Here is a 288358-nt window from a genome sequence, read left to right as displayed (position 1 = left end):
AAAGGAGACAGAACCAACTATAAAAGCATATTGGTTTAAACAACCACTCCCTGTCTATTAGCTCAAAATGACATTTAATGAGGCCTATTAGCTCCACTCCAAATCTGTACTGTGGCTGCACCAGACTAATGACACCATTAACACGAACTCTCTCTGCAAAAAGTGTCAGGCGCAGGCGCTAAAAGACAGACATTCATTTGCAATCATATCTACTGGAGCAAACACACTTGCCTCCAAGCATGAACACACACACCCACGTGCCCATACACACACGCAGACACACGCATGTGCTAACACTCTATGTTGTGTGTTGGTGCAGTGGCAAACCACAGGATAACCAAGAGCTGTCAGGCGATTAAGCACAATGCGAGCCACAAAACCAAGTTAGCGTCCCGCTAATAACACAGTGGCCAGAGGGACCTGACTAACCACTTACCATAGCCCCACACACACACACACACACACACACACACACACACGCACACAGTAAACCTTTGAGGAAAATCGCACCACAGATCTTTAAGCTAGACCTCACTGATATTCGTCACTCTGACCATGAAATTAATTAAATAAAGCTCGCCACCACAAAGTTCAAAGATATAGGAGCCCCATTCATTCATGGGTGGTCGTACTTTACTGATGTTGGATACGGAACCGCTGGGGAAATGACATCCCTCAGGAACAGTCATATGGCCACCATAAGGCTCATCAAACACATCAGCACAAAATGTCCTTCCTGAATGAGACATCCACAACCAGGCAAGTCATTAACAGGGAGTAAAAACTGCCAATAACACCAGGAAATGTGCAAAAAATATCAATAAAAGCACACAGTATATTTATAGAAACTATTATATAATCTAAAATTATTGTCAGCTTATTTTCCAGAAACAAGGCGGTGTTTTTGCAGAGGAAGGCCACAGAGTGCCAGTGTCAAACTAAAGACAGCTCGCTGTTCTCTCTCCATGTGTGAACCCTTCCGTGTGGGGCGGCTGCTCGGCCCTGGGTGGACCACAGGGCCGCGAACACAAACTGGAGCCGACAAAACTGCCGTGTGTCAATGGAGCGTTCACAGATAGAGTCACAGATCTCGCTGGAGCTTTGGAGCCTCGCCGGCTGGATCCTGGGGGAGGGGATGAGCGGCTGAGAGGGCACATGTGTGTTTTGCCACCCTCCAAACTCAGCTTAATGACCCCTGAGAGGGAGACGTGTTCTGGCTGAAGTTTCTGGCTAAATTACACCGCCGCCGCAATTCTGACCACTTAGCAACACTACAAGAAAGTTACAGATGATGACATAGTCTGTCTCGCTGTTCGTGTCCTGAAACGGTTACCCCTAATGTGCAAAGGAGGATGCTGAAGGGAAAATATCAGATCAACGGATGCTACAAAAACATAAAGTCTCTGATTTACATCACATGTATGGAAGCTGAAGACAGCCGTCCTTTTCATGCTAACATTTTATCACAAGTTAAGCACTGCATTATCTTGTGGTGACGAAGCTCCACCTCTCATTAGATCGGAGTCATTTATCTCATTGCTTTGAAAAGAAAATGCTGAAAAAAACCAAAAACAAACCCAGCTATTACCATCTTCATCTCTTTATCTTGAGAAGACGCGCTTTTACTCACGAGGTAACGCGTTAATCAGTTCGTCTTTGTTTTCTCAAGACAACAAATTAAGGATTTTGTGGTCTGAAGAAGTCAGCCTTCTGTTTCCGCGATGTAACAAGTTAATTTGCTTATTAGCTAATTTTCCTAAAGATGAACTAATTAACATCGAGTTAGCTTAGTACCTCAGTTTTCCTTCATTATCTGTAGCTAATTTAGCTTGCGGTCTTGGTTTTATCAAGATAATTATTTAATTATCTTACCGGAACAAGAGGTTGGTTTTTCAAAAAGGCCAGATAAATGGATCTGTTACCTCCAGTGAACTAGCTTAGCTATGTCAAGCTAATGCAATAATAACCGATCTAAAATTACCAGCATACAAAGGTCATCGCCGGCTCGGCCGCCCTTGGCTTCCGTACAACTGGTATCGAAAGGCAGACTAGTTTGGTGAGTCAGCCTCACTTCAAGGGTCCACGCTACCAGCCCGGCTCCCCGGACGCGAGTCCAGACTTTGTTGAAACCAAACTGGGGCTTTTCTAAACAAATTCACTCCCCATCTGCTCGCCACCAAGTTAACAGGACTTGTTTGAAAGTCATCTGACATGGGACAGCAGATGCACAGGAAATGCTTTTGATCAAACACAATGTCTCACGAGTGAGCAGGACAGTGGGGGTGGGGTGGGGGGGTGGACGGTGGGTGTTTGAGGACAAGTATTTGTGCCTGCGTGCATGTTGACCAACGCTGGAAGTGTGTGAGGCGTTTTTTGGCAGCGCAGGCAGGTTTCCTACGACTGATGTTGGTACTAATCCTACTGTCTCCCGGCTCCTCTGTGTCTCTCTGGTGCCATATGTGACGGGGCGGGCGGGGCGGGCGGGTCGGTGGGGCCTTGTTTGCGATGTGATATTGTTCACTGAGACACTATGTGATGAGAATATGTTTTTTATGAATAGGGAGGAGGGTTGGGGAAACAGCTGCATGCCAGACCAGTTGGCACTGACGGCTATAGTAAAGTTTTTTTTTTTTTCCTGCTCACTTGTTTTTATATGGCCCATTAAAAGGAGCTGATGCTAGCACTCTGCTACCCTGTGCACCCTCTCAGAAACATTCAGCCCCACTTTATTTCTCTTATTTATCTCTAAATTGAGACTCTGACCCGCTTCCTGAGGTCAAATTATAAGCTGACTGCAAATTAACACAATCAGAGCAATCAGAGCTTGTTATGCAAACGCTTTTTTTTTTTTTTTTTTGGGTGTTTGTTGGTTAATTAAGTTGTTTTAATAGCCTGCTACAATTTAAGCATTTAATGCCACACCCACAGCTGTCGTTAAAGGGGCAGCGCACTAGATTTCACTCCCAATGAGTAGCACCAGACTTGAGAAAGTCTGGTGTGGTTCTGGAGTCCCAGTGTTTTCATTCCTCTGGTCCACGTTGGCTGTTAAAACTCCCGCTAACCTCCGACGTGACTCCACGCAAACTTACATTTCAAGCATGTCAGAAGATTATACACATGGTCACCTTTGTGTTGTTTTAAGACAAACCTGTAAATATGTGTACCTATCACTTAAAAGAAGAAATACGTTCCCAAATTGTATGTATTTGTACTCACTCCTGGGCTCACGCGGTCCATCCACGGTGACCTTTATGGCTCGGTGGTAAGTGGCCACTTGTGGCGGGTTGGTGAATACTGTGATTGTCAGGGTGAAGCTCTTGCCTGTGGTGACATCAAACAACATCAAATGACACACCATCCATGGGCACAATGACCTGCATTCATGGCTAAACCATCCCCGAGTCACAAGTGTGGTTGTGATCACGTAATAGCCAATACAAACTGGGAAAAAGAAAACTTTAGAGAGGATTAATGACAGACAACACTGGACATCTGAGAGGGTCTATTTAGGATCTCTGGCAGAGTCTAAATGGAAGATGAGTGAGGGAGAAGTATCTTGTTATCCAGGCTTTCTCCCAGTCTAGCCCAGTGTGAGTGGGCGAGAGGCATTTTAATAGTCACTTCCTCTCTCGATAATCCCCAGCAGTTGCTGCCTCTGGGTCGAGTGTGTGTGTCTGCGCAAGTGTGTATGTTCCGATGTGCACGCAGGAGGAATGCTGTGAATCAGAGTCAGCAGCGGCAGCACTAACGTCTCAGGTATGCATCATGTAGCCGTGGCAACAAGCAAAGGGAGGGTGGGGGGGGGGGCGAATGGGGGGGTGGCAGTGTGTGCGTGTGTGGTGGTGGTGGTGGGGGGGTAGGTTACAGCAGCGACTCATCCCAGCAGCTGTCCGTTCAGTCTCAGCTGTGTACTCGTGCGTGTCCGCCACGCTTCCGCTCTGGCTCGCGGTAAACATGCCTTTCAAAAGCAGCGATAAGATGAGCGGGGCTGATAGCGACAGGCCCAGATGCAACAGGTGTTCCACATACCTGGTCTGAGTGGGAGAAGCCATGCAGGCTGGAGGGAGAATAAAGCGGGACGTCTAGTGCGTCACCTCCCCAAACATCATGGCTGTTTGTCATCCGTCACCCTGTGATCCGGCTAATTCAGGCTCGCTGTCAAGACAATCCAGTACACTGCTACTATTAAGTCTAATGATACTATCAACAGTATCCTGTTACTCTACCTGTCCCATCCATCCTCGCTATTTCAGCCTCTCTCTGCATGACATTTTCGGGATCTAACATCCTATCTGATCTCGTCATTGCAGGGTTTCATTTCAGACGCCTCGTAGTCCGATCTCCCCTGGCTCTTGTGTCACTTCCTGTGACTAGATTCTGTGTCACAAGCTAGAGGATGCACGCGAGATTTCCAAGGCAACAAGTCAACTCTTCCCCTTGTATTTTTCTTTTTTTTTTTTTGGTCATCTATCATCCTTCCTGGATTCACTCCCAAACTTTTGAGATGAAAACGGGAGTTGGAAAAAAAAATAAAAGAAAGAGAGAGAAAGAAAGAAAAAAAAAAAGAAGAAGTCAAGAGCTGCTGACAGAATGTCAACTTCACAAAATAAAAGCCTTTAAGAAAGTTTAAACTGTACCAAAGTGTGAAAAGGGTTGCCAGATCATAATTAAGACGATTCAGGAGCAGGCTGGCACTCTAAGCAAACGAATCACATGCCGAGAATTCAGGAAGAGCCTGAGGTTACGAGCAGAGTGACAGGCGGCGGAGCACCACCCAACGTGCTAATAAGCCCAGAGCCAGCAAGGTCACGTCAGGTGAACGGCAGGCGGCGGGATGAAAGGAAATAATTAGAAAATTAAGACCCTTCCTCTCACAATCCATTCTTGTCAGTCTGACCTGCAGATTCAACATATTTAAATCTCAAGCGGCGGCGATGTGAATGGCCTCTCAGACTCCCTGGGACGGGTGTTGGGATTTGAGCCCGGAGTTTAGAGAGATTATTATGCGGTTGCCACGTAGGGCGTGTGACCACTAATCCACACCACTGAAGCTAACAGCTCCCGCCGAGGCGTTCGCAGATCGAGGGCCTCACCTCTGCCGCTGCGGCCCACGAAGCGAAGGTCGTTGAAGCGCGCTACTTGGTTCTTCATGACACCTGAGGCATTCCGCAGCTCGGCGGAGTAGTTCTCGTCATTCCCCGCCATAACCGTGACAACAGTCCCGTCAGGTATGTCTCCCAGAGCGACCACCTGTCAGGGGTGTAAAAGGTCAAAAGGCAGAAAAATTGAAAAAGGAACAATCACACTTCATCAGCTCAATGGACGTCCTGCAATCTGGGAAATACACAACTTGTGCAAAGCAGCAAAACTGAGGGGGAAAAAAAAAAGGAGTGCAAAACAGAAGGAATCTTCTGTTTTACAGCAAAAACCCCAGTTTGTTTGTCATTTTCACATTAGAAAAAAAAAGAAGCATCCAGCCACTTTTTTACATCCAAACGATGTTGATAAACGCACTTAGGTTCATGCTGCCGAAGCACTTCTTCACTTTGATAAATGCGGTCTTTCAATGGAGGCCTTGTGTTACGCTTTATAGTCCTGGATGCGGATTAAAGAGCAGGAGCAGAGCGGCGGAGCTGCAGCAGTCACGCCGTCTCAGTGGCAAAAATCTCACTGTTATTTATTTATTTATTAAAAAAAAAAAATTTTTTAAGTGTCACTGTTGATTTGAAGCCAGCAGAGCCATCACGTATTTCAACATAATGATCTCTGAGATGAGATCAATCCAGTAATTAACAGGCTCCTTCTTGGGAAATGTCATGGGTGTGTTAAAATAAATACATAAACAAACAACTACAAAAAAATAAAATAAAAATACATATCGGGACTTCAAAACGCCTGCTGATAAAAACCCTCAGTTGATGTTTTATTTTTTTTATTCTTCTGTTTATTCTTAAACCTTAAAATCTGAGGCTCAACATTCTCTTCTCATAATTAAAAATATCCTAACATGTCATTATATATTCTAGATTATTTTCACATTAATTCACAATTGCTAAAAAATTTTTTTTACAGTAAACAAGAAATAAATAAACAGGTTTTACTCACAGGCTGGGGAGGTTGTTTAAATTAACTTCTACAATTAATTTTTTTGTTTTTCCTTTTTTTAAAAATGCCTCTTTTCATTTGTCATGGACAGAATTCCCCCCAGAAGGGTTCTCTCTGAGGCTGACACGCACCTCCAGCGTCACTGTCAGATTTCAACCTGAATCGGTAGGAATCATGAATGACGACAGGACCTCCGCTCTTCGCAGCCGCAGCCTCCTCGGCTGGACTGCCGGTTTGAGTCTGACTCTGAAAGGCTGTACTACCAAGGGCACTGGCATCAAGCTGGCTGATGGTGGTGATAATAAGAATACATTCATCATCAAAATGTGTCAAGTGAAGTCAAACTAAACCCGGAGAGGAGGGGGTGGGGGTGGGGGGGGTCGACACACTCTTAAAACACTCAGTTGAAAACAGCGTGAAAAGATTTTTTATTTTTTAAATCCAGTTGGATCTCTAACAGAAGCTGATGAAGAGGATCCAGTGGATCGGGACTCACCTTGAAGGCGACCGGCAGGGTCTTGTTGCACCGCCAGTGGGAGGGCAGGACCGAGCACAGAAAGTTGGGGCTGTCGGTCCGGACCAGCTCGGCCGGGTGGTCGGCGATGATCTCGGCCATGCTGCGGTTTTCGTGCGGACGCAGTCTTGGCACCGCCGCCGCCGCGTCCGGCTGACCGGCTGGGGAACTCACGTCGTTCATCTTCCCTGGGACCGGCTGGAGGCTGTTGGACGGCGGACTGAACCTCCGGCTGGCGCTGGGATCTACGGGAATTCGCATCACAACAGCGTGGATTATCAAAAAAAAAAAAAAAAAAAAAAAAGAGGAACTAAAAGGCTCTCCGGCTCCTCTTTTCTCTTTCTTTCTTCCTCTCTCTCACACTCAAGGAGAAACTCCGGAGTGTGCGCCTCCGCTTGAGTCTGCCAATGGAAAATGGGACTCCGTGAGCGCAGGACGCGTTTCTAAACTTTAGTGGGCGCCTTCTAACGACACACACACACTCACACACACACACACAGGCACAAAAATATAGGGCTACTTCTCCTGCAAGAAAGGGAAAAAAAAAAAACCCAACAACCAGTGAGGACTTGATGGTGTTTTAAATGACAAACTCCTTCCTTTTTCTTTGTTTTTTTTTTTCTCAAAACTTCTCAGAGGAAGCGTCCGCGCGCCAGGCGTCCTCGTGTGGATATAAATAACACCGGCGAGACGTCCGCGCGTGAAACGGAGGCCGTGCAGTGGCGACGAACGAGGGGCTGCAAGCGAACCGTCGGAAGCCGGGAGGAGCCTTGTGTTGTCGCTGTTGTGTTGTTGTTTTTTTATCTGTCTTCCTTCGGTGAGAAGTCAAAGCGCTGCTCCAGGTGCGTCATTGAAAGTCTTTGTGGAAACTGAAAGAGTCTCAGAGAGCCCGCGGGCTATGTACACACACCGACTAACACACACACACACACACACACACACACACAAGCAAAAGTGTTTCAAAGTGTTTTAACGCGCTAAACTGAGTTTATTTAACCCCGCGACGCCTGCAAATTGTACACATGTTTGCATAAAGTCTCCCGGCCGAGCCGCAGCAGGTTCTGGAGGTTAAAAAGGTTGAAGGGAGAGAAAAAACAAAACATCGCCGGTGAGATGAAGGAGGGTGGAAAAACGGATTCCGTTTTTTTTTTTTTTTTGCAGCCGTAAATGTGGTTAGTGTTTGGAGGCCCGGGGTTTCCCGGGCTAAGTTTTTTTTTTTTTGTGGTTTATATAGGCTCGAGCGCCCAGCAATTATTGCGCTGATGCGACTCCAACACGTGGTGTCTAGAGTCGGATCCAGAATCCCCTCCGCCGTGATCTATCACGCCTGTATAAACCACCCGACAGGTCCGCGGTGTTACAGGCCCAGCTTCATCTCACACACGCGCGCGCGCGCGCACGCGCGCAGGGAGCTGAGCCTCACGCCTTTTCTCATTTCACACACTTCTCGCCGGCGCCGTACATACCGACATGCTCCCGTGGATCATCGGCGGCGCGCTCCCGACTCTGGAGGTGCTCATTTCCGCGAGTCCGCGCCCGCGTCTTTCAGCGTCCCGACAATGAGCGACGCTCAATGAGGATCAGAGCCCCGGGTGAGAAGTGAGTAACACTCCATGAGAGAGAGGAGTGAGTCACCCACCAGAGGGGAGAGAGAGAGAGAAAGAGAGAGAGAGAGAGAGAGAGGAGCCCTGCCGGAGTAGAGTTACACTCGGTCGCGTGGGGGGGGGGGGGGGGGGTGCGCAGGTGTAACAGGTACATTCTATAGGTTTCCCCCGCGCCGCGTGCGCTCCTCTCTTGACAAAATGTCATGTTCCAAAAAAAAAAATAACTAAATAAACAAATAAAAATGATAAAATGATGTCACTTGAGTGTAAATTCAGCCAAAACAGCAGCAGCGGATTCCCTCAAGCGACGGTGATGGAAGTCGCTCAGGAAGTGTAAGCACACGTGCTCGGATATCACGCGTGATGACGCGCGATTCGACCGGAGACAGCGGTTTCAGCGTAAACTGGCGTCAACAATCGGAACCCGACAACAGAAGTCACGGAGCAGAAAATCCCCAAAGGTTAAAGCAACTCCCAATGCAGAGAGAACGGCCCCCCTAAACCGTAAAGTTTATATTAAAGTTTATTTTAATTTATTACAACAAAAATGTCAAACTGAAATAGAGGCACGAGTGTTTAACACACTCACACCTGCCTTTTTTGTTCATTCACAAGTGCTGCCACATCTTCTGTTCATACTGGATTTCATCACTTTCATGTTTGATTCAAAAATATTACAAAACATCTTTGCCAGAATCTTTACCTGTCAATCAATCTGATTCCTATGGTTCTTTCTTATATGTTTATTTTAATTATTTTCAGGTTGTATTTTTTTCGTGCTATTATTATTTTTTTTACTGCAAATAAACAAATCTCGATACTGGAGAGATTTCAACCAAGTATCATTTTGCCTTCTACGTTAGAATTTTCAGAGAAATTGCAAAAATAATATGAAATCTTAATATACTTCATGCAAAATAAAATACCAGAAATAGGAATTTGCAAAGTGCATTTCTCCATAGAGACAGAAACTGAAACAGGAAATAAATAACTGAAAAACAAACAAAAACACTCCCACTGCAACTTCTTCTCTCTGTGCTCTTATTTTTGTGCTGTGTTGTGTGGGGGTCGGTGTGTGAGGCCTGCTGACCGGCCCCTCCTGCGTCTACTGTAGAGGGCATCATCTACCCTCCGCATCTCAGCCAGCCACCACCAGCCTCCCTCGGCCCTGATCGCCTGTCAAGACTCCAGCCCGTCCCTCTGAGTGCCACATCACACATAGGTGGCGGCGGTGGCGGCACGTTAATGCCACTCTCGCTTCGCTCTCTGTTGCTCCCAAACACAATTTTATTGCAGCGACTCTTAAAGACAAAGGCCTTTGATACTTAGAGCCTGTTTCAAAATAAAAGAGACTACTGGGAGGCACAGCTGTCAGGTTTTTTTTGTTTTTTTTGGGAGGGGGGGGGGGTTCCATCTGGGTTTTTGCAGCTTGTTTTTATGCCGTAAAGTTGGATACAGCTGCATCTTACAATAAGTTTAGCGTGTCGAGACAAAAGAGAAGCTTATTTCCAGGTCTGCAGCTTAGAAGTAACTTGAAATAACTCCTCATGTTAAATAAGCATGCATGTAGGCTGTGTGTGTGTGTGTGTGTGTGTGTGTGTGTATGCATACATCTGTTGGTGTGTGTGTGTGTGTGTGTTAGGATGTGGGAGGGATATATAAAGTCTGAAAGCACTGACACGCATCTGGCACCTCGTCATGTGGACGGGAGGAGGGGGGAGAGAAAGAGTGATTGAGTTACACTTCCCCTCCATGTGCCCCAAACACCAGAAATATGGTTCACATTGTCCAACATTCTCAAAGATCAACTAACAATTCATGGATGGATAAATGTGAATAGTAGTAATTAAATCTATAATAGTGATAAACACGGCCTTGCAGGCACCGTGGAGCCGGTTGTTCCGACAGTGTTAAGTTTCAGCTATGATAATATCATTCTTTCAGCGCTGAATATATTCGCAGTAATGTGGAAAACATCTTCAGTGTTGTGGTGGAGTTTAATTTTAAAAATAACTGATGACTCTCGCTATCAATTGAAGCAGTCATTTTGAAACCCGCACGCGTCGCACACAACGCTCAGAATCTGAGCCGGCGCGTCATTTTGGAAGTGTGTCGCGTTCCAGCAGAACACAAATCAGACTTTAGACGCCAATTTGCAGATTTCCTGGTGATTAAGATGCTGCCGCCAGGACAGAATGCCCCCCCCCCCCCCCGCCCGACCTTCACCTGAAAGAGGTCAGTTCTCAGGATCAATCACCCGATTAGTCGGGTGATTGACATGCGTTGCAGGCACGTACACGCCTTCCTCAAACTATGAAGTCCAACTGGAGTTCTCAGCAACTTGAGGAAGTCAAACTGCTTGATGTCACAGTTCCGGCTGCAGACTCTCCCCACGCTCGCTTCTCTGCACTACTGGCGAGCAAAGATTCAAAATATACCAGGGTAGCGCGTGACGGGGAAACTCTGACGGAGAACGTGGCCGCGTAGCGAGGGCGCAGGTCTTCAGTAATCAGTCCGACTTCGCTGCGCAGCATATAAACAAGAAGATGAACGGAATATCCTAAAAGGAACTCGTGTAAACACTTGGTTTGAAACCTTGGAGAAGGCAAACCTACTCCAAGACCAAAATTCAATGTTATAAGGAATGCTTTTTTTTTTTGCAATGTGAGATGCATCAGAGCACCGATGCGCCGGGGTCATCCTGGACCCCTGCTAGGCCCTCCAACAACAACAAAAAAAAATCAGCCACACGTTTTTTTTTTTTTTGTGTAATTCTGCCCCGACCCCGGAGATAATAAGGTCAGTATTTGGATTGTTGCAGTCCATGTCAACACGCTCAGCGAGCGCATGGAGGGAAAAAAAGTCCACATCTTCGATTGAAGCAAATCGACCCACGATCATATTTTTATAGCCAACTAATCAATCTTAAGTCTCAGATTTGGGTTTGCTATGATCGTCCTGGCAGCAGTCAGAAGCCTGCGATTTACCCAGCCTGCTCCGGGCCCCCGACGCCCACCTCCCACCCTGTTTGGTCACGACTTAAACCCCCCGACAAGCTCAGCTCATCAAAGGGTGTTTGTCCCATCTGACTCTGCTTTGCATCCCCGCTGTACATCCAGCATCTGTCTTCCAGCTCCCGACAGGATATGGGCCCACGTTCATACAGCGAGGCCTGGCGCTCCGTCGTTCGGAGGTAGGGTGACCTTGGCGCAAGTTTCAGATCTGCTGTTTGAAGTAGCGGAGCTGTGAGGGAGACAGCAGAGAAGGCGCTAATGTGCCAGAATATTCTGTCCAACACAAGAAAAAACAAAAAAAGTCCTGAATTTAAACTGGACCCAAAATCAACGTTTGATTATACGGGAGTGCTGGAACTTTCACGCAGCATTTGAATCCTACAATATCTGACCAACCCCACGCAGCTGGCTATTAAAAGACTAATATAATATTGCAATGAATCTAGTGTATAGCTGTTCATTCACTTGGGCTGCTGCTCGCCTGGTGCACAGCTGGATCGTCTCTCTCAGTTCTGGTATTATTCATCTACTGTGTTACACTGGCTCGCAGTCACTGCACAGTAGCACAAGTCACTAACAGTGATGAACCACAATACACCACATTGAGCAGGATATTTGTTTTATGATTTATGGTAATATTGTATTTCTGCCGCTCAGTTTCAATTATGTGTTTTCAATAAAAACCAAACTCAGCTGACAAATTTTCCTGTCGAGATATCAAGTGTGTAATAAAAGTTTCTATTCTCATTCCAACTTGGAATGACAAAGACTGAACCACTAATATGTACATGCACACACTGTCTATAGTGTTTTCCGCAAACCGAGAGCGCCGTTTTGTAACGGTGGATCGTCTTTATCCCTCTCTTGATGTCCGTCAACAGAAAATATCCTCCCGAAACATCTTACAAAAACGTATGCGACCACTTCCACCCGTCACCTTGCAAATTTCTCAGCCACTCGTGCGATCGGCTCAAACCCCTGCAGTGAGAACCTCAGGCTAAATGGAGGACGGTGCTTTGATTCTCAGTGGAAAAATGCAATATCTCAAGATAGTAGGTTTAGGCAAGAAATACTAGGTTAGGATCGCGGTCCGGGTTAAAACAAAACAAAACATAAACAAACAAACAAACATGAAAACGGCTGTAAATATTCAGACGTCTCGCTGAAAGCACCTGCTTTTCTTGCCAGAACAATGGCTGCAGAAGTAGCGGCATCCTGCTAAAACATCCAATTATGTCACCAGAACAATGGCTGCAAACGTTTCACTGGAAACACCGAATTTTGTTGGCAGATCTACGGCTACCAACGCCACAACGTCTCACTCAACACTGACAATTTTGCCAACAAAACATGGCTGCAAATGACCCAGTGTCTCGCTGCTAACACCTGGTTTCTTTGCCAAAATAACGGCTGCAGATGCTCTCACTGAAAAAACATCTGGATTTGCTGCCAAAACAGCTAAAAGTGTCCCGACTGTCTCGCGAAAATCACCAATTTTTGTCGCCAATAACGGCCCCAAGAAGGCCGAACGTCTCACCGACAGCACCTGCTTTTTGTCGGCAGAACAACGGCTGCGGATGATCAGACGTCTCAGGAAAACCATCTGGATGATCGATGGCTAAAAATGTCCCGACGCCTCACTAAAAAAAACAAAACAAAACACCCACTTTTCTCGCCAGAATAGCTGTGAATGTCCCGATGACTCGCTAAAGACACGCGATCTCGCCACCAGAGCAACAGCTCCTGGTGTCCTGGTGTCTTGTTAAAAAAAACAAACGATTTTTACCCCTAAAAACGCCATTGTAAACTGCCAACTTCTCGATAAAAACACATTTTTTGTCAGCAGAAGAACGGTTACAAACACGCTGACGTCTCACTAAAAACACATGGTTCTGTCACCAGAACAAAGGACGCCGATGTCTCCACGGCTCGTTCCTGGCTCACACTCATGTGGGTTGTGTATGAATTGCTGTACACTACTTTTTGAAAGTAGAAGTCTAGAGTGAATGAAAAAATCCTGCCAAAACACACACATGAAGCCTCATCGTGAGCAACACCTGACAAGGGAATACGAAAAAGAAAGGCAAAAAAACTAAAAATTCAAATGCAGATGAGTGAAAACAGTATGGTGGACCAGTTTTTAAGCCTGACCCTGCCGACTGTGTGGAATCAAGCGCTCTGATTCGTCTTAAAAACAACTCTGTCTCTCAAAGAAAACACGATAAAAACATGCAACGCCGTCTTTCTCTGCTTTTCACAAGCACACGCTCTCATCATTGAAGAGGAAAAGTACAGCCACTTAAGACTCAGGATTAAGGCTCCATTTCACAGTGGTGCATTTTTCAAGACGCTTAATTATAGCTTTCTAGTAGAGGGTAGTGACGAGGCCCAGGCTTTTAGCTCTAAAAGGATGTTTCCATGTTTGGCAGGCCACCAGCCAACCAGCTTGCCAGCTAACCAATCAATGAGCCCACCAGGCTGGGCAGCAAACCAGCCCGAGATCCAGTCTAGTACCAATCACCAACCAGCAGAGTTAAACGGGCTGGTCGCCAGCCAACCAGCCAGTCAATTATTGGAGCAGCTCGCCAGCAGTGCAGAAAACAACAGGGCAGAGGACGATGACGCTGGTCAGAAACCTTATTCCTCGTGACCTCACATCCACGCACTGATCTCACATCACAGCTAAGCCCTTAATGAGTGTTTATCACCCAGTCTGTGACATCACCCTGAACCGGGGGACATGGACGGCACGTACTGCGGTGCATGTCTCACAGAAACCTTTTTTTTTTTTTTTTTTCTCAAAGGAGACTTGCTGCGAGTTACAGTTACAGCAGCAGAAAGAAACGCAGGAATAGTTTGTCTGATATTTCACTCTGTCTTTGAAACGGCAACATGGAAAGAGACGGGAGGGGGCGGCAGCTTGTGGCAGGAGGGAGGAGGGGGTATAAAGACAATTTCCTCTCTGCTCTTATTGCTCTGACTGTCTGCCGCCTACCGCCTTCATGGAGGTCCCTAATTGAGATCACTTGTACTTAAAAATAGGCACAAAAAGGAACTTCTGTGGGCTGGAAGATGGAGAGGAGAAAATAAAGCGGTAATATGTGACGAAGGCTGCCATTAAAGAGTCCCAATGATAGATCTGAGCCACTGGAGCTGAGACTCTTTTCCGTGTCTGCCAGGGAACCTTCAGATGTTGACGTGTCATTCGCCACCTGCTGTCACAGTGCTGTGTGTGTGTGTGTGTGTGTGTGTGTGTGTTTTTTTTTTCTTTGATGGGGTAGGGTGACAGAGCCTGGGGTAGAGTCCAGAGACATGCACAAAAAAAAAAAAAAACAAAACAGGGGATTTCAGTTTTTCCACTTGTGTGTGTGTGTATGTGTGTACGATTTTGTCATTACATAGCTGCAACAAAATATCTCTGGAGTCATCAGACGTATTTGGCTCCACCAGTCTATGCAGCCTTTGTGTCATTAGCTAGGCTATTATTAGCCTTTCACTTTAATTCAGCTGCTCCACCAATCAAACCCTCGCCGGGGCAGCTTTTCCCAGACTCGGTCCCAGAGTGTCCCAGCGGCGTGCTGGTTTTCCCTTCAAACCATCTATCACTCAATCAGGTCTGATCTTGTTATTAATCAAACAACGAGCCCCCTCCTCGGAGACCAGTGTGAAGGATTGGCTCGAAGGAAACGCAGCGTATCCAGGAGAGGTACCCGACCACGGCTGGGAACAGGAACCCTGTAAAGAGCGTTTTTCTTGGACGCAGACCCTCTGTAGGTGCTAAAGACAATACAGACACTCGGGCTAGGCCAACATTCCACTTTACACTTTTCCCTTCCTCTGTGTATTTCACTGGTCTACTTCCCCTCTGCAAACTATCCGGCTAGTATCAAAATATTTATAGTACATCTGCAAGACATGCTGTTCTCATGTATCCAGGACCGTTTAGACTTGTGTTCATTATGCGAGGTAAAACTAATACCAGATTTATAGGGGGAGATTTCTTCTCTCTGTTCTCTTTGAATGTCTACGATTGAGGATGATTTATGTGAGGTGAGGAGGCGAGCTAGATACAGTGACTACACGGCGGAGGCTAACACGGCGGCGGCCCAGACTAGCACTCGCAGGGGGGCTATCGGCTGTCACTCGCCCGTTTCCACTGCTCCCGTTTCTGTCGGAAGGTGAGCCAGCACGGGAAAAGAAGGGTGAGGATGTATGTTTGTATATTTATGGAAGCAGGGCGCAGGAATGTCCAGGTGTACTGGTCCACATCGATGTAAGGGGCTATTGAAGAGCGCCAGATGGAGGGAAAAAACGTCTGTCATGCATGCTCAATTGCACACACAGATAAACATTTAAAGATGGAGTAAGCCCATGCCTGGAGCATTAAAATTTATTAAATATACAAAACATAATATAAATATACTATATATAAATATACATGTTTAGTTTGGCCATCATCAATGGCCTTTTTTACCGACAGTAAGTGAACCCCTGTCGAAAACTTGAAGACATTTCTGAGGGGTGACCAAAAAATGAGTCATCCGCCACTGAGACAACAGACAATTACTTGAACAAGAAGTGAAAACAACAATAAACAAGAGCAAGCTGCTCCCGTCGGCCAAGGCTAAAAAAATCCCCTAAACCCAATGCAATTCAGCATGTTGTGTTTTTAACCATCAGACTGAAAATAACTCACCAAACTGCATTTCTCCCATTCTGATACAAACTGGTGGAGAACATAAAGGTCACCAAGTTCATTTGTGGGGGTGGAAAATTGAAGAAAAAAATAAAAATCATAACGCAAATGTTGAGAAAAAAAAAATACAATTTTCTTCGAGTGTTTAAGCTCTTATTCTCGTCATTATAGCAGCCAGACATGCAGAACGTTCTGTATCTGTTTTCCCTCACAACAGGGCTGCCCCCGAAATTGGGGCCCACGGTGAGGCTCCGTTTGTCCTCCCGTGTTTAAGAAAAGAAATAACAAAACAACAAAACGGGCCCGAAAATAAACTAAAAAAGAATTTCAAAAATTATACTGAAAGCCGCTGTTTTCCTTCAAGTGAGGTAAAAAAAAAAAAAAAAAAAAAAAAGCTCTTTAAATACGTGGGATCCCTAATTAGAGGGAGACTTTGTGCAGAGCCTCTGTCTGATATTGCACTTGGTCATGCACTGAATGGCAGAAATTAAGCACTAATTTCTAATTATGCAGTACATTTGTCTTCTCCTGGTTCTGATTTTTGCAATTTAACAATGCAACGTGTGTTTGCGTTTGGCCCGTCCCCCACCAGCAAGGTTCACTTCTTGCCATCCGCGGGAAACAGTTTTGGATAGTTCTTGCAGATTTTCTTTTATATCAGACTTTATATGAAGGAAAATACGATTGTGTCTCACAAATTTGTTGTTTTTTTAGGTTTTTGTTTTTGTTTTTTTACATTTATCTCACCATATAAGACAGGCATTGGTACATACGTTTCTACAGCTGAGTAGGGAGACACCCAAATGACTGAGATACTCAGTATTTGAAAAGAATATCAACTTGGTGCCTGATGGAAATGAACATTGTTGTTTTATTCACTGGCGTCCTGTTGCTGAATCAGCATTTGCTTGAACAGAGATGACCTGCAAATCTTTTTACCACAGCTTTTGAACCACTGAAACGAAAAGCAAATACACGATAGCATTTAATCTATGTTGCAGACCAGGGATGCCCAAACTGGGGCCCATGGACCAAATTTGGCCCGCCTTGAGATTCCATGTAGCTGGCTAGTTGTAAAAATGTAATAATAACAATAAATCACAGTTTAATTAAATATTATTTAAAATGTAGAAAAATATACAGTAAATCGCTGATTTCTTTTTTTATGGGGCAAACGCTCCTCAGATTTTGCACAGGACGTCTCGTTGGTTCGCAGGTGAAGTGAGGAAATAAATTGGGGCAAAGACAGTAGTGCATTCACAAACGTTATCTTAACTATGCTACTGGCCCGTTTGAGCTTCGGTCCTCCTCTGGTAGACAACGTACAAATGTGTCGTACTTATGAATCCTGATTTCTCAGGACTTTGCGCCGAGAAATCGCCAGAATGATCGCAGCAGCAGGAATGGATGCAGAGATGAGCTACGAGCTTTCTTTGGAAAGGTCAGGTCGGGCTGTTTCAGCCTTCGACATGCTCTGCTGTGATTGATCCATCACGAACAATTTAGTTTTTGAGCCATTCTGCTGACAGATTGGTACTTGGACGGCGCAGACCTCTGCTAACGGCAATGTAAAAATGGATCTGCCCTCAAATTGAATTGCTTCGTCCTCGGCCCACGCTACATCCCTCCAACAAGGTCGGTGAAATTTGCCCTGATAGTGTTTGCGTAACCCTGCTAACAAACAAAAACAACAAATGGCACCGATCACATAACCCTCTTGGAGGACAGAAGTAAAGAAAACGGCACCGTGCAGACAGCAGAAGCGGCCGCAGCACTGGGCGTACAGTACATCACGCAGCAGCACTCAGCTTCTGAGGGTTGGATCTGGCTCTCTTTCTCCAGATCTCCTCCTGATCACATTCCAGCTCGGAGTCACTCCAAAAGTCTGAACTCTGCAACCTGGAGCCGTACATAATGATCCAAACCATTTAGACATCAAAATGGGAAGGGTTTGAGAGGCCTCGACATGCCGGCCTTACACACGTTACCTCTGACGATCCGTGCGCTGAACGAGTTAACGAATCAGCTTGAGAGTGTCATGGCTGATGTAGCTCAGTCAGAGATGGGACTTCGCCTAAAACCGTAGCCTGTAATTAGACTGCATATTAGGCTACTGGTCAGGAATGACTCACAACAAGGTGGGGGTGGGGAGGGAGAGCGGGGGGAAAGATGGGTGGATGGAGTTCATAGCTTCCAGCATGGGATGTTCAGAGACAAAATCAATTCCAGTCATCTTTAGAAAGGAGAAAGAAAACTTCATGAGCATTGGGGGAAAACATGATTTCATTGACGGTAACTGACTATTGTGTGATTCTGTGACCTACGACCTTGTGTTTTCCACACTTATTCCCACTTATTCCAGGGCAGGGCCTTTTCCCGGCGTTTCCTCTGCTCCTTCATGGAGCCTCAAATGACGGCAGCTCAAAAGCACCTAAATTCTGTCTCAGGCAGGGAGCCTAATCAACCGCTGGGTCCCACGAGGAACATTAATTATGTTGTGAAACACTGTCCTTTGTATATAATCAATTTTGTGGTGTTGCAAAGCTGAGAATCTAACATAAAAAACCTTCTCTCTGGCAACAGAGTTGTTGGGATGTGGTCTCGTGCTGACAATTAAATTGTCCGCTTGAAATACGCTGTCACTCTAGAAGCAGCAAGAGTTATGGCGCATAATTTTGTGAGAGATGATCATCTTAAATCTTTAAATTTGATTTTACTGTGCCGTAGATCATTCTAATATGTTCTTGCATCCTCCAGAGAGACAGAAAACTGTCCTCCAGTAGTTGCAGAACCCATTTACAGACAAAGAAGCTCAAAAGTATCCAACTTCCCCTCTCTGAAAAAGATATCGTACCACCAAATCCTGCAAAACAGAGGAAAAAGTATAGACGTGCATTGCTTGAGTAGAAGTGCAGATACCACAAGTGAAAAAGCTATTACAGGCTCTCGAAGTTATTCCAAAGTGTAAAGTAAAAAGTGTTTTTTGCCACTCGTGTCAATGCCACGATTCTTGACACGGGATGCACGACAGTCTTCGCTACGGTAGATGCCGTTTCTCCAAAACAAGTGCTCCTAACGCGCCCCGTCTTCCGTTAAACACGTGAACATGGAGTATCTTCTGCAAGCTTTTGAACGTTTGGCCGACGTATTCGAGTTCTCACACATATTAGCAATGTCTATGCGCATTCCTGCCACCTTCGCTGCAGGGGGAACAATCTGTTTCTTGTCTGTTCCTATTACATCTGTTTTTGCTTCCGTCATGAATCCAAACTGAAGTAACAAGCCCGTCCTTTAACGTAAGGGGGAGAATGTACAGGTATTTGTGTTAAACTGCAGAGGGTAACAGTAAAAGTTGTAAAAATGTACAGGTACCTGTAAAGTTCACAGGACTTAAATGTGGTAAAGTATTTGAGCAAGGAACCTGAGTCCCATGACTCAACAGACTTGACTTTTTGGAACGTTCGCCTTCATCCGCATACTGAGAAGTAACATTTCTATGACGATTTATCTCTGATCGCGAGGTGCACAAACCTCGCAACTTAGCAGGATGCAGCCCACTAGCAGAGGCTAACCCTGAGAGGCTAGCAGGGAAAGGAGCTATTCCAAAAACAGTGTCAGGCTTGCAGTTAAAACAAAAATCACAGCCACCACATTCACTCCCGGCGGAATCCACAAAGAACGGTCTGTTTTTAAACTCGACCGTTAGCTGGAAGGCTAAATTTAAGCTACACCATGTTAGACTGCATTTCATTGACAGCACGAAACCACCAATAAAAAAAAAGAAAAAAAGACTTGGATATGACCAATGGTACCATGTGACCTGCCTTTAATGGTGGGATTAGACTTGTAGCAGGGACTCAACTTACTCAACTCTGACAATTGTAACTTGGGACTTGCTTGAGACAGTTTTTTTTTTATTTTTTATACATATATATGACTTGCACATGTGTGACTTACTCCCCACCTCTGATATTTTCTACTTCCATCTCACAGACCACAAGGTATTATCACGCTCTAAAGTACGAATCTCTGTTTTATGTCTCAATTTTCAGGCCACACGGAGCAACAGTAAAGAAAACTTTGTAAAAAATTATAACGGCTATAGATGCTTGAAAGCTGTAAACCTGTGTTTTCATTGCAAGGGGCTCTTATTCATTGGTAATCGCCTCACAGTGTGAGCAGATGATTGGGTAATATTTATGATGGGCCCTCAGGGTGTGCTTCCGTCTCTCTTATGTCTATAAAATCTTTTATTCCTGGCTCAACTGTAGCACAGACAAGGTTCCATTAGGACCTGATTGCGCTGCTTTTAAGTGTGTGCCTACATGTGCGCAGGTCATATGTGATGTGGGTGTGTGTATGTACAGTGTGTACCAATGAAGGGGGGTCTGGGGGTGGGGGAGGGTGGGGTCTGGCTCGGAGTCTCTTGGTTAACCAGAATGTAATTTGGGGGCCCGGTGAAGAGTCCCAGTAGCTTCTCACTGTTTGTTTACCAGAGAGACCAACTCTACTGTTACTGCTGCATCTGCGGGGAAGTGCAGGAAACGGGCACACGCGTGTGCGTGTGTGTATGTGTGTGTGTGTGAGACCGGCTGTATATATGCAATCATGTGTGTGTGTTCAGTGTTCATGTGAAAGGGTCAGAAAAGGTGAGTGAGCGTGTGATATTTGTAAACACTGTCTGGAATTATTGACAAGAGCTGGAGCATTAGCAAGGATATCATGATACATATCACAATACCGTTCAATCACGATATACTGCGATATCGCAACGTGACGTAGTACGCAGTGATGTATCAAAACATTGCAAAATAGAGCAGAAATCTTGCAGTGGTGCACAGGGTGGTCTAATAATACATACATCGTGCTATCTTTATAACACAACACCAGAGATATTTGCAAAGTTGCACAAGTGTACTGAACCCTAAAGTATTACTGCAATTACACACGAGGCACGATACAGTGCGGTGTGTATCACCATATACTGCAATAAAGTAAGTATTGCGAAAAAATATTGCAATATCGTGCTGTGTTGTTTTCATTTAGTCCTACTGTTGCGCCAAAGAAATACTTTTAACAACCAAAAGCAATGCTCCCGTTGATTCGCTGTTGCTCTTTGTCTCCCCCTCATATAACTACAGTAAATTAAGGCTACGCTACTCTGTCGCTTCCTGAAATGTCATAAATAAAAAAAGAGCTCGCCTGCACACACCCGGCATTGTTTGTCAGCAAAAAAATGACTGCTATTTTTGTTTGTGCCATGTGTAAATCCCCAGAGACTCAACAGCTCGCTTTCTGTCCCAATTGGGCTTGCTTTCTTTTTCTCTCTCCCCCGCCCTCCCCAATCCTCCCCTCTCCTCAACCCCCCCCCCCCACCCCACCCACTCCTCCATCCACCTCCCATGCAGGAATATAAAGAAAACAATGCGATTCAAACAACCGGAGCTCCTAGCCTGTCATTTAGCTGTAACTTTGAATTGTCTTTGCTTTTGTGTGAGCTGTTTTCTTTCACGCACGCACGGAGACAGACAGACGGAATTGTTGCAGCATCCAAAATTCCATCACAAGAGAGGAAGAAAGGCAGAGGAGGAGAGGATCTTTTCAAAAAAACAAAAAAAAAAAGGGGGAAAAAAAAGAAGAATATCACTCTAATAAAATATGCCTGCTCCTCTGGGATCCTCCTTTGCTCATTCAGCATCAGGAGAAGTGAAGTGGAAAAGGCCCGTTATTGTCCAAAACAGGAGAGAGAAGAGAGAGAGACCTATTTCCTTTGGGAAAAGACAGAATGAACAGCGCAACAGTTGATGGAAAAACTTTTAAACGCGACAACAAAATGAACTACAGACGACTGTAAGAGGGCAGCTGTCTGGGTGAGTGACAGGTTTGGAGACGGAAAGCCGGCGAAGATCAGACGGGATGTGCGCGAACAGGCTTTGATCAGACGCCGCTTGTCGGTACAATATGATTGGATTGAGTAAGTGTAAACTGGAGCAGCGCAGGGATCAACATAAAAAAAACAACAGCGCGCGACAGAAGACGCCGGCTTCAGTCGCAGGAAAGAGCTGAGAGCAACACGAGGGATTTTTCTGATTTGTAACGTTGCTGTACAAGCAGAAATTGCTCTAAACTTTTGCCCCCCCCCCCCCCGATTGAGGAAGTCGTGCAAACTTCTTCGAATTTCAGCGCCATATTAAGGATTTATAAGGAGCACAATCACTTACGTTCTTAAGACGGAAAATGAGATCAAATTCGACGCGAAAACTGTTTTTTACGTTGATGTCAAGCACTTTAATGGTTACTTTTTTTTTTCTCGGCGGTCATGAAGGAGGCTGTAATTCGTAGCGTGGCTGAATTACCGGGTCACTCAGAGTTGATCGACACGCGGGACGGGCGAAATATCAGGGACGCATTTAATAACTCACGACTCAAACAGAGTCAATAAAAACGAAGATCTATCACGGAAGTTACATCGGGGATGTTTCATCTGTTTTCAGGTGTACCTCATAAAATGATACACACGAGGTTTCTAAGTGCTGAGTAGGGGACCAGTTCAGTACGGGGGTCTTCATGCTGGTTTGCTGGCTTGCAGGTGCCCCCCCCCCCCCCGCCTCAATGACACCCCCTCCCTCTTACGTCTTTCCTTTTTCCTACAAGCCAGCATCACCAGCTCACCTCTTCTCCCCAGAGACGTTTCAAGATCACCTACACACACGACTCAAAGTTCAAAGTCTAGCATCCCTCGACACACACCTACACACACTACCCCCCTTTTTTTGTGCCTCTGGGGGGGGGGGCGGTATTGAATTTCAGTGTCATTTGAATATGTCTCCACGCACGCGTGTGTGTTTTGTGCCACAGGTGGTGCGGCGCTGGTGACTCTGATTATTGTGGTGACCAAAGCATTGGCGCCCCGTTACCTTTGTCATCACTCTTTTTCCTGAAAGCGTAGGTGTGGGGGGGGGGGGGGGGTATCAGGAAGGAAAGGGAAGAAGAGGTGGCCGCCCCCGCTGTGCCAGATGGAGGGTGGTTCTCGTCATCCCTCATGAAGGCAAATGGATCCTTTTTTGCTTTCTTTCTTAATTCCTGATTAATTCTTGCTCACATTTAGAGGAAACATGCTGTCCTCTAAACTTGTTTACCCTTAAAAGGCTTGTGTGGGCGTCGCCTGGGGGGGGGGGGGCTCTGGTTTTCAGGTGTATTTGATCTGTTGTATTCACACCTCGGCGCTGGCGGGGGGCCCCTGCTGTGTGGGCAGGTAATTTGAGCAAATTAGGAGATGGGGCCAGTGCGTTATTAATGACACCCAATACCCTCCACTGCATGTCCACCTATTGTTCCCTCCACTGCACACACCTTTCTTTTCTTCCGCTCACAGTTCGCCGTTGCATCTGCGCCTCCTGCTCAACACCCACCGCTCAGCCCTTCTAAAGGCACAGTGTATGGTATGCACACACACACACACACACACACACGGCGCACATGAGATGGGGGCGGCAAAAGGGGCGATTGGTTCCAGGTGCCAGTTTGACTGAGAGCATTAATCAAGCAGACAGATCTTCTTGTCACAGACACCTTAAGTGTGCGCATGCACATGCGCGCGCGCACACACACACGCTCTCTACAGTACTACACCTGCACTGTTGTAGCCACAGTTAGTGTTCTTCAGGAAGTGATGAATGACTTCAGACGAAATGCGCAGTGACACCAATGTCCAGACGCGTCGTAACGACGGTTTAAGTGACCTGCCGTGCAGGTATCGATCGTCGTCTGGCGCATGAAACCCGTGTTTACGGCGCAGTGCGTGACCTCGTGTGAATGATACGAGTTGCCTCAAAAACACAGCTAACACCCGAGCGACTGCTGCTCTTTTCCTGACCTGCCGGTGAGTTTATATTTGGGAGTTCGGCCGGAGTCAGAGGGGATGCCGCATTCCTTTAAGATTAAACTAACAAGAGGAAAAACCTGACCTTTTCTCCTTCGCGGGGTAGAACAGGTAAGGCCTTGTGTAGGTGCCGTGGTCGTGCTCTCACTCACATCATTACAGCCTAAACCCAAACATCCAAGAGGCTCGACACTCCATAGCCCCCACCCCCTCAAAGAAAAATGGCATGGAGGCGCTTAGCCGTTTTTGTTGTTGCTGTTGGGTTTTGTTGTTGTTGTTGTTGTTGCAAAAACAGTCAGGGAATGCTAAACAATTCCGTCCAGCGTTCCTGTGGTTCGCTCTATCAGCTCTGCTCAGAGACTTCGTTTGACATAAAGGACATAAAGAGCAGCGAATGACATTACGGGTGTTCTGTTTCTTTCGCAGCTCCAAGACAGAAAGAGAGAGGGAGAGAGAGAGAGAGAGAGAGAGAGAGAGAGAAAGAGAGAGAGATTTTCAAAGTGTTAGGTGGTTACTTCCTCTCTGAGGGCTTATATCGGATAACCGTAATTTGCCCAGCGTGATGCAACGGATGACGATCTTAAGTGTGAAAATAGCAGAGTGCGGCATTAAAAGCTTCACTGGCTAACGTAATGGCAGGCTACGTGGTAATTATGGCGCGTTTTAGAAATAATAGCTGTGTGCAGTAAAGAACGCGGTCCAAAAAATACACACTAATTTGGGATTTATATTGAGTAAACACAGCAGAGGACAATTGCATTGATTTAAGAGGAGAAACGGGGATGTTAGCTCTGCATACAACACGGAGAACAAGGGTACCAGCGCTCGTCTGATGAGATTATTTATGGGGCAACATCTGAAGTAGACGAGCAGCCTTATCACAATAGTCTAATTATCCCCAAAGCTGCTGAATACGAGGGTAAAACAAACAGCGCTTTGTAAGTATTTACATTGTATTCTCCATTTATTGTTGCAGTCTCCGTGTTACTGTTCTGCAGTGTTTCGATAACTCCTCACGGCTTTATTTGGACAGAAAAAAAGCTGATGTATATGAATCTGTGGCTCAGCTGACTGAAAATAAAGTCGGGTCACTTGTTGCTCTAGAAAACAAGCCAGATATTACAGACAAAAACAAAACAAAACAAAAAACTGGCTGTAGAACGGAAATTAACACCATTATTTTCATTTGACAGCATTTGCAGCCTAGAAAACCCTCCACAGCTCCTGTGAGTCTTATTCAAATATTGATATTTGCTTTTTTTACAAGTGAAAATACAGACAAATTAATCTATCTTTGATTATCACACTCCCTCTGGATTTATGTGGACTACCCCTAATAAGTTCTAATAGCTTGTGAAGCTCCAACACACACACACACACACACACACACACACACACACACACACACACACACACACACGCACGCCCGCGCCATTTTTCTTCCATCAATACGACCCTGCTGGGACTAAATAACATGTTTGCCTCTGAGGTACAATTAAGAATCGCTAAATAGAGTTCCTTTGAGCCCGGAGTTAAGGGAAGAGTCTTCACCGCACAGTAGCAGCCAGTGAAGCGCTCAGATTTTTTCCCCCCCTGGCTTTTTCAAATTACCTATTGATGAGTGGGCTTCACGTCTCCCCTGCTTTAGGGTAGGGGGGAGGAGGAGGAAGGGGGGTGAGGGAGGAGGGAGGATGTCTGGTTCACTTTTAAGATGTCTCCAAGAAGCAGGCCTGTGGTTAGATCTAAGGCAACACTTATGCAACAGAAGCTGCCTTTCTCAAATACATATACGGTTTCCCTGCAAATTATCAGAGATTTTCTTCTGGGGAAAGTTTTCCGCCGCGGAGTCTTCGGATATTTACCCTCCATCGTCCCGCTTTTCTTTTGATCGCGTTGATTCGGGGTCTGTCGGTGTAAGCACTTTTATTTCTCTACTGTAACTGCACAACTTTACTGAACGATAATTGCTCCCATGACTTAATTGTCTATATGTAATTAAGTTTGTAATAGAGAAAATAGGCACTTAAATGTTCCCCAGAGAGGCATGGCGGTTGCCACACATGTTGAAGACCGTTCTGCCCTCCCCATCTGCCAGAACGAGGAGTTATAAAAAAAAAAAGAGAAAAAAAATGTATTTGAGGCAATTAAATGAAAAATCGTTTGATGTGGATGCCAAGACAAATATTCAAGAGACCCCTTTTCTCAATAGGGCAATTTGCCCGCTGTGTCAAGTTGGCTTGATTTATCTCAGGGAATGTAGCTTAAATTAAAGATGTCCTCACACACAAATCTGTGGACGGCAGCTCTGTGGCATTGTACCCAACAAAAACAATATTTTGCAACTCGCGTTCCCAGCAAAGGAGGAGAAACGTGGTGTTTTGACCACCGATGAAAGGAAAAAGCAATTAACCCTCGAAAATCAAGGTGAATAAATATATTTTTCAGATCTTTCACACGTTACACGTTTAATTTCAGCTTTTTGCACAACTTGAACTCAACACCACTCCTTGTCGGACTTCATTTTTGCGCCAGATACGGTACACATTTATTTATTTTAAATTACAAACAGCAGAAAGCACTGGTGGTCTCACAAAATCACACTCTGCTGTCAAGGGGACATTTTGCGGTTGTACTGACAGATTTACAGCCCAGATGTTCCAAAAAAAAAAAAAAAAAAGAAGGCGGCAACCTGCATAAGCTGCAGCACCGTATCAATCACCAATATCGATCAGCTCTCATCTCCCTCTCTCTCTCCCTCTGCCGCCACACCTGAACATCTGTGCACATCTGCTCTCCGCCTCTACCGCAGCATGCTTCCAATTTCCTAAAGCGCTGCTGCTCTCTCTCTCTCTCTCTCTCTCTCTCGCTCTCACTCTGGTTTTCCAGCGCTCCAACCCCAGAGACACAGCCGAGAGGTCAGAGGTTAACATGGTAATAGGTGGTGGTGATTGGTAGAAGACGCTCACTCTCTCCCCGGCTTTCAGAGCGTATTAGAGCCACCCCTGCTTCTGTGGAGCAGGAGGCCAGAGCAGCTGTGTCTGACCACGGGGAGACTTCTTAAAACATCTTTTAAACATTTGATTTGGACAGAAGTGTAGAGGATATGGACCGGCGCGAGAGAGGAGGAGGAGGAGGAGGAGGAGGACAGGCACAGGACTGAAGATGTTTGTTTGAATTTGAAAATTCATCCGGTAATTTATTTTGCTGATTAAATCGGACCGTGTAGAAAAGCTGTCACAATACAATACGGCAAATTCAAAACAGAGGCCACAAATTAAAGGGATGGAAGTTGGCCTCCACAGGTCACTGGAAATCATGAAGTTGCTGCTGTTCAGAAAAACCCTGCTTCCTTTTGGGTCCAGTTTAACAGCCGAGAAGAATATGTGACCGAGCACGAATTTTTAAAAAAACTGTGCGCACACACACAGAATAATTTATCTTTTTAGTGATTTATATGAATCATGATGGAAGTTGGCTCAGATAAACTTCCCTTTTCAGTGTGGATTTATGTCTGTCAATTAAATTCTCCCCAGAGGCTGCACAAATCGACTCTGATTCATTAATGACAGCAGCGCCACCAGACAATTACAGGAAGCGATTACAGACCTTCCTTGGCGGACTAATCAATAGTTCTTCCCTCCACACACACACACACACACACACACACACACACACACACACACACAAACACACACTGTAGAGACACCCAAGCCACACACAACACCAGTAATCGCACATCTTGTTTCAATGCTCGACTGTAAACTCTTGTGCAGCGTCTGTTTACATTTGTCAAAAAATATCACCCAAGCTTTTGTGTTTGGTTTCCGCAAATGGCATCGCTTTCTAAATCCAAGGGTGTGTTGCACAAACATGTCATCTCGTTCTTTGAGAAATATTTATAAACACCATGTAGTGTAAATACTGGAATCTCTAAATGCGGAGAGGTTTTTTGTTGTTGTTGTTGTTGTTGTTGTTGTTTCTGTCTTTGCGCGTCAAAAAAAGCCTTGACGAACGTCGGGTCTCGCCTCCACCATGAAAAGATCCTCAATGGCCTTTGTTGATCCTCGCCATTCACCTTGACCCAAAATCAGATCCAAGGTTCCTTCAAACCCCCCCACCCCAAACCCCCCCCCCCCCATGCCCCCCGGCTCAACCCTCAACACCTGACCTGAAGTGCTCGCCATGACCCAGCAGCGAAGTGGTACTCACCCCAGAAGAAGTTCTGTTGACATGGTGTCACTGTGCTGAAAAGGCTGTTAGATGCCATCGCCGCCTCTGGTAGTTGCAAGCCCCACTTTTGTTCCTCTGTGGTTTCTGTGACCCTTGACACGTCCTAAACCAAGAGCACGCAGCATGTCATGAAGAAAAAAAACTGAAATCCACAAGACATGCTATCAACTATTCGGATGACCACAAGTAACGACCAGGTCTGGTTTTATAGAGAAAAAAAAATTGCAGAGGCAAATATCGCCTTTGCGGATGGATCAGATGGTGTCGGACTTGCTTGCTTGGCGAGTGTGGTTGGAACGTACTTACTCGCTTAGCGCCGTCCTTGTGACTGGTGCTGGCCCGTGACGATTAACCATTTACACTCCAGGTCACCCTCAAACACCAACCCCGAGCCGCACGTCTGTGGTTCTGTGGTTGTTTTGGAGGCGAGCAGAGCCCTCACACAACCCAAACGGCACCAGCTTTAAAACTCGTCTCTTTCCTGCCCTCCATGTGCCGTCACTGGAGAGCCTCGGTCACATGCCCTCTGACGTCATCACGACACAGCAGTTGAGTGGGACAGCCTACCGTTGTGGCTTTCTCCCCTCTCCTCACTTCTCTCTCTCTCTCTCTTTCTCTCTCCTCCTCTCTTACGCGTGGTTCAGCGGCGTTTCCAGGATCTCTGGGGGATCTGGGTCAGACTCTCCCATGAGTCAAGAGGCTTCAGTGGGGGCAGCTTGTTCAACCGCCCATACCTCCTCAGCATATGGGGAGTAAAGCACCTTCTCTGCTTCACCTCCCTCCACTCTTTTATCCACCTCCCTCTCTCGTTTAACAGGCTGCCGAGCTGCTCCTGTCTGCTTCTGAGTAGGGAGAGCTGAGCCTGGTAAGATTTGAGGGTGTGAGTGAGCGGCTGGCTGGCTGGCTGGCTGGCTGGCTGACTGGGTGTGTATATGCTTGCGGTGTGTGTGTATGGAGAGAAATAGAGAGCACTGAGGGAAAAGAGAGAGAGAAAAGAGAGAGAGAGAGAGAGCGGGAGAGAGGTGGTGTGAAACTCTGCTTATTTACAGAGGGGTGTGTCTGAAGAGCTGCTTCAGTGTCAATTTTTTGCAGCCTGAATCTTTCACACCCTTGCTGTGTCATGTACAATCTGTGCGTGTGTGTGTGTGTGCGTGTGTGTGTACGTGTACGCACGCACAGATGCAAGCCTCCGCTGGGCTTTAATTGGCTCTCACAGAAGCGACAGACAGAGGCAATTCCTGTAAGAGCCTGTAAATCACGGCCACCTGTCCTCCCTCTGAAAGAGATGCCTTCTCATAGTCGCGCTTGGAGGCTCTGTTAAACAGACACACTGCAAGAATAGCTTAGTGCAGCGCAGGCAGCCCATGACAATCAACCATGAATCATCACTCAAACACACACACACACACACACACACACACACACACACACACGTCCTGGCGCTGGGTCACCATTCATCTTAGATCGGTGATCACAGGTGTTTGTTATAACAGATCAAAAACGCAGACGGGGCGTTTGTGCAGAAGCGCAGGAATGCGAGGAATGGAGCTGGGAGCTCGGTCAGGTTTGAAAGTGTTAAAAGTTACTCGCCAGTTTGCGAGGATGACTAAGCAGCGAAGGGAGGAACTGTCCCCCGGGCCCTTTTCTGATGGTTTGTTATTGCCGGAGAAATCTTCAGAGAGTCATTTGCATAAAATACATTGCTTTTGTTGTTGAGCCACGGAAAAGTCTTAGAGCTCAGCAGGACGAGGAGAAGTGTCAGCGGCGCTCCAACTGTTGAAGGAGGAAAGGCGTTTGTTAGTGAAGTGACATGAAACTGTGTTTAGAAGAATGTTCCTTAAAACACACACACACACACACACACACACACACACACACACGGCTGTTGGATTATCGCTGCAACACAAACCAACACTTGAAGAACCTTCAACTTGTCTTCAGTCTACTGAATACTACAACATACCATAAACTACCAATGCACAATAATATCGGCAGATATCTGGGAATTGTAATAAATCTTTACTGGTCTGATGGGTCCGGTATCGGAATCCCTACTGAGAGCTTTTCACAATGTTAAAAAGTGTCTTTTTTTCTTTTCTTTACTATGTGGAGTTTTTATATCAACATCAGTGAATATCAGCCGTCAATCGAATCAGGCGAAGCACGATAGAACATCGGCTCAAAATCCAGGAAAAAAAATTTTTTTTTTTTTTGGTGCTCTGAGATTTTGACTGAGAGTATTTCAGTAAACTTTTAAAGTATCTGGACACACCATTAGGTTACAGCAATTCTAAAAAGTCTTACGCCTCTGTGGAAAATGTATGAGAAAAGTCAAATGAATAATAACGGACACATTTGTCCTCACTCTAGCAAAAAATAAATAAATAAATTTTTAAAAAATTTAAAAAAATATCCCAGAGGAAAATTAAAGTTCATTTGTCCGTCCTAGTCATAAACGAACCACAAGCCATTTGAAACTATTACATTTAATTCCATGTTATTTGTCTAATTGCCGCTAACACAATTCTTTTATGTAGCAATGGATTATTAACCCCCGATTTCTTCCTCGTCCCGCTCCTCTTATTAAGGTCATAATGTGAAACATGAACTATAAACAATCCTCCAAAATTCAACTGCGATTCCACAAGTCTGCCACTTACCTTATTTTTGTGCAGTGAAACATTTTCCTTGGCACGCAGCTTTGTAAATATTTGCTGTCTAAAACAAGAACATGCCTCCCGAGTTACAGAATCCTTAGGGAAGGGCTATTCAGATGCGGCTATTGGCAGCTTGCAAACACACAATGTACACTACCTGTTTCCATTCGCAGATTTAATGCATCATGTCATCCGTGCAGTTTACCTTCATGCTAAATATACTAAAAATATTCAAGTCTTCCCAGATAATTGTTACCAATGCTGTATGTTCCGGATAATCGGTGCAACAGCAGAGACAGGCCGGGCATTTAGGATTAGTTTGGTATTTGAAATTCAAGCCTTTCAAAAATAATATTTAGCTGTATGTTTCTAAGGTTATTGCAAATGGATGCTTGCTGTCAGAAGCATTCAAGTGCAGGACAGAGTGCAGCACCCCTGAGTTCCTAAGAGCCACAGTAAATTACAATTGCAGTTTGATGGGAATATAATTTGTACATCATGATTGAAGCTAAAACATAGAATGAAAAAATAAAGCGTGAGCCCGACTCACATGTCAGGAAACACGACTTCTTGGGTGGCGGGACACGCGATAAACAATCTTGATGGTAAAAATCGCTTGCAGTCTCAGATATCTCTGTAAGACCAAAAAAAAAAAAAAAAAGGGGGGGGGGTGAGCAACTATGAGGAGGAGATGATGAACGGTAACAAAGTTTAGTTAAAGTTGGCCAAACATTGTTTTACTTGCCAAAATCTTGGTCGGGTCAGCAGTTCACCCACCTTAAGAGAAACCACAACAACGTCTCCATCACTGAAACCTTGACCATAACTGCTGATCCCAGCAAGTCCAAAGAGTTCAGCTCAACGAGATCTAATCCAGGGGACATGCGAATTAAGGAGGGGTTTGTTTTCAGAAGAATAACCTTCTCTGGGATGTGAGGTAAACAGTGCTTGCTTGAACATTTCTTCTTTTTTTTATTTTTAAAAAAAAGGTATTTATTGATTTTCTTTGCAGACGACATCCTTGATTGGAGGGCTTTGGGCAATTATGTTGCAAGAGGAACCAAGCGCGTCACGCAAGGGTGCTTTTGCGATGTTATCATGTGAAACAGGGTGTTTCAATGGATTTAACGTATATAATCATACTGTATATAAACAGAGGATGGGGTTTTGTACGGCATCTCATGAGGGAGAAAAAAAAAAGACTTCTCTTGAGGGATGAACTGTGCGAGCACTGCCGAGACTATTTGGTAATATATGTGCTCCTCACTGACCAAAAAAAAAAAAAAAAAGACAGCTGGGCTTTTGTGAAGGTAATAATGTTAAAAGCTGGAATAGGATATGGAATATAATATTTAATTCATTACTGGTTCTCCACTGGTGGCCACTATACTTGAGAGTGTGTGTGCACGGAGCTGAGGAGCTTGGACATAGTGGAAGCTCTGGCCAAGGTCTGCCCCGAGGACTGTGGTCGATGGCCCACCCTGCCAGACACTTTCTACCACTCAGGACCACACACCTTCAAATGGACTCGCTTTATTATCACAAGCTCTCATAGAAACATAATAGAGGTATCATGTGTTGGAACATGCTTAAAATTACACGTGGTATTTGCGCGGTGCGTGTAACGTAGCGCTGCTCGACATGGTAGTTCTTGCTTCGTCAAAGCAGATGAACGTTGAATGTTTTCATAGAAAAAGTATTTCTGGAAAAATATTGAGGGATAATGATACCTAAGATGAGTTAAAATTAACTCTGGCTGTAAGGCTGTCTCTATTGGTCTCTCTGAGAAGGCTAAAAATGATGTGACATAATTAGCCCAGAGCAGACATTACGCATGTGTAGGTATTGCAGTATTAGAAAAGGAAGGGCTTATTAATAGCCCTTTTGGCTCGTGTTGTGTACTCTTTCTGGCGAGGCATCAGAACGGCCTGGCCGAGCAAACAGGCAGGTACAGTGATTCACTTTAACAGGCGACATCTGTAAAACACCGAGGTAGTTTACACTGCGGCCGAGCCCGAATTAAGGTGCTTTCATTGGAAACAAACACCACTTGCAATCAGCTTCTGTTGGCTGCAGCGCCACTGGTGTGAATGTAAATATCTCCTTACAGCACGGTGACCTGCAAGCATCGCATAAAGAGGGAGAGTCACGGAGAGGCTCCACTCCGACATGGAGGCATCTACGACGCCGCGTCGCCAAAGAGGATGTTGATGTTCTGTGTGAGCTCTTCAGCTGGGTAGCGTATGATTTCATCTTAATGAAAAGTAGATATTTTTTCTTTGCTGTCCAGCGGCGATATCTCCACCTTCCAGTGACTTAGCGCCCTTTCTTGCGGTGTCTAGACAGCTGTTTTTGGAGTCACAGCTTTGAGGGAAAATAAAGTCGGCCTTTAAGTAATAAGGGGAAATGTTTAATATCGAATGGCGCGTGCACAAGCTAAACACACATTAAAAATAGCTCTTGGAGTTGTGATTACATAAAATTGCAAAAAGGGGTAAGTCAGATCATCGGTGGAGGCTGCGATGAGGAGTCTGTGGCTGACCACTGAGAGCCATTTCTTTCTTCCTTTTTTCCCTCCAGTCCTCATTTTAATCAAGGTCCCGGTCCAGGATAAACAGTCCCTACCTACACTGCAGTTCAAACAGCGAGGCCCGCTGAGACCCAAGCGATGACTTCTAAATGTTCAACTGACAAGTTGCTTTAATTTGCGTGCTAAGTAGATGGAGGTGGACTTCCATGCGTCTTCTCTCCTTGGCGTTCGTACGCCTCTCCTGCTACTTCTCCACCTCCATGGAACTCTGTGATACCTCTGTGTCCGAGACGCACGCCGGTCCTCCGCGGGCGCTGCTGTCCGGTTTTGGAAATGCCGCGCTGAGGCAAAGGTGAGGACGGGAGCCGCCGAGGCCCACAACAGACTGGGACGGACTCAGCTCCTGTCACTGTGATTAAAATTGCTCTGTAAATTTTGTAGCGTAAACAGCTCTTCTGTCACTCGCTCGAAAAAAGTATAAAAAACCTTTGCTTAAGACACAGTAGAAGTGGCCAGATATCTGGAAAAAGTCTCTATTCAAAAATGATGGTTCAGTAAAGTTTTGGATGTCTGCTTAAGTACCAAAACTAAAAGTACACGAGTCTTACTGTGCATGGTGTCTGCGTACTCAACTGCGCCCTCCACTGACTTCGAAAAGTACATCATCTTCAACAAGTTTTAATCCTATTTTCTTCGCAAAAATTCAAAAGTAACATTACGTTATAATAAGAGTACAAAGTCCCCTAAAATACAAATAGTACAGATACTTTTGATACAGATACTGAATACAAGCTGCCGTCACACACACAGGTCACAACACAGTTTTACCATGCAGTATTGCAGTACAACACTGATTCAAGCGCCAGAGTATCAATACAGTACTGTGGAAGTAAACTTACAATCTTATCGAGATATAGTATTGACACAGTATCTTATCATAATATACTGAGCGTCTACATTGATACGAGAGGGTGGAGTATCAATTCAGTGTTGCGGATAAAAACTGCTCTACATGGCAGTTTGGATTTGATGGCACAGGCCGTGCACGGAGCTGCTGACCGTGGCTGAGGACCAGGGATGCTCTGGTGCTCCTGCGTCCTCGGAGGTTGGTACAATGTAACTGTGGCCGCTGGAAAGCCTGTTATTGTGTGGTCGGTTGTCAACAGCTGAGAGGTTTTACAATAGCTGCTCGGGCTGGAGGTTGACAGAGTTCAAGTGGCTGAACTGCTAAGTCAGCGTTATAATTACACGGCAGTGATGATACAAGAGTGAGAGTCATGTGACGCCTCCAGTCACATGATGCCGTCACTGTAGTCAAATGTCAAAAAACAGAAATGACAGTGTGTCATGCACACAGCGAGCGTGAGGATGAATACATTAACTCTGCGCTGGCCGTGACTCAAATCCGGGGGTCACGACACAACCTGAATGAGCTTACACATAAGCTGCCCATTATGTGTCTCAGAAAGTCAGTTTATTTGCTGCAGAGAACAAAGTAGGCCTGATAAAAGCAGACGGATCACTGGAGAAACAAGCCATTATGAGGAGGAGTTCGACACTGTGTCACTGACAATGGCTCAAACAAAAGCCTCTGTTGTCTCCTCCAGCCGGTGGGTTATTTTTTTTTTTTCTCACTGGGGCTTTTGTGATGGATAATTGCGCTCCTCACATGATTTCATAACGCTGTGACTCGCCTTTCAGTCCCTGTGTAACACAATAACAAGATTAAAAAGAGAGCATCTAAATCTGAATTTTTGACATTGTTTAGAAGTGGCCGCTTTTCTTCATTGTGGTGTATAATTTTAGAAAGATGTACGAGCAGGAGGCTGACTTGAACCTGTCATAATAGAGCCTGCAGCGCAGGCAGGCAGGCAGGCAGGCAGGCAGGCAGGCAGGCAGGCAGGCAGGCCGACTCCCAGAGTTCACTGGCTGTATTGTCTCAGGATAATCATTCAAAACTGCACTACAGTTCACGGCTTTATATCTTGATGCTGTCTGACTATCAAATTCAAATCAGATGGGAATACTCAACGTCAAAAAGGATTCAGGCTAAATTAAAAAAAGATGAAACCGTTTTTGCACAGACAAACTATATTATATCTGACATTTTAATCTCATCGTTTCTATCGGAATCATCATCCACGTTGATGTGAAGTGGAAGGACGTGTCATGTTAATTTCTCTTATTTAATCCGGACAGTCACAGAGGCGCACCGGGGCGAGGCAAAAAGGACAGGACGACAGGAAGCAGCTTTCTTTTTATGTTGATTGTTTGAGGGTAAAGAAAAATGTTGAGAACCAAGTTGAAGAGTTGAGATTCCAGTTAAAAGTACCGCTCAGACAAAAACAGGCAAGCATGTCTGAGGTACAACTTTTATTTGGTATTTTGACTTTTTCCTCAACATTTCAACTTAGTTCTCGACATTTTGACTTTATTCTAAACTTTTTTTCCCCCCTGAAATTTTGACTTAACTCGAGCCGGCTTCACCCCCAATGTGACTTGCCCTAAATGTGGTGGAGTTTTGCATTGCGTCTCTTTGGAAAGCCTTTGGTGCTTATCACTTGAAAAGTGCTGCAGTATGCACTGTAAATGAAATCATCATTTCCACTGTTTTCAACAGGAAAAACAGTCCTCTCCCTCCTCTAATTTCTTCAATTCCTGGCCTGGATTCTCCTCTGTGGAGTGCCTGAAGTCTGTGCTGCTACGCCACAGTTTAACTGTAAATATTGTTCTCAACACAAAGCGCCGTCTGCACACGTACTGCAGTTAGCATGCACAGAGTAACCCCGGGGGCATTGTCTTTCAGATCCCAGCTAGATATGCAATCTCACCGCTGAGTCAGCAGATATCAATCCAGGACAAGCCAGGCGAGGAATGTGTTTACGCCTCCTGCAAAAAAAGAAAAAAAAACAACACTTAACTTCAAGCAGCGCACCTATCATATCATAGTGTTGGCTATAAGCTGCAGTGGGCTGATCCAACGTATCGACACGTAGGCGTTTGTCAGGGTATCTGGTCCAAGTAAACAGTCTCAAACGCGATACCAGGAGCCCTGAGGGCAGGTTAGTCTTTAAAGGTAAAATTCAAAATGAAAGAGTCGAGGCTCTACGTTGTAAAAATGTGGCACAGAGAAGAAAATTGAGTTTGCATGAACACTGAAATACATTTCATTAAATTTGGGGTTTCTCCAATCAGTGGTTTCCTCCATGGTTGGATCCTCTATTAAATTAGCAGTAGCGCAATGTAGACGAGAAATTTGGCCTTTGAAAGAGGCTGTGTTTGAAGTAAACGTTCCAACCTGCGCGTAGTTCATACAACCCGTGAGACACATCGTTCCGGTGTAGTTGACACGTTGCTGGTCTCGTGTAAAATGTACTGAACACGTCCCACCTCTCCCTGGTGCCTGCCCTGCTTGGATGAAGCAAAACAACCAAAATCTTACCAAGTAACAGGCAATTATGGTTGTCAGCGTGATTTATTACAGTACCGTGTTTACTGTATCTCTCTACTGTACTGACACAAAAGCAGAAGCAAATTGAAAAGTACTTAGCGGGCTTCATTTGACACCGTGGCTCTTTCTTTCCTCCTCACCTTGTTTTTGCAATTTTTTGCAGGAATCAGTTTGGAAAACCTGACGCGTAAACGGCGAGCGCGCGCTTAGCGGCGTAGCGTTACGCTGCTGGGCCTCAGCTCCTGTCCATCGACACAAGTGAGTTAAAAAAAAAAAAACTCTCATGAACGTACCTGAATGTTACGACAGGAGCTTGAGGGAAACACAATCCTTCCACCTGAGCCGATCACAAACTCCTCAGATCAATCACTGATAATCGGTAAAACAAAAGCTGTGCATCTTTGCGGCTGTCATCTAGCAAACAACCACCTACGACCTAATGTTCGTACAGTATCTCATGAGAATTCCTCTGATCCTTTAAGTATTTTAGAGGATATTTAGGAAAAAAAAAGTACTCTAAATTGGATTAAAATCTTAAAAATAACAATGTGATTGGTCGGCCATATTGCTTAGGCCTACTGAGTCGTAAAGTATAAGAAACAAGATTTACTGTGATTGGATGCTATAAACATAGATGAAAAATGGCAGCGTACAAAAGAGGATCCCTAACTCAGTGTTTTATTAAAAAATAGAAACGGTCTCCACGTTTACTGCCACCTGTTCCAGTCCTACAACTGGAACTAAAGAGTCGGTGGCTCAAATTTGATTTCTATCACACTGACAATCTTCAGATTTTAACTGCGCTCACTTTCGTTGGCACAGTTGAGCTAAAACACTGTACATCAGCTTCTTTCTTGCCACTTTCTGCGGATAAAAACTGAGATAAAGATAAAATAATAATAACATTAATATCTAGGACATGGCTTTAATGTGGAAAGTCCGAGCCACTTATGAACGTACAGAGCTGAGCAACACATTTGAACGCAGCAGGAAAAATCATTCACAAATCCTAAACTGGCAAAGAGCCTAATGCATTTGTAGTAGCTGGTGATTGTATCTTCTAGTGGAAAGTCTCCCTGGAGGAGAAATAGGGTCTTATCTCTAACTTAATATACAGAAATTGATACTTTAATGGTTCTGTAATGTTCCAACAACTGAACTGCATTTAAATGAGGTTTCTAATGCGAGTGATTTGAACATATTGTTGCTTCTCCAACATGATGGCGGTTACTGGATGTGTATTTGTGAATCACAATGACTCCTTATTTTACTCTCCAAACATTCCAGCAGCCTCCGAGCTGGAATCTGAAGCATGATGCTAATTTGAAGACAGAATAAATCTATAAATCTGACTCCGTTTTCTCGCCCGGGGATATACAGCCATGATAATTACAGGTTGACTATACAGACATGCAGACATCTCTCATCTGTATCGCTAATAGTATAACCAGCAGGCTGCTACGTGCTTACTCAACGTCTAGCAGCAGGGGTGAGCAGAGGTAAGCTGCAACAATGATATTATAAAGCAGAAATCTGGCGGCTCAAATTCCATGTTATGACAAAGATTTACTGCCGTTAAAGAGTAATTATCTGTTTGTTGTTACTGTAGCTGTAGGAGTGTCCATTAATCATCGCTCATGAATATCTCTCAAATCACAAATGAAAATAACATTTACAGAGATGCAAAGCCAGATGTTCAGTGTTTGAAATGGCGTTAAACATCAGAGTGAATCCATTGCGACACTTCGATGGCCTCTCGCAAACAAACAAACAAACAAACAAACAGGCATCTCCCTCCGTTGGCCAGGCAGCGTGACTATCTGAGGAAGATCTAACACAAAGCATAACGGATCATCTGGGAGGACAGTGCTGCATCTGGTTGTAGTTAAGTCCTTGTTTTGCTGTGTCCTTCAGACTTGGTGCCATAGGCCCAACTGCTCCAGCAAGTCGAGTTCATATGGACGCAAAACCAACATGTGGTGCCTGGAAGACTCCCCACAGAGGTCAGCTTCAGGGCTCACCGGCCCAGGAGACAATGGATTAGAACTGGGAGGATTGGATAGCTGGTAGAGGCCATGAAACAAACACTAGAGAGGCTCAGAACAGCGAGACATAAGATAGACCATAGGCCCCGCAGGGAGCAACGTATTCTCCTGAAACATTTGTGTTATATTTTACAAAAAAAAATAAATTGTGCACAATTTTCGTGTATAATCTTACAGATATCCAGCAAGAAATGTGATCAATGCGCCTGTGCAAACTCCTGCAAGAGGAACCCGATGCCAAAAAGCCAGACATTCCATCCTTCTCAGGGGAAAATTAAATTTGAGATTAATTTAACAGAGCTGTGGCAAAGCTGTGGTTAAGGTCTGGTTAGCTTAGGCGCAAAAACCACTTGACATCCCGACGTCTTCCTAAAAGCTTGTTTTTATTGCCAAAACAACAAAAGCTACAAATGTCACACCATTTCGTGACGTTTAAGCAGCCGAACAACAGCAAATGTCCCATCGAGTCACTGAAACACGCGGTTTTGTCACCACAAAATGCCTCCCAACGTCCAAGAATCTCACCAAAAAACCCCAAGTTTCATCACTGGACAGAACTGCGAACACCTTGCTGACAACATCCCACCTGGTTGCAAGATGGCACCACGAGTCCCTACGTCTTGGTAAAAACACCCGGTTTTGTCACCAGAACGATGGTTTATTTTGCAAGATTTCTGGACATTCACAACCATCTGCAAATGTCCCGACATCTCACTCTTGGCTCATGACTTCATGGGCTACATGTGAATTATAGTACATTACTTGTCAAACTTACATCTGTGCAAAGGTTGATTGAGAACAGCCTGTACTGAGCTAGGGACGAGGCCAAATATAGGCCTACTCAAATTTAATACGCACTGTTAGAAAATGCCTTTTCCTCCTGTTTCTTACTTCATTTCTATTAGTTTTCACAGCTGACTGGGTGGGCTGGATGCGTTCCACCACCAGGGGCCAATCAGAACAGGTGAGTTTTAACATCTACACCAATCAAATCTGACTACAAATTTCTGTGCAATGCTAACATGGCCCCTCCAGTGACGAGGGGTCCACCCTGGATTGGTCAGCCCCGCTGCCCAACTCTACATTCATAGGAGTTCATCAGAGGCAGTCATATTGTTTTTGCACGGTCAGACTTTTCTGGGTATTTTTGCGGCCTCCTGTTTGCACACCTGGCGGAATTGTGAAAGTTTGTCTTGGGTCATGTGTGTTTACCCACCCCAGGCCCCAGAGGTGACCCCATCACGCCACCGACAGGGAGGCCAGCACTTGCGTGTGGCGATTTCCAAAGTGGCCAGGCTTGGAGAAGCGCCACACTGCCTGTGCTGCCTTTCAGCAATCTGGCCTCGGCGCCCGCTCTCGCTGTGCCTTGAGGGGAGGTGTGTGTGCGCGCGTGTGTGTGTGTGTGTGTGCGCGCGCGAGCAGGGGGGGGGGTTGCTTGTTGGCAGGGCCCTGCAATGTTTTCAGAAGCACAGACTTCTGGCAGCATCGCTCAATATGATGGAGAAAAATGCCTGCTGCTAATGAAAGCCAGCAGTGTCTTTCCAATTGGACGACAACCTGAAAGGCATTATGTAACTGAGATACCATAAACATTTCAAAATTGTCTCTCAACAAATTATCAGTGTTTATTTTTTCCACATTATATCCGATATTTTTGAAAGAGTTTGTAATTGAGGGAACTGCTCTGAATATAACAATCTTTTGAAACCAAGGACATTTTGCCTGCAATTATTTTTCTATTTCATTATCAAATAGTCCTCTGGCCCTGTCAAGAGGACAAGTACCAGATAGATTTTAAGACGTCAAAATGTTATTTCGCGAGGTCGTAATTTGTCCCTATAAATAGTCAAAATACAAAGATTGGCTTTGTGGCTGCAGGTCAACGTTGGCTGTTTTACTCAGGATGTATAATTTGACTTCAATCAAAAATAAAAAATCAAGATCCAGGCTTATCAGAGATGCTGCATCTGCAATAATCAGAGGCCGGTGAATGTTCCTCTTTCACCCGTGTGTTGATAGTGATGTTTTTGGCCTCAACCCAGTGCTGCACCTACAGTGTGTATTAGTCAAATATTTTTCTTGTTCAGAAATACATGGCTATATTGAGATGGGAATAGATGATTTAATGGGCACACCAGAGGGCCTTCTTGGGTGCCAAAGTTTTGCAATTTTGGTGGTCTTATTTCAGAGATCAGACACCCAAAGGGCCATTTAAGAGACCACGAGATGCCATGATTCAAGACCCACTGAGGGGACATGAAAGTGTGCAGAAGATGGAAGGGTCTGGATGGCAATTACTGCACATCAAGACACATTTCAAAGGGTGACTAAATAGTTATAAGTATTGCATGTGAAAGATTTACAGACCTTAAGAGTCAGAGTGGGAAAGACACAATCTGCACAGACATTACAATATAATAAACTGTAAGCTCTTCCTCACCGAAGGATATTTTTTTAACTTTACGAAGTTAATCAAAACTTACATTTGAAATGCAGACGCTTTTCAGTCCGTCCAACATACATATTTGCTGTACCGTTTACTGACTGCTGCTCAGGCAAAGAACAGTAGAACCATTTGATCCCACTGAAATAACAAAAACAAGACAAAATCTGTCTCTGTCTTTATTTGGGAGCCTAAATCTTCCTTTGACTTTTATGCTGCAGACCAGAATAGAAAATGTAATTTTCCACATATAGTTAATGAACCAACTTTCATTCAAAATAGTTTGAGGGAACATTTCATCCTCTAAAAAATTCCTTGCTGTATTTGAGAACTGAAGAAGTTTCTAACTTACACATTGCACTTCATATATCAACGTTAATGTCAACTGTCATAAACTTAAAAATAATATTTGTCTTGGGTTTATTTTGCTCCGTGTCATGAAATTTGATGAAATGTTCTAACCTGTCTTTTTGTGTTTGTGCTTTGGATAGCCAGCTACAGGAATAGATGTTTCCAGAAGGCACTACTAAAGTTACAGCATGAGGGGAATGAATCAATACACACAACTTCTGGTTTTTCACTTTAAAATGTAGCAACACGTAATCACGTTACAAATCTGGGTTAGAAAACATAGAAATGGCTTGTCAATTCCTTCATGACTGAGCAGTTATGTCCAGATATGTTTTCACTCCTCATATTTTAGTACATGCACACAAGATTGCCTTTAAGATCGCAAATGTGTGTTACATATCAGCACAAAAGAAAATATGGTATTAAACTCTATGTAGCGTCAGTTGCTGAAATATTATTAAATGTTTCAACAATCTTGTCCCAAAATCCAGCACAAAGTGTCAGTGAATGCAATACAACAGCTCAAGCCCAAACTTCTGAAACAATTTCCCAGTATCATCTGGGAGGGCTAGCTGCTAACGTTAGCAGTCCTAGCCTAGCTGCTAACGTTCTTAGCACAGCTTGCGCTGACACGAGTGCAGATAAATCCCCGTGAATGAGAGGTCACTGATATTGTGCCTGAACTGATCAGCAGGTCAGTTGTTTTAGGATTAAACTATGAATTGCTCAACAAGGCTAAACAAAGAGCAAAAACTGGTAATAAAGCGTTCATATCTTTAAAAAAAAAAAAAGACTTTGTTTATTGTACCTCGTGGTAGTAAGCTAACAAATATAGCAAACTGTAACATCTTATGAGCATTGAGGAAGGGATACATAGCAGGAGGGTAAATATTTCAGGGGACCCAGGACTATTTTTATTAATTAATCTTACCATTTGAATGATTGTAGTGTATACAGACACACAGGCTTGTTTAGAGGTGTCTAAAGGGCTTAAAAATATTAAGGGGGGGGGGTTATCTGATTAAATAGGTAATATTGAAATATAATGACAGCAAGGGTACATTAATCTACCTTTTTTTTTTTATATCAGTATATTACTTGACACCAGAAGAGACATACTGATTTTGTGTTACTCATGTTTAGCAACATCTGCAATACAGAGCTTTTTACAACTGGAGGTATTGCTGATGACATTCACTTCTTATTTGTGTTGTGTTTGGGGAGACATTCAGTTCTTTGATAAAGAGTCAAAGGTACAAATCCGAGTTCATAACACTGTCTGGAGAAGAAAACTAAAAACATCTTAAATCAATTCACTTGTAAATTCTTTGCCAACTTTGTATGAATTCAGCGACTATGATGTGTTTTGTTCTCAACTGCACAGACAAAGCGTCATTATGCCTCAGTGAGCAGCAACAGCTGTGGCCAGAGACATAGGGCCCTATCTTTGGAAGCGTCCCACTTTCCAGATCAGACAACAACAAACAGGCAACATGATCGCTCGAGGAAAATCAGACGAAGTGGCAGAAAAGTGACAAACAACCTCGTTGCCAACACAGAAATTATATGAGGCGGAGGAGGTTATTTCAACTGATTTTTGTCAGTCACAGTATTGACAGAGCAAAGAAGTGAGCCAGAGGGCTAACATTAGGTTAGCTACACATCGTAATTACAGTCCCCTGTGGGGGTTAAAAAAAAAAAAAAAAAATTCCTCCGACGTTATTTATTTGTGCATAGAATTGGTACATCTCTCATGTTTCAACCCAAATGCTGCCATGTTGAGTGACATTAAACCTACTTCGACTCCGACTTCTCAAACCTTAGAGCGCCGTCACACTGCACTGGGTTTATTGGTAGTCGGGGTCATTTCTACATCCTCTGAGATCTTTTGGAAGCGTGTTACGATACATCGTAAACTCAGCTATATGAAGTTATTTTCAGTTACACTCTGGTGTGTGTAATTACTGTTACACCTGAATCCCACCCATTGATAATGAAGACCTCCCTTTGTACTGTACTTTGCTAAACACAGTTTAACCTGTAAAGGTGGATGTGTACTCACCCTGAAGATACTCGTGCTGACCTGTCTGACCTATTCTCTCTGTATTTCAGGAATGGATGTGTGGGATTTTAAATCAGGCACAAATATTATTCCGACTCCTGGATGAGCACATTGGAACTAGTGTAGCCGGTCTGGGCCTACTCCTCAGCAGACCCTCGCTACTGCTCTGCGTTGTGTTGTGTGTCCGTTGGGAGAAGGAGATTCAGAATTTCACGTTAGCCGAAACAGGTGGGGTAATTTATGTCTGCACAGAAACAAACTAAGGAAAATGCAGCAGCATTTACACACCGGAACACAGCACACAGTCTCCCCAAACTCTCCGCGCCACAAGTGAGCTAGAAATAGCATACAATATATTCACATCACACTTTACATTTTATGGACTCTTTCCTGAAGCAGCCTGGCAACGAGACGGCAGATGCAGCGCCGAGGAAGCTGGACGAACAGAACCAGAAGTACAAGTTCTTGGAGCTCAACATGCCACAGAAGAAACTAAGGTTGAAAAACCAAATCGCACACAACGCAGAGCAGTAGCGTGGGTCTGCTGAGAAGTAGGCCCAGACCGGCTGCAATGGTGCCGTGACCCGGATGACATCATGGATCAACACCAGCTTGGTCACCGGAGGTTGTCAAGTGTCAGAACAACAGTAACGAAATAAGGTTCCCTTTGAAAGGTTATATTAAAGTAGCTTTGTCAAAGTTACAAGGGCATCGGGGACTTGGTCATTGTTTTGTGTATTTATTTTCATGAAATAAAAGAGAGAGAAAAAAAAAGAAAAACATTCTCCTGCCTATTTTGAATGACTTTCCATGGCTTTTTTTGAATCTGTATTTTAAGGTTTGTTTTTTTCACACTTCAACCAATTTGAGAGGGCTCAGATTTGTTTGTGAGGAAGAAAGAAGCAGCCTCTCCCCAAGATGACGGCGACCATAGACAACAGCAGTGCCGTACAGGCGACAAAGAAAAAGCACCTCGGGGTCCCTGAAGCGGTGTTCGTGGAGGACGTTGACTCTTTCATGAAGCAGCCGGGTAGCGAGACGGCAGATGCAGCGCTGAGGAAGCTGGACGAACAGTACCAGAAGTACAAGTTCCTGGAACTCAAACTGTCGCAGAGGGAACTCAGGTCGAAAAACCAAATCCCGCAAATCACATACAACACAACGCAGAGCAGTAGCGAGGGTCTGCTGAGAAGTAGGCCAAGACCGGCTACACTAGCAGTCAAAAGTTTGCTGGGATCTCACAAAACCCAGTTTGGGCCATAATTCACGAATTAACAATCTAGTTGTGCAAACATTTTTCAAAAATATCCCACTGGATAAAATGATAAAGAATGACATTTTACATCCAAAAGGTCAAGGTTACGATATGAATTCAAAATAATCAGTGGTGAAAGTTAAGGCCTGTGATATGTGGAAACCTTTATGCGTTAGTTTTACTTGGAGCAAATGAATCACCTGAGTGTAACCGCTACTTCCTCCCTTCAAATGTGGATGTTCACCAAAAGCCACGAGGAACGCACAGACGCGTGTCCATCCTGAATCCCCTGTGTGGTACGCACTCACAGCACTTGAAATAATCTGTGTCACACATATTTATGTTAAATAAAAGCGAAATCTGAAATGGGACTGCATGAAAACCACGTATCACAACCATCAGGCCTCCGTGCCCACTTCACAACACTGTTCTGGCGGGTGTTAGCACAGACTACGTTAACAGGAGAACTTCAACAGAGATCATCAATGACAAATTTACAAAATGAGTATCCTTACTCCCTTTAATAGTCCCACCATGACTATCAGATCTTTCTGATAATCCTCACTGAACTTTCTTTAAAGGTTTCCTAACATGAAGAAACTTGGGTGGCCTTGATAAATGACATTTGACATTTAGAATGGCTTGTGTTCATAACATTCATTACTTCACTGCTCCCTACTGGTTCCCTACTCTTATTTTAATGGGCAAGATTATATGAAAGGCCGTGACGTTTATATTGAATCTGTTGCACCTAATTGGAGTGGAATGGTGGATGGAAATGTCTGCTTATTCACAGGCACAAACCACCAAGCTAGATTCACGAATATCCTTTCCTCTAGTGCAACCGCAATAGCTTTATGTTATTTCAGGTACAGTATCTCCCCGTTTCATCGTATTTTAACAACATGAATGAGCACATGTATGTTCAAACTTGGTGTAAATTCAAATTCTCTCAGATACCCTTAAATTTGCATAATACTGCGTGTCTGTTGGGAGGTCAAGTTTCGTAGGACCGAGGCGGTTAAATCTGAAGCTAACATTTGTTGTGAGAGAAGTTCTGCAGGGAGCCGTCCGAGGCCCGGTGTTGGTGTGTACTCAGTAGCAGTTAATTAATTTTGTACAGTAGTTAATTTTGTACAGTAGTTAATTTTGCACAATACTGCGTGTCTGGTGGGAGGTCAAGTGTTGTAGGACCGAGGCTGTTAAAACTGAAGCTAACGTTTGTTGTGAGAGAGGTTCTGCAGGGAGCCATCCGAGGCCCGGTGTTGGTGTGTACTCAGTAGCAGTTAATTCTTTCTGTACAGAAGTTAATTTTGAGGCAGTGTTGCCAACTTGGCGACTTTCTCGCTAAATCTGGCGACTTTCCAACTGTCCATGGCGACTTTTCCTGGTGTTATTGGAGACTTTTCTGACATTTGGAGACTTACGTAAAAGCACGTATGTTTGTTCTGCAATTCATGTTCTCAGCGAGTAGTGGGCTCTTTCTGCTCCGCCCGAAAGTAGGCACACACAGGCGATCGCCACTTCTAGCGGCTCTGCAGTGGGCAGTCAGGAGAGGAGCAGAGACCCTCACCCCTCTGCGTCCAGGCAGCAAATGAACCGCGCATGCGCAAAGCCGCCAAAGAGTTCCACTATGCATTAAAAGTGATATTTAACCCCAAAAAGTGTCAGTGCTTTCCATTAAATTTTGCCAGAGATTGAAGATTAACAGCAGCTAAACCATACGATCAATTTACAATTTCACGTATAATCCAGTATCATCTAAATTTTCTTCATCCAGTTGTACACCTAATAACCCACCAACACTTTGGTTTGCATTACAAAAAAAATTAAAACCTTGCGAAAGCAGAATGCGCAAACTGGTAGAATGTCGAGTCGCAGCTGATATAACTTTGTAGTTTTAAACCGAAATTAAAAGTATCTGTTGGTTATTGAGAACTCAATTGAATACAAGTGGATTGTGTTTAACTGGATGACACATTTGGGAGTGCATCAGTTGAAGTTTTGGACCATTTTGCAGTTAGTTGCCAGTCTCTTTTAGAGTCCAGCTACAATTACTTGGCCAGAATTTTCTAGATACACCAAGAAGTCACACGGGGGGGGGGAACAACAGCTAACGGTGAGTAACTGATGATTAAATGTCACTTTTCTTTGGTGAAACAAGTACAAGCATGATCTCAAAAGTAACTTTACAAGGTCAGGCGTCTTCCTGCCATTGGCACGCTTACATTTAAAGAGACTAAATGGTTTACAAAGGAAAATATAAACCATAATGATTGCTTACAAAGTCATTAGATCGCTCGCGCTCTCACAGCAGCACGGTCTAAAAGGAAAATGAGTGAGTTGTTTCCTCTCAGCTGGAGGGAAAAGAAAGACAGACACTCACAGATGCTCTTGTGTGCCTACTTAAACTGCGTGAATGTGCCTGTATGATGTATACGTGACTCAACGCTTTCCAACACGTGCATTCGTTTTAATTCCTATTCACACTCACGACAGCTGCGAGACAAAACGCAGAAATTATTGATTACAGAGACACCCACCTACTGAAGATCACGGCTGAATCTCTGGGTCTGCTGCCAAGGGAGGGAGATCCCCTGCTAAACAATATGATATCACTTAATCCCATTCCTATTCCCCAAGCAGCCAAGCCCACATAGGCTTTCCACTCAGTAGTGATGACTGCTGATGAAAGAGTGGAGAGGCCCATTAAACTTGACGACTCATCGGCTCATCTGAGTAATCTGGACCAGGCGTAGAGTTGGGGGGGTGCAAGTGAAGGAGACAAATGGACAAACAACTGATGAACAGCTTGTAAATCTAACAGAAAAACTGACAATTAACAGAAAAAAATTGGAAAAGAAATGAGTTCACTTTGGTGTTTGGGTCCTCTTTTGGGACTGGACCCACCATCGGATGCAGCGCTTCACGAGGTAGTACTCATAAACGGTTCCATGTGATATCAATAGGGGGCGTGCTGCTTGTTCTAAAGCTGTTGTGACAGTTGAGCACTCCAGTGGAGTTGAGACATGGACTTCTCAGAGGATATTATGTTTCAAGGTATTGGCTGGTATCTCACGCACCTCCTGGTCTATTTGTGGTCCCATCATGATTTAATTTACAGGATGCTGTGCAGAGGTTGCTGCACAGTGTGTCCCAGCAGAGTGTGTGTTTTTCTTTTCCAGGTGTTCTCCTGAAAGTGCCCAGCTGGGAGTGTTTGACAGCAGTTTGGAGGTGCAGCGTTTGGTTGCTATGATACGGAACTTCCCCAGAAGTAAAAATGTCAGCACAATGTACTTCCTACCGTGAAACAGAGATTGGACCAAGGAGAGACGGGAGACAGACTGGCTTTTGAGGGCTCAGGAGGGGTTTCAGGAAAGGTCTTGACAATCGCCTGGTTGAGGCATTCCTCAGTTTGTGGTTGCTCAGAAATCCTAAACGTAGGAAGTGATGGTTCGTCTTTGTGGTACTTGTCCTGCTACTCCTCCGCTGACAGTGACAGTTGTTGCGTCTGACCCCAAGTTGAACATTTGTCAGCTCTCGGCGACCAGAAAATGATTACCGGAATTTGAGAGCTCTGAAGAAAGAACGCTCTGTGCCGCGTCGTGCTGCTGGTGTTGGTGGAATCGTGTAAAAACGGATCGAAAGCAATTAAAAAGACATGCCGAGTGACGGAAAACACACGGCCTGCGTTCCCGAAAGAGGTACTCGGTGTTCTTTACAGTCGGGACATTCACCGCATCTGAACCCAAAAGAGGGGGACAGCTGACAACAGCGTATCCTCCCTCCTTTGTTAAATGTCGGGTGGACACAGTGACTTGAGGTGTCGAAATGAAAGTTGAAAAAAAAAAAAAAAGGTTATCTGCTATGCTAGCTGTAGAGTAGCTGAGCTAAGATTAAAACTTCAATTTTGCTTCAAAGGAAACGATGACCCCACCTCCTTTATCATAGCTTGATATATTACACTCCTGCTCACTTGTATCGGCTTTATTAAAAATTCCAAATGTGCAGTGCAGAGCATCCACTGTGGCTCATTTAAAAGTTGAAAGACTTGTTTCAGCCAGAAGTTTCTTCAACTTCCGGACTATATAGGTCAGGGAAACCTGCCAAAAGGCTTCCTGCATATTGGCCACATATGTTATGCCACACATCCCTGACTGACATTTGATGTTCTGTACCTCTCTATTTTCACTCCTCTCATTCCTCCCACATCTCTTTGGGCTTTTCTCACCTCTGTGTTCCTCTGCTAGTTCTCCCCCCGTTTCTTTCTTTGGATGGTGATGGGGGGGAGGGGATTAATCCAACCGCCATATGGTTGCCATCCGCGCAGATCTCCCAATAATGGTGGATGGACAGTGTAGGCTAATCACAATCTTTGATCCTCCACGAAAACCCTCGCGTGGCTCTGATTTCCCTGCATCACTGCCACGCTGAAATGAGAAGGCCCCCGCTTTCTCTGGAAGTCATTTCGGACTTATTACTTAATCCTCAGCGTATCCCCATTGTCTTTGCAAGCATTGGAAATGACTAGAGGCTGTGCTTCTGTGCAGGCAGCGGTGCGGCTATTTCTCCTAACTGTGCCGCTTTGTTGGCCAACTTTGTGCCTTCACGCGTTCTTTCCACGCCAGCCAACTCTTGATGAGAGCTTTAATTTGATGTCGTTAAGGCTGTATGGTTTCAACTTTGCCATTTCTTTGGCTTATAATAGTCAAGGCTTTTTTTTTTCCCCTGTGTGAACTCAGAGCTTGTTTGGGTGATGTCCTAAAATGGCCTCCAGATTTACTGGTGAGTTTTTTTTTTGTTTTGTTTTGTTTTAATTTGAGCCAAAGCAGAAACATTACTCAGCCGCAATTACTATCGCAGTTGACGTCGCCCCTGCTCGCTAAGCACATCCGAGGTGTGTAGTGAATGCAGTACTTTTAAAAAATGCACAACTTTAGTGTGTGACAGTGTCGTCTCTGTAAACTGAAACTGCACACCAGCCGAGCTCAGGATTGTCACCCGGACAATCAGCGACACCTCAGCAGTAATTAGAGTAAGACTTGGAACATCAGTCACGTCCATGTTCTAGTGACTCATGACCCCTTTAGAAGAGCATGTGTATACACACGCACACACACACCACCACCACCACATTATACACACACACCTCAATGCCGCCTGTGCACACGTGGAACCAGTCAGCAGACACTGAGAACGGGCTGGTCTTAAGTAAAATCTAGAGGCTTTGAATGGATGATCTGTTTACAGGCAGAAGAAAGGCAAGCTATCAGGTTGCCAGATCTGGAACACATTGATGTTGATGCTACTCCCATTGTCAGATGAAACTGTGGATCTTTTTGATATACAACAGATGATTCACAGGATTTATTCAACCACTCCGACAGGCTACAGGGAGATCCAGATCCGGGTGATGCGCATGAGCTGAAGGTTGCGTGTGTGTACTATTCAGTAGTCGTGTTTTCACTTAATTGTCAAGACAATTTTAAGACAAACTTCAGCAAAAAAAATAAATTGTGACGTAGCATATTTCCATTAGTTGAATTTAAGCAAGTAAGACGAGTGTATGATTCCAAAACCAGAGGAAATGTTGCGCCAGGAGTGCACCAAAACAATCGCTAGCGCCCTCTCAGAATCCTCCAAAAAGATAAACCAGTGTTGCATGTTTTTTCCCCCAAAAAATTTTCAGGAGGCAAACATTTGTGTGCACGTTGAAAAATGAATACAAAAGAGACTGTTGAGCACTCAATGGAGAGCTGTTATTCGCTGTTACCTTCCTCAGGCCTCCCAAGTGCTGCAACGACCCGCTTGTCTGAAGCTTGACCCTCCATGGACCTACAGCCAGCAGGGACAAGCCCATCTGCAGCATAGAAGGGTCACCGCTGGTTCATCTGGGGAGGCTCCCCCATGAAGACAACGGCCATTTCTTCCTTCCTGAGGGGGAAAAAATAAGGCTCGTTACCACTCAGTACATTGCCCAGCTTTAAATGAGGATAAATGGTTGGAACAACCTCATCGTACACCCACGGGAGCAGCAGAACAACAGTTGGAGACCTGACCACCCTGAGGCTTCCAGTGCCTCGTCTCACAGAGCTAGCGACACGTTAGCGAACTTAGCCTAGCCACTGGCGGTGCAAGCGCCATCTGGGGAGGCAGTTTCAGGGGGTTCAGGGCTTAAAAGTTTTGGGAACCACTGAAGTAGGTGATGCACCATGCTACACATGGCTGTAACAAACTGACTAGAAGGATCACCTTTGCCATCTGCAGCTTTCTCAAGTGAGAAACCGAGACGCCTCGTGGAATTCCACGTAGCCGTCCCATGCTAATATCCGCCATGTTGTTTGCCGTCTTAACAAAGAGTTTGAGAATAAAAACAAGCACCTGGTTAGTCCTGCTCGTATAATACGTCACCTCGTCAGAGCTTAAACAACAACAACAACAAAATTCAAGACTTCCATCTGCAATTTTGCGCACTGTCTTTTTCACAAAAAAACTCAAGCAAGGGTAAAAACCTATGCAAATTTGAGGGACATTTCTTGATTTTTTTCCACCATCAACCATTTCTAACGTGACACTCCAAACTATGTGTTGATGGAAACATTGCTACTGACTAAATCCAGCCCCATTTTATTGCTGGTGCTGGTGTTTATTTCAAAATGGCCTTGGATAATTAAAGGGACGATTTTAATTGGAAATTCACACCATAAATTTTGCAACAAATAAAACCCCAACGGACATAAAACTCTGATGTGAAGTCCTCCAAGATCAAATTAAAATTTTTGACAGTTCGAGCGAGTCCAAGCCACCAGTCCCTCTTAACTGTCGGCCCCGTCACAGGCAGATTCACACACCCTTGAGAACTGGAGGCTAGTCTGCTAGTGCGTGCGTGTGTGTGTGTCAGCTTTTCTATTTCGGCCTAGTTTGAGGCACACCTTTGTGTGTTGCTATGAAGTAAATGGATATTTTCCTCAAGGATACCTCACAGCAGAGTTTGTGTGTTCACCAGGAGCTTTCAGTGCGTGGTTGGAAGACAGATTGCGCTGCAGACAGATTTCTGGTTTAGCTCTGGGTTTGCCTCCCCCCCCCCCCCCCCCCCCCGCTACTGGCCAAAACTATGCCGATGAAAGTTTGGAGTGTAACAAAGTGATTAACTGAGCCTGAGCTTTGCCATATTTCTCCTGCTGGGTGGCTACCTAATGGCCATATTAACGCTGATTCAATTTTCTTTTTTTTTTTCTTTCATAGAGGCGCTTCATTATAGCGGGGACATTCCTGACTTTTATGACACAAAAGCGGGAAAACACCCAGCTTGACAATTACAGAGGAAAACGTTTGAAAATGCTGCAGCGACTCGACAGTTTCCCAGGAAATGGGTGGCTGCTACTGCTGCTGCTGCTGCTGCTGCGTGATTCTTTGTCTTTTTTTTTTTCTTTCCCCCCTTAATCAAACAGAAGTTGTTTTATTTTTAAGAGCTGTTTGTGAACATTTGCGAAATGAGAAACGCAGACCATATCCTGTTATTGAAGGCCGGGGTGTCTCTATTGGCCGGTGAGGCGGCAGCGGCACATAGCAGCGTGGATCCCTGCGTATCAGGGCAGCTCGGTGAAGGGGCAGCATGTTTAGTCATACATTAGGGCGAAGGACACTTAAGTGCTACCTGATGTTAGCAGGAGTGCATGTGGACACAGTGGGGTTTTTTAGGCGTGCCTCAGAAAGTATGCACAATAATTTTGCCATTTACTGCGGTCTCGTGATGGTGCGCTGCCGCTGTTATATTGGTTTGGAATGTACTATTCTATTTTGGAGTGAGCCCACTCAGTGGGTTGTGGACCACTATGGCCACCGGCCCGCTCATGACTTTTACAACAAAAGCTTGATGATTGGGTCTGAACCACCCGACAAAGTTGCCTTTTTGACGTAGGACATTTTTGAGGCGATTGTGTCAACAGTTCTACACATCCTTTATAAAGAACTATGACGGACATTGAATTTCACCGCCGTGTTTTCCCAAACTCTATTCAACAAATTACCCTGTTGGGATTTCCAAGGTTTCCTGTTCAATCGTTCAAAAACAAGCAGAGACCGATACAAATGATAGAATTTAATTTCTTTCCTTGATTGCAGTTTGACTTCAATAAATCTTGTGTATGAAGACAATCCTCATCCTGTGGCTCCCCCCCCCCCCCCGTTCATCTGTGTGAATGGAGCTTGTAATTACAGAGCAGAGCAGTTGTGTTTAAATTGCAATACAGTTTTCAGTTTTTCACATAAACTGTCAGAAGCTTGAATCTGAAACGAAGCAAAAATAAGCAATATTTCTGTGGAGAGTCCCTGCCAATAGGCCGCACAAAATAACAGCTCCCCATCCAGGCCAACTGCTGTGGCGGCCCTGTTTATTTTTCTGGACAGAGTTCATCGACGGAATTTCAGAATTAACTGACAGACTTAAAAATATTTATTGAAAGGGCACCATTGCAAAATGAACTTCAGAAAGAAAAAAAAAAAAGAAAGAATCAAAAAGCATCCATCATCGCTGCTCGGCGAGTCTATGAGCGCGCTGCAGCTGTCATTCCGTTTCCACTCGCGTAAGATTAAATAAAGAGCGGGCTGCAAAAAAAAAAACAAAAAAAAAAAACCAACCCCTCTAAACTCTGAAGTCTCCAACCCTCTGGCGCTCAATTTGACTGACCACTTGTCAAACTAACAAAAAATGAAAAAAAGTGTCCTAATAAGGACTTTCCACCAAATTCGGAGCCATTACTAATTTAAATAAATGAGCCCATACTTCATCCTCAGTTGCACATATGAGTTGCGATGACTAATTCTGTACAGTTGAAACCGTGCGTGATTATTGCGCCATCATGCAGCGTCAGTAATAGAAGCTGCAGTGGTTCTAATGGTGGTGTAGTTAAGCTTTAAACCTCAGGAGCATTTCATATGAACTGGCTTTGATTTGGGGCTTGAATTGGATGGGGGTGTGTGTGTGTGTGTGTGGGGGGGGGGGGTAATAATGAGAGGCAGACAAGCGAGGGAGTGCAGCCACACAAAGGCCCCGTGCCTCTCTGAGGGGTCTGGCTGCCTGGCTGTCCCAGGGCCCTGGGCTGAGGTTGAGACTGAGGCTACAGGGTTGGGGTTTCACGGAAGACGGAGCAGCATGGGGGTTTAGTAATGAAAGGCCTGGATGGATGAGGAGAGTCAGAGGCGTGTCATCCTCTCCTGTAGCCTGACCCTCACCCTCAGAGATTAGTTCATCACAGAGTAGGGCTTAGGGAGCGCAGGAGAGGAGGCGCGGGCCGGAGCAGCCGAGGGACTGCGGAGGATGGGCTGGGGCGAAGATGGGACGCGGGGCGGGGTGGGGTGACTCGAGGTTGTGGCGGCTCCTTTCTAAACAGTGGCTCCCAAATATAGATTCTTCCACCGTTTGAGCACTCAGTCATGAAAAGGACGAAAGATCTGGAGTTTTATGCAAGGTTAAAGTTTGCTGTCGCCTCCCATCTAAATAAATTAAACAGAACTCTAATAAAGAAATAAATAATAGGTTTAAGAGCGATGACGCAGCCTAATACAGTTGCAATAGAGTTAGAACTTCAACTAGAGCTGATTTATTTGAAGTGGAAGGGAAGTGCTTAATACGACACACATGGTTTCAATAGATAGCAAAGCTCCATGCCATGAATCGGAGGAGATGTGAGCCGGACTATAAAGGGATCTGTCAGTGATAACAAAATGAAATAAGACAGACACAAGGAAGCAAATATAAGTCAGTTCTCCAACAGAACAGTTTGGGTTTACTGTGGTAACAATGTACTTCAGTCATCGCTTCAGTAACGATGGCTCCCACACAATTCAAATGTTTACACAGCGTTATATTTTCACAGTTTGAAAGTTCTATTTTGACTCATTTGATTGACGTGTAAAAGAAGCTTATTTTAGTCTCTGTTCCATATGGAAGCTTGTGTCTGGGTTATAGCTGCAGAGTCAGAAACCTGCAAAAACACACACACATCTCATTAGTTTCTGCCCATGAACACACGGTGAGATATCCGTGTTTTTGTTTCCTTTTGGGGCCGAAATAAATGTGGTAAACATGCAGATGTAATCTTGGATTGAATCGTTCATCCATCCATCCATCTTCTTCCACTTATCCAGGGTCGGGGCGCGGGGGCAGCAGCCTCAGCAAAGAGACTTCCATCTTCCCGGCTACTTCGTCCAGCTCCTCACTGGGATCCCGAGGCGTTCCCAGGCCAGCTGAGAGACGTGATCTCTCTAACGTGTCCTGGGTCTTCCCTGAGGCCTCCTGCCATTGGGACGTGTCCTGAACACCTCCCCAGGGAGGCATCTGGGAGGCATCCTGACGAGACGCCCGAGCCACCTCACCTGACTCCTCTCAGTGCGGAGGAGCTGCGGCTCTACTCCAAGCTCCTCCCGGAGTGAATCCTTCATTTCCCCCCCCCCCCCCCCACAGTTTGGTTTTGCATCCCTATTAGGAACGTGTGAAAGATTAGCCTACTGTTTGATGTCAACCACTTCGGTTGTCTGGTGGTTAAATAGCATTTAGCTGTTTGTGTCAAGCGTAATCAAGGCTGCTCATTTCGTTGAATATTCAAGGGTGAGTACTCGGCCAAATTAAAAATGCAGAGGAGACACGAACTTGTACCCGTCAAAACAAGACGTATGTAGACTAAAACCAAAAGAGCCTGCAGGAACGTGCAGGTCACTGGTCCTGGTGTTGACATGTCTTTGTCCTCACAAACTGATCTTAAAAGTGCTGCTTCTCTCAAGTAGAATAATTTATGTGTCAATTACTCACCATTAGAAGTCTTGAGCTTGTGAATATTCCCCCCTGCGTGACCTGTCGGTGAATCCGGACTTTACAAAACTAAAGATGAGCAGTAAAACTACCAGTAAGTTCCCCGGCACACCACGAAAGCATCCGGTGAAGACTCCTCTGAAAGGTGACAATTTAAGGAAGACCCTCCTTCACGTTTGTACTGTTACACACATTCACAACTGGTAGCTGATAAAAAAAACACACACACATACACACACACACAAGGTACTCAACTAGTGGCCCCAAAGTAGCTGTGGAGGGGATGAAGGTGGATTACTGTACAAGAGGAAGAAATAAAGAAGAGGTTGGCACTGATTAATGGGAGGATTTGTACTTCAGTGAAATGTAAACCAAAAAAAAATCCAGCCCTCAACAACAACATGCAAATCTTCCAAACGATCCAACAATCGCAAAAGCGGAAAACCCAACTAGAAACTCCAGTCTCCATTAAGGGCACAACCAGAAACAGGTGGGGGAACTGCAGGGCCCAGAAGCAGCTGACTGGGGAAGAAACACCAGGAAAAGGCCTGATGAGCAGACAGACACAGGTGGCCACAGGAAGAAAGGAGGGAAAAACGCACATAGACAGGAAGGAAATCACACAAGGGAAGTACTTTCAAAATAAAACAGGAAACGAGACAAGCTTAAGACAGCAATACAACACTGGCAAACTAAGATTGCAAGGAGCGCAGAAGACATGCTGCATTTATTATCATTGCTCACTGCATTACACCCTGTGACTTTATTATTTTGGAACGTGAGAAATCTGGTCTTGACAAACAGAAGACGCCTATTTTATGTCACATCATGAGGAAGGCATTTCAATATTTGCATGGAAGCCACATCTCATGTGACAAATAAAGAACAAAAAAGAAGATCTGACAAAAGTTTAAAAATGAAGAGGGAGATTGAGTGTCTTCAGGAAAGTAGAGGAGTCGGTGGTGCAGCGTACGACAGACGGAGGGAGCAACAACACCAGTTCCATCTTTACGATCGTGTTTGCAATTATCCGCCAATCTCTTGCTCACAGAAATCTAGTTACATCCACAAAATAGCAAGAAGGTTGGCGTTTAGCTGATCTAAAGAAAAAACAGCTACCATTACAGTCTTCCTGTTCAGTCTGCCCAAGGGGGGGATTGTGGGAAGTGTGGTTCTTGAAACAAAGTGCAGATTTTGTCGACAAGCTATCTCAACCAGCTTTAACCTGACATACATCATCTTCGATGGTGTGGAAAGCCAGAGGAAAACCCACGCAGAGGGAGAGCTGAGGATGACCGGAACTCAAACCTGAGACTTTCTTGCTGTCAGGCACCAGCGCGCCCCACTGAGTCAGTAACTTTCTGGGGATAAATCAGCTTCTCTAACCTTTAGGCTCCAGCGCACAGCTCTCCCAGTCATGCTGAGGCATCATTTCACAGACTTCTACTGGATGTTTATTTTTCTTCTGCTTTATAGGCATGGTTTTCTTTGTTTGTTTATTTTGGGGATTTTGTGCAAGTTACCAGACCAAAAAAAAAAAAAAAAAAATCAAAGACAGAGGGCGAAAGAGGGGGAAACAGAAAGAGGGAGAACTGTGTGACGGAGTGGGAGTCCTGAGGTGAAATGCTGACATATGGACTTTCCTTATGTTCTAGAAAGTTCAGCAGGCGTTGTTGAGACTACGGAGAATTGCTTTCCTCGTTTGTGCTCTGGAGGAACTGACTGATCACCAGCCAGTCTGCTCGCTTTCGTAAGACAGTTGTCTCTGTAGTTCCCTGAACCGGACCAAAGCCCTTGGTGACTAAACAAATGGAATAAATTACCCAACTGGAGTGAATTATAGAGTTTCCCCCTAGAAGTTACTGGCATTTATTATATTACAAATGCCTTTATGTTAGTGACAGAAATTAAATGGGGAAGTCGTAAATGTGCACTCCCAGACTTATGGCAGCAGCTTCTATTATTCTGTTAGACAGAAATGCTCCTCTGGAAGGGTCAAGCCTTTATGCTCCTGTGTATGTTTATATCAATTTTAACATCTCAGTTATTAGTTCATCCTGGTGATCCCTCAGATTCTTTGCCTTCTGCCACGGATGACATTTCCTACAGTGTCAAACGGGCTCCAGGCTCATGAGGCCTTTGAGTTCAGCTGCTACATCTGCTCTGCATATTCAAGCCGGGGCCTCTTAGTTCTTGGCCTGCTATCAGTGACCCGGCTGCCCAGGCAGAGACCTTAATTGTAATATCCACCAATACAGCTGGTGATTTATGGGAAGGAATATTCAGAAGTGCCTGGTTATGTGATTTATGAATGCATCAGAAACGTCAGTTCGTATTACCGTTACAGTGCAAAAATACGGTACATTTACATCTACACATTGTACACATTAGACAAATATTTTGCTGCTTCTGCCAAGAAGGTTATGTTTTCACCCACATCTGTTGGTTTATTTGTCTGTTAGCAGGATTGCAAAAGCTACCAGGCAGATATTCAAAGGGTTTTTGCCAAGGAGGAACCCAATAAATTTTGGGGCATTTCCATTTAATTTAGCGAAAAATTACATTTCATTACATTGGCCTTGATGGATATCTGTGCTCTCTGCATGCCTCCCTGCAATAACTGCCGATTTTCATGAAACTTGGTGGAAGAGTGTGGCGTGGGCGAAGGAAGACGGCATCAAATACTGGGGCAGATCTCTTCTGTTTGACATGGATACAGTTTTCAAATAACAGATGGGTCCAGGTCAGTTCCAGGTCGTACATTTACTGGGACTTTTCCTGTTAAGGCCCACATTTCTAGACCCGGGGAGATATCTAGCACCAGTTTTATGTGACTGTGAAAGGAGCGATTAGAACATGTAGTGTGAGTTCACACATCCTACTGTATTGATTGATATAAAACACATGCCGTGTCTATGCAGCTCAACAAACGTAGTTCTTCTACAAAGCTGTCCTGAAGCTATTGAACTGTGGGAGACACGAGCAGTTGTACTGATGCAGCAGAGTCTGAGAATAAGCAGCTCAGCAGTGCTGACATCTTAAATAGGCCGCCTTACTGCAAAAGCTGAGTTGGATGTGTCATGCAGTTTGTCATGTGTAACTTTGTAGTTGGCCTGAACCAACCCGTGGGCTTCACTCCAGTTTGGCAGAAGAAAAGTTCTTTTAAAATAGGATGTGCCGTCTTCATGTCCTTTATGTCACCTTACAGCATTTTTCTTTTGGACTAAACTCATTTCTTGTTGGTGGAGTACTGCAATCAGCTTTCTTCTGAACTGAGCTTGGACATGCGCACTCTTGTTATCTTTATACTGGTCATATTTTCGGGAATAGATCTAAAAATAGGTGGGTCCAAGATGTTTTAGGTTTCACTTAGCTTTTCTTCAGTTGAGGCAAAGAAAAGCTGATTAAACTTGCCTGTGGGATCTAAACGAAGCCTCCGCCATGTCCTTCAGTAAGCTCCTAACACACAGTTGCTGAGCCTTTGTACTGCTGTGCTGCTGTGTTGAGGGTTTGTTTGTGTTCTTCAAACAATGCCTGAAACATTCAATTTTTGAGTTAGCGCTAATAAGTATGGAGCAACAGTTACGACACAGTCCTCAAGGCATTTAAATCATCAGAATCCCCACAGAAACGGCTCCGTTCGTGTTGTAGGTGGCCAGAACCAACCAAAGCTACGTAGCGGCTTTCAAAAGCCCCTACGCACTGCTGACACAGCGTAAAAGCGCGCATCACCTGTGGGTTTCAGGGTTCTAAGCTGAGGAGGAGATGGCGTGGAATATATAGGAGCTGTCAAAGTTGTGGCCTGTGTAGAAGTAGGCGTAAACCATAGTGTCAGACCGTGGCGTAGTCCAGGAGTTACTCACTGAGATGCAGCCAACCCTGCAGGCCCTAGGTTTGGAGCTTCAGGGTACCACTGCCCTAAGGTACCGTCGCAGTAAACTACAGTGCAGATTCAACACAGAAGTACAAATCAGGGGGTTAGAAAGAAGGAGAAAACAAAAACAGATGTAAGATGTATGACAACTTAGGGAAAATACCTGTTTAAAAGTGGTACCTTGTACACAAAAGTAAAGTAGGTTATCGTATGCAGTAGCATTTGTCACCGTTTTGGTCAAATTTCAGGTCAAGTCCTTGTATGCTAGTAGTATGTGTATGTGCTGTATGTGCATACAAAGAAAATGTAGTAGTAAATACTCTGTTTATGAAGGCATCTCCTCAGTCCATCGTCAACATTTCTTTTTTGACTCTCAAAGGTTAGAAAAATGAACAAGGGTCAGGCCGGCTGTTTCATCAGCAGGCCGCTACCGACTGAGAGCTACTGTTTGCTAACGCGGCACGGTTTTGTTAACAGCTCTCTACCTGCGTATAAATAAATCTCGCCACACGACTTTGTTGTCTATTATTTTAAGTGTTTCTCTATGAAAGAGCATAACTCTCTCAACAGAGAACCCCTGCTGGTTTACACCACCCACAATGCCAAGCTTGGGTCAAGGAAAAAGTCAGCAAGACAAATTACTGCTGGGAATAGTGAAAAAAGAAGAAGAAGGTATAATTGAGTTACACAAAACAGTACAAAATCAGCATTGCCTCTCTTCCTCCCCCCTGTGTCTAACGATCTTTTTGTCTGTTGACTGCCAATCTAACCTCTGTTACACCCGAAGTTCCCACTGAGTCATATTATTTCCATATTTATGTCGGCGGCAGCCCCTCGCTTTGATCTCCTGCCTTGTTCAGAGGCTGATCCTGTTATGGCTAGTTCCTGTAAATACTTTGAAGTACTCCAGGATTAGAAGACTGTGGACGCAATGAAAAAACAAACAGCCCTTACACAGATTCATTTATAAGACCCCTTAAAAGACAAATAAAAAATCATTTGGTAACAGTAGATGGAAGTTTACTCTGTAATTGCTGGTAATTGTGGAGCCGCAGTTTATGGGTCTTCAGAAAAGTAAGATTCTGACTGATTGAAATTGGACTGTATCTCAGCCACACTCAGAGCTCAGCCTTTGAAACTTGACAGCAGCTGGGGTTCGCACACGTTCCTGTGCGAGACGTGGGCGAGGCTAGAAAATTTCAGTGAATGGGATCTCGCTGAGCATGCACCTTTCAGTTTGACAATGAAAAGATCAGACAGAAACACATTCCAGCGAGGGACTTTTAGATGCTTCGGAAAAAACAAAAAAGCATTTGTGTTAGATGTTTTTTTGTTTTTTTTTTCCCCTTCTTCTATTCATCTGCATTAGTGTGTCAATGCGAAATATCATGTTTTAGATTTCCTAACATTCCTTTAGCAGATATGGAAACATTCCAGTTATGTTGTGAAATACAACAGACTACTTTGGGAAAAAAAATAGTTTCCTCTGAAATAAATGTGTAGGCCTAAAGCCCAGTTCACGATTAAGCAATTATGATGAACAGATGCTCATAATAAGCAGATTCATGAACACAAACAGCGGTGTGGGTGAATAAACCAGGGCGACAGGGAGCAAAGGTGAGGTGACACACTCCTCTTAACATCTTACACCGTCAGCCACGGCAGCAAGACACATGGTGCTCATCCAGCGAGGTTGCCAGGTCTCTTAACACGCAGACATGTGTGTTTGAAGTCTCCAGATGTGCTGTCCACGCTCTTCTGTTGGACAGCAAAGAAACAGGACTGAGGTTCTGAAAGCCACTGAAGGACCAAAGATAAAGAGTGAAGAAGGCAACACACTCGTGATGCTGGCTGCTCCTCATAAAACGCCCACCGTCACCATCAGGTCAGATTTTGCCAGATAACCAGATGGATACGGGACATCTCTGAGAGAAACAGTCGCGACCATTATGGGTGGCTTTTTCACGTAGCCGTCCGTCCACTCCCTCCACCTCCGTATACAGATTCTCACCCCTTTTACTGACGTCATCTCAGAAATGTTTTGGGGTGATTTAGGAGTCCCAGGTCCGAGCAGCAGTCGCACCGACATGACCAGCCTGCCGTCCCCAGAAGAACAAAAAAGGGCGTAAATACAAATGGTGAAAACGTACGACGACAAGCACGTACAAGTCACTAGTGACATCTGGTGGCCAGAGCAATTTTGGCCACAGGAAGATAGGGAGTCACATGACATCAATAAAAGGGGTGAGAATCTTTATACGGAAGTGAAGGGAGTGGATGGATGGATGGATACGGGACAAAGGCGAGTATAACGGTCGCTACTGTTTCTTAGCTGTTTGACCAGATATTTGGATATGGTACCAACACTGACCAGGACCGCTGTACCGGGAGCCAGCACATTATTTCCTGGTCAGAACTTCACCACAGGTGATGACTGGCTGGAAGACCACAACAACGACCACGTCTGGATGTGACCACCGTACATTTTGAGCCGTGATCTGGGCCCTGGCCCTCTTTCGCACACGATGCTGATTTCAGATGGAGTGTTCGGTCATAATTAGTGGTCTCCACATGGCTGGGAACCGACAGATCCGACTTCATCGTGCAATACTGCTAAGGGAGGAATCAAATTGGCCCCTAATTCATTCTGCAGCATGACTATGACCTCAAACATATAACAAGGGTTATAAATAACCATCTTCTGCGACAAGAAGAACAAGTCGTCCCGCAACAGATGGTATGAGCCCTGAGCTCAAAATCATGCTGTCAGTCTGGATCATATAAAGAGACAGAAGCAGCTAAGAGTTGAAATCCACTGGAGGAGAGTGGAACAACCCTCCAAAAACACCTCCCCAAAAAAGAAGAGTCGGTGCCATTTACTATTTACTGCGTTCTATGTAAATATATATTTGAAAACCTCACTTTACAGCAATCTTTCAGGGTTAAAACTTCTGCACAGTCTGTACATCGCAGTAATTGCTCACAGACGCCGGTTCAAGACGCAGTTCCTGAGAAGCGTTTTATTCTGGCCAGTGGACTTGAGTGAGCACAGGTGCTCTCTGATCCCCTCGATCTGCCCTCTGATTCACAAAATCCTCTACAACAAAACCTCAATTACACCCAACTTCGCTTCGCCGGGCTATTTGGAGAACAAAGACACCCTGATCCCTTTTAAGTGTCAGAAGGGCGAAAAATAAAAACAGAAGTAAGTGAGGAATGTGTGTTGGTGGCTGCTCCACATCCCCTTGCAGTCGTCAAGATTATGTAAAAGGTTTCTTCCCACTTTTATAGAAAGCCTGTTTTACTATGGCGCATGTAGAGCACTGTTTCGTGACATTTATTTTCTTGCCGTTGTTTTTTTTTTATTTTTATTTTTTTTTCCCCCTCATCATTCTCTAATTGGCTTCCGTTTGTGTCCTCCTCTTATGTGGCGGTTCTACTTGGGTTAAATGAATAAACTTGCTTTGAGAAGCAAGAAGAAGAAGAAGAAGAAGAAGAAGAAGAAGAAGAAAACACTGCACAGGTTTTTAGCGGTAGCGGTATAAATGTTGGAAGTCGCAGAAATTATTATCTTTAATTCCGAGGTTGCAATTCTCTTGATTTTCTGTTGCAGCATGTGGGCGACCTCATCCACTTCATTGCACATTTCATCACTTATTTCCTGTCCTTTTGCCATTTGGTCTGTGGTCTATCGCCCTTCATCGTGTGGTCTCCCTCTGACCAAATCACCAAGCTGTGTAAATTGCACATTGGGACAGACAAAAGAGTAGGGTGTCATTTTGACTACTGTACGCTGTGGCTTTGTATTTAATGAAAAAAGTATATTCACCGTCGTAATCCTCTGAAGTGCCTCCAGCTCTTTGATATTCTAGAGTTTGCCTTTTTACGTCATGACAGCCTGTCAAAGTTCTTCGCTGCCGCTCTATAATTGTCCTACCTCCCTCTCTCCTGGAGAACCTACAAAATCTTTCAACTTTACTACGGCAATTAACATTTAATCTGTAAATCTCATTTCCCCCCATTATCATATTAAACAGCAACCAAAACAAATACTCGTGATTCTTTATTTGTAACATCAGTTTCATTGTAAAACCAGCCAAGAAAACACTGTAATGACGGAATGTAGAAGCGCACATTATAGGAATTTACCACCACCGGCCGCAGAAGCGAACCGTTTTTATAGTAGCTACGTGAATGAGCCAAACAAATGTGGAGACATGCATAGCCCAGGCGTTGCACATCGGATGTGTAACCGGCAAAAGTCGTTGTGTTTTTTTGGACATATGTGACTTTACATTCCAGCTCGATACCCAGGCCTTGTAAAGATAGCATAACGAAAAACACAGACGGCCAGGAATAAAAACAAGCCTCCTTAAAACACACACATAAACACACACTTACTGGAAGAGTGACAGAGCATTGCGACGGGAGGGAAAAAAAAAAAAAAAAAACGAGAGAAAAACAAGAGGGCAAAAACCACTTGGGGAAAAAACACCCTCTATTATCAGGGGTGGAGATCTGCCACAGGCACATTCCTGATTCAATACTCACGTCATCCAGAGCTATTTCAATATAGACGTATCAATAATAACACTGCAGAGTAGCTGAAGGGGACTGCTACACCCAGCAGACATCACACCTCTTGGGCAAGACATAATACTCTGGTTGTCGAGTAAAACAGGAGCTGAAAATTTACAAAAAGAAAAAAGTAGTACGTGTGTGACTCTCCATCTATCCGGGCAATGCATCACGGCGAATTTTCAACGACATTTTTAGTTTCAAAGAACGAGATAATGAACGTGCAGTGCAAAAAAAAAAAAAAAAAAAAATTGCTCTTGTTGTGTGATGGAATGACAGAATCAAGATTTTGGTTAAAAAAAAAAAAAAGAAAAAAAGAAAAGTTAAAACAAGCTGTAGGGACACACTGGCTCCAAGGAAGCTGAAGAGGACCCACAACAACAACAAGCTAGTTAAATGTTTCCAAAGTCTGTGAGTAATCCTGTTGCAGTTTAAAAAAAAAACAACAAAAAAAAACTCAGCAGTGACCAAAATAATTGCAACTATTATTTTTTTCCATAATCCAGCACCCGGACTGTCTCAGAACTAAGATGACTAAACATGGCAATATTTATAATAATAGTGGCTCTTCAGTGTTGGCCTTACGTCACACCGCGCGAGAGGTCATGTGACCAAAAGATAGTCTGGGACAAATATCAGACGCTGGGCAGAAATTTAGGACGATCGTCGCATGATGTGGCTGCTGCGACGTCGGCAACTGCGGCATCAAACTGCACAGTGTGGTCACGCTTAACAACTGACTTAGTTACCTGAAGCTCTATCGCTGAATTAGGGTCCCAGGTTCGGCTAAGACGCGGACTACATCAGACGACGTGCTTGGGAGTTTGCAAATGGACTCCTTTGGATTGTTGTAGTCGGTGGCTGTGGGCCGACTTTAGCTGCAAGCTACGTGTGCACAGCTGGCTTTTTCTGCATTCAGGAGTCACAAAGGAGCGATGCAGCGGTGGAAAAAAAAGAAAGAAAAAAAAAGCCTTTCAGAGATAAAGACACTTATTTGTAAGTGCTTGAAAGGAACACTTTTTCGGTGAAGTTTTGGTTGTGGTCTGGGTCCTTGCTTCTTCTCCATGCAATGCTGGCCAGCAGCGTCAATCCTCCCGTCGTCTTCTAGCCTAACAAAGCCATCCAGTACGCACACAGCATGTCCCAAAAGATCAAGCTGATAAATCAGTAACAGATACGTTCAAAATACATCAGAAAAGGAGTCAGAACTCCTACGAACCTCAGGGGGGGGGGCAATTCCTCGGGAGCAGTCGTTGTGTCAGACAGTGGTACCCCGGAAACTGAAACTCTGCAAAAATTGGAGTTGAACACATCTTTTATTACTCGCGGGAATAAAAACGGAACCAAAACTAATGAATCTGTTTAGAAATTGTCCAAACATTTTCAGACAATTAGAGATAACATCCTCAAGCGGTTTTGTTGTTGTTGTTGTTGTTTTGGGGGGGAGGGGGGGGCGGTTGTTAAGGGAGGGCAGTGGCAGACACTGAGTAAGAGAAGAAAGGCAGAAGAGGCAGAAAAAAAGAGCGAGATTGAGACGTCAAGGAGGTTAGAGGTCACAACCCTGACACGTGTAGCTTGTTGAACCTTTAACTTATAGTGCAGGTCACTGGCGGGAGGCTTGCAGGGGAAGCGCTTTATTGTTCTGGGTTACGAGCTCCTCGCCAGCGCTGTTAGAAGCTCCTAAATCACACTCGCCGCGGGTCATTCGGGGCTGCTGAGCCAGATACTGCCTGGCCTGAGCAGATTTTTCCCCTGGTAAAGTCTTCATCCTAGACGCCTCGCCGCTCTATTCCTAGAGGCTGCTGAAATGGAAAAGACGAGGTGGGTTTTATTTCAGGACATTTTATGATATGAATGAATGTACAGCATACGAAAAGACATCACCTCAACACCAACAGACTTCTCCTGCCCAAACACCTATTTAACGCACCACCCAGGACATTTGCCATCAAGCTTGTAAGCTGCAAAATACATTGGGATAATGACATGAACGGCGTTGGTGGAGGAGGAACGTTGGTTGTTCTTATTGTACAACTAGAACCAAATAAAAGGGATTGCACAAACTATTTTCATCAGCAATTAATTGTTGGAGTCTATAAAAAGAAGACGGAAGGCCGATAGTTCTGGGTCGAGAGGGAATTGTCTGCCATTTCATGAAAGTAGGCTGAGTTTTGTTTTTTGTTTTGGTTTTTTTTGTCAATAGGCTTGTTTTGGTTTTAAGGAACCGGGAGGAGAAATGAGAAAAAATATTTTAGGATATTTCACCAAGAGTAACACATCGATGAGAGTAAAACCTGCAAATCAGATTCAAATACTGTGCACTTGCAAATACAGCTGTTTAATCTGACCGTGTTATCGAATGTTATTTTTTTAATGCTTAAATTCGAGGTCAAACGTTTCATAGGTTTGGTGGACGAATGTGCACCGATGGGCCAAACACGCTCATTATGGGTGGAACCACGCTCCGATAGTAGCAGTCCTGTATCCCATCCACACTTTAAAGATCTGCTAGAAGTCACCCTCTAGTGTAACCCGCTTACACTTGAAAAATATCAAATGGAAAAAAAAAGTTAATTGGTTTTTATGCAACTCGCCTCCTAAAATCTCAGGATTTCCAGGGGAAAAAAAGCCAGAAAAAAAGCCAGAATTGTCAACATCCACTAAGATGCGCATTTCTGCACGAAATGACGGTACGCACAAAAAAAAAAAGGGTCATTTAACAAGGCTTGTGTTGAAGGAGGTTTGTACGTGTTTGATAGACATTTTCATCACTTTGCGACAAACTCCAGTTGAAAGAAATCTGAAAAGACACGTACAGCCTGGCAACGTGCGTTTAAACCCAGCTTCAAGAATCCTTTGACCTTGATCTGGTCCTGAACAGGAGGTGTTCCTCCGTCGATTTATTGTAAACTCTGGTAAGTGTCAGAGTGAGAGGTAGCAGAGAGGAGTGTGATGATGATAACCTCAAATGAATCCCCACCACCAGCCACCCACCCCCCACCCTCCTCCAGAGTTTATTAGTTTAGGCCAGAGGCCACTTGTAGCCTTGCAGAGTGGACGGTAATTGTGTGCGTGCTCCTTAAGCACCGACCGCAGCAATAATAGACTGAATTATACAATAAATTCCCTCCAGATGTGCTCCCTCCACTCCCACCCACCCACTCCAATTTGACAGCTCGCACACCCACAATCTGCGCGAGTGGGCCTCTGTCCACACATGCGTGCACTCCCTCACCCACACACACACACTTACAAATGTACATACACACACGGTGGCTTAGTCGCAGTGTTTGCATTGTCAGATTGTTTCCATACTGGTGTTAGCATGCTGCGTTTCCTCACTGCTGGTGTAATTACAAGCCGTATTAGCTGATAGTGTTTTGTTAACCTCCTAATAGATGTCCTCCTGCCTCGGAGAGCTCACAGAGAGTCCATTCAATAATAAGCACCCTTTCTAATACCCGTCTTTCACATGACGGCTGATATCTTATGAGCAGTTGCTCACAAAATTAAAAAAAAAACAAAACAAACAACAACAACACAAAAATAACAACAACAAAAAAGGCGCCCCGGGCTCAGATTTGAATCACCTGGTGTTTTCTGTAAATTTTTGATCAGCATTTTTAAATGCGGCTCTTGAAACGCAGTCAAAGTTCATCCTCAACAGAAAACAGAGCCACTCTGCATGGGAATCTAACTATCTATTTCTGTCCCACGGAGGAGGCAGGAGAGGAGGTGGATACGGACAAGAGGAAGAGAGAAGAGGAAAAGAGTGGTCAGACTAATTATTATGTACGCTGCTGCTGAAATGTGAGTCTGATTTCTGAGGGGGGCGATTGCTTCCAAAATGTTTTCACTGCTGGTTTTTGTGTACTCCAGCCCTGCCATCCCGGGAACACAGTTTCATATTTTCTTATGGCTAAATATTGCCCGACTCTCAGCCAGCATTGTGCTGATGCAGGAGGATGGCGAGAGAATGGACCACCAGTTAGATTGGCTGCAACAGTTTTTCCTCCACTTCCAGCTTTGTTGATCCGCAGCTGCCAAGAGCTCAGCATCAGGCCTGCACAGTGCCACCCAGTGTTGAAGCACCGGGGCTTGGCCACAGCAGAGGTGGACGGATGGATGAAGCCGCAGTTATTATTCATTATGAGAAAACATCTGAAACATTATCAGGAAAATAGATCTAATATGTTAATTATGTGAAATTGCCCAGACCGGTAAGATATTATTATACTACTGGATCATAATTAATGAGGCATAAAATGTAAGCAATGATTTATATTTGTGGCTGATTGAGGTGGAGCCGGTCAGAAAAATGCATCTTTTTTTGGGGGGGGGGGGGATTATGTGCTTGCAAAATCTTAACTAGTAAAATGTGGATCAGTTGCAGTGGAGTATTTAGCAGCAGAAAATTGTTTAATTTTAAGTAAAGTAGTCACTGTACTTTCCACTAGCGCATATAAATAGTAATAAAAGTAGATAAGAGGCTTAAAAAATAAAGTGTGGCAGTTAAGAAAAAAGAAAAAAGGGTGTAGGGAATTTTCCCTCTGTGTTGAAGTAGAGAGGCACAGAAGAAATGAGGCAGGATAAACCCCAATAATGTGCAGCAAAAAGTAATACGAGCTTTTGCAATATAATGTTAACTAAAAGAGGCTAAGAAGAGTTGGTTTTTATTGGAAAAAAACGTGAGATGTGAGGATTTTTGCCTTTGGTTGAGGCTTTTTTTCTTCCACGTTCTGACATTTTAGAGGACGGTTGTTGAAGTGATCATTGGAAGCAGCTGTAATCCAGTTGTTGTATTATTGTCTTGTCTCAGTTTTAAATGGTCTTGGTTTTCTGGTTTGTTCGTCCTCATTGTCCTGTCTTGTTAGTGTGTTTTGCTTTGCTTCGTTTGTTTTTCCTTCTTTTGCAAATGTATTTTTATCTTCTGGGATTGTCTCTTTGTCTTGGATCCCAGGAACACCATGGCATCACATTCGCATCCTAATTGTGCAATCAATCAAATAAACCTTGAACCAAAAAATTTGATTTGAGGGAAACTACTGATGCTGCAATCATACACATGTCCTGCTGCAATTAGATGAATTTGTGATTAAATATTTATAAATTCGATTCCAAAAACATGTCTTTACAAAGCCAAGTTTTGCTTGAAAATCCCAAAGTTTCCCCGTGAACCCGAAATCTTTGCTCGTGGTCGCGCTGATCTCACCGGCAGGATTTACTCTGAAGGACACATCTCTATTGGCCGGTCTCCAGCATAAGCCCCGCCCACATTATCCAGCTCAGCTCAGCTTTAAAATCCACAAGCAAAACTCTGACTCTTTGCTTTAAAATCTGTGCTGGACTGCAGACTCGCCGCTCCCCGTCAGCTCGTCCTTCGACCCTCGCACAGTCGACTAAAGTAAAGTCGGCCGGTGGCTGCTTCCAAACTGATTAGTAGGTTATTAGTTGCTCTTCAGCAATTAAACGCTTGCGAGACGTTTCAGTGGACATCGAGTTGAGTTAAGCTTTTGTTTCAGAGTGCATTTCTGCATTTTCACTTCTGACGTTCTCGTAATCCAGGCTTGACATTCGCGGCAGCCCACAACGTGACTCCCCCCATGAATAAAAACAACGAACACGACCACGTTTCTCATCTCTGACCTGACAGTGCTACCTTTGTTATGGCTCTGTCACATGCTGATATTGAGTTTGCCAGGTGAGAGGCCGGCCCCACTAATCAGTAAAGGCAGAGTAATTTGCCTGCAGACATGTTCCAGAGCAGAGCTCCCCTGTGTTTTTCTCAACCTGCTGCCCCAGGTGGCTTCAATGCTTGAATACCCCTTTTACCTGCTCCAAAGGCCAGAGCGGGAACGGGGGGGGGGGGAATACAAGAACACGTCATAACAGGAAGCAGGAACAGTAAAGTGACTTCTCTGCGGAGGCAAGGTGCAGAGTTAGCTTCTCGGCTCTGGTTTGTGCAGGCGGGCGGGTGGGCGGCTGCTGGTAGCGGAGGCCTTTTCATCGCCAATCCTCTTTATCAAACCCCTGGGTCTTATTTGTTCTCCTGTCCCTGCTGCTTGGGGGGCTGCCGTAATAAATTAGAGTGCAGCAGTCGTGAGGAGCTCCCTGCTGGCGGATCCCCGCCTGACGACGGCTCGCACACAGAGGGTTGAGTGAAATATGAGCCTCGCTGGTCTTTTTTTTTTTTTTAATTACAAGAAGCCACGCTGTAAAAGCAGCCTGGTGAGCCAGGGCGGCACACTCTTTCCTGTGTTCACGGGCGCTTGATGTCCGCTGTATGTCTTGAAATTGCTCAAGGTCCTTTAATTACTACGTTGAGGTCTTAGTAACAGCTAATTCCATCACGGAGGCATACTCGCTAACGATCGCTTGTAAGATAGCTTTCCTTCATTCTTTCCAAGCTTACAATTTGGAAATTTACTGCTCAAGTTCGGTGTCTGTATGGTGCAGGGAGCAAATTAATTTACAGTCATGCTGACCAGTTTAGAGCATGATGACATTTCAAGGAAAGAATTACTTTTAGCTTGCCGCTAGAAGCCACACAGTAGAACAGTGTCAACGACATGGAATCAGATACTAAAATTGCAAATTCTAAACTTCTATGGTTCCGTTTTTTTTTTTTTTTCATCTTCTCTGCTCCTTCCATTGAGAATATTAGCGTCCCTAAAGCACTACAACTCTTGATATGCATCCCTAGTAACAAGGCGTTGTTTTTTGTTTATTTTGTTTGAGTGGGTGTCAGCTAAGTTCGTCATACGGAGCCCTTGTGGCCTCCTGGGTGGCCGTAGCGAGCGCCAAAGATGCCCCCGCTGTGTTTAATCTTGACATTTATTTGTTTGTTTTATTTGCGAGTGAATATGCAAGCTGGAGAAGCGTATTGGTTCTAGTGTGTCCTCATTACAGGGGGCCGTTCATCCTGCTAGACTGTGGTTGGTCAGGCAGACGTTCCCACAGACCAACGTCCAGACGCTGTCTGACAGCCTCACCTTGAGTCCGTCTCTTCACTTCTCACTATCTGGCAACTGTCGGCACGCAGAGACTCAGCTTGAAACCACACTGGCATCACAACAGCAAATGGAGCCTAGAATTATTTAAGGTTTATTCCAATATTTTGAAAAATCCTAAAAACTTTCGATGAACTCCCTGAATAGGGAGAGTTTGTGGCGCTATTAAATATTGACTTTTATATTTCGACATTACTTGTTGTCTCTCATAACAGTTCCAGGGGCCATGTACCGTAAAACTTCAATTAAAAGTCCCAATTGAATATAGACTCCCTTTTATTGGCTGGGTGCGGCTACATGTTTTGACAAATAAAAGCCGGTGTCAATTAAAAGCTGGTTACAATTTTTTTTTTTTTTACTTGCATTCAAATATCGGCCACATATGTTGATCGCCATGGCGGCAGCACAGAGAGAACCTGAAATTCAAGCTTGCGGTTGTCAAATTTGCGGGACAAGACTCAGGAGAAGCAGCAGCCAAACATCCCTGTTGATCCCAAGAGAGCGAGAGAATGGTGAAAAAAATGAATCCGAGCCTCCGCGTCTGTCAGAGGACGGTGGTAGAATTGCCAGACTGTGAGGAGGGAAAGAAGGTTTGAGCTAAACACATGTGAGCGGATGCACAGCACGAAGGCACGACTTCAGAGTTTCAAGTGAAATGATCAGGACGAGGGCTGAAGGGATTCGCTGTGAGTGACAGAAGGGACGGGAGGACTCTGGTCCTTAGCTGGGACCTGATTCCCAGGAACCATTTGCCCCAGACCAGAAAGGCTCTTTGAGTCCATTGTTTTCTGTGTTCCAAAGTTTCAAAGATGGGGCAAATTAATCATCTGACATATATAAAAGCTCTCCACGTTCTCTTTGGGGGTCACTGTTTCTAATTCCTGCTCGGTGTTGTCCTGTCCACATCAAGTCCCGCACCAATCAGAATGTACCATATCATGGGACGGGATTTTCTTGGGCGCAAAATAAAGTCCCTGGAATTAAATTTAGAACAACAAAGGCAAACCAAGGTCGTTCCTTGAAAGGTCCTGGGTTCCTCGGCCATCGCTCCCTTTTTTGGTACTTTTGGTCGTCCCTACGCTGCAGCCCCATTTTATACAAGTACTATTAACACTGCAAATAACAATTTGATCGTATGAGAAATAGTTTAGACCAAAAAGACTGTCCCGTAAAAATCTCTGGCCCAAATATTCTCCGGTTCAGTGACAAAGCAAATAAAAGCCTGGACTTTTAATTAAGGTTTTACTGTTTGTCGGCGCGAGCACATGTGAGTACGCTTTACTCTCTGCTCCTCTGCAGCATCCACTAGGCCTCTTAGAACTGGCCTCACCTCATCTGGCAGCCATTACCTGCACACATGCTCCTGTCTGAAGGTTGATCTGCCGGGTTAAACAAATCCAGGCAGCGAAGCGCAGCCCGCCAGGAATCAGCTCCATACATCAGCTGCGGGACAGCCAACATGACAGGGTTAGAGCAGGCTACCGTTAGCCGTGCACTATCACTGATCTCGCAACACCAAATATGCTGGAAAACGACAAACTCACTTTAGTTCAGGTGCTGGATGTGGCGATCAAATATGCTGCGATATGTGGCTTTGACGAAAGGAGTGTTTTGTAGGAGGGGAAAAGGCTCTTTGAGTTCTCTCTCTGGAAAGATGTGACACGAATCATTTCTTAAGTGTGGAGTTCCAAACTAAACAGACACAGGCATATAGTCTCTGTAGTGAATGTGGAATTCAGTAATTACGTGCAGCAATATGCTTTAACCAGCAGTTTGGTGTGAGACGAGGCATAAACGCATAACTGTCTCTCAGCAGGGATGGCACGAAATTGACAATTCGAGCAAAGTTTGCGGAGTCTGATTCAATTCCGATCCCAATCAAAAGAGTTGAGATTCCATTTACGCTTATTACGTTTCCTGTTTCTCACTTCATCACGTCCGAATTGAAACTGACAGGGTAATTATCATTTCATCCTAAATTGATCCCAATCCATGTGGGCTGGCTCCAAACGCAGAGACACAAGAGGGGGAAAAAGAGAGATGGAGGAGGAAAAAAAGAAGCATTTTGGGAGCTTTTGGCGATGGTTCAGTCATCTGTAAGACGTATCGCTTGAAGGGTGGAGAGAGATGGAAGGAGAGAAGCAGGGATGGAGAAAAGGAAGGGGAGACGTTTGGAGATTGCGTTGCGGGTGTTCCCTTGATGTCCCCCTGACAGGAAACAGATTGGGAGCCGCATGGCGTCGGCGCTTTGGCTTTTTATTCGTCTGGCTCCACCGGGTTTTTCCTGGCCTGAGTAGGCCCGGTTCTGAGACGCTGTGGCCCGCTCGTGGAGCCAGCCTGTAGTTTAAGTGAGAATAACAAATGCTTGAAAAAATAATAGGCCTACAAAAAGAAAAAGAGAGGAGCAGTACAATCCTACTATTGTTCATGGTAGCTAGGCAGAAAGCACAGTCAAGCCACGTCTTTGGGACATTTTACTGGCTCTAATAAAGAGTGTGTGGTGTGGTCCCTGTTGTGGAGAGGTCTGCCAGACTGACAGATATGCTCTACAGTAGTATTGGATGGTTCCGTATCATGTATTTTGAGTTGTGTTCCTTGGCATCGCCAAGATGAGACCTGTCATTCATCATTGCTTTTGCGAAGCCGGGAGAAGTGGTCCACGTTGCTTATGATGGCATAGTGAGCAGCACTTTTGAATAAGTTATCGTAAGGCGCTTGTGGATAGTGGCAGGCGGCGAGCGTACACCGACGAACCCACGCCAACCAGACTGGCATGTATATAAAAAGGTGTGCGAGGCTTTTATGTAGAGAATAATATTTACACACGCCGCAAAGAAATTTGCCAGTTATTAACAGTCGATTTACAGACTGTACTCTGGAGGGGTTTTATTGATTATGCAGGGTGTCCGCGTGCATAAAGGAGTTAAACCCAAGGCTTGTAAAGACCTTTTTGGGTACCACAACAAATGAAATTCAATGTTTAATTTGGAATGGAAACGCATACCCATCGTCTATAGTGTCGGGGGTTGATCCTCCCACGCTACGCCCTCGCCCGTCGGAAGTTGAGGCCAAAGACTCCACATGTGACGGAGGAAGCACGTGGTGGTCCAGCGCCGGAGGAGGTGGAGCCACAACCAGGAGGCTCAATGGGGGAAATTAGCACTGTAAAATTTGGGGGAGGGAGATAAATGAACCAGGATATGCATTCGTCGTCCCAAATGTGGGATGAGTTCAGTTCACTATGTAAAAAATTTTGAGGCGCCATCTTCGGCCACCAGGGGTGGTTAGGCATTAAATCAGCATTTCTCTCTTTGGTTTAAACTAATAGTATAAATAAATAAATAGTTCAACTACAAACGTCAGCTTCGAATGTTTTTTTCCCCTGTGGTTTAACGCCGCAGCGTAAGATACAGCAATTCTTTGTCTTTTGCTTTTAGGGTCTCACGCCGTTTGCCATTACACTTGCATTTCCTCGTTTTGCATCGGGCACACCGTCGTCTCACCAGGGAAGGTTTGACGGTGCAGCGGGACATTTTGTTGTTGTTGTTTTTTTGTCCATCCATACATGTCCACACTTTTACTTTGAATGGAAGACAACTTAACACCTTACAAGACCTCTTCAAGACATTTTAAGATGTCTTATGGATCACCCTGCTATGTGTAGTGTGTAACTCTACCGCGCCCCCTAGTGTATTGCACTATTGGGGGGGGGGGTTTGTTCAGAGAGGGTGTAAATGGGAAAACTCTGTCTGATCTCTATCGACATAATTAGCTCTTTTATATAATATACATTTCAATTACCAGGTCAAATAAAAAGCAAAAATTGGGCGGGAAATTATTCTCCATTATCCTCCAGCTTTTTCTTGTATCATTTTATGCAGCGTTAACTCCTGGACTCCGCACACACACACACACACACACACACACACACACACACACACACACACACGTCCCCGCCTCTACTGTGTGGGGTGCAGAAACACAGTTCGGTCTGTGCTTAATCAGTTCTGTTTTTAAGTGTTCTGTGCTCAGTTTTCCAGCACAGCCCTGTGAAAGAAAAACGTCTGGTCGTGGGTGGCTTAGCTGGGTCACTGAGCCCACAGAGTAGAGCATTTCATAAGAAAGAGCCCACTTAATTCTGAACCATACATCGCATTAGCTGATTTACATGTGGACAGCTATCATTTTGTGAGGACTCTGACATTGATAAATGAGGTGTTTTACCTAATAGGTAATAAAAACAAATTACAGGTCTTAAGAGAAAGGATGTTCTTCATTTGGTTCTGTTTTCTGTCTCTTCGAGGGCAAGGGGCAGATTGTTTCCATATGATTGTAGCCTTCATTTGTTAAAACTACAGACAGAGATTAATAACGGCATTTTCTGGTGATCGATCCATTCGCTTTGGAGTTACTTAAAGGAGGGGGGAAAAAAATGTAGGAACAACTGGACATTAACAGACTTTTTTTTATCTGCGCGCTTGGTAGGAAAAGATTTGTGGGTTATTTGGCTTTTAACCCAGTGGTTCTCTTTCTTTAAATAGCCTTTTGCAATGTTTGCACAAATGAAACATTATTAATTACAGGAAACAAAAACTCTTACCATCACCATAAAAATGTTCAACGAACACATGGCTGATATTTATGTCCTCTGAGCGCTATGTCGAGAGCAATAAACATTTCTCTGATTAGCGCGCCGCTAATACTGTGTTTTCACTATTAGGCTGTTAATTATGGCAGGTATAAATGCCTCAATGCAGTGATTATGTGGCTGCTGGTCTTGATCGCGATCCATCAAACGCTCCTAACGTCAAATTAATGAAACCGTAAACAATCTACTTATGGTCAGTTGGGATTCACGGCGTTAGATGCTGACATAGAAGGTGGAATGACAAATGACAGTCCACAGACGGGAACAAATCAGTCCTCTGACCTGACTTTTTTTTTTTTTTTTTTTCCAAAGAGAAAATATTAACCCAAACACTACTTAGTAGGTGAGGGTGTGTTATTCTTAACCGGTTTGAATCACTACTAGACTCTACGAGTCCCACAGAGCTCGTATATAAGCTCTCTCAAATTTCTTCAGCTAGGCGTGAAAAGGCTTCCCTTCTGGTTTAATGCAAGCCTGACAGAGGACAAGTCCGCCTCTATTCGCCCTCTCGGTTCAGTCAAACCAAAAGGATGAGGCAGACACATCCACACTCACACGTTTTTTTCCACACATTAAAAGATCCTTATGTTGTGAAAGCTGTGTCACGTTTGCTTCTGGAGCTGCCTGCACGTCTGCAGGGGCGCAATAAATTAGCACGCCGCACAGCCCCCACCAGGTCTCAATACGTTTTGACTTGTCTTGTTGTAAATCGATTAAAAAAATTAGAATGGACTTAATTACGCTAATATCCCGTGGTTAACAGAGACAGGAAATAACACTTTATTCTTGACTTGACTGTGTTTTTCAGATTGCCCTTTGCTTTTACTCCCTTAATTTTAAACACAAATATCTGCACTTTCTGCCCCTCAAATTTAAAAAAACAAAACAAAACAGGCTCACTTTGACGTAGAAATGTAGTAAGGGAACCATGAGATAACTCTAGGGGGCAGTAATGGGCATGAACGTCGGTTGCAACTTGACAAAATGTATCAAAGAATGAGAAGAAGACGCCCGCCACTTGTGAAAGAGAAGACGAGACAGGAATTCGACAGGGAGGAGGAGGAACATCGACATGAGTGACATTGTTTTAGCCCGTTTTTATTCTCTGTATTTGAGAATCATTGAAGAAAGCCTTTCAAAAGATTCTTCTTTCTACTTCTGAATACATTAAAGAGCCTGTGGGTCTTTTAATTGAGCAGTGAGTGCGTGTGTACATTTCTCCACCTCTGGTGATTAATCACAAGATGTAAACACTGGTTGTATTTTCACGGGGGAGTTGAACCAATACACCAGAGGTATCGGCACAAAGACATTCACCGAATCTGGACGGAGGCATTAGACACATTGTTTTGTAAACATCCGGAATTAAACTAGAGAGCAAACTTGGTCATGTGATTAATTTGTGTTAAAAGCCAAATGAACTCCCGAAGGTTTCCAGATTAACGGACCACCTTAACAGTTCCAGCGCTGCTTTTGTCCTGTTCTCCGGCCGTTACTGATGGAGAGTCCACATGCTGAGTTTGAGAGGTCGAAGATATCAGTTTTTACCCCTGAGAGGGGAGTTAAGGTTCGTCACAATCATCACACAGAGAAACAAAGATGATACTTTCTCTGTGAATTGAATTTTGCCGTTCCGGCTTGCTGGTAAATGATGCAGGCGTACGTAATGACTGCGTAGTCAGACCGAGGTAATTTTAAGTGCCACATCCAATCAGCGCTATCACCACAAAGCATCACAGCTTGGAGCTCACTCATTCTCTCTGCACAGCCCTCAGCTGAGGTGACACTCAACCACTGGAACAGTAAAAGTTACCGATTCTGAGCAAAAAAGAAAGGGTGAGGGGAGAGAGAGAGAGAGAGAGAGAGGGAGAGAGGGAGGGGGCGAGGGGGGAACTGGGGGCGGAGGGGGTGAAAGCGTCTTGGATCCTGTGGTAAGTGCCAGAGGGACACATTTTGCTGGAACACAGGGTGTGCTGAGTGATGGGAGAACGGCTACAGCAGTGTTTAGAAACACCAGTCGGCCAGTCTATTGCCGAGGAGCCTGGGTGTCTGCGCTGAGCTCTCCCCCCCACTGCTCTAAGTAGGATGGTACATGCAGCCTCACTGCATACCGCTCCTGCGTGCCGCTAAAATTAGCCCCCCTGGAACCAGATGGAATTCTAAACAGAATAAACTTTTCTTGACTTGATTATATTGAGCCTTTCCAAGCTCCGACATTAAAAAGAAAGAGAGAAGGCAAAGAAAGAGGGGGAACCTTAGAAGCTAATTGCCGTGGGTCTGGCGTGCACATTGGGCATTGTGTTGAGTCGAGACGCTGCAGTAATGCCGGAGCCTTTCCCCGGGCCGTGTCTCCCAGAGGGGGGAACTGTCACATCTTCCATGCGTTTGTGGTGGGCTTGCAGCTCCACACGGACTGCATGTGAAGCCGCTAATTAAAAGCAAGCGATCCGTAACTGTCTGGCTCACCAGGCTGTACTCATCCATGTGGCCCCCATCGGCTCTTGCAGACCCCCTGGCCCCCCGACGATGACTGTTGGCCTCTGCATGGGAGTGATTTGAAGAAAAAAAAAATCAGATGATTCCCTCGTGAGGCCACACTGGCAGTATTACAGCGTATTTATAAGATACAGCGAGATGTTTTGTGTTTACCTCAATCAGAGTACAACTTTTAGAAAATGATCAAAACTTCTGTTGGAACCGGTGGTGGAGCAGAAGTAGAAGTAGTAGTAGACATATCCAGGTAAAAGAGCGCTGTGATGAAAGTAAAGGAATCCATTCAAATTTCCGTCGATTTGATATTGGTTTACAAATGTGTTTGAGGATCAAAAGTACACGTGTGTTTTTGGAGGGCGCTCAATCCTCCAACTACTGACCTCTAAAGGTCATGTTGAAGTTTTATTCCGGTTGTACAGCTCTGATTATGCACTTTTACAGTTTGCAGGCTTTTAATTTGAAAGTGCATCATCTTCACAAGGTCTCTTTTAAACACATGGATTCAGATAAATGGAGAGGCCTAAAAGGGTTAAGATGCAAACAGAATATTCACGTAAAGATTCCTCAATGTGGTGCTTGATTACAGTACCGTAATTCAAAGGGTTCCACTTTCATTTATCTTCTTATTATAATATCAGAGGGAAAAAAATTGTTGAAAATAATTAAACATCAAAGTATTTATCCTGATTTTAAAAAACCGATTCAAATTGGTTTTGTTTGTTTTGTTTTATTTTTAGCCATAAAAGGGTAAAAAAAAAAAAAAAGAAGTCATTGCAAGATTTATAACTTCACAATTTCTTAAGTCCGTCCCAAATCTTTTAAAAAGTATTACAATAACAGACAACTGCAGTAAAATAACAGAGACGTGTAAACAGAGGAATCTGAACAGCAGTTAGAACACAATACAAATTCCTTTAATGAAACAACCCGTGGTTGGGGGGGGTGGGGGGGTGGGGGGGGGGACTTTTGACTCGCTCCAAACAGTCACTTTGATTACCAAGATTTGTTTGTTTCCACAAAATGACAGCCAAAACCCCAAGTCCTTCTCTAAACTAAAGTCTTACTGCAGCCCAAACTGGGCCCAGTGGCTGCCCACCTACAGAACAGATGAGAAGACACCCCCCCCCCACACCACACACACACACACACACACACGCACACACACACACACACACAAAACTCCTCCTTTGCATCAGAGGGGTTGTTTAGTAATCGCTCTGAGCTAGACTTCCCCTTGTCCGTACAAATGTAAAGAGATGTGCATAAAACTGCTTTGGTTGGAAGCCCGGGAACGCGTCTCTGAATGTGATAGTATATTTTGGCAGTGTCTGCTGAAGCAAAAGCACATGATGCAATACTCCTGTTTATGGGGAAAAGCAGTAATTGCAGTATCAGTCATATGTGAGCCGTGACACATATGACCACCATGAATCTGCCTTTTTTTTTTCTTCTCTCTCTCTCTCTCTGAAATCCATCCCATCCCAACGCAGTTTTTCCACTATTCGCCGACTTAGCGTTCTGCCGCAAATTTTAGATGATCCCCTTTTTTTCAATAACCTCAGTTTGCTTTGATTACTTTAATCACCTTTGAATTTGGAGGGTTTGCGGTAGCTCGGCCCGCTCAGTGGCGTTATGTGTGATTGAGGTGAGGAACTGTTGCAGTAGCTGGAGAGCCGCGCTGATGCCTTTCCTCGAGAGTAGGAAGGGAAAACGGGAGGGGGTGTTGGCGGGGAGGGGGTGTAATGTAAAGGGGAGAGAGAAGGAACGACCCAGCCGGTGACTTGGCCGGGGTCAGGTGTAAACACAACGCACAGCTGGCAGACAGATGTGCTCAGGCGAGAGCCAGTGACCGTGTCTTTGATTCCTTCCACGCCGTTCACCTGACGTTTCAGCTAATTCTGCAGCAGATGCAGCGAGGATCAATGGGAAACAAAGCCGCGAGAAGAAAAAAAAAAAATCACACTTTTGATCCGTACAAAAAAAAAGAAGAAGAAGAAGAAGAAGAAGAAATCAAAAGCTCTGGTTACTCCAGAAGTGACCTCTGCTCCTCTGCGACTTGGAACGAGTGTGTGGTCAATGTGAGAGAGAAAGTATAACATTTCCCATTTTCTACTTTACTGGAGTGGTCTGGGAGGCTCATCGGATGGGATTTTAAAAAGATCTCTCAGTGCTCTGACATCCAAGAGCGCACGATGATTACATTCCTTTCACCCGGCGCTTTCCTCTTCTCTCTCTCTCTCTCCCGTCTTTATCCAGTACACGCCAGGTCCGAAACGTACAGACAACTGTGCATTTTTGTGGATTTTCCGAGACCCCTCATCAAACTTAAAATAAATAATCTCATGATGTAATGGGCTGGAGAGACGCGGGCCGCTCTAATCTATGGCGAGAGCAATAAGTTTACAGCCCTGCAAACACTTTAAATATTTATCGACCTTAGCAAAACAGTCGGGGATTATTGTGTATTGTTGTAACACTGAGAAAATCATATTTTCCATATTTTCCACCGACTCCATGAGGCTGAAAACAAGGAGACGGATCAGATTAAAATCTCTTTGTACATAAACTACCCATTGACTCACTGTCTTCCTGTCGGAAGAAGCAATTAGCTCTCTGAGACAAAGATCTCAGACATGTTAAATGGCTGAAAATAAATAAATGTGGCTATTGCTGTTCGACTTAAGGCCCTGTTTCAATTACAGCAGAGGCCGTGGTCTTTGTCTCTCACTGAGCTGCTGACTCCTCTAAGCTCTGCTTCTATGGGGACTTTTTAATTGCTATGTTTTAGCTGAGAGGGAAACAGAGAGGGGAAATGTACTTTATTCATCTTGGCCTCCCACTACGCTTCACTCATGAAGGCCCGGGGTGATTTGTCTCTTTAACGCGGAACGTTGTGCAGCGAAGTACAGTGCTGCTCAGACAATGAATTCATTCTTCCCATCATGAATGGAGATTTTCTTCCACGTCCTTTTTTTTTCTTTTTTCTTCTTCTTCTTCTTCTTCTCCTCCTCCTCCTCCTCCTTCTTCAGTGGATTGATTTATGTGACATAATTTATTATGGCCAGCTACCCGAGCTCCTTCAATTTCAGGAGGTAAAATGATCCAGAGATTTGCTAAAATCACAACACCTTCAATATAAAAGCTTTTGACAAAGTCTGCACTTGATATTCATCATTAGATTAGTGGTTGGCATCGGTTAAGCCTTATATAACTGATAAAAGTAGTCTGTGGCTCTTATTTTAAGGATTGCATTCCATTTCAAACATTCCACACGATCTGCTGAAGTTGGTTATACTTTCGATGGAGCATAAGATTTCTCATTCTTATGGTTTTTTTTCCATATCCAGCTGATGGCAGCCATGTCAGCTATCAAAAAGCACCGTCTGCTGCCTGAAAGGACTGTGCGATGTTAGCCAGATCTGTGTGTGTGTGTGTGTGTGTGTGTGTGTGTGCTCTCTTTCAAAGCTCGAGACATGTGGGTCATAGCGACACACCTCCTGATCCCTCCGCTGTCAGATCGACTCTTTCTGTCAGCACATCTCTGTCTCTACGCCACGCTCACGCTTTCCATCTATCCGGTCTATTCACTGTCCTCAGGCATCCCATCAATCATCCTCACTCAGAGATTCACGACCTTCTCCTCGTGTCTCACTGGGGCGAGAATGTTTGAAAGTCCCTTTGTCCCTTTGAGAACGACTCGACTTTCCTCTCAGATGCGATAATATGATGACAGTTAGCCTTTGCTATGCGCGGGGATGCCGTTGCCTATTTTTCTCTGCTCTCAACACCCATAATCAGCAGCCGGGGTGTTCTACCTTTCACCCTTCCCTCCCTGTGCCCGACAGATGGTTTGAGTTTGCCACCCTGCGCTAATATCAGACACGCTTTGAATTTATCTCACATCTTAATGGATGACAGCATCGACAGGCAGTTTGCTAACTGTTGAAGCGTTCCTCGCGCCCTCTGTTTATTACCGTATTTATTTGACTGGATTCGAGGAATGAAGCGAGCGAGAAAGACACAAGAAAGGCCAGAGGGGGAGGCAGCCCCGCGATGGATGGTAATGTATTTATCTGTTAAGACTGCGGTCGTCAGAGCTGTTAAGAGCTGTCTAATGCTTGTCTGTCTGATAATAAACCTCATTACGGAGTGATCCCGCTCCATCCAACCATTCTTTTCCATTCTTTTCCAACATGGGCCGGCCCATTAGACACAGAAGCCACTTCAAGCAAGAGGTCCTCTCTGATCCACCAAAATCTGAGGTTCCAAGACCAGCGCGGGTTCAGAGCCACGTTGTTATGCTCAGCTGGGTCCAGGTTCCGTCACTGCTCATCTCAGGGCTTTTTGTCATTATGCGTCATCCTGAATGTTCCTGAGAGGAACCAGAAACGCATGGAAAAGTACGCAACTTGCACGATCAGGCATTGGGATCGTAGATTACAGGAAGAGGAATTCTTGTAGATTTTGAAGGAAACTTGTTTTCGACAACTTTGTTTTTAAAATCTAACCACAAGCGACTTTGGAATCGGTGCCGTTTGGCTCCGTGCTCCCGGGGTTGACTTGGTTCGGCGTTTCTGGGTTCTGTGACGATGCGTGTATCAGTTTTCTAATAGTAACCATGGCAGAGGGTACATTTGTGAGTCTCTTTGGGTTCGTGCATAAATCTTTGAACCCCTGAAGGGAGCACTATAAATATATGTATAAATTATAAATACTTCCAAACTAACGCTTTGTTACCAGATGCTAATTTAATCCAAGGAGTACGATCGCAGATTATCCTGGGTTGAGCAGCAAGTCATGAAGATTACCAGCATGGAACAGTCGATCCAGAGTCCATGGCAAAAGTTCCATTTATCCAACAAGAAGGGCAAATGTACCAAAAATAAAAAGGAGAGGAGCTCTGAAGCACATCACTTAGCGCCCCCACATGGAAATGAAAGTACTTGCAGTGTATTATACGGACGTGTGGACTCCAGGCGTACGTACGTGGAAACGAGGCACCAGTCAAAGGACTTAATCCCAACAGCGCCCAGGCCAGTTACAGTGAATAATGGCGTTCATCACTCTGAAGCCTCTGCTGAAGAACATCTTCACACATCTTGACCCAAAGGCCACGGGAATACATCAAGATTCTTGCGGTCATTTTTATTGTTAAGCTAAGCCTCTACAGTTGTGCAATATCACGTTTCACTACAGTGGCCCCACTCACTTACTGGAGGATAAACTCTTTTTGTTGATCTAAAGTGGTTTGCTTATGCTTCATCAATTGGTCGGTCAAGCAGCAGTTTTTGGGAGGAGAAGGCGAGGGTGAGCAGCGTTGCCTCAGCAGAAGTGGTAGAGGGAACAAAGACTGGTTTATGGCATGTGGCCATCAGACAGGCTACATCAACACTGTTCGTCAGGGCCCGAGAATAGTGTGGAGGGCTGAGTCAGCCTAGCAGCAGCTACCCACAGCAAGGGGAAGAGAGGAAGAAATGTGTGTGTCCTTGCGAGATGGCCAGATGCAAAAAAAGAGAGAGAGAAAACAACCCGAGGTTCTTGTTAAAACGAGACTGTTAAAGAATCCTGCTGTGACTTTTTTGCCATTCACCGATTGACTCCATGACTCCATTCTTGACCTCATAGCACAGAACACAAATGGGGACTTGGCCTCTGTAACGGTCCTGTTTACTGGAAATGCTACTCACCAGGGACAATAAAAACTTATGATGCATACAAGGCTCACGCCGACCTTTAGCTTTGCTCATACCCACACATGAAGGCTGTGCTCAAGAAAAGAAAGAGGGAGGTAAACAACATACACATGTCGAAAAAAAAAAAAAGAAGAAGAAGTGATTCCTTTTAAGGCTAAAAAAGATGAAATAAAGTTAACTGTCCTTTAATGAAGGAAGGAAAGAAAATTTGTCTGTTTCAGTTCAAGGGGCCAATAAAAGCCACATTAAAGATTGAAGGGAATGAAATGAGATGTGCACATGGACGCTGGATTAAAAGACTAACATGCAGACATTATTAATGGAGCTACTGTTTATAGCAACTGGACCCGACTTGGATACTTTTGTGCGACAGCGTGATGACCTTTTTTGGGGGGGGGGGGGGTTGTTTTTTGTTTATTTGTTGTTTCACTTCACTCTGTCAACCGGAGTGCGTATGTGCGCGTGCATTTGCATTTGGAAGTGATCTACTTTGTTTTTCCTGTTGCAAAGCACAGAAGCGTGCGGTGTGGAAGCTCAGAGCTCTTGCCCACATCAAGAGAAACCATCCGTCCTTACAGCCACAAGCCCTCCCTCTGCTCCCCCTCTCTCAGGCGTAATAACAGAGCCATCAAATAGCCATATTTATAATCTCCGACCGGGCCAATTTTAAAGTGGTCAACTCCAGAGGTATAGGAATTGTTGGGAGCAATTTGCGGTTTTCATTCTTAAAGAGGCACCATCCCAGTGGCAAATGAAATAAAGTCAGTTTCCTTTTTTTTCCATTTGTCAATACGAAAGCTGGGTTCAATTTGGTCTTTGGCTCTCCTCTGATATCGCTTCAGAATGATTTATTTAAATTGAGTTGGGCAAAAATTATTTTATTATAACTCTGCTCCATGTTTGTGTGCCGCAGAAATTAAAGCGTTTATCAATTTGCAAAATACAAAGATCTAATTGTGCCAGGCTGGTGTAATGCGATCATATGAAAGCAATTGTTGTACGTCGTCCGGGGGTGCGTAGTGTGTGTGGTGTTTGTTATCTGTCTTGACTACACTGGGAGAAGCTTAATCAATTCATCACGATCAATTCTTCTCAATACTTCTGCACATGCAGGATATTCAAGGGTGAAAAGGGGAAGTTGAATGCAGGCAAACAGCATCTGGTTTAGCATCAAACTGTGAGCGGAACCAGCGGCATATCAGCATCCATAAATATATTTCATCTTTACTGTCCACAGTGATGGAGCCAAGCGCTCCTGCCAGTTTCCAGCCTCATGTCACTTGCCGGTATCTGACACTGATGAAAAATGCAGCGTGCTTCCATCTCCGCATTGCCATTCTGTTTTTTCTATACGCTGATATCAGATTACTCCCAAGTGTTGATCAAATATGATAAATGTAGAGCTGTGTAAACCATAATCGATTTCTTGTGTGCGTACGCTGCATTTGCCTTTAAACTCGTGATAAAGGATCGGCGATAGGAGAGAATATGTGACAAGAAATGGTCACAATCACATGACACGTCAGTCATTAGAGGAGCGCGGGAATGATTCCTAAAACCCGGAAATAATTTAGCATTGTTGAACGTCCAGCTCCCTCGTCTCAAAGTCACTGGGGATTTTATTTGATGGATGCTCGCTTAAATTCCTGAAATAAGATCTGGGCAATACTTCACCCAAAAGGAGTATTTTGCCTTTGAAGTACTCACAAATACTTGTCTTGAGCTCACAAAAATGTTGTTTCCCTCCTGAATCACTTCAATGACATCCCGGAACGCGGAAAGTCCACTGTGAAGCGCGTCGTCCAGTAAATTCCACGTCTTCTTTATCGAGCCACGCGATCAGTAATACACAGACACTTTCATTTGATTTCTTTTGTTTGGAAAACCAACTATTGGCACTGACGTGAACAACATAGGCCCTGACCAGCTGCTGTCAACATTCGAGGCTTCAAGACTTGATCAGATTTGGGTTTTCATGATGCACTGGTGTGCAAATATCACTCCCAGCAGGTGGCGCTAGAGAACACCCGTATTACGTTGCTGTACATCGTGTCATTTTAGTATAAATCAAGGATGTTGGTTGGATCAGGCTTACATCCTGTGACCACTCAGTGGCATTATGACTGTGACGAATATCGCCCTGGGACTCCTGTGTAGGTGACCAATAATCACGTCAGAATCACCGGGACACCGAGACGAGGTTTCAACAGCAGCCAGGTCAAAACATTCATTCTGGCACCCAAAGACTCACAACAGCCACTTCACCCTTGTGGAAGACCGAGGCTCGTGCCTCTGACACAACAAACAAATGCATTCGCTGAAGTGCTGCTTGTAGATGTCTTCAGATCAAGACTCTCGTCAAACACGTAAAGTTTGGAACAGGTCTGACCGTGACGAGTCCGTTTGCCAAAGTTTCCTCTTCTGTGGCCGCGTAAATATCAAACATGGCCGACTCGCCACGGTAACGTCGTTTTACGGACACACAGTCTTCACAGTATCCCATCACCAAGATGTCTCTGGCCAAATTTGAGATGGATGTGGCGGAAACCCCCGAGAGCAGAACGTCAAAGTGTAAGTAAACGTGTAATTTCCTGCTGCCACCAGGTGGAGCTGTGACCAAATTCGCCTCCAAAATCTGATGGCTCCTTCCTTGTCACATTCTTCAATATTTTGCATCATCCTGCTTTTAGAAAAACCTGACGGAGACGACAAATGAAAGGATTCCTTGGTCTCTAATGTCACACCGACGGAACTCCAGAGCACTTCAACCATCTTTATCAGGCTGTTTACCAAAACCTCTCAGACGTCTGCGTGTGATACGCATTTCCAGACCCATGGCTATTAACTCATACACTCTTTCATCTCTCTCCCCTTTCTTTTCTCTCTCTCATGCCCTGGAGGGTTGTGCTCACGCATGCCACCCTCATAATCAGCTATTCTGATATTCAAATGAGCGCAGAACAGCATCATTCACACATGTGCAGTTGATGACCAGAATATATCAAGGGACAGCTGGCACCAAAATGGCCTCTCATCTTTCACGACTTTGTGAAAGATTAAAATGGATGAAGCACGAGGGAGAAATATTGGAGAAGACGTTGCCAAACGGAGGGACCCGCAGAACTGTGAAATTACAGCAGCGTCTGAGCAGGAAGGAAACGCTCCTCAGTAACTTCCTGTTAAACATCCGCCAAATCACAAACATCACCAAAAAAAAAAAGAAGAAAAAAAAAAAAAGAGTATGCTTGAGACCTAGTGTCATCTAAACACAGGCTGTTTATTATGTGACTCCACGCTCCTGTGTGTGTGTGTGTGTGTGTGTGTGCGGACTAGGATGGGATGTGTGTATCATATAAAGAAGGATGTTATCAACATGGTAGTGATGAGAGATGAATGGCGTCCCACAGGGCCGACTTAAGCCCCTGCACATGTGCAGCACTACCGCCCACTAAAAATACAACTCCTGGATACTTTTTCAACCTCTGGCTCTGTCCATAAATCAGCAGCCGAACAGCGAGGTTTGGACTTGGCGGAGTATCAGACGTGCCCCCAGTGACTGGGCCTGTCCGTCATCCTGCCACTGCTGCCGCGAGTGTAATTAATGCACCAATTGAACGCAGTGTATCATAATGAACACCCTCTTCCTCAGCCTACCCGGGCTTGTTATTTTTGGTCCCCGTCAAGGATAAGTCCCTGTAAATGCCCGAATATTTATAGGCAACAGATCTATTAAAATGCATGAGAACGAATTAAAAAACAAATAAACGCAAAGGTGCGCAAAACCAACCTGGAATGTTTAGGGGGAGGGATTTTCGGTTTGGTGTGTTTTCACGGTGTTGCCGTCAAATTTATCACTTTCACGTTCGCTGGTGTCATTTTATCGTCAAGAACACACAGGGTGCCGTGATTTTTCATTTTCACGAGGATTCCCACCGGCTGCGGAGTGAGACGACTCGAAAGAGTTAAGCAACCTGTAAAACCTTCACTTTCTCCAACCAAGTGATGACATGTAGGTCTTTTTCCACCGCTGACTGCACACACTACCTAACCTTTATCAGGGGTTATAACTCCCAAAGCTCATTGCTCAGTCTCAGATAGAGCAGGGGAACTGTATCAATCTGACAGCCACAGGTAGAGGTTAATGCCTCTGCATTAGTAACTCTTTGCTGTGCGTAATGCCACCTCAGTTGGTCATAAAGTCTTCATAAATCTACTGTAATGCTTCGAACCTCTGGGTTTCTCGGACCTAAGACAGGCTGATTTATGGTTACAACTTCTTGCAGACTTCTCATCCTTTATCCTCCTTTATTGCCCGCCTTTCCTCGTACTGGAGGAACTATTCCCTTACCACGCTCTTTCGCTCTGCTCTCCAGGTGTCTGGACTCTGACTTAGCACCACAGCCAGCCAAGCAGCACACACAGGAACAGGATCTGCTGCAAGAGAAGGCGAATAGGATGTGCCATTATGTCTGTCTGACTGGGGGTAAAGTGTGACATGTCCAAACCTGCCAACCTTGGGAAAGTATTTTGAGTGCTACAAAAGTTCACGTGCTTTCACATCACTTTGCTTGACACGCTGAGATTTCCCCTCTTACTGGCAAAGTAACACGCCGGTTACTTAACATAAAAATCAGCTGAGAAAAAAAACAACAAAGTCATTAATACATGATTGAAACCAGGGGTGTATCACAATGATGCACATTTTTCAACTGTTAGAAAACGTTGACGTATTCTTGCGGCTTTTTTTTTTTTTTTTGGCTTTCAAAATGTTAGGAGATGGAAAACTCTCTCATACAACAACTGTTTATTTTTCTATCTGTTGTGACCGTCTGTTTCCACTGCCTGGATCTTCCCAAACCGTGTTGTCATTGGTGACGATGCAACATGGCCAATACTAATTCCTCCAGACCTCCCCCCATTTTTCAGAGGATGATGTGTGTAGGAAGCTGAAATAACCTCTTCCTCTTCTTTTATGCTGCTGCAACCTCTAATATTCTCTGATCAAACAACATGCATTCTCTGGTCGCGTTAACTATCTTTAAAAAAGTTGTGACATTTCCAAAGTTCACTTAAAAATGGCTTGAAAGTTGCCTGGATGTATTCAGAAGCTATTTAGCGGCCAACGTCAAAATCACAGGCGCAGCTGCAGGCAGCGCTCTTGTCAGCTCCAGACACTTGACCTTGGGTACACTTAGGGAAACGGCAAACGGACATTTATGCGGCAAATGCTCCTCTCGTTGGTTGCAATAACCATCGTGGATACAATGAAATGTTAATATGCGAAGCTGCAAACAATAAAACTCCATGTTTCTTTACTCACTGAAATACTGGGTGAACAGGCAAGCTAGCTGGCAAGGCTAGGCTAATGCTTCCAGCATCATCTCAACAATGGCAGGTTTGTTCGGTAAACTTAAGTGAACCAGCCAAACGGGGTACAGATTCAGTTCCAAATGTTGGGGAAGGGGAAGGAACCCATTGTAATAATCAGTAGGCCTGATTTTGCTGCCTCTGCTGGTAGACTTGAGAGTTGCGCTTGCACAACTGAACACCCAAGAGTCACAATATTTTTGCTTTGAGGAAATTCTGAAAATGCGCCCCCATTACGTAAAATGCAAACAAGTTGGCAGGTATGAAGATCTACTTTCCGCGGTGGGCTGTTTTTCAGTGAAACGGGACATTTTTCAAACCTGTCACACTGTGCAAAGTTTAAAATAAAGTTGCCTTACTAGTTATGCTATTTCTAAAAGCAGCAATAAAACAATGAGGCCTTGATGCAGGAGGGAACGCCAGAAGTGTCTGTGTGGGATTCATTTCTGACTGGTTGCTTTCAGAGGAGGCTTCCCCCCTCACAAATCATGCATTTTGATCAGATTGACCCTGGCCTTGGCTGGGAAAGTGAGCATGTTGATTAATTGGGCCGGATTTCCCTCCGAATTATGATCCAAGGCGTTTGATGGTGAGGCAAAACTGTGAAGCACTTGATGCACTTTCCAGATTATTTAAGAGGAGCCGTGCAAAGGAGGTAACACACTACATGCTGGTGGGTACTGCATTTAGGAGGCTGCAATCTATAAATCTGAACTACCTGCTGAAATCATACACCTCTGACAATTATATATATATATATATATATATATATATATATATACACACACACACACACACACAGGTTTTTCCTTCAGTCCCCCGGCTAATTACACGCTGCACATGTTTTCTTGTCTCGGGACACATGCCATTTCTCAGGCTTCATGGATTTTTGTTGAGTCGACTTTGAACCCCAATCCAGTTTCTCAATGCAGCTCAAAACCCTAAAGAGACATTTCGAGAAGTCTTTGTTTCGGTCATTGAGGAAAGGAAACAGTCTTTCTTGGATATGTTTGTACTCAAAATAGTGGCCCCCTTTGTTTCAAAAGACTTGAATTTATTATGGCTGTCTCTATTTATGACAAGTCTAGCTCTCCCCGTCTCTGTTGCTCTTTCACTGCAGACCGGGGAGGTCTAACCCTCTGACAGTATGTCAGGACCGATACAATGACCCTTCCCACCAGCACTGCTGTCCCTCCACGGCCACCTGAGGATCAGGGGTGTTGTTACAGTCCAAGCGTGTGACTGTTTACATCCGAATCAAGACGTATCAGACATGCACCTATTTATGTCACGCTAATATGTCAGTTGAACCCTTAAATCAGGACCCATAACTACCTAGGTCACCTCCATTTCTGGAACACTGCGCCTGTGTGAACTACATAGCATCTGAAGCCCAACAGGTCAAACGTGAGTGAGTCACCTTCCAGGGAACCACGCTCAGTAGTTCCAGGTAAACGAACCTTTGAATTACTACAGCCGACATGTTTTTCTGCTTCAGAAGGAGATTAAATCTGTCAAAACCGGAAAAATCTGATCACAATTAAGTCTCAAGGACGCGTGCCTGTTACAGGGACAGCGACTTTTGACCACCAAATTTTTTACGGTCATCCACGAGTCCCAGTGGATGTTTGTATCATATTGGACAAAATGTCCTTCAAGGCAATATCGTATTTATTTGAGGTGACGATGACTTTTAGCCTACAGTGTCAGCTCAGTCCCAGGGAGTTAAAATAATTCTGGTAACTCATAAGAGTGCTGCAGGTAATTTTTTTTAGGCTAGCCTGTAGGTTAGCATCACCACGCACTCCCTTGTCCATGAGCAAATCCTCGATACTGCATTTTGGATGTTAGCCAAAAATCAGCTCTGTGGCAGTCAACGGTTTATGAGGCGTACGCATACGTTTCACAAATTAACACAGATTTCAAAGCTCAATGGGATTGTCTAAAGTACGGCGCTAACGTTACGCCATGAACGAACCCCAACCAGGACATGAAGCGTTGTAGGTTTGTTTGTACTTCTTCTGTATTTGGTGTGGTGACGTTTGATGTCCATGACAACGTCTAAACCAACTGCCATTTTTAAGACAAATAAACCCTTTGGAATGTAATTGTGTGGCATTTACTGACACGTTTTATGCCTTTTTAAAGCGTAGAACGAAAAGGTAAATCTACTTGCAGTTTGTCAGACCCGTTCCTGTAACATACCTGTCCATATAGCAATCATCAGCCCTTCACAGGGCGAACCTTTGATTTCGCATCAAAAGTTGTGACTAAATGAGAAGCCATATCTGCAATTCCAGCAATCTCACACCTCCTAAAGCACTACGTGAGACTTGTGATGCACTGCTGCTGATTTTGTACCGCAAAATATGAACAACTGGAGTTTTTAATCCCCACAAAGCAGCAGATGACATGACTTAGTCAAACGTGTGGATTTTATTTGACAAAACTAAATAAATAGAGGCGAGTGCAGCGCAACCGCCAGACCAACCATACAGTTTATAATAAAGGTCATCCCTCGAAATAGCAGTGAAACAGCACATTCCGCCATGTGTTTCTGACTCAGGAGATCTAAAAGGTATTTAACCCCCTTTTTTCCGATGCAAATCACTTCCATAGAGACGTTACGGCTTCTCCGTCTCAGTTTCAACGATGCTTGCAGGTTGTCTGAATATGACAGCATAATCACAATATTGTCGTTGAAAGATTAAATCTCAAAATCAATTACAGCAGAGGGTTGACAGGCATAATTTTCTGTAATTCTCCTCCAATTGTCAACAAAAATATCCACAGACACACTGGTGAGCTGTTGTGAAAACCTGTGCATGGTGCGGAACTTGAATCAGACAAGGCCCGAATGTGGACCTGCTACTGCACTGAACTGCTATAATTTCAGACGTGTGGTTTTGATTTTAATACATTAAAAAAACCCTAAACCATTTAAAACGTGTCGCTTCCAAAGTGTTGACAAGCCATGACCATCCAATACACACTTCTCAGCAGTGTATGACATCGCCTATGTCCATGATAGATGTGCCTGCATGCCAGTTCTGCAGTACGGTGGAATGAATAACGTGAGAATATTCTCACAGCTCCTGGATTTGAAAGATATGAGAAAGAGATTAGAACTTTTTTTTTTGTCGCAAAAAGATAAAAACAAAATGGACAGATGAAATATTGCACTTTCGCTGCAGGAGCACTAGACAACAAAGGGCATTTTGTACAGTTTTTATACTCTGAGTGATACTGGCAGTGGAATATATTTCAGTCATTCAAACATTCCACTGATTTTAAAGCCCCATGGACTCCAACTGTCAGGTTTCCACTGCATAATACATTAAAAATAGAGACTCTTTTCAACTTTAATTTTGCACTTGCCTCTCCAGCGCTCAGAAGCTTAGTGGTCAAGCTTTTCCGCAGAGTGCACCAGCGGTCCTGTTTGGCCTAACTTAACAAACGTCCTTAGTAGACAAGGGAATCTCTTTACGACAGCTAATTCTAGCTGATGGTTCACTCCTCAGACTGGGTGGATGTATAATGCTTTAAACAGCCGCCCTGCCCGACCTTGTGAGCTGTTGAACAGACATGAACGTACGTTAGCGTCCGCCACGCCATGACTGGATCTACGGGACGCAGAGTGTTGGCCCGTGGGACAACAGTTCACACCAATACACACGCTATGATGCAAAAACACACACTGTGGTTTCGTCTGTGGCCGCCCAGCTCATTCAGACTCTGACCACCATCAGCAGCCTCCCCCTGCCTCCCTGGTTCTCTATCCCCCAGGGGATCACACAGCGTCGCTGGGCACTCACATCCTCGACTGTACGGGCAGAGAGCCAGAATGTGAAGCTGAAGCGAGGGGGACGCGTGAAAAGCTGAGGGAGAAACTTGAGAAGACGATTTATTAAGGAGGAAAGGAAAAAAAAAAAAAAAAAAAAAGGGCTGGTCGTGAAGAGGCAGGAAAAAGGTGGAAAGGGGAGTTACATATCATGTAGTTGATCATATACAAAAGTCCCAAGTGTGCCTGGAGACTGCAGCTGAAGAGTAAACATGTGTGCTGATGGAGATGAGGTGACGGTGACACTATGGCCATTGTATTCAACCTGCATATCTTTAAGCTGATCTTTCAATGCAAATGAAACACATTCATTGTTTTGATTTCCCTGACCGCCCCCCCCCCCAAAAAAAAAGACTGTGATGAATGCTTATTTATCTATTTTATCCACTCATGCTTTCAAACCTTGGAAAATTATGACTCTTGCAAAAAAATGCCTTTGATTCAGTGTTCATAACTGTTTGTCTGGGCTCCTATTATAGGAAAAGAAAAAGCTGTGTCATCACTGTCTAGTTCCCAGGCTTCAAGGCCTGTTAATGCCTTCTTTCCTTGGACACATCAGCACATCTTGGGTGTGAGAACAGAGAGGGAACGAAGAACAGAGGGAGATGCCGAAGGAGATGTGGAGATAGCAGGAATCGCTGAGAGAAAATCAAGAACCTCGCTCAACAAAAAAGTCCCAGCATCCTCTTTTCAGCAGGAACTGCCAGCCACACATAAACAAGGAACCTGTGGAAAGTTTCACTCCTCTCTGGAGGGTCTCCATTTATTTCTGTCTATCTGGCCTTCAACTCTCTTGTCTTGTTTTAGGAAAATTCCACCGGTGGTAATGGTGTGTGCCCCTACAAGCCTTCCATGTGACCATCACCAAGGCAAATTCCATTTTCTGTTTGTTTTAGGTAAACACATCATTTGCCACTTCATTCGTCTAGTTTACCTCTCTGTCTCAGAAGCATACATCCTCCTCAGGCTTTCAAAAGTGTCCACACCTAAGCTATAAAAAAATTAAAAAAAAAAAAATCCCCCCTCCCCTTTATTTTCAAAAGTGTGCGACAAAGTCTTTGACATCAGGCTGGGGGCCAAGAGGGAACGGAGGAACGACACAGGCGCAGGTATTTGCATCGGCTTGTGAAAAGTCACCAATTAGGAAAAGGGCCTCACACATAGTGGCTGACGCTGTGCCAGAGTCTGATGTCAAATCAGGACAACATCGCCATCTGCAGGAAGGCAGCAAAACCCAGGCCAGTGTGAAGTGGCCAGCTCTCAGTCGGTGCTACATAATTTCTACTCCCTGAGAAGCAGAATTGTAATTTTGACACCAGCGGCCGCGACACTAAGAAGAAGTTAAGTGTTACGTGGCCTCCTCTTCTGTAAGTGAGTCCATCCTACGTTCACGGCTGCGGTGAGAGCTGGATGAGTGCCGTGTTTGTTTAGCCAACCGTGGTGACGCCCACCCACAGGTGCCAAAGGTACAGGGAGCTCTGGGCCAGCTGTTTGCGAGCCACAGCAGCCCCTGTACTGCTCTCCTTCACCCTGCTCGGCTGCCTGATCTCACAGGAAGGGAGGAAGTGGTTGAGTTACCCAGCAGAAAATTTGAGGTTTATAAAAATGCTGTTTCCTTTAACTCAGCAGCGAACCCGAGGAGGGTATCTTTACCGATCTGTAATTCTTTCATTGTCATTAGAAAGTGGTGGGCCGAGATAGCCAGGAACTTTTCAAGTGTTCTGATAGGCAAAACGTAAAGACAGACGAAAGGCAGGTGTCCGTCCCTTGTGGGGTTCATTACGCCATGAAACTGCTGCTACCTGTGTCGCGCCAGGGGAGCCTCCCCCAGCGACCACAAGTAGGGAAGACATGCTTACCAATAATCTGGGAACGTTGCTCAGGCGAAGCGCGGTATCAGTCACTGCTCTTGCAGGCTGGCAAAGAGTACACAGACAGTCTTAACTGCAGGGGGAAATACCTTTGCATGTCTCATGATAGCATAAAGCTGCATTTTATTTGAAATGTGAAATCAGTTCGACATGTCTAGCATTTGGATTTGATGAGGACTTACCTTTGCATGGTCCTGCCTTTGCCAATAAGTAATGGAAATAGGGGAGAAGGTAGAGAGGGCTAGCAGCTCTGCTTGGCTTGCTAACGCCAGCACAACGAAGCTCAGTTCACACTCAGCTGTGGCATATTTGGAAAACTTCAAGCAAAGCGGCGAGAAGAAGAAGAAGAAGAAGAAGAAAAAAAAAAAAAAAGCTTTTAAATCAGTTCCACTCTCCAGTAAATTACAACCCTGCATTTTTAATTTCCTCTCTCCATACAATGTTATTCAATGGCATCCAAGCCAAACATGGGCCCCCGCGGCCTGCACAGCTCTGCAGGACAAACTGTCCTCTCATGCAGTTGCTACCTGTCAGGAGTGAAGGGGCGTGACTGAAATAATGCACTCCTTGATGTCGAGCTGAGAGGTGTGTGAGGCGGGAGAAAATACTGGGGGAAAAAGAACAAGAAGAAGCTCGACCTCGTTAGTCTGAGTTCATCTTAAACGCTTGGCCCTCTTTACTGTCCTGTAATGTAGAGTGGCACGAGTCCTAAAACCCCAGAGGAAGTTGGCATGAACGCCCGGTTCCCTCATACCAAAGAGTAAGGACTTTTTTTTTCAATGTTTTTTTTTTTGGTAAATGCCGGAAATAAGGGCAGCATTTTGCTTTGAACCTTTCATGCCAACGACAAAACAAGAAAATAAATGTCATCACGCTGGAAGCAGAAAAAGAGCAATGATATTTGTAGAGGAGATGTTACGCATGGCTGCAACAAACTGAATTCAAGAAGAAGACTTTATCCTGGCCCTATACAACAAAGAAAGATGCACAATGTTGAGAAATTATTGTGGGATTGTTTGAAATTGTTCTTTCAAGCTGTCGGCCATGTAGCCTGCTGTCCGGAGACGAAGACAAGACGCCGGCAGTGGAAGCAGCTGACCCATCATCTTCACTACGTCAGAACCTTTTAGAAAATTAACTTTTGCAAAATTGAGGGAACTCCTTGAACTTTGACATTTCTACCAATCTTTTCTGAAGCAAGAATGCAACATGCACATAAAAAATATGATGGAAACGTCAAAGAACAAGGACGCTGCCGCTCAGCAAGCTCAAAGACAGTCGGCTTTGAGGGAGAGGAGGCTTCGAGAAGACCGGAACTACAACGGCTTGTTGCATGCTCGTGCACGCGGAACACTTTTTACAATCATGTACATTTTTGAAGGCAAACTTTGCAACAAAGATGTACTAATTTGAAAAGACAAAGACAAAGATCCATCTGATGAATGCCTTCTGTGCACGGGGACTCCTGAATCGGAGGCTGCGAGGTAAGTTAATAAGCAGCATCGCTGGAGTCATCATTAGTCATCAGTGTGCGTCCAGTTGCCACAGTGACAAGACACAACAATGACACTAAACTAGAATTGGGCCTTGCAATCGTGGCTTTTATGGGCATGGAAAAAACTAAAAGAAGAGGAAAAACTGAAAAGCGTGGACCCGGTTGTGACGAGGGAAAAGAGGTCAAGTCAGGATGCTTATTTTCAGGCGGAGAGAGAGAGAGAGAGAGAGAGAGAGGGGTGAGTAAAAGTGTTGTTAGCAGACCTGTGTGGACTGGTGCATCACTTCATGCGCTGTTTCCATTGGTTGGTTCGTTAACGCAGGACGTGGCACCAGTCACATGGTGAGGTGATAGCTCTAAATTTCAGATGTTGTCAGATATTTGTTGCAGTCGGGCTTTGGTTGCAAGGCCGTGACAGAAGCGCTCTCACAGCCAAGAGTACAGTACGTACAGTAGGCCCGCCGCGGCGGTGTCACGGCCGAAGACGTGAAGTCATCTTTGGTCTGAGACGGCCTAAGCTCTCACGCTGTATACTTGCTTCAGACAGAGGATGAAGTGAGAGGCTGCATAAAGAGCCCTTATAAGATGAACACGGATGTTTTTCAGAGTGTGAATCATGCAAAGTTGCCCTTGGAGGTCACAGAATAAATATATAGAGCTGAAAATTAGCATAATAGGTCCACTTTAGTATGTTTGTCCAGACAAATACTGCGGTAATGTGGTGTCTGCAGTATATAAGAAGATCCAGACGCGCAGCTAAATGCGACTCTCACTGAAGTCCTGCAACGTACTGAGGACACACGCTGGTTCCATATCGAATCCTGAATCCGTGCGCACCAATATTTCATGGCAATAACATTGCAATTACACGCCAAGGAGAGAATGTGCATTACTAAACATGCTTAGCCCATGCCTGAGGAAACTGCCTAAGCTCTTCTAACCACTAGAAAGAAAAGGGCTTGGCTGCTGAAATAACATTAAGAGCCTGTTACTGTAATAGCAAAGCCTCATTTGTTAGCATTACATATCTAAATACCATCTGAAAACCATGGCTCATTCTGATTAAACAGGATCCTGTAACTGTGTAACATTTTGAGGAGTTTATACTGCAGTGTGTAGGTCCCATTATCCTCCACCGCTGTTTGCCAGGGAGTTCCATTTCATGTTGAATTGAGCAGATGTGCTATCAAGTCCACAAAAGGTTGGATTTTTACTTCATCTGAGCCCCAAAAACTGAACTTGTTTCATTATGCAGGAACAATATGCCTTAAAAGGTGTTTTGCCATCGAGGTGTCTGCTTTTGTCATCAGGTCTGAGCACTCCAGGCCCGTTTGACAGGGATGTCGAAAAGGTTTCAAACATGAAAGAGGATACAAGATCTCATTTAGTAGGCCAGACCGGCGTTAGCCAAGGTTTTGCTAATTCAGCTCTTTCTTTGCCGCACGAGGGGATAGGATAAGGCACCTGGCTTTTGCTTAGGCAGCCTTTGCACGTCTATGTAATGTGGAGAGACACCGAGGGCAGGGCTGGAACCTCTCGTTAGATAAACCCGAGCGGCGGCGGCAGCACACAACATAATCATGTCATTACCCTTAGGCCACTCTGCCACATTGTTGTTGCGGGTGGGAGACACTGGATTTGATTTCAGCAGACTTTAGCTGACCTCTGCTTCACGGCCCACCAGAACAGGAGAAGGCCGTCGTCCGTGCTGGCACGCTGCCCAGCCAAACATTTTAACTTTCATAGACAAAAACAAAACTGTTTCGCCCCCATTTCTTCCAGTTCTAAAATATTTTTTTTTTGATCGAGCACTGAGAGGACATGTTTCTAGTGACTTTTTGGTCTTGCCATTTTGTGCTGCTGTTGCAAAACTCTGCCAAAATTCCTCCTTACACCCCCTCCATCTTTCTGCTCCAATGTTGATTATTTAGCTTTTTGACTTTTCTTTCCTCCTAAATGTGTTATTCATCCTGTTCCGTGTGTCTCCAGGCACACTTCAGAACTGAAAATAAAATAAACAGGCACGTTTTCACCCCCTGTCGCTAGGCCTTGACTGCATATACCTGGAACAATAAACAGCTGGATTTCTGGGCTTGTTTATACTCATCTCTAGCCATTTGAGGACAGAAGCACAACAGGAACTAGACTGTGTGTATGGATTTGCTAGGCAGACGCCCACTGAGAAGCAGAGGGTTGGTGGACGCTACTAGACCATGATAGAGCGGAGGCTGCTGGCAGGTAGTGTGTGCTCTGTCTGGCAGAGCGGAGGTTTACCTTGGAGTGACACCAACCATCTGCATGCTATAAGGACTAAATTGCCAGCTTGATGTCCAGCAAGCGAGACAAAACCGTTCCACATACATTAGTGTGTGTTTGTCTGACTTTGTGTATGTATGGCTGCACAAGAAATCCAGACAGAGACAGAAATACAAAGGCAGAGACAGCCAGTGTTCCCATACTGTAAATGCAGTTTCCATTTTACTGGCTCCCGTTGAGCTAAATTGGCTCTGTCAGATTTACTTATTTTTTCTATGATGAATGAATGAAGCATCTTCTCCTGTCTCTGCACTTCATCTCAGCTCTGCCGAGAGTTTTAGCATCTTTTAGAACGGGATTATGCCGCTTCTGAAAAACTAGTGTTTTTAATTCACTCTTAACGCTCCTATCAGTATCGTTTCCAGGTGCTAAAGTCCTGACTGGCCGTCAGTTAGCAATCGCAGACAGATATTTCCTCTAAGTGTCGAGGCGAAGAAAATCCAGCGAAAATATTGGACGACCCTCTGTCAGAACAACTCAGAGACCTAGAGAATGTCATTCACACCTTCAGATCCTCCAGCCTGGACTGCTGCAACTCTCTGTATACTGGGATCAGTCAGCATGTCTTCTCCAGTCAAACCAGACCAGACTGCAGCAGCCAGGCGCGCCAGAGGCATTAGGTACACCTCAGGTACATCTGCACAGGTACGTCGCATTTACACAGCAATGCCTCTTGAACGGCTTGATGTAATCACATCACATTTGGCTCGATCCTCCGCTGGGACTCAAAGATGAAGAGATTTTGGTCGGAGGTCACAGATTAAGGTCACTGTCACCTCACTGGCACGCAATATTTGTCCTATTGACGTGAAAGCAACATGTCTGGAATGCCTCGAGGGAATTTCCTCAAATGACCGGAGGATGACATGAAAAGATTTTGGCGGTCAAAAGTCATCTATTTCTGGAACACCTTAATCGACTGCAGATATCCTCTGGACTTTTTTGTTGTTGCGAACTTTCTGATTCTTGCATTTCTGGATTTTGCAGCACTTTGCTCAAACTGATTTGCTCTAGAAACAGATTTTATTTTACCTGGGATAGAGGAAAACTCAATCGCAGTTGGGACTTGATCCGACTCCGGCTCTGACATCATCATATCACTTCGGGGGTGGTCTGCACTCTCTGAGGGCCCTCCAGTAGAAGAGCAGGTCCACACTAGATGGCCATAGATACTGTAGATCTCCTTCCACAGCTCGGTATTTCTAGGAATATGTTATGTAACAAGACAAAAATGTAGGTTAGGGTGGTGTATGGCTGCGTAGCACGTATGACTTTCCTGTACCAGGCCCAAGCATGCGGCACTTCGGCTTCATCGTCTCTGTTTACAACAAACCAAACATGGCCAAAACACATGAAAATGAAATTATCAAGGAACACAGCGTGTATTCTGTGGATAGGCACATGACAAGAAGATATAGGAAAATAATTGTTCGGTATGAAAGGGCAGCTCATGCCATAAGTAAGGAATTGACTAAATCTAGTCGGGATTAAGGGTTGGCCCAGACTCGCAACCATCATGGTTTAGTCAGGTATGCAGTCAAAGATTCATAAATAATACTCCCCGCATCTCCGGCTGGACAGACGCCTGTAATTCAACTGACAAGAAAATTAAAAGCTTTCATTACCCTAAAGTCATCTAGCGGAAACAAACTTGAACAACTGAGACGATCACAGTATGAATGTCGTTTGGCCAATCCCCAGTCAGCGTCAGCCTTTGATTGGTTTTCCAGAAGGATGTGGGACTCACAAGTGTGGCAGCTGCTTAAAATAAAGTGACAACTTTTAATGGGGTTTCAAACCTCAGCGAGTCGCTGCATCCTGCCAAGTCCCTAGTGATGACATGCATCCAACCCCGGCTTTTATCGAACAGGACATGGAGGAGTGAGCTTGTTCTCTCAGCCCGGTGCCATGAGGGCGAAAAGTCAACCATTTTCTAGCGTTGCCTTTTCCATCATCTTACTATATGAGCCATATGTTCTCCACTATACGCCTTGCTTTCCGATGGCTCCGGAGATGAATCCACCCCTGGCAAATAAATGCATTAGAAAACCGTATAAAGTTGAATTAAACCTAATAAGGTCACGTCAATTTGTGAGGTTTGGCCAAGTCTGCGACGATGACAAAATCCTACCAGAAAGCATTCTTCGTGTCAGAGGAGTGACGATCTGAGCTGTGTAATGTCTGCAGGTTTGTTTCAGCTTGTTTGACTATCTATTTCACTTTGATTTCCAGCACAGCTTGAATAAGTGCTCAGTCACACACACACACACACACACACACACACACACACATAGAAAGGCGAACCCAGAGATTAACAGGAAATGCAATTACAGTCTGACTGGGTGCAGCATTCCTCAACAGTAAGGCCAATTTCACAGCAATTTCAGTGCGTCAACAGGTCGTAAGTAATCATAATGAGCACCTTAATGTTTTCACACGGAGCAGAGCGCCCCTCTGTGGTTTTATCCCTTGGCAATTTGATCCTTTTAATCATCGTGGAGATATTTAAACTGTACAGGCACACTGCCTCTGTGTTTGTGGAATACTGTCATTGAAATACTCTGCCAGCAGGGATCGGGTTTCTGTCAATGGTTACCGTTTTGCCGAAGGCCTGCTGGCGTTCAGTGAAATGGACACTAGGCTGACAGTCTGCTGTCAGGCCTCAGGTGATGAGTCACCATTTGCCACTGCAATTCACTTTACTTTCCAGTTTTGTCACATACTTTTAGATTTTTTCCCCCCTAAAATGGTAGATACAGTATCTCCAAAGTGCTGCCTGGTCTGCTCCTGGGCTGCATGAAAGATGTGGACGTAGCCACAGTGAGTCCAACCACTGATGATTAACCCTTGAGTTTCTTTATCATTGTTATTGCGGCATGTAAGTATGCTTTTGTTTTGGGTTGTTGTTTTTGTGGTTCATTCAGGGTGGGGATACATGCTGGCTACACATCCCATGTATGTATAAATAAAAAAAAATAAAAAAACAGATGCAAGAAAAGTGCCAAACTGTGTCATTTCAAGAGTGACATCCATTACTTGACGCGTTCTGGCCCAAAATGACATTTTCACATTGATTTAAATGCAAAACATGGGGCTTGTGCAATGCATCATGGGATACGTGATTAGATAGCCGCCAACATTTGTACAGTTGTTTTTTTTACTGTGGCATTGTGGGATTGTCGGAGTCGAATATATTGAGCAGAGGTTCCCAACCTTTTCCAACTCAGGGCCCACTTTTAAGTCTCAAAAATGTTCGCGGCCCACCTCTGACAGCTGTCGATTCGCCATCCGTGTCTTGTCTCTCTTTCCTTGTAATTCTCCCTGTTGCTAGGCAGCTATCCATCCTTACAATCCAGTTTGAGCCGTCAGCATCAAACGTAAACAACATTTCCTCCCTCTCATTTGCGTGTCACATGTCTAATACTCGAAGGAAAAACAAAACAAAATATGAAAATATTTCAACACTTTTAATGTCCTTTTAAATGTGGCTGAGTTTTTAGATGTTTAAATAATTACATTTCCAACCCCCACTTGCAATACCTTCCCGGCCCACCGGGGGGATTGGGAATCGCCGCTACAGAGCATAAACGGCTACATTCAGGTAGCACTAAAACCTGACACAGCCAGTAGCTCAGCTTATGAATAAAGATCCTTTGTTGACTCAAGGTGAGCTTTTGTCCTTGGTGACTTACAACAGTAGATGTGGTCGACGCGATTGAAGCGATCCTGCATCACAGCCTCCATCGGCTTCCTCAGGGAGTGAAAGTATTAGCGTTAGATTTATTGAGATTTGTTTAAGCTGACAGGCCGTGGCCTTTGTAGTCGAAGCAGGTCGTAGCTGTTAAACTCTAGAAACCTCTCCTTGAAATATAACCAGCATAACGTGGGAGGCGCCTGCCAGTGCGTACGTCCCTCAATCACAACCCAACAAAATGACCCATGGATGTGGTGTTTGGCGAGGATACCATGACTCCACTCTAAAATAAGCAAAGCAAACGTCCAAAGTCATTATTTCTGAAGAAAACACATTTGACCCCTTATGAGCACTGTCACTACTCCATCTGATTCAAGCGGGGATGGAGTTGTGCATGCAGACATTCATAAAAGTGCTAAATTCAACCCAAACCATGATCTTTTCCTAAACCTAACCAGTCACTGCTCACTTCAAGCACAAGATGATGATATTTCCTTGAACATGACCAAGAGCTGTCACTTTCTATAACTAAAAATGTTTAATAATCCTGTACTTTCTACTTTCTTCCACTGGATATTACACTGTAAAGCTTGTAACAAGAAATATGTTGTTACAGAACATTATGTTCAGAAGTTCAGTAACATATTCGGATGTTGCCAGGTAGGATCATTTTCTAATTATACTGATGATAAACAATTTTGATAGCAGTGCATTTCCACTGATTTGGGATTTTGAACTTTCCACACTACCTCATTTTCTTGCCGGCTTCTGCTATTTAGAAATTTCTTAGCGTACTGGAGCTAAAAATAAGATTGTGTACATGGTAAACATCACGTGCCTACCTGGATAAAGCATCAGCGCACCCACCAGCCCGTTAAGTTTTGTTGATGTGGTCGTGTTTTCACCTTAAAGTAAAGCTGAACAGCGAGAGAATGTTACAGCTGCATGCGCTGGCATACCGAGGCTGTAGAAACACGACTGCGTGAAGGGAGCAGACATGCAGACGTACTGTCCAACACACAAGCAGCGTGAGCAGAGTTCAGGTTGTCCATGCAAACCTCCGGTCGTGCCAGAAAGATTAAACAAACACCCCCTTTGTGCACAAGCAGCCTTGATGAAGCTAAGATGTATGCGTCGCTCTGAAAAAGAAACACAGGAAAGCGCATTTGCCTGAGCTCACTTGCCCTTTTAAAACGTCGCTGCTGTCAAAGTTGTTTTTGCCTTCTCACATGGAAAATAAATGTATCATGCCTCTCCGGAGTTTTCTAAGAAAAGACCGTGATTATTTATTTGAAAAATAAACATTGAAACATTATCTGCATTAGTGGTCGCAGAATGCTGACACCAATAAATTTCATCAGGAGATTATTTGCAGCGCGGCGGTGCAAGAGAAATTAGTTTTTTTTTGTGGTTTACTCGTCGATTGCGAGAAGTTCAAGTTGAACCTGAGAAGGACCCAACACTTTTCCTGAATGTGTGATAAATGATCCAGTTCAGAAGACTCCCAAAAAATGAAAGAAGCGTCCAATTTCTGGATCAGGATCACGACCCATCTCTATGATGCACATTCAAGTGACGGATGAACTGATGAATGTCGACCCAGTGAGGGTCATTATTGGAACTCCAGAGTAAGAGACAACACTAATAGGTTATAAGAGCATCTGTATCTGAGTGCCCTCCAACATGCATTGATTTCAGAGAGGACAGACAACACAACATTAATGCTATTTATTATTATGATTATTATTGTTATTATTATTATTAGTAGTAGTAGTAGTAGCAGTAGTGGGTGCATTAGTAGTAGTAATAGCAGTAGAAGTAGAAGTATAGGCCGACACTGTCAGACTTTCAGAATTGTGCACTGAAAGCATTAACAAATAAGAGGAGCAATCCTGCCCTCTAGTGGTCACATCCTGAGATGCAATATCCAAATAAAAGCTTGCTTTCTTTCTTTCTTTCTTTTTTTTTTTAATCTACGGCCTGTAATTGCATTTTAGAGAATAAATCAGTAAACCTCTTAGTTCAAAAGACAGAAAATTTAACCGTCATAATTTTTCTTATCAAGCATAAAAACATAATGAAAATGAAAAAAAAAAAAAATTGGAAAAATGTTATATTGCTTAAATGTCACCTAGAGAAGCTGTAATTGTCGTTTTCAATTATTCTCTGACATTTGAAGACCAGAAAAATGAATTAATCCTCAAACAGCGTGATTTATTATGAATAACTCCCTTGGTTTGATTTGATTGCGTTTCTCCAGATGAATAATTAATATTCCAGAGCACAAATTCCTATTCCGATGACTTCCTTGAATAAAGAAATAAAATCTAGCCAATCTGGTGCAAATAATTAAAAAAAAAGAAAAAAAAAGACTGTGTTGTCGTCTCATTTTTCAGTTTGTGGGATTCAGGCGTTAATCCCTCTCCAATCTGTTTCGCACTTTATCTCATCGAGGCAACAAACAAGCAGCACATTGTCTCCATTTATCCACGGAGAAACTCTTCATCTCGCTTCAGTACCATCTCTGAGTTGACGGATTACTAAATTATGAATAATCCTGCTTAAGGAGTCTTTTGATTTCATATTCTCATGACTCCCTCCTCCTAAAAACACTATTCATTATTCAAGGTTCTGTTTTAAAAACCATGTTCTCCGCTGCTCTAGGAATTTGAGCGGAGGTATCGTCACACTTGCTCGGGTATTTTGTTGTTAATGTATAATTCACAAGAACATCTCTTACAGTTCTACCTGTCTACACGGTTCCCTGACAGGACTTCAGTTCTGGTATCGCTTTGTAGATCTCCGTCTGTGCGAACGGTAGAGATCCTCTTCTACTCAGAAGAGGATCCTGGTGTCGGAATCTCAAAGTTCCCCTCTAGTTAAACAAAAACAAAAAAAGGTCTTTACTTCTTTCCCACAGTTGAATGTTTAAGCTCCTCTGTGTGGAAGTGATGAATGGGCAGAGTTGGTTCTCACTTTCTGTGGTGCCCCTGTACAAAAGGGACCTTGGGGCCCTCCAACCAGACCTGTCACCACCCCTGCCAGCCCCAAGCTAGCAGCATGAGGGCCCGCTTTGTATCACCGTACAATCGGTAATGTAGTCCAATCGTCTGACGGCCGTGTTTATCACCTGAATTTATGTGCGGAATCTGTTCATAGAGAATACTTTTGAAACAATTCTCAAATTATTCATCCTCTTTTCGACTCCGCCTCAAAGCAAACGTCTCAAGTTGCTGTGCGGCCTGCAAACACGGCGCAACCGACGGAACAAAGAAGCCTTGCACAACTGTCACGGTGAGTGGAGAAGGCATGTGGTGATAATGGAGGTGTCATGCGGCGATACTGACGTGCCGCTGGATGAACCCCCGCAGGTCATAATTACAGAGTTTTGCTAGTGGCGTTGGTGACTTGTGTCCTGGCCCTCGATGAGAGAGGGCACACTTTACGTGTCCTTAATCTCCGTCTACGCGCATCTTCCCTTCACGTGCTGCTGTGTGCATTTATGTCTGCATGAGGAAATTCACCCCCATGCTGTCCCTCATGAGGACAGTTCAACACCTGTGTAAATCACTCCACTTATAAACACCGTCTAGCTGTAAATGGGACCTCCCAATCGACATCTCGGCAGTAGATCCGCTTATGGAGGCCGAACATGGTGTGTGCTTTGCTGGCGTTTCAAGTTCTGAGTTTGGATAAGCAGTTTCAATTTACTGCTGCCAAAAGTTGCGAGGTCACATGATCATTGGACGTCTGTGCAGGACCACCGAAACGACAAGTCGGGATCCTGAATTTTTACGATGCCTGGATCCTTTCACAGTTCTGTGTGTATGTGGCGATCAAAGCAGCCGGAGATCAAAGTCAGAACCCCAAGATCAGAGAGAAGTCCCAAATCAAAAGACCTGTTCGCACGGGACTCCTATTTTCACGTGTCCTCTTTTTTTGAGGAGTTAAAACCCTCATTCGTACAGGGTTAGCATCACCCGTGAGCCTCCTAATCAGAAGTTACCCTCAACATCTGCATTTTGTGAGGGGCACTTTCATTGGGCGAGTAAAATGTGTGATTTATGCAGATTCGTTCCCCTGAATAACATTCATAATGCAACCAATGCATTCTTAATGATTCTCGAGCGGAAGAGGCTCAAAAAGGGCAAAGGAAAAATATAACTCATGATTACTGAGTTGCCAACTCGCGCTCGACTACTATGACTTGACCTTTTTGAATTATCTTGTGTGATTCAAAGAGCAGTTTCTACTTTACAAATTACAGGATTTGCAGATTTGCATGATTGAGCCTTGAATAATAACTTTCTTCAGCTCGCTCCTCCACCAGCACCACCACGTAGTGGTCAAACCAGGACCCAGACGTTGTCAGGATGTTTATACCTCACAGAGACCCTGCGTCAGTTGAGGCTGTTTTGTTTTTGTTTTTTTTCCCCCCGCTGCTTTTTTCACACATTTTAGGGTGTAAAGATCAGACGGTGGCATGAGGTGAAGACGCGCCGCGGGCTAAATCCAGCCGGGTCAAGGGTTCAAGTTCTTCCCTGGAGTCAGTTTAGAGCTCTTCCTTAAATGTGAAGACAATGTCCACTGGTGACATGACTGTGAAGGGACGCGTTTGGATGGCGCAATGGCACTCTAACCGACATGTTTTGATGCCGCCAAGCGTCCAGATTAACACCAGAGGTAAGATGACAAATGCTGAAGCCCCCAAACTGGGTCACAGACTGCTAAAAACAGCTAGCGTCAACTAGCTCTGGACCCACGCTCACCTTTGTCCCCCCCCATTGGAGAATTACTGCCACACAGTCATTTTCTGCACTACTGGAAACTTTGACGACATTTTTTGAGAATGCCCAAAAAATCGCAAATGATAAACGCCTTGATACATTTCTTTTTAAATACTTTCTAGTTTATTTTTCGCTTTATATATATGAAAAAAATTGTCTCCATGATAATGATATTGATATGGAAATACTTCATACACACACACACACACACACTATCGTTTTAAGTGAAGGGTTGAATACAAACTGCAAGAAGAGGTTTTTCTTTCTCACAACTATCAGTGTTACTTCAGAAAATAATGTCAATTCAGATGAGACCCTCTGGATAATAGTAATTACCAGACGATACATGTACAAAGAAGTACTCCACATACAGTGTGAACACACGCACCGTATTGATCCACTTCAGTTTTATCTTTGATTGAACAGCAGACAACAAAGCTTGTGCCTGTTTTTCTTTCGTAGTTCAGACTCAAGGAATCATTGCTTCCATTTGGCTTTCTTTGGTTCTCAGGGACTGATTCATTTCTGAGTATTAGAAGTCTGTCTATTATTTATCGTAATTTTTGCTTCGTGATGAATCTGTTCCACCAGAATAGGTTGGAGCCAAAATCCTACCACAGAATTTTGCCTCTAGTGTGTGTGTGTGTGTGTGTGTGTGTGTGTGTGTTCTGGTAATTGCTACATAATCAGGGCTGGGCTGCGTTTTTGACCAACAGAGTGAGGACGTTTTGGCCACAACGTTTTGGCTGTTAGAAGGTCAGCGCTGGGTTTTGGGGTCCGGTTCTCAGATTTCTGGTCCTGGTTCTGGTTGGAGCCAGGATTAGGATCAGGCATTTATTGTGGGTGGTCAAAGTGAAGGTAAGGATTTCAGTGAAGGTCCTCACAAATACATGAACACAAGCATGTGTGTGTGTGTGTGTGTGTGTGTGTGTAGGGGGGGGGGTAAGCAAATGGTGAAGTGAAATCAGTCATGAAGTGATTGTTAGTAATTACAATCTGCATTAGTGGTACGTATGCGTGTGAGTGTGCCTGTGTGTGCATGCGTGTGCGTGGAGGTCTGTCAATCATCTGTACTATTGTATGGTAAAAATAGTCCTCGCAGCAGGTTCTTCCGTGTGTGCTTGGAGTGTCTCGGCTGCATGGAGGAACATGAGGGCTGACGGAGGAGACGCCAGACAAAAAGCTCCGTTTATCAAAAATCCGGCTCAGTCACATTTGGGACGAGTGTTGGAGGGACGGTGAAGGTGCTTTGTTCCACTGTGGAGGACACTGCACGTCTCTGCCTTCGCCTGGACAAGCATGGACGATAAATATGTCTCCAAATTATCACCTACTATTGATTTCTGGGCAGGAATGTACCTGTTGATTATTGGTAAGTTAACTGCTTTGTTTTCCTCCTCTGCTTCTTGATTTGTCACATTATGAGAGCAAACCTCAACGTTCCCCTCACATCGATTCTATTGATGTTGCTGCAGATTTCCGAGCGGCGAACAATGGAAGTAAGATTAAAAACTATTAATGGTGTGAATCATGGCAGGTCAGGACACAGTCAGCTTGCGCAATTTAACTGTCAGTCCATCCTTCTCATTTAATTAAGCTCTCTGCTCTGAAGCCCGTTATCTCCTTTGGCGTTTTCACATTAATCACACTCCAAGTGCGTAAAATAAAAGTGCCAGAGGAGACCATATTTGCCTCTTTCATTGCCGCTAAGAGTGGTTTTGGTTAGTTTACGTCCATATTACACAGAAGAAAAAAGAATTTGGCAACACTTTTTTATAACCCTAACCCCTACTCCTAACCCAACGCACAGTGGGCCACAGCCGGTGGTCATCAGGCGTCAAGATTCTGCTCCATCAGGTAGATGTAACGGATGTACCTCCTGAGGAGAGTTCCTTCATGTCATCACTTCATTTCCTCTGCTGCTGCTTTACATTCCCCGCTGCTCTCCGATATCTCTGGATGTAGTCATTAACTGCTGCCGCGGCACCAGCCGACGGGCCGGTGGGACGACACCTGGAGGGAAATAAGGATCAGCTCTAATTGGTTTTGCCACCTTATACAAGTATGTTTTTGTTTTTACTCGTCACAAACAGAAGTAACATCTTACTTCAGTTACTCGGGCAGCTCGTCTAAGGATGGGACCCCCATGAACCTGCAAGAAATGTTTTACACATCAAGAGTAGAAGTTGCTGTGTATTATGTGAGATCATAAAGATTTTTTGGGACACTTCCATCAACTGCAAAGGTATTCGGCAAAACTGTCAGACAGCAGCGGTGACATTTTCAATGCTGCTGCGCTTCTGTAGCTGACATCACCACGGGCAGGGTAGTGGCAGCCAACAAAACACAGCTGCACCCGCTGGAGTGGAGCGGCAGGCGGAGTTACCACTAAGTGCTGCTCACAAAGTTACTTCAACCTTAGTTGCAAGCAACCTTTCTCACGTGCAGTCTGCGAGGGCTTGACTTGTTTGCTGTCTGAGAAATACGTCATACAAAAGCACCATCATCAACTGGCTACTGACCCATTTTACAACGGCCAAAGAAGCCTGCAATCATCTGGCTTTTGTGTGCAATGGAAACAGGTCAGACCTCAATCTGCACAGGATTGCAGCTGAATTCTAGAGAGTCCAAACTCAGACCCGCTTGCAACAGGTGGGCAGGACTCTTGCCGGTTGCTTGTGTCATGGTTTTATGGGGAAATAGGACCCAAATGCAGACAGCAGCCAAGGAGAGTGCAACAAAAAGCATTTATTTCAAACATCAGGATAACATGGGGGGCGTGAAGTCCAAGGGAGGGTAAAACAAAGTATCAACAAGAAAGACTCACAGGCCTGCATCCTGGATGAATGCCAAGTAAAAGCAAAACAAAGTCCGACAAAAAAAAAACTGACAACCAAGGACTCACAGGAAAACGCAGAGGAGCAGGGACCACGACGAGGGGGACATGACACTGACAAAGACAGTCGATGACAATCACAATGACCCGGCAAGAGACAATGGGAAACGCAGGGGTTAAATACACAAGGAAACAAGACACAGGTGGTGCAATCATACACAGGTGAGACACATGAGGTAATCAGGGAAGGGAGCAGACAGGAAGACAAGATCTGAACTACAAAAATAAAACAGGAACTGCAGACAAAAGGAGGCGCACAGGAATACGGGACACTGACCATAACATAGAACAGGGAATAAAGACGGGGACCATCGCGGCTTGAGCAAGCTTGTCATCCCAGCCACAAATGATGTGAAATAATGACCAGAGAAACACAGCCTGCTTTTACAACAGCTGCCAGAGAAGCACATCGTAGCACATTTGACTTCTTTCCAGTGAGGTGACTGAGTTCATGTCATCAAATGTGATTCACAAAAGAAAAAAAGGAAAGAGCTCCTCATCCGCTGTTGATGGAAATAGCAATCTGTGCTATAAAGCAGGTTTACGGAAAAAGACCCTTGCTTGCAGGTGCGTGCAGTAGAGAAGAGTACATCAAGTACTCGTCCTGGGAACACTTAAATAACATTGTTCCTTTGTTGTTACTTCACCAGTCCACTAAGCAGTGTTCTCAACATTAAAGTGAGCAAAAGGCACATTTGTTATCAAGCGAAGGCAGTTTAGGGAGACATATTTACACGCATTTGACTCCAATGACCTGAGATGGTGCACGTAATTCGGTACGTTCATAAAATTCAGTCACTGTGCAAACGGTGAGTCCAACTATCAGAGGAAAACACGGCACAATGCAGACGTATGCAGCTAAAAGCATTGTAATTATTCACCCCAGTACCTGCCGATGTGCTGCGGAGCTGCGATATAACCACAGCATGTTCATGAATAAGTGAATGTCTATCATCAGGCGTGTCAAGGTTGCTCTGGGAAAGAAAATCCCATTAGGGTGAGTTAAGGTCAAAAACCTCTTCGCATATTCGAAGAGCTATTTAAAACATGATCATATGTAGGCACAATATTGCTTCATGTGAGAGGACGCGGGAGAGCAGCATTATGTACAGCGGGTTGAACCCACAACACTTGAGCCAATCCTTCCAATGGAGAAAGTGTAAGCCCATAGTTTTGTAATTTCCTTCTATTTTTAGAATCATATTACACAATAACACACATCATATTACTCAATTACTCTTCAGTAATTGTGTAAAACCTCTAACGAGGCCAAATGCGAGAATAAAAAGAGCAGAAACATGGGCTGTTTAGGGGCCTGGCTGAAAGCTAAACCTAATTAATATTAATCATCAGTCATACCAGAAATAAATGCAGCAAAGCTATGCTAACTTCACCTTTATGAGTGCTCCAGATGGGAAGAATAATCCAGGGATTAAGCCTTAATCCAGGTACCATGATGAATTTTGAACCTTTAGGAAATCATGTGGAAAACAAATGGACAACACGGGACAAATGGAAGAAAAATTAAGGTTCTTATGGGACAAAAAGGAAATTTAATTCAATCAATGACGTTCGGGTTTGACTATACCAGAGCTGGTTTTCAAGCAATATGATGAAATAATTAGATTTTCTTTGAAAAGGAGAAAGGCCTTAAATTAAAGTGGGTGAAATGTGTTCTTTAACAGAAAGCAGTACCCTGACTGGACGTCACGGAGCAGGAATTCAATATTTCCCTCGGGCAAATGACCGGGCTCCTTTGGTCAATAAATGCAATCTGTCACATAAATTGACATGGCGCTACACCCCACTGAGGAGACGGCAGTGACAGCCCAGGTTTAAACCTAAAGTTACCTAACTGACCCGAAAAACCTAAAAGTTGATTAAGACGAGTCAATTAAAACTGAAACAACAAAAAAGACACAAGGTAAACCCGTGGACTCAGGATAACGTGGCTGCGTTAGTCACAGGCGCCACAGTGGAAGAGCCCGTTTTCGAACGGCTCAGTGTGAATGAGCGAAGCGCAGTCATTTACGACGGTGCTACCCAGTCATGACGACCGACCCGGGGTGGTTGCTTCGGTGCTGAATAGTCCTGAGCGTCTATTGTAGCGTTACCCTTAAACGGTTGCAGGCAAATAAAATAAAATAATTCAATTCCCACAGTGCTGATCTGTTTTCATCCATCCGCCCAAGTGACAGCCGTAGGCCAGAGGCACCAGGTTTTTGGGTTGGTCACCTTTCTGCGCATTGCATTTTTTTTGATGGAATTTCTGCAAATTGGGCTCAGATGTCCACTGGGACTCAAGGACGAACTGAGAGGATTTGGGTCGTCAAAGGTCAAGGCCACTGCAACATGGTATTTCTAGCTTACATGTGTCCTTTTCTTCTTCTTCTTCTTCTTCTGCCACACAGCAATCTTGTCCATCTTGGGGAATGCAGCGATCCTGGTCAGCGCGGCTCGTCGTCTCGCTCTCCTCAAAGCTCCGGAGCTCCTGACAGTCAACTTGGCCGTGACGGACATCGGCATGGCCCTCAGCATGTATCCTCTCTCCATTTGCTCTGCTTTTAACCACGCCTGGATTGGAGGGGACGCCTCGTGTCTCTACTACGGCCTGATGGGTATGATCTTCAGCGTCACCAGCATCATGACTCTGGCGGTGATGGGGGTGGTCAGATACCTGGTAACAGGAAGTCCACCAAAGACAGGTAGTATTCCACTTAAGCTTCTTTTTCCCAGCTTGATCTATGTGTGAGGGTCAACTGGAAGTTCACTCGTTCCTATGGCAACCTACACATCAATTGGAAAATATATATGTTAAAAAAAAAACATATGCTTACATGTGTATCCCGCACAACTGGATGGCGAAAGAAACTAAGAATCAGGCTCTCACTCATGGCTATTAGACCACGCCGTTAGCTTGATAGGCTATTAGTAGCTAATCGAACCCAGACCAATCCATGGGGGACAAGTATTTGGGGATGTTTAGAGCCTGATAATCGGTCAATTGAATAGAAATCCACTGTATTTTATGGAGATGTATTTTAAGTGTGGTATTTTAAAGAAGACAAGACAAAGACGTTTGCGACGACGTGCAGATGTGCATGCTTTTGATTTTAATCCTAAAAGAAATCACCGAACCAAAACCGACGTCTAATAAGTTTGGCCAGTGAACAGCAAAAATGACCCACATTTGCATGTTTGTGGGCAAAAAAACAAATGATGTTCATGTTCAAAAGCGAACAGCCTCACATCCTCCAAGGAGCCTGCAATGCTGTTTTTGTCTCAACAGCTGCTCCAGACACTGAAAGGATTATATCAGAATAGACTGTTGCTGTTGCATAAACACTCATTGGCATTCCAGCGTAATACAGATCCAACAATCATTGGAGCCTGAGAGCCCTCAAACCTTTAAAGGGAAACCGATGTGCTCCACTTAGAACTTGATGCGTGCGGGGACTCAAGGTTTGGGCACACCAAAGGAACACCACAGAGAGGTTATTAAGTTTACAGAATAAATATAGAATTGTTGATTTAATGAAGAGTTTATGCTCTGGTTCTTCACAAATACAGTTATATGCAGTCTACATCTTTGTCAGACTGCTCATTTTTTAGGTCTAAAACAGGCAAATCTACCTAGTTAACTACTTTATGGTGCATAACTTACAACCTTCCAAGTCCTACACAAATATTCATACGTACCTGTCTGCAGAATCCCAGATCCTGCATTTAGAACTGAGGGCTGTTGGGTTGTACTTGGTCTTGCAGGCCAACCTGACCTCCTGCACAAATACAGGGCTGAAGAGAATAAGAAGTGAGAAGTCCTGCAAAAATTCCACACTCACATGGACTTAAAATCTCTGTCTACAGGTATAAAGTTCCAGAGGCGAACCATCAGTGTTGTGATCAGCGGGATCTGGCTTTACGCCGGACTCTGGGCCTTTCTCCCTTTGCTAGGGTGGGGTAGCTACGGACCGGAACCTTTCGGACTCGCCTGCTCGATAAACTGGACCGGCTATGGGCAGTCCCTAAACCACACCACCTTCATCATGACTCTGTCTGTACTCTGTACATTCCTGCCCTGTCTCACCATCCTCGCCACCTACTTTGGAATCGCCTGGAAGCTGCACAGGGCGTACCAATCCATCCAGACCAGCGATTTTCAGTATGGAAATATTGAGAAGAAAGTCACTCTTGTAAGTACTAAATAATCAATGCTGAATCGACCTTGTCCCTTGAGTTTTGCCTTCACTGATTACGTTTTCTCTAGAATCATCTTACCCATGATTTGTCAAATTTTAACTGTGATTAGAAGTCGTGGCAGTAAGTAAGTGTAATTTATTAAAGTGTAACGTTTGAGGAATTTAATTTTATATGCATATTCTAGGTACTACATGATATATAACATCTTTGTACTGCTCCCCCCTAAAATTTCAACCTTCCATTTTTTTTTCATTGTTTCCCAATGTGGCATCGAGTAATTTTTTTTTTTTTTTTTGAAAACAGATATCCATTCTATTTTATATTCTTTTCATGAACAGATGAATCTTTGTCAAATCTCATAAAGCCACTGGACAGAATCATTCGTGCGAACTCCGTTCATTTTTTAGAGGGCATGAAGATCCAGTCGGGTCTACACTGATGACGGGATTGACAACATTGATCCAGGGGTTAAATAATAACCATAACCACACAAATACACACAACAAACTCTAAGTAGAAAAAGGATGGATGGATGTATTATAATTGCATTTATATTGCCTTGTGTGATTTGTTTCATCAATTATTTTGATTTCATCTGCAATTTCAAACCTGCACAAAGACAGGGTGAATACACACAGAATTGTCAGCCAACATTAGAAACACCAGTTCACCTCACAAACCACCAGCAGGCAGCGCGAAAAGTCACTAAAGCTCCCAACTGCCAAGCAGACGCACCGCGACCGAGCCGTGCCTTGTGATTGCTGGGGGCCTCACGGGATCTTTCTGCACTCTGGTATAACAGCACGAAGCAGCAAACTGTTCATGGCCTCAACAGAAGACCACAAACATCTCCACTAGTAAGGCCACATTCATCAAGCTCAAAGATGTTCCAACAGATATAAGATCAATGATAGGGTTTTCTGTATCATATTTATCAAGCGTCTCTCGATGAAATTGTGCAAAATCATCCGCGCTAATGATACGAAAATTAAGGCAACTAATGTAAGAGGTCTGTTGGACCATAACCCTCATGGTGCTCCTTTTAATCATTGACTGAGGTGGAGTAAGAGCTCTCGGCAGAAATCGTGGTTGAACAGTGACGCAAGAGATGTTCTGAACAGCGTTGCCTCGTCCACCAGCACAACAACGAACCTGAAACAAGTTCATATCTGATACAGGAGCCAGCGTGTTTTGCCATTGTAGTGTTCAAGAATTACACTACTGATCGTTTTGCTCCTGGACGTTGTGATGACGTCACATTGCAGTCAGGCGTCTACCATCCATGCAGAAAGACCACTTGTACATCCCCTGCAATGTCAAAACCTTACTTTCTGTTTTGAGCTTAATCTGATCCTTTTATAGCAGTTAGCCAAAGTGTGCTCTGGAGGGAGAGTGTGCGATTGCTGAAGTGTGTGTGTGTGTGTGTGTGTGTGTGTGTGTGTGTGTGTGTGTGTGTTTGAGTTGGGGGGGGCTGACAAGGATCACAAGAGAAAGTGTTGCTCTTGCTAGAGGTCAGCCACTGGTCACCACTCAGAGGTTTTACACATCTGGGTGTCTATGAGCACAACTGATTTGTTTCTGAAAAGCCCTGCAGACATGACTGTTGAGACTGTGTCTCCCACACTTGTTGCCATAAAAAGTTCTCTTCTGTAGACAAGAGTCTTCTCTCTCCACCTTTCTTTGTTTGCCCATGGAGAGAGAGAAAAAAAACACTTTACAAAATAAAATGCCCTTTGTCTTTTTATCTCTCTCACAATAACACTCTAGCCATAGGTAACAGAGTAAACTTGTGAAGCAATGAATCAGGCTGGACCAGTTGCTCAGAGGTCGCTGGTGAGGCCAACGATGAACAAGTGCTTTTGTCGGAGTTTGCTGCTCTTTAATATTAATCTGTGAGGGAGGGAGCGTGCCCTGTTTTGTTTTTTAAGTAGTTGTGACAGTTACATGTTCCGAAACAGGACACATCATCAGAAAAAATCAAACCACGAACAGATCTTTTCACCTGTAGACATCACCGTGATGATTTCGAAAAAATATTTCTTTCTACTGCTCCCTTGAAAAAAAAAATCCATGATTTTACTGAAGCAGTGCCTGTCCAGGCGTCTGGTCACCAAGAAGCAGGTGTTGAGATTCATATTACAGACAAACACTGCTGGAACATTTAATTGTCCAGGGCACTGAGCTGATTTGAATCTGATATACATTAGTCACGGAGTTCTGCAGGGTTCTGTACCAGGACCAATATTTTTCACCTTATATTCTTCCTTTAGTCAATAATATCAGGAAACATTCCATAAACCTGTCATTGTTATGCAGATGATACCCAAATATACTTACGAAACTAAACTTCAAGCTGACCTTAATAAGTTTTCTGCTATTTGAGTTCTACAAACTGTAGAAATTATAAGGCTAAACACTCCAGAAATGTATTCTCTAATGATATATGGTCTCAATAAAATGGTCAAAACAGCAAATGGTTCATTTAGCTTGTCCATCTGCTATTCTTATTTCAGATGGCTGTGATGATCAGCTCTGGTTTCCTCATCGCCTGGACTCCCTATGTGGTTGTCAGCTTCTGGAGCATGTCACACTCACAGGACCAGGACCAGCTGGCCCCATTTATAACCCTGTTACCCTGCCTCTTTGCTAAAAGCTCGACCGTGTACAACCCTTTTATATACTTCATGTTCCAGCGTTCCTCCCGCCGCTAGCTGCCTCTCATCCCACCAAATCACCCACTGGAGCAATAAAGCCTGAAGTCAGTTTGGCCAAAGGGTCTTCGTGCAGGGTTTTTTGGGACAAATGTAACCTTGGTGGATGCTTTTTGGAAGACAGTCTTGACTACTTTTGGTATTTTGCTCCCTTTCATGAAGTCATTACAAATAACTTTGCAGTTCAGCAGTTAACACTGATGCGCTTCCTTTCAAAGAGTTAATGATGATCAATACCACCAAAACCATACAAAATCAGACGGTAAGAAATTAGCTTGGCCTAATAACTACAAGCAGGGTGAAATAGCGAGTATTAGTATGTCTCAGGGCGATAACCACAAAGTCACTGAAGGTTTTTTCCATTGAGGTGCAATGACAGACTGTTTCCTGATCATGAAACTCACTCTGTTGGATGTTTTGGTGACTTGCGCACAGCAAACAGGTGAGAGGAGGAGACGCGAGCAGATCTGAGCTTCGTTTAAATGAAGCGGCACAAAAGCAGTTGGTTTGAATCAGGCTCTCGACGTTGGCCGCGACGTTTAAATGTCTCAAAACCACATTTCTCTTCTGCATAGTGTTACTGCTGTGTGGATATTTCACAAAATAATGTTCAGAGGGAGCGAGTAATTCCTGCATGGATGAACTAACAACTGACATTGTTTTGTGTATTTTCACGGAGTCTAAATCATTTAAATATCAGGCAAGCTGATAGATAAAGGATTGAGTCCAAGTTCTTGGTCTACGTAGCGAATCAGTTGTTACACTGGCTTTGACTTTCCCCAACTCATGGGAGGACGTGTATTTCAGTGTGTCATGGTACGCTTCTTTCAGTCTAAAATGCATAACTAACCAGCCGCTTACTGCCTCTGTTTGGTATCAATCTTGTGTAAGGGAACCCATCAACTTATGCAATGTTTTTCTGAGAATTTTCTCTTATCCTTCTTGGCTTTATTCACACAAATATATCCAAAAGAAAAGGATGATTTTCATTTACCGGAATTTTCCACATTTCAGCAGTTTATCTGCTCAACACCACAGTCATAGATTCTCATTATTTATCATTTTCTATTCTGCAGGCCAACTTGTAAATTACTAGATAATACTAGTAGGAGAACGCAAAGCAGGCAACCACCCTTTTGTTTGTGACTTTTAATAAATTCAAAAATATGTCCTACACGAAGAACTACATAATTAAGATTGCGGTATCACATAACAATCACATTAGAAATTCTGTCTGTTGACTGTTCGCTTTGAATAAAATGAGTGGACCACTGATGGGCTCAGTTTGGTGTTTTTTTTTCCCCTTCCATCTGCATTGTCGGTCCGAAAGCAGTCTAAACAGCAGTGGGATTCGAGATCCATACATGCTTCTGAATACTGATCAGCCATCAATTATCTACCAGCAGCCCCCTCACCACACAGTTTCAGAGGAAATTCAGATCTGCTGTCAATATGATCGAATGAGGTCAGACATGTTACCGTTACTGCTTTAGGTTAAAAGAATCTCAAGATAGGCCTTCAGTATCTAATCTATGTTAAACACATGGGGCCTGCGAGTGGTTTGACCTATTGAAGAGAAGACGATGGTCTATTATCAGAGCTGATTGAGAGAGGGGGCCAAAAGGTCAAAATAAAGTTTCATTTTCTACTGTGGGGAACGAAAGAAGGACTTGCTTAGCTAAGTGAAGGCAGTGCAAAGCTGTTTGCTATTCCAGCATGGAAATAAAACACATTTACAGAGGTGAATTTAAATATATATATATATACACATATATATATATATTTAAATTCAGTGTCTTTATTATTGCATCCATCCATCCATCATCAACTGCTTATCCTACTTCAGTCTCTCCCAGCTGTGAGAGAGAGGTTATTTTTGATGTAATATCACATACACATCATACTTTTAAAACCTTAAATATTGCATGAAATTTTCATTGCGGGAAACCGGACACACTTGAAAACTATTTAGAGAGAAATAGGGGTCATATGACCATGATCACACATGGGAGACACATTTAGGCTTCAACTTGTACGATGATAATGACTTGGCACAGTGGATTTCTGAAAGCAAATCATTTGACCGGTTTGATGAGGGGGCAAACGAGCAGCGACTGATTGATTAGAAACAGGGAGCCAACAGTTGCACCTGGCGCTGATCTCCTGTTAGTCTGGCGTCAGTCTGAATCACGCCTCTCTCATTATCACCCGCACACATGTGATTTTTGTGCATTCACACATACTGAAAATGCTTAATTTTCCTCGTGCAGATTGAAGAGCTGAGCTGTCTCACCCCTGCCAGATGAGAAAGAAGGTGTCAACCTGTTTCCAAGCTGCACCCTTGTGCCATCCTTGAAAGCATTTTCGTGCACGAAATCTGACAGATGGGAAGAAAACAAGGTGGCACATCTCAGAGGCCTCATCCACAAGTGAAATTTTAAGACATGTGTTTTCTCCTCACACTTTGGTTTAATTGCAAACAGAGCGCAAAAGAAATACCAAATAAATGCAGTGTTGGGACTGGTCTTTATGTGCACATTTCAAAATGCAAGGTGTGTAATTATGTCATTTACCTCTCACTCTCCATATTCATCCTACTCATCCTCCATGTTCTGCTATTTTGCCTTGAACGTGTCTGACTGTGTCTATGTTGGTGATGTTGCTACTACATCAGTTACCCCCAATGCTTTAACCTGTGACCCCCAGCATTTTCATGCTCTCATAAAAGCATCAACACTGTGGTAATATTTTTATTATCATTACCCTGCTTTCGGTGGCCCGATGGTGCAGTGGTCGGCACTGTGGACTCACAGCAAGAAGGTTCCGGGTTCGAGCCCCGCCTCCAGCATAGGATCTTTCTGTGTGAGTCTGCATGTTCTCCCTGTGCCTGCGTGGGTTCTCTCTGGTACTCCGGCTTCCTCCCACAGTCCAAAGACATTGGATCCAAAATTAGTCCCATTGTATATCTGCAGAATTGTAGGTATTGCACTTATTTAATGACTTCCAGATGAACTTGAGCCTTCAAAGTTGACACTCACCTTGCAAAACATTTAAAATATCTAATATTGGCGATGCATCCCTGACAATGTACCCAGAAGCTTAAAGATTGAAGTGGTTACATTTCTTATGAAACCTCAGCATACATGTAATTATTTTCTATAACCTTTATGCTTTTATATTAGAATGAATTCAGGGCCTGGAGCTCTACTTCAACTGCACTCACTAATGCTTGTTTGAGATTTTGGCGTCTACTTCTGCATCATCTACATTTTCAGATGTGAATTATGGAGTACCTCAAGGTTCTATGCTTGGTCCTCTGGGTTTCTTTCTAGATTTATCTAGATTCATCTAAATGTAGGTTTTGATGGAATTAATTTGCTATAAATACTGATGATTGCACCCAAATCAGTAATTTAGAGACCTGCTACACTGCAGGGACAAATTTCATGCAACATCTTGGTTTAGATTTGACTTGAAAGTGATACATGCTGAATCTTGCTGTATAAAATTTCAACCAAACCACTTTTGATTTAGTTTTACATTTTATTTTCAGACCCGCTCTGTGCTAATACCTTACATCTTCCAGTGGTTCAGAAGCTAAAAATTTTACCCAAAGCAGAACTTCAAACCAAAAGTAACCTCTCTTTATTAGTTCTCTAACCTGCTTGAGATGACTAATACTGCTAAACAGACGTGACCAGTCTTGTTCTGATCTCCTTCAGCTTCAAGTCCAACCCTCAGCTGTCTGCCCTCCGTATTAATTGGTCTGTCCCCGGAGATCAAAAGAGTTGTAATGGCTGCCAGGTCTTTTCCGATCAGGTCCCAAAGCTTACATAAGACTCTCTCCCTCTCTCGACTCCTGGAAATCTAAAATTAAAACCCATCATGACACCATGAATTTATGAAACCTCAGCAACTGAGTTCCATTCTGCCAACAAGAAAACTGTAAACATGCTGTTAACATTCTAGTCCTGACATCACAAGCCATGTCTCTCACTTTCCTTCCCTGCCTATTTTCTCGTCATTATTCCCTCTTTTCTTTCCTGTGTGAATGAGCACATTGACCCTGACTCTCTCTCTCTCTCTCTCTCTCTCTCCTGTGCACGTCGTCACTGGGTTCTTTTTGTATGAATCCTGCATTGTATTCTCCTATTTCAAGGTGCCGAAAACAGCGTTAATGTGCTTTCTGTTTGGCAGCACTGAATACTGAGCAGGCATCACGCTGGAATGTGGAGCTGAAAGGCAGCGCTGCATCAACCTGATGCTGCTTCATCACTCTACTATAAGCAGGACCATGATTTCCCTTCATCGCGCTGTACTTGTTAAGAACCACCAGAGGTGATTCCTCTTGATGTTTTAGAAGATGAGCCCAAAGTAAATGCATGATTCCTGAATGATAATACTCTGAAGTTTTACTGCCAACGGTTAGGCTCAGTCTAAGAGCTACGAGCATTGAGGTGAGGAATTTTTTTGAAAACACTCAAATTAAAGGGTCTAATTTTCAGCAAATGATTCGTTTGAAAGCAGGTGCCTGCAGATGAATAGAGCTGGGAGGTGGAACGCAAAAGGGCCACAGCATCCAGACTGACCCAAACGTGCTTTCACCAAGATATCAAAATAGAGTATTTCCCTCTCGTTCCGCAGAGGCTGAAAGGGGCTTCCATGTTGGCTTCAGTTTTCCAAACAGGAGGTAACTTGGAGGTTGTCTGTTTAACTCTACTGTGACACAAACCTGATGTTTTAAGGTAGCTCACATTGTTTTTCAGAGAATTCTTTTGCCAACACCAAGCCAGCTTTTCAAGATTTACACACTCGGGCTGCTGCGACAAGTTTTCCTTTATGGTTGTGGAAAAGCAGAGTTTTTGTCAGGACAAAAGGCTGAAACTAAGACAAAAAGATGCCTTCACTTCACACAGACAAATCCAACTCGACCCGTATTTAGATTTTGTGAGATAAATCCACATTTCAGCCCTAACAGCCTTCTCTTCGTCCTTCTCTGCTTCTGTCTCCCAAAGCTTGGTCGTCAAAACATTAAGTCACGTGGTTAATCAGCATCTTAATTAATATCTTCCTGGAGGGTGTTTTTCGTGTTCACATTCACTGACACGTTTCTGGAAGAAGAGGTGCCACGAGAGTTCAAGTACTGTGTGCAGAGAGAGAGAGAGAACAAAACCGCTATACAGAGCAAACTATACCTCCTACAAAGGAGGTGTGGAGTGAAACGAGAGTGCTCTCAGGGAAGATTTGATTAGAGGTGTTAAATCATCTCATTTCGTATATTCAAAGCACACAAACAAAATGCTCGCAACAACAAGTCGATTTAATTTTTTATGTTGTAGAAAAGCCCGTGGGTCTTTGCCTCACGTCACGCCACCGGCACTTGATCTGCGTTTTACGTTCAAAACTATTCATTTTATTTACTCATTTCTTATTTTAGCTCATTCTTAATCCCTTACTGATGTTAATAATAGCTGATTTATTCATATTGCTTTTCCAGCACATTGGTCAGCTGAGGTTTTTTTTAAAAAAAAATTTCATGTCTCATAGAATTAAGCTTTGACTGGACTTGATTTAAACATGTTTACACACACCAGGTCCTCAGGGAGAAGTCTGGTGGGCAGAGAGAGAGAGAGGGAGAGAGAGAGAGAGAGAGACAAACACACACACACACACACACACACACACACACACACACACACACACACACACACACACACACACACACACACCAACCCAAACCTGGGAATCCCGGAAAAAAATACTGTATCTCTTTAGGGCTAAAACATCTAAATGCTCCACTGTGTTCAGCAGCTGACTCTGCCATGGGGCGCCATCTAACTCTGTGGGTTTGAGGGTGCTTTTTCGCACAAAAAAAACAGAATGAAAGAAAGAAAAGAGGCAGCTTGCTGTAGCGGTGAGAAAATATTTCATGGTCCAGGCCAAGTAACCAAAAAAAAAAAAAAATGTGTTTAACAACTGTTCATGGGACTTTTTGCGCAGCGTGGTCTCATTGATCGTGACCAAATACAAAGCTAACAACGGGCGCACGACCTCAGCAGCTCCACCATTGTTTTTCCACGCTAGCACAGTTCAGTTTTTAATTCACAAAGAAATTTCAAAAGACGCAATGACACTTGACCAGTCCCGACAACAAGAAGCCACGACAACAACAAAAAGAAGGGATTGCTATTCTAGCCCTATCAATAAAGGATCCGCTCTCAAAAATTGTACGCCACCAGGTGATAAAAAAAAATAAAGATGGCCCCCCTAAATCAGGTGAATATTCTTGATAAGTTTGTCATCGCAAGCTAACACTTTCATACAAAACTTTGTCATTTCGTCCATTTCAAAATATTGATAACAGCAACTTTAGGTTGCTGGGTAGGAAGAAGAGGGACGTCAGAGCTTCAAAGAAACATCTAGTCCATTACAAATGATGTAAACCACGCAAACATCAACCCCCCCAGAAGGGTTTTAGAAGATAAGAAGTGCATTCAATCCAGGATTTAAGGATAAACAATGCCTCTATATGAGAAACATCAACAAAACTGGGTTTGTTTACAGCAATAACACCGCAGGGAACTGAGCGCCACAGGCTTACTGTCTCCTGGTCGATGTGCTGATGTCGCTGTGACAGAAAAATACGAGCCTCTTACCTTCGAGTCCTTCCACACAGATGAATTAGCAGGATTTTGGAGTTGGGGAAGAAGCGCTCATGACTTGTGGAAATTGGTTTCCACGCTACATGGGAACCACTTCTGTCTGTCTTTTCTGTTAACATAATTACTGACATAAATAAATACACTGTGTAACCAGCGTAGGAAGACGCCAAATTCTAGCTAAAAGACATTATTCGCCAGCCTCCCCAAAGCCAGACAAAAAGATAGAGACCCTTTTCTCCTCTGAGCTGCATTGATTGGTCTAAGACCAGGTGACAGCTAATTAGCTTAGCACAATGGATGTTGGTGGCTGGGCATGTTAGCATACCGTCGCATGGGTATATCAACTACCTAGCGTCAAAAATCTGTAGTGCCTCCTGTGTATTCTGGCTCAAACTGATACAAAGTCAGCCATGATTTGAGGTATGCTAACAGTTCCCAACCACTACAATTCATTGTGCTAAGCTAACTAAGCATTAGCCAGTGTCTGTGGTTCTCAGCTTCAGAATACAGCACACAGGAAAGAAGGATATCCATCTTCTCGTCTGGCTCTGGAGAGGATGAACGATTAGTCCGTTGTGAGTCGTGATGTGAGAGAAAGCAGGAGCCCCCCCTGCAGGACAGAAGATACTGTACTCAGCAAATTTAATATTTCTTAAATTCTTGAGGGGGATGAAGTATTCTGCAACTTCCTGTGACAGGCTTGGCTACCACCGTTTACACCATTAAAAGCTCTTTATCTGAGACGAGCTTGGAGTCCCCATGCACACGCCTGCGTGCCTCATCATGATAAACTCTGTCTCTGTGTATCAGATGGTCACAGAAAAACTGCGTGTACTAACCCTTTACAAATTGCTTCATGCCGTCACCAGAAAAGGCGCTTTTTCGAGGTTTGACAGTCTCAAATTACCCTCCAGCGGCGTACGTCTACTGCCTGCTGAACTCGAGTCTGTTGGCGCTGAGGGTCATTGCGTCTCCAACTCCAGGTGCTGATGTACGGGAAAGAGAGAGAGAGAGAGACAGAGAGAAAAAAAAAAGGGCTGCTGAAGATGAAAAGTCTCTCAATCATGAAGACAATTTCAACAAGTTTTTTTGTTTGTTTTTTTAGACACAGACACATAGAACATGTAGAAGATCAATCAGGGTCATTTTTGATTGATTGTGTTCGGTCAAGCGCATCCAGTAGATAATCATAATCAAGACTGCTAAATGAATTCCCCGTGGGAAGCAGGTCGGCACCTTAATGAAACATAATTAGCTGGCAGGCGGCTGGATCTGAGCTCATAGGAATAAGAGGATACTTGACATTCCTCTCAAGTCTCCTGCAGGATTCTGAAGGCATTTATGCCGAGATAAACTGTTCATAAACTGTAAACTGCTAACCAACTGTTCACTAAGCTTTAACTAACCATAGCTCATGTCAATAAAGAGTGTTACCTGAACTACTACAAGTCTCATGGCTAAAAGTGAGCGTGCCCTTTTTGATGAAAGCGTGACGTTGCTACCATGGGTGGTAAAGGCGGGAAGATTTCACTTTCAATGTTGAGGGAAGTCAAATTCGGCAGTCTGTGAGATCCCAAATCAAATATGGCCGCCACTCAGATCATCAAACATTTAGAATTTCTTTCATTTTTAACATTGAACTTTAATAAACTTTCCAAAGAACAACACGTTCATCTAAAGGTACGTTCTAGTTAACGTGTGGTTGTACATGAGAGTGCTGAAAAAGCATTATTTAAGCATAATTAACCATTAATTAATGCTCTTCATGACCCTTATTATGAAGAGGGGAACATTTATCCCGTAAAGTGACAGCTCATCCAAACCAGTTTTCACTTTCGAGCCACAAATTTTGCATTTCACGCAAAGCCAAGAAGGTGTCAACCCAGTTTGATGCTCCGTTTCGTAGATAAATACTGCGTCATCTCAGCTGCCGCACCCAATCAGTGACGCAAAAACATGTGACCTCATCACATAAATAATCTAACAACTTCACAAACTTGCTTCAAGAGACGCCATTTTCTTCTTCTGTTTTGCCAGTGGCGTCATCAACGACACAAACCAATCAGGAGCCTCTTTTTATGACGTATCGATCGATGTACCAGTCCCATGTTTATATCGGCCCAGTTTTCTCTCGTAACCAATGAGGAAAAAAAACCATACATCTATCATTTATACAGATGTTTTGAAAAGAAAATTTGGAACTTTTGAACCCGCAACGTCCTTGCTGTGAGGCGAAGGTGCTAACCACTGCAACCAGCAGCAACAAAAAAAAGAGCAACTTGAAGTGGCTGAACAATAATATTTGCTCCTCTTCAGTCTTTTTTTTTTAATTTTTTTTTTTAAAACCCTCATTATTGGTGTCATGGCTGACGTTCACGCTCAAATCTCTTGTGTTCTCTTCAGCAATGATGAAAAAGCAACACTGGATACACGATGTACCAGCATTTCTACCTCAACTACGGTAATGATCTAAAACTTTATGCTAAACTCTTAGAAAAATAATCCGGGAAGAACGCCTGCCCACTGGGACTGATCAGCGCGTCCGGGACCCATGTATCTGAGCTCTCTCTCTCTCACACACACACACACACACACACACTATCTATCCTTCTCCTCCTCCTCCACTGAGCTCCTCTCACACATGTAGTCACGCTTCTGCCCTCATAAGCCACCATCGACCCTCTGACGCCTCACAAGCCACAGGCGTCTCTGCTGGAGCGCAGGACACCTGCGCGCCGCGCTGCGCCCCGGCCACCTCTCCACTCTCCGCATCCTCGTTTACTCCAGGACAGATGGATCTGACACCGGAGCGCGTCAGCACCAGCAGCAGGACTCTTTAGCTCTCATATGTTCCGACTCATGAAGTCAGGTCGCTTCTGTGTTCTTCCGGTTAGAGCTCGCAACCGTTCTGATGGATATCTACACCTCCACTTTGTCACCGGCGCTGGACATCGGCACCGGCTGTTACCTGCTGTTTGTGGGTAAGTTAAGAGCGGAGACGGAGTGAATGGACGCTGGGGCAGGGAGGGAGCAAAAAATAAATACGTCTATCATATCATCCACTGGCTGCTCAGGGTTTGGAGCTGCAGCCCGCTTCATGTAGAAAATGAAGTGCCAACTCATTCACACACACACACACACACACACACAGAGCGAGAGAGAGAGAAGGCAACAGGTGGGACCACTTTAATACCTTATTATACAGAAAATAATGAACTCCTGTTTAATAGATGGCTTGTAAACTCTAAATAAGAAAGCGGGATTACATAAACTAAAAAAGAATTAAAGTTACGATCTGAAAGTGTTGCTGGAACGTTTTATTTAAAAAAAAACGTAAAAAAAAAACTGCAGTTCCTCACTTGACCATTGGACGCGATCAATCGTGGTGTTGGAATGACGACATGTTTACGGCCTGGTATTTATAAAATACAGGTAGCTGCAGGGGGTGGTGTGTGTGTGTGTGTGGTTAACTCCTGTTTCACTCACAAAAAAAACCTGAGGGTGAGCAACATGAGTGTGAGTGTGTGTGTGTGTGTGTGTGTGGGGGGGGGGGGGTCTCTTGCTCCCAGTTCCCTCAGGCTGCAAAGGATGACAACAGACCAATGATTGATGTCACTCTCCCACTTGTTGAACTTTCTATGGCTTCTAGAATAGAACACCCCTGCCGTAATGAGCTTTTGTTGCTTTACAAACGCGTGTAACTGAAGACATTAACTAAGGGATGGTCAACGAGCAGGTGTGCGTGAAAATGGTTTTGGATGCACAACGCAGAGGCAAAGAACCGCCGCGCGGCGGAAGTGCATGAAAAACCGTAGACAGGCACACCTATGAGTTGATCACTCATACCAGGGTCACTCAACAGTCTGGAGAAGCCCATCAGTTATTCGAACTGCTGGTCACACATGGAATGGTTTTGGTCTCCCGGGGACCGGTTCCAGCTGCTTGCTGTCTTGCAATGCTGTTATTTGATTGTGTTGAAATTTCTACAATTTTCTGCTTTCCAAATAAGCAGATTTAACTGCACTGAAATGATAAAATTGGACTTCAAGGCAATAAAATTAGGAGTACAGAGTAGATTTGAGCTTGTTAAATTATGGGAAAAGGGTGCAACCCCCCCCCCCCCCCCCCCAACACACACCGCGGCGGTGTAAACTGCACAGAAAAAAAACGACAACGAATCGAACAGATGTCCATACTTGATATTTTGCCGTGCAATGTACTTATTGTGAGTTACGCTCCTCCTGGAAAATCAACAAAATGATTTTTTTTAAAAAAATAACAAATACAAAATAAATGTTGTTTTCTGCACTTGTGTAACATTGTGCGATGGTTCATAAATTCAATGTGTTTCTTTAATCAGCAGTGAAACGGAGTGGTTTTGTTGTCTGTGTTAAAATATAGTGTACGTATGAAATCTGGTGTTAAACTGTGTAACCCCACAGACAAGCCTGGAGGACGTGTTCTCTTGTGTTTCATCATGTGAGGTGACTGAACCAGGAATGTGGCGTAAGAATGTCCAACTGACAGTCATGCTGAAGACACACACACACACACATATATATATATATATATATGTGTGTGTATATATATATATATATATATATATATATATATATATATGTGTGTGTGTGTGTGTGTATATATTTGTGGTTCTTTTTTTTAATGTATTTTTTTTTTCTTCCTTGAATGCCACCATCTCTCAGTGGTTCACTTTTCAAATTCATTTTCTGTGCGGTGCTCAGGTATTTTACATAAGAAATGGCGTAGGAAATGGCGTGCTACAATGGGGGGGGGGGGGGTGATATGACGAACTCCAACCGAGGCTACAGATGGATCTGAAGAATGAGGAATGTCAAACATTTCTATGAGAGGTTGTGTTTCCTTTAATTACAACACAAGCCAGCTTCATTCCAAATATCTTGGATACAGAATTCTTCCACTGTCATTACAGAGCTGTGTGTGCGCTTGTGTGTGTGTGTGCGCTTGTGTGTGTGTTGCATGAATCACACCTGAATAAAAACACTCGGGAGCAGGAATTTTGGCCCCTCACCATCACTGGAATTTTTCACACGGCACCTTTGTGTGTGTGTGTGTATCTATCTTTGACACGTCATTGGAAGATTTTCGTGTTTTGGGTGATACAACCCGTCTGAAGACACGCTGTCGACATCTGGTTCGAGGAACGTCTCAATCTGACAGCCGAAGTTACAAAATTGAAGCAGCACACGAGCGGCGCCTCATAGTTATCCACTAATCCTGTTGGGTACTTGGTAGTTCACACCCTTAAACGCAACGCTGTTGTATCATTTCAAGTTAGGCTGGATTCTGATTGATCATTCCAGCAACTAGGAGGTGTGCCAAAGTGGCGTCGCAATGAGGTCTAAAAATCAGAAGTTAAGATTGTGAAGGGGTTGTTTTTTTTGGCTACACACCTGATATGAGGTCTGTGGTTCACATTAGCTTCAGGTCATTCAGTTGTGTCCCAAATAAGAAGTTGTTGTGGACGCAGAAGTTTCGTGCAACCGTGCTGGATTTGGGTCATAGCATAACGTTAGCTTGGTACATTTTACGATTACGTTTATGTTTAAAAAAAAAAAAAAAATCATTAAAGCGGTGTTCATTTGTGATGATTGATGACAAACTGTGTCAATCTAATAAACTTTTTTTTTTTTTAACCACAGAAATATTTAGTATTGTCATAATCAAAAATACAATGTATACAAACAAACAAAAAAAAAAACCCTCATTGCCTTTTGCTCGAGGGAACCCTTGAGGATGCTAACGGTTGGGTTGACCCAGAAATACCGCACCCCTGTGGTTCTCTATCACTGCCTAATGATATCTATGTATATGACATATAAGACATAATTTCATTTAATTTGCTCAGAAGTAACACTAACTTTTAAAAAGATATAAAGGAGAAAATCCATGATAAGCAGCCCATAGTACTGTAGCGGAGGGTGAGACTGCCTGCGACATAATAGCTTGATGTGTGCCTTTTAATGAGGGCTTTAGCTTCTTGCGCACCGTGCTGGTTGACCAACGGAAATGAGCTTTTACGTTCATTACACACTGCAGGTCATCTCCTTTCAACGCACTGCAAAGATCTCAGGGTGAATCCATTAGGAGCACTCCCTTATTAGCCCTGAACAAGAGGAAGATGTCAGTGCCTGTGATTCAAGGGGAAACCTCTCCTGAGATACTCAGAACAAATTAGGAATAACAATGAAAGTATTTTTCGCATGCAAGACACAAAGTGACTCTCCACAACAATGTCATTCAGGAACTGCAACAGAGGATGGAAATACATGAAAATACTCCTTGGATCTAACATTATACACATTCATATGAATGTGTGGTAATGAATGTTTAGCCGATACTGATGTGCCGGTAATTCATTTTAACCGATAGCTGGTACTTATCACTGTTGAATTCATTCAATTTTCACATTTTGTACATATCTGGAAAATGCCCATTAACCCTTTATTACGTAACCCTATATTTGGCAAACTTGGCCAAGACAAATACAGTTTTTAAAAAAAAATGACCATTATTGGCTGATACCAATGGACAAACAATGGGCCGAGGACAAAAGATCTGATCCCTGCTGCTAAAACAAGGCAGCCAGTCGCTGCAAATCAAATATAACAATCACAGATACACAGATCAATCAATCAATCAATCTGATCAGCCATTTTGTGCATGTGCTGCCTGGTTAAATAATGACGTAGTCTCCACAGATACAATCTGTCCATTCATGGTTGGGGGACATCTCACGTCTCCTTTGTCACTGTTACATAAACATCGCTCCATCGATCTCGAGAGGACAACAAGGCTCTAAATTTAGAGCAGCGTCTGGATGCCTGCTCCTTATGGTCATTAAGTACACATTAACTATGCAGGAGTGCAGAAAATCATGGTCAACAGAGTGGATGACGTAAACGGTGCTCGTCGGTCTTCCGCCACCCAATATCGAAACCCAAATCTCGCCTCGTTGCAGGTTTCTTTGTAGGTCGGATGATGCAAAAACTGTCAAACTCCTTTCGATCCCACTCGATGGAGCTCAGGAAGATTAGGGATGGTTCCACATCACATGGAAGTTTCAAGGAATTACTTTCCACTCTGTCTCCAAAACTGCCAATGTTGGAGTTTCTTTGATATCTTATATCTTTACATTACGGAAGGAGTTGTTTTTTTTCCCCCTCTTGTAGACTGGAAGGTTGGTCCATCCCCAGTCCTCCATTCTTCACCTCCACGTCTCACAAACTCTATATTCGCTTTTGGAAATTATGTTTTATAACGTGTTAAAACCACTGAAGTCTGGTTACGTTCATGCAGAAAAAACAACAACAACCACACGTGGTGAAATGAATATTAGGTGGTGGTTAAGGTTGTGATGAGAGCAAGACAGCTAGGTAATATCTTAAACTTACATGCACTTTTGTTTTAAAATACCACCTAAAAATCTTTTTTCATACGCAGAATCAATGATTCAGATTGTACCGTTGTTTATTTATTTTTGTTTTCTTGACATTTTCCACAATTTACCAGCAACAGTTGATTTGCTGGATGGATTTGCTGTGTTAATAACCCAGGATTCAGTGCGGTTGCTGATTATGTGTGAGATTAATAATGGTTTTAGATCTCCTTGAAAACACCTAACCAATAAAAACGTTGGCATTTTTAAAAACCGGAGGTTTTTCCGAGGAATATAATAGAATTGGACTTTGTTTTGAAGCAAAAGTTTACATCTTTGGCTTGCACATAAAATAATTGCCTCAATGTTCATTGAACACGTTTTAAAAAATTAAACCCCGGATGTTGCCTCAGGTCAAATGTGCTGTATGTTTACGTAATGGGACAGAAAATGTTAGCGTGTGCAGTAAATGAGAGGCCTCATCGCTCAGTCAGCCTCCTGGTCTTCACCTCCTCCACCCCCCCACCTCCACCTTTTTGTTTTTCACTCTCCCTTTCCCTCACATAATCCCACTCTAATCAATAGGGTGCCATTAGACTAGTGTGGAGCCCTGTTAGGGTACGGGTGACAAAGCAGCCTGTGGTTATTTGATGCAGCTATTACTGGGGTCAGCTCCCTCCAGAATCTCGCAAATCTATCTGTCAAATACACACGAGTTGAAAAAAAAATCTATGGCCTCCTGACACCTTGTGATTAATGCTCTGCAAGTGGTCGACTGCAATTCCTGAAGTATATATACATACACACACACACACACACATATATACACACACACACACACACACACATATATATAAATATCCTCTGCTTTGGGAGCAAGTCCTTTGAGAATATGCAACAGATTAGGAATTTCATAATCCCCGTGTGCAACATTGCTGCTCATAACTTGTGTTTAATCGTGACTTCCGCATCCCTGCATTCCTCAGAGAGGCGGCTGCTGTTGTTAGGGGTCACAGGGATGGTGCCGGAGTTAAAAAAAAAAAAAAGGAAGGAAGAAAGAGAGAGAGAGAAAACTGTAAAATGTAGATAAAGAGCACTTAATCCAGTTTTAGGGCAGATTAGTCAGACCGCCACTAAGCAACAGGAAATGCCATGATTCGTTTTTTTTTTTTTTTTATGCTTTCCTTCATTTAGAATCCGAACATCAGGTTTCACCACCTTCTAACTCCACAGAACAGACGCATACCTTGACACGCGCGGAGGTGTGAGGGTTCACTCACCGCCGATGGTGGCTTGAACCCCAGCGTGACAGCGCCAACGTGCTGGAGCCTCCCCCCGCGGAGGGATGCCTTCTCTGAGTGGCTCTAGTTCGAACTTCGGAACGGGTTCATCCTTTTTAAGAGTCCTGGAGAGGTGGAGAGGAGGAGATGACGGTTCACTTTCTAAATTGGGCAAAGCATTAAACAACATTTAAAAACTCTTCTTTTACAGCTTAAATCAAAAAGAACATCTTTGAATGCAAACTCATTCGTGCCCATCTAGTTTATTTTCATGCTGTGTTTTTATTTTTAATTTTTTAATTCTGAAATAAGGATCTCCTGGCTGGGCTCTGCGTCTCACCACTCAATATCCGTGACAGCAGCGATAGTTAATGCAGTGTTCAGCCACACATCCCTCTTATGGAGTCAGACAGAGAGGAGGTGTCAGTCCCCAGGGTCCGACTCCATAAACCTCTGACGGCCATGGGGACCGAGGCAAAAACACTCTAGAAATCTCATTTAGACTCTAAGAGAGTGGGACATTCTAGTTCTTGGAATGGGATTTCCTCTCGTATTTTATACATTTCTCATCAACTTTTTTAGGGAAAAAAAATAAATAAAAATTGTTGCCCGAACTTCCCAAAGCCAGACAAGAGGATAAATAGCTTTCTCTTCTCTGTGCAGGACTAGGAAGCTGAGACCCACAAATACCGGCCGACCGCTGGTTAAATTAGCACAGTGAATGATAGCGGATGGAAAATGTTAGCATCCACAAGTGGACAGCTGTCCACAAGTTCTCATCCGCCTCGCAGAGTCGGCCTAAAATTAGTAGCAGTTACTGTACCTCTAGTCATCGACCAATGTTTTGCACTGTTGGCAGAAATTCTTAGGTGCTGCGTCGCATCACTGCGCCCCGTCGGGAAAGTTTCTCTGACTATCTTACAGTAAAATCCCAATATTTAAAATGGCCTTTTCATTGACCAAGTTATGCAAATTCCTGATTCTATTCATGCAAAACGTTTTTGAAGGAAAGTGTATTCGATTACCGTTGACAGAGGTATGCTAACACTTTCCACCCACTACCATTCATTGTGCTAAGCTAACTAGCAGTTGTCTGCTCTCAGTTCTCCATTGCACACACAAATGAAAGAGGGGCATCCATCTTCTTGTCTGGCTCGAGGAAGTAATTGCAGATAAGCAAATTTCCCCCCCAAAAATTTCTTCCTATAAAGTTCACGAATTGACAGGATGCATCTTCTGTGTTTGACAGAGAGAAAAAAAAAATCAGAAAAAAAGCAACGCTGAAATCACAACAACACAAAGCAAAAATAAGCAAAAAACACTGGACATCAGATTAAATTCCACTCAATTTCATTTATCCGGCAAAACAATGACTAAGCCTAAAGCTTCCTTTCGTGTGCAGGGGGGTGTACTTGAGCAGATTTTCAGAGTTGAGGCATAATCTTTGTTGTCGTCTTAATTAAAAATAAGTATAAATCGATGAAAGACGGATGGAGTGGGCAGTTTGGATTATGCTGACCGGATCAAGCGGATTATCTCAGAAACAGACAGAGAAGTTCCTTACAGAAATCTTTTTTTTTTTTTTTTTTTGCCACTACAGCAAGATTCATCATCCCTAAAAGGTTTTAGAGTTCTGAATGGGGTATCACAACATGACATAATGTTTCTTTTCTCCTTGTTGTCATGGTATCCAAGTCTGTATTTGCTGGGGGAGCGAGAGACGCTGGATCGGTGTTTCATCCTCTTGCAGAATTTAGCTCGAGAAGAATATTTACCTGGTGATGCATCCTTGAAAGTGTCAGAGCAATACTAGAGAGGGACGACGCACTGGAAAGTCTGTGAAAGTTTCTGGGCATATTTGTGATTGTTTGAAGTCGGTGGCCATGGGTCACCAGTAGCTTTAAGCTAAATGTAAGTGGCTGGCTCTTCCTACATTCTGGAGTCACGTAGGTGAATAAAACAGCTTTGCCAGCTCAAGACACCTATTTGTATGTGAAGGGAAAATTTTAAAACATTTTTTTTATCAATTCAAGTCGTTGACTACATAATTGATGATAATTTACAATTTGAAATTTCTTGAGAATTTTGTTTTTTTTTAAACTAATTTCTAACTGCTTATGGGTTTCCTATGTTTTTTTTTTAAAGAAATGAAGTTAATTTTTTGTAGGTGGAAGGGGAATCAAATTTAATAAATTACCAAATGAGTGGCACAAAAAAATGGAAAAAAATGAACACTTGAATGTAAAAACACACAAGATCTTGAAAAAGATTATGTTCACGCTTTGTTAATAATATATACTGACTATGTTTGAGGCTGTCCTAGAGGAATACTTGTGGTTTTATCTTGGATTCCTACAAGGTATCCAAAGCACACAGGAATAAAGAGACACGCCTCAATTTATATCCTAAACAAGCTAGCGTTAGCACGTTAGCTGTACTAGTTAGCAGCCATGTGAGTTAGCAGCTGTGTGAGTTAGCAAGTTAAAATGGGAATATAGAGTAACTTAAAGGGAAATATACAATTCCCACCACACAACTCTACATTGTATACATTTCTATATGTAAGTAAACAGCTGTTATTTAGGGTTTTGTTCTTGGTTACCGGTGTTTTGTTTAGAGGGAACAACAACACAAAACAAGGATCTGACAGAATTATCGGCAACAAAGTAAAGGCTCCTCCTACAAAATTTAAAAAAAAAACTTTAGTGAAATAAAGTGTGTTTACTTTAAGCTTTTAAAATTATATTATATTAAATGACCAAAGGGGAAAAAAACGGTAAGTCACAACCTGAGATAGTTAAGTATCTGAAAACACATCCCCCATCATATTTTGAAGTTTTGCTAGCATTTTATTTGAAAAGGTCACGGGAGGAAAGCTCTTTTAATTGACTGGAAGAATCGCAAGGAAATAAGTCAGGTTTTGCATTGATGTATACAGCAACGTGACTGACTACCAACACAAACAAAGCTGTAAATCAATCAAGGCCAGAAAATATGGAGGGTTTTGTGGTGTTGTGAAATTTTTCAACATCTTTTCTCAAGACGAGAGGGCGCATCTGAGGTTAGTCATTGTGGAGACACATTGTTATGTCTACGCAATCAATGCAGCCCTGCTTTTGAAATATTTACTGCCCCCCACCCCCACCCCCCCGTGTTCACTCTTTGCATCTTTTGTCTCCTCTCTCCTGCTCCTCCACCTCTTGTCCCTCTCAGCTGTTCTCTCCATTATAGGAAACCTGCTAGTTCTTATTATGGCTTTCAAAAGGTCATCGAGGATGAAGCCACCGGAGCTGCTGAGTGTGAATCTGGCCGTGACAGACCTGGGGGCAGCTATCACCATGTACCCACTGGCTGTGGCCTCCGCCTGGAGCCACCGCTGGCTTGGAGGAGATGTTACCTGTATTTATTACGGTGTGGCTGGCTTCTTCTTTGGTGTTGCCAGTATCATGAACCTGACTATCTTGGCCATCGTACGCTTCATTGTGTCCCTTGATCTGCAGTCTCCAAGTGAGTATTTCAGAGATTCAAACACCGGTGTCCAGGTAGCTCAGTGGTCTAGGAGGGTCACTGGTTAGTGCCCCCAGCTTGGCTGGGCATCCGTACAAACACAAAGCATGCCTCCTTGGTTGGGGGGAGGCATGCTCTAGGAACTGGAGAGATTAGTGTGAACCCCCCCAGATGGAAAGATTCAGTCGACTCCACATGTGAAATAATCACAAAAGCCTTGTACAGTGAGTTGGCTGGGGTATGATCACGATATGACATTACCACGACACCATAACGATACCATAATGTCATGATACTATAATATCCTGATGCGGTAATGCCATGATACGATAATACCAAAAAAACGGTAATGTCCATCCATCCATCCATTTTCCATTCCAGTTACCCGTTCAGGGCTGCGAGTCTGTCGCAGGGGATGCAATGATACCACGATACGATAATGTTGTGATACGGTTATATCACGATATGATAATGTCACAATACCGTAAAATCACAATGCCATAATGTCATAATATTATAATATCAAGATAGGTTTATATCACGATAAGATAATGTCACGTTATGTTAATATCACGATACCATAATGTTGCCATACGCTAATATCACAATACGATAATGTAACGATACCTTAATATCACGATAATTCAAGTACGATTTAATCGTCTGTGCGTGCAAGACGTTTTTTCTGGTTCCGTGTATGATGCTGATGCCGATAGGGTGATCAGGTTCTCTGTTAGCTACGGGGGTCCGCTGACCCAAGGTCTGACACTGCTTTTGTCCACCAACTTGCAACATGCGGGTGGGAGAACTTTTATAACCTGATAGGTGTAAAAAAGCAACGCTCTGGAAGCAGCTTCCATCAGCTCATTAACTAGCAAGGCCAAGGTCGTCTCAATTCAAACATGAAATTTATGTAAAAATGAACAATATCCTCGATTTAAAAAAATACACAAACATATCGACTGTGTATACACACAAACACACACGTGCACTACAGTTTCAGCCTATGCTTCCTGATTAGAACAAGCATCTCACTGCTGAGTCTGGGAGGGGCTCACATAAATGCGATAAGCAGCACAAGGGAAGTAAAATTTCCGTATAAGAGCACAAGCACGCTTAGGGAGCTCTGGCTCAGGGGGGGGGGGGATAACAGTAACAATACAGTAACAATGGCTAAGTCTCCTGGAAGACCATAACACAGGTCATTGACACTTTTATCTCTTGCACACATCAGCACATCTGACCTCATTCTTTCTCTCACCTTCTGCAGAGGAAAAAATCAGCTGGAAGCAGGTGAAGATGCTGTGCTTGTGGACGTGGATGTACGCGCTGTTCTGGGCTCTGTTACCCATACTGGGCTGGGGACGGTACGGCCCAGAACCCTTCGGTCTGTCCTGCTCTCTCGCCTGGGGACAAATGAAACATGAGGGCTTTTCGTTCGTCATTTCCATGTTCACCTTCAACCTGGCCACTCCCTCCGTCATCATTATCTGCTGCTACTTCGGCATCGCCATCAAGCTCTATTTCACCTACAAGAAGGTGAACAACAGAAACAGAGCTCCCAAGATAGTCATGCTGCATCGCAGGCTGTTGACAGTAAGTCTCTGAGCCGACCAGTCTATACTCCATACTCAAACACAGGATTCCATGGGGGCTTCTGCTGTAAAACAGGTGGAAAAGGCATTACCACAGGTGTGGTTCAGACCTTTTTTTTTTTAGTCAAACATCCTCAAATATAAACCTGAACATCCTCCATCAACAACATGGGACAAATTCCAGTTTTTTTGGATTGTTTTGACTTAAACTGCCAAAAGACTACCAGGTCTACTACCACCGCTGTATTCAATCATACTGGCAGCCATGGTTGTCATTTCAGTTATTGTCATTATTATTAGCCAATTATTGTGTTGTTTGAGCCAATTCTTCCAGCTGCTGTGCTTTCGCCTCCATGACTCCCCACAACTGCGCCCTTCACTTTTGAGTTGTCGATCACTTCTTCAACGTAACCTCAGCTAATGATTTCTGCCATTTGCTTTAACAGTTCATAACCCTGTAATGAAATTATTCAATCCATTAAGCCAATTCAAACATTTGTAATAGTTTTTTGATGATTATCCATGCGTTCAGGCCTTAATGCACGTTATTATTAAAACAATGAATAGACTAAGTGTAGCTGACAAATCCATTCATATTGCTTTCGCTGATTTGAGCCGTTCATTAGAAATGCTTTAATTACTTGATTAATTTGGAGTCTCACTGTTGTCAGTTTCAACGACTGTTCCTTTCTATTTTTTCCAGCTTTTACTAATTTATTGCTATTCCCTCAATTCATCCACGACTTGAGTTTCAATTTCTTACCAACATGATATTTTTTGCTAACTTATTCCAAGCTATATCCATTCAAACATAAGCAAATTGTTTTTAATATTTAGCAATCGTGTCTGTAATCATGATTGTTACAATATCAAAATGTAATGAGGCACTGGGGGAATGAACTGGATTTTACTGGTTCTTACTGTTCTGTGGTAGATAAATGCCACGGCTACCGGTAGGAGATGAGCTTCTGATGCGTCCGTGCTTTTATCTTGCAGATCGCCGTTTTGGTCAGCGTAGGATTCCTGGGCTGTTGGGCTCCCTATGGTCTGGTAAGCCTGTGGTCAATCTTCCGTGACAGCAGCAGCATCCCTCCTGAGGTCACCCTGCTGCCCTGCATGTTTGCAAAGAGTTCCACCCTCTACAATCCCATGATCTATTACATCTTCAGCCAGAGCTTCAAAAGGGAAGTAAAGCAGCTGCGCTGGCTGTGTGCAGGCTCCACTTCATGCCAGGTCTCTAACAACATCAATGACAACAGCATTTATATGGTGAGCACCAACATGGAGCCCAGAGGAGCCACCAGGTTTCCTCTGCAGGACAGCACAGAGTCCAAGATGGTGACGTTGGGTTAAGAGGTGTTCTTGGAATACGTCTCAGAGGAAAACTTTTTAGCGGCGACTTTTATCTTTTGTTTTCAGCGGCTGTTCCTGTGCGGTTCCAGGCACATGAGAGGATCAGGAACCGCAGTTGGATTAGCACGGAGCAGTCAGATATTTAAAACCTCAAGTGAGTTCTCCCAGGGTTGACATATTCATATTTCTTGAGAAACAAATTACAAATATCCATGGCAAGAGTGTTACGTTTCCCCAGGAAACAAAACCCGAAGGGTCGCAGGATGACAAACCAAGAAAATACCACCCCACCCCACCCAAACAAAGTCAAAAGCAAAATGGACCCTTGGTTTCTAGAAGCTGGCAACGAGAATACTTCCCCCCAAACTGACAGGCAAAAGAATTTGACCCAAAACCAAAGGAAGTGTGGGAGTCAGCGGACAGGGTGGGAAACAAGATATGTCGGAATTCTTAAAGCCACTCAAATCCAACTGATGGCGTTGACTGCCTGGAGACACACGACCATCCGAGCAAGGCCACTGCCACCTCCTCGTCAAGCCTCCCATCACAGGTGCACCCAAGAGCTCCTGACCGTGTGACCGCGATCCTCAGAACGCTGCGCACACCGGGATCTTGGCGGATCCGTCCCTGACAAGAGTCAGTGAAGATGGAGTATTTTTTTACGAAAGCTGACACAGGTCTCTATGTTTGATTGACACGTCGATATTTGAGCCACGGGAAAGAGAGAGACAAGACTCCTGCTCATGACTCAAAGAATAGGATGAAAACATTTGTTTAAACGATAGATGATATCATGTCAATTAGATTTGTTAGAAATGTCAATCAGGTGTCTACAGTGGAGAAAACCCTAAATGTTAAAGAGATGCAGACCAGCAGACTATCATCTTGCCAAAAAAAGAGGGAGAAAGTGACACTTAGCAGTCCTCCTCTGCGGTTCGTCTGGGTGGAACAGGCCCTCGTCTGGGTGGTTGATTCAAGTGTGTGGGAAAATACAGCAAGTCGAAGTGATACTTGAACCCAAAGTCTATCCATCTTTCTTTCAAGTACTTACAAACAGAACAGAATATTTACCTTGAAGCTAATGGTGACTAGCGGCAAACTACGACACCAAACCAACAGCGAAACTGACATAAACCCCCCCCCCCTCCTCCAAAAAACCCAGTTTACAAACTCACACGTGAATCGTCCGGTGAAATCTCTCTCTTCTTTTTTTTTTTTCCAGCCGTGTGCTCAGGAACAAGAAACACTTTGATTTGAGCTAAAAAGAAGAAAACAAGCGATAGAAACCATAACCTTCTAGTTTGGTGCTTGTTGAGGGTAGAGCTGAGGGTGACCAGCTGGAGCGTCGGGGAAACCCACTAAACTTGCCCACGCTCATTTACAGAAGCAGGATGCGGGTTGTACTGCACGGTGCACTTTGTTTGGCTGTTAGCGGTCAGTCAGCATCACTCCAAGCTAAACATGCACGAGTCACAATGAAATAATGAGAAAGGAAAACAAAACAAAAAAAAGACTTGTGAGCTCCAGACATCCATTTGTGAGTACTTGAAATGCAGAATACACTTTTTGAGTGAAGTATTGCTTGGATTAAGTATTTAATCTACTGACAATTAAGGTTTTACTTAATATTGGAGGCTACAGTGCAGATGGAGGTTAATTTCTCTCAATTGGAGGAAAATGTGAGTCTTAATGCTTGGACTGTTATACTGCGTGAAAGAAGATTAAAAAAAATTTCAAGCAAAAAGAAAAAAGAAAAAGGACGAATAATCGTGCGTGATATCAAAATATTACTTGCGCGGACGAGTTGACAAGGAACGTTCCCCACCGCGTCTCACGTCGGCCACTCTGTCAAGGAGAGGCTCAAACACAGAACGTTAAGAAGCGTTTGTGGAACCGTCTTGCGATCCAAGTTTGGTTTAGGCTTCAAGGACGTCTACTTTCTAGTTCTAAGCACAGCCAGACTGTATTATAGGTTGTAATATGACTTGACATCTCTTTATGTTTCTAGTATAGTGAATGCTCCGGTCCTCCAGTGTATTTTCTCTGCTGCTAAAAGCTGCTAGCTTTGTAGGGACCACAGCGACATTGGGATTAGACACGGGGAAGCTAACTGGTTTACAGCGACACTCCAACCAAAGTGTGTCTTAAGTACTCACAGTATCATGTCTTGGGATCATTTTTCCATCTTGCATGAGTTCTTTTTGACTACAGAATGCAAATAGCGCTATATTTAGCTTGAGGCTAATGGCGTCTGACTGATAACCACAGAGAAATCCCGCCCCGGCCCCCCCAAAAAATAAGTCCAGCGCCTGGTGCATTACAGCCCTTCATCTTCTTCATCCTCCCTCACAGCAGCACCAAGTGAGACAAGCTGGGAGATTCCATCGACCCACTTGCTCACGCTAGTTCACGTGAGCGCCGAACTTGAAGCGTCGGTCGTCTTAAAGCTCAAATCAGAGTCTAACTGGATCACTGATTTTATGACGACGATGCGCCGGATGATCCAATAGTTGGCTTGCAAAGTACAGTATCGTCGTTTTTTCCTAGCTGCTGTTAGCTGCCAGTCACTGTTGGCTTAAAGCCACATGTGGTGGGCCTTTCTGAACCGTGGAGTCGTGAAGAAAAGAGGGCAACGACACCTTCGTGAGCTCATTTGTGCGCACTGTCATGGCGGAAAACATTTTTTGGATAAAGTATTGCTTCGGGTGTGTCAAACGTTACCTTAGATTAGCAACTGCCTACATTGCAAAAACTCAAAATTTCGGATCTCCAACACTGACATTAAAAAAGGCCACACGGGGCTGGTGCACTGCAAAAAAGTAAAACTTTACAAAAATACAAAATACATCATTATGTGAATGTGCCTCCCGCTCCCTTAATGCTTTCGCAGCTTCATTAATATCAAAGAGCCAACTCACTGTTTGAACATGTTCGTCTTGCTTGTTAGTTTGTTTTATGTATTTCAGGTAACAAAAACAAAAACAACAACTTTGATTTTATTTAATTTTTTGTTTTTGTTTTTTGGATGTGTGTTACGACTAGACATTAGAAAAATAGTCTACTCAGTGAGGTCCTGGAGCCCGGCCACCATCCCAGAGTAGGAGACACTGAGGAGTGCGCTCACGTGATCCCAAAGACCCCACAGGGGTTTTTCTCATTTCTATTATTTGCTGCTTCGTAGCTCAATTAAGTCTCCTGCTGTTTTCCTATTTACTTCCTGTCCAGTGTGTCTTGCCTCTGTTGATGATCTGCATCGCCCCGGTGTGCTCCACCCACGTCCATTCATCCCGTCCTTCCCGTTCTTACGACCTCTGTGCCCCAGCCTTGTTTTTTTTTTTTGTTTTTTTTTTCTTCAAGCGTTTGAGTCTTAAGGTTTATTTAAATGTCTCTGCACTGACCCTTTGAGCAAAGGACTGAGCTTCTACCTCTCTGCCAGGTCTACAAATCCTACTTCCAGGTCAGCTTGCCGTTCGGTTTCTACATTGTTAAGAGTTTCGCATGCTAGCTCTCTCTTTGAACCGTCTCTGAACTGAAGACCCACAATCCTGGGGTGGATTAGGAAGCATTCTGGCCCCAATCTGCATCGTGTGAGCACCACAGTGCCAGAAAGATGGAAATCTTCTCACAGAGAACTTTTAGGAAACCAAGGCGGCGAAGCAGAATATAGCGACCAACTACGCTTTCACGTGAGGTCAAGAAATTCATAGTTTCTGAGATGATTATTCGAATTGGAGGAAAAGTCCCTTGGCACAAAAAACAACAACAACAAAACAGCAATTTATATTTACAGCCAATAAGAGACTGTGCTTTTACACTCTATATTCAAATACTGTGAAATATCAGTCAACTAAGCTGCAGATTGTAGTTGAGTCTGTGTTTACCGGTGGTTAAGCCAACCTGATCCAAGTATTAACTCCACCAGAACGGCTTTTAGGTCTGGAACAGCAACAAATAGCAGCGGTGGAGCCCTGGAGGGGCCACAGAGAGGGTGAAGTGTAGATACACTCAGGGCACGAGATACGACTTGTTCTCGCAATTCAGGTATTTTAAAAAAATTTAAACAAGTTGTATCTCATGGCCACAAAATAACTAAATGAGAGCAAGTACATTTCATTGCCTCAAAAAAAAAAAAAAAACCCAAAAAACAAAACCAACCTGTGACCACTCCAGGCCTCCGTGGAAGTCAGGATGACATCAAAATTACGTGTTGGACCGTCTTGAAAAGCCAAAGATTCTGTACCAAATTACTTTGTGTAAGCGCAGGGGGGGGGGGGGGGGGGGAAGCTGCTGTTTATTTTATGTTGTCACACCCATTTAGAAGTTACGAGACAGAGTACTGTGTGTAATTATTTTCTTGCTTATGAAATAATCCCAAAGAGGAAAAAAAAACCAACAACAACCCAAGAAACACTGAATCTTGGTGAAAACTCTGGATTGAATGATGAAATTCATTCTCAAAATGGGTCGGTGTACGAGGCCTCGTGTTACTGAACGCCTCCATTTTATATGGGACAGGATCGGACTGCGTCTTTGTGTGCAACAGTTCTATTTTATTTATTTATTTTTTTTAAGTCTCCTTTACCTCGGAAGCTGCCGTCAGGGGAGAGAAAGAAGAAAAAAGGCCTCAAGGTTATCACAGTCCTCATTAGCGCCTGGAGTTAGCTCGCTGTCCACGGTGCAGCAGACATACAAATCCTTGAGGTACTCCCGAGTGCTTCCAGCATCCAAATGAAGTAACTGGGTGTACTAATGAGAACTGTGTGACACGGCAGAGAGAACAAGACTTATGCATCGGATTGTTTTGTTAACAGTGGAACCCGCAAGTTCCAGACAAAAATGAGAGATAAGACGTTTTGACAACAAACAGTAACTGTTATTAGGGCACACTCATTAGTGGGTCAGGTGGTTCAAGGGGTTTGCGTATGGTTGAAAGGTTTACAAAAACAACAACAACAAAAAATACATCTTTAAATTTAGTGAACCTTGTGAACCTCGGAAGGCCGTTTTCTGCGTGGCACATTTTCACGGTCACTTCTGCTTCAAAAACCTTCAATTTCTGAGTCACGTGTTTGTTTAACTGCAAGTTGTCACTGCTGTGTTAATCTATTTTTTAATATTTGTGAATGTGGAGCGATGACTCTTGTGTATACAATCTGTTGGTCGTGTCTGAGAATAAACGCTGACTGAAAACAGTGGAGTTGGGAACGCCGGATCCATCGTGATAATAAGGTTCCGTTCAAACCCACAAGGACAAAAGGCAACATGGCCGCCCCCCCATAACGTTTCCTCCATGTCTGATTTCAGCGCACAAACCTGTGAAACGTAGACTCGTCACCGTCCATATAAATGAAATTCAAGGAGGTCAGTAGGTCAACATTGTCAGGGTTTATGCACATTTTCAAACCAATAAACTTCCAGGACTTTTTCTGCGCCTGTAAATTTTCATGACCATAACAATTAGTGGCAAAACTTGATGATTGGATACAACATGATCATGTATTCGAGTAAATCAATACATCAAACAAAAGCGACTGATGATGAAGCACCTGGAAATTCCCTGCCTGGAAATTCACATTTTTCAAATTCCAGGACTTTTCCAGGTTTTCCAGGCCCATATGAATAATGGCCTTTAGCTAGCCAGAGGGCTAACATCAGACATGCTACGCAAATAGAAGCTATATAGTTAAGACAAAGTATTGGGCTGAATTCTTTTGCGCAAATTTTTTTTTTTTTTTACATACGAAAGGATTTTTCTAACCCTAATTTTTACCTTCCAGAAAGGAGGCAAAGCCTGATGATCCCCTCTATCCTTTATGAGATCATTAACAGGCAAGATGGAACAACAGGGACTTAACCCCCTGGACCTTCTTGCTATCCTTGACTGACTCTCAACACTACAGTGGGTTCTTTTTAATGGCTGCTTTTCAACGTGTCGAACCGCATTAAACGTGAAAAACTCCCCATTAACAAAAGCAGGATTCTTCCTCCTCGAACTAGAAATGAACTATCAGTCCACACCGGAGTGGCCAGTAATAGAACTACCCCAGCTGCACAGCTGGGATTCAATAATGTGGCATTCATTTTGTTCTGGATGAGCTGCCCTGAAAAAAAATTAGTGTGACACTGCATCTGTGAAATTACCAATTACGGTGAAAACCCATATTTTGTGTCTGATGTATAGACAGCAATTACCAGCTTGAACCAGATTTGAATGTACCCATCTGAGGAATAACATATCACACGGTATAAAGTACTCATGCTCCTCCTTCAACGGGCTGCTTAATGCAATTTCAAGAATTTCAATGTCGTTCTAGTTTAAGACGATCAGGAGGAGTTATTGAAATTGCATCCTGCCGGGCTTTTAAAAAATGATCGAATTCACACGTGATTTCTTCGACCTGCGGCTCATATACTGGTTGGACGTGAGTCACATTTTCCAACTTCTTTATTTTAGACTTAGAATCACAAGGTGCCTTGCTTGGGTGGTTAATATTGAACAACACTTTGATTTAAAGATGAGGGAGGAAAGCAGTAGGCACACAAGGCCACATTTAAATAAATAAATAACAGTTATGGGGGGGGGGGGGGATTCCCATGATGTTCCCAGTCACACTCCTCTAAAACCAGCGCCTTTATTTAACCCCATCCTGTATGCTGTTTTAATGCAATTCTTCATTTGATGAAATATAGTGGATCATTTTGTTGATGGGCAAGTTTCCTTCATCAGTTTCCTCTCGGGTTTAAGTGATCCGTCCTTTATTGAGCCTCATTCATGAAACGTCTTTACCTGCTTCGGGGCTTTTTAAACCCTCAGTTTAGTCTGACAGACAGGGAGCAAAGCCTGCTCGTAACTTCTGGCTCCTGACACCTTTGTTTCCACCTCCAGATTTGTAAAGACGTTCACGTTACAAGAGGAATGCAAAAACTGTCAGGAACAAGCAGCCTCAATCAGGCTGTGCTTCCTACCTCCAAGACTTCATTGAGGGCTAAAAAAATAAAAAGTTCTAGAGTAGGAACTTACTGGTGAATAAGAATATTTCATGAATCAGGCCCAGAGGAACTGTAATGGTTTTCTCATGTTTCTTCTGTCGAAAACAACAAGCTGGGCAAATTTTCACGATTAAAAGTCTTTTTCAGAAATCAACATTTATTTTATTGTACAGAGGATGCAGGCAACCAGGACACCCCAAGAACTGTTTATCACGCCGAGTGCTGTACAAGCCGTCGACTCACAGTGGAAAACGACTTTTACAATCTCACGCTAGAGCCCGATCTGATTCTGAGATGTGGTAAAAGTTCAGGTGTGTGTGTGTGTGTGTGTGTGTGTGTTTGTGTTCACATGGCCTGACGAATGTTTTCTAGGCTCTTCTCGATGTTGTCGATGACCTCCACTGCCGCCTGCGGGATGCGAGTTCCCGGCCCGAAGATGGCGCACACTCCACTGTGGTACAAGAACTCGTAGTCCTGCGTGCACATAGAGGTGGAACACAAACTCAGTGGTTCTGGTGTAGCAGTAAATCTGCAGGTATCAGGCGGGGGCACGGTTTGCTGTTGTTCTGTGATGCTGGTGTGTGTGTGCTTCCTGTAAAGCCATATAAGGAATTTCCATGGCTGCAAGTGTGTCAGAAAGTCCCAGGTAAGCTGGTCTGGGAGAGCTGTAGAGGTATTGATTTGTGTCTTTGTAGACATGCAGGTTAGTCAACAGCATATGCTGCTTATGGCCTCTCAATACAGAAAGGTCTTATTCCTTCACTGCCAACACTACAACACGCACACCGACTGAGAGTCGAGGTGTTATCAGTCAGAGTGACATTTAAAGGTCAAACAAAGGCTGGTTCAAAGATGAGAGCCGCACACATACTGTATGCAAAGAAAAGCAGCAAACGTGCTTCTTTTATCAACGTTGAGAAACATTTAGCTGTGGGAATCTTTGGTTCGCCAGAACAGCAACGACAAACTCACTCGGAGGCTACGTGGACAGGAGCGCTCTGATATGACCTGAATGAGATGATGCAAGGTAATTTTCTAATGACCTTCACCTGGATAAGGTCACGGTTAGATTAAGAAATAATCCCATTCAGACATGGGGAGTAGCAATGTTCCTTTGTAAAAAAAAAAAAAAAAAAAGTTTCGCTTTTATTTATTTTTTACACAAAGTTCATGATGTCCTTTGATATTTCATTCGATTTGACCTCAAGTTGAGAATGTGATAGTGAAAGGTGTGGTACGGTACCTGCGGTGGGATGACCCCTCCGCAGATGACCAGGATATCCGGTCTGTTGAGCTTGCGTAGCTCCTTGATGAGTTCAGGGACCAGGGTCTTGTGTCCGGCTGCGAGTGTGCTGACTCCGACACAGTGAACGTCCGCGTCGACTGCCTGCTGGGCCACCTCCAGAGGAGTCTTTCATCCACAGCAGGACAATATAGGAGAAAAAAGAAACTATATAATACAATCCACTGTGATCCAGTGAATCAAAACCAGCAGTACAAGTCAAAAGTTTATCTGTGTGTGTGTGTCATTTGTTAACCACCCTCCCTTTCCATTAGTTACAGCTCATCTCACATGTGTAAACATCCAACTTCACAGCGCTGGCGTCTGTCCTTGATTGCCCCGCCTCCCACAGCTTCGTAACGCCACCAGGGGCTCGGTGTGTTAAGATGCAAGACAAACGTGGGAGATGCGCTCTTTCTTTTAGATTTATAAAACGTGCATAAACAGGCTTGAACAGTCAGTAACCAAATTATACACACATACACACACACACACACACACACACACACACACAAACAAGGGGAAAAAACAACAACACAATCTGACTGAGAGGGAATTTCTTAATGAAGGTTGGAGAGTTTTTGCAGAGCAGCAGACGAACCAGTTCTGTGAATCCTCCATCTCACACTCAGTCTGTAAGTTAAATGCTCTTGGCTGCATGTTTTAAGAGTGACATGTATTTCCCATTTCTGTCGCTCTTCGACGTCCTAGAGGTTGAGATGAAGGTCTCTTAAGAGACATTTCTGTTCTCTACGCTGCGCTGTTGCGAGTGCAAAACCGAACACGACAGCACAACACTCGCTATTTCATTATTCACTGAGTCCCGGCGAAACGCTTTGTTGAATGCATCTCATCAATGGTTGGGAAACAAATTTCCTTCAGGTCGTCTCTAGAGGAAATGCACTTTCGGGACATCCTGCCTCAGACTCTGAGCTTATTTTAGTGTAGAACTGAAGGCTTCGCTTCTCCAAAGCAAAAAAACCAACCAGGCTGAGGATGTTTGATATCTGCAGCGTGTAATTATTCCGTTTTCTCACTGGAAAAAGGCCTTAAAGGCATTGAGTTCATTAATCTTAATGCATGCCGTCAATCTCAAGTCTTAAAAAAAAAAAAAAAAGCGTCTTACTTGTGATATTGGCTTCATCTTCTCATTTTTAGATGTTTCAATTTCACAAAATAACTCACCGTGTCTTGCAGTGACGTCACATCAGATCAATTATTCATCAGATCCATAATTGATCCATTTGTAGGAACGAACCACCGACCACCATCGCATATTGATTTTCATTCGAATGTAAAATGGATCAAATCATTGATGACAGAGCTGCACGAGGCACATGGACGCGCTCAGCCTCCCAACTGATGGTGAGAAGCTCCGTCTACGCCTTGTTGGCTGCACTATGTCACTCATTTATTTTCACTCGCGGTTTGTGGGGAAAAAAAAGACACTTTCAAGATCACGACAGGTAGATGTGAGGGTGCACATGGTAGTTCTGCAGTCATGTGGCCTGCATCAGCAGATTTCATCAAGAGTGTCACACACCGACCTGGAACAGTGGTCCGATGTCCACGTCGAAGCCCAGGTCAGCGAAGCCAGTGGCGATGACCTTTGCCCCTCTGTCGTGACCATCCTGTCCCATCTTTGCCACTAGCAGTCGAGGGTTTCTGCCTTCGTGCTTCTTAAAATCTGCAACTCTTGATATTGAGAGGAAAAAAAAAAAAAAAAAAAAGAACGGTTGGAAGACCTCCTTTAATCCCACCAGTCCCCGTCTGTTCACAGCAGCTGTTTAGCACCTGTTGTGGGCCAAGGCGATCTCCTCATGCTCGCCAAACTCACTGCGGTAGGCGCCGCTCACCATCCTGGTACTGGCCTTGTGCTCCCCAAACACTTTCTTCATGGCGTCAGTTATTTCACCAACGGAGCATCTAAAGGAATGTTGCAGACGACATCTTCCTCAATATGAAGGGTGCAGAGGTACGGCAATCATTCTGGCTGAGTTTAAGACAACCACACTCAGTTGATTTCTAGCTTTACGTTTTATTGCTGGACGATTTATTACTTTTGATGCGTCGTGGGCCATATTGGTGTCTGTGTCGCATGAGAGGGATTCCGTGTAGTTGCATCTGGTTCAATATTAGCATTGCAGCAAAGGTAATGAAAAATTAACAAAGACATTTGCAGTTTTTGAGAATACACAGAATGTTCTATTTAGATGAAGTGAAGGCCTAATGGATGTTTGAGGGCAGCGAGATGTGATAAGTAATCCCAGTCACGCCATGAGAGCAGCTCTTCAGCAAATAGTCTGTGACAGCAGATCCCCGTGTGTGGGCCTCATGTACACATTTGATACGAACAGACACCAAATATGAATGGATCTCACATGCAACTCAATTGTACCAGTCAATAATTAATAACCCCAGTGTTGCTGACATTAATATTAACAGTTCCACAGGAATCATTCTGGCTGCGCCCCAGTTCTGAAACCCAGATATCAATGAGGGAAACAAAAACATGAGCAGGACTGAATGGAGCATCAGAGGTGAGTTGTGACCTGGCTCGCGCAGCTTCCACGGCCAAGGCTAAGAGGTTCCCCTCCCTGGTTCGAGCGCACTCCTCGATGGCGGTCAGGCACTTCGTCGCCACCTCGGGGTCGCGACTCTCCCTCACCTGCGACACAGACAAGAGTCGACGTGCTACAAATGTTGCCGCTGTAGCATGAGTGTGCCTACTGCTGCGACTGCCTACAGGTCTTTCTCGGCATATATACTCATTTAGCATGAGTAAGTTCAGCAGGTTTCCAGTGTAACATCTTAGTAATTTATGCAGTGAGCCAGCACACGTGAAATCAGGACCCCGGTGCTGAACTGCATACGGCCAGTATTGATTCAGATCGTTACGTATGACTTTGTTAAGCCTAACGGTCCATTTGCACCTTGTTCCTCAGGAGGTGGCAGGGAGTAAGTGTAGCATGAAGGAGACCGTGCTGGACATTTTGAAGTACTGCATTAGAAAAAGGTTGATAGAAATGCTCCTGGCCACGGGGGAGTGTTGGAACATAAATTGACTAGAAAATTGGGAGATTTGCTATCAGGCTCTTGCTGAGAAAGTTGGAATTTCCTAGTTTCTTATGATAGTGGGGACACACCAACTTTCCTGTAATATACTATTAGTAAAGGAAGTGGCAGCTTGAAATAGTTACATACAGGGGGGCAGCGCAGTTTTTTGTGGCTGGACTAATAGGGCTGGCACAAGAAACAAATTTGTTGCAGAGTTGCTGAAAGATCAAGACACGGCATTGGAGCAGCGGTGGGGTTTCCCTTTAAAAATACGGCAGCATGCAAAGATCTCCTCCTACCAGGCATCAAAGTACAGGTCAGGGCAGCAGCACAGGTCGACTGCGACATCATGGCAAGGTTCTAGGCTGACTATTGGACAGATATTCCCCCTGGTTCAAGTGGCTTAAGTGGTTACAGATGTGCAGCATCGTTGGAAAGCTCAGATTCTTGATGGATGCGAACAGTTCCAAGACACAATGACATCGTTTTTACCAGCCAAAAGTTGTAAATGTAACTGCAGTCTGGACTGAATGGAAAAACCTCACATCTTACTCTCATGAAGTCAATGAAAATAAACAAAAAAATGATCAGCTGCGGTTGAAATGGGCCGACACGGTGCTGGTGATGAAATGACGCAGTTGCTGTTTTGAATAGCCTTGATATACAAGCGCCTGACCGAAGCAGATAACTAATGAAACGGAGCTGGTGATGGTATCTCCCACAGGAGACATCGCGGATTTATCCAAGAGTCTTATCTCAAAGCATTACTGACCTTTTTCAACTTTTCAATCTGTTTCTGGCGTACGATAGTATTATCTATGGCTAGCACTTCCACCGTCTCTTCTTTTTCCAGACGGTACTTGTTCACCCCGACGATGACCTCTGACCCTGAAAAAGAAGATGAAAAGCAATTAAAAAAAAAAAAGGGTTTAATGAGGCACAAACCATGCAAACTCTGCCCTGTCAAAAAGCTTTTCCCAGTCTTACCCTCAAAGCACAATTAGTTTGAGCGAATCAAAAGTCTTGATGAAGCCATAAAAGTCAAACTGATGTGTTTTACGTTTTGTGAAATGTTCCTACAAGCCCACCTCGCCTTTGTGGACTGTTGCATCGATAAGTCTCTTATCTTGTTTTCCTGCCGGATCAGAAGCAGAGAAGCTCTGGCGTTCATCCCGTGCAGAGATAACCGCTCACCTGCTGAACCCCACGTATACGTGCATTTCAATCAGTTTTTCTAAAAACTATACTATGACAAAAGCTTCAAATTAGAAGGTTCATCAGCAGTGCTTTTCTTTTATTTTAAGCAGAATGAATCTTGTTCCTTCCTATCTGATCGTTCTGTATTTCTGAAGACAAAATACATATAAATTAAAAAATACGACTGAACAATTTAAAAAAAAAAAAAATTCTACAAATGGGTCTGCTTGTGCTACAACCAGCGCCATTTGCGGAAAAACAGAGAATTATTTTTGTCCAGCAGAGTTCATCAGGATTCAGTTCCCATCCCATGGGGGGGATGTAAGTAGCAAAAATCTGCTGCTGAGGTGAGTTGGAAAGCCAATGAATATAAATGAGTGCAAGCGTCAGGGGGATTGTGGAGGAAAGCTATCTAGTCTGAAGGATCTACTCTGCTCCGCCATGGTCATTTCTAGCACTATAAATGGAGCTCAATAAATAATGGATTTGTGATGCTGATGTTTGGAGTAAAAGCAATCTAAACATCAACACAAAGCAACTTAAGTATCCACAGTACAGGTGCTCACTAGGCAAAATGATTCCAGTAAGTGGGCTTTCACACGTGTGGTCTCTGCTCACTCTCAATCAGCTGACTGATGTGTTTACTTGGCGTTTCACTCCTTGGTTTGGTTTGTTTTTACACACACACACACACACACACACACACACACACACACACACACACACACACACAGGACACATTGGGCAAGCCAAAACACATCACCATAAACCATGTTGGGTGGCAGTGACCGTGTCGGCTGGTTAGCAGGGTTGTAAATAAACCCAAAAGAAGAAGAAGGTGAGGACGTTCACTGTGTTTACTGGTCAGATGTGTCAGGGGCAGAGCAAATACAGGAAGAGGATCCCATGTTCAGACTACTGCACATTTCTACTACATTTTTTTCCCCCCAATAAATCTGCTATAGTTTTCTTGGATGCTCCAATACATCCAAGACTGCAAAGTACACCTGGCGACAAACTTGGAGAGTGCGTGCACTGGTGGTCTGGCCTCGCAGCGGTCTGAACAGATCCGATCAGGAGTTCATTTGGAAGCCTACTCAGACCACTCTCGACAAACTTTCCGTCCACTCTTGGTTCACAACTGCCAAGACGAACCACTCCAAGAGGGAAACGAGCCAGAGTTTGATCCACCTGTACTACACAAGGCACCCAGAGCACCACATCTGTGGGGTCCAGAAAACTAGTCAGTGACGACGAGGGAATTTTTATGACACTTGCCCTGGCAGGTATGTGCTCCTAAGAGCACCGTTCTACATTCTTACCTTTTTAATGTTGTTATTGTTATGAGTGCTTTCTTTTAAAGCGGCACAAAGTTGCATTATTTCAGCTACATATTCACCTGTTCTGTAATTGGTTTATGAAATGGCCTCAGCAAGACCCCTAGAGATCGTCATGTGACAAGAGACTGCATGGAACTATCTTCCTGATACACTGCCCTCTTCCTCCCATGTGGTGGCAGAGAAAGACAATGGACTGATGAGAGAATTAAAGACAATAAGCAGAAAGTGTACCGTACCGGAGTCAATGCGGGCCTGTCTACGTGCAGCACATTCTTCTATGCGAAGTTTAGGAATGCCCTCGGCCACGGCTCGGGCCATGCCGCCCATCTCTTCAATTTCTTTAATGAACTATTAGGAGGAAGAGCACGAGTGTAAGAAGGCACAGAACCACACACTGGATTTGCGAAGGACCCCACTTGTTTCACAGGGATCTCAAAGTGATAAATGGATGCGAATCACAGGGTCAAATCTGAAATAGCGTTCTGCTGCCATGACAAACCTTGAGGGCTGTGTTATAGATGTCATCCGTGAGCGACTCCATCATGTGTGAGCCCCCCCAGGGATCAGCCACCTTGGGGATGCCCGACTCTTCCTGGATAATGATCTGGGTGTTCCTGGCGATACGAGCGCTCTTCACCGTGGGCAAACCCAGAGCCTCGTCGAACGAGTTGGTGTGGAGCGACTGAGTCCCCCCGAACACAGCCGCCATGGCTTCGATCACCGTCCGGATCACATTGTTGTACGGGTCCTGAGAAAAGGAAGCCGTGTACTTAGAGCCACATTGTTGGGTCATTTGGACTACAGTCGTGCAGAGGGAGAATCCTACTTGTTCGGTGAGAGACCAGCCTGACGTCTGGCAGTGTGTGCGGAGGAGGAGCGACTTGGCGTTCTTGGGCTGGAAGTTCTCTTTGATAAGCGTGGCCCACAACCTCCTGCCTGCTCTCAGTTTGGCTATTTCCATGTAGAAATTCATCCCAATACCCCAGAAAAATGACAACCTGCCAGGACAGAAATGCAATCAGTTATTAAAGTGCATGACAACTGAAAAGACGCAAACAGATTAACAGTATTTATTTAATTCTTTTGGTGACGAAACTTAAATACCCCCTCTAGGTTTGTTTGAAGATACTCTCAGGCACTCTCTGTAGAATGATAAGGTTATTCTAATGTTTTTCCATCAGCTCTGCAAAAATCATTCAATTAACGTTTTCACCTCCATGGTGGTAAAATTATCATTTGATGAATCCCTGAGTACAAATTTTAAATTGAGATTCAAAGGTGAACGTGATGATTTCTGCCTCCAGCTGATAAATGTGGAAGCAATCTCCTCCTGTCAAACATCCCCGTCACAATAAGCAACACTTCTTGTTCGTCGAGTGGAACGTCAACCAGTTTGTCGAATGTGTGTGATATTAAACAGACCAAGGACAAGGGTTATCAACCCGGGGTCCAGGGACCAACAGCAGTACTTCAGAGTCCTGCAGGGGGTCCTCAGCAAAATGAAGAGCAGATTAATTTCAATGTAAAGAAGCCCCTCAGCAGCTTTAGAACCTTAAAATGTGACTGGCATCATTGATCTGGCCCGTCAACTATAGATTATAAGGATTTTTTCCCCATTTATTTGCAATATGCCGATATTTTACAAATGATCAGATCGATAGCTGCTATTTACCGATCGCGGTCCAGAACCCTGCGTCCCTAATTTTCTGGATATTTTCAACAACAGAACTTGCTTGTAATTATCAGATGGTGAGGAATTAAGACTAGGATTAATAAATACAAATACGGACAACCAATTACCTTTCGACATTAACCCTTGTAAGTGGGTGTGCAATACGCCAGCACACCCAGACTCAACCCCGAAGGCTGTAAATGCTCTCAGAATGATTATGTCACACAAACGCTATTATCATGACCCAGGCAGCATGAGCGAACTCAAGCACCGGTCCTGATTCAAGGAAAAAATCGGAACAATCAATGACAGAAAGATCTTTAAATGGAAAACAATCCATTTCAACAAATAAGGGATGTCCAATTCTGATTCTGTAAAGCCTGTAATTGAGTCACGATGGTTCCAGTTGGACTGAGAACGCAAGATGCTTCTGATGATTGCACACATCTTCCCTCTCTTTTATGATAAACTGAAAAGCGGGGGAAAAAAATAGGCTAAAAATGGACATCTGAAAGGGAAATAATAGAAGCACAAAACCAGGGAACAGGGGTCAGAGGGCAGGTTTAGTGTTGCACTATTACCTACAAAGACTGCTGTCAGAACCGATTGGCTCTGTTTTATAAATATATGGAGGGAGAGTCGGACAGAGCCAGAGAATCACCGGTAAGAATTCAATTCACGAGTTCTTTTTCCTCTCCGAGAAGTTCGACGCATCAAAACTGTCAGACACGTCAAATTAAAATACTCAATAAATAATGCATTTATCTAACAACGCCCGTGTTAGTATATTCTTGACATGCAGCTACATATAGATATCTATCTAGTAATTACATGCGATCAGGAAGCAGCTTTACTATCTGGCATTGAGGGCTTTTTAATTTGCCCACAATCTGTGGGTCCAATCTGTTGGTTCAACAAACAATGAGGAGAGTACTTTTGTCTGCCGGTTGTCACAGTTATGAACAAGTCAAACACGCAGGCTGTCAGTGGAATATTATGAGCAGAACGACATCATCGGGGTAGTCTCTGGATTTTCGGAGACAAAGCCTGGAGAGCGCGCACAAGCACGTGCGGTGTTTCAGTCAATAAAATCCTGATTTGACAGATCAAAATCGTTCAAAGAGATTAAAGTTTCATAGCGGTATCAGGATGGAACAAACACGAAGCTCACAGGACATTTAGGCTGTGATTGAATGGAACACCTAACTGGGTACTTCTCAAAAGATTTAGCCTGTTCTCACTTTCACAAGAGACCCACGTGCCACTGTTTGGGTGACTGGCAGATCATCCATCTTACCCACACTGAAATTATAGTCTGAGGCACTGAAACCAGCCTGTAAAAAACAAGTCAGAAAGCGTGCTGCTGACATTCTACACGACAAAACCAGCACAGGACATTTTCCGAGGGATATTCCAATACTCAAATATACTGGCATATCGGAAATGGATATTTCAGGCCAATCTTTTTAACTACAAAATTAAAAAAAAAAAAAAAAAGTATCCAGCTGCAAGCTGCAAAAACCCATCGCCACCAAACTCAGAGAAACTTCATCCGTCGTACCTTGGTGCGAACTCATCGATGGTTAAGCCTGCCTTCAGACCAGTGCGGCAGTACTCCAGGCCATTAGCGATGGTGTAGGCCACTTCCAGGATGGCATCAGCTCCAGCCTCCTGGAGATGGTAGCCACTGATGGATATGGAGTTGAACTTGGGCATGTGCTGCAAACACAGGACATTAATGGTGATTAAACTGGGAGAATGGTAACTGTTATTATAACAACAGAAAAAACAGCAAGCGCCCATAAATACCTGGGAGGTGTAGGCGAAGATGTCTGCGATGGCGTGCATCGAAGGCTCCGGTGGGAAAATATACGTGTTTCGCACCATAAACTCCTTCAAAATATCATTCTGAATGGTGCCAGTGAGTTTTGCTTTGGAGACGCCCTGCTCCTCTCCGGTCACAATAAACATGGCCAACACGGGGATAACGGCGCCGTTCATTGTCATCGACACAGACATTTTCTCCAGTGGGATTCCATCAAAAAGCATCTTCATGTCCTCGACTGTGTCTATGGCGACTCCGGCCATGCCGACATCTCCATGGACTCTGGGGTTGTCCGAGTCATAACCGCGGTGCGTAGGGAGGTCAAAGGCCACAGAGAGACCCTGCTGTCCAGCTGCGATGGGGGAGTGGGTGAGATAATGAATTACCACTGCTAAACACATGGGTAGACATTATCTGAGAAGCAGTCCAGACGTCATTAGTTCAGTGGTTCTCAACTGGTCTCACTTTTTTTCTGCCTTATTAGCAAGTCACAACACAAACTTCTGACAATTTCCAACCTCTCAAATGTATTTAATAACAGAGAAGTCTGGACCTGAGACAAGAGCCAAACATCACATCATGTCACCTTTACAAAAAAAAAACAACAGTATAAAGGTGAACCACAATGACCAGCAGGTGGCAGCACTGCAATCAATTCACAGCCTCATTCAACATCTGTTTAGACATTCAGGTTGGTGTCCAAATGACTTGAAAGTGCAAAAAATACATTAAAAAAAATACAACAAATGACTATACTGAAAAGCTTGGTGATATAATTAACATAATTACAGAAAAATAAGGATGCAGAGGATTTGAAGTGGTAAAGGAAAAAGGTATTTTTAAACTCTAATAATAGCGATTATGCTAAAATGGAAGTACACAGCAACATCATAAACTACCTTTAATGTTGTCCTTATAGAACTTGTTGCTCTCCTCCACAGTACTAAAGCCAGCGTACTGCCTGATGGTCCAGGGTCTGTTGGTGTACATGGTGGGATAGGGCCCTCTAGTGTAGGGAAACTTTCCTGGCAGTTCATCAGGGTTGCTGGCTGTGTCTGCTTTGGTGTACACAGGCTTGATGTTGATTCCCTCAGGCGTGCGCCATATCAGATCGTCTGGGTTCTTCCCCTTCAGCTGCTTCTTAGCCAGACTGGCCCACTCTGGATGCAGCTCCACCTGGTCCTGACATGGTGTCGCAGTGTGGATCAGAGAGCGGCGTGCGTAGGTGGAGGAGACGGAGGAAGCTGTAACCAGGCGCCGGACAGCCAGTGATGCACGTGTCCTCTGTGACGTCAGCATGGTTACTGTCGGTCACACACACCTGGAGCTGACGAAGAGAAGAGACTCAGACGTGAAGTGGTGGAGATGAGTACGATAATTACTCGTGATCTGCACCGAGGTAGGAGTTGCTGCTGTATCTACCTTGGGTTAGAAGTGGGTATCACCCTGATAAATGTGGTACAGGTACTTTTACAGGTACCTTGCAATTCACAAAAAGTGCTGCAACTTGAAGATTTACTCCTCAGTAATTTAAATTTGGGCTTGAATGGCAAAGCAATACAGTGTGATACGGAAGCTGTTCAGTCAGTGGAATACAAATATCATAAGTTTGACACTAAGCTCCAAATGGGGCTGCACAATTAACTAATTATATATAAACACACAAATGTATACATTTATGTGTGTGTGTGTGTGTGTGTGTGTGTGTGTGTGTGTGTGTTCATGTTAACGTTAATCAGCGTTTTTAAATGGGGACAAATGTGTCCCAACATGCTATTAAATAGCATTGTGGAGCAGAGAAACTCCAACCTACACATCCCTTTCCCCAGACCTAAGAGCCAAATTCCATCCTTTCTGAATCTTGCAAAAAAAATTGTGTCATTCCCTTTAAACTCACGACGCAATAATGTGACACAATAGTACCGCGGGGACAGCGTTATTAGGCCAATAAATCCCCCAAATAGCAGAACTTTGGAACTTTGCACCAAAGCCAACAATGTCAATGCTGATCTTTCCACAGTAATCGAGACACAGCAGCCAAAAAACAAAACAAAACAACTACTGAACAAGTTGCACCGCTACGCCACATGTTTTCGGTTCTCTTTTGCCAGATAATTTAGAAATTCAAGGAAAAATATTCGCTCCTATTTTAGCATCGCTAGCTAATCTTTACCTGATAAAGTTACTTGACGCCAAGAAGACTTTGGGAGCATTTTCATCCCGACTGACGGTAATGCAAATTATTATGGTGTGTAAAAATACAAAGATTAAGATTACACGTCAAATTATGGGAGGAAAAACAATGTGATACGTAGTTGTTAGCTTGCTGCTTCGGGCTTGTTGGCTAACAGCGGTTACGTTAGCTAGCTTGAAACGAAGAAACACAGGGATGTTTTGCAGCTGCGTGTTTTCATTATTTTAGCGTGTGTTTTTTTTTGTGACGTTATTGTATAAAAACGTTTTTTTCTGACCTTGTCTTGTCTTGTGCTCCCTTTTCAAGCTGACGGAAGGCGTGTTGTCAGTCCATCCAATGGTGTTTCACAACATTAGCCCTCAACCAATCACAGGCTACGGGCAGAGCGGTCAACTTTGACCTGTGACACCGGAAGTAAATAGAAAACTCCGACACGGTGAATTGCGTAGTGATTAATAACGGAGAAAATAAAATACCTGAGATTTTCCAAACACCTTCACTAATGTCAATGATATTATTTTTTATGTGGATGTTTTTTTTCTTTCCTCAAATATCGCTCTAACATTTTGAAGACATTAAATTCCGTAGAACGGAAACGTTACTCATTACTCATCCGATGAAACGTTAAAAATCAAAACCTAAAGTGTGATCAAATGTTCGGATGCTGTAATAATTTCAGTTGTACCATCCAGCAGACCCTACGACTGTTTATCGATGCTTATTTTCTCACTTCTGATCTGACAGTGATGTAAATTAATATTTTGTAGTATTTTCTGAATCCTTTTTTAACTTTCTGCATGACATGCCCGACTGCAGTTTTTTTTTTTAATTATTTTTGTTGGATTTGGTGACTTTACAATAAAGCTTATACCTTAATTTTAAAAAAGCAGCAAAATTGTGTCCCAAACTTGATGCTGTTAATGGAGCACATGAACTTGTCACTGCATTTACATTGTGATATTCACCACTTGTTTCTATAAAATTTGCCATTAGGGGGCAGTGTTGGTGCTAAAGTCCTGGTCCAGTACCACCTTCTGTAGCCTTTTTTTCCCACAAGAGTTAACTTTTACACAGGACACAGTTTCCTCAACACAGTACATGCCATTTTTATTCAACAGCTGGTCAATTAACGGTCAGTAGCAATGGCTCCTCCAGTGTTCTGTACAGTATTGGACTGGCTTGATCTGAGAGGGTACATGTGAATGTAGCATGAGGGATATAAAATATACTAAACATCGCAGTATCATTCTGAGCATTCAGCAGGACAAACCTTTATCAAAGTGGCAATGCAGACAGTGGTGTGTGTGTGTGTGTGTGTGTGTGTGTGTGTGAGTGTGTGTCTATATTTGCCCAGTCAAGAAGCAGAGCAAGACGTATTTGCACTTTCAACATGTACCCTTCCCTTGTTGCTGAGACAGTAAGGCAGTATACGTTTTGATTGCATTGCAGAAAAGCTTTTTATCTTCTCGGTCTGACAAAATGTACAACTTTTAATGAAATTAAACAATAAAAGCAACTGAACTAAAAACAGAAACTCAGGTGTGGTGGATGTGGAGTCTTGAGAATGTTTTTTTTTTCTTTCAGTTTTATGACAAGATGGCAACATAGCAGCGTTACATACATTTAAATATTGAACTGAAGAAGACTAGAAATCAAAGAGAGGGGCAGATGGTGGGGCGCAGCAGCCAGATATGATGGCTCCCTGTGGAAACACGCCGTGGCGATGGCCGCCTCATTGGCCTTCTTGTTTTACCCCAGGCATCATTCCAGCTTGAGCAGTTCCACGTCGAATATAAGAGTGGCGTTGGGGGGGATGACCCCAGGGTGGCCCGTCGCTCCGTACGCTACATCTGGTGTGCAGGTGATTTTAGCCCTCTGGCCCAGACTCATCTGAAGCACAGGAGAACATGAACGAATGCACGCACGCACGCACGCACGCACACACACACACACTTTAGCTGCTCAAACATCTCGCTGCACAGTCTTGTATGCTGTGCTTGATGGACATCTTCATCCATTCACACAGTTGCAAGTCAAAATGTCCTCCCTGCCAAAGGCCACTATTGTTTGTAAGTCACGCCACTTCAAGCCAAATAGGAAAAATGAAAAATGATCCCCTGTGGGGTTGGGCAGGGACTTAATAACCACGGTGATTACACCACGTATTTAGAGGTGAGGCGGCAACTGTTTTTTTCTGTCCTTGTCCTTGGAGAATTAAATCGATTAAAGAAATCAGCACCCAGGGACCAGGCCAGGCCTGCCTGTTCCTTCCCCATTGTGCCCTGACAGGCTGTGGCAGCCTCAAGAACTAAGCAGCACTTCCTCCTCCGTCTTTGTAGGAGAAACAGAACCACTGCAAATGTGCCGGTTCTCCCTTAAGTCCTGTTCTACCTTCCTGTACACCACTGAAGAGACAGAGCAGGTGAGGTGCCCTGTCCTCTCTCTCTCTCTCTCTCTCTCTCTCTCTCACCTGTGCTACTCCCTCCTCCCAGCCTTTAATGACCTCCATTCGTCCAATCTTGAACTTGAAGGGCTTGTTTCTGTCTCGAGACGAGTCAAACTTTTTCCCATTCTGCAGCATCCCTGCCAGAGACAAAAGAAGAGTTTTTAAAAGTTTTTTTTTTTAAACTTCCATTTCTGTAGACTTCCTCTCTGCTTGTGCTGTTATTTACTGCAGTATTATATCACATCAACACACTCCCTCCCTCCCTTCGTCGGCTTGGAATTTGGAACGAGGATTTTTTTTTTCTTCTTAAGATTAAAAGGCACAGAAAACTACTGGCTCCAACTGGAACTCTGGTGGGGCGTCTTATCAGGATCTTGGGTCTGTTTCAATTATCCAAATGAACAAAGGGAATGCGAATGCGGCAGCGCTGGCCTGGTTTAGCAGATTATTTTTAAAGTTAACTAGGCCAGTATGTAGACCAGAGGGAGAGAAAGGCTAACAAAAGCGGAGCAGGGCTGGATGGCGCTGACCCCTCAGGCATGAGGATAACCAGCCGCTCACTTCTCCTCCTTCATTCGTGACGTCAACGTGAGGAATCAGGCCCGCCGTGTGCCATGTTACCCTTGTGACAATCCTGAGCCTGTAAAGGCGGCGTGCCATTCGTTGTCAAGCCGTGATTCTGAAGCACGTTTTGATTTGTATTTTTTTTGTGTTGTTTATACTAGGAAATTACTATTTTAACACATACATTTCATTGTACTTGTACACTTAACGATCAAGTTTCCTAATTGTAACTTGATACCAGTTTAATAACACCGATCAAGTCAGGGCACGAGATGCATTCAAGGTATTTTAACTGGTTTTGATGAACGTGTGACTGAAGTGGAGGTTGAAATTATTTTTTTTTATCCCTTTCATAGGTAAAGATGTCCTGAACAATTACAAATACGAGGCAAATGTGAACTATGGAGCATCCCAGGACCAAATGATACAGCAAGCAACGACCTACAAACTGTTTTTCTTCTTCTTCTTCTAATTTCCAGCAAAGAAGACGCAGCCGCCGCGTGGAGTGGCCCTCCACAGGTCACTCTCAGCTCTCCATGCTAAACCCATGGATGAGGTCAAAAGGGCAAAGGTGGGATCAATTAAAAAAAAAAAAAAAAAAATATATATATATATATATATATATATAATAATCATTACGTCAAACACTGAAGAATGAATTTAATGTGCTGTATTCTGCGAATGCCAAGTATCCAAAATAAATTCCCCTCAACATTTTCTTCTTTTTAAAAAAAAAAACCTGTGTACTTAAGAGTCAAATGGGGATTTGATATGAAACAGACGAGCAGGCAACACTCCCACAGCTGTACAGTGACGATCCGTACCGGCTCAGCGCGCACAGTTGACCTTTCAACCGTTAAACTCATGAGTCAAGCGAATCATCATCCGCCACCATTTGCACTGTAATAGTGGTTTGATTTATCTTTCTGTGCTGTAACTCATCAAGTGGGAGCACTTGGCATTTAAAGTTGAATGTTGGTGTCAGGCTCATCTGGTGGGATGAATGTTGGTACTGTACTGCTTCTCCTCTTTCATTCCTCCCTAAACTTAGTAGGTCCGTCGTTTCCAAGAATCACAGCAGCCCAGTGATATCTGGGGCTGGGCTCCGACCCAAACTGGGAGTCATCAAGTGCGAGAACCAAGGCGAACAGCACCTGCTGCAGGGCATCCTGGTGGCAGAGACCGAGAGCGCTCATGCATCGACTGCCACAGAAATGTGTAGCGTTCCCAGCTGCAGTGCCTGCAAGAGGCAAGATAATGATGACGGGCCACATTCACAGGAGGGACGCCAGAGAGGGTCGGCTGATGCACTGATCCCATACGTGTCAGATATTTAACATCTACAAACCACACCCTCTCCATCACGACTTCAACTGATGGATAAAAGGAGCGGCTGAACCTCCCCAACAAGCCATTCCTAGCAGGGAAGGTGCACAATGCAACAGAATCAATCCAGAATATAGATTCATATTAGGGTCCACAGTCTTAGGTTCACCTTTATTTTGAAATTCTGCACATTTACCTTGTGCGCAGCTCAGCAGTCAGCTTCATTCTATGGCTTTTACAAATAATCATCATTTAATTCATTTTATGTGCAAGATTTCATTGTTTTCAAGAGCTCGGTTGCCTTTGTGAGTTGGTGATTATATAAATGAAACACGTGTGTGCTAATAGGTGGACACTGATCACAGGTACCAGTGTACCAGAGTTGAAGCAATCGATGTACCATGATGGAACCTGCCGTTTACGCCTCCAATGCTGAGAGGATGCAATACGAGTGAGTGGGCAAGAGAACATCAGATTCTTTCAACTATTCCAAGGGAAGACCTCCAAACTGGCTCTGAGCGTCAGCAGCGTGTCAGCACCTTTTTAAAACCTGCTCACCCCGGCTCTAGTTCTGTGAGGATTCCCGCTCTTGCTCCTCTTTCCCTCCTGTAAGTTTATTTCCCACCCGGTCAGCACTCAACAAGGGCACCGCGTCGTTAAGAAGACTAAGAAGCAGCAGATCCACAGGACCCCTTATATCGGATCTGAACGGAGAAGTCCTGGAGGCTGAACAGGCGTACGGGGTTAAGGTTACAAAATTCCAGGAGTATTCAAGGAATGGAGACTTTACATCTGAATTAGCAAGAATATATAGGAAATTTGGGGTTACTATATTAACTGTGTGATGCTAGTAACACGTCTGTGTGATGGGAGAATGAAGAGTGGGTGGACAGTGAAATACATTCAGTGAAAAATGACCCAGAGAGTCAAGTTTATTCCTATTAATTCCCAGGGAACGTTTTAAACACGTTGCCATAGAATTCCCACCCCTTTGCGACCCTCCTTATATTTTAAAAGATCTAACTGAGGATTCAAATTTATATCACGTATGAATAAATAACTTAAACCTCTGTTTTGCAGTGAAAGAAGAATAAGCAGCAGCAAAAAAAAATAAATAAAAAAGCAAGAAAGAAAAAGAAATCCCTCCTTGCTGTTTTTCAAGCTCCTTCTGCCGGAATTTGCCGGCTGGTTGTATGCTAGCCGGAGGTGTAAGTGTATTAGAGGAGCAATAATAGACGGCAGAGGAACAACTGGGACCGTGGTAGCACTCCACACTAGCAACTGGCCAAAACCAGTTTGAAGGAGAAAAACAATAGAGAGAAAGCCAGCACATTCTCATGATGTCCTGTGTAAAAACCTACACGGCAACAGCGTTCTGACGAGCTAAATGGAGATCCCACTGGCTTACAGAAACCCTGCACAGTCAAGTGTCACGTGTGTTGTGTTCAGTTCTTCCTGAGAGACAGTGAGACTACACGTCGACCGTATCTCGCAGCCAGGAAAGCAAAACCAGCCGGAGTTAATCTGAAACCGGGCTTGTATCACTGGCCCGTTATCGCTCCTCCATGGGTGCGGTCTGTGGACAGACAAAGCCGGAACCGTCGCTTCCTGAGGCCGGCTCCTCCACTCTCTCCTCACCAGAAAGCCTTCACTGCTTTGGCTGCATCTGCAAAAAGCTGAAGTGCACAGAGGTTGGAAGGGGTGGGGTGGGGGTGGGGTATTTTTACTTTACTGTATCCTGCCCTGCCGCGTCCAGAGCGGCTGCCAGCAGAACGACCCCCTCTGCTCCAAGTGGGGACGAAATGAGAAGGGTGCTAAGCCATCTGTCTAGAGGAAAACTGCAGTTCACAGCTGCAAGCATGCACGTCTGCACGGAGGGAACAGAACCAGGACGCAATTTTATATCAAGTAATTGGGATATTTCATTACAGTCAATATCTAACCCTGCTAATGAGTTAATTGTAGACAGTTATCAGGTGTCCCGAGACTCCAGCAGACCTGTGGAACTGCTCGGTAATTATTCATCTGCTACACAGCCCCTGTCAGGGTTCTCTGCAGGGCTCACCCTGTCACAGCTGGTCACGTAGAGGGCCTGCGCCATGATGACATAAGAGCACACATAAAAAATAACAGCAAGGCGAATCAATTCAACCCTGATGTAAGTTACTGCGTGCCGTTTTCTTTGTTTTTTGTGTGCTCTTTAAATATGAATAATCCCCAGTTATTAACTCTGTTTTCATGAGTACTGTAGATGTTGAGGGAAACATTCACTGTTGAGTCGAAAAATAAAAGCTGAAATTATATGAATTGAAGAACATCTGGGAGAAGAAAAAAACAACCTTTCCCTGCTTTTCCTTTTCAGTTCTGGCCGTCCGAGGAAAAAAGTAGGGCTCTCGATCTGACAGACAGCTCAGTATTTTGTGGTAATAATTATGTATTTCAACACATTTTAACCGATGCTGAGCTTATTCTTCTATTAATAACATGGAAAGCAACTTCTGATGACATCTCCACCTCCACATAGCAGAAGCTCCAGCTTTCTAGCTTTAAGCTCTTGGATGCTGAACGTTTCCCACAGGGTTCAAGGGCCTGGTTCTTCTTTGACGGGAAACTTTGGCATCTCCTGACAATGTTTCAGTCTATTTCTGTGTCACACACGGACACAAGTGCCATTAGGTTTCAGCGGCCGCACGTTTCACGGTGAAGTCTGGAAGCTCAAACATGGTAAGGAATGACGTCCGCATTTAGGCGTGACATCATATCCGCCCGGCCTGCAGCTCCCAGAACAGCCGTGTCACCGGAGGCCTTCAACGTGGTTCCTCATCAGTGTCCAGCATTGATAAATCATGCAAAATATTCTGACAAATCATGAAATCGTGATATGATTCATGATATCAAATGGAATTATTATTCTGAAACCATTCAGATTTTAATTGCAAACATGTAAAAGATCAGAATGGTGTGATTCTGAAGGAGAGCTGCACTGAATAAAGACGTCTTCCTGAGTCTGTCGAGGACATTTGTGGGCTGGGATATCGCTCAGCTTCATTTTTATTTGGACACAAATACTTCATCTCCTGCAATTCTGATATTGCACTGTCGTGATTGTGATTAATTCCTGACCACAATCATTCATTGTTCAGCCACATTCAGCCCCTGCAGACTTTCCAAATCCGTAATCTTTTGCAGAATGCTGCAAAGAACAACATCCGCGACTGCTGGGTAGCTAAAAGTGAGGTCATCTTTATAAAACAGAAAAAAAAGCAGTTGTTAGGCTTCTGTTTTAATCTCCCAAATGAAGTGTCAGGATGAGTCGTCCAGGTTTTTCCTCATTCTAACATTTTTCCTTGACTGAAAGCTAATTGATGGCTCCGTTGCAACATCGGCAAATGTGGCGGAACTGAATGACGCCACTTGTGACTCTACACTTTCCTCTCGGTCACCTTGTCTGACTTTCTCTAGATTTTATTCCGTGCTGTTTCATTTGATATATTCGGTGCAAAATGTCGACGCCGGCACCAGAGTTTCCACTCCTCCGCTTACATTAAACTCCTGGAGGGCTGACAGCTCGCTGATTTTTTTTTTTTGTTACAATGATATAAGAAAGAAACTGAAACCGTGTGAAGGGTTTTTGATTGAGGCACAGCAGCACTACAACTACCACAAGCTTCAGAAGCGGTGGAGTGGCCAGTCATACACGGATCTGTAAGCGAAGAGGGCAGCTCAGTGTGACGGCGTAGTAAGACACGTCTCACATCTCAGGCCAACTCCACCTAATAGCAGGTTGGTTATTCATGCTCCACTGGTCTGATGAGCTTCTCCACTGTGAGCACACTCGACCCAGGCTTGACAGAAACAATGGTGTGTGTGTGTGTGTGTGTGTGTGTGTGTGTGTGTGTGTGTGTGTGTGTGTGCGCGCGTGCGTGTGTAAGTGTGCAGGTTTTAAAATCTATAGCAGGTTTCGAGAAGCAGAGCCCTGCGTCGTAGCCACTCTGCTAATTTAGGAAACCACAACTCTCACTGGAGTCAAAGGAGGGTCACTCACACATGTGCGTCTGCATGGTTGGAATCCTGCTGGAGAACGTGAAGATAAAACAGCACTGCATTTAGTGTGTGTGTGTGTGTGTGTGTGTGTGTGTGCGCGTGTGTTACATGCTGCAAACAGGTTTTAAATAACATAATGAACGAACAGATTCCTCTCACTATCAGCAGTGTTTCTCTGAAACAGAAGGCTGCAGTCAGGGGCTCTGCAGTAACATCCAGCCGGATGACTCGGACAGGCTCATGTCCCAAATCTGTCTGTGACATCATTGCCCAAGAGCATTGATTTGTCAGCAGCCTGCGATCTGTTACCTTGACTTCTTCCAGAGTGGAGTAGGTCTACACCATGTTACCGTGGTGGTACGTCCAGCAAGGACGGGGACCACCTTTGAGATACTGAAAATCCAGGTGGAGCCTGAAGTCACTTCATTACCTCAGAAATCCTGCTTCATCACACGGGGTGTTTTATTTTGAAAAATCAACATGATGCTAAGGCGTTCTGGTGTCTGACTTCCTGCTCGACTCAATCTGCTCAGTGTAGCTTGCCGCGGTCTCTGAGAAAGACTGACCACTGACCAAAGATCGGGCACTTCTTGGTCTTTGGCGCACACGTTTCCTGGTGTCACAAAATGGCAATGCGCCATGGTTGTGCCAGACCACGCCTCAGCAACGTACTAAATCATCTGCCAGCACAGATGAAGTGCACGTTCATTTGCCAGTTAAAGGCCGAGGGCGCTTGGCGCATGCACCTCATTTATGTTGGCTGGACACTAGCAATGATGACTGCACTTGAATGAGCAGCAGCTCGCGCGCCATGTTTAAAATAGGACCGAAGGCGTGTGTAAGCCGTGTATGCCACTCATGCCTTTGCCAACTTTGGTTAAAAAAAGATCAAGGCAATGCCTTTTAATCCGTGAGGCTGGAATACACTGGAGACGTAGCAGTGTCCTAATACTGCTACACTGGCTCTGCTTGAGTTTCCAGGCAGCACAAACAGAGCCGGTTTCCATTGAAGATTCTGTCACTCTAAAGCGACACTTCATCCAAAAAGTCTACTTCCCCTCTCAAGCACTCAATCGTGTCTTTCACGACCGCATCACTCATTTTAGACTCACGAACACAGAAAGACTTCCGCATGAGATTTCGCACCTGAAGGGCGACGGTTTGTACTTCAGCTCAAATAAACGGACGCTGGAAGAAGGCGGCGTCGACCGAACCGTGCATTTGAGAGTTTGTGAATCGATGTTTTTTGGACGGCATTGCTGTTGTTAGCAGGCACAGTGAGCTTCAAGCTACATATACATCACTTTCTGCAGTGTGGAGTCATAAAAAAAGTAATTTGTGAGTACCTGAAAGACTGAAAACACTTTCAGTGAAGCACAACTTGAAATGGCCGGAGGGCCAAGTCTCATGATGAAGGAAAATAATAGATGTGCTGCACAAAAACAGAGCTGAATCTCATTTGACGTAAATGGTCAATGTTGCTGCGCAAATTGATTCCCGTGATTATTGACGGCAGCAACCATCACTACGTCCCGTGGTTAGCAAGAAAACATAAAACTACAATAATAAGACACACAAATCAAGTTAGAATTACTTCAAATCAATTGAAGGTTTCAGGTTTTTCAGGCGCAAACATGCTTTACATTGTTAGTATGACTGAGCCACATTCTACCTCTTATCATGTGTCTTACTGGCATACAGTGTGCATTTTCACACACAGCTGCTTGTTTTCTATCCGCCACTGCAAACACATTTACCTCGTTAGTAAAGTTACCAACGTATGTAGCTATTTTTAGAGCATCCTGAGCATCTTTGGCTTGACTCAAGAACTGGCTCACCGCCGCCGCCGCCGCGGATTTACCAGCAGCTTATGAGTGAGAGTCAAAGAGTGTATGAAGCACGCTACATGAGAAATCTGTCAACAATAAAAGAGGGCCAAGCCACCACAGACGCCATACCCAGGCTCTAGGACATCCTGGCGCTGACGGATCTTGCACACAGGACACTGTGACTAGTTTGTTCCATTCAGAGATGTGATAAGCAAAATAGAAAACAACAACTCATGATACTGAGACTGTGACCATGGAGCACAGGAAATAACAGCAGGAAAACAAGTGAGGTTGGTTGCCGATGGATGCTGAGGGGACACACAACCCTTTGGGAAAGCACATTATTCATCATCCACTCCAGAGCCAGAAAAGGAGATAGATCCCCTTCCCTCTGTGTGGGTTAGCTTAGCTTCATGAACAGTCCTGGGTGGGAAGTGTTAGCATAAACTAATCAAATATTCTTTTGTCCAAAACAGGTTTTGCTTGGATTAACACAGCTAAGGTGTTGTACGATTGTTACGAAGTCGTTGAAATTTTGTGAGACGTTATAATGTTTCAATGCCACTCATTCAGACGACAGCCACAACTTCTCTGCTGACTGGGCCCGGTAATTTGACGCAGATCCTGACGCTGCTCTACTGGGGGACGTTTCTGGTTTGCTAACACTTCCCACTAGCTACCAAGAGTTGTGATAAGCTAACTAGCAGTTAGCCAGTCTGTAGGTCTGGGCTCCCCAATGCACACACAGGGGTGGAGAAGGGCGTGGAGCTTCTTGTCTGGCTCTGAGGAGGGCAGCAACTAAAATGTTCATGTAAGGCTAATTAGGTGCTAATTTTTTTAAAAAAAAGGAAATAATAATAAAAACTATAAAAAAAATGCAATTTTTTTTAAAAGAACATAAACGCTGAGATATACCAATTCCATGCACTGTATGCTCGATAAGTGCAGGGGCTGATCTGATGCTCACGGGAAAATCTGATTACTTTTTCCGTTGTTCCAGAAAAAGCTGAACAATAAAAACATCTGTTGTAGTCGGCTGGTGTCTGTCTGACTTTGAAATCACACGCGTAACTGCAGCTCTTTAATTATCTTAAGCGATCACAAGCGTTGTCAGATGACAGCGGTGAAAACCCTCGCATCGGGAGCACACACACGCACACACACACACACACGCAACTAAAAAAGGAATCCTCACACACCTCAATCACACCTGTTTACTACAAAGCCGACAGCGCAGAGTGTGAAAATTGATTTATTACCATGTAATAAAGCTGGTGGTTCTCAGACGGACTGATACGTGGATTACGCTTTGTTTACTTTCTGTCTGACCTAGTTGTCTGGACTGCCAACCCCAAGGCACTGAATAACCCAAATTTATCTCCCGAATGTCTCGCTCATCTTGCTGCCCCGCCTTGAAATTTGGCAATCTGACAAGAGACAAAAGTGCTGTGCGAGTCGCAGCAGCAGCCTCTAAAATAGCACCGGCACGGTGAGACACAGAACATGAATATTGTCTGGGTTTTGGGAGCAGCCGTATTCAGACAACACACACACACACACACACACACACACACACACACACACACACACACACACACACACACACACACACACACAGGTGAATGCATGACTCATAGAGGAGTTGCAAACTTCCTGTAATAACGAAGAGACAGGAAAGACGTCTGGTCACATGACGGCCGAAAGCGAAAAAGTCTCTCTTACCTATGTAATGAACTACACATGTCTGGCCCTTCTTTGGAAAGGTTCTTCCTGTTGAGAGGACAGAGCACATGCGTGTTAGTGTTGTGTCGGGAGGCTACAGAGCCCTGCAGCGACCACAGACAGAAAAACACATCTCGTTTACAAGTCGTAACTTGTTCCCTTTATGTTAAATCATTTGCGGCCAAAAGATGGGACTCAATTCTCTCAGTTCAAGGATGTACTTTTATTTTTGGTGCAGTAAATCTTTTACATTTAAGGAATACATTCTTATCTTGTGGTCTCACCGTAACTAAATAGAGGGAGCACCTTACTGTACGTCTTGAGGACTCAAAATGACCAACTTGAGGGAAAAATTAGGTCCCTCTAATGGTAATTAAATTGAATGGACACTTTACATCCTGCGCTTTCAAGATAACTAAATCCAGGGAACAAGTTTTTCCTGTCAAAACGTGGAAACAAGTTAGGTCATTCATAGCTCATGGCCTTGAATAAATCAAATCAAGGGAACGCTTTATACCTTGCCGTCCAAAAAAAACTAAAGTGAGGGAACAAGTTAATTCTTGCAGCCACACATTCACTACGTTAAGAGAGCATCTCATATCTCGCGGCTACAAACTGAATTAAACTGAGGGAACAAGTTAGCTCTTACAGCATTGAATTAACTGAATTGAGGAGGAAAAAAAAGAAATAGATCGCGGTCATAAATTAATGGTTAATTTGTGCAAACAACTTTTATCTTGAGGCCTAATGTGTGCCTTCTCTCTCCCGTCACTCCAGGACTATCACACATACCGCACAGATCAACAGTGGCTGGGTTGCTGGAGTCAGACAGGGGTTCCAGACCTCAGGAAACATTAGGCTGAGGCTTTACTTCCCAGTTTAAGAGCCACCATATCCCTCCCCACAATTTATAAACTCCACACACGGATAAATTAAGAGGAATCTTATAAGCTTCACAAGTCCACTGGATCACTCTTAGTACCTGTCAATTATGTCGGGGTTGTAAAAAACACATTTTGATTCATTGCAGGCTTGCAGATTAACCTAACCAGCAAGTATGGAGAGCTCCAGAAATGTGAAGGTGATTTCTACTAAATACGTTGAAGTTGTGGCTTCCCCCACTGTACATTCTGGCTGTTATTTTCGTTGCTAGCGGTCTCACAAGCCACACATGTACGGTCCGTGGAACGTGTCGACTGTGTTAATGTTTAACCGGGTTTTTCCACCAGCATTCCGGGGAACAGCCGAGTCCCCAGCACCGCCACCGCCACCCCCGCATCAGGGCACACACACACACAAACACACACACATAACCGGATTAATGAACTTACCATCACCGGGAGATATTGTTTCGACTTCCACGCCCATGGTTCTGATTCTTCACAGATTAGTCCTGGATCATAAGGCCTCGGACGGTCAGGGTTACCCGTATATCGGTTATAAATCGGGGTTCTGGATGGACACCATGCAGTCACCGACCGCTACCGACCCGTACTATCTCCAGCCAACCGCCTGACAGCAGAGAGATTTTCCTGTCGGTACCGCCGCTGCGTGGAGAGCCACAGCCACCTCACCTCGAGTCGGGTTCGCTAATGCGAGCTAGCCGCGCCCCATAACGGTGATGCTAAGTGAAAGCACGGCGGAGCTAAAGTAACGTAGTTGTTGTGTGTCTTTATTTAGTTGTATTCTTAATCTTTGGTCGTGTTTTGTCCATTTTAATTCATCCTAAACTGCCGAGGATTGGACTTGAAAGGACGCGCAGCGCCCTCCACCGGTGCTAAAACAGGGGGGGGGGGATTAAACTACTTTTCCCACTATGCACCAGCGGTTGTTTTTACTTCCGGGTGTTGTAGAAATGAACGTTGGAGCATCTCAGCCGGCAAAACTTGAATTTATGGTTGAAAAATCCAAAGTTGTCGTTCCACACGGCTTCCACCGATGGTGTTTGCGGGTTAGTAAGGTAAGTTTACATTTTTAAAATGCTTTAAATAAAAAAAAATAATAACAATATTTGCGTGGTAGTGTTTATGATGCCAAGTATTTGTTAGCCTAGAAAGCTTAATGTTTACAAAAGCAGGTCATGATGTCCACTAACTTCGAATTGGAAAACATCCATCTCTCATTATTGTCCCTTGTTATAATGTTGTTTATTTTAGTTGTTTTTTTTTACTATTTTATTTAGAACAAAGTTTGTCATTATATTGTAATCACCCCGCTGAGAATACGAAGTTACTGTCCATCTATCTATCTATAAGAAGACAATTAAACTTGTGCACAACGATGGTACAGTTCGAGCAGGTTTACAAACGTGCTAGTCATGCTGGACAGGACTGCTAGACACTCCCATTAAACAGAAAACTCAAAGTCAGTAGAACTAATGCCCTCAGGTCCTCCTGGAGACCCGTGTCTTGATAAGGTCATTGAGATGTAATCAGCTATAAGTGTTCGTCACCACGGCCCCAGCTCAGGGAGAGGGGATTAAGGCACGTACTTGGAAGGAGACACAGGAGAGGCTTTTGCTATTCTTAATCTGCATAGGTAGCCATAGCTACTCATACAAGACCCACTCAGATCAGACGCTGGTCTCCAATGTCAACTTTTTGATTCTTTCTTTTTGTTATTTCCATTCTCAAGCCTTCTTCATACCCACCGGGATGGATCTTGGTAAAGCAAAGCTGCTTAGGACAGGAGTCAACACTCTACATCAAGCCATTCACCCTTTACATGGGATAGCGTGGACAGACGGCAAGCAGGTCTGCCTGACAGCTCTGTACTTCATAAACGGAGAGGTGAAATTTGGAGATACCAATGTTATTGGTCAGTTTGAGCATGTCTTCGGACTCTTCTGGGGCCCGTTGTGTTGCTCTGATTCGCCTGCTTTACTGGCTGTGCAGCACAAGAAACACATCTCGGTGTGGCAGCTGCAGCTGAGCGCTCTGGAGCAGAACAAGCTCCTGTGCACTCAGACCTGTGAGATGAGCGAGCCCTTCCCCTTGCTCTCTCAGGGCTGCGTTTGGCATCCCAAACTGGACATTCTGGCTATCCTGACCAAGAGGGACACATCGGTGCTGTTTTCTGTACGAGTGGACAACAGGAGAATCAAAGCAGATATCAAAGGTAGTGGACTTATCCACTGTGCTTGCTGGACTAAGGATGGCACACGCCTGGTGGTGGCTATAGGCAGCGCTCTTCACTCCTACATCTGGAATGACATCCAGAAAAGTCTGGTGGCTTGCTCCTTCTGCCCCATCTTTGATGTGGGGGGCTACATCTGTGCCATCGAGGCCACGGGGGAGGCTCAAGTCGCTGTGGCCACGGAGTTGCCTTTGGATAAAATCTGTGGGTTGAATGCAGGCATTGCGTTCGACGTGCCGGCAGAGGCGGAGTCCCTGCGAGCTCAGGCCTCCCACATGTCAGAAGACGACAGCCTTCTGGAGTCGAGAAGAAGGTCATTTGAATCTGAAAGGTCTTACATGCCCAGCACAGGCCCGCTTGATCTCACCCACATCCTTGCCAGGCACCGCCGCTCAGACCCCAGCCCCCTCATTCACCTGCGCCGTAGAGACACGGTGACAGGGTCCGGCCAGGACTTCTCGCACCTCATCCTGATCACCTACGAGCGTAAAGTCACCACCACCCGCAAAGTCAGCATCCCTGGGATTCTGGTCCCGGATATTGTGGCGTTCGATCCAAATGGTTCCACTGTTGCCGTGGCATCCAATACATGCAACATGGTGCTTGTGTATTGCATCACAGCTTCAGCCATGCCAAACATTCAGCAGATTTCCCTGCAGACGAATGAGAGGCCCAAAGGGGTCTGCTTCCTCAATGACAAGATGCTTCTGTTGATGGTGGGCCGGCAGAAGTCCAATGATCCTGCCTTCCTCCCGGCGTCCACCACAGAGAAATACATCCTTCGTCTTATCGCCAAAGAGTTAATGTATGATGGCGAGACTCCTATCACACCATCCCCCTCCGCTAACAACCCTGAGTCTCCTAATTTCTGCGCAAGGATTAGGAGGTACTCAGAGCACAAGGATGACAGGGAGCGCCTGGGGATAAAGGAGCTGGTGTTGCCTGGAGGCGGAGTAGTTCGTTCACCAGGGAACAGACGCAGGCTGGTGGAGGAGGTGAGGAGCGCCGAGCCCAGCCCCGTCACCAGCTCCGTGGACTTCTCCGAGCGAGCGTCGGACAGAGCCACGTCCAGTACCTCCTCCATCACCGTTGAGAATTTCGACATGGACCACGTCAGCCGTATGGCCAGCCTGACGGTAGCAGGTCACGCCAGCAGAGACTCCAGCAGGGCCAGTTCCCCTCACCTGGAGGCCTCAGACAAGCTCACCGCAGAGCAGACGCTGCCTATGCATGACAAAACATCCGGCCCTGCTAGAGAGCGCGCACTTGAGCAGCTGGTTCAGAACATGGAGAGGCTTTTTACACGATTTGCAGATGTGCAGCAGTGCCTGACCGAAATCAGAGATTACACACAGAACGGCAAGAAGGCCCACAGTGTCTATCCAAGCGCTGCTGAAGCCCCTTACGTCAATGTCACATGTCAGGTACAGTGCTCCACGTTTTCCTGCTGTTGTAAACCTCTGTAGACAAATGCTTGCTATGTATTGGCCAGTGGTGGCGCAGCAGCCCTGGCTAGCATCAACCTCTGTCGTTGTGCACGATGGCTGTAAACTCAAGAATCTGTCGGTGATGTGCTCGTTCTTTCTCCATGCAAACGCAGAAGCAATTATCAGAAAATGTGTTCATCGACGAGCGGCGGCCGGTGCTGCTGTGTGATGGGAAGTTGTGTCTGCGAGCGCTCCAGGACCTCTTTAACCTCACCATTGTGGAGATGATGTACGGTACGTAGAGGTTATTCATTAATACTACAATTAAATGACAATCCGTGACACTCCTCAAGACTTACATGCAGGTACGTGGATCATTTTAGGCCAGTCGAAAGGTCAGAGTGGCTGAATGTGGTATCTAAATAGCATCCATGGCGCGACAGCGGCTGTACAGGGTTAATCAATTAAAACGGCTTTAAGGAACTCCGCGTAGGCCTCCGAGGAAGGTCTTGCTCTAAGTATTTCCATCAAGCATGGGATGGGATTCCCCTCCGAGGTCCCTCTGTGTCACGGAATCCCCTTTGATCACCTTTTCTCATTTTAATTCTGAAAAAAAAAAAACTTCACGCTTCCTGATCAGAGCGTGTTTTTACTGATACGGAACCTTAAACCTCACACAACTGGACAATCATGGACGCCTCATCCGAACATTGTTGTTTTCGTGTGTGTAAGCTATAATTGGAAGTGATTAAAAGCCTAAGGGCCGATTACAAGGTTTTAAACAGAAGTAGCTTAACCACCATTCAGCGTGCCTTATGTGTCGGTGCTCGTGGAGCAAAGACTGACTTAAGCAGAGAAGTGCTGAGTAGTTAGGAAACGATGCTCGCATTTTTAACGCGGTGAAGTAATTGGCTGTGCAGTAAAATAAGTGTAGTAATACTTGGTGATAAAATTGTATTGCGATACCTATTTGGGTCCTTGCCATCACGACTGCAAAAAAAAAAAAAAAACCAAAATTGAAATTTGAAAAGTTCAAATTTTTTTTAGTTTTTTTTTTTTATCATTATTATAGAAACATTTCGAATTGACCATAAATCGTATGAACCTCATTGTTTGCTCATCATGACTAATAACGAAGAACAGACTCGTTCACATAAACTTTCAGCTCGTCGGACAACGCTGGTGTATTTAAAAATGACAAATATCCACCAATACTTCTTGACTTTTGTTGTAACTGCGGCGTGATTCACAGTATGAGAGGGGATCCTTGTGTCATCGTGCATGTTAAATACTAAAAAACAAATTAAACGATAACGGATGTTTTTCTTAAGTCTGGAGAAAATAATTAGCAGTAGCGTAACACCTCCGCCGCACTACAACCCTTCATCATCCATGGATCCATCCATCTATTTTGTACTCCTTATCCTGTTAAGGGTCACGGGGGGGTGGAGCCTATCCCAGCAGCCTTCAGGTAAGAGGCGGGGTTCATCCTGGACAGGTCACCAGTCCATCACAGGGCCAACACATAGAGACAGACAACCATTCACTCTCACAGTCACGCCTACGGTCAATTTAGAGTATCAATCAGCCTCGTCCCCTCTTGATGTCTTTGGACTGTGGGAGGAAGCTGGAGTACCAGAGAGAACCCACGCAGGAACAGGGAGAACATGGAGACTCCACACAGAAAGATCCTGTGATGGAGCTGGGGCTCAAACCCAGAACCTTCTTGCTGAGAGGCAACAGTGCTGACCACTGCACCACCATTCTGCCTGATTTCTATCATATTTGTATTGATTGTTCAGGCCTAAAGCCTGAGGCACAGCACCAGCTGTCTCCTCTGTCTCTCTGAATGTTGTTTGGTGGTTAAATGCTGCTCGGGCGTATAGAAGATCATTCCAACCGTCTTCTTTGATTTCCCAGGCCCTCTGTGGATTGTTCTCGTGGCAGATGCGGACGGCTTCGTGCCACTGACATTCAAACCCAAAGACGAACTCACTGTGAGGAACGGGAAGAGAAAAACTAACCTACGGACTCCTGGGAGTCCAGAGACCTCCTGCCCGTCCAGTCCAGCCCCCCTCATGAGCCCCAACACAATGGCAGAAGCCTCCACATAGCGTCCCCCTAACATCCCCGCTACCCAAATATATCAAGAAATGTTGGCTTAGTCTTGGAAATTTGCCTCACAAATACCTGAATATTAGAGAATCTGAAGTTAAGATCACCTGAGAAAAACCTCTTCTGCTGAATATTAATCTGCTTTAACGAAAGTTGTATTGCAAGAAACCACTTAGCTGGTCATTGGTTTTAGTCCAGTCTAACTTTTGACGTCGATTTCTCGGTTTTATTTTTCACGTGTAAACGAAAGGTGTGTTTAAAAATGTGTATGAGCCCTGATTGAATCGGGACAAAGACCTTTGCACAGTATCAACCATGATATATTTATCTGTCGCAGTGTCTCTTGAAGGAACGAAGAGAAGGTTTATTTGGTTGAACAAACACTTTATTACAGTTTAACCCCCCCCCCTTTTTTTTTCCTTTTTGACAACAAGGGCGGATGAGATTCTCCATCAGCAGCTTAGAAAGCAAACATGGTTCAAACTATACCTCCAAAATGGTAACAGCTGCAACAACTGTGCCATGAATTCTACTTTTTTTTGTGCTACTTTTTGTCTTAAAGTACTTTTATTTTAGAGGGGTTTTTTGTTGTTGTTGTTTTTCTAGTGGGTGGTGGAGTTTTCCTGTCCTGGAGTGCATAATATTGAACGTTGTGTTTGAAAAATCCTGCCCCTCTCGTGTAAATGAGGCGGACAAAACAAGGACAGCTGTCTCTCAATGTTACGCAGTCCAGTGAAACACCAGCGTGAACGACGCCATCGTCAAATGACCTGTCTGACTGAGTCAGGCGTGAATGAAGATGAGCGTTTGAGATCCTCCCTCACATGAGATTACACACCTGGTCAAAGTGAAGTGAAACAGCGGCTGATTGGAGACGCGCTGCCTGATCACATCTGACGTTAAAATGCTTCTTTGAAAAGATCGATGAGCCATGTTTTTCTCTTTGCTTTATTTTATTTTTTTGGGTTGTTTGACAAAATGTGTTGAAGTTGTTGAGTTAATCATTGATTTAATAAGGAGCATCTTGCTTTTTAAAAAAAAATAAAAATAAAAAATATACATATTTTGTCTGGCATGTATGTTGTTTCTTTGAGGAAACTTGTATTGGCAGAATTGTTCTGCAGTACAGCAAGAACTGGACCAGAAGAGGTCAAAACAACATGGACAAACTGCAAAAAATATCGTTTGCTGTCTTTGCTGAAGCTGTTCAGACTGGCGAGCAGCAGCCAAGCATCTAGAACTTCCTCTCGATGTTTGGGCAGTTTACTGATTCGCCACCTCCTCCTGAGGCCGACAGTAAGATGGATGACTTGTCTCCTCTTTGCGCGCAGTTAGCACATTTAGAACGCAGACGACCGCAGGTTAGCTTGGCGCGATGAATTGTCGTGGATGGGAGGTGTTAGCGTACGAAACCTGCCGTGATCTGAGAGATGCGGTTGCGGATCTTGGACTGTCCAGAAGTGATCCTCACACTCAGCCGCCATTCCCAGACAAAAATGTAGTTCTGACCGTACGTCTGCTCATTTTAAATCGTTTCACGACCAATCTTAATTTAGACCTCAGTTGTATTAATGAAGGCAAATACCGCTCTGAGAAAATGCTCTTTGACGACTTTTGACAGCGCTATGCTAACACTTCCCATCCACCGCCATTCGTTGTGCTAAGCTAACTAGCAGCCAGCTAGTCTTTGTGGGTCTCAGCTCAATAATGGGTGGCAGTTTATTTCCCAAAATGTTGGGAGTGTTCCTTTAAACTAGGCAATGGACAGTATTTTAATTATCAACACAGTGAAATATGTTGGGTGGCAAGATGTAGTACTTCTATGAATACAAAAGACAACATTTGGAACACTACAACCCAGCATAGCTCAACAGCCTCTGAAACAGCCATGAAATTAAATCAGCACCTCTTGCAAACCGATTCTATAAAAGCTGAACAATTGAATCTTCTTGAAGGGTTGTTACACTTAATTAGCTTTAATAACCTTGTAAACTGGCGAGTCTATTTTCATCTGAAGACGATGAAAATTAGTTGCCAAAGAGAACCGACTGTAAAACCGTGGCAGTCGACCGACAGTTTGGAGTCATTTTTGAGTTTCTGTCACAGATGTCGGACGTCGATTGTCCCCAAAACTGTAAGTCCTGATACAAGAAGACGTTGTGCTGATTGTCTTGATTACTAGAGAAACTCATACACGTATGGAAATACAGTAAGATGATGTCATTCTGATTTTACCCGTAAATATTTTCTGTCAGTCTGCACTTTGATGCAGAGCACACAACCCTCTGATAACACAACTGTCCACTAGAGGGGGCAATAGACACGACTACAACGTTAAGGGCACTAAGGAGGACAAAATCACTGTAAAAGTGTACATTTAAAAAAAATATATATATACATATATTTGGTAGCTTTTTTTTGGATCTTCAATTGTCATAATTTGTGTGCGCTCCAATTTTTTTTTTCCATCAAAGAAACACAACACACAAAAATGGATTCTGTCTAGCAACCTCTACAACATTCATCTCATATCAAGCGTTTGTAATCATATTAAATCTTGAATAAATAACAGTGTTGTAGAGCTAAACACAGCAAAAACTGATGTACATTCATTTATATAAATAAGGTAATCTTATATTTATATGCAGATTCATAGCATTATAGCAAGATGACTATACAGTACATGTGAAAATGAAACAACAATGTTTACGTTAAAACAGTTCAACTAGTTCTCAGTGTAATATACACTAATGAAAGAACCTTCCAGATGCGTTACTGGAATATACGTGGCTTTGAGGAGTCACGGGAGAAGCCGGTCACACGTTACTCAGGTCCTCCATCGTCCTGGAGCTGATGCTCTGTTTCCTGCACGAGACGTCAAAATCAGCGGCGAGCCAATTTAGGACACTTCACATCAGGGAGGGAGAGGGCACATTTCTCTCATTGAAAAATGTTTTTAAAAAAATTAAAAGTTGAGAGGTTCAAGTCCCACATCTGGAATGTTACAAAGTATAAATACTTTTATTTAAGTAGTCAGGTATCTGCACTTCCCTAAACTTTATTTTTCCAACATTTTATTTTGAAACTACAGAAGCTAAGAATGGCCGCGCGTGTAATTACCTCTGTAGGTGGCGTGAGCTCGAGAACACGATAAAATGACTAAGCTTACGTATTCATGAATCTCATTATCTGGAGGAAAAAAACCAGATGTTTTCTTCAAATAATGCGATAAATGAACTTGTCACGGGGAGGAAACAAGCTGGGTCGCCTCGAGTTAATGTGCGTTCGTTCATTCTGTTGTCGATAATTAGCTCATAATCTAGAGATGAACCCGAGGTAATAAGTACATTTTTGAAATAACAAGTAAATGAGCCTTTGTTTCGTCTGGTTAATTAATCCATTACCATTAACCTAAGGACATAAGCTTAGTTATCTCAGGGTAACGACATAATTAACTTGTGGTCTCGAGTTCACGGTATTTAAAAACGGCATTACAAGCACAGAGTTACTTCCTTATATTCAGGTTACCAGTTGTTGATTTCATCGTAAATTCAAACAGTCTGTAAATGGAAGGTTGGAGCCGCACGGACGAAATAAAGCGAGATTCCTAAAACTACCTCGGTACTGATATTGTGACGACCTTCCTGTTGATGCTGTCACAAAATATTAACAATCTGGAAATAAATAACCATCGGTAACGTGGCTCCAACGGCCAAGTGGCTATTAGAGCAGCTACAACAGTCAGATGTCGTAACACACCACTCCCCAAATGCAGGGAGAGACTTGCGCTAGAGGAGAAGTAACTTTGCCACGATGAACTCCTCTATATATTCTACTGATAGATGAATAGGGAGATTCCATTTTTATTGAGCCTCCAGGGGGAACTTCTGAAGCTGCATAAACAGATGCAGGAATAAACAGGTCAACACGCGAATGTTTATAGATTGAAGAATAAATCTGTAATGACTTGAATTTTCCTGCTCCTCATCAAGAATATTGGACCCTGTGTTTGATGAAGTGGGTACAATTAATATATTATTATATTATAACATGTCAGGGCCCAGGAGCCATCAGGCTTCACTTCCTGTCTTTAAGTGCAAATTTGTGCGGAGGAGCATTTTGTGACTGAGGCCCGCTGGGTGCACTTTCACCACCTGTGATGACTTCCACCCACCGTAGCTCGTCCAAGTGGAGTTTATTCCTGAGCCGCACAGTTTCGCTGATGGGATAGAGGAGTAGGATCATTAAGCCGGTAACGATGAAGGCCACCGGGGCGGCGCCAATCAGCAGCTTCAGTGTGTACACCACAGGAGCGGGCTGCCTGCAGGCACCTGTGTCGTAGCCTGCAAATCTACACACACACACACACACACACACATACACACACACACACACACACACACACACACAGGGAACTCATTTAAACACAGTTTACCGAAAATGATGCCGCAGAGTTAAACACACGATGACGCCGAGCGTACTCACTCCAGACACAAGGTCGACACCCCTAGGGAGATTCCCGCCGCAAACTTGGTGAAGAACACGTAGAATGAGTAGAAGATGGCCTCGTGACCTTTGCAGTAGGGGTTAGCCAGGCGGAAGTCGTCCACCACATCTGGCAGCATCGACCTGAAGCAAACAGGAGGAACCGCTGGATACAAATCTGTGGTTTCTTGTTTGGTTGTGCAGGATCATGTGTCCCTCATGTGACATCGTCGTCATCATCATCATCATCATCATCATCATCATCATCATCATCATCACTCAAGTCAAACTCTAAGCTCATGTGTGCCTCCCTCGCGTTTTTCACTTTAATCATCTTACACAACCAGTCAAGATGGCAGCAGCTGATGATGTGAGGTCCACTTACAGAGCTCTGATAAAGCGCCGGGCTATAATTACTCAGCTAATAATGCGATCAGACGATGAGCAGCGGGCGCTACCACTGGTACACACAAATAGAATAAACAATCCCAAATGTAATGGCCCCTGTAATTTGGGTTTCGAGGGAGGGGACAGGCGATGAGGGAAGGCTAGAGAAACGACCGGAGGAAAACAGAAGCGGCATGCGCTCCGGGACATCACTTTACCTTGACCGTGTTGTGACCCCCAGTGAGTGGTCGGATACACAAGTCACCACTGACGGCATATTAGTGCACTGGTGTGGTGTCTCTAACGATGTTTCTGCTTTGAATCAAAAGGTTCTAGCGCTCCAGCAGCGGCACAGAAATATCAACATGACTGCATTTGGAATAATTAGCTTAGCAAGTAATGTGATCACTGTTAGCAGGATAGCTGACAAACAGGAGAAGGATTTTATTGGTATTTTAAGGAGGAAAAAGTGATCAACTTATCTGCAAATGGCTCCAGGCCAGTGGCAGCTTTTAGCTATTCACAGTAACTGTCTGTACGCGTCATTGTCAATCCAAGTCCACGTGAAAGGCCAAGAAGAGGAAATTTCGGCTTCAGGAAATCATCTTGATCATAGGCTTATTTTTCATATAATACGGCAATAATAACACTCATAATAACCTGGAATATTGTAGCACTAGACTGCAGGGAGATGTTGTCTGGTCTAGATCGGATTCAGACGGACTAGAATCCCAGCAGACAACATAAAAAAGCCAGCCTGTTTTTGAACTTCAATCTAAAAACCCTGGAGTGAGAGGCAACTCCTGATCCACTACAACAGATGCTTTTATTCATGGGTGCGTCATGGCCGAGAGGTTCGCCTCAGTATCTGGTGTGGTTGAGTGTCGCGTAATACTTCTTCTTACCATGGCAGCAGGAGCGAAGCAGCCACGCTGAGCCCAGAGGAAACAGCCACAACGTAGGCCACCACCACATTGGGGATAAACACCAGCATCATGGTGAAGGGCATGATCCACTGGTGACACATCACATGCAAAAAATGTTCTCTGTTATTTTTCAAATTAAAAGCCTCCAACAATTTGAGATTTGGGAAAAGATTTCTGTAGCTGACAAGGATGCAGTACTCCAAACCAACCTCAAGATGGCAGACACATCCAACCAAATCTATAAACTCACCGTGATGCCACAGAAAGCAGCCGTCTTCTTCCCGAACCTCTGCAGGAACCACTGCCACAGCGGGATGCTTATCACTGCAGAAACCTGGGTTTGAAATTTCAAGTTTCAGGATTGAATAATGGATGATGCACGTTTGTCTTCGTAAACATTTCTGGGTGCTGGCGAGGTGAGCGAGGGGGTGAGGCCGAACTCACCAGGATTGTCAGCACTATATTCTGGAAGTGGTCCCTCAAGTCGGCGGCGTACGTGCAGAAGAGGACAAAGTTGCTCTGAACCAGCTGCAGACATGATAGATCAAACATTCAGGTACTCGGGTTTGTCCTGTCTACTCAGCATCATCGCTGCTTACTGCACCGAGTGCCAAATAAAGTGACTGAAGAAGCTGCTGACAGTGTTTTGCAGAGTGATTTATTCCCAGTTGGGCTCACATAGATGACAGCTGACGCTTCCTCTGAGATAAAGATGTAGCAACAGAGCCAAGAGCTGGGAAGTTGGCGATAATTTAAAGGGTCTAAAGCCGAAGTGTCAAAACAGAGGAGCAAGAATGTGCTGCGCTGTTATCTCACTTGAGGGTCCTCAGACGGAAAACACCAGGAGCTTTCGGCCGTGATCAAAATATTATATAATATAATATATATATATAATATAATCTGCTAAATTTTCAGTCCCCGCTTATAAAAACATCTGCATTCACCTGGATGGCGACGGTGATGAAGAGGAACGCGGCGGTGAGAGTGAGGTACGGCCCGTGTCTCATCACCAGGATGAAGCCTCGATGGAAGGGGATCTGCTTCTCCGTCTTCGGAGCGTACGGATCTAGAAGAGAAGAGGAAGAATATGCAGCGTGTATTAAATAACATGCAGCAGGCGAGAGGCGGTCCTGGAACCGGCCCTGCAATGCAGTCAGCACTGTTTGTCCCGCTGAGATTTGTCATTTCTAGTGAAATAAAGAAGGACTTAGAAGTAACTGGCAGATCCTCAAAGGCTCCTTCAACTACACTCTCTCTCTCTCTCTCTCTCTCTCTCTCCAAATAGGATAGGATGCGAGGGATTCATGACTAATCCCAGAAATGTAGGATGTTAAGGGCTTTCCTCAAACACTGAGGGAGGAAGTGTGAATACACATACAGTATATTAGCCAGAGATGCTACTGTACAGAATTCCTCAAAACATCCTAAATTGTTTGCTATTTGGCAACGTTTCACTTTGGTCCAAATCTCAAATCCAACTGAAGCCTCCGATGATGGGATGTCGTGAGAACGTTCTGGAGACTTGGACGACAGAGACGAGTTTCATCATCAGACAGCGGTCACGTGCCAATAGTGTAGATACTCCAAAAAAAAAATGGCCGACTCACAGAGCGCGTGTCCGTCAACCTGAGATACCCTGTTAACGTTCAAGGACTGTACATCCAGTGCAGGCTAGTGCTTGCAACAGACAGGTGACAAATTAAAGGAGAAACCAAGTAGTTTTGGTAAAAGGGGTTCGGCAAAATAAAAATACTGCAATATATTGTGATGATTAATTTTGCAATATTGACACACGGGTGACAAATATGTACATTTGTACTGCAAAAGCTGACGATATATCCTGGCTCTCCTGTCGCTCTTTGGCTTACAAGTTGTTGATATTCCAAATGATTCAAAGTTAAACCTCCGCACGTTCTGGTGAAACTGCCACCACCGTGCAGTGAATAAATGCATTAAGGCTGCTTCTTTTCTTTTTTTTTTGCCTTTCAGGGATATCATTTTCCTCTCCAGTTACATCGATACTGTAGATAAATTGTCCTAGAATATGCTGACTCGTTATTTCTAGAAAAGCACTGTGATATTGTGGTCCGGTTGTGTCTGAACAGCCAGAAGCAGCTCCAGTGAGACGTGGAGGAGACCCTAGACGTCCAGTCTTCTTAAATACATTCCCGTTGCAGGTGAAGAACCTTGTATGAAGGCCGGCTCAGACCAAAGACGACAAGTCTTGACGGTTGCTGGCAAAGTTGCAGTGTTGCAAACTGGCTGATCAAGTCGCCAGCGTGCTAAACAACACAGTGTCTAGTTGTGGCGGTGTAAAGGAACAGGTTTCAGTGTTGCAGACTGGCACAATGCAGGTTTCAACTCGTCTGGTCTAGATTTATAGAGCGAAAACTGGTCAGAACGCGCTGGTCCCAACCTCCACAGGAGTTCAACCAGATTGCAACCTGGTGACTGTGATGGATGCAGCTGCACTTGCCGTGTTTTCCATCCATCTGCATGCTCTTCACTCGTTTAGTTTTCTAAAAATATCAATAAAGGAAAGTTGACTAAGAAAAAAAACACACATTTAGTGATGGCACCCAGCTCACAGACAGAGACCCTGTGAGCTGCACTAAATTCAAGGTCAGTACATTTAAATGTTTGTCTGGTTGGCAGCTAAAAGGTCCAGGGGACATTGGGACAGAGCTCCGAAAAACCTCCCCCGCCAGGATCAAGCCAGTTAGGCCACAGAGACGCTCCGCAGCCTCCTAAATTTACCCCCAAACAAACTGGTTTGCCTCCACCATGGGGAATGGTTCACCTGAGCTGCAGGTAGTGCTTGTTTGTTTGTTTATCTGTGTTGTTTCAATGAATATTTTTATAAATCCAACCTATAAGTCAATACACCGACATCCTCCGGTCAGTTTTTCTTGACCACTGATATAAATTTAGCTCAATCGGATAAAATACATCCATTTCAATTCTTAAATTGTGATTAAGAACCAAAATGGCCTCAATTGTTTTAAATGCTTTACAATGGACGGATTCTACTTCATAATCACCTCACTTGTTCTTTGCATTTTATTATTCCAATACTATATTTTACGTACAGCGTGATTTTTTGGGGGGGGGGGTCAAATTAGGATGTAATAACCAATGAATACTTTTCCTCATCAATCACAATCAGCAAGTGTTTTTAACTGCATTTTAAATTTTATTTTAATTGTAATTGTTTTTACTTTTGTCTTGCACACTGCACTTTTTAAATGATGCTTATTCTTGATGTGAATTTCTTTTGAGTTGAAATACCGATGGGATGCTTACATTCCCCCCCCCCCCCCCCCAACATACATGACAAATTCCACAGGAGCAAGACGTGTACGGTGTGTGTTTGGTGTTCTCTGCTCATCTCCTGCAGATTAAACGGATCAATCCAGAGACAAACGATTGTTTCTGCACTTCAACTTTGACCTAAAAATAAATAGTAATAAATAAATAATAAAATAAATAAATAATAAAAGAGGCTGTCTCACCGTCTCTCTCCTTGACTCCCAGGAACATGACCACGGTGCAGATGAGGAAGACTCCTCCTATGACGCCTGCAGCTATCATGTACACCTCCTTCTGCAGAGAGAGACAGAGAGAGAGAACAAATGTCAATCCGTCTCGTCTACACAGGCAGCACAATCCAGTCTATTCTAAGCCCGTCCATAATCTTTAATTCATCACCTTCTCTAAAAAATTGAAACGCTTCATTTCAAAGAGTTATACATCCATTCGGGGGGAAAAATGCCACAATGCAGTGTGATTAATCGCTTGTGTCATTTTCCATTTAAACAGTGAAATCCTCCGTGCACATTTCACTGTACAAATATGAGCATAAACAGGAAGAAACCTCAAGTACATCCATATCCCAAAATACATCCTCCACCAATTACTGCCATACCCCTACAGGAACTGCTCTGCCTTAAACAACCTCTGTTTGTTTGCTATTTTTCCATGTGGCTCAGCCCGGCGGTTCATTATTATTTATGCACATCAAACACTCCCTGTTTCTGAGGACAGACTAAGTTTGCCCAGACGGTGTGCCACCCTCACCAGAGACCACGGAGGAATTTAGCGGGTGGCTGCAGAAGGTTTGGCGAGGTGGCTTCATTGCCCCTATAGGGTTCACCCACAATCCATTGGAAAGGAACCATTGAAGCCCAAATAGCTGCGGTGTAACCAAAATCCAGCACAAGACAGTTTGGACTGTTTCATCTTCACACAAAAAAAAGGCTCATGACGATTCACAGCGGCAGCCATGTTTATTCGCAGCACAGCCAAATGAAATGGGAACATAGGCATGTCCTATCGTGTTCCTTTTTATTCAAACGTCAAGTTAAAGTGATTCTCAACCCAAAACAGTGTATTTGGCCTTCCGAGAACAAACAAATGAGCTCATGAAGTTGTGTTTTTTTCCTCTTGCATTTCTTCTTGGTGTCTCAAGAATGTTGAATGAGCTAGCCACGTATATTTAGCGTCAAGCTAATAGCGACTGGTGACTAACAACAGCAAAAACCATCCAAAAAAAAAATCTGTATACAAGTTCTTTAGCTCACAGTCTGGAACAATTAAATCTTCTTTATCCAGGTGTATGCTAAGCAATCAGTAAATACACTGATTTGAGCAACTTATTATAACACTTCCATCGCGGCGCTACCATGAGGGAGCTCGGACAAGAAACACAAGTGTTATGGTTTACTCGTTTTTAGTTAAAATCCAACTGTTTGTTGATTACTAAGCATACGGTTGAATTAAGAAGACGTGGACTTTACCAGACAACACACTTAGCAAGTTACTAAAAGGATATTTTTTATGGAGTTCTGCTGTTGTTAGCCGTTAGCTGCACGTCGCTGTGGCGAGCTCTTTCCCAAGAGTCACAAACGAGTACAAGAAAGAGCAATTTTGTGAGCTCAACACTTCAATTTGAGGCTAAAAATTCCTTTTTGAGTGAAGTTTCACTTCAAGATGCCTTGAGGAGTAATATTTCCAACATATTAAACATGAGTTGCCTTCAAATATTCCGGCTGAGATATAAATAGGCCTAATGATTTGCAGACTGTGGGACCCCTCGATCGGGGCCGCATTTCGGAGCGATGTGAGGGAGGGAACTCCTTTGTGGTCAGGAGAGGGGAGTTGGGTTCAGATATCAAACAGTTGCTTCTCCTTTCAATCCTGTGGGTTCAAACATGAAACCATTTGAGATGTCATAACCTGTAGACAGTCTGCAAATATGGACCCAATTTTAAAACAATCCTCTATTTCATTGCTGTTTTTGACCTTGGATATTTAGCGAAAAGTAAACCACCTTGAGCACACAACGCAGCTCAGAGTTTAATGCTGATGAGGTTATTTCCAAGTCCGAGGCCTACTTTTAGAACACCTGGGCTCCTGACATGGTGACACTTACCGCGTGTGACAAGTAGTCTTGGGAGCGCACCAGGCTCTTGACGATCTCTGCCCCGCTGCTGTTGCCAAGGTGACCAGCAGACATGTTGTGAGTCGGGCAGTGCTTCAGAGTGTGAGCGCTGGCCACAATCTGGCCCTGGATGGCGGCACCAACAAGTGTCCCCAGCACCTCCATCGTCATTCCTGGATTCATAGAAGAAAAGATCCAACTGGTCAAAACAGAAGCAGCGTTGTGGAATAACATATTTCTGCATATTAAATGAGCTTACGGTAGGCAGTGGCTGAGTCTCTTTCCTTCTGGTCTGTGCTCAGGAACATTGTGAGAGCAGAATAAGGCACATGGAAGCACTGAAATTGAGTAGAATGACACAGTCAGTGCTTGTGTAATACAAGAAGCTACTGGCCCAGCAGTTTTCTCAGGAGGTAAGAGACAGAGACAGCTAAAAATACAGAAGCTCTCATTGAAATATCTGGTAAGCTCTTTGAATGATGTACATGAAAGTTGGCCAGGACGTTTACATCTTGTAGTTCACGTGAAGCTCAAGTAAACCTGTAACCTGCTAGCCTGCTAAGCTAAGCTTATAGGTGTGCCGGTTAAAGCAGCTACCACAAACTATTGCTTTATGCTGACTTTGGCGCCCCCTCTGGTCACAGGTGGAGGTGTTTGCCGGAATGACGTTTTTCTTGAGCATTACACCCTCGTGTTATAAAGATCTTGATCTGCCTGGCTTGGGAAAGAGGGGAATGCGCCATTGTCACAGTAAGTGTATGTCAGCAGCACTTAAAGCGCGGCCCTTTGATACGGAGCGTCTTTGGTAGTCTACATCTCACTAAGCCACTGTGACTTACCACTCGTTAACATAGAACATGTGGCTAACAATCAGAACGGGAACACCCATGATATCTTAGGATGTCTTTTATCTACGTGTTCCTGTGAAAATGCAGATGCAAAATATACACTGTAAGCAATCTTTGCAGTTTCCATGTCGGTGAACCTCAACGTTCTGTTTTCTCCATTCCTCACCACCTTTCCCAGAGAACAGACGAGCAAACCCAGTCCTGCCTCGCTTTGTAATTTACACAAGCACTCAGTCAGCACTGCGGCCAAATGCGCATGCATAGCCACGACGAAAATAAACACGGCAGTGAGAGGATTTTTTTTTTTTTTTCTCAGCCGTACAGCATGTCATTTATGGGGCCTTTACTGGATGCAAACATTTATAGAATTGAAACTGCTGGGCCGTCCTGTAGAGACGGAGGTGAGAAGGATAAAATCTGTTTTTATTTGTTGATAACGGATGATGTACGGCGTTCTGACCTCTGTTTACAGACCATGACCCTCTGAACGATAACAGCTGGCCTTTCCCAGCAGAATTCACACAAACACACACCCGGAGACAATGAAGTCAAGCTAAAAGTGGTACCCAGCATTTAACCAGCAAGAAGCTTTTGGCGGGACCGACCATATACTTATCAAGTAGTTGGAATGACATGCTATTATAGCTCGCCACAGTGCGGCTGCCGTGGTCTGCGCACTATAGCACATGTTACAGGGGTTACCCCAGCAGAGAGGGCGAGATGAATGGTCTGAACCATAACAACAGAAGGCAACCTAAATAACTGCACTTCCCTTTTGAGGCAAGGTATCTGAGCGCACTGGGCTCTAATCTCCTGCACGTCCCATAAATCAAAGTCTAAACCCCAACATGAGCTGTCAGATGCTGACATGAGATGACTGCAATCATCTCCACATTAAACTTCACCATGTTTGGCTGCGTTTCATCTTCATGTTATGTAACGTTTAGAACCTGAACGTAGGAGCTTTCATCTGCTGCTGCCCACTTGACGGCTCACTCATTTGAAGCACGCAAGTTCAATCTTTTGTCGCAGGTCGGAGGCATTGTAGCTCCAATTAGACTCAGATGTCCGCTGGGACTCAAGGATGAACCACATAGATGTTGCCTTACTTATGTGCGATACTTGCCTCATTCCTGTTTACAGGAATATTTCTGGAAAGCCTTAGGGGGTTGTTTATCTTTTTGTTTTTTTCCCCCCAAATTTGGTTTAAATGCCCACTGGGACTCCAGCATGAACTGTCACCTCCCATAAATGCAAGATCTCTGGTACGACTTGAGGAAATTTCTTCAGATTTTGCTACAAACATCCACTGGGACTCAAGGATGGCCTGAAAAGATTTTGGTGGTCAACGTTCGAGGTCACTGTCACCGTACATAAGTGCGACACATCTCAAATGCCTTGGAGAATTGCTTTTCAAATTAGGCTTGAAAGGTCGCAAGCAGACAACCTTGATGTGCTGATTTCAGCCTGAAACATCAACTGAGCCTGTGAAAGAGCGTCCATACTTACAGTGATGAGGGTTTGGTAGAGGCAGTAGAAGCCGAGGTACCAGATGAACCTGCCGCTGATGAAAGGAGGAACAAACCAGAGGTAGAAGTAGGAGACCACCAGAAATGGAGTGCAACCCACCATCCTGCAGAAGGCAGAAAACGCTGGGTGAGATTCAAAAATACACGGAAAATATAAAATTGTGACCTGAAACACTTGACCGTTACGCTTGCGCAGATTTACACCATTTTGAAGTGGAGCTGGCGGCGGTTGAAATGTAATTTTCATAGCCGACTGAAAATCGGGCCACGTTTCTGCCAGATTACAGCGAGCCTAAATTAGGCTGCTAAATGATCGTGTTGTTGCAGGTATGACAGGAATCTGCAGAGAAATACCACAATATTTCACCGAGTATTTAAAGCTCTTGAATATGCAGTGCACAAGGTTCTGCTGTGTCGTGCATTTCTGTGGCGTGATACAGTACGCGGGCCATGTATAATTTATATGTCAACAACTGGTACGTGTCATTGTGGTTGAAGTGAACAGCAGCGCATTTCAAAGTAAAGAAAAATGTTTGGTTCGTGGAAAATCAACAATGTGACTTTACTGCAAACAACCTCTTCTTTTTCCTTTGAAAAGCAAAGTAAGTTTGTTTGTCTTGTGAGTAACATGAACTTGGGGGCAGGAAACTGTAGCCCACTCGAAAACCCTTTTCCCACTCTTACACCCCTGCACACACGCAGGTGTTTTCAACCCGAGTACACACACACACACACACACACACACACAAAGCAGATTACCGATTTTGACATTAAACATCGCAAAGGGTAGACGAACAGTACAGTAAAAAAATATCATGGGTAGCCGTGACAGTGTTTCCGTGGTAACTGCTTGGTATCTTTAACTCCGGTCTGTTTTTTAAAACTCTACACTGGACTGAACAACGTTAGAGCACTGCTCGACGTCACAGCACTGCGCTGGAAGAGGGCAACAAATTGCTGCATTTTGTGTTTACATCAAACGGACTGTTGACTGTTGTGTTGCCGTATGACACACACTCACACACTGCGCTACTCATCGGGAGTACTCAGTTCGTGCCACTGTAGGGTCATCCGACCCAAGACTGAATGCATATGAAGGCTGGTTTCAGACCAAAACAGGCACTATAGTGATCGTGACAAGCAGCTGATTTGGTCTGAATGCAGCCTTACATCCTGTATCTACTGCAGACAAAAGCCAGATGTTAGCAGCTTTTTTTGGCCAGAGGGGATCATCGCCCCCGCGGCCCTGGAATCCCTGCACACCAGCGCATCTACAGGTGATAACAGGGAGTGACGGAATTTAGGTGACTCTGACAAAACGTTTGGGGGCTCTGACCTCTGACCTGCGCTCCGCCAGGAATAATAAAGAGAGAAAGTGGGAGAAAGAGGTAGAGAGAGGCCGGTAGCAGTCATTTCTAGCATGGTCCAGCCCTGTCACTTCACTCTCCTCCTGATTGTTTGCTTTAACAAAGGCAGCTCACAACGCTGGTGCTGCAGTATTGACCGGTTGGTCATGGGGGCGATGAAAGGGCCCCGCAGCTGGTGAATGGGACAGTTAGAATGTTCCTGCAAGATTACTGTGTTCAGAGAGGCAAAAGAGGCACATCCGCTAAAAAAAAAAAAAAAAAAAAACCCACATACTTTCTCAAACATCAGGCTCGCACGACTACACCTGTGTCAATCATTTCCACAGTCTTAATTGAGCCGGAGAGACTTGATAAGAGACGAGCACCGACAGCTCTCTCCTCTCTGACTTGTCCGGGAAAGTAAAAGCATGTTAATTAGAAGCGGTGCAAAGGAACTGAGGGGTTTTACAAGAGGTCTAGTAGGTGAGAGTGTGCTTGCTGTCTGGCTTGATTTTGTGTTCAGAGGTTCATGTATACCCCAGTGATGGAGCATACAGTTTTGAAGTGTATTGTTTCCGAACGGCTGCTCGTACTTCACCTAACTACATGGTAAATATCGTACTTTTGACTTGTTTGAAATCGACAGTTAACATCTAATCTTACTAAACATAATCCATCGTTTAAGAATGAACTGGTTCAGAGTAAAAGAGCGACATCTGGCATGGGTGGGAGCCCTCTGATGACATATCTAATGTCTAGGGGCTAGCATTAGCCCAGCTACCTAGCCAGCAGAGAACGCTCATGTAGCATTGGCTAACATTAGCCACAAGTTCAAATGATGTCAAGGAACGTGTTTTAAAGTAACATTTAAAGAATGTTCATATAAGGTTCACAAAGACAAAATGTTGTTTGGCATGCTGTTGAATATTTGATCTATAATCCGTATTGGAAAAAATTCCATAATCATGCATCTTTACTATGAGTCTGTGGTGTTTTTTTTGTCCAAAATCAGCAATTAGGGCTGCACGGTGGTGCAGTGGTCAGCACTGTCACCTCACAGCAAGAAGGTTACGGGTTCGAGTCCCAGTTTGAGCACAGGGTCTTTCTGTGTGAGTCTGCTTGTTCTCCCTGTTCCTGTGTGGGTTCTCTCTGGTACTCCAGCTTCCTCCACAGTCCAAAGACATCAAGAGGGGACGAGGCTGATTGATACTCTAATTGACCGTAGGTGTGGCTGAGAGTGTGAATGGTTGTCTGTCTATATGTGTTGGTCCTGCCATGGACTGGTGACCTGTCCAGGTGAACCCCGCCTCTCACCTGAAGGCTGCTGGGATAGGCTCCACCCCCCACAAACCTTAGCAGGATAAGCAGTAGAAAATGGAATGAATGAATGAATCAACAATTATGCGACAAGATGTCACCAGTAGAACAGTGCAGAGAACACAAGTTCATAAAAGTATTGGTTATTTGTTACTTTAAGCACATTTTGGTCATTTTATGTAAAGTGGGACATATTTAAACTCTTAAAGCAGTACAAGGAAACAACTCTGTATGAGGGAAAAACTGCCTCGGTGCTACTTGTGTGTGGGGTGGTGGATCGCTACAATCACACAATAATAAACAGGGCAGCACCCATGGGGGCGTTCTGTAGCAAATGAAATCATCCTAAAGAACTCAGGGCAAAGATACACATCGTTTTATGTCCGGTCGCTGCTGTGACAGTCAGAGGGGAAAGGCACTTCCTGCTGAATGGGATAGACGGGACTTTCCGGAAAGGGGGTTAAAAACTGAGGGAGTGCCTGGCAATCTTGTGAAGTATGACCACACACATATAAGTGAGTATCCACGTATACCACATGAGATTTTGACACATACACAAATTCTAGAGCTTCCCAGGAGGACTCAAAGCTGATTTAGCAGCCATCAGCATCTGTCTGCCGGCCACGCTGGTCCTCTTCCAGCTCTGTCGGCTTGTGTTTAATCTGTGGTTTATAATGCAGTAAATACTCGCTGTGTAATGAGTGTCACGCTAATGTGTTCAAAACACTTATATTACACACACACACACACACACACACACACACACACACACACACACACACACACACACACACAGCCGCTTATAGTCATCTGCAGTAATGGAAAATTGCAATAAAATCTTCACATAATCCCTCAATCGTTGAAATTAAAAATTGTGTTTGAATGCAGTCAACATTAATAACTCTTTGAAATGTAACTGAGCAAGGATATGATTAATGCCCCAAAAAATTAAAAAAATAAAAAATTTAAAAAAGATGTTCTTTCCTGTCATTTTTTCATTGTCATCAGGAATTAAACTGCAGCCGGCACCCTCGATGACGGGGGGGGGCGGAAACAGTGTCATTGACGCACAGCCGTCCACAGGTGAGCCTCAGACACACAAATCACTGCAAAACCCCCCCCCAAACTGAAGTGTTACGCATCATCAACGTGATTTGCTTGAGCCCAAACGCGCTGCGTTATCCTTTATTTGTGCTTTTTAGCACATAGCAACAGTGGCACGCGGTCAGTGAGGAAAAAAAACGGGACGCTCTTTACTTTGGTCACGAGCTCTTTAAACACAAGAGATAAGATATTATTAGGGTTTGCGGCTCTAGAGTTGTGAGGCTCTGTAGATTAAATGTCTGCGTGCCTCCGACGGGTTCACCATCGTCTGGAGTGATCCAGCAGTTGAAGCTGAGGAGAGTCATTGACGTGTGATGTGTAACATCGACAGAAAATAGACAGAATACACATAGATACTGAATATCTTCCCAACTGTGGCATCGTACCGTGGATTTTTTTCTTCTTAACATATCAAGAATTGTGATACATGATTTACTGCTAAACTCAACGCTGAAAAGCGAGCAGTAGGATTTCTCACCGCATGATTCGGGACTTGTTTAATCTCTCGAGTCAGAAGAAGTTTCAGCTTTTTATCAGACTTGTCATGAAAGACCTCCATTAACATTAAAACGTTGACCAGCTGTTGTCGCTGTTAGCTTTCCGCAAAATCTGGTGCATACATCTTTTCTTTATTGTTGATGGTAAATGAATGTTCAACAGCACACTGTCCAAGTGTGTTTCCAAATAAACCAAATAAGCTAAACTAAAGATTAGGACCACTGGCGGAGTCCTCTGACATGCTCTGTCTCTAGTTTTGCCTGAGCTACAAAAACACGGAACGTGCCAGGAAAATCACAGGAAAATAAGCTGGAAAATGACAAATATATGAAGTGGGTGAGGGTCATGGAGAGAGTGAGCAGGGAGCTCACCAAGGCATGAGTCTGCCAATCTTGGTCCATCTGCTCTTGGTGATAAAGAAGCCGACAATAGGATCCGTCACAGCACCCCAGGCTTTACCGATGAACAGCACCATGGAGGCCTGGAAGGCGTTGATCTGTCGGAGAGACGACAGGAGTAAAACACACACACACAAGAACAGTCCCTTTATTCATTTAAGGTAGCCACACACACACACACACACACACACACACACACACACACACACACACACACACACACACACACACACACACAAACCTTACCTGAGCCACATCAAGCAGGTAGATTTGCAGGAAGAAGGCCGTGGCGCTGGCAGCCACCTCCTTGGGTGCGCCGCCGATGGCAAAACACACCTTACTGCACAATGTCAACTTCTGGCCCAAGTCGGTCTGCGAAGTCAGAGGTGAGAAGTAGAAAGAGAATCGAGATAATGATGTTCTCACGGGTCAGACGGCTAATTAGCATCCAAACTTTTACCTCGGGCAAGAATTCTCGGGGATGAAGCTCCGTTAAGAGTGATTAAGGACGCAAAATGACTCACCCCTGAGTTCAACTGCTGACGCTCACACTTCAGGAAGTAATAACTACAGGATGATTGTGCAGTTGTGGTGAACAGAAACTGATCGCTGCTTCATTATAGGAATCATAAAATATCTACGCATTCGAGGCTACGCAAAAGCTGATTGTTGAATTGTTAGCAAGCTAACATTGTAAGCTAAATGTTTGATTGTTAGCAGGACATTTAACAAAAACTAACTGATGGATTTTGATGAAATTTGGCGGAAAGGAGAGTAATATTACAAGGAACAAGTGATTAACTTTTGGAGGCAATGTGGATCAAACTATAAATCCTGGATCCTGGAAACTGTTCTACAACGCTAAGCATGAAGCTCATTTTCTGGTAATGTCACAGACAAATGTCATCAAATTCCCTGATTCTCAATTCATTTCCATTCCCAGAAACCATCTTGATCCTGCTCTGGATATATGATCAAATATATAACTTAAAAAAAAAAAAAAACTGTCAATCACTAAAATATTGAGTATATTTAGAAAAAAAAGAGTTTCAAAATGGCGGAAACGTAGGTGTGTTTGTGATGTGGAAGTCCCATTGGTTGGAAGAACATTCATGCATGGATTGAGATGTCGCTCTTGTCAAATGCATATATAAAATTACATCAAAACACACACAGGAGCATCTTTTTGTACCATGACCTCTTAATCTAGAGCTAATGTAGCGGAATTAGCTTGCTAGCACCTGCGATACCCACCACCACCAACTGGCCTCCTGCCCGTGATATGGTACGTATCACTGTTTCTCTCCACACCCCCTTCCTCCTTTCTTTCCGTTCAAATATTTAACTCAGTGGACGAGCCTCCTCTCATACGCGCTGATGGGAGATAAGGTGTGTCTCTTTGGAATAAATCGGGGCCATGGGAGCAGACGTGTGACTCACAAAGAGTGAATTCTGTATTCATTCACAGTCTGAGTCCAGGCTAATTCAGGCGCTCCAGCGGTAATACTGTCAGGTCCTGTTGAGACACAGAGGAATGTACAGAGGGGTGGTTCAAGGACAATACCCTCGTCCTCTGCAGCAGGGAGACCAGGCGGATGTTCAAGTCTGTGTAGGTTGTGGATCAGGAGACCACCTGTTTGCGCTGTGGTCCATCCTGCAGACATGGAGGCTCGTGCGGGAACCCGCCGAGTCCTCCAGCACTCCTCTAACCGCGGAAAATGTCAGCCTTGTGACTCTGTCGCTGTGCAGCTTTCATCTCTGCACATGAATAAGACGGGCCACCGCCGTCTCAGGAGCCTCATATTTATTTACGCGGAGTTCCACGCTTCTACAGTGACCTTTTGTGTCGGGACGGAGCAGCGCGGCCTCCCTCCACATCCAGTGACTCTTGGCTCACAGCTGCTCTCCTTCTTTCTTTATGAAAGAAGGAAATCACCAAAGTAACCACAGCCTCCACCGAAACACTGTTATTATCCGGCTCTCATTTTCTCTTCCTCCTTCTTTCGCCCCATGAAAACATCAAGGGGTTGGAGGACGACAATTACCAGGAGGGTGATGTGTAATTATTCAATTGCAAGACAAGCGGGTCAGAGGTAAGTAAAGACTGCATGGCGGTTCCAACTTCAAAACTCTCTCTTCTCCTACTCTCACTGCAATTACCCCTAATTGGAGAGAAAAAAAATCAAAGTCTTTGGTGTCTGGAGAATGCTGCTTAACTGATGATGTGCAAAAATACTCTGTGCACCCAACACTTCCCTCTCTCTCTCTCTCTCTCTCACTCTTATTCTTTCCCTCTAAACTCTAAATCTTTCATTTTCTTATCATCAAAGAGGATAAACAGGATATCCCGTCTACTGTTGTCTGGATGCGCCAGCTAGAGGACAAACAGCTCCGCTCAGAGCTCCAGAGCAGCGAGGGGAAAGAGCTCGCCGCCCCACCCAGTCTTGAACCCATGACTACCGGATACAAAAACCTGCCAATTGACCACAAAGAGCCAGACTGGTGATGTCACCGCATTGCATTCAGACAGTCAATAAGCAACAGACAAGAACAGATAAGACTAATCTGGAAAGTTAATGAGGCCTTAACACTGCGGGGGGAGACAATTTCAACTGCCTGAACTGTGCAGCCAGTAATTTAAATGAGGGCTGAGGAGCCTTCAGCCAGCTGAGCGACCTGCTATACATCCTCCTGATGAAACGTCTGCACGGAAACGTTAAGCTGCTCAAACGGAGCCTCAAAGCAGTTTAAACGTTCACTCGGGCGAGGATTTCTGGCTAAACTCCGATTCCAGTTAGCGAACGGCAGCAAACAACAACAGCGGCTTTGCTGCCTGTCGTCAATCGAGATTATGGATTACGAATATGAACGCAAAGGTTGATTATGTCGGTGATGTCAGCCAGAGATTCCCAGAGGACGGATTTAGAGATGGGCTAGTGTTCAGAATATGTGCCTTCAGATCACAAATCAAGGTACATATTCTGTACATATACAAGAACCAGTGTGTGTGTGTGTGTGTGTGTGTGTGTGTGTGTGTGTGTGTGTGTTTAGCAGGGTGTCCCATGAACTAAAGGAGAAATTTAGATGCAATTAAGTTTAAATATTGATAAAATAACAAGGAGGAAGACACTGGAGGTTAAATGGATCAAACTGTAGATCCTGGATGCCGAAGAACGTTCCAGGACACGCGCAGGATAGAACTATAAATGCTACATTGTGAAAAAAAATAATTATCTACACGTTCTACCGTTAAAAAGAAAAAGGAACCCCGATGCTTTAGAATCTTAAATTAATGGAACTGGAGAAGATGAGGTTGATTTTCTAATGATTCAAAACAAATACACCAACATTTTGGAGTAAACCATCTTGATGGCTTCCTGGATCATTTCAACATTTTGTCGTTGTAATATCCTATATCTTCAAAAAAAAAGAGAGCAGACTGTATTTTGTTGACATTTGTTGAGACGACGTGTTGTCGTGAGGTAAGTGTGGCAGTCGCTGAGATGTTCCCGTGTCTCTCAGTCTCACCTTTGCCCGTCTTGTGTGGTTTAGGATCAGAAAGTAAGAAAGATATCATGAATGATATCATTCCAAATGTTTGGAAAATTACATTTGCGGCGTTTAAATGTGTTTTTTTTTTTCAGGATCTGAATGTCATACGAACCACAAGATCACTAAATATCCGCTAAATCAAGTTGTAAGAATGTTGTAATGTCAGATACTGGCAGCAGCAACAACAACAACAACAACAACAACAACAAATTCCGATGCTGTGCGTCCTCGGTTGATTGGTGCTGAGGTTCTTTCACATTGTCAGTCTACCAATGATGAAGCACTTTGATGATAAGCAACACCGGTGAGTTACAACAGATCGGTTCCGACGAAACCACATCCACGGCAGCCTGAATGACATCATCACCATCGGGTATGACATCAACATTGCCATCTGATGTGTCATCAAACCAGAATCACAAAGTTTGGCAACTGTGGCGGGGTGAGTTTCAGACACGCCTCGACCGTCTGGCAGAGGAAAACTGCTGCACTCGCTGAAATCGTTTCGCCAGTAAAATTCGATGGCTTTTAGACGCCTTTGATGAACATCGTCATGAACCGGCATTCTCTGAAACGCCAGTTTACACATGAAAAGTGAAAGGAGACATGAAGCACATTTAACCAAAATGAATGAAAGGCTAATTTGTCATGCTCAACCTCGATGTGTATGAGAGTAACTCAACTTTAACTGAGAGTTGATCTCAACTGTACCGCGTATTTGTGAAGCTCACTTCCAGGAGAAACTGTCATTTTCAAATTCCCCGACCCCTCGACGTAACATGGAGTTGTAATGGGAGTTGACTTGCGGGAGGCTGGGCCACCTCTCAGCCATCAGCTCTGGTCTGATCCAGCACTCAGGTCTGGCCCAGGTGAGCCACCTGCAGAACAGGTTCCATGGAGCCACTTCATCTCTCGCTACTTGAAGCAGTTCCAAAGAGACGAGTGACTAACTGCAGTGGTATTACGAACCAGTCGCTACTTTCGTTTACGGTCACCTGGGGCTCCTCGCTGCACCTCCTCAGCACGCACAACCCCATACAACTTTTCCTTTCCGTGCAAAACCAAAAATAACTGCAGTTCACACGCGCAAATCCAAACTCAGGTTAACAGTTCTGTTTTTTTTATGCAGCTGGCACTTAAAAGTAAGAAGAGTCTTTTTTAAAAATAGGATGTTACCCCATATCCTCGTGGCTGTCCTCCTCCATCCTCCCTTCAACAGCCTGTGGACCACATGACCTGAATATCCGTGATAACGGTTGTCAGATCAGTCGAACCGACTGTTGACTCTCCTTTGATGTGAATGTTTTTGCTGTGAGACAAATTTTCCCAGCTGGGAACCAAATACCGCACATGAAAACACTGCTGTGACGACACCTCGGATTACTCTGGTGAAGCCAGATGACGTTAAATCAAAGAAAACATCGGCAACCCCGAGGGATGCGCAAACAAGGCGGGAAGTTATACTTTGATAGCAAATCACAGGAGATATCAAGAGGATCAGAGAGCAAAAAAAAAACCAAAACCTTGATATTTCATCAAGCAGGTCAAGAGAGAGAGAGAGAAAACAATCAGCTTGCAGGTATTGGATCAGAAGTTCAAGGAGGAAGAATGACAGCCGGAGTCCCAGTGGGTCCTACCTGGTGAGGGGTTTTGGCGAACAGCGGTTCCGTGGGTTTGTTGAGCTTCCCCCCCGAGCCCCGAGCTCCGCTCTCTCCCTTGGTCATAGCTGAGAGACTGTGTGTGAGTCTGCAGCCGTACTTCTGCGATGGAGCGTTGAAGTGAGTGTGACTGTGACTCCTGGTGTGTGCGAGGATACGAGGAGCTTGCCACTGTGGTGTGTGTGTCAGAGGGTGAAACTGGATGTGGCTCTGACTGCGTGTGTGTTGTTGGTGTTGGCGTTGACTGACGGCTCCGGAGGCTGGGAGCTCCTCCTGCTCCTCTGTGACATTTCTGACACTTTCTGCCGCCATTCACATGCTGTTGTGCTGTGGAATGAGGCCAGGAGGGAAGTCAGACACACACACACACACACACACACACACGTGCAAAAAGACACACACCCGTACAGGTTGCACAACACAGGAATGCTGGCATGCACGTTAGCACACATTCATGTACAAAGACAATTGGATTCAAACACTGAAGAGCCAGGAATTGATCCCCTATTGAATCCTGATCAATTTTTCCACTGTTTTATTGCATTGAGTGTGAACATGCCTGCCTTTAACTTGTGAATAAACCAAACACACTGGATCCTTACGGTCTGCTCTCCCCACCGTAGACTATGACATCATTGTCCTGCCAGTAGCAACTAAGAGGAAAGCATCCTGGATTCCTTCTCAGAGTTCTTGACTCTTACAGCAGCACGTTTACAGACGCAGGATTCAAATCTTTCACTAAAAGTCATTCACGTTCCTGTTGGTTGTGCGTCTGGGCCAGAAGACAGTAAACAAGATGTCCCGGGCAGGAGTGAGCCGTCTGCCCTCATCCTCCCCGTCAGCGCATCCATCCACAGCCACTCTGCATGCGCGCACACCTGGAGGGATCTTTGGCGCACAGAACAGCAGAGAATGACATCTTACCTCGTGTCGATGGAGAAGCAGCCGGCGCCGGGGCAGTTAAACGGGCTGTCGGGTAGTTTTTGGTCCCAGCGGTGATCTTCCAGCCAGTCAGCCAGGCAGTCAGTCAGGCTGGCAGCAGTCGGGCGGGATGAGAAGGAGATTGCGGAGACGGGGGGTGATGATCTGCGCTTCTCCGCTCAGTTGTGTTCAGTCTGCGGTGACAGAGCTGCGCCCCGCAGCGGCAGTGAGGGTGCGCGACAACTCGACTGCATCTGTACAGGCTTATACCTTGTGTGTATGTGTGTGTGTGTGTGTGTGTGTGTGTGTGTGTGTGTGTGAGAGAGAGAGAGCGAGAGAGAGAGAGAGAGCGATTATGACAGAAATGTTGTTTTTTTTTGTTTTTTGATTTGTGTGTGTGTGTGTGTGTGTGTGTGTGTGGATACACACTGATAACAAACCATGAAACTGGTGAACAAGTGCACTAAATGGTATTGTAAAACTAATATGTTGACACTTCCAACATTCCGAATGAATGCTCCAAGGTTCTTACTCTACTCTTAGTCTGTTATACTGTCAAGAGCTCACGATTTGCTCAGAGTAACATTTAAAATCAACAATATTCATATCAAAATATGGAAAAAGACACTTTTGTTGTTTTAAATCCCTTGTAGTCCATCAATCCTTCTACCTTCCAGTTCTTGCATTTTTTATTTCTGCATTATGTGTTTTTTGTCACAATATGTTTGAAATTCATGATTTTGTGTAATATAATTATTATCTTTTGAAAAATATTGATTGAGACTGCCAGGCAGAGGACACTGTACTTTCCTGGATCAATACAAGACAAATAGCATCAAAACAAACTGCGTGCTAGTTGAGCGGTGCGTGTGTTCCTTGGCTGCACGGCATTCTGAGTTGCACATTTCCAACAGTGTACATCCTCCAATGTTCACAGCATGTTTACTTATTTATTCCATTTTCTCTGTCTGCTCTTCCTCTGCTACTGTAAACACCAGGCGTGTCTCCTATGGTGGAACTTACAAAGGATTCTCTCGGCTCATCTCATCTTATGAAGTGATGATCGTGCAAACGACAAACGCTGAGTTCTATCTACCATAAATCTATAACCATAATTGCTGCATGCTCGTCTCCAGGGCTGCTGAGGTCTCGTCCTTGTGTGTCACCTCTCCTGAAGCGGCGGCGGCAGCTCACAGGTGGAATGTTAAAAATGCAGTGAGGTTTTTCTCCAATTATGGTTAATTACCTGTGAGGTTCGGCAGAGGGTGTGTGTGTGTGTGTATGTGTGTGAAAAGAAGCTCAAACATCCTCTTCATGTTTCCCAGAATGCATCATCATCACTTCATCACAGGACCGTCATCTTGGTTTCAGTACTTTGTGGTGGTGCTGCTTTATTCATGGTATTTTAAAAAAGGCAAATTATATATTTGAAATATGTGTGCGTGTGTGTGTGTGTGTGTGTGTGTCTGTGTGTGTGTGGGGCAGACCTAGTTAAAGGGATTAAAGCTTTAACTAAATCTTTGCACTTTTAAGACAAGATGTATGGGATCAACCGCCGAAAAACACCAGATTCTTTGTTCAGAAACGCATCAAATGTCTGTCAGGGCTGCTGGGGTCACAGAGCACTTTAAAACTTTTTGCAGGCAAAAACCAAAAGACCTTAATGGAAAAACAGAGATTAGACTGGACTCATAGCTCAAGCCAGCGGCGTTTGTCGTAGAAAGCCATTGTGACAGTGCTGACCTTTGAGAGAAACGAGAGCTGGAGAGTTCGAAGGAGGACGCCATCTTAAATTAGCCAGACAGACACATACACAGACCCACACACACACACACACACACACACACACACACACTGGTTTAAACTCCACTGTTGGAATATAAACTGCAAAAGGGAAATAGTGTGCAGCCGGTTCTGCAACAAGAGTCAGTGGTACCTTTGGATAGACGGATCTTGCTGTTCCTGTTAGAAACCAAGCTAACAAAGTTATAAAACAATAAAGGTCGTTAACTCTTAGAATAGCATAGCATAGCATAACGTAACATAGCATTGCATAGAACAAATCAGAGAGCAAGAATCTTGCCTCATTCATACAGAGGTCATGTCCTCCAACCCCTCGCCATTATCATATTGTGCCAGCGCATGTACTTTATTTTTGCTCTATTTGAACATTATTTGAGTTTTAACAGAAGAAAATGATCTCTACCTGACTTCCGTTTGGTTAAAATAGATTTTGAATCCTGCTGTCTGCATTTTCACTGGAATTTTGTGAATTCTTATTCATTTTTTTTTTTAGCCAGTATGCTGATGTGACAAATGTTAATTTTGAGCAGAAAAAGATGCGACTAACCGTATTAAATCTGTATGTCCCACCTTCAGTGCCACTCTGCTTTTGCTGTGTGAATCCTGTGGATGTGTATTATTGTAAAGACCTTCAGCATGTGGAACATCTTTGAGTGGAGGACGAATTCCTCACACATCTATGATGTTATTCTTCTTTTCTCTCCTCGACCATGACAACAAACACATCCCGCAGACCTGGCCTGCTGAACTCCGACCTCTCCATAAATCCAGAGCATGCTAACCCCTCGACCATAACCGCATTATTGACAATGAAAAAGGCGCCACCGTAGCAAAGTCAGGCATATGACCTGCATTAGAACGGGTATGTTTCCGATAATGCGTGAAGAGGAATGTGCAAAATGAAAGGTTGGCAGCTGCACGAGTAAAAGGGTCATTCTGAAAGGAAATGTGGGAGTTAAAGGGAAAGTAATTCCCTGCATGCTTAGCCTTATTAAATATGTAGCACAAAGGAAATGTGCACTCTCTCTCTTATTCTTTAACCAGACCCCCTCTGGCTGCCGTCGTGGGTGATGCCTACAGCCTACAAATTCAGGTCAAAAATTCTTAAATGTGCAGCACAGCCTCCTCATGAGAGACGGTCTTTCTGAGGGGATTTTGATATTCACGACTGCTGCTGCTGCTGCTGAGGAGTTTCTCTCCCTGACCTTGACCATCCTCAGGCTGACATCGCATCCTGAGCCATGAGCAAATACATGCTCGCTGGCTGCTGTTCTGAGCATAGCTCTCTCATTGCTTTAAATATTGAAGATGGATAATGGCATTCAAATTCTTCTCGAGGCCATGCAAGCGCGCGCGCGCACACACACACACACACACACACACACACACACACACACACACACACACACACACACACACACACACACACACACACACACGCATTCCTTAGCCAGCCTAGAATAATAGAATGCCTCATCGGAAAGGAGAGGAGCAGGAATTAGCAGTCCCTCAATGACACAATCCAGGAAGCAATGATTGTTTGGTCCAAATGTGGCAGACATTTGCTCCCAGTTGTAGTTCTCCAGCAGCCTACACTGACTCAGGTGAGTTCAGCTGCCTTTAGTGATTCATGTATACCATCTTTTATGGCCAACACCTGGCCCAAATCAAGCCCATCTCATTACACGACAGTAGCATGTAGCCAAAACAATCCACAGCACCATTACTGAACCAAAAGTACCAAAGTGCCCCAGTTTTGGCCCAAATGTGGCTGACAGTTGTTCCTGTTTTAGTTCTCTTGTGGCCCATATTTGGACTGGGACTGTGGTGTTGACTCAGGTGAGGGGAGCTGCCAAAACTGAGCTACATACCCATCTTTTATGGCCCACATCGAACACAAATCACTCGTTGCATGAGGGCGACATCTAGCCAGCACATCTGACAGCGCCATAACTGGACCGGAAGCGCCAGAGTGACCCGCTTTTGGTCCAAATGGGCCTGCGATCGCCGTTGTTTCTACAACCCAGTGACTTCTCGCGTGAGCACCAACAACCACCTGGTACATTATTTCCATCCTGTTTGTCTTGATAACACCGCTGTGAAGTCACTGCTCCTCCATGTTTCCATGAATTAAGTCCCCATTAAATCTCTAATGACAGCACAGATGTTGCTTTTGAACATGACGTAAGGCGCTCCAGGCTGTCACGCCGTAACTCACCATGATAATCACAATCTCCCGAAGCTGATGGCTTCTTAATTATGAAAACTTGATCGAATATTTCCATCAGCAGTCTTAACGCAACACCTGGTCAGTGTTTACAGGAAGTAGAATAGCATTTCCTCACATAAAGAATTTGTCCAAGATGGTTGTAAACTGCAGGAATGAGAAGACATTGGCGGACATTTTGTGGTTTAAACTGTCACAGTGGGATCGGACCGAGGTCCCCTGCTTTCACTGACAGCCCAACGGTGTATTTTGAAAGTGTAAATGGTTGAAATCTGAGCATATTAACTGATATTTGAGTAGTTTCTGTGGCTGAAAGTGTTGTTGAGTAGAGAGCCCACAAAAAGAAACGCAGAAGGAGGGAGATTAGGATCCGAAATACGATCAGAAATCCTGTAAGATATCAGATATGGAGGCACCTAAAAAAAAAAAATCATAAAAATACAAAAGCACCATGAAGACTTTTATTGTACCTTGTGATATGTCTTGAAAGGATGCAGCTAAATAACAAAATACATTCCACTTCAAATAATCCCCTCAAAACCAAGGCAAATGTTCATAAAAGGCAATAAAATGACAAAAACAACTGAACCAGTCAGGCTAACAAAAAATATCAAGCTCCAGTCTTTTCTACCATCGTCATAATGCGCAAACAGAAGATCGTGAAATACGAATGTAAAAGAACTACACACCGAAAGAGCAGCCCCTCGTTTTAGCTGATGGTAGTAGTGCAGAGGCAATTGGGAAGACTTGGTGCTGCTGGTGGTATTGTTTATCTGTGTGTGTGTGTGTGTGTGTGTGTGTGTGTGTGTGTGTGTGTGTGTAGAGGGGGTTACATATGGTAAACCCACCAGATGGACACACATGCAGGACCATCTGCATGGGTGACATTTCCTTGCAGTTTAGGGATTTAGGGGATCTTCTGGTAAGTAAACACCGTCTTCCACGGGGGGGGGGGGGGGGGGGGGGGCATGGCGAGCACTGACAGCGGCACCTCCGCAGCAGCCGCCAGTGCTGAAGACCTCATTTACACCTTGAATTAAAACCTGATCAGTATCTAGGCACATTATCTGGATAATAAATGATCTGATATTAACTTCCCACCTGCCCGTGTTCTCATTATCCTCGATGAGATTAGATCTCTGTCCTCCAGAGGTGGAACCAAATCAGCTTTAGGCGAGTTGTCAACACGGTATTAGATGTTTTAATAGCTCCGCCAAAGGAGGTCACGTGATCGCCAGCGTCGGTTTGTCCGTTAGCAGGATAATTCAAAAAGTTATGGATGGATTTGGACGAAATTATTGAGCTCATTCTAAATAAGGCAATATTTTGATGCAGAAGTTAAATATGGGCGTATTTCATTCATATTCTGGTTTCAATGCTACAGAGTCAGACGAATGACTAAGCAAGCCAAATTTTGAGTGTTTTTTGTGCGCTAATAAAACAAAAAATTTAAATAAATGAATTAAAGTGTGGTTTATTACATCCTTGTGATTTAGCTTTAAACATAGTGGCAAAAAAAAAGAAAAGAACAATGATAGTGGTGATAGTCAAGAAGAAAAATTCCTCTGCTATCAGAAGATGTGTTGCGGCTTGGAACTAAAAATAAAAAGTGCTACAAACAAAAACAAAAAAATGTGGCAAGGTGCATCTCTGCCGTTAACACAGCAGCCGGACCTGCAGCCAAACTTTTGCTTTCATTTGGGTCCGAAATGTTTTGGTATCTCTGAGCACTTGGCCAGTCTGACACCCTGACAGCAAGCATCTCGTTTCTGATGGCTCCGCGGACACGGGTCTCCCATTGTCATCCTCTGATGACGGCACCTTGTGTGGATTGTGTTATCCAAACAACGCGTCCAGATACAGACCTCATTCAAATACCAGGTGTAAACGGCAGTGGTGTAAAGGTGTGGGGGAGATGTGGCGTAAATGGCGGTCAGGCTAATTGGTCAGGAGTGTCCAAATGGAGCCTGTGTGTTCAGGGGTCTCTGAACAATGACAGCGTTGGCCAAATCTGCCTCTTCAAGACTTAACTCTTTGTCGTTGAGCTCTCGGAACGGGAGGGACGTGGCCAGGACAAAAGGTGGGCAGCTCCTCTGGCAGCGTGCCACAAAATCTTGAACATCGGTGATCCTAGAGGGAGAAACGAGAGACCTTTAATCACAGGATCAGGACAGAGTGGGCTGAGCATTCCTAGTCAAAATGATCTCTGGTGACATCTGATTTCTTCCTACAGTACTGTACTCGTTACAGCATCTATTATTTATTGTCGCCCAGCACATACAAGTGATCCTATTGCTGCTCCCCTGCTCACACAGAGGCTAGCAGAAGGTTGGAGGGGTTCAGTCCTCTCCATCCTTTCACTACTAACCCTGTTATATAAATGCTGCATCAGTTACGCAATCCTTCTCTGGGGATTTTATAGATCCACTCAGTTGCTACATCTCAGATTATGTTTTCTGCAGCCCCATGCACGGTGGCAGGGAATAACATGCACCGAGCCTTCAGACAGAGCAAAGCATTACATAATCCTCACACACTCACTACCTCCCCAGCTCCTACAAACAAAACTCTTTTTGTTATCTCTTGAACTACTTCTCCCCCTGCGGCGCTTAGGATTACGAGATTTGCAGACTCGGTCGCAGTGAGTGTCAAGATGTACCTCTCGCAGATATTAGGTCGATATTATTCAATGATGTCAAACGCTCGGATAGAGATGTTTAAAGCTTTGACAGAGTGTTACGCACCGATGCGATAGGTTAAACCTCTGCACCAATCTTCTGCCGTCAGCCAACCAGATCTGCAGGGAGGTAACTGGAAGGGAGTGGTCTAGTGTTACCATGGGGATAGGAGGAGATTCTCCATCCTCGTGCACAGATGGTGACCTGGCCACTACTCTGGGTGCAACACTGGGAATGGAAGGAAAAAAGAAGATACTTTATACAACAGTTAGAATTACACACATTAGCAATGGGCCATTTTATTATTTGATACTGTCATATTAGCAGAGACAGCCCCCCCCCCCTTCCCGAAATTAAGAAAACACACAATCCATTGAGGATGTTTAAGCTGTCAGTTCATCCGGGGGACTGTCTGCTGTTGTTTGTGTTTGCTAGGATTTCTGGGTTTAGAGAGACACCTAGTGGTAAACAGAGGGATAGCATCTGCTGACAATGGACATGACACACTACTGCAGCCAACTCAGCAAATACTTCAGTCATTTTTTAATAACAATATATGGCATTGTGTGTGTGTGTGTGTGTGTGCGTGCGTGTGCGCACGCTCGCGCGCGCGCTTTTGAGCACAGCCCTAATATGGCCTATAAAAAAAAATACATATTTTCACTTTAACTATAATTGTTTTTGTTGTTCGTTCCATTATCATTGTCAGTTAACCAATTAATATATTTCTTGATAGTATGAGATGTTCTAGCTATTAATACATGCTTTATCATATCAAATATTAAAAATATTCCTAAATCTAATAAAGAAATAAAACATCATTCATATTTATGTTTTCCTTTCATTACTATTATTGTCAAGTGTCTTTTTGTTACCATGATTTATTTCTATTATATTGCCTCTTACATGTGCAATTACTGAAAATGGAAATAAATATCAAAATCAATATTTAAGGTTTTTTTAATCTATTATGTTGGTCTTTTCCTTTGTTTTCCTCCTAAAATCTGTGATTTCCCCCTTACAAACGAGCAGGTTGTTGCTCCGCCCACTCTGGTAATGAGAAGGGCATCGCCGACAACCACATGCTTGCTCCGCCACATGTGGGGCATTTGGCTACGTCTTTTCACCTGATGGCGAGGAGCTTCCCGGGGGGAATACAAGCCAGAGGCAACCCAGGGAATCAAACCCCCGTCATGGTAGGCAGCACGACAGACTGCTGCACCACCTGCGCACCAAAGCCAAGTATCAACACAAATGACCAACAACAGCGAGAGGACTGGGAGTCACCTGCCGAGCCGATATCCTCTGCCACTGAACGGGTGAAAGGCCTTTTTCTTGGGAACATAGTTTTCCTCGGTCAGGTCCTCCACACTGATCTCAAGCTCCTCCTCTTCGGCTCTGCTCTCCCACTCCACTGGAAGCTCCCTGGGACAAATTACAAACCAGACCAATCAGATAAGTCAGTGCGACAAATGAGCACTAATGAGCGTCATGCTTTATCTATCTTTATGTCACCGGGTCATGTCTGTGGTAGGGGGAGGGATAAGTCTACTACAGGTAACATCAGGTCAACTACATCCTGGCTTAAAGTTTATATACATGTTGTATACGTACAGTAAATATACAGTAGACTTCTCTTGTCCTGTAAAGTTATTCATAGTTGCTTATAGCTCTGTGGAGTGTTCTTGTAAACTAAGAAAAGTTCACATTCACCCCCTCAACTACGCGCGTGAATCCTTGAGTTCAAACTAAAGGGACAATGCAAAGACATTTGTGGAGCTAATTTTTGAGCTTTGTGAGGGGAACGATTGTTTCGTGGAAGTGGAGGCCAAACGTAAGCCAGAAATCTCACCTTAAAAGCTTCACATAATTGCGTTGCATTGTGCTTTAGAAGGCTGTAGTTTCTTAGCTGATAATCATTAACCGTGAACTTGTAGCTAATTCTGGATTAATCAATCTCACCCCCGTTTGATTGCATCCAGGAAGTCTTGGTTTTCTGGAACAGAGTAACTGCGAAACTCCTGATCGTTCACAGTGAAGCCGTCCTTCCAGAGCCTCACCACCATCTCCACCTGGAATTAAAGCCACAGCAATGACCCTAAATTCAAGGACTCTAAGTAATGTCAAGAGATATTCTCAAACTTTTCCAGCAGTTTATAGCTGTGGTTTATTACAAAAAAAACCCAACTCTAAATGTCGAAAGTTATCAATGCCAAATAACAGCATGTATGTCTCTATGGTACCCTGCCCAAAGTCATGGTGAATCAATGTGGCAATTTAAAGGGATTTTTGACCATTTTATTAATTCTCAAGTATAAAAATGGTTACATTTTGCACCAAATACGTGTAATAAAAAAAAAAGAAAAACAAAAAGAAATAGAACCAAAAACTTAAGAGACATAATTGGGTGCATAGAAATGTCATCAGAGGGCAGCATGGCTCAGAGGTAGAGTGTCCGTCTAGCAACTGAAGGGTTGCTGGTTTGATCCTCACTTCCCCCGATGACCCATCCATCCATTTTCTACCTCTGATCCCGTTAAGGGTCACAGGGGGTGGACCCGCTTCTTCCTCTGAATATTATTGGCCTCCAAAAATGTCTCTACGCTAAGAGTTAATTCAAACCACGACAAAGCACTAAAATACGTCCCCGACCGAGACATCTTCTACATAACACGATAACAATTCCTAACATATTAAAGCACTTCGCTGAAAATCCAAGACCTTGTTCAAACAAATTCCTCATTAATATTTAAGTGTTTTCAAGGAATTCCACATGCCACAGCCAATTCTAATAGGTGAAACACTACTTTACATATTTAATACTTCATTAATGGTTGTATGATCATCCTTGCAATGACAGTCCACTTCTTGCTTTCAAATTGTGAGCAACATGACATGAAAAAAAAAGAATTGCAAACATCTGAGACGCAAATTTTGAATTTCTTACCTTCGAAGACCCGGAGGCATCGTAGCAGATCTTCTCCACCTCATCAAGGAGGTCCTCCACCGAGAAACTTCTCCTCATCGGCGGCTCCTCTTCATTTTCTACATTTTCAACCCTTCAACAGATGAGAGAGCATCTGTCTTACTAACTTGTGCATAACTTGCAGCCACCGGAGGTATTACATAAAAATATATGCGTGTTTTATTTTACGCCAACGTTTAAATCTTTAAGTGATTCCAAACCAGAAGAATACACTCTCCCTCACACATCCTGACAACTTATACTCTCACTTCTGAGGCTTTCAACTTACAGGAACTCCAAACATCCAGATTGTGTTGCTTATATTTGTTAGACAAACTGCTAAAATAAATAAATAAATAAAAGGTTACAGAGAATTCAAACTATTCAGGTCATCTTACCATTTTTCATCTTTCTCTCCGCCCACAGTGTCAATGTCTTTCATGACGTTTTCTGTTGTCCATCTGAGAAATATATAACATTTCATAATTGTAAAAGGTTAAAATGGACGCTCACAGCATTGTTAGGCCAATTTTAAAAAAATGTATAAGTCGGCATTGATGGTTCAGTGTGATAAACTGCTATCCAATACCTATAAAATGATGACAATGGACAATATCATCAAGTTATGAATAATAATAAAAACAAGCTGCTTATAGCGGTACATTAAGCTAACGTTTATTATATAAGAGGGCGTTAACGAGCTAGCACGCATATAAACCCAACAGCATAAAAAAAGGATTATATAAACATTTATTCGCAGCAGAGGCTTATTTACATGCCCGTATTAAGGTTAAGGTCAAAAACTGCTTTACCAGCCCGCGTTTATTCGGTTAATCCACAGCTACACATCTGTAGCCACAAGTTTCGTGTAGCAGCAGCCCTTCTGCTGAGCAATGCGTGACGTCGCCAGTGCCGTAAATCTGTCGCTACTGCCGTAATGAAACTTTACTGCTGAGCTCAGCTAATCCCTTTCTATTTTAAGCAAGGCACACTTATTTATGTTTATTTTTGGAGCAGCCTGAAGGGTGTTTAATAGAAATGAAGTTAAAAGGTAAGACAATAAATATGAAGTTACAAAAAATACGGTTATTTTGTTTTCAGTACATTTTTAGACGTGAATGTGACAACCTTCTTAAAAATAGACTGAATGGTTGGTGCAGTGCCAGACATTAAAAAAACGTCTCCTAGTCAATATTGTCACTATTCTTGACTTCTTACAAAAACACATGTCTTTGAGTGGTGCAACACATCATTTAGCAAAGGGGTTTTTCCACTGAGAGAGGCTGTCGTACCTATTTATCCACAAGAGGCAGATACAAACACACAGTATGAATCCATTGATTAACATTTGATTGGGATTTTTTTGTTTAACTCAATGTCTAACTGAATTAAGCTTGAAAAGCTGCACTGAAAGGTGGAAAAGTTGCACTGAAATGTTGGGTGAATGTTTACATACGTACTTGAGTTTTTCTCAAGAAAATAAAAATAGAAATATCACCCATCTCAATGAAAATTTAGCTGAATTTGCCTGCAGTTACAGTCATTTCCCGGCGTTATTCCTCCTAGTTCAAACATTTTTCTGGCATGATTCCAACCTTGTGTTGAAGGTTCATTTTGGGAGGAAACATTTTACAGACAAATCACAGCTGCTTAATGCACGTGGAAATGTTGTGTGTGCAATATAATGTTTGTTTGTTTGTTTTTATAATTACAGCTTTACAAAACTAAATCATGTAACAGATGGCTTTGCATGGTGGCATTTTCAGTTGTGCCAGAAACAGAACCGCAAACACACACGCGCACGCACACACACACACACACACACACACACACACACACACAGAGGTCAGCAGGGTAACAGGGACCTACAGAGGATTTGGAGAGGCTGATTTAATGTCACGTTTACTTCATAATAAAACAGTCTGGTCAGAGAGCCTCTCACAGCTTCTACCACTGGGTTTAACGGGGGGGGGGGGGGGGGGCAGTTAAACCCAGTGAACAAGATATATCCTAGTCCTCAGTTCAGCATGGAAATCTTAATCTACCTAACACACATTCGTGTTTAGAATATAATATTTTGCAGATGTTAGAGCAAAGTGAGGAGCTATGCTGGCAACAATTATGTCCACTTAGGGACTATCGCACAGAAATCGTGTTTTTTTTTTTTTTGTCACGTTGAGGTAATTTGTCAAATTTAAAGTAATTTGTCAAATTTGAAAAAAAAAATCAGTGTTTACACCTCTTTTTATTAAACGCCTCTTTACAACCACAAGATAATAAATCCAACAACTGCAATATGATAGCGCTCTTAAAGGTACACTGTGTACTTAACTGCTCGGATATCATTTTCACCTTTTTCTTTCCTTTATTATTTTAACATTCCTCCTCTGGGTATTTATTTTACTTTACCAATACTTATCGCACTGATTTCATTGCCTGTAATTTGCATCTGGGTTTTGGCAAGGACCTCATGATACCGCATGTATCACATTACATGGGCCATGATGCAACGTTATCATGAGGTATTGCGATACGATACAGTATGATACATTTTTGCGATAGCCAATAATAATGTAAATGACTGAATAATTTACTGAATATTTCAAAATGGACAATAAAATACATAGTTCTGTGTATCACCTGGAAGGCTAATAATATGTATATCACGTTATATTAATTACTCAGTGTAAAAACTTGATACGAGGAGGCTGGAATATTCAGAAAGTATCATGAAAAAAACATTGCGATATATTGCTGTAGTTTATTGCACAGCCCTACCCGTAAAAATGAGTTACAGATTACCATGGCAACTGTAACAGAAGTAGTTGCACAAATATGATTTCTTTGAGTCCATAAAATTCTGTATGAAAAGCACTTTTCTGCAGGAAATGCAACGTGTGCAGAGAGAAAGCTGCTACTTTTCAACACTTGGGGTGATGACATCAAAGCTGCGAGAGAGGCAAAAGTTGCCCAAAAAAAGTATACTTTTACAATGCAGTGAATACTATCGAATTATTTACGTACTCTCTGTTATATGTCAGCATTGTGAATGCACCTGCTGTTTTTATCCGACCCACATCCACTTGAGAGAAAGAAGGACAGAGCGAGCGAGAGAGAGAGAGAGAGAGAGAGAGAGAGAGAGAGAGAGAGAAATGGCGCCTCGATGCTGCACTCACTGAGGCAGTGTTAGGTGCCGGTCAGGGAGATTTTGTAAGGGCAGACTTCAGGCTAAAACATGGTGAACACAAGGAAACGCTCAAGACAGGGCATTGGCCCTTTCATCTCCTCAAGGACTCGGTCGTCGTCGAGAAACGAGCGAAAATCTGAAGAACATGTAAGCCGGTTTCTTTTCTTTCCCCCCGGCGAGCTAGCTGCCTCTGCTAGGTTAGCCTTAGCCGTGGCCTCAAGGTGTTCTATTATCATTCACAACCTAATAAAAGCAAAATTGGACTTGACACCTGTCGAGACATGTACACACACAATCAAAGACTTGAATGCAGCGTTTCGTTCGGCTGTCAGTGGCACCGGATGGATTGCACAGCTGTCAAATCGCAAGCTAGCTATGTTAACTCCTGGCTAGCTCCAAGTTGAGTTCCCTTTGTGTTTGGCAATTTCACCCGGCTGACTTGTTCCTTCATTGTCTCCTCATATTTGATTTTTAAATAACGTCAACTGGTGGTTTGACGTGAGCACATTAGCATCACTTCGTGGCACCTGGCTGGAAGTCTTACAGTTAATATTTTCTGAATTCCACAAGGATAAAGGGTAGTAAAGCTAACATTAGCGTTTCTAGGTAACAGCTAACCGACAGTTAGCTTACAGTGGGGGAAGGGAGTCCTAGGTTCACAACAGTTGGCTGGCTCAAGTCCCGTATTTAGCAAGTCTGAACTTGGTGAACTTTCTGATGTTAATGCTCCAGGAGTTGTGTTTTTTCTTTTTCTTTTTTTAAAATCACGATAAGGGTTTTTAACGTCGTTTTGCTGGGCAATAATAGTCTACTTCTTTTTTAAACGATAAAGCACAGCATTAGCTTGTGCTGGCAGTCGTTGGACTTGGGAACTGTCTGACAGCCTTTGTCTCAAAATGTAAACATTGAGACTTTGTAAAGTGAGGGTCTGTGTTTGTGCTGTACTTACCATTATCACGGAACGCTTGTCCACACCACCGATCTGATAATTTATTGATTGTTTTTTGGGTAATTGTGAGTTTTAATGAGTTGTTGGGCGAGGAGCTTACATTTTCTTGAATTGTGGCTCAATATATTTCGACCCATTCTTGGCTCCTGCTCAGCCCTGTGGGTTTGAAGCCAAACTAAATGATGACACAGAAAATGATGAATGACTAAAAATCTTTCTACTGATAAACCGTACAACCGCAAGTATATCATGTATAATTATGGATGCATTCAACTCCAGCAATGATCTTTGGCAGTGTGAAAGTTTTGCTCTCATAAACATGCTGCAGATGTTGGCCATCTGTATTTGACAATGATTTAGTTGTAGAACTTGTTAATATCAAAGTAAATGAGGAAGACCTAAGTGGGTTTATTGATGAATTCTTAAACTTTCAATCTAATGCAAAGGTTTTTCCAAATCTGTATGTTTGTTTAAATTCAGAGTTTTAATCACAGGCTGTGCTACATCAAGAAGTATCAAAATGTGTTACATTGATTGAATTTTGCGATATTTTTTGCAATATTGGAGGGAATGCTAATTTTCACTGTAAAAACATTGAAATTAAAGTATGACTTTGGTGAGAATCTATTAAAGATATACTTGATTTCTTGTAGAAGGTGAAATTGAGGCAGGATATCGATCTATAACGAATACATAAAATGTTCATTCAATTAATATTTTCAGTCTTTATGAAATATTTGTAAATTGCCATAGGCCATATTGACATTTGCGGTTGCTTTTGACATAGTGGTGCCCTACTTTTAAACTTATATCAGGTCTTATTTGAGCCTCATGAGCTATTAAAATTGTTTGTTGTAACACATTTCCTAGTCATCATGAATGACAAATCCTACAGGACAAAGTTATCGGTTTCATAGTCTAAGGTAAATGATCCTACTGACCCTCGTTTCACAGCTCCAGTCGTCTGAAGCTTACAGAAAGTAATATTGCACAAGAAAGAGCACGTTTTATAGGGTATGAGACGTAAATGTACGGGAGTTAGTGTGGTCCACGTTTGTGGAATGAGCTCGATAACGCCATAAAATGTAATTGTCTTTGTCTGTTTTTTTTTTTTGTTTGTTTTTTCAGATTTAAAGTCAGCGGTTGCTTGAAATCCATTTGTACCGTGCTGTTATTTTAATTTGCCATATGTCTCTGTTGGTATATCTTGCCGATTGGTTTAATGACTGGACTGATTATATAGATGTCTGAGGACCATTTAGCTGCACTTCAAATGGGTATAGGTTAGTATTAGGTATTTTATGGTCGTAAATGTGTTTGTATATACAGTGTCTGGGCTCCTATTCATAAGCTCCTTGTTGTGGTGCGCCCCATTTTCATTAATTCCTGTTGTTTGATTCGTTGTATTTGAATGTGATTTGTCTGCAATATATGACATGATGATGATGGGAAAACAATTTATAGGAGGTATAATTCTGAGCGGGACCAATATGAATTGCATCAGCTCTCCCCTGTGGATGTGTTGACTTATGGTACATCTTGCACTTTTCAGTCTGTCTGCATCTTTCTATCCAGACAGTCAGACAAACCTCTGTGCAGACAGTTGCCTATGACAACAGTGAGATATGGTCCTATATCAGCTGGGAAGGGCATAAGCATCAAGGGCACATGATTGGTTGGTGTTTTGTCCTGTCACATCATAATACTCTTTTTTTTTCTTTTTCTGGTCTTGCCATTTGCAGCTGTTGCAGTCTCCTTATTTTCATATGCTTTTATTTTATACACCCACATCCTTCTCAAGTTTGCAGGAGTGCTGAATCGGATGGTATGATAATGTGAGGTGTTCCTAATATTTTGGCCCACCTCATTTACACACATCAAGGCAGGGAAATTGGAAATACATTTCCATAACATGCATTCCAGTGTGGCATGAACACTCACAACCTCCATAAGAAACATTGCAGTAGGTTTCTCTGTTGATGTTCTCAAAGAAACAAAAAAACTAGAACCTTTGTAAAAGTGTACATAGTAGCAGACAGGTGTACCTAATAAAGTGGCCAGTCAGTGTGCACATGGATTATTAAGATGCATTTTTTTCTTTTTTTTCCTTGTTGATTCAGATTTTCTTTGTGACATCTGCATTTGCTTATTCTTCTTTTTTGTACACGTTGATTTCTGTTCACCAGAAAGAGCACAGTAGTGATGTGAGCAGTCCCAGCAGCCCGCGGTTGCCCCCCGCTTCCAAGCGAACTCGGCGGCAGATTGCCTCTGAGCCCAGCTCCAGCGATACCTCCCCCTCCCCTCAGACAAAGGGTCAGAGGGTCAGCTGGGGCATTCCCACATATCGCACAAGGTCAGCGTCTCCTGGCTTTTCTTCCACTTACCAGAAGTCAGAACACAACTGCATTGTTATGTTGACCTCGACAGAAAGATGTTTCAAATATAAAATTTATAATTCTCATAATCATGTAATTACCACTTTGGTTGCACAAAGAAAGGTCTGTTCACTGACATTGTCTCCTAAAAACGCAACCTCATGTCATGTCATGTATTGTCAACACTGAGACAAAGAGTTCTCTGAGCGGTGTCTGTACTGTTTTCACTGAAGATTTCCTTCTTAATTTCTAGGTTGTCGTCTCGTATAATGCAGAATGGACACGGTAATGGCATGTTTTTGCAGTTCATGCATTTTATTGTGTCATTAATAACATACTGTGTATATATTTATATGAACATTTTGAAGAATATATCCCTAATTGATTTTTATTGATGCTGCAGCTCACATTGGTCACCCGAATGATGAGAGTGGAGGAGGAGGTCACTCACGCATGAACGGCCATGTGGAGCTGAAGAGGAAGAGGAAGAGCCAGTTTGAACACCTCAATCAGAGCCTGCTGTTTGACCAGCTGGTCAACAGGTGAGCTACAAGTCACACTTCCGGCTCCGTTCCTAACTGCCTCAAACAAGAGGGACTGATTGTAGAGTGTGGTAATATGATGGTGATGGCTGGGTGGGATTTCCTCAGAAAGCTTGTAATCAGACTTGCTATTATGATTGCTCAGTGTTCCAACCTATGAGAGAACAGTCCTAAAACCCAGACTCTCGAACATCCCTTGTCTTAAACTTAATGGGTTTTTGGTTAAATGCCTGAAATGAGATCTGTGGTTGGCACCAGCAGTAGACTAGTGATGCATTTATGTGTCTTTTAAAAAGTGGTTGCTAACAAGCAGCTAAATGAGAGCGCAGCAGTGGCAGCGTGTGCTAATAATCATCACACCAAAGACAGAAAGCGCTGAGCTAGTTGTGGTGAAGTTACACCCTCGGTGGAGTTCCTTGTTACACCAGGTGTTTTTTTGTTTTTGTTTTTTTCCAAACAATTGCATTTTTTCTTCAAAAATCATATTGTCACACTGAACAAAAATGTAAGTCTCAAGTTTTTCTTTTTGTCTCCAAGCTTGTTTTTGGTGTTAATTCCATGGCGATGCAAACTTAAAGGTTACAAAAAAAACAAAAAACAAAACCCAAAAGCCTTTGCCTGCAGCACTCTACTGGGAAAAATACATGATTGAACATATGAAGTTGATATTTGGCTTTAAGGCTGTCTGTTGACGGTTAAGCTGTTTGAATGCTGGTGAAATGAAGAAATGTCTTACTCCCACTGAGTCTTTCAATTGCCTATTTGTAAAGTTGCAAACAATATTCTGCCCTCCTGATGAAAAACAAAGACGTTAACCCTCTAATGAGAGATGAGTCGTCATTCTTCTTTTCACGTCTCATTTGCTGCATTACAAGGGGACATAAAAAATGTTAGTGTTCAAAAATGTCTCCGTGAAGACTGATGCTGTTAAACTCCCCTTGCTGCACTGCCATAAAAAGTTAAACCCTGTGTGTGTGTGTGTGTGTGTGTGTGTGTGTACGTGTACGTGTACGTGTACGTGTGTGCAGCACTGCTGAGGCTGTTCTTCAGGAGATGGACAACATCAGCAGCATCAGGCAGAACCGTGAAGTGGAGCGACTTCGCATGTGGACAGGAGACACAGAGGAGGTGAGTGTGGTGCTTCTGTAACACAACCAAGAGCTCAGAAAAGAGCTTCCTCTTAACATGAACACAAGTGGTAAAAGTCCTGTTCTTACAGGAAAACATGGACATGTATTCCCGGGTGAAGCGTAGGAAATCTATGCGCAGGAGCACCTTTAGCATGCCTACACACCACAAAGTCATGAGTAAAACGGAGGAGGAAGAGGAGGAGGAGGGGACGGAAGGTCAGTTTTCCCACTTATGTGCTTTTTATGAATCAGTAGAATGAGGCATTGTGAGTCATGATTTTATGAAGTGCCTCAATCTCTCAAATGTGCTGGTTTACATTGTGTCCATTGTCATCAGCGGTATTTGTAGTAAAATGGCCCTCATGACTTGCAGAATCTCATGGGGAAGAAGAAGAGGAGGATGCAGAAGATGATGAAGACGAAGATGATGATGAAGGAGATGAAGCAGAAGAGGCAGAAGAGGAAAACGACCGACCGTACAACTTGAGGCAGCGCAAGACAGTGCAGCGATATGAGGCGCCACCTATTGGTAACTACTGACGTTTGTGTGCCTGAAACACACTGGGGATGGTCTCGATGTCAGTGGCGTGTTGGGAGCCATTTCTTTTGAGATTCTGTTGTTGTAGATCCCTGAAGGACCTCATCATTGTCAGTGACATCAGCTCTGACTGAACGCAGTGGCTATTAACCACAGCGACCAACGCTACACTCATGCTGCGGCCCAGTGTGTTTCAGGTGTTATGTTTTCATGTTAATCTCGTTCAAGGGGTTGTGTTAAAACCCGTTTTGACTTTTTCAGAACCCGTGAACAGAAAACAGAGCAACCCGTCACTTTTTGACACCCACAGATCCCCAGCAAGAAGAAGCCATATACGGTTGGTGATTGTGAGAAACCTCAATGTGGCACTCAGTGCTATGTGATAGTCGAGTATTCAGCACTGCTTTTCTCTTGACTGATGAAGTAGGATCTTTAGTGTTCTCACACACTTGCTGGTCTCAGCTGATAAGTGAAAGTGATGTGGATGCTTTGATTCTGAATTTATGTTGTCCCACTTGGTTGTCCTCAGAGTTAAGAAACATGCAATTCACAGCAGCGACACAACCTCGTCCTCTGATGAGGAACGGTTTGAGAGGAGGAAAAGCAAGAGCATGGCCTGGGCAAGGAACAGGTGATGGACGCTTTGTTGCTTCCACCTTTCATCTTCCTCTCTTATACTTAAACTTTGATGGAAACACTTGTTTCTATGTACATTTTCAAAGAAGCCACAGCCGTTTATTATCCTTGTGTATGTGATACCAAATGTTATCTCAGTGGCATTTAATCACTTAAAAAGTCACTATTTCCCTCGTTTTTGTTATAGATGTTTGCCCATGAACTTGACCACGGAGGATCTGGCTAGTGGCGTGCTGCGTGACCGGGCGAAAGTTGGTGCCAGCCTGGCTGATGTTGATCCCATGAACCTTGACAGCTCAGTGAGTGGAAACACGAACAAAACCCATAAGCTGGATAGAAGAACACCTTTAGTTTGATAAAACGTGGAAATCGTTATTGATGCATTTTGAGACTCTTGTGCTTAATTTTGTAAATGTGTGTGTTCCTCCCAGGTGAAATTTGACAGTGTCGGGGGTCTAGGCAACCACATCCAGTCACTCAAGGAGATGATAGTGTTTCCTCTGCTTTACCCTGAGGTGTTTGAGAAGTTCAAGATTCAGCCTCCCAGGTACAGTAAGGTTTGAATTCTGTTGTATATTATATGTTATTCATATTATATCTCATAGATTTTGTCTTTTATTAATGCACCAGGTACAGCATCATTTGAGAAAAGGGCTAAGATGTAAAAGTAGCTTTGTTTGCAATGATTAAACACTGCCTTGATTTGCTGTCCCCTCTCTTTTAGAGGGTGCTTGTTCTATGGCCCTCCGGGGACAGGGAAGACTCTGGTGGCACGGGCTCTGGCCAACGAGTGCAGCCAGGGAGACAGGAAGGTCTCGTTCTTCATGAGGAAAGGCGCCGACTGCCTCAGCAAGTGGGTCGGTGAATCAGAACGCCAGCTACGCCTGCTCTTTGACCAGGTGAGTCATCTGTTGAGGTCCGAGGGAAGTTGGTGGAAAACATCAATGGCTTCAGTAACTCAACCACAAGCTTTCATCTGCTGCTGCAGTGACGTTATTATGAGAACCTCACTTGTGTGTTTCTTGTGTACGTTTCCATCCAGGCTTACCTGATGAGGCCATCCATCATCTTTTTCGATGAGATTGATGGGTTGGCTCCAGTTCGCTCCAGCCGGCAAGACCAGATACACAGGTAGGACTAAAGCCTGGTTTATGCTTCTGCGTCGCGGCGACGTTGTAGCGACAGCATAGACCCTACGCTGTCACTGAGCGTTCAAAGTTCTGCATCGAGGGAACGCGTTGCTCTGCAATTCACTGCCAAGCCGCTAGGGGGTGTGGCTGTGTCTTTGTATGGTTTCGGGGGCTCTTGCCGGATTCCAAAACAAAACAATTTACAACAGAAAGTCCAGTGCTTTTCTTTGAACGACTGTTTGCTTTCATGAATCAAACTGTAAACTTTGAACATGACAAACATGACTTCTTTTGGCCATTTTTTTTCCGGAGACGCACATATTTGTCGCGAAGGTTATTCCACCTCTTCATGCATTCTGCAACCTTCTCTGAGCGGACCTATCACAATCCTTGACGTTCACGTCTCGACGTGACGCGTAGTCAGGATTTTTTGGAGGTGCACGTCAGGCTACAGCGTAGGGTCCGCATAGGGGTCTGCGTCCCAGGCTTAATCCTGTTAAACACTCGCATCAGCAGCAACATGTGTTTCATCAGACAGCAGATCATTGGCAGTGTCCATCAATAGTTGCTTGCTTCACATTTGGCCTTAGGTGAGATCAAAATACAGGAGGTCTGACCTGGGAAGAACACACACAAGAAAAATGTACGCAAATCATTGATTTCTTTTGTTAAACATACAAATTTAAACTAGAACAAAAACTACAAAACACATTTGTGCAGTCCTGTTTCCAATTTAAGAGTGATTTACTTACGTGCATCAACATCAAAACATTTTCTAATACAAAGCTGTTTCTGTAAAATATGTGTGGAATTCTGTTTGTACTGTAAACAATAATTGCATTGTTTTTTTATGGTTATATAACATCACGCGCTGATATCATGATTCAGATTTGGTTGCCGGGCAGCTTTGCACGTGCTGTAAATACTAGTGATGATGGAAAGACCGCTGATAAATGTACGGTTGTTCAGGCCTGAAAGGCAGGACGTGAGAAATGGAACCGTTGGGTTCTGCACAATGCTACAGTGTAAGTGACCACACACTTGAATGCGGTTGAAACTCAAGTCACTCATTTCCCTTCTTTGGCTGTGTCAGATCTTTTTCGTTACGTTGTGAAATAACGCTTGAGGCTTTGGGGCGGGGGGAAAAAAAAGAAGAAAAGAAAACCAACAGCAGAACATTTTGTCCTTAGGTGGCTTTCCCCCTCCTGTCGTCTTCTTCTTCTTCTTTTTATCTGAGTTGAAAGTACCTGTCAGGTTGTGGTTTGCACATAAATCCGCTCCTCTTTACTCATGGTAATTGCACACATTTCCTGGCACGTGCATCCAATTTGTGATCAAATGTGATTCATCAACTTTCTGAGGTGGTAAGAACTTACTCAGCGGTCAGCACTTGCTCCACGAAACCCCAAAAAGATTTTCTTATTATCCTTTTATTGCTTTGTGTAAGAACAGAGATTAGATTTCAAAAACATTTCCAAATTTCCTTTCTAAACAGTCAGAAACTCCAGCTAAATGCTTGTACCACGTGACTGTGACCTGCAGAGGTGAAGGTGTCGGAATTGCAGCTGTTTTTAATTTCGCTGGCGTGTTTCACAAGTGCTGCTGCTGACTTGCTCGCTGACGTTGATGCAGTACTGATATAGTGGAACTACATGTTCAGAACTGCAGATGTGAAAATTCTGGCCCTGCTGCCCAGCATTTGGATGACATTTGCTGGATCGGGACCTTGGCTCTTTATATCAAACACATGGATTTCTTATTTTCTTGTTTTTCTGTTCCTGTTGCATCACTCCGCCTCGGCAGTGACAACGGGGGATCATATCAGTTTAGTTCTGGATGTATTCAGTTTTTAAAGAGTTGTAGATTCGATTTTGATCAAATTTTGTTTGCAGTTGAGGAAATGGCTGTCGAAATGTTGAACTATCAGAAGACACAGTCATGAACAGTGTGTTTGGGTTTATTGCAGCTCTGTATATTTTTCCAAGCAGGGCATGTACTTAGTATGAGTTCTGCTCAAGAGAAGTGGAACAGTTGATAGGTCCTTCATGCTGTTTTGCTCATTTTGCCTGTTACACATAACCAGAGAAATCCTGGTCTTTGATTATTATTATTATTTTTATCCATACTGGCTCATTGATTGTAATATTTCTTTCTTTTTTCTGTAGAGTAACCAGATTTTGACCTGTTTTTGGCTGCAAGCACTGACATTTAGATTAAATTAGATTAGAGTACAGCTTTTTTGCTGTGTTTTTTTTTAGATTGCATTTTTTTTGTACTGTGTATTTTTTCTCCGTACTGAGGTACGTACATTGCATGGTGTTTTATGACCTCTCTCCCTCCTGTCTAGTTCTATTGTGTCCACCCTGCTGGCCTTGATGGACGGCTTGGACAGTCGTGGGGAGATAGTGGTCATTGGTGCTACAAACAGACTTGACTCTATTGACCCGGCACTCAGGAGGCCTGGACGCTTTGACCGGGAGTTTCTGTTCAACCTGCCTGACAAGAAGGTGAGACGCCGTCAGATATCAATATTATGGAAAGTTGACACTTGGACAGTTGGACTGAGGTTCAGGAGTCAAATTGTCATTGAATAGTAAAGACAGTTTTTGGCTAAAGCTGGAGAATCACCCCCTTGACAACAGAAATGGAAGAAAGTGCCACTTCTCTTGAATTTGTAAGAAGCCTCTTGTAAGACGTGTTTTGGTTTGTGAACAAACTGAAAGGTCTAAAATGAAGATGGGCGATCTAGAATCTGAGGAACTGTAGCTAAAATAGACAACACTTACCTTTTCTTCTTTTCTTTTTTTTACCCCCTCCTCTTGAGTTAACGTTATTACCTCAATGCCAAGGAAGTCGTGTGATCACCAGTGTTGTTTTGACTGTCTTTTATCAGGATACCTAAAAACTTGTTGAAGGATACTGATAAATTTTGGTTGAGGAATAATTGGTTAGATTTGGAATTGATGCAGACCCAGGAACCAAGGTCTCTCTTTTAGAGGAGGTTCAAACCTAAACGTGACTTCCTTTTGACATAGAGGTCAATAAAAATGAATAAAGGTCAATGGAACCATAACTGGATCAGATGACCTTGGTGGAGGTGAGGGCTATCTGAGTGTCCTCTTGTTAATTTTCTGCCAAAGTTGAGTTTTACCTAGCAAGAGAGTTACCCTACCACCTGTTGATAATTTCAAATTATTGATGATGTTGGAATGCCCTCTAGTGGGCAGAACATGCAAGAGCCCCACTTTAATAGTGTTCAGAAATAACAGTAATTTAAAAAAATGTATAATAGGTTTTATTTAAGCATCAGAAAAGTAAATGCATATTCAAATTTTCAAGGAAATTTGAGTTACAAGTGCACATACATAAATAGACATTAACACATCATTGTCACAGGCAAAACCTGGGTGTCAGTGCACCTGAATTTCTAGTGAATGCAAATATACATATAGCAAATCAGTATTTGATTTCTATTCTTTATAGCTAAAATATTGTGCATCTGAGTCCAACATATGCACCTGCAGTTTTCTCCTCTGCTGTAATGTTTATTTCTGTTTCTCCTGGGCTATGATAACAGGCAGAATTCTGTGCAAGACGCACTTACTACACACAGGTGCTGTACTCACATACACACCAACTGGAGACACAAATTAATGCACTAGTAATTTGTGTTTGACTCATAATAGTCCTGCAATGAAATTAGCACATGCAGCCCTCTGGCTGTGTAGTCTCCCACTGTTTTTTTTCTCGCTGTTGGATGTTATGATCCAAAAAGCAACTGACAAAGCCGATCCTCATTAGTTTTAGAGAAAATTACAAAAATAAACCACTGCAGCATTTATTGTGATGCAGCTCTGATTGCTTTTGTTCTGCACTTGAATGCATGTAGATGTACAGGCGAGTCAGACAAACCAGTCAGTGATTCTTCCTCTTGTCCAATGGCTTGCTCCTCCACTTTTGTCCACACAGTAGGAGCTTAGTTATCAAAGCTAAAGTTTGCAGGCTAAACTCATTACATCTGAGCACTTACTGCTTTAAAAACATTGTTCTAGTGTAAGTGGGGAACCTCTGTACAAATTCAGCTCCCCTGCCTGTATTGCACAAGCTGGAAACCTGTAGTCTGTAATGTGTCTCAGTTGTGTTTCTTGAACAAGAAAAATGTGATGAAAGATAACGAAAACTGTTGCCCCTTGGTTCACGATAAAACCACTTTGTTCCTAATGTCTGATCATCACAGCATGGTCCTGTGGAGCTGATGCAACAGTCTGATGGGTTCGTGGTGCTGGAGTGTTGGCAGGCACTTCAGCTGCGCTCACTGGAGTCACTTTTGATCTTCTCTTGCTGTTGTCAGTTCTAGATAGGCAAAACTGGAGACGTGTTGTTATTGATGATATTTATGATGAAACTTTGTCATTGTGTTACTTTGTTTGATCCTCCTGTCTTGTGCAACATATTAGATAATAAGATTCTCTTAACGGTGGCAGCTGCCGAAGAAACATAATACTTTGTTTTTTTGGCAAGTTTCCTATGTGAGACACAGGACTTGATCTCACTTGTGAATTTGTCTGTTTATTTACTGTCTTTTCCCCCTCCCTCTACCTCCCCATCTTCTGTTCAGGCCAGAAAGCAAATCTTGCAGATCCACACACGGGACTGGAATCCCAAACTAGCTGAGCCATTTGTAGATGAACTTGCAGAAAAATGTGTCGGTAAGAGAAAGGACTTCTAAAGACTTTTTATGATATTGATTTAACCCCCTTGCATACATTCGTCTTTGACATTTGTGTATACGCATTGCTTCCAGGCTACTGTGGTGCTGACATCAAAGCACTTTGCACAGAGACAGCCTTGGTGGCATTGCGCCGCCGGTACCCCCAGATCTATGGCAGCAGCATCAAACTGAAGCTGGATGTCACCTCCATCATCTTGGGCCCTGGCGACTTTGGCAAAGCCATGAGGACAATCGTCCCAGCCTCTCAGAGGGCTCTAGCTCCCCCGGGCCGAGCCCTGTCCCCCATCCTCAGGCCCCTTCTGGCCAACTCTTTCTCCTTGGTGCTGAAAGCTCTGCTTCGAGTCTTCCCCCATGCTCAGTGTGCTGACAGGGACACACACGGTAGGGATTTAAGACTTAGTTTTTCAACATTTTACTGCTGTTTCTTCCAGCCAGAGTCTCTGTACCACACAGACATGTTTTCAAAAATTCTGTCTACATTCGAAAGTGATCTGAGTCCACTCTTTTAAGTTTTCTTAAAGAGACGTCTGTCTACATTGAAACGCCTTTCACAGTTGGGTTACAACAAAATTGATCATCGTAGCCACCTCTGGTAGACGACTATGATGTCACATCTGCGTTATTGTCACTTCCTATCCCAAAGCAGTCCCTATCCACTTTGCCTCTTTTTGTGCCTTCCTTCAGGTTAGCCTGCTGAGGGTTATCCCAAATTCAGGTAGCGGGGAGGGGGAGACGACAATAAAACCGTTTATCAGCAAGTGTGCATCAAAGCCGGCTACAGCAAAGCCTCTAGCCCTCGGAGCAACAATTAATCAAGAATACAGGGGAAAAAATACACTAATTTGCATGAACATAATCATATTTAGCTCATTATGCCTCCTTCACAGAATGTGTGGTTATAGTACAACTTAAAAAGTTTCACACTGTCCCTAAACGCACTTGACTTTGGGCACCATGTAGTGTGAAAAAAGTTCAGCCAATAGAGAAATACAGCCAAGCATGCTTGATGCAACCATGGTGGCAGCTTCGTTCTGTGGGAAACCAGCAAGGGTGTCCCAGAGCTTTTTACACCCTCCCCCTGAATAAGGAGTGCCCTCCGGTGGTTGCGAGTGTGACTTCATACGAAGTGACACTCCTCATGAAGGGCAAGTGGATAGGGGCTGGTTTTGGATTGAGCTTTACAATGAGTGATCGCTAAGTTGAGTGCTACAACAGAGAAAACAGCGTGTTTACAAAATTAGTCTTTAGTTTGCTTTCCCTCTTGGCACAGTAGAATTTTATTATATTTCTCAGTGTCCCCAACCTTATTAGCAGAGTGCTTTGTGTCACCCACACATGAAGCGCCAAGTCTGTGGTGAAACGTTCCCCTGGTGTATGTAGAGGTGAGGGAACCGAGATCAGCACAACCATCACCCGGCTAGCACTTCAGTAACTGCTACTCCCACTCCAGTCCACAGCGTCTGCAGCAGATTAACAACAATGTAACACCTGACCAGTGGGACGCTGCTTTCAGGAATTGTACGCCTTTTACCAAATATTGACACAAATGTCCCCAAGCGTTAAATGAATTTAAAGCCCATTACTTTCCTCAGAAGAAGCGGGCTCATTTTTTCTTCTTAACGTTTTAGTAAATTGGCCTCATAAAGGCTTTCTTTCAGGCTAACTTTGAAAGCAATGGTGGCAAATACACTTAAAGGTTTATTTCTACAAAAACTGCATGCTCACTGAACTTGTGTCTGCTAGGCGCTGACAATCAACTGCTTGAAGAGGACTTGTACAGCGACAATGACAATGAGGACTGCTCTGCCTCCATCTATGAAGTCCAGCCTGCTGCATCCCCAAAGAGTCAGCTCTCCTGCTCCTCTGCAGTGCACAGACCCTTCCTCCAATTCTCCTTGTGAGTTCACTAGGTGATTAAAGTTGTTAATGTGTAGCATTGTTTAGCTGAAGCACATGATCGTGATCGTGTCACAGAACACTTACAGGAACACGGCAACTTTTTCGGCAACGCGCTTATTCTTCCTCCTCAGAGCCAGCAAAGAAGATGGATACCCTTCTGTGGTCTGAGCTGCATTACGGAGCTGAGACCCACTAGTTTTAAATAGTAGTGGGTGGGCAGCGCAGCTCAGCTTCCAAAACCTGAAGCTCCTCTGTGTATTCTGGTTCAGATAGATCTGGAGCAGGATCTCGGTTTGTCAGGTGTAATACTCCTCATCCTCTCAATAAAGTCGTATCAGCAGTCACTCCTCTACCTGTCAGCAAGCCTTTTGATTCTTTTACACAAGTGTTTTGAGGTGTCACGTTTAATCACTCTGCCTGTTCAGGAAAGGTGTTCCAGTTGTGTATTTGATGCAAAATTATCTTGGATTTGTTATTGTTATTTCTTAGCAAATGTTGCCCAAGTTCTATTAATTCAGGTAAAGAGCTTTTAGAGAATGATGTGTTTTGTGTCTGTTGATGGAGCTCTGCTACTCTTCCTATTCACCTCCATTTGTTGCACTAACCTATGGTTAGCCAGGCTCTGCGGGTTTCAGCTCTCCACTGCATGCGCATAGAAGAGAGGGGTATCCATGTTCTTGTCTGGGCCTGGGGAGGGAAGGCAAATACAATTTTTTCCCAAAAAGTGGTGTGTCTGTTCCAATTAATGGAACAAATGCAGTGCTGCTGCTGTTTTGCTTTGATTGTTTGCATCATACACTCCAAGACTGGAAATTAAACAGTAGCAGAGCTCTGTCACTCTGGAGGGTAGATTCCTACATCTACCAGCCTCTGATTTAGTTTTCAACCATCTCCACCTTGTTTTCATCGGCTGCTCAGTTATAATTGAATTATATGTTTACACTTGCTACTTTGGTTACTTTTTAGGTCGAGAATCCTCACCTACTGCGCTACAAAACTGGAGTTGGTAATTTCCAACACAGATACACCTGCCAATTGATTAGATCCAAACAAAGCTTGTACAGTATGATACATCTACCTTATAAGTATTGGTTCTGTTTGAGGAGAGTGTGGATTTCTTTTAATGGTCATTTTGAAGACGCTAGAACTGTACTGTGACTTCCTAATCATATCAATCGAACAGTTACACCCTTTAATATAAGTTAGGGTTGACAAACTACGAGGAAGGGCTCTCGTGTACTCTGCTCGAGTTCAGTTGTCCCGCAACTGACGACATACAAAACAACCATTAAATTAAAACTTATCTGACACAGACCTACATTTAATCAATCAAAAATGATTTTTTTTTTTTGAATTTATTGGAAGCAGCGTAATTGGCTGTTTTATTTCTGGTCCCGACATGAGGTTCCTAATCTAGACAGTATTCTCAAAGGAATTCCGAGGAACATTCAGAGGTCAGTGGCTCCATGTTCAGCTTTTGATCAGAGACGTAGGTATAGAGGTAAAAAGAGGAAGTGGTAAAAACAGTCTGAGAGCTGTGATTGCTGTTACCGGGATCTAAAAACAAGACGAGAAATAACAGGATGGCTTAAGGACTGACTAATGACTCTTCCTCTACGGGAACCATGTATTGATGAACCTATTAAGCAGTTATCAAGCCTCTAGTCTTCAGGTCTTATGAACTACACTTGTAAGGCTTAAAAAGGAAATGCAGAGAAAGAGGACGAGGAAAATGAGTGGATTTAGAGAAGTAGAATGGCTTATTAGACAGCGAACATTAAAAAAAAAAAGCATTTCATGCGGCTCTTCCATATATTTTGAATGCTATCAAAGATGGGGTAAATTGGCCAGTTATTGAATCCTGTTTTCTAACATCCCGTGCAACAGTGAAAACATACAGATTACATTACAGTGACTCTGTTGCGGGTGTGGATTGTTTCTCTGATAGGGGCCTATTATGAAGCAAGCTCAACACGCCCAGGGAAGCTTTTCATTAGCTAGCTTGATAAACCCAGTCAGTCGTGAAAACGTAATGTGAGGAGTGTGATGATCAACTCATTTAGTCAATCCAGGTTTTCCCAACTTTGCTACATGGGTGACGTTAGCACAAGATGAAGATCAGGTGTGCAGCATAAGTTATCATGCCAAAGTCCTCTGGTCAAAGTGAATAACACTTGACATTACTTTGCTAAATCCTGAATGATAGTTCAGGGCTCTGGTTGTAAGGCAGCAGGTTGCAGTACAAACTCCCCTCTTCCCTTCTCCTTCCAGCTCTGCCCTCCAACAGCCCACATCATACCGACCTCGTCTGCTGCTGGCCGGAGACCCAGGCTCAGGACAGAGTTCTCACATGGCCCCCGCCTTGCTGCACCACCTGGACAAGCTGCCAGTGCACAGCCTGGACTTGCCCACGCTCTACTCCATTAGCACCAAGACGCCAGAGGAGGCCTGTGCTCAGGTAACTGATGCAAGGGACAACGTAAACATGAATGTGACTGAACAAGGACTCTCCTGATGTTTGACGCTCAATCAACCATCATGTTTAACTCCCCGAATAGAACAAAGTGACATTTTTTGTTGACAAACCTGTCAACAAAACACCATGAGTGCTATAATATTTTCTGAATTTACAATGACATCTATGCATTTGCACCTCGCTCTCGTTATAATGAAATTCTCATGCACGAGTTAAGCAGCAGAGTGTGTGTGTGACCTGCCGTTGTGGTTCTAGGTTTTCCGTGAGGCTCGCCGCTGCGTGCCCAGTGTGGTGTTCATGCCACATATCTCCGAATGGTGGGAGACAGTGAGTGACACTGTGAAGAGCACTTTCCTCACCCTGCTACAGGATGTGCCCTCGTTCTGCCCTGTTCTTATACTCGCCACTGCTGAGACTCACTACTCACAGCTTTCGGATGAGGTAAGGACACAGAGTTTTTCTTACATTTACCAGCTAACATACCCCACGTTTTTAAAGAACTACAGATATATTTTAATAAAATTTAACCTAATGCTATTTAGTATATAGTTAAGGCCAAATGTTGTTCTCTTCATTGTCAGGAGCGTGAGTGCAGACACCCAGGGTGTCACAGTCAAGGTCATCTGCTCCCACTAAGTTTTTATCTACTTTAGCTCCACGCGCCTTTCATTTATCCCACTACCTACTTTCCCTGCCGGGGTGTCTCCTGCCCCTGCTTCTTTATCCTTCCTCTTGGCTGTATTATTCTCTTTCTCTGGAAGCCAAAGCAGAGTCAGACCACCCATCGTGGGTTAGGCTGCCAGGGAGTCTTGCTTTACAGTAAAGGGAAATGGAGAAAATTGGACGAGAAAAAGAGAGAAATATAAGGATGAGGGTCGTCTCTAGTCAGCCAACAGGAGGACTTTAATTAGGTCCAAGGGTTGACAGCCCATGTTTTCACCCCAGGACACACACTCACACACACTATATCAATATGGCTGTGCAGACTGTGCTGCTTTTCCTCAGTCTTTGTGTGTGGCTGCTGCTGTGTTGGCAGGGGAACAGCTCTGGTCACGATCCATGGCTAGAGAGGCTCTCAGGATGATTCTCTCTCCTTGACTCATTAAGACTGAGACACCTGGGCATCCACTAGGGGCTAAACTCATTTATTAACATCAGTAGTTCAACAAGTCAATTGTTGAATCATTATTTTTGTCAAATGTCTTCTTTTTAGTCATTTTTCATGTCACTTTGTCTGATATTTGTCTGCACTGATTTTTGGCTTTTGACTTCACTTGACTTTTGCGTGTTTGTTGATTCATAAGCACCTTAATGACCTTACGTTTGAAAAATGTCACATCTCACAGACCGTTCAGCACCACTGTCCACACACCGTACTTCATTATAGAAATGATGAAATGAAAGGTCATGAAGATGGAGAACTTGTCAGCACAGGGTGGGACAGATGGATGGTGCGCTCAAGTCGACATAGTCAGGACAAGCTAGGGTGCATTCACACTGTGGTTTCTTTGTTAACTGTAGGATTGCACCTTGGATCAAGCTCATCGCCCTGCAACATCTCTCCTTGTTCTCTTTAGTCGACAGATTTTCACACTTCAACTGACAGTTTGCTCCCTGGCTGTATGTAAGCTGTCCATGTTTCATGCTCATGTACTACATACATCTGTATCCTATTGAAGCTCACCTCTCAGGGCAACGTTACAAAGCGACTACACCAGTCAAATGAACCGGGCTTCACCAAGTGTGTTCAAGTGTTGTACTTCTCCACAAATTTTGTCATTTCACCATTTGTGCTACAAATATGTAGCGAAATGACCCCAGTTTGCTTACAGTCCCTAATTTCCATCCGTGTGTCGGATAAAATATCCGGAACACCTTGTCCTCACATTTAATCTGGAAAGAAATTACAAATGACACTTGTGGAAAGACAGTGTGTTCAAACTAATTTGATTCCAGATTTACAAAGAGAGCACATTCACAACTATATTTATGTTTTTTTCGTTTTACATGTGTTAACACGTGTAAGCCCTGTGTGGAAGCTGGTCTCACGGACGCAGCTCCAAAGATTTTCAAGTGAGATTAGCAAAGTTCTGGCAGAGTGAAGAGTCAAATTGTGATTTGGTTTTGCATGTATTAAACAGCTTTGCATTTTCCAGTTATGTCAAATTATTGGACCTTTTTCTCAGAGCTGTTTACTTTTTTCAGTTAAGCTCTCCTCTCTCAAAAGTGGCCCAGTATACTCATTCAAAAGGGGAGTGAATTGAATGACTGAATTTTCAAGTCATTGCCATGCTGCAGTATTTGATGCTGTAAGGGTTGTTTCACTCTTTGGCACAGAAAATATAGTGACAGCTGCTGTCTCAGCTCCAAATCTCAGCAGGGAGGAGGCAGCACCCTCTGCAGCCAAAACTGACACCACAGGCTGGAGTCCGGCTCGGTAGCTTCCCTCCATCCCTCCCTAACAGCCGCTCACTCTGCTGCTTAGACTTGCCTTATGGCGGAGGACCAGTGGAAATATCAGTAGCACTTTTCATTACAGTTCATGAAAAACATCTTAGTACTTAATTACCTCTTTATTACCTGTCTGTTACCCCACTATAACAATGAAATTGGTCTTGTCAGTGGGTAGTAAGCTGTCACAATGAAAGGCTAACAATGGTGGAACACATTTAAAGATGGCAATGAGACAGAGTTATTTAGAGATAACACACATCTGCTATACCCCCTCCAGCCTTTATCATAATGGGAAATACTGGGAATCATCACCCACTGTGTCCTACATAGAGTTGGCTGTTCTTGGCTCCCCTACTGTCGTCCCCAAATTTACCCCATTTCTCAATTTTTCTGCTGAGAAGGGAGAGGGGGAGAGAGCAGAGGGTGATTCTGGGAGAGAGCGGGAGAACAAGCAGATGAGGGATATAAAGTGGAAAGTAGGTGTTTAGTCAGCAAAGGGGCGTCCCGTTGGGAGTGGCCTTGAGCTCCACCATGGTACCACGCGGAGATCTTATAAGCCCCCACCCCTTTCCCATGTACATATGTTCAAAAGGAATTATAGTAGCTGCAAAAATGCTCTGATTTGTCTCTTTTATTCATCAAATAATGAAATCAGTAGTTAGTCTGGAATGGTTAAAAAAAAAATCCGGCTGTGTAATTACAACATTCATATTAATCCTTCCCAGGTAAAATTGATGATGATAAAATTGACAGGTACTGATAAATGTCACTACTGTGTCATAATTGAGAAAGTTTCAGACGTGTTTATGACTTTGACCTTTTCATAGTGGCTGATGAACAACTGGCACATGAGCAACACACAGCTAATGTAGTAATCTACAGCACCGTTGTGCTCATAGTCCGTATCTGGCAGCACCAAATAACAGTAATCAGTTGGAGTGTATTATCAGTTGAATTTGGACTGAGATTCTTGAAATTGAATCATTTTATAGGGGACTAAGGCTAATAATAAAAAAAGGTATCTTCCATTTACTCCCCATTATCATAATTAGCAAGAACGCTCCTCTTCATCAATTCTGAATTTTAAATGGCTGATTTGCCTGCAGCACACCGTGGGTAAAATATAATGAGGTTAAATACCCATCACGGGTATTGATAAGTCATTGTCATCATTAAACCTTTCTTTTTATACATTTTTATTCCCAATTTACATTAGACATTATCCTGGATTTTTTTTTTCCCACATCATACAGGTCTAGACCATGTCGAGAGCCAACAAGTCCCACATGAGCAAGCGCTTGGCAACAGAGGTGAGGGGCAAAAAACCTCCTCTTTGAACAGGAAGAAACACTGAGCAGGCTCATGGTGGGCGGCCATCTGCCTCGACCAGTTGGTTTAAGATCCAAGCCTGGTAGCGTATTATAATAATACCAGAACACTATCACTACTAAGTAGTAGTTTTTTTTACGTTTGAGAGTTCACCTCTTGTGTGAAAAACCAGATCTCACAGCTCTACCCCACCAAACTGTGCTTGAGCTTTTAATTTGATGTATGATGTGTATTCACTTACTCTAATTTCAGGTCAGAAGTATATTCCAGAGGAGCTATGGGGAGGTAGTAACGCTGTGCCCTGCTGGGGAGGAGGACAGGAGGAGCTTCTTCTCTGACCTGCTGCTGGTCCAAGCCGCCAGACCTCCGCCACGCCTCAAGAATACAGGTACTTGTTCTATTAACATGTGGATGAGGTGGTTCTGACTCATCTGTGTGTTCTGTCCTAGAGGGCAGTGTTGCTTGCTTGTCTCTTTCCTAACTTGCTACAGTACTTTGAGCATCCAGTGCAAGAAGCTGATACTTTCTGATTGGCTCGATTGAGGGAATTATGTGTTTATGATTATGTACCATCTGTTTACTGGAGTTTAATGTTAACATGCTGGGGGTAATTTCATGTTACTTCAGAGAGGAGAGTGAAAATGCAGAATCTTATAACAAAGGGTTAAATAGGCCCATTGTGAAGTCTGTGTTGCCCTTGACATTTATATTCCTCCGCCACATCAAAATCAAACCTCCAACTGCCAGTCAGATGCCTGTCCACCCCTTAAACTACCCCCTGCCATTCCTCTAGGCGTCAGTGCTACCCCAGCCCTCAGTTCCAGTATAATGTAAGAGAACTGTCCACCTGGGCTTTCAAATGGAAATGGTGCCCAGCATTCATCTGCCGATTCGTCATTGATGCAAGGCAGGGGTCCCCCGCTTTACTTGCCTGGCACACTTCAGGGGTTCCTGCCTGAGTAACACAGCAGCCTGACTTTTAGCAGGCCGGCAGAAAACGTGGCGAGAGATTGTTATGAGAGGGCCTGGCTGCTATTATCCATAATTAGAATCAGGGCTGCTAGTGAGTGAAGAAGCCCGGGGTGCTATGGAGCCTTCCTAATGATTTTGGCAGATGTCTCAGGCTACGGCTGGTGTCTGGGTAGAGGAAGAGTGGATATTGACTCATCTTGCTACATCACTTTGTCATCCAACTGGAGGCTGTTCTTTAGATAGGTCATATTATGCCCCTTTCCCGGTTTCATATTTTCATTTTGCTGGTGTGTTTACCAACATTTGAGTGTTTTTATGGTCAAAAAGTTCTAAGTTACAGCTCTACAAGCCATGATCCCATCTATTTTTGTCACACTGTGAGAAACAGCCTGTTTGGGCTCCCACCACCCCTTCAGATGGGCCACTCTGTAGTGATTGGCCATCTGCTTAGAGTTTGTTGGAAACATCTTGGCCCTTACCATATCTAGAGTTCACCGTCCTCGTCAGCTTGAAATGAAAGCACCCTCGGGGGTGGAGCATTTGTAACCAAAAATTCAGGGGCTGTTAAATTTCAATGAAGCCCCTCATGATGTGTTCAGCAGCATCAAAAATATTGAATCACAGGACTGCAGAGCAAGCACACAACAAACTGTCTGGGTTCTTTTATGTCACAGTTAGTAGGCAAATATCTATGCACAAATACTGATTTTTTTTTTTTTTTTTTAAAAAGATATGGCTCCTTTAATGTCTACCCATGTTTGTGAAGGAGCTAACCAGTATTCTTTTCCTGAGCTACAAAAGTCTTTAACTTTGATTTTCTTCCTCTGGTTACTTTTTGTTGTTGTTGTTGTTCTTTGTCAACAGAGAGGTGCTAAGGAAGAGTGTGGGTATGAAGTGAGATTTTCTTGCCATTTATTTCAAACAGGAGCTCAAACTGTGGGCATGTATTTTTTTATTTTTTTTATATATATATAGTTGCCTATTGTGATTTTACCCACAGCTGCGGCCTGTTGAGTTATGTTTTTCACTGTGGGAAGAACTGACAAGAAATTCTTTTGATGTTAGCTATGTAGATGTTGTCTATAGATGGAGGCTGCATTAAAACTTCACCCTGTTTGCCTTCTATTCCAACAGAGAGGTGTGTGGAGGTGCTGCCGGTAGCCGAGGCTCCAGGCCCCAGAGTCCTGTCAGTAGAGGAACAGCGCCGCCTGGCTGAACAGGAGGAGAACACACTACGGGAGCTCAGGCTCTTTCTCAGGGACGTGACCAAGCGCCTGGCCACTGACAAACGTTTCAACATTTTCAGCAAGCCAGTTGACATTGAAGAGGTAAGGACACACACTCATAGCTGACAAAGCTCGCTTTAGGTCTTAATGAAATGTCAAAAACAAATTGACGTGACAAAAGAAAACACTGCTGCAGTATTCAGCCTGTACCACGTGCTTGTGTGTCAGGTGTCAGACTACCTGGAGGTGATTCGGCAGCCGATGGACCTGTCGACAGTCATGACCAAGATTGATACCCACCAGTACCTGACTGTGAAGGATTTCTTGGTGGACATCGACCTCATCTGCAGTAATGCTCTAGAGTACAATCCTGACAAAGACCCCGGAGGTACGGCAGAAAAGGACACGGCACGTTCATGAATACACACATTCACACGTGCGCAATATTACACATGGAATGCATATGACTCCCCAAATATCCTGGAGTTCATTTAATTCCAACCACAGCATTATCACCTGCAGTCACACTGAATATTTCTCAACAACCTTTTGTACATCACTTCATAGCATTGCCTCTTAAATGAGTTTGACTTTTTTTCCCCCCCTGCCGTAATTGTTACATTCCATCAGGTTGTCATTAAGCAAGTAAAAAAAATAAGTTGATTAAAAACCTAATGACTTATGAAGTGGACCTCCAGGCATTATAATTACAGAAACTCAGAATGCCTTTCTTCAACATGGAAATTCAAATAAAATGAAGCACATAAAACCACCATTGAAAATAGTATTTCCTCAATTTAATTTGTGCTCTGGAGATTCAGACTGCATATACATGAAAATTTTATTGTGTCAATTCAATTTGAACTGATTTTTACCTCCTCCTCCTCCTCGTCTCAGCACCTTTTCCCAAAAAAACCCCCAAAAACGCCTTCATCTCGTTTGCTGGAAGACACAAGAAAACACACGCACACACAATTATTCAAATATTATTCACTTAAGAATAAATTGGAATTATTTATACTGGTTAAATCGGGCTATTTGACGAGGGAAAGCCCGCATGTGGAGATGTAGATATTTATTTAAAAATTTTAAAAGAATAACATGGAAAGAGAAGAAAAGTTTAGAGCTAGTTGCACAGAAGAGGGGGGAAAAAATACTTTCTACTAGAATTAAATTCTCAACAGTAATACTCTGATGTTAATTGAAAGCTCCATACAGTAGGCCTCCCTCAGACCATTCTGTCGATACGACCATTTTAATTCTCGCCTTGCCTGATACTAATGGGAAGCAATTCTCTGCCAGCTCAAAAGAATAAATCATATCTCTGTCTTTGCAGGCGAGGGCTGGTCATTTGTTGAAATACAGGGTCTACAAATGATGCACTAAAGGGAAAAATGCAATTAGGCAGTTTAATAAAGAAGACAAACGAAGCCTATTTCCTCTGCACCCAGTGTGTGGTCCAGGGACTATGGCCTAGACCCTAAACAATTATACTGCTGGGGAAGTTGTACGCAGGTTCACAAAGTGCTGGGAAAAAACCTCATTATATCCCACGGTGGTCCATTTCTTCACAGTATCTTTATATACTATCTTCCATGTAGTATCATGGTGGTTCATCTAGCGTTCCCTCGCCACCCTGCTAAATAGTAGTCTCTTGATTATTATTCTATAAGAGACCTATAAGGATTTCAATGATTTTTTTGTCATAGACGTAATTGAAGAAAAGAGGCTCTCTGTACTTTCACGACAACTGACTTCCGCTCGTCAGATAACGTTACACATTTATCTGCTCTTGCCGTTGTCTCGGTGTCACAAATAATTCCCTGTTGTTTTAGCTAAATGGCAACAACCAGCCTTTGTCTGAGAGGGTTATGTGTCACCGCTGGTCTGTTGTAGATGAGGAGGATAGCTGAGGAGCTCTCGCCATCCCACCTGGCTTTTGACACCTTTCACTGACAGGCATTTTTGCCCTTATAATGCATTTGCATGTACACACACTCTTTGCCGTCAAAGTAAATGGCATGTACGTGCATACACACACACGGCCTCCATCACAATTAGGCAGCCATCCTCCAAGCTGGCACATTGTGACCCTTCTGCCACTCTCTGCCTGAACTGCTCTCCCTCTGCCTGCCATAATGAGAGACGGTGTGTTTACAAGGGATATGCTTTTAGCCTCCCTCTTCACCCCTGTCTTCATTTTCTCTCCATCGATGCAGAGAAATGGAAGATAAATGATGCCGTGGTACATCAAGGAGTACGTGTGTGTGTAAATTGTACACATGCCCATTTTTGTCTTAAATGAGTGAAGTGACGATATCAAAAGCTTCTTGTAGGTCTCAGATTTCTCTAGTCCTATTTCTCACCCAAGCTGGTGTGGGAAAGTGCTACAGTCCTGTGTCTCACAGACACGGTTCAATGGGGAGGACCGTGTATTGATTATTACATACATGACAGCATATTAAAAACATGCAACATTTAACATGGGTGACCAGGGATGGGATGAACCTCTCCTCAAATACTGTCATGATGCGAAAAAGCAATTCTGGGCTAATCACAATAAGACAACGAAGTCTTAGTTTAGAGGCTTACACACAATAACAATAATAAGTTACTCATAAAAATGGTGATGGGAAAACCGATTTTTATTTCAATAAAAAGATAACTGCTTGGCACCAGTGTGTCTATAATGTATCACTAGAAGAAGTATGGAGATGTGTAGCTGTATCCTGCTTGATGAGAGGAGAAGTAATGGTACATATGAAGTCACTGATGACATACTTGGTAATATCCTGTTTTATAAAGGACATGTCCAGTGTTGTCTTGTGTTTCACTCCGTCCTTCATCTCCAGACAAGGTGATCCGACACCGAGCGTGCAGTTTAAAGGACACCGCCCATGCTATCTTTGCCTCTGAGCTGGATCCTGAGTTCGACCGCATGTGTGAAGACATCAAGGAAGCGCGCAGGAAGAGGGGTGAGAAAAGGATTTTAAACGTGTTTAGAATACAGAAATACACAAACGGTTATGCTTTAAAAGTTTGGAAAAATTTCATGGTAGTATTTGTTCAGCAGGCTAATATGTAGACAAATAACAGGACTTAAAAGCATAGATTTTAATTTAAATGTACAGACATTTTTGGAGAGAACTCACTCACTTTAAGTATTTAGCAAGTCCATTTGGCCTTTCTTCCTCCAGGCCTTACACTCTCTTCCCCTCTTGTTTTTTTGTAGAAAATATTTGTTTTTCTGTTACTAGAGAGTAGAAACCCAGAGGGCTACACTACCAAGCAACTTCATCAGAGCCAGAGCTTTCTTTTGGTGAGCTGGCTCGACAAAACCCAATGCTCAAGTCAGAGATAATGAGTAGCACAACGGTGGTTAGCAACTTGCTGTGTCAACCCAGACTCACTTCTTGTGCCTCTTTGCATGCTTACATGAAAAGTAGTGTTTGGTACATCATTAGACTCTTCTTCTGCACAAAAAGGAAGCATTGCACAACGCCTACCTTATAATTGAGAGTTGGGAAGTGTAAAAAAAACCCAAAAACAAAACGATTACAGCAAAAAGCAACCCTGTTGCTGCAAAAAAGGCTGGAGAGGAAAATGTTAGCAGGATTAGCCATCCAACATGACTGCTGCACAATTCAGGCTCTTATAATTGATTGATTTATTTATTTTTAACATTATAGTCAAGAGTCGCATTTAGTTCTGATACTGTCCCATTATGAGGAGTTTTTTTCTGTGTTAAAGGGCGGCGCTTCTTACAAATGGTTTTCAAGCTGAAACTGAAGCTTGGCTGAATTAGTTACCATGGTGATCTAGCCAGGTTAAAAAAGTCATTATTTGTAGGATGCACAGGTCTGGTCTTAGGCTCACCATACATCACTCACCCATGAATCTCACTGCGTGGAACACCCCTCAGCTTCCCCTTGGCTCTTGATGGAGTGTGGGTGGTGTAGAGAGGAGTGGCTCCTGCAGCCCTGGTGTTCCTAACAGCACCTTCAGTACTAGGTGCCGTCTGCTTGGCTCATCACGGCTCACCAAACAGCCCTATGGTGTGAATGCATGTACTGTACGTCTAAATTGGTCTTCTGAACATTAAAACAAACACAGCCAATATAGTTAAATGATACACTTCTGCTATTAAGTGTTTGATTTTTATGTAAGCTGCCAGATATTAAAGCAGAAAGGCATGTAATCATATGCAAATATTCCTGTTGCTATGCTTGCCCACATGGGAATAGACTAATTCAAACACTTCCCCACAGTGAACACAGGGCTCCTACTTACCAATGTGAAAGTGTGTAAATGTACTGGCCACTAAATATTTATTAATGAATATGTCTTAACATGGCTGAAGTCGGTATAGCTGTGCGCTTTGAAGTCGAGCCATAGCTGTCTGTGCGTGTGTGTGCGCTCTTATTTAAGATTAGATGACTTAGAGATCTGGTCCGGTTTTGTTCTGGTCTTCCCTTCTGGTATCATTTATTTTCAAGCTTCCAAGAGTAGGGAAGGATCTGTACAAAAAGAACCATTTTCTCTTTCACAGCGCTATCCACAGTGCAAAAAGCCCTACCCCCTAAGGGCCCATTGACTTCCTACTGGAGCCACAAAGGCCTGACACTTCTATGTCAAGCTGGAAACTTGTCAGCACGCAATTTTCTAAAGTTACTCTGTTGCTTTTGATTTCCTCTCCTAGAAGCTAAAAGCACTTGATGCTAAATGAATATTGCAAGTGTAGATGTTAACCGTCCTAGAGGAGGAATAGTATAAATATTTCATCCACCAGTCAAGGTCCTGCTATAAACCTATCAATTAGCCCAGCACTACATGATATCCAGATCCAGTGTTCAAAACCCTCAGTACATCATGGGGATTTCTTCTCCTACAACAAAATGAAAGGAACTATTTTCCATCTGGGAAAATAACTTGAATATCTCTTGATGCCAGAGTTGTAAATGTCTCATTTCTTTGCATGTCTTCATCTTCAGCTCTGTTTTTTCTTTCCTGTCACTCTCGTGCTTTCAGTGAAACCTAAAAACCATTGTGAATTAAAACACAAGAACGCACACAAGCTTGTTGCTTTTTGGTTCCACGTGAGAAGGAGCTGGCATTGAAGGAAGCTTTCAGTCAGAGCTGCAAATTATATTCTAGTCGTACATTTGTGCCTGCCATCATTTTTTCCTTATTGTCAAGTATCACATCAATCGGTGTTCTTACATGGTGTTTCAGAATAGTTTTCACTCTTACAAGAGCACAAAGACTTGTGTTTGGTTATAGTAACTAATCCTCTGTGGGAATTGCAGACCACCAGACGCCAACTCCACTTACGGCAGCTCCGAGTTCTTTGGTAACCAGAAAGCAGCACTCTGCAGGAGAGGAGCCAACCAAGAGCAGCTCTCAGGGCGAGGCCACTGAGAAACGGTGCACCACTAGTGAGTACTGGAAGACACACACGGTCTACACAATGGGTTCCATACCCACTCATGACTCTTACCGTTCTGTGTTCTCACCAACAATTTACTTGTTCCAAACTCTTCAATCTGGTTTGCAGAAAGGCTTGATATATATTTTGTCGTCTTTCTGGCAAACAGTGACTACATCTCATTCCCCATTCCTCTGTCTTTCGTTTTTTTGGAGGAGGGGGGGGGGGGGGTTCCATTGTTCTAGTCTCATACATCCAGTCTCAATATGGGCAACTGACTTTTATTACTTACCCAGCTGTTTTATTCCTACTAGAGCTGTGGTTGGTCTGCGACTTCCATTGTGCAACACCTTCTGTGATGCAACGGTTCAATTTAAAACTTTGGAGAGCGCATTTCAGGGTACAGAATCAAGGTTCACAAACTCTTGAGCAGCTGTGGTTCAAGAACTCGCACAGAGGAGTGGTTTCAGCCACATTGTTGGTTCATGAATTTCACCACTGTAATAGTCACGAGCACATAAAGTAAAAATGTTTCTGTGTAATCTTCTACCTCACAGTTTGACATGCTGGCCTACCTCGAGATTCTAAGGCATTGCAGTACAAAAAGACACCGACATTGTGACTGGTCACTTGTTTAAACAGTGCTTAATGACACTGGTATATTGTGACATCAGTGTATCAGTTCATATATTGTTCCATTTGGCAACAAAGGTGCCACATATTATGTCTCCTTGTACTTGTATACTGACGATGAGGCAAAACAGCTGCTGAATATTCCCGCCTCCAATATTCTGCAAAACAGGCGTTTGACTCTTCCTTTTTTCCGTCGCGGCACAGCGGACAGCTGTGTTGTATTACAGCAGTATACCAGATGTATGTGATGCCACACACCTGCTTTAATCTCACACACACACACACACACACACCTCACCGGTGTAGAAGAAACGCTGTGAGCGGCCTCATTAGTGCAACTACTCACACCTAACCACTCTGAACATGACCACGCCATGGAGCAATTACATGCCCACCTGTGGCAAATAACGGGTGCCTAAGGGTGAAGGGAGGGCCAGGTATGGGCAGGGGGCAGACTAATGAGGATGTCACCTGAACAAATAAGCAGGTAAGTAAGCAGGATTTACATGTAAACTGAAAGATGCCCTCCGGCCTTCACCTGGCAAATACATGGAAAATAAAATGTGCTTTCAGAAAAGAGGTGCCATTACCCAGACGTCAAGTGAAGCAGACGATATAACAATACATGAGTGTGTAGACTGAGTGTGTGTGTATGTGTGTGGCGTGTGTTGTTACACATTCTTAGTTTCTTTCCTACTCATAGTTAATAAATCATTTGTCAAAAAAGTTCCATCCTGGGAAACGTGATGATTATTATTGTAGCTGAAGCAGTAAGCTTTATAAATACAAAAACAACAAAAACACATGAACAGTATACTTGTCATTGAGCTTGAACTAGTTTGTAGTTCACCCGTACAACACAAGGTGGTGCTTGTCTCTTGTGAGAGTGCTGCTAACAGAACCCCTACTGTGTGGGTAAACCATTCCTTCTTCAGGGGAAGATGGTCCCCTCTTAAGAGATGAGGGCCTCTGTTGGCCACCATACATACTGTAGACTCAGGGCTTTAGTCCTCAGTCATTTATCTTGCCCTGGTGTGGCAGGAAACAGCAGCTGTGCTGTACTGTGAGAATATTTTCCCCTAATTGTATGATTTCAGCCTCAAATTATAAACTCTCCAATGCAGTAATACAGGACGTTATTAGTCTCCCATAAATCCAGGCCAGGCTGATCAAATTTGAATTCCATGGGGAATGGGTTAAAATGTTGAGCATATTATCCACACTTCACCTAATGTAATGTATTAAATCAGTCACTTACTATAATCTAAATGGGCCCTTTTCATCGCAGGCATTTTGACTTGTCAAAGCAGGAAAAGTAAAGATTGATTTAATAACATTAATAATGGCTTCATTCACTTTTTGGTGAGCCAGACGCAGGGCTCTGCAATTGTGCATGATCACTCATCATTATTAATGTCAGTATTTCCAACTGAGATTTTCCCACTTAAACTAGTCTGCTGGGAAAAGGACCTATAGCTGTAGCAAAAAAACAAAAAAAAACAACCAACAAACATATATTGACAAGAAGTGAGAGATAATTGATCGCTCCATAGAAACATCGCCTGCCAGCATTCTCCTCCATTTAGGACTGAAAAAGTTATCAAGGAACTCAGAGATGCCACTTTTCATTTTTGTCTCTGTAGACTCGACGGAGCTCTTAACCTTGACTTGCTCGGTCCAAACGTCGGCTACGCTGTTGTCAAAAAAGGCTTTCATCTTTTGGGCTTCTGTACGCTGCCACAGGGCTAATTCAACATTTGATAAAACATCCACAAATGGGTGGTAGTCTACCCTGGTTTTTGATTAGAACCTGAATGTGTCGTGATTGTTCATCTATTAAGTCTGATACTGATGTCTACCTCCATAAAAGTAGCGTTTTTTTTTTCTTTTCTTGATAACTGATTATTCCCTGGAATTATTTTTTCCGTTCCCTTACCTAACTAAGCTCTGTCCTGAAAGACCTCCCTCATTCTCTAGTAAGGGTAAAAGCCAACAGTGGGCTCCAATGTGCTCCTTCTAGCTGCAGTCTTTATCTACAAATCCAAATGTCACAGTTGCGGACCACCAATTTAGACGCTCTTGGGAGAGTCATTATCAGCCTCCACCAGAGGCTTAATTAATTAGCCAAACTTAGGTGATTAATTTGTGTCATTGGCAGCCAGTTCTCACCTGGAGCACCTCAGCAAGGCAGCTATTAGGCTAATTGATCACAGAGTCAGTTATTTCTCAAGATATTATACACAGCCTTGTAACTGAAGCACAGCGCGTCTGGCAGAGGAGATTTGTGCTGATACTGTTTATGAAATAGCACCTGATGCAGCCAGGTAATTTCAGGGTTGTTGACTTTCCCTTCCTCCTTTCATAGGGTTAGGACAACTTGAAGGTTAAAGTTATCCGAGATCATTACCTGCAGGGAGAAGCCTATCTGGAGCTGGGTTGGTATCTGCACTTCTACAGGGCTTTTATCTGGGCTACCTCTCCCACTCGCTGTCCATCCCTTTTATTCTGTTTGCCAAGAGCTGAGAATTGCCTGTGACATTCAGATATTCCAGAAAGTGGTGGCAGGAGTGAGATGTACAATTTGGAACTGTGGACAAAGTTACAGGAAAGGCTTTTAAAGGGTTAAAGATATTTCCAATTAGGTGTAAAAAAGCAGTGGCTGTGGTTAAAGCCGCTTATAGATGGAGAATGCACCAGAGAATTGGAAGAAGGATGTGGGCCTCCCCTCTCCCTCTCTGGCCGCTCATTCGCAGAAGGAGCAGAATACCCTGAGTCCATTAGCTAGGCCTCAGCCCCGGGTTCATTTTTAGTGCATCACCACAAGGATCCAGTTCATGTAGAGTGCCTTCCTTTCATTCATAATTAAGACCCCCAGTTTCTCTATTTAGTCTTGAGTCTTTAGTCTTGCTCAAATCAGCTGTCTTTTTTCCCCTGTGACAGTCAGGAGGCATTTTGAATAGCTTGCTTAAAAAAGCATGCCAACTTTTTGGGAATTGTGGGTTTTGTTTTGTTTTTTTCATCACTTTTAATGTCAGACTAGTCGATAAATACCCTTCTTTCCTCTGTGTGGCCATGATTGAGCCCAGGCCCCCACCGGGTGACTAATTGGTCGTTAGCTCAGCTGCAGTGAATGGTAGCGGTGGTGCATGGGCGCAGCCTGTTAAAACAGTCAAATAGACATATCTCCAAAATGGTTTTGGCCTGTGTGAATAGAACAGGTGTTGTGATTCACATTTAATATTAAAAAAAAAAAGTAAACTTATGAGATATTATTTTATCAGATTCACACCTGGAATTACTTCCACTGCCTCAGCCTCACTTCCTATCTTGCTGTCTCAGCTTCTAAAGCCTACACTTCCCCCTTTGTGCATATTCTGGCTCAGATAGATCAGGATTGGGGTCTTGGTCTAGCCTTTCTCTACCCGATCTTTATTTCCTCATCCTCTCCTACAACATTGATCACGATTAGTAGCAGTGTTTGTTCTTCTAGTGATCAACAGGTGTTTTTGTATGTTGACTGAAGTTACGACAGGGCTTTTGAGGTGCTGTGTCAAATCACTGCGCCTGCTCAGGGAAGACATTTCCAAGATGTATCTGACTCATTAATTACAACACTGTTAACATCCATAGCAGCTTAGCTAACTAGCATTCTGCTATTTGATAGGGGTGTGGAGGGCTGTAATGCACACAGAAGGGGCTCCATCTCCTTGTCTGGCTTTGAAAATGATGGATATAAGTGCGTTTCCTAAAGGTTGTCATGTAACTTTAGCCAGATCTCACTTTCATTTCCTGTTGCAATTGTTGGAATTTTGAGGCTGTTCGCACTCCTCCCTTGTCATGGTCTGCCAGTGTTTTGTTTTTTTTCCGTGAGATGATATTGTCGTTATTCAGCTGTTTAACCGTTTGTGGAAGAAAAGAATAACGATGTACGCGCGATGCATAATGTGTCCTCAGCATTCACTCAATAGCACGCCCAAGGCAACCGTCACCAGGCTGCATTCATGTAGATGGAACACCGCTGTGTCTTGCCTCTCCCCTGCTTGTATCTCACAACACATTAAACAGACAGCTCCTCTCCCCAATGCCAATGTCAATCCATTGCAAGGCCTTGATGGGATATTTAAAGTCATAATAAACACACCCCGCTTCCTTTTTACCTCAGGCTGAAGTAGTCACTGCATAAAAGGATGGCCTGGATTTGATTTTTGCTCAGGACAAAAGGACAACAGGCACACAGCCTGTGACGTGCTGTTTTGTCTCTGTGCATGAAGAAATGGGTTATTAAGAGGACACTTTTGTTTAAGAAACACAAAGCACTGTTGAAGACTATTAACTTGACTTTGCCCATTTCTGCCTTTTGTGTTTACAAGGACAGAAGACCTACTGTGTTCACTAAAAAAGCCTTGGTTGGATGGATAGAATTCCATAACTTTACAAGAGCTGACCTCAACATTTCAAAGAACAGAGTTCGCAAACAGCTGCCCAGTTTACATGCTCCTTTAATCTAAGTGAGCTGTAAAAACCTTGAACTGCTGAAGCAAAGGCTCTGACTGTAATTCTTCACATTCCCTTTCTCTGTACTTCTTTCACCTGTTTTGCCATCGGTCATTTCATCCCTTCTTCAGCCTCGTTCATAACACCTCTTAAAGGTGCCATTTGTTAAATTGCTAACCATTTGTCGCTGGCCTGTTTTCATGTCATGATACCAGTTTGTACCTCAAGGGATTATAGTGAGTGACTGTGGTGCAAAGGAGGAGCAGCTCTACTCAGCTGCCTCAAAAAGTAAATGATGTCTCTCTAAAGCTTAGCCTAGCCATCCTATGACGAAAACTCCTTTTAGTCACTTGTATCAGTCATTTCTTTCTTTTGGTCTCTACCCAAAGCCGTTGACCACGGTTTAGGGCTGGAATATTTTGCATCTGGGGAAACTGAGAAAGCTGCCCTCTAGCTCAGCTCCTCCTTCACCATGAGAGACCCAGGTAGTAGCTCATGTTCCATTTTACTGTAAACAACACCTCAAGATACATAAACTACTCTACTCTACCCAACAAAGGTGAGTAATTGTTTAACGCGACCAGAGTTCATATGTTAGCTTATGTCTTTTACAGTGGGGTGCACACCGTAACTCATGCTGCCCCCTGTTGGCATGGGACGTAAAGTTTAAGGGGTGTAGTTCTTTTCCAAGTCAGTAGTCAGTCGGTAGAAAATAGATTGATGGATGGATGCTTTTCCAACACCCATAAAAATCATTCTGTTTCAGAAATGATTTGGCGGCCCTCTTGCAATACTTTCACAGCCCACCAGAGGGGCGGCGGCCCACAGTTTGGGAATCACTGGTCTAGTTTGTTGACCATTTTATATAGAGCACTTTTCAATGTTAAAAATTACCATGTGATAGATTTTTGTCTGGTGTTGCAGCAGTTAGCACTGTTGCCTCACATCACGAAGGTTCTGGGTTCAGATCCAAAGGCCAGTTGGGGCCTTGCTATGTGGACTTTGCATGTTCTCCCAGTGTCTGCTTGGGTCTCTCCCCTGTCCAAAAACATGCACGCTGGGGCAGTTGGAGTCTCTAAATTGCCTAACTGTGAAAGATTGTTTGTGTCCATATGTCGACTCTGCGATGAACTGCTGATTGGTCCAGGGTGTACCCGCCCGTTGCCTGATGACTGCAGCCCCCTGCGACAGGCAATGGGTGGACGGTTCATCCTTCCTTAGTAGATGAGAATTAATGTTCTCAAATCAAATTCTAAATGCATTTCTTTTCATCATTAAAGCAATAAAAGACTAGATGGAGAAGAAGGTTGCACAATTCAGTTCATAGTAGATTCACAGCAAATCCTCCTGAAACGCATCTGGCACAGGCTTCAGGTGATAAATGGCACCTCGTTCCTCAGATGCAATATTTCTTAAGCCTCCTAGGGGCTAAAATTAGAACGCGCCAGTGGTCAACAGCAGAAAACAAAGCACCTTGCCTGAAAGTAAAACTGGGATAGTGGAGATGTTATTGGTTATTACAACTGGACACTGATTCTCCGAGCTGCTTCATGGCTACCATCCAAAAGCAATCTTGAGTTGCTCTCTCTGACACCCTGCAGCACTCACTAATAAAATCCATGCAAAGCCCTCAGGGAATAAGTGCTGAGCATAAGCTGCCATTTTGTGGGCACAGATGCCTCTTGGATCATTGTAGCACCAAGCGTGAAATGAATGTAAAATCATCCATGATGCTCCTAGCTTCCATTTATTGTTTTAGAGTACAGATGAGCTGACATCACTCTCTCTGTATATTCTATCTGTGTTCTGAGTCTTTTCAATCCCAGTAGAACACCATGTATAGTAGCTGCTGCTTTTGTAGACATATTTAGGTTGGGCAGTGATCCTCCTTTCTGGCTGTTAATGTCTGTTCTTTATTACTGTGCAAGTCAGATAACTATATATCACTGCAAACCGCTTAGGTTTCTGCCTGAAAGAGATGAGCCTGGAGAGTTGGCCTGGACGTTGCTGCTCATTGCCTCCGTGTGTGCCCAAAGACTACAAGTTATGATTTCTAAGAATGTAAGGAAGGTGATGCGAGGGAAAGGGAAGGCTGAGGGAAGCTTTTCAAAGCAGGACAGGAAAATTTACAATGCTGGAAATGTCCAGTTCTGAACGGCTAATCCGTTATCAGATGTCAAGCTTAATGTGATACAGATGAGCGGTTCCCTCGGAAAATACAAAAAAAATCACTTCTTCACGCTTTGACAAAGATTTGTTAAGCTTAGAAGCCAGTGTGGGAATCTCAGAGTAACACATGATTATTTGCTTATTATAATCATAGTATCACCATTCAGCAATTCTATGATAATCATAATATTACAAGGGAGTTAATACGATATTTACTTACTACAATACTTTATATCTGTGTAACTGAACAACTAGTATGCCTTAAAATGCAGGAATGGTGTGTTTTGATGCTGCATCGTAGTTTCAGTTTCAAAGAATAAACTGAGATGAAAACAACACACGTGCAACGAACTCCGGCTGTTGCAAATAAAAAATATTTATTTTGGGTCAGTGTATCGACACTGTATCCCAAGAGAAGGTATTTTGATATAATACAGTGTTGATATTTTGTTCCATCCTACTAGAAGGCTCTCTTGCTAAAATATTTTGTTGATTGATCATCAGATGATTTTAATTTTTAGATTAGATTTTAAGTAAAGTGGCGGCATGGCTCAGAGGTAGAGTGGCTTTCTATCAACCGAAGGGTCGCTGGTTCAATCCTCTCTTCCCCCGGTGACCATGTCCAAGTCTCCTTGAGCAAGATACTGAGCCCCTAATTGCTCCTGATGGCCCTGCGACGGACTGGTGACCCGTCCAGGGTGAACCCTGCTTCTCGCCCACTGTCATTTGGGATAGGCTCCAGCCGCGGCGACCCTTAATGGAAAAGCGGTAGGGAAAATGGATGGATGAAGTTTTATTTTAAAAAGTTTGTGTTCTGTGCTCAGGAAGCAGAAATTCTTCCTGTCAATGATGCTTTTCCACTCAATTGTGGGTGCTGTTCTGTGCACTTGTATCTCATGCATGTGCCTGGTTTTTATGTGGATGGGTTTTGAGCCTAATGAAACTGCATTTTATTCACAGATGGGTCCATTGTCAATGTTGTCAAGAGAGGGCAAGAGAAGGTCAGAGACGGTCTGAGCGAATCAATGCACGCAGCTACAATGAAATAAGATTTCATTGTACCCATTTTAATCACTAAACAGAAAATCAATATGTGGCGTTTCTTCTTGTGGCTGATTTACCAAAGGAAAACCAGATTATGTAATTACACAATTATGAACAGAAATAGTCATTAAATTTAACACACACACACACACACACACACACACACACACACACACACACACACACACCCCACATATAAACTCTAATTCCCTGGAGTCCTTCATGGGTAGTAGACAGATTTTGGATTTTCACAGGATTGACTAGCCAGCCATTGCAATTAAAGTGGATCTGGTGCTGTGTTTTCTATGATAAATGGGCTCGTCGCGCCCCCCCCCCCCCCCCCCCTTCTTTCCAAAACTAAAGAGCAACACACCACCTCAGCTTTTAGGCTGCACAACAGACAGAAAATTATAGAAGGCCTCCTGGGATTTTTACACCCATGTTTTTTTTTGTTGTTGTTTTTTTTCCCTACATGGCATGCTCAATCAGTCAAATTTTAGTTTAAAAATAGCAGTAAGAAGCAAGCAGGCAGTATAATGGGATGGGTGCTAACGCTGGCTCACTAAGGTGAAGTCTGTCAGCCATCTGTGGTGGACGATCGCGTCATCCATCAGCTCGGCCCTCTGATGCATTCCTGCCTGATTAGTTTTGTCGAGGAGTTCTGAATAATGGTAAATCACCTCTTGAAACCAGCTTGTTAGAAAGGGAACTAGCATAACATCTTTGCTATTATATGCTGAGGTGTTTAATGGGGTTTGTGGAATTAGAGAATATTAGTCTCCTTACTCCCACTTAGCAAACCACTCCAGCAACTTAACAGTTAGATACTTAACCTTTAAAAATGTTATTTGTGTATGATTTTGTGATTTTATGTCTGTAGTTTCGCTCCTGTGGTTGAGACATATTAAGGCTGGGGTGGTTTTACCATTAAGTCGTCCCCAGAATGATAAATAAGAGAATATCTACATGCTCAATGATGCAGTTGAACCTAAACATACTCCACCGTACATCTCGGGGAAATCTTTAGAGATGTGTCGCATTAGACCACCATAAGAATAGAAAATGCGCACTGACTGGGTTTTTAATTACATCAAATTACTCAGGGAATCTATCCTATTCAGGCTAATCACCACACCTCCATTAAACCAAGAGATGAGATGCCTTTTCTCTTGCATGTAACTGTCCCTTTCTGGTGAACCACTCATTAAGACGTGTCACGAGATCCGAGGGCAGTGAACCTAACTCGTCAGTGCTTCAGTGCTGGAATCAGACCTCTACACAGTGATTTTATCTGTGCTATGCCAGTTAGTAATGCTCATGCATGACAAATGTATTCGTTTCATGGCCTCTACTCATTATTTTTGCGGCATCATCACATCACACTGGGGCCTTTGTCGTTGACACAATGTGAATTCCTCGCTTTCCCAGAAATCAGGATCCCAGGAATACAACAAGCGTTTTGTCTGTGCGTAATGGGGACCCCAAATAAAGGATGAACATTCAGTTCTGCTCTTTGGATCCAGTTTGATAACATTTTCATTTTCAATAACTTGATGATAACAAAGCTTGATTGTCTGCTCATGCATAATCAGCCCCCCAGTCAGGGAGTTTTTGGTCTTTATATATGCATTCATAGAGTCGTAGATTACGAACTGAAGTCAATCTAGTCTCATTCCCTACTGCAGAAACCAAAAATGAAGCATTATCTGCCTCACCAAGATTATTTTGGTGAAGGAAAGTGGAGTAAATTGAGTTGTACTGTAGATTTAGGTGTGTAGAAACTGATTTACCTTTTGGTTGTAGTAAACCTCTCCGATGTTCATGTCTAGTTTGTGTGTCAAGAACCGCAACTTTAGCAGCAATGATCATGGCAAATTGTGAGAAGTTGTCATTGACACTGATAATGTTGCTGTTCATTTTAATTTAAACATTTGTCAAGGTTATATCCCTGCTTGGACAATACAAGATACGGGGGGGGGGGTGTTTAGACCATTTGAATATACAACAACCAGGCATGGGTATAAGATTAAAAGGAAAATAAAGCAGCTCAGTCCCTGTTCAGTAGCTAAAAATCCTGTATACTCTGAATGCGAGGCAGCTGATATTAAGGTGGTCTTCCGTCCTCAACAGTGAACACAACAGTGCATGTGATACGCACGCATCAACACAGACTTATTCATTGATGCATAACAGAAGGAGACTAATTCCTTGTCTCTTAATTATGACCTTTAAAAACATTTTTAATGGTTGCAGTAGCAGCAAATGTCCTGTAAATGTTGTGTTCAGGTTTTTTTTCACATGGAAGAGTTCAGTGTAAACATGTGGAAGCAGATATTACAGAGAATTATGACTTAAATAATCATTAGGACACTGAAGGCTGAGTTTGGCACATTTGATTTGATCCTTGTGAATTAAAGGGAACTTATTTTTTATCAGATTTTCTATGATATAAGAAAAGTCAATTAATCTCAATGGGCCATAACTGATGAGGTGTCCATGGTAAGTAAAGAATCCCTGTGTAAACAGTGTTTTAATTTAATATCCCTTTCTGCCGAGTCCTATTATGGTACTGCTGTGACGACCCGAATCTCTCAGCAGACGCTCGGGGGATCTAATTGGTTTCAAATGTAATCAATTTTCCAAGCCTAAGAGTTCTAAACCATGTCCAGCCTTCTCTGTGAATGGGATGTACTTCCCCATCATCCTTGGCTTTACAATTAGCAAAATTGCAGCAAGTTGTATCCAGAACTTTGCTAATAAGATCCTCATATGTAGCCTCATTATTTAGTGTCATGCAGGTAAATGGATACGTGGTTTTTAATTGCCTGCCTGAAAGTTTTACAAGTTCCACAGAGTGTAAATGTTCCCTGAAAAGGTAGTGACCGTATTAAAGACATGAGCACTTATTGCTGTTGGCAACAAATATCAAAGCCAGCTCCAAAAATACCACCTTTAAGGTACTATACTTGTCAGGGTCAGGCTGACATCTGCAGCAGTACTCTGAGCCGCTGGTGCATTAGAGCATATCTGTCTTTTGAGAAGAGGGCACCACAGGTACTGTCATCCCACTGGCCATTTACTGAGCAGCCGAGAGAAGGACAGAAAAATAGAGATGCTCGGACGGAATTATGTCTTCAGCGGAACAGCAGGGCGGCGGATAGAAAACCTTCAACTTGCAGTTTTCTCTCAGTGGTTGTAGACACCTGCAGAAATTAAGTCTCGAGGATAGTTAAATCACAGGCAAACGCATAAAGGCCTAGAACCCCCCCCCCCATTTTTTAAAGTAAAGCCTTCTCTTAATTGTACGATATCTACGCATTTATCCAACTGTTACTGTCTTGCTGTTGTAGTTTTATGATTCAGTGTCGCTGTTGCAGTTGACAAATGACACTTGCATTACAAATAAACTAGAATTATTATTATTATTATTATTGCATACTGATGCTATGAGGTCAGATGCCATTAGCAGAGACACGCCACCTTGCAGACTGGATCATTTGTCAAAGAGAAAGACTGTAAAAGCTCATTTTTCTGTGTTCCTCACCATTGTAACTTACATGTGGATATGCTAAAGGGGGGCGGGGGCACAGATCTAAAACCTGACATGAACAACGCGTCACCAGAAAGCTGGAAGGAGGACAAACCCGAGAACTATGACGGTACTATCCTTGAGCCCTGGTTACCTGATGGCTGATGATGCACATTTTCAGGACTCAAGCAGACAAAACTGGAAGGACATTTATTTCATTTCTTTGAATATTGCTGTACCGTCCTATTTATCTGTCCTTCCCAAAGAAAGATACAATGTAAAAACAAAAACAAAAAAACAACGCGTCACCACAACTGTTTTATATGGCTATCTCAGGGAAGGAAGTAGGAAGGTAGGGATGCCGCCCGTTGAGTGAATTGACTGATCTCCTTCATTTCCAGATGCAAGGATGGGATCATTTATTGATCTGGACTTTTCATCAAGTGTCACTGCGAAGTGTCACATTGGTTGACAAATGGCTGTCTTCTTTATATGACCCGGAGACCCTGCAGCCCCTTGTCGCCATGACAGCCACGACGGCGTTCTTTGTCTTCTATAGTTTCCCATGTTGTCTGCTATTTACCTTTCACCCCTTCTTTGGAATTCTTTCCATCGTAAAATCTCCCAAAGCAAATACGGTCGGAGCACCTTGTGGTCACTTTGGAGTCCACACTCCAGCCTGTCAGGGGGTGTTGTTGTCATGCTTTCTACGCGTTGTCCACCTCGCGACACTCGTATTTTGAGAGTTGTTCATTTTTGAGAGAAAAACGCAAAGGAGATAATTTTAGAGGTGAATTTAGCAGTTGTAAATATTGGCATCTTGGACCAAAGAGATCAAAAATAAAAATAAATAAAGAAATAAAATCCAATATCGTGCATCACCAATTTTAGACAGAAGAAGTGAACAAAAAAATACAATATATATGTTGCTTCTTGGCAACATATTAACAGGTCCTAAATGAAGTGGGAGCAGTTACATGTAACAATAAATCCTTCGTCAGTCAGGATCCTAAAGCTTAGGTGGTTGTTGTTTTTTTATCTGTTTTACAGGTGTTTCTTTATTTTAATGGTCATTCTGAAGAATGTAATTTTGGGGAGCTGCTAATATTTTGGACAGGGAGTTATTAGTATTACCTGGTGTTCTTTTGACGAGTAGCAAATAAGGTGTTGGAGTAAGTTAATAGAGCTGAAGAAGCCTTCCAGATGATTTTCAAGAAGCCCAAGCAAGTCTGGTTGCCTTCGCATATCTGCTCCTAGATAAATCTCCCGGAGGTAATCGATCCATTAGGCCACTGTTTTCTTTAGTTTTTTTTCAAACTGCTGACATCAGCATGTGGGTGAAAATAAAAGCGTGAAGAGCCCAGTTGTGTTACTCCCCGTTGCAGCTCAGCTGCACTTGACGCCTGATTGATTTATCGTCTTAATTTTACCTCAGACTTGTGTTAATAATTTCTAAGGTACTGCTTGCTAACAGCAAAGGGACCACGTAAAAGTTATTATTCATGCATTTTGTTCAGCTTTTATTAACCTTGTTCTTTTGAATAGTGTTTTAAACCTGCTGAGTGGATTTTACTGCTTTTTTCTATTTAAAAAGAAAAAAAGGTGGGGGGGGGGGACACAGGGTAAAGTTGATCTTTTATTTAAGTTTTTTAGTGGCCATTCAGTAATCTGAAGGTTACTGGTTCAGTCTCCTGGCCCCTCAGAGGCCGTATCCAAGTGTCCTTCAGCAGCACACTGTTTGCTTGCGGCCGCTGCCATAGGTGTATTAATGTGGGTGAATGACAACACTGCTCAGAGCTTTCAATGCTGTTGAACAGATAAGGCTTCATATAAATGAAGGCTTTTTTTCCCCCCAGTTAAGAGAAAATCTTAATTATTTATTTAGTTTAACTTAAGATAGGAAGCATTGAATTTGTTCGGCAGTCATTGCAGGGGATATACAGCCCTTTGTGTTGTGTTAATTACAGCTCAGTGAAAGGATTCAGTGACAAATGACTGAAATCTCTGGGGAGGTATAGTCAGGAAAATATAGTTTTCAAGAGCCAGTTCATATTTCTAATGCTTACAGCAGCGTAACCAAAGCAGTGACAGAAATAAGATTCATTACTTTGATTACACTAACAAACATTTAGCTTTAATTTCTTAGTTCCTTCATAACAAATGTGACTGTAAATATGAATCTGTGGAACAGATGGAATGCCTTTAATTTATTTTTTGATGTATTACATTATCGGTGCCATGTGTTAGATGCCTGTGCTTGTTGATTCTGGCAAGCTTAAGAAAACGCTAGATATTGATATCTTGTACTAATTAATACTGAAAGTTGAGTGGTCCCAAAAGATTTAATCAGGACAATCTTATCAAGTGAATTTACCCTCTCATTAAAACATACCTCAGCTTTAAAGACAACCAACGTTCTTCCTCTCCAGTCCAACACATATAAATAGTACGACTATTAAATGGTGGTGTGACACAGAAGCCCCAGGGACAACTGTACATTTCTACAATTCGTTTATCCAGTCTTTGAATAACTATATATTTCAGCATTTTAAAACAAAAGCTGATAAAATGGGTTTCCAATCGCATCGCATTCATTTACTGCTTGAAAAAAATCCCTCGTCTCACTTGTTATCCCTTTTGATGCCTTCCCAAATTTAAGAGCGTTACAGTTTTTAACTCTGTGTCTTTTTTTTTATTAGTATTAGCAGTGATCCATAACCCTCATTTATTTCACTATAGTGAACCCCAAACCAAATATACACACAAATCCCAAATGGATATTAAATTACACATGTCAACAACACACAGAAACAGCCTCTAGCACTTGTTTTCCCCTTGGACCCCCGAATGTTATATTACCCAGAGTGCAACCCAGTGTTGGTCCAATGTCCGAAATGTGAATTTGTGAAAGAGAATTAGAGAGCAAGACCCCTCCGGTGGGAAGGAAAGTGTTGCTTATTGCCATGGCAACACGCTGCACTCCCCTTCATGCACACACTCTCAACAGCTAGGAGGGGATATAGATGAATTACTGGAGCAGCTGTCCAGGCTTGTGTGAATTTGGTCATGTTTGAGCAGATTAGCTGATTTTGCTAAATTATCCCACCCAAAAAATGCATTTCCATTTATTCTCCTCCATTTCAGAGCAGACCTAAAAATGTGAAATGTTAGATTATACGCAGAACAATATTTATCTAGTTTGCTGACGAGGACAAGGGGGTTTGTAAGTCAAAATACAGTGTAAAAATCCCACTGGCCTTTAGTTGAGAGAAACTGTGGCAATGCTAATTTACAGATTAGCTTATAAAACAAACAAAAACAAAATCTATAGCATTTTATAGTGGACGTGCCATGGATGAACAGTTTTCCATCATGGATTGTCACTGGAACCTGGTATCACCTCCATATGGGACACTGTTGGTGAGCCTGGACAGATGTTATCACCACCTCCAGGATTTGTTTTAAGCAGGCAAGAAACATTCTGGAAGCTGACCTGGGTTTTGAGGAGTCAAGTCAAGTCAGTTTTATTTGTCTAGCGCCAAATCACAACAAAAGTTCTCTCATGACACTTTCCAGGTAGAGCAGGTCCAGTACCGCACTCCTTCAATGAGTTTCCACCCAACAATTCTCCATCAGCAAGCACATCCTGCTACAGCGGCGACGAAAACCTTCCTTTTAAGAGGCAGGAACATCCAGCAGATCCAGGCTCAATGGGGTCGGCCTTCTGCTTTGACCGGTTGGGGGGAAGGAGAGCGGGGCAGAGACAAAGGCCAGTAATGGAGGAAGACAGATATACAGAAGGAAAGAGAGGGACAGAGATAAAGAGAGACTAAAAGGAACAGACTGATGGACAGACGGGGGACGTGAGCAGGTGGAGCTACGGGTGGCAGCTTGAGCCTCTTCAGGTCTGCAGCCTCCTCCGGCAGCACCCAGGATCTGGGATGAGGGGAGCCCGAAGGCTCCGGAGAAGAAGACGCGTTAGTAATACTGAGTATGATTTATGTATGACACATATAGGAGGACAGAGAGGGACACCACCGAGTAGCTTAACATTACGTGTTGATGCATACCAGCTACACTGCAGAAAAGGTCGCTTGTGTGGAAAACCACTGCACAAGAAGGGAGAGACTAGCTAACAGCAACGGCACCGCCACCATGGCTTAGAAATGTAGTTAAATAAGTTAACTTGTCATGCAGTGCTCTCTTTCTCTAGGCCACGCATTTGCTAGCAATATCCACACAGCCTATGACCTGAGCTATTCGTTAAAATTAGTTTGCTGTAGGTTACACTTAACACTAAAACATGAAAATATACATAAAAGAAGTCCCAGATGCTTCGGCCCAGCAGGGAGTCTATTTAGGTCCGGTGGCTTTCCAAGCTTGCAGTACACTGGAGGAAACCCTGTGGTACACAGCATGCCCATCAACACGAACACAACAAGCCATTCTTCTTTTTCTTCTTCCACTCCTCCTGAGATTCGTATTTGGCGTTATTCATCTAACTGCTTGGGCCAAGCGAAATACTGCTTGCAGCTTTAATTTCTGTAATACTTGCTGGTATGGCAGTTTTAAAACTCAGCTCCCGGCTCTTTCTGCTCTCAAAAAACTTTATTTGTCTGTATGTGCTGGCTTTTGCAACTCTATACTCACTCACTCTCCCTTACTGCTCTGGCAAGGACATTTGATGGCAGCTTTTCAGTGTTTCAGTTTCTGCCTCTCCATGATGAATCATGTATGGTTTAGGCACTTTTAATTATTACAAAGTGTTCTGCTTCCACTCTCACTTCCCTCCCTCTTTCCATCCCTCCCTCCACCATCAGCATATCTCCACTCTGTGTTTGGCTGTTCATGCTCTTAACAGTTCTCATGAATTATTCAGGAGCCGACTGTGACGCGTCATTTGCTGCCATTCTGTCTCACCTTTTACTCCCCTGGGAGTTGGCTTCATATCTCTGATGGTGATAGCTGACCCCGGCAAGACCTCTTTCACTGAGTTGTGAATTGTTTGTTTTGTTTTGCGCCTGTAAATAAGACGCTAGAAAGTATCTCTTCAGAAGGTATTAAAAGGGAAATGAGGGCTCAGTCAAGAGTTAACCACTAAATCATTTGTTGAAGTTTGCTGTTATCTGGCTGTGTTTGAACATAGGGATAATACAGAAACTTGAAGCAATATTTTTCGTCTCCGAAATTGAAAAGAGCAGAGCTGTGACTCGTCGTCGGACATAACAAGGTGACTGTTCTCGACGGTTTCTAAATTCTGAAGGGCAAGCACAAACTGGTGGTCAAAACCGCTTTCTCGTTATATCAGAAAAGTTGTGTTCACAAACACAAACACACACACACACTGTTACACACTCAAACCAGCATGATTAATGCAATACCATCCCTCCCTTGCTCCAACTTTAGTTACAACAGTATCCCTTGTGCCAATCCTGCCCAAAGGAGAACGAAGCCTCCTGCCTCCACCATAGCATACCCTACGGCTACCAGATCCGGCCCACTCTATGAGAACATCCGGCCTGCTGGATGATTTAGATTTCTAATAATTGGCCAGATTATGTGTTGCCCACAGGGTGCTGCCCTACAATCCTCAGTAGGCAAAATGGCACAAAACAAGCTCACACTGTGGTCGCTTGGTCTTGTGTTTGCGAGAATAAACAAGTTCCACTCACACTCACTGAGTTCTACAGCGGTACACATGCTGTCGCTGAATGTTTGTCCCATGTGAGCTAAGACACTCTTAATGTGGCAGCAGACGTGACATCGCCGTTTGATTTGTTGCCAGATGTTTCGTCGCAGTGACACTGTTCTGGCCAGAGGCAGCAAAGTCTTGGCTGATCAACACCATCACTCTACGTATCACTGTACATTCCCAGCTCAAACCTTAACTTTGAATCAATAATATTGATGTATTGGGCATAACTATTAAGTCAAGTGTTTGGATTAGGAATTAAATAAAACGTAGGATCTATGAGACCCGCATTCTGTGTTGAATTTTCTTGTGGGTCCTCTAGGAAGTTTTGACACCTCTGATCGTGTCCAAACTGTGGGGCGTGTTGGTCAGTGGACTTGGTGCTCGTTACCGCTGCCCCATTTCATTCACTGCCTGTAATTGTTTGAGGAAGGCCAAACGTCCAGCAGCACTATGAAACAGAGGAAGTAGATGCGGGCTTCTCTCTTACCGTTTTTATCTGACTTGTGCTGGGTCTGTTGGAGAATGCAGTAAACGAGGGGCAGCCACATTGACGTCTCACTGCTAACGCATTTTTTGCTGTGACAGTTTTACTACAGCACTCTGAGGGAGCAGACCTCAGTTTTCCACCTCCTCTTAAAACCCCAAACACCATCTGTTGTCATTAGTGTCCAGCATCCGGGATGTAGCAGAGCTGCTGTCTCTTTTTGCCTCCCGGGTTCAAAATTTTCATCCACTGGCCGTAATTGTTCGGGAAGAGCCAAATGTTCAGATTTGAATGCAGACCAGTTTGGATGTGGCCTTCCCATTACACACGGATGGCCGTAAAAGTAAAATTGAAAAAGCAAATGTGGTGAGAAAATGCGTTTAGTCTAAAATTAAGGACTTTATCTAACTATTTTCTTTCTTTATGCAGAAACCAAGAACCTAAGTGTCATTCGGGCTCGATCCATCTTTGGCATAGTACGCATTTCCTATTATTTACTCAGAGAATGTCATGCCTTTATGTGGATCTGTTTTGTTTTCATAGGGTTGTTATAAAACAAAGTTTTCTAGTAAAACTGTGAAGTGTAGTTGGTTATGGGCTGTGCATTTACTTTGAAGGGTGTAGAATTACTGCTGCATGTCCACTCGATGTGTCTTTAGGGCTCCTGCTCTGGAGGACAAGAATAATTGTCCACTTTCTCTTTTAAGTTTGTCAAATACTGGTCTTTGGAGATGTTTGTGGTATATTTGTGAGAGACAAGTAATAATTTTCTGGAATGTGCTGTCATTCCCTCGTGCTTGTGAAATTCAAATTGCTCTAGTTTTGAAAGGTATCCATCATCCCCTTACTGCGATAACAGCGAGCTTTGTCTGAACAATGCTTGAACATTGGTGAAATCTAAAATGCATTATTTGAATGCAGCACTTGCCAGTGTGTACTTGAAAAGCCAGGCAAAAGACATGTAGGCACAGATGGCTCGATGGATTGATGAATAGATTTTTGAGTGAAACATGACAAGAGGCGCAAAATAAACCTCCGAGGAAGTTGACTTAAAGTTTGGCTGAGAGCAAAAGTAGATAGATATCGATTCAAATTGTTTTCACAAGGTTTTTTCAAGTGGCGTGGAATGAGGGGACTCTCTGAAAGTGTAATAAGAAATAAAAGCAGAGCCCAGGTGTTGCTTATAACCTCCAAATTGCTGTTTCAAGCAATAATGGCAAGCCATTTGCTGGTACTTAGTGTACTCTCTCTTCACCCTGGTTGTCTTTTTCCTCCTTTCCCACTGCACACACCATGTGTTTTTCAGGTCTGGGTAAACCAGTTTTGAAAAGCAAAGAACGCTGGTGCTTCAAAACACACGGGTTGAATTTGTGGCCAGAATGACTGAAAGTCAAAGAAGTTACAGGCCGAGCTGACGTTTCGATCGTATGTGTGTCTGGTATAGGAAATGCGGCCCTCAAATTAACACATTCACCTGGGTTTTGAGGTCCCATCAATGCCGATTGAAGCCACTAAACGTCCGTGTTGTCTGCAGAGTCATGACTCCAGGAGTGAACGCTAATTAAAAGCTGTCCCCATTGCAGGCAAAAGCCAGATGCTATTGAGTGTTATCAAGTTTTCTGGCCAGAGGGAAAAGGAGCTTTTAAGCTCCGCTTGTGACTGATAAGAAATATGTGGATGAAGGAGCACCAGAGAACACGGTTACTGAAGCTTTCTGTACCCATCTTCGAGCACTGGTTTTCTAATGGTCCCCTTTTGTGTGTGTTTGTCTTAGGCTGAGAACTTTGACAGGCGTCATGCAGAGATATCACAGTCTCTTTTCAGTTTTCCTGGTGGGGAATGTGCTGCAGATTCAGATGAGACATTGCTGACGTTCTTAAGTTCTATTCTGTGTGACGGTATATAAGCTCTGCTCAAATCTGACGGAGTAATGCAGTCCTGACCATATAGTCAGTTGAGAATGGGCTTGGCGTGTGTTATCAGTTATGCAAAAGGCATTCCACATTGGCAGATTTATATAATTCCAATGGCCCTTGACTGATTTATAATGGCTAGTACTTGATGGACTTTATAGTCTGCTGTGAAATGCAGTAAGTTGTTTTTTTCCCCTCATATCCCCTTTGAGATACTTTCCTGTACTTGTGAAAGGCTTGCGGTTGGTTGGTGTTGGTCTGTGCAATGACAGAAGCTGTCAGATGTAATTGAAAATATGATTTACACTATGAAAGCTTTTTGATGCCGAGCCCAGAGGGTTTCTTTGGGGTTAAGGTGTGCACGCTGACGGGTCATTTATATGCCACCCATTGTCAGGTCTAAATGCTTTGATCTCTCAGAGATAGACTTATGGTGGTCCCAGTGTGTTTTTTTTTCTCTTTCATAATGTTTCTATTCTGCCCTTCTGTCTGACTTTGTTGTCCTGGCCTTGTCTGTTTGAGAAATGCAGTAAATGAGGGGCAGCCACATTGAAGTTTCACTGCGTTACACATTTTTTGCTGTGACACTTTTACTGCACTCTGAGAGAGCAGGCTTCAGTTTTTCACCTCCTCTTAAAACCCCAAGCACCATCTGTTGTCATTAGTGTCCAGCATCCCTGATATAGCAGGGCTGCTGTCTCTTTTTTTTTCCCCTCTCTGTTTCAAACTTTTCATCCACTGGCTGTAATTGTGTTAGAGAGGCCAAATGTCCTGGTTTGAATGCAGTCAGCACTTTCCTGTTACTTGCAAACCACGCTATGATCCTGAGGATGTAGATGGAGTGAAGACCATCCTTTAGACTAAAGTTAAGGACTTCATATTGCTCTCACTTGTCTTGAATTACTAATTCTGCCCTTTGCCCCGAGAACTTTTTTTGACGTAGAAACGTGTGTTTCCCGTTGTTGACACACACTCTGTGTGGCGTGGATCTCACCTTTTGCCAGTGTTAAAACAGGGTTGTGAATGTAGTTTTCCCTGTAAAACTATTGGCAGTATATTAACTTTGGAAGGTGTTGAATGATTTTAAATGTTTCATGGGAATTGGTAGTTTTTATTGCATTGTAATAATTTCATATTTTTACTTGATATTTGAGAATGTTAATGCTTGTCTGAACTAATAAGGTTTTCACCCCATTTTTTTGTTCTTTTCTCTTTTCCATAGATCATGTTAAAAAGAAGATTCGCCGACGGCCATCTTGGGGGCGGGGTATCATCCGTAAGAAGAAGATCTACAAGAAGGGAACCGAAGAGGAGGAGGAGGAGCCTGAGGCAGAGGTGGAAGCAGCAGGACCCAGCGACTCATGTTTAACGCAGGATGAGGAATCCTCTTGTGACATCACAGGACCCCAGCCCAATGGTCACCATCCCCATGTGTCCTCCACAGAGGAAGAGAGCTCCAACGAGCCCCCCGTTGAACCTCCAGATGCCAATAAAGCCCAGAAAGAGCCAACACCCATGGAGGAGGAGGAGTCCGCAGCCAAAGGGTCAGAGTCCATGAACACGGAGGAACACACTGAGCTGCACTGCCTTGGGGACAGTTCTCAGCCCAAGGCAGACGGGGATCGCCAGGCCAAGCAGGCCGACTTCCAGCCTTTGATTGAAAGGTCTGAGTCCTCAGATGCTGAGGCCCATCCTAAGCACACAGGGGGTCTCCTAGGATCACAAGTGGACTGTGTGAATGGAAATGAGTCAATGGACAGCCTGGACTCACAGAGCCTTAAAAGAAGCAGTGAAGCTGAGCAAAGGACTCCTCAGAGAACAGCAGAGAGCTCTGCTATGTCTGAACTGGAAGAGCACAAAGACAAAAATGAGAGGATACTAACTCAGGAGCTCCCTCCCCAGGACGGGAGGAGGATAACAGAGAGTGTAGAAGAAGATCAAGATAAAGAAGGTATAATTGTAGGCTTTTATTAAATGAATTGGGAAATAGAGCTTTTACGCCCTTTCTTTCAATACCCACATAATTTTCTGAAATATGTATTCATTGCATACATAAAGTTTTCAGACCCTTTCAAGTTTTTCAAGATTCACTTTTTTTCTGTCAGTCTGCAAAAACCTCAAAACTGACAAAGCAGCTGTAAAGGAAGGCGTGCGGCATCTTTATTCCTCAGTTTTAATGATGTCAGAGCAAGCAAATAAAATCTTAATTCTGCTATACTGGGGCAGCAGCTGGCTGCCTGTTCTGAAGAAACGCACTATGAGCAAGTACTGCACAAGATCGAAAACACACGGCTGAAATACTCCATTCAGTACTCAGACCCTTTGTTCGAGATTCCCAGTTGTGCTATGTTGCATCCTTCCTCAACCAAAGGTCCTTGAGAGGTCCACATGGGTTGCACACGCCTGTCTGCTTGAGGTCATTGATGGAGTGAAAAGCAAGGTCAAGAGAATTGTCTGGACTTGTATCATGCCCATGATCTGTAACGTGACATAATGCTGTCTTACATGATAAATATGTCGATGGTAGAGGCTGCCTTGGTCCTGGGTACTTCAGTGCTGCAGTATCTAAGAAGACCTGAACCCCCAGCAGTCTTTGTAGATCCCCAGCTGAGCATTCAGGTTCTTGGATGCCCATGTGACTAAGGCCATTTATACAGTATCTCATAGTCACTATGAATGAGATCCAAAATTCCTTTGCAGAGGTGAGTGACCTTGATGGGCAATCATCTCTGCGGCACTTAACCAGTCAAGCCTTTATGCAGGAGTAGCCAGACTCACGCCATTTCTAACGAGAAGGCATATGAGACCTCCTGGGAGACAGCCAAATGGCAGCTGAGCGACTGTCAGATCATGAGAAGCAACATCCCCTCGTCTGATGAAATTAATATTTATTTGGCCACTTTTCCCAGTGGCAAGGAACCAGACACTGATCATCATCCGATTAATCCTGCTCCTCCAGTCAAACACATTGGTGGCAGCAGCACCAGACACGGACTGGGAGATTCAATTTTAACCGGACACTCCAAAAACCTGCTTTTGCATTGTCATTATGGAGTGGTGGGTGTTGATTAATGAGGGGAATAAAAGGATTGAATCCATTACTCGATGACAACATGGAAAACTTGAGGGTCTGAAAACGTTTGCGTGCACTATACGTAATATACTGGATGCATTATATCAATGAGAGGTTTGCTGTGTTTTTTTGTTGTTTTTTTCAGGCTATCTGCTGCATTGATAGACTCTTTTTTTCCAATAGTCGCTGTCCTTAATTTGAACTTCGTCTGAGGGGAGTTCTTAAGTGAAAAGAGAAAGACACAAAATCTCAGTACTAATCATAACCATTTAATCCCCACAGCTCATGTGCTATTAAGGAAGTTGACAAAAAATCTTTTTACACGTCCCATCAGTTTTCTCGCCACTAGTTAATGAATCAGCTCCTCTGATAACGAAGTAATTCAGAATGTCAGAATATAAAGCTATCCCCGGGTGTAAGCAAATATTATCAAAAAGTTAAATACTCATTTAAGTTGGCACTCCACCCTCTGACACTTCTCATAAATTGTGTTTATATTAACATGAGACGTGATGCTGTTTATCAAGTTTTGGATAAGGCAATAATGTGTGTGTTTGATTAAGGAGGTGCGGTTTGGTGGACGATAAGTCGAGGCAAGCTGGAAGGCTGAAGGAATACCACTGCTAGAATATGGAGAAGCCATCAGAGGATGGCGGGATCAGACAACAAAACACAACTGAACAACAGCTACTCCACCCAGTTCTCATTACATGCTGAGCCAGACCTTTTGTTTCCATCAAAGTGTTCCTTGAACACAGGAAGCGAAGCCGGTTATGAAATACTGTGCTCTCGGTAGCTTCAAATAGACTTCTTCTTATACTGCGGTATTGCACTGAAGACTTTATTTTCTTTGAAACTCTGCAGTTTTTGTTTTTACAAAATAAGGTCTCAATTTCAGCTGGTTGACAGTATAAAGTCCTTTTTTTATCGTTATAACATCTTTTTTTGCTCTATAAATCCCTCACTGTTTCTCCCCTCCATCCAACAATCATTCCTTTATCTCCTAATAGGGGATTCCAAAGTGAGGAAATGCAAGAGGAGCCCGTCGGAGCAGTTGAAGGGGTCTGCAGAAAGGACAGAGGAAGAGCCCAAACCAGTCTCCCCTCCTCATCCTCCAGTAGTGGTTGACCACGAGCGACTTTTGGTAAAATATTTTTACTGTTTTTTTTGTTGTTGTTATTGCATATTTATTGTGTACTTCTGCATGAGCAGTTGAACGCACATGCGAAGGAACCTTGTTTTGTAGCATAACCGGCGTTTGCCTTCATGAAATTTCTACACACTAAGGAACTTTTTCAGCCCTCAGTTCAGTCCCAAAATACAAGAAGCAAAGCTAGAGATGTACTTTGTAACTCCTTGCTGCAGACATCTATTGTGCAGCCCTAGAAACTTTAAAGTAAACTGCAGGCCTGGGTGATTGACAGTTACAAGAGGTACAAAATGGATGTCGGGAGCAAAGTGTTACAAATGGCTATCAGGCTTTGCTTCCTATCCAAGACTAAATCGAGAGTTAAAGAAGTCCTGGGGTGTGTAAGCACAGAGTTGTGCTTGAAAACATTTCATCAATGAGGCCCAGTTTTCTCCAGGAAGGCTTGGATCAGGTGTTGATGTCACCGCATTGGCTGTGGCTCACATGATCAGTTCAGGAAAACCCTGTAGCCACTAAGGGTTTGTATCATTAAAACCCGTCCGTGCCTCTTCACCATCTTGGTCGATTCTACACGCTCATCATTCTAATGTCGACCGTGAAGGAGGTAACAGCTGAGGTGATTTCATAGTGGGCACTGACTTTGGATTTGCAATTTAAGAGGTAATTTGATCTTTATTAAAGCGATGCTGTTGTGACGGGAAGAGAAACATTCTGAAAGGGAAATTATTATTTTTAGTTTTATTTTATTTCTTAGGAGTTAGCGGTAAAATTCAACTTTCTTTTAAGATGAATTAAACAAGTGTATTATAGATGCAGACGGTATTGAGAAAGGAAACTCAGACGCCACCTCCCAAATGTTAACTTTTGACATCATTTACTTATTATTTATTTGCTTTTAAATTGGGTATGTAATTAGGAGGGGGAAACTCTCTTTATAGGCTTATTTGTTACAGAACCAGCTGTCAAGAGTCACATTTTGCAACTAATTATACTGTGTGAAAGGGGAGCGCTCTCCTTTCTTAAAAAGACATTAGAACATTTAATTTCTTTATTTCATTGCTGGTTGTCAAACTTTATTAATGTTCTGTACCTCCCTTAATCAAAGTGGGCACAAGACTTTACAGGACTTTGTAGCAGTTTTGTAAGCGTGCTACAAAAAGGAAGACTCACATCCTCAGGCCGCCACAGTCTCACTCTGCCTCTGATTGGCTAATACTTGGTACCTTGTTTAGGTGTGTGGACTCCCATCCAATCAGAGGAGAAGGGGCGGGTCTCCACAGACTGTAAACAAACAAAAAAAGAAAACACAAAACAGAGGATGATACGTATCTGACTTAACCGTGGTAACTCTGGATACTCCAGTTTAGGAATCATGACTCAGTATTGGTTCCTATGGGCTGTGGGACCTTTTTAGCACACACCAGTTTATATTTCTGTCGGAATTAAGCCAGAAATAGCACTCGTACTCTGACAGGCCTGCTGCCTACCCATTCCTGCTAGTATCTGTAGAAGTACAGCATTACTTGAATGAGGCCTTGCATCCAGCAGAGACATTGAAGTTTTTTTTTTTTTTTTTTTTTGGACTGGGATCTAAGTTATGTTGGATGTGCAAACGCATTCATGGGTGACCAAGCTTAAGCTTCCTCTACATCCATAGGTCTGTTCTGGAGCTGATTGTGTCACATTGTCCTTCTCAGATGGATAACTTCTGAGGCTTATCTCGCCTTTTTTGTTCGCCCTTTGGTTATGCCACTCTCTCTTCATCTTTCAGCTACCCCTACTGCCCATGCAGGAAGGGAGCCAATTACAGTGGCGGCTCAATTTAACATCTTAATCAACAGGTGTTGCTCCTGCAGTACTTTCAAAGAGGAAACAAGGTTATGACTCAAACATGAGCTCGTCTCTGCCCCACTACATCCACCAATTTGTCCCGGGATGTGTTCAAGTAACAGAACATGTGAATTAGCTCTGTGGTTGCACAGTCACGCTAGGGTCCCACCTAATTCCCCGAGTGTAAGTTGGTGCCGCCTTGGCTCAGTGGGCTCTCCTGACAGCATCCAGGGGGGTGGCGTCAGATGGTGTAATTGGTGTAAAAGAAGTTTTCTTCTGACACGCGCTTACTTCTTTTCCTCCTTGTGATATAGAGCTATCAAGCCATTATCGAGTGGCTTTTACCCTGGTCCCATATGGATGATGGGGACAGCGGAATGTGTATCGTGTCTTACACTTGCTGACTCCATCATTCAAACTGATTGACAGGCTTTTTAGCTGGATGGATCTTAGTGCTTCAACTGGCTGCCCCCATGAACAGCCACACGCAGCACTAATCTGGAGGTTTCGGGGGAGAGCCGGGTGCGCTGTGGGGGTGGGGATAGGAAGAAGGCTGATATCTTAAAGAAACAGATCGTGAAAAGAGGAGACTGTGAATAATTGCTTTTTCATCCCTGGCTTACGGAACAAATTGAATTTCCGGTGTGCAGGATGAGAGTCACCATTTAAGCAGATATTTGCTGGCAGGGCTGGGGTTGGCATGCTGCCTGATGTGTATTAGGTAGTGAATGGTGCACCGTTCCTTCTGTCTTTCTTCCGTCATATTCATTGATTGTTGTGGGCTCATTATTTCTGACTTGACTTGATGGAAGAGGCTCTGAAATCTCTCAGGAATTAAATATCATGAGAAAGTAACGGATTTGTTCACAGGCCTGCAGGACAGAGATGGTATTAATTTGGTATTTGCATACCCCTTTCAGAGGCGTAGCACACTTATTAGCTCTCATTCACTTAGATTAAAGAAAAATCGACTTCTGTTATTGTTAGTTTCACTGCAATGACGCTTGATGCTGTCTGGAACAAAATTAATTCCTCAGCATGAATAAATAGGTCCTTAGGGGTATTTTTCTCACTTCTAAAAAAAATAAATAAATAAAAAAATCCTGTCTAGTTCTCAGCTGTGTTCTTTCTTCAATAATCAGACACTTGTCTACAGATGGACTGGAAGAAGTGGTGTTGACAGTTGCAGATGAGAATTTAGCAACAAGAAATCCAATCTGGCCCAGTAATTTTTTCCCTCCTCCATTTCACCAAGAACGCACCGATTATCGTCTGCTCTGCTGTTTTCTTTAGCAGCTGCCCAGAGAGCGCTAGTTTTCCGAGCTGTTGGAACAGAATGAAGTCCTTTGGCTTGATGCTTGGCTATTACAGCATGTCAGGATTTCCTGTTTTAGAGAAGCCTGTCAACAGAAATGGCCCCATTTCAGTTTGTCATTCATTTTTAGTACTTACTGGCAAAGTTGCCATGCCACATGTCTGTTCAAACGAGAACAGCGTAATGGCGGTACGGGACCAGCGTTTGTCTCTCCCAGTGAGGGTAGATAGCACGTGGAGTACTTTCTTTTCAGCCTGTGTGTGAAAACAGTGGCAGTATGTATATGTAATAAACTCTTCATCAGTAGTAGTAAGGAGAAGCGCTATGGATAATGAATGAATGAATGCTCACAATGAATATGGCAGCCCTTGTTACCCACCTGCTCAGAACCTCTTGATGTAAAGTGACTTTGCCATTAAACAGTGATAAGACAGAGACATTAGGCAGAGCTCTACTTTACAGCTCCAAACATTATTGAGATGCATCCATTTTGGCAGGCTGCATACATCTGTTTATTGCAATAACATATTCTCATATTGCATAACTGACGCGCCGATGCTTTTCGCCCAGTCAGCAGATTTCAGTGTTTTACATCCTTCTGTCTCTGCATTGATTAACCTTGATATCCCTGGAGTTTAACCCTTTAACCAGCATTTCTCAACATTTCATCTCCTACTCTTATCCTAAAGCTGTGGTTTACTGTGGCATCTGTCTTAACATCGCTTCAGCGAAGGTGGACAAAGTACACAACCCCAGTACTTGATCGAAACTACTGCTGGTGGAGTTGTTTTTACTTCTTAAAGTACCTTCAGAGTACATTATCTTTTAATATCAATGTATTACGCTTCCCCCCCCCCCCCCCCCCCCCCACATTCCTTTTACAGAATTGTAGCTCATTGTGCAGCGTACGCTTTCAGGCTGGATAGTGCCTGTGTTTGTCTACGGTAAACATTTGAAACGTTTAATCATTTTTAAACTTTGAAAACTCAAACTTTGACTCGAGATAAGGGCACGGCTGCTTCGGCTCTTAATCATAATTATCTGCCGTCGCCATTATTACTGTTGGCGTGATTTGAAAGGAGACGTCTGTCAGGCTTGTTGCGACAGAACTGGATGCAGTACAGTATTTCCACTTTTAAATCCAGTCCAGCTCCGAGCCAGTATTGAGTTTTTAATTTTCTGCAGTGAGGAACACAACATGCCAATCACATTTGCAAATGCACAGCTTTAACGAGTATCGACGCCCTGCACAGAAATGTGGTGGCGTGACGGTCATAAGTTTCCGATGAAACACTTCAATGAAGTACGGATACAGTACCCTACGTCAGTGCAGTACTCAAGTGAATGTACTTTGTCTCTGTTGTCCACTGCATTTCAGCATCCGGTATTTCCTGTCTGGATTATTTGTGTTGAATCAGTGCTGGCGTTTCTCCTCTTTTATTAGCCAGTGATAGCCAGTGATACCCTATTGACTCTCATCTCTAAAATTTTGAAATATGCTCCTGTAGCTGACTTAATGTTACTTATATTAACTTATTTGTATAGAATTCTTTTCTCAAAATGATTTTTGTTTTTCACCTGATAGTTGATCATTCTTACCTGGGCTCCAGTTGTAGCTGGCAGTCTTTCTTGGCCGCTGTTTCTTTCGTAGTTAACCGGCACCTCTACGCTGCCCCTTCGACTTGTGGAATTTCGAACAAAACCCCTGAATTTTTAACCAGAGAAAGAGATCTCACGAATGCTGGCAGGTGGTGAGGGAGTGGTGAGAATTGAGTGACAATAATTACTCTCCTGTATGACAGTGCCGCATCTCTAAATTGAGGATCGGATTTGACCCAAACTATAGCAACATAAAAATAATCTTGTCAACCAGGTGCATACTGTCAGGATGGCGGAATGGATGGAGAGAGAGATAATGTGAGTATTGTTGTTTATATAACATATTGTTAAATGTCTTGCAAAGACGTTCATGATCGTTAAAAAGGGAACGTTCTCTCTGGGCACTTGTGATTCAGCGCTCTTATAGAGTGATTTGGATATATTTCACTTGTACATTTGTGCTTTTCCCTGCATGACCTCATCTTTGATGAATCAGTGGGTTCTTATGATTTTACTAAATGATGAAGCTTGTGCAGATCTGGCACAAAGGCCTTGAACAACATGGCACCCTTTCCTCCTCCCTACTGAAATGCAGATAATTCACAGCTCTCAACCGTCCGGGGATTTTCCAGCGATTTGATGTTAGAAGTGAAGCCAGCCATTGCATATTTAAGATGAGTTGTCAATCCCAGCAGGGTTTTATAGGCCCAGCTAAAGGCAGGACCATTTCATTTTAATGTGCTGAGGCCGCGGTAATATGATTTGTCATGATTGTCCCTGACCCTTACAACACTATCTATATTACATTACCTGTGTGAAAATGGTACCCTGTGAGCTGCAGTGTTGGCCTCTGCCCACTTTTTTTTTCTAGTGCCACATCTGCCCTTACTTAAGCTGTTGATGGCTTTCATGGTAACAAGCAAACCAGAATCATTTATAATTTATTGTTCTTTCTAGAGTTGGAGATGGAAAAAAAAAAGTTGAAATGGGAAGAAGGGATTGAATTGTTCTCTTAGAGGCAGATATTGGAGGCTTAATAGTGTCCCTGATGACGCTGAATATCAGGCTTCAAATCCTTGTCTCCCCCCCCCCCCCCCCAGCCTGGTATCCCTTCTCTCCTGCTCAGTGCTGAAAAAAGGCTTTTCATGCAAAATCCCACACATACATGGAGCCATATAGAGGAGGACCTCTGTGATGGCCCAGTAACCTGCGTGTGTGTGTGTGTGTGTGTGTGTGTGTGTGTGTGTGTGTGTGTTAAATTTTTACAGAGGAAAGATGGCGATTCTGCACACAGCATCATTTTTGTGCATCTCCTCTCTGTGGATTCCAATTTTCAGGCTTTCAAAGTAAGAGTCTTGTCCTCGCCCTCCACCTGCACTGTGCTGCAGAGATGTAGAAGTTAACTTCGGATGGAGTTAGTATATCCTCCCATGAAACGGTGTTAAACACACAGAAATTGATATGTGCATTAATTTCTAGGAATATGTAAAAATGTGAGAATCACGTATCAGACTCCTCACACTGCCCTTCTGACAACAGTCTTTTTTATTGCCTCTCAATAATCATGTTCTTGCCTGGAAGGTAGAGAGGAATATGGCTGTAATGCCATGCATGCGTGCACACCGGAGTCGATAGGATTGGAATCTACATTTTATTTGGTCCACAGTTCAGGGGCTAATACCAGGGAGCACGCAACACTGAACCCAGCGACCTGATGGCGCTGCTGCGTTGTGCCATTAAACCACGGTATCAACATCGACTGTTATCATGCAGTATAAATTGATGATCGGACATGTTTGGGGTGGCGGGGGCGATTGAATGGAGAATCTACACACGCAGTTGATGGGTGGATTTGCACACATTTCCATTTTTACATTATTTTCAATTTCATTAGAAATCCCATGAAAGAATTTTTTTTCCCAACAAAAACAAAAAACAAACTTGAATTCCTTTTAAGAGTAAGTTTAACTGATTATGATGGAATACGAGGCCATGTTTTCCGAGACAATGGGCCCTTCTCACGGCAGCTGTTTTGACGCAGCTAATTAGTCTATCGATTTCATCGTCATTAATTATCATCTTACTAAATTTGTCCCCGACTGGTTACAGACCATCAAAACACATTGCTTCCGTGGTACAAAGAAATCCCTCTTTATGATCGGATCATCTTTCTCAAGTAGAGTTGTGGACTTTAATATCAGTGCTTATTCAATTATTCCCCGTTGTTAGCTAAAGCCACGATCATCCCGGACCCTCGCGGCTCCATCCGAGGTCTTAAGAAGCATGTGGGCAGATGAAGATGTGGGTAAGAAAAGGAATGCGAGTGAAGATGGGGAGAGGGAAATGGAGCAGGGAGTTTAGAGGGGGTGAGGTTAAATGGTCCATGTCAGTAGCGGTCTTTAACGCATGGGATTACTGCCCTTTTGTGTTCAGTGAGCTCACTCAAACACAGAGCCTGTGTAAGACACGCTCACACCATTTACCCCACACTGTCACAGACCTCCTGATCAAGCCGGCGAAGGCTTGCGAGTACATCGCCGCAATCAGCAGGCTAACAGTAAGGGGAGAATAAATTAAGGGGGTGAGGAGAAGGGGGTGACAGGGATAGAATGGCAGGAATGAAAAGATAAATAATTGGTAGCAAAGGAAGGAAAAAATTGGGTTGAAGAAGAGGTAAGGAGAGCCTGTATTATTCATTGAAATATGCAAGGGGGTGAGAAGATGCTCTATAGAGGAGAGGAGGTGCAGCAAAAAGCACTTAAAACAAGATGGAAGACATAATGAAAAATAGAAAGAAATGCGTTTAGATGAAAGGAAGGTTGGAGAAGAGTCTCACATTATTTCCTACATTTGCGATGGTTTATAATGATGGCAATTAAAGCTGTTATGCTTCTTTTTTTCTTTTTTTTTTTTTGAATTGGCATCTCGCTGTGATGTGCACCGTTCGGTCCTGCCTTATGAATTATTATTGCTGAAACCTGAGAACTCCCTTGATGTCAGACCAGTAAGAGGCACTGTATAAAAAGCACCCAAAGAAACTAATAAAATATGCAGAGTACAGAGCAGTGGAGAGGAGTTCTGGTGATCATTATCATTTTGCATGAATACTGAATATTAGATAAGTTCTTGGAGTTCTTGGCTTCTATGGGCACCTTTTATTTGACAAGGGACTTAAAGTTATTGGATTGGCAAGGTGGAATTTTTTATGTCAAAGTCATTTTTGTGGTGAATCCTCCTACAGTGTCAGATTAAGTAATGGAAGTGTGAATATCTAAAACTTATTATCTACTTAAACTCATGTTTCCAGGCTATTGAGTTCAGTGGGGTGAGAACCAAGTGGGAGCGGCGGCTTGGAAACGGGGGAAAATGAAAGATTCGATACGTTTTCCTCATCTCTCGCATTGCCTTATCCTGGAAAACTTTGATCCGAAATTTTCGTTTTGCACGAACAAGAGAAGAAGAAGAAGAAAAAAAAAACACTCATTAAAGTCCTCTGAAGAGCTGCGAATCCCCGGTTACCTGTTATTTTCACTGTCAGCATTTTCGTGGGTAAATGGATTGTCTTGTACCCGATAGCAGATTTCTGATCTGATCAGGATGACTCACGTGGTATTACAAACAGGTACAGGTGCGGGTAATTAAGTAGACGCAGGTAAATGAATTGGTAAAAGTAGCGCCAGGATCGTGTGTGTGTTGCGAGCACTCACAGTTCCTCTCGCTAGTCGTTGGGAGAGGTCCGATGGAGGCTGCACCTCTGGGGTAGGAGCTGTTGCTCACTCGGTCTGTTCTGGTGTTTATTGTCCTAAACCAGACGGCAGCAGGTCAAACAGGGAGTGGCCAGGGCGTGCGGCGTCTGAGTCTGCTGGCACAGTCGAGGCAGCTGCGTTCCAGCCCGGCTCTGGGCAGTGTCCGAGTGAGTTTTATCAGTTTTCCGATAAAGGAGAGTCTTTTTAACCAGCAGTGAGGAGTTGCAGGTCCATGTTAGCTGTTTGGACAATTTGACGTGTTTTTGTTGTTGTTGTATTTTCCACCACCTCTGTGTCAGCAGAGTGTGACGTGTTCTTCTGAAGTCTGCGATCATCTTGTGTTTTTCAGATGATGAGGATCAATTCATTGTCTTTGCACCCTCCCAGTTAGGCGACCCCCCTCCCCCAGGCCTGCAGGAGAAAAACTTCCGCCTGCCCTCAATTGTTCCGTCGCTACATGTAGACTCGATGCAAGCAGGTTCTTCTCCCTTGACTTGAGGCCAGATGTGACGCCATATCTGTTCACAGGTTTTTGTTTTTTTTTAGTCTAATGAGCAGTCGGGCAAAGTCATTTTTCATAGCCAAAGGTCAAAGCCTCTTTTTGCTGTTTTTGTTTTCATCTGCTCCAGAGTTTTGGTTGTTTTTTGGATGATCTCCAGAGTTTTTCCAGGGATGACGTTGAAACTCTCAGCTGTCGGTGAACAAAACACTGACAGTGACTTCGTAGTTACTGTATGTTTAATTTATAAGATGAAACACATTTTTTCATTCTGGATTGTTTGGACGAGGCAGACGGAGTAGGTGGAATTTTATGAAATTCAATGTGGTAATTATAATGCCTTCTGCAATCTGAATCATGCCAGAAATCACGTTGTGCTTTAATGTGTGTGTGTGTGTGTGTGTGTGTGTGTGTGTGTGTGTGTGTGTGTGAGAGAGCTCTTCAGGAGCTTTAGGGAAATGACAGCTCATGATGGAATTGACTGGTTTATGTTTCAGATAAAAACATCATTACAAAGCAAATTACTGCTCTGTAGGTGAGGCTTTTTGGTTGCGAGTGAGGGCCATCTTGGGAATAAGTTTCCTTAATCTTCAGCTAGAACATAACTGTTCTGTCATTTAAGAAGAAGTCATAGTCAGATGGAGCGCACTGATTATTACAATGCCTCCCTCTTTGCTTCTGTAATTTCTCTTTTGCTCAGTGTAATCATCTCTGACGTTGGCAGATGAGAAGCTTTAACAAACACTGGCATCTTATTCATCTTGACATTGCCTCACTTTTATGTGTTCAACACATGGTCACTGTCTGCCTCACACACTCATACACACACATACACACACACATGCATGCACGCACGCATGCACCACTTTGTCACTATAGAGGTTTCTCTGTTTGCCTTTTGCTTCTGATGGTAACTTTAATTATTGTGCCTTTGCTGTCTGAGCCCATGCATTCTGATGAGCTTTGTGTTTACACACACACGCGCGCGCACACACACACACACACACACACAGAGTCACTGGCTTGGGCAAAATGTGAGGAACGGGTCAATTAAAAGGGTCTTTGTCTGTCCAGAATTTTTTAATTAAAGAAGCAGTGAAATGTAAACTTGGTTCTAATTATGATTAGCCTTAATTAACTGTCACTCTGATCTCCATTGCGTTTGAGTACAGCTGACCTCCAAATGCTGCATCACTAATGCACCAACATCCGCGCTTTGCTCGTGTGAGCGGTTATTCAGCACTCAGTTTGTTCCGGTATCCTGACTCGTACACACGTTTGTAGACGTTAGCGATGGTGTTTGGAAAGTGTCTTGAAGAAGTTTGTTGTGCATTGTTCCCCTCAGGCTCTCCTGGATACGGTGGTGAAGAAGACGGAGGGCTACGGCGTGGAGCAGCTGGAGAGACTCTACTCGCTTCTCAGCCAGTGTATCTTCCAGCACCGCAGAGAGTACGACAAGACCCAGCTACTGGAGGTCAGTCGCTCAGTGCTTTCTAAAGTCTCCTCAGCTGTCGTCACTAACAATCTGGTCGGATTGAAATTGCAGAGAAACGTGTTAACAATTGATTCATATGATGTCCATTAAAATGAATATTGCCACAGATCGATCAATAGACAAGTTATTTGACCAAATGTTATTCAGCTTAGGAATTATCAGTTTAAATTATACGTTGTTGTTTTTTTGAGAATAATATAAACCAGAGAGAACTCAGAGAGCACGAAACTCTGCAGAGGCAGTATGACGTCATCATGTCTGGTTCCTGATCAGTTCCGACTTTTTATCAATTGCTTGTCAAAATTAATTCTATCATCCAACTCGGGCTGTACAGTCGGGAAAAAAAATCTAATAGCGTGATGTGTTGCTTTGCCGAGATTAGAGGGAATGTTAATTCTTTACGTCGTTATAATCTATCAAAAAAGATGTTTGTGGTTTCTTTTTCAGTCTGTAGAATTTGACATGTAGACAGGTCTTCTCTGCAGGACCACTATATTTGGTTCAAAATGCTGTTCTGACACACAGTTGGCCTTCAACTAATATCGTTCCTAGGAAAATTATATTCAGCCAGGCTGTGATTAGCAGTGGCTTTGGATTCATGGTGGAGACCGACGTCCTACCAAATATCAGTAAAATTCATTCACAACTTTCAGAGGTTTCCTACTGACAGACAAAAACAACGCTGTGCTCCCTCCATGGTGGGAGAAAGTAACCAGACTTATGAACATCAGACGTTGCTATGCGGTTCCGGCCTCCTGTTGCTAGCTAACCAGGTTTAGAGGGTTCATGTTTGCTCATTCAGATGTCTCGCAATGTCTCGTTGTCTGGGCAATAAATAGCAGTTCCCAATGACCACGCACAAAGTTTAAGGGAAAGTTCACAAAGGAAGGAAGATATACCAGTGAAAAGAAACTTGATCAAATAGTTGTATCATATTGGAAAGTAGAGCTACAGGGAGAGGAGGAGGAGAAGGACTGTCTTCTTCCTGGCATCTATGCAGCTGGAGTTGCAGGGTTCAGAGACTATTGGAACATCCAAGTCCCTATTCAGACCTGCTATTAGCATGCATCCTGAGTGATCCCATCACAAGTGGGCAGCTCTTAGTGCAGGTGTGAGGACGAGTGAGAGGCAATACTGTAAAGTGCTTTGAGTAGCATAAAGACTCTAAAAACATGCTATTGGTATGCAATTTAGAAGAGACCTCCAGGCTCAGATACTCCTCCGCTGCTCTATGGGACTTGAACGTAGCGAAAGGTAAAACTGCTGGTTGTCGTCAAGGTTCACTTTCGTAAAGGGCCCAGTTGTATCGGTGCAGCTGAAAACATCATATTTTGGAATTAATCAATAAAAACTGAATCAACTCTTAAAACGGGGGTGCAAATCAGAAAAACTTTGGTGTATTTCACTCATGAATGAATGAATGAACAGAAACAAAGTCCTGCTCAGAGTTATGGTGTCGCCCTCTGTCCTTTGCTGTGAGAGGGTCACCCAGGTTGGGGTTCAGGTCCCATTCTCTCTCTCTCTCTCTGACCCTCTCTCTCTCTCTCTCTCTCTCACACACACACACACACGCACACACACATTCAGAGTGGTTAGCCCTGGTGAAAGTGAACAAGTGTGTTTGTCACCTGTCAGATTTTGTTCTGTAGCATGTAAACTTAGTGTTGGACTGTTTTGGAAGGAAACTCGAGTGAACATCTCAATTGAAGTACAGTCTTATCTGGAGAGAGGTCAATGGCGAGATTATTGCTGCTGGTGTAAACGGAGCAACGTAGGCTGCGGGGAATAAGAACCGTGACGAGAAATGAAGGTTGACGTTTTTTTCTCAAGTGGATGACAGCACGATGCTCCTTACTGTGAATGCAATAAAGGCTTTGCAGGTTTAAATCCAAACCACTCGTACAACAAGCTGAAACACTTAGAAAAACTGTGTCCACAGAGAATTGCTATGAACAAGCAAAAACAAAAGCTGGCTGAACACAGAACAATAAAATTAATAATGAATAGCACGATGAAAGATTTCAAGGTATTGAGCTCTACTCAAGTCAAACGTGAAAAACAGCGAGTCTTCGGGTAATCGCAGTTTCTCTATTAAAAGGCTTTTCCAGAGGCTCAGGGCGCCTCTATGTCTGTGTCTCGATCTTGAGGATACTAAGAGCATGTAGTTGGTTGACCTGAGTGCTCCAGCTGGTGATGCAGAAGCTCAAAGTAGAGCCTTCCCATTTAAAACCCTCAAAACAAGCAATAAAATCTCAAAATCCCGTAACAGGCAGGAGTTGTTCACGTAAGCTTGTTTCCAGTGAGACATTTTTGAGCGGATATAGACAATTGGCTGTCGTAGGTTTTGCTGTGGCCACTTTAAAAACAATGCCTAGTTTTATCAAGAGAATAAATACGTTATTATCCGGTTCTGAAGTCAGTTTTTTCCATCATAATTTACTGCATGGTAAAATGAACATTGTTAAACATTGAGAATGGAATCTTGAATTAAGCGCTTCTTATTGTACATCCACAGAATCAATCTGTGGATGGGCTTCTCTTCTCTAGCAGGCAGAATTAAAATCTTAAATGACAATCAATTGTAAAAGCTGTGTCAGATCTGAGTAGCGAGTGGGTTCCCTTAAACATGGCTTTCACTCGTTTTGTTTTTTTTTTTTTTTTTAGCTCTGTCTACAGTTGTTTTTAATCCTAAAATACCACCACAAAAGCAAAAGAAGTCACAGCAACAGCCTCGATTTGAGCTTATTTTCCCCCACATTTAATCTGTCTCACCAGTGGTCTACTCAGAAAAAGCTTGCAGCTTGTTTTCCCAGAACCCCATCTGGTCATGTGCTGCTGCCGCCGCCGCCGCTGCTGCTGTTAGGATGTCAGTGCAGACAGTGGGCCAGGTCTGGCAGTGTCCTGGTGCTGGTAGCACAAGCTGGCTGTCAGGATGAGAGAGAGGGAGGGAGAAGGAGAGAGCAGTCAGCCAGGTGGTGCTGCCTGTCGACGTGCCGGCTGGGTGAGGGAGGCTGGGTGCACGTTCCTTTCATATCGCCAGCCTAAATTGATGTTTCAAGAGCAGAAATGTCAGCTCGTTTGGCACCTTTTGTGTTTGCGTGTGTTTCCAACACACATCTCCACTCACTGTCTCTGTGTTGAAACACACACACACACTCAGGTATATACAAATGTACTATTGATACTCCGTTTCAGAAGTTTCCACTTAATATTGCACTGTGTTTCAGTGCGCGTTGTTTATGTGGACGCTGTAGAGCTGAGTGAAATGGAGCATGTCCATGCATTTGTCTCCTTTACTCCCCCCGTCCTCCTCTGGGTATGGCTCGTCTCCAGAAGAGCTGACCTTTCAGCAGATGGAGTGGACTGCACCCTGCGTCTAGCTGCAGCCAGAGGGACCATGTCTGCACTGTACACAGTTACACGCCAACTATCCTGCCATCTACAAATTGGCAATCATATTGCTCACGGCCTAGCGTTACACTTTGCCAGTGTCTTAGACAGCAATTAAAGACTTTGTGACAGCCTTTGACCTTTAACCTTGATCTGTGCGCTGCCAAGAGAGTTGGTTAGTTCTGTGTTTGCAACAGAAGATTGCTGCCCGAAGGCCATTAAATATTCTGCAGATGAATCCCGGCTGGATGATATTTCATTTGCAACAAGATAACAAGGAAATGGTGGGAAAGGCAGTGAACATAACCATCGTGAGAGTTAAGGATCTTCATCTGTTGTTGCTAGCAAGCGCTGCGGGATTCTGAAAAACAAAAAACAAAATCCAGTTTTTTTTAAATCATTTTTGACACATTATTGGCAAACAAACATTGCGCCCTCTCGTGATCTTAATCCTGCCGTAGGCCATATTGTGATGTTGAATAGTTGTGCAGCTCAACTGCGTGCTAGCTCGTCACTAATGTCAGTGAATATATAATAAAATATGAACTTGTAGTCAAAAAAGGGAAATCATCTCTCTGTTGGCAGGTGCCCCTTAAATAGTTGTGGGGGACGCCTGAAACTCAAAATGGCGGACGACAAGGACTGAACATTGTCATGGTAACTGCACACACCACCAATCAGACACCGCCGTGTCACAGTGCAGGTGGATCATAAACCTGTTTTTGTTGACATCCCACAGTCACGAGGCCTCTGCGGGAGCCTGCTTGCTGGTGGTGAGCGGTCCTGCGACGGTTCCAGCTCATGATCGCCTCCCCAGTAGGGATCACGAGGAGGATTTTCAGCCTCACTCTCAACATCTCCAGCCTTTTTACGTGATTGGCAATGAACACCTGGCTGGGATGCAAGGCTGGATCTTTATTTCTCGTTAGACATTTTGTTCAAATGTTGAATCGTCGCAAGTAGAGAAATGACTTTCTCCACTGGAAACGGCTCCGAAGCTCAGAATCCGAGGCAGCCCGGCTTTCATCGCTGCAGATCTCGATGTCAGTCGTTTGCGGAACAACACTCTCATCTCGACACAACACAAGGTTGTTTTCTCACAACTCCCACAGTTTCCTTTCCTGGAAAAAAAGAAAATTACAATTCTTTTGTTTTTGCTTTCCTAACTGACACATACACACCACAGCGGATCTTGTTTTTTCCCCGGGGGTTGTTGACAATTTATTCCCGGAAATGGAGGAAATCAGAAACCGAGGTGAAAATAGAGAGGACGGGTTCAGAGAGGCTGGGTACAGCAACATAATTTATGCTTTAGTGAGAAATTGGTTGAACATCTCATACTGATGACATCAGATATTTCAGATTGTGTGTGTGTATATAATATTGAGGGACCAAATGCAATCTGCGGACGCATCAGCTGTGAATTGCCTCTATTTTGGGGCCTTCGCCTCAGGGCCAGGATTTTATTTTGCAGTTGTGGTTCTGATCCGAATAAAAACTTTAGTCGCAAGAGAAGAGATTGAGTTGAGAAGCGACGTCCATAACTGGATCACGCCACCACCAACACCAATCCAGATTAATTACGTATCTTGACCTTGTCGGATGATGGGTGTGAGTTTCCCTTTCACACCTTTGGCATCTTGTGCTTTCCTCCATGGACGGTTAGCCAGCATGATGCCAGCAGACGGAAAACATGGAGGCAAGAGCCCAGCAAGCAAATCAGAGATCAAACATCAGTACGAGGAAGTGAAATCCTGATATAAATTTCACTTTTGACTAATTTTAACATTTTACCTCTCGAGGTCTTGATGATCTGCTGCTTTGTTGTTTGTACTCATTTTTTTCTTGTTTGGACACCATTGGTTGTGACCAACTGAAACTGTCTGCGTGATTTCGCTCATCAATGTTGCATGAAGCTTTTTCAAGAGCAGCTTGATAAGAATGAGCAGCTGCGGGCCGAGGAGAGCAAAATCGCTTTTGTAAAGAACACACGCAAGGACTCGGAACCCAAGGTTTCAGGCTGGAGCGACAGAGACAAACCAGTTCATTTACAGAAAGGAACTGTGTCACCGACGTCTCAGATAAATGATTACTTGTGTCTGCGTTTCTTTTTTTCAGTCATGTCACTCATTTGCTGGACGCATAAATTAGTCTCTGACCGTGGATGAACAAAGAAAGTAGCCTGAGCTCTGGGTAACTGCCACGCAGATTTTTCATGTTTTCCTGATATTTTATCGGCTCAACTATTCATCGATCAGTCGTGTGAACAGTGACGATGAGGTAATCCTTGGGTGCAGCCCTGTTTCAGACTTGCTCAAGGTTGGCCTGTCTGCAGCTGAGAATCCCCAGTCTTGACTTGATTGTGAAGACTTAATTGGGACTTGCTTGCTCAACAAGGACTTGGTCCCACCTTGAAGAAAAGCCCTTGTGGGGAAACAAGTGCTACCTAATGAGCAATGCAGCCGGGCCTTCTTGCCATGCAGGTCGAGTCCCACTGATGCTGGAGAGAGCGAGGGGGAGCGCGAGCGGCCTAATTTCCTGTTGGTGAGATGGAGTAGTTAAGTGATACAGAGGGAAGGTGCTGCGGAGGCTTATTAGATTGTCTGCTGTGTTTTCACTATGACAAGGTGATAGGCCTTCAGGCAACTCCAGGCAGATGGAATCACAGAGAAGCAGTCAAGTGTCAAGGTGGTAAAGAGCTTATTTGTGTGGCGCTGTGTGGGTGTTCCGAGAGACGCCACAGACTCCGAGCAGGGCCTCTGTCTAAAAATGGGCTGCATCTGATGAGCTGGTGCTTCCAGGGAATTTCTAAATCAGTGAGTGTGTATTATTCTCATGGCAGCGTCATTTTTCCCAGCTTCTTCAGGGTACACGGCTTACTGGAGCTGGTGTTGATAGCTGGGGGTTGTGACAAAGTGCTAAGCGCTTAATTGTTGCCGTAAACTGTGTTGAAAGGGAAGGTAGAGTGACAAGCAGCGCGGCGTCGATGCCAGTTCCTGTTTGGGATCGATTCTGATGAAACATCTACTGATGTTCCACGGAGCTTCCATCAAGATCTTCAAAGTAGCTGCCGCGTGCACTCAGACGCTCCTAACCGAGGTGTTTGTCTCTGGAGGACATCACAAACGGTGCTGCAGGGGCCTGTGAAATCACACCCAGTCCACTAGTTAGGAAGTGCCAGCGACATCCTGAAGGATTAATCAGCTTCAGCTACTTCAGTGAGTTAGAGTTGAGCTGCACCGCGTGTTAGCAGGCAACATGCGAGCATGAAGCTGGCAGAGTTATGCCCATGGTTGTAAATACACAAGCAAACTGGTGTGAAACTCCAGACAAACGAATAGCGTGCATGCAAACAGACGCAGGGATGTTGAGCAAATAATCAGGAGCGTCCACAGCCACCAGAAGGAATTAAGAGCGAGAAATGCACAGAAAACCAACTTCCCGCGGTTAAACTGCAGACGGTAAAACCTAAAGAGGTTTAGGGCGAAGACGATCGTCGTGAAGATAAGTAGTAACTGCCGTAGATAACGGGATGCCCCACGCCACGCTCTTACCAATCCAGGGAGACTCCAGGAACCAGAATCATTTCAATTTAGCGAGCTTCTTCATAAAATCATCGAAATTGCTGAGCCATTGTCTTCTCATTGATTGCTCGTCTTCGCCTGGGTTTATTTTCTGTTTTGCCAGTAGAAACGCTTTCTACCGATCCAGCATTCATTAGATTTTGGTTCTGGTGGATTTGGCCAGCACCTGTAGGCCCTGCTGGTTCATAGTCGCCTGAATTCCAGGTGCACCAGAACAATCGAGCAGAGATGTTAGGCAATAATTGGGCTTTTTTTCCATCAGGGTGAGCAAATGTGATGTGATTTAATGCTGCAGTGGCACGAATCCTTGAATCAGCAGGGACGGAGGAAGGACTTTGTTCCCCGGCGGAGTAGTCGGAGGTGTGCAGCCTGTCGCCCGCAGCTCCTCGTCTACCAGCACCTCCCTCTTCCGTTACTCGCTGCAATATTTCCGACTGATCCGCTGTCAAGAAAAGGCTGAACGTGACCTTTGACTTGTTTTGCTGCACTCTGAGCCGAGCTGGCTGACAGACACATCACATTCTCTGACTAACCCTTAATAAAAGCCACCTTGACTGTCACCGGTTAAGTCTTTTTTTTCTTTTTCTTTTTTTGTTGAATGTGAAGCCGCAGCAGTTAGAAGTTTGCAGGAACTAAATACAGCTTCTCCTTTTTTTCCTCCATTGTTGCCGCTGACAACCAGCGTGTTCAGCCTGAAATGGCTGTTAGTGTCTGACCTGTCTCAGCCGTGAAACAGGTCCCACTCTTGTTAAACGTCCAGCGTTCACCAGGAGGGTCCACCGGTGTCGACAGCCACAGCCGGTGCTGGCTAACCATTAGCACGTGATGGCAGAGATGCTCTTTAGTCCTGGCATTACCGTAATTACCGTGTTGTTGTTCTTTCCGGCTGTGCCAGTTACAGTACTTGGATTATCCAGGAGACGATTCCAGTACATTTGAACAAAGGAGCGCAGGATTTCGTCCTAAAGCTGGGAAAGTTATCATTTGTAATGTGAGGTTCCCTCGTCTTAAAGGCCTGAAATGAAATCTGTGGTTCAGGCTCACGAAAAAGATACCGTAACATTTTGTTCTGCAGCATAAAATAGGTCCGTGATTACCACACTTGTGAACTTTGAAGTGTTTGTGTGAAGTTGTCTCGGACTTTAAAAGTTACCACGGCGACAGCAGAAGACTGTATTTACTCATGAGGACCCCCAAAGTGGCTTTCATTTCATTTGTTTCATTCGTGAAGATCAGCGTGAAGCAGAACGGGAGTCTCAGAAGCCCTGACGTTAGCTGGAAGAAACCACAGTGACGCTAACGAGACTGCTGTTACCTTGTCATAACGCACGAGAACAACGATGTCTGGTCACGCCAGGTCCCGAGTTGATTCTGATCCTGTGTACAAGGCGCTGTCACATTGTCTTTAAAACTTTTTGAAATGAAAATCTCTTGAATTGGCACTTAAAGGAGGTTTAGCACCCAAAAGATTCTTTTCTCTGTACTTGATGACAGAAACAACCTCTGTCTGTTAATAGATGCTGATCGGCGCGTGTGACGCCAAAGATGAAGGAGGCAAAAGTTTGCGTGCGCACGAACACTCCTTAGTGTCAAATTGATAGATCTCACATCTGCCCGTGGAAGCTGCTAGCAGCGTCTGCGGCACTGACTCAGCCGTTTGGATGAGGAGGAGTCAGCCAGTGGAACGTCTCGGGGGCATTAATCATGAACCGGTGCAGGCTGACATCCATCTCTCTTCCTCCGTCTCCTCTCTCGTTTAGTCCGTGTCAAACTCTGCCGTTTTCCCGCTGAGGCGAGATCGCCGTCTCATTCAAGCACAGCTTTGCGTCATTTGACATCATTTATCACGGCTGCCGCTGTTTGTTTGTTTGTTTTCTTCACTATTGGAACACAGTAATTCTTGATTGAACAGTTTTCTCTGTGTGTGTGTGTGTGTGTGTGTGTGTGTGTGTGCGTGTGTGCTGCAGGAGATGGAGGAGAGGATCCAGCATTTTGATACATTCCTGTGAGATGGTGAGAATACTTATCAGTTCGATCCTGAACACCCCGGGACCATGATGACACACGCAGACTGAGCGAGAAGAGCGTGAAGGAGCTTCAGCCCTCAACACACACACACACACACACACACACACACACACACACACACACACACACACACACACACACACACTCAAACACAATCCAGCACCCCCTTCCTCCTGGGAGGGAACACGTCAAGGATGAGGTTGAGGACAGAGACATTCAATGGTGCTATCGTCTCAGGAACCCATTCTACACTACCAAACCCCTGGAGGTGTGTCAGTAACACACACACACACACACACCTACACACACACCTATGGTGATGGGCGACCCTGGTGCTACTCGGGTGCTACTCTAACTCTTATCCATGCTGCTCTTGGGATTATTTCTTAACTCGGATGACTAGCAAAACCAACAGACGGACTGAGTGAGCAGGCCGTGCATACACACTCACACACCCCTGCCACTACTACACACACACACACACACACACACTCAGATCCTCACCAGCAGAAGTGTGAATGCGGAGTGACGCTAGGAGATGAGGACAGATAATGTTCTGAATCACTGAATGAGGTTGCTGAACCAATCTTGCCCTGGAGTGGAACACCTCATAATAAGCCAGCTATCTCCATGCTATTATGCGGCTCATTTTTCTGCCATTTTTACCGCCGTGATTAGTTCAGTATCAGAGCCGCCGTCAAGGATCCTCACCCCAGAACAATAGTTTACAAAGAGTGCAAACACACATGTGATGAGGTTAGCACAGCAGGACGAGAAGAGATGATGTCGTCTCCATGACGGCGGTTAAAGCGGGGTGTAGCTCTACAAACCTCACTCTCTCACCTCTGGCGTCCAGTCTCAGCTGATTGTCACGTCCCGACTAGTTTGTAACAGCCTCCTCACAACCTTCTCAGCGTGAATGTTTTACCCCGCGCTCATGCGGCGCCTGCCGGATGTTTGTTGTTGTTTTTTTCCTCTCGACACTCCAGCTGAGGAACTGGAAGCAGTTGGAATGTGTTTGCACTGCCTAGCGTGTGCCTTATTTAAGCCTCATAGGATCTATTTAGCAGAATTCTCTTATCTAGAACCACTTTCTTTTGACAATGAACAGGCTCCACGTTGAGTTGGGTCCTAACCACTGAGGTCACATGACCTCGAAGTTTAAAAACAAAAACAAAAAAAAAACCAAGAACGTTGATGTTATAATGCCATGAAGTCGATTAAAAACATATCGTAGTTTGAAGCGATACTTCACCCAAAAGTTGTACCCTTCCAAGTCCTCACAAATCTGTTTGATATCTAAAAATAATGTTTCTCTTTCCTCTCCCGTGTCTCGTCTTTGTGAGCGCAGACCGTAGAAAGAGCCAGCCACGTGTGGTTAGCGTGCAGCGTATAGCGACAGATGGCTAACAACAGCCGAGCTCTTCTCTGTCCACCCGTATGCTCAGTAATCCACCATCACGTCGGTCTGAGCCGAAAACAAGCGGCCTTTCCAGCGCAGCGCTCGTTTGGTCATCTTGCCGTCGTTTATCACAGCCAGTGGTCTTTAGCTTGAGGCTGAGGGCCAACAGCAGCAAAAACACCAAAAAATGTCAGTTTATGGACGCAAGCGCGCCTTCTTTACCCAGTGGTGAGCTCATTGGTGCTAAAAATAAACAACACTTCTGGTTGGATGCTCACTTACGGTCCCTCCAGGGGCCTCCAGGGGCCAGTACTACGAAGCAGGGCTGGAGGGCGAGTACTGGTTCACATCCAAGCGTTTGTGGATTCTGAGCACGCGGCCGGATGAAGAAAACAAGCACTTGTGTGAACTGACATTGTTGGACAGTTTTGCTGCTGCTAACCGCCGTTAGCGTCAGGCTAAATATACGTGGCTGGCTCCTTCCGCATCGACAAGGAAGCCATGCAGCGGTGGGCTCGGCACAGCTGTTAGTGAGTACTTGAAAGGGAACGTACTCTGTTGAGGTGAAGTATCCCTTTGACTGGTCGAAAATGTGAAATACACGTTGGCATTACGAGTACTGCGCTCACATCTCAAGCACTTGAAATGTTCTGATTTCGTAAATGTGTTCCTGCCCTGGTGCACCTCGGACCAGCCGGCCAGACCGCCTCAGCAGAGGTTGTTGTGTTTGGGGTTTTGTTTTTTGTTGTTTTTTTGGGGGGGGGGGGGGGGCTGTTCTGTTTTGTTTTGTTTCCCCTTCGTATGCGAAACTGATGATGTGAGTCACATGACTTCTGGTGCCAAGTGTGATCCCGCTTCCTCCACGGTGCTGAGCTCGGATGTTCGGGTGCCTGTTCACCAGAAATTCTCCTTCAGCTATGAAGATGCTGTGTACGACGGTCATCCATGTTATGTTGTGTATTTGATGATGTTTTATATGATTATTGTTACTATGTTCTGTGTGTGTGTGTGTGTGTGTGCGCGCGCGTTGGTTTTTTTTCTAAGATGCTTTGCTTGAGTTGATAATGGACTCGATTACTGAACAAGGCCATTCTAGGCAGTG

The 288358-nt window shown here is 43.8% G+C and overlaps 9 protein-coding genes and 1 long non-coding RNA gene across 16 annotated transcripts in view; 4 read left to right on the top strand and 6 right to left on the bottom strand.

The window, feature by feature from the left end:
- runx2b (RUNX family transcription factor 2b) overlaps positions 1-56155 on the bottom strand; it is a 75668-nt gene extending 19513 nt beyond the window's left edge. The window contains exons 1-11 of one of the 5 annotated variants that reach the window (XM_086190416.1): positions 56100-56155; positions 55905-55946; positions 55650-55787; positions 50613-50773; positions 36064-36121; positions 29223-29818; positions 28352-29016; positions 28025-28148; positions 6602-6864; positions 5094-5250; positions 3217-3321 (exon numbers count right to left, since the gene is read on the bottom strand). In XM_086190416.1, coding sequence (XP_086046542.1) covers positions 3217-3321; positions 5094-5250; positions 6602-6864; positions 28025-28082 — 583 coding nt within the window. In that variant the 5' untranslated portion in view covers positions 28083-28148; positions 28352-29016; positions 29223-29818; ... (3 more) ...; positions 55905-55946; positions 56100-56155. Of the gene's footprint in view, positions 1-3216; positions 3322-5093; positions 5251-6601; positions 6881-28024; positions 28149-28347; positions 29819-36063; positions 36122-43584; positions 43702-47382; positions 47482-50612; positions 50774-55649; positions 55788-55904; positions 55947-56099 lie in introns of those variants that run through there. The other 4 variants (XM_086190417.1, XM_086190418.1, XM_086190419.1 and 1 more) reach the window with 4 other exon arrangements.
- Positions 56156-94876: 38721 nt separating this feature from the next.
- LOC147243231 (uncharacterized) lies at positions 94877-138886 on the bottom strand. Its single transcript, XR_015110527.1, has 13 exons — positions 138506-138886; positions 137251-137395; positions 132483-132607; positions 124625-124771; positions 119887-120089; positions 119417-119500; positions 113912-114007; positions 110222-112999; positions 109424-109468; positions 109193-109329; positions 99868-100037; positions 95207-95341; positions 94877-95069 (listed from the first exon to the last, which is right to left on the bottom strand). It is a non-coding gene; the product is annotated as an uncharacterized LOC147243231 (long non-coding RNA).
- Positions 108022-118251, top strand: opn8a (opsin 8, group member a). Its single transcript, XM_086188806.1, has 5 exons — positions 108022-108174; positions 108419-108688; positions 112624-112917; positions 114080-114405; positions 116926-118251. The coding sequence occupies exons 2-5, from the start codon at positions 108616-108618 to the stop codon at positions 117121-117123; spliced, it is 891 nt and encodes a 296-aa protein (XP_086044932.1). The 5' UTR covers positions 108022-108174; positions 108419-108615; the 3' UTR covers positions 117124-118251.
- opn8b (opsin 8, group member b) lies at positions 126676-143200 on the top strand. The gene is made up of 4 exons (XM_086188805.1): positions 126676-126766; positions 135696-135989; positions 137260-137585; positions 138581-143200. The coding sequence occupies exons 1-4, from the start codon at positions 126697-126699 to the stop codon at positions 138935-138937; spliced, it is 1047 nt and encodes a 348-aa protein (XP_086044931.1). The 5' UTR covers positions 126676-126696; the 3' UTR covers positions 138938-143200.
- A 1100-nt stretch (positions 143201-144300) lies between these two features.
- Positions 144301-158918, bottom strand: mmut (methylmalonyl CoA mutase). 2 transcript variants are annotated; one of them, XM_086188802.1, is made up of 13 exons: positions 158772-158848; positions 157200-157621; positions 156285-156652; positions 156037-156194; positions 153630-153801; positions 153303-153551; positions 153040-153151; positions 151039-151154; positions 149762-149877; positions 149004-149135; positions 148757-148904; positions 147171-147338; positions 144301-146401 (listed from the first exon to the last, which is right to left on the bottom strand). In XM_086188802.1, the coding sequence occupies exons 2-13, from the start codon at positions 157597-157599 to the stop codon at positions 146273-146275; spliced, it is 2268 nt and encodes a 755-aa protein (XP_086044928.1). In that variant the 5' UTR covers positions 157600-157621; positions 158772-158848; the 3' UTR covers positions 144301-146272. The 2 variants fall into 2 exon arrangements, with proteins under 2 accessions (XP_086044928.1, XP_086044927.1); XM_086188801.1 differs by having other exon boundaries at positions 144302-146401; positions 157200-157627; positions 158772-158918.
- Positions 158919-159566: 648 nt separating this feature from the next.
- Positions 159567-172360, bottom strand: fkbp1b (FKBP prolyl isomerase 1B). Its single transcript, XM_086188807.1, has 4 exons — positions 171757-172360; positions 170426-170473; positions 160965-161077; positions 159567-160384 (listed from the first exon to the last, which is right to left on the bottom strand). The coding sequence occupies exons 1-4, from the start codon at positions 171791-171793 to the stop codon at positions 160256-160258; spliced, it is 327 nt and encodes a 108-aa protein (XP_086044933.1). The 5' UTR covers positions 171794-172360; the 3' UTR covers positions 159567-160255.
- On the top strand, positions 171742-177526 carry wdcp (WD repeat and coiled coil containing). The gene is made up of 4 exons (XM_086188803.1): positions 171742-172385; positions 173060-174984; positions 175161-175281; positions 176908-177526. Exons 2-4 carry the CDS (start codon positions 173080-173082, stop codon positions 177099-177101), a joined length of 2220 nt encoding a protein of 739 aa, XP_086044929.1. The 5' UTR covers positions 171742-172385; positions 173060-173079; the 3' UTR covers positions 177102-177526.
- On the bottom strand, positions 177513-204682 carry mfsd2b (MFSD2 lysolipid transporter B, sphingolipid). The gene is made up of 15 exons (XM_086188804.1): positions 201515-204682; positions 200570-200917; positions 195627-195752; positions 195354-195478; positions 190698-190821; positions 188600-188678; positions 188332-188513; positions 186413-186503; positions 183845-183966; positions 183345-183428; positions 183151-183234; positions 182880-182989; positions 181588-181731; positions 181277-181453; positions 177513-179967 (listed from the first exon to the last, which is right to left on the bottom strand). Exons 2-15 carry the CDS (start codon positions 200900-200902, stop codon positions 179919-179921), a joined length of 1830 nt encoding a protein of 609 aa, XP_086044930.1. The 5' UTR covers positions 200903-200917; positions 201515-204682; the 3' UTR covers positions 177513-179918.
- A 1306-nt stretch (positions 204683-205988) lies between these two features.
- On the bottom strand, positions 205989-215345 carry ubxn2a (UBX domain protein 2A). Of its 2 annotated transcripts, none has more exons than XM_086188623.1 (7): positions 215321-215345; positions 211583-211645; positions 211167-211278; positions 210182-210291; positions 209507-209644; positions 208286-208447; positions 205989-207671 (listed from the first exon to the last, which is right to left on the bottom strand). In XM_086188623.1, exons 2-7 carry the CDS (start codon positions 211624-211626, stop codon positions 207488-207490), a joined length of 750 nt encoding a protein of 249 aa, XP_086044749.1. In that variant the 5' UTR covers positions 211627-211645; positions 215321-215345; the 3' UTR covers positions 205989-207487. The 2 variants fall into 2 exon arrangements, with proteins under 2 accessions (XP_086044749.1, XP_086044748.1); XM_086188622.1 differs by lacking the exon at positions 215321-215345 and adding an exon at positions 211997-212117.
- atad2b (ATPase family AAA domain containing 2B) lies at positions 214340-288020 on the top strand. Its single transcript, XM_086188621.1, has 28 exons — positions 214340-214518; positions 217507-217673; positions 217949-217980; positions 218099-218237; positions 219266-219365; positions 219457-219583; positions 219741-219896; positions 220167-220242; positions 220435-220536; positions 220729-220840; positions 220973-221088; positions 221266-221440; positions 221584-221672; positions 224019-224178; positions 226290-226380; positions 226476-226784; positions 228147-228300; positions 230574-230760; positions 231034-231219; positions 234814-234949; positions 236668-236861; positions 236988-237147; positions 239612-239734; positions 242066-242194; positions 263368-264096; positions 266229-266362; positions 276703-276831; positions 285794-288020. Exons 1-28 carry the CDS (start codon positions 214420-214422, stop codon positions 285833-285835), a joined length of 4353 nt encoding a protein of 1450 aa, XP_086044747.1. The 5' UTR covers positions 214340-214419; the 3' UTR covers positions 285836-288020.
- Positions 288021-288358: the final 338 nt, after the last annotated feature.

The sequence above is a fragment of the Aulostomus chinensis genome, chromosome 20, assembly GCF_037954235.1.
Source record: "Aulostomus chinensis isolate RoL2024-O1b breed Wild chromosome 20, RoL_Achi_v1.0, whole genome shotgun sequence".
In the NCBI taxonomy this organism is placed as follows: Eukaryota; Metazoa; Chordata; class Actinopteri; order Syngnathiformes; family Aulostomidae; genus Aulostomus; species Aulostomus chinensis.
Note: the sequence above shows the minus strand (reverse complement) of the source record. Positions and strands in the feature narration are given on the sequence as shown.

Coding starts and splice junctions, on each gene's coding strand:
- opn8a (XM_086188806.1), top strand. CDS start 108,616: ATGGACGATAAATATGTCTCCAAATTATCACCTACTATTGATTTCTGG. Junction 112,918..114,079: donor AGGAAGTCCACCAAAGACAG/GTAGTATTCCAC, acceptor CTCTGTCTACAG/GTATAAAGTTCCAGAGGCGA. Junction 114,406..116,925: donor TTGAGAAGAAAGTCACTCTT/GTAAGTACTAAA, acceptor TTCTTATTTCAG/ATGGCTGTGATGATCAGCTC.
- opn8b (XM_086188805.1), top strand. CDS start 126,697: ATGGATATCTACACCTCCACTTTGTCACCGGCGCTGGACATCGGCACC. Junction 126,767..135,695: donor CTGTTACCTGCTGTTTGTGG/GTAAGTTAAGAG, acceptor TGTCCCTCTCAG/CTGTTCTCTCCATTATAGGA. Junction 135,990..137,259: donor CCTTGATCTGCAGTCTCCAA/GTGAGTATTTCA, acceptor CACCTTCTGCAG/AGGAAAAAATCAGCTGGAAG.
- mmut (XM_086188801.1), bottom strand. CDS start 157,599: ATGCTGACGTCACAGAGGACACGTGCATCACTGGCTGTCCGGCGCCTG. Junction 153,802..156,036: donor ATCGATGAGTTCGCACCAAG/GTACGACGGATG, acceptor CTGTCCTGGCAG/GTTGTCATTTTTCTGGGGTA. Junction 153,152..153,302: donor TCTATAACACAGCCCTCAAG/GTTTGTCATGGC, acceptor TCCTCCTAATAG/TTCATTAAAGAAATTGAAGA.
- fkbp1b (XM_086188807.1), bottom strand. CDS start 171,793: ATGGGCGTGGAAGTCGAAACAATATCTCCCGGTGATG. Junction 170,474..171,756: donor AACAATATCTCCCGGTGATG/GTAAGTTCATTA, acceptor TCCTCTCAACAG/GAAGAACCTTTCCAAAGAAG. Junction 161,078..170,425: donor ATGTGTAGTTCATTACATAG/GTAAGAGAGACT, acceptor TGTCTCTGGCAG/GGATGCTGCAGAATGGGAAA.
- wdcp (XM_086188803.1), top strand. CDS start 173,080: ATGGATCTTGGTAAAGCAAAGCTGCTTAGGACAGGAGTCAACACTCTA. Junction 174,985..175,160: donor ACGTCAATGTCACATGTCAG/GTACAGTGCTCC, acceptor ATGCAAACGCAG/AAGCAATTATCAGAAAATGT. Junction 175,282..176,907: donor CATTGTGGAGATGATGTACG/GTACGTAGAGGT, acceptor TTGATTTCCCAG/GCCCTCTGTGGATTGTTCTC.
- mfsd2b (XM_086188804.1), bottom strand. CDS start 200,902: ATGGCGGCAGAAAGTGTCAGAAATGTCACAGAGGAGCAGGAGGAGCTC. Junction 195,479..195,626: donor ACCTGCTTGATGTGGCTCAG/GTAAGGTTTGTG, acceptor TCTCTCCGACAG/ATCAACGCCTTCCAGGCCTC. Junction 183,967..186,412: donor GGGAGTCAAGGAGAGAGACG/GTGAGACAGCCT, acceptor CTTCTCTTCTAG/ATCCGTACGCTCCGAAGACG.
- ubxn2a (XM_086188623.1), bottom strand. CDS start 211,626: ATGAAAGACATTGACACTGTGGGCGGAGAGAAAGATGAAAAATG. Junction 209,645..210,181: donor CTGGATGCAATCAAACGGGG/GTGAGATTGATT, acceptor AATTTGTCCCAG/GGAGCTTCCAGTGGAGTGGG. Junction 207,672..208,285: donor AGGTTTAACCTATCGCATCG/GTGCGTAACACT, acceptor TTCTCCCTCTAG/GATCACCGATGTTCAAGATT.
- atad2b (XM_086188621.1), top strand. CDS start 214,420: ATGGTGAACACAAGGAAACGCTCAAGACAGGGCATTGGCCCTTTCATC. Junction 236,862..236,987: donor AGCCAGTTGACATTGAAGAG/GTAAGGACACAC, acceptor CTTGTGTGTCAG/GTGTCAGACTACCTGGAGGT. Junction 239,735..242,065: donor GGAAGCGCGCAGGAAGAGGG/GTGAGAAAAGGA, acceptor TGGGAATTGCAG/ACCACCAGACGCCAACTCCA.